Here is a 240,337-nt window from a genome sequence, read left to right as displayed (position 1 = left end):
TTCTTTTGATGACAGAATTCATTCTTTTCCTATCGTATAGCATCCAACCACGTGTTGGCTTCACTCACGACGAGCACTCACAAAGCACGCTATCAACATCGAACTAGGCCATGCGCGGCACACGCGTCAGCATTACTATCGTAACCGTCCACGGAAGCACACGCTTGGGTAAGTAATTCCTCGTCAATTATATACAACAGCAAATGGCCGATCCCACATTGGCGATCCTGCCAGAATAATACTGGAATCTTCAAAGACTTGCATTTTTTTTCACTCCTTTGCATTACATAGAAATTGTGATACAATTAGCTATTTTTGTAACAGTTAAAGAATGGTGGAAATGTGAAAAGTGGCCGAATAAGCTCCTGTTCTATACGTTATATTTTACTCCTTTAATTTTTCCAAGCATGCTGGAACACCACCATGCAGATTCTGCTGAATAGCAATACGAATATTTGAATTATTGCGCAAATATTTCGGCAACGATGCCTCAATGTGGGTATGGAAAACCACCATGCTTTGCTTGATAGCAAAAAGAATATTTGAATTATTGCGCAAATATTCCGGTTTGTGGCAATGACGCCTCAAGGTGTGTCTGGAAGACCACCATGCTTTGCTTCATATGAATAATTGCAAAACGCAAAAAAGAGCATTCCCCAAACACCTATCCGCTTTCCATATTCCTTCGCAGATTTCAAAGTATGACTACCGAAGAAAAATACGTGCTGGCCCCGTTAGGTAACGATGGCGCGTACGAAAGCGATAATCGGAGCGATGCGAGCGACGCAAGATCAGTTGACATAGACGATTTGGAAGTAGCTGCCCACGAAGCAGTGGAAGCTGACGTTACAGCACCGTGTTTTTTTTTTGTTTTAAGGGAGAATGCATTTACACACTAACCCAGTACACGTGCATTGTAGTTGCCAAACTACCACACGGAAGTGTACTGGAGTGTCGGACTCGACCATACCGGTAATACCGACTAAACTCCCTTGGGCTCCACCATCGTTTCCCCCAGGAACTACCTCGCAGTACTACTTCTGGGGGGATGGCAGTACTAAGCGTACTCGCTCATTATCGCTCACACAGGCACTCGTCCCATGCGAGACTGACTGACACCATTCACTCCATTTGAGTCTTACTTGGATGCTCTCCCGGGCGCTCCGCTGCCATGCCTCGAGGTGTCAATAGTGGTAACTGCCTGGGCCTACAGATATTACGCTACGACACTCCTGCCTCAGCACGAGCAGATCAATCACACCACTGCCGAAGCAGACCACACGCTACCCTGCCGAAGCAGGGACACTCCCCATGCACCACATGTGCACAACTGTAGGTGTGTGGGTACAACCCACTGCTACCCTGCCGCCGAAGCAGCTTCTCCAGAGACCATTCGCTCCATGTGACCCTTATTCGGGTGCTCACTCTAACACTTCACTGCCATGCCTCGAGGTGTCGATAGCTACCTCGACTCCTACCTCAGCATGTGCAGTCCATACTCAGACTTCTGCTGCGCTTCGAGGTGACAATAGCGGCGACACGCTATGACACTCCTGCCTCAGCACAACCAGATCACTCACTCCCTGCCGAAGCAGCTCACGCGCTACCCTACCGAAGTAGGGACACTCCCCAACTCACTCTAACACTCCACTGCCATGCCTCGAGGTGTCGATAGCGGTATGTATGGTCCGATCCACGATACTACGCTACGACACTCCTACCTCAGCATGTGCAGTCCATACTCAGACTTCTGCTGCGCTTCGAGGTGACAATAGCGGTGACGCGCTATGACACTCCTGCCTCAGCACAAACAGATCACTCACTCCCTGCCGAAGCAGCTCACGCGCTACCCTACCGAAGTAGGGACACTCCCCATGCCAATTGGCACTCCCTGGGCTTGTGCTTTTGAAGCGGCACACAGTCGCTTTGATAGAGTCTGATTACGGGCACTTGTGGTTTTTTTGGGAGGGATTTTAGCAGAGCCCACTGCTAAATCCCACCACGCCCTAGGCAGTTCTCCCTGACTCGCAGACAGCTGGGGAGGGGTCGTCAAGCCCTTGGACATGGTCCATGCTGTCCCTGCTGTCCCTGCCCCCCGTGTGCAACTGGCGATATGAGAGGAAGACTACTTCGTTTGGAAAAAAATGTAGGAAAAATTCATCGGGCATCATTCGTCTAAAACTCTCGTGACGTCTGACAAGGCAGATGAAAGCGATTAGAATGAGTTGGAACCATTTTTGGATCCAGGTCCATGGGTAAAGAGATCAATATTCGCTGAACCTCATTACCAAGCTCCCAGAAGACGTTCAGTCCAATAAGCTATGGGGAAACTGGCAAAGTTTTATTGAAAGCTTTGAGATTGCCACGTCGTTGTCCACTTTCACTGGGTCCGCAGCTAGGGCAAAGCTATTGTACTTGTCGGTTGGGAAAAACTTGCAGGACATTATGAGTGCAGCGAATTATCGTGACCCAAGGTTCTACTCAAAGCTTGTACCGGGAATGAATAACTTTCTTCTTCTTCTTCTTCTTCTTCTTCTTCTTATTGGTATTACATCCCCACACTGGGACAGAGCCGCCTCGCAGCTTAGTGTTCATTAAGCACTTCCACAGTTATTAAATGCGAAGTTTCTAAGCCAGGTTACCATTTTTGCATTCGTATATCATGAGGCTAGCACGATGATACTTTTATGCCCAGGGAAGTCGAGACAATTTCCAATCCGAAAATTGCCTAGACCGGCACCGGGAATCGAACCCAGCCACCCTCAGCATGGTCTTACCGCACGGCTAAGGAGGGACCCGGGAATGAGTAACTATTTTAGGTCAATGACCGACACGGCAGCTGAACACGAGGCGTTCCAAGCCATGCACCAAGCTGCGGGGGAATCTATCGTTACGTTCCATGCCAGACTGATTCAAAAGGCTCGACTGTGTGGTTACAGTCCCGCCGACCAAGTCCGTTTCGCAACAGCTCAATTACTCAAAGGCATGCGAAACAGGGAGATGGCAAATCAGACCGCATCGTGCTTTCGTGCTGTGCGGTTCTTTCTCTCTTTGCGGAAGGAAGTTTTTAATACTACCCGAAGCTATTTTAATTTCAACGGTGCTTCTTAGCGCTATTTGTACCCACTGATCCCGTTACGATCTTTGCAAGGACCCGTGCCTTCGTTTTACGTTGGACCCGTTTGCGGAAGTAAAATTCCGACAAGCGGTGGTAATCCTGCAGGGACACCGTTCTGGGAAAAAACCTCTTAGAAGGTCACGTCTCCACGCTCAGCAATGAGTATTAACAAAAACAAGAGGAAGAGTCTCTGAATTCTCCACTTCCTTCAAAGAAACAAGGTTTCAAGACCGTCCTGACAAAGCGCGGAAAAATAGAAGGAAGCTGGAGAATTCAGATATTCCTTCTAACTCCAATATCGGAAATAATTCTTCTCCAATCGAACTGAGCAATCAGTTCGATTTGATTAACGATGAAATTGAGCAAATCGAATCTACCTCTAGCCCAGGTGATTCGATTCATGCGAAAAAGCAAAGGATTCCGCCAATTGTGGTATCTGTTGCCGAGTTTTCTGGCTTCCGGAATGAGATTTTGAGTAACCTTCAGGGGATCAAGGTTTCATTTCAGATTGCTAGGAAGGGTGACTGCCGCGTTTTGCCGGGATCCTTTGACGATCGCAAACGTCTTCTTCACTATTTAACTGAGAAGCGCCATAAATTCTTCACATACGACGACAAAACTGAGCGATTGTTCAAAGTTGTCTTGAAAGGTCTCCCCAGTGATGATAAATCACTGGATGAGATTAAAATTGAAATTTCTCAATTACTTGGATTTTCACCAGTCCAAGTAATTAAGATGAAAAAGAAATCCCACTCCGGTACTTCCCAGAGGGGCATTTCTCAAGAATTTTATTTAGTTCATTTTAACAAAAGTGAACTAAATAATATGAAGAGTTTGGAAAAGGCCTGTATTATGTCTCATGTCCGTGTTACATGGGAACATTTCCGCAGGCCTGGGGGAAATTTCCAAAACCCTACCCAGTGCCGTAAGTGCCAAAAGTGGGGTCATGGAACCAAACATTGTCACATGGATGCTAAATGCATGATTTGTAGTGGAACCTCTCACGCCAAGGACGCATGTCCTGTGAGAGAAGATTCCAATAAATTTAAGTGCGCAAACTGTGGGGGCAATCATAAATCCAATTTCTGGGAATGCCCTTCACGCAAAAAAGTTTTGAATTCCCGTGCAAAATTGATGACGGGAAATTCCAATCGGATCCCAGATTCGACGGGTAGAAATTTTTCAAACGCTCAAATTTCGAAACCGGTTACCGGTCGAGCAATTCATACCCACCACAATTCACAAACAAATTTTGCCGCTCGTCAACGGGTAGCAAGCACTTCAGTAAATTCCAATTTTTCCAATGTACCTACGTATGCAAACATCGCTGCTGGTAGACAAAATTTCTCTTCTCAAAATGAGGTTTATACCCATGTCCCAACGGAAAATAACGGTCATGTTGCCGATTCAGGTAGCATGACTGCTTCCGATTTTGATTTTTAACTGAACAATTGCATCACATGATTGATGCAATGTTCAAAGCAAATACCATTCCTGAAGCTGTTCAGGTTGGTATAAAGTACACACAAAAAATTGTTATCGGACTCCGTTTCAATGGATCCAAATAATTGTGTGAAAGTTCTAAATTGGAATGCCCGCTCTCTTAAGGGTAAGGAAGATGAATTATTCAACTTCCTTTCAGTTCATAATGTGCATATTGCCATTATAACTGAAACGTATTTAAAACCAGGACTCTCCATTAAAAGAGATCCAAACTATTTTATCTACAGAAATGATCGTCTTGACAGCGCCTGTGGTGGGGTCGCCATTGTCATTAATCGACGTATCAAACATAAATTATTTTCTTCGTTTGAAACCAAAGTTTTTGAAACCTTGGGAGTTTCTGTTGAAACAAATTTTGGACAATTTTCCTTCATTGCAGCCTACTTGCCTTTTCAATGCAATGGACAGCAAAAGAATTTGTTGAAAGCTGATCTTCAAATTCTGACTCGCAACAAATCAAAATTCTTCGTAATTGGTGACTTCAATGCCAAACACCGTTCATGGAATAATGCTCAAAGCAATTCCAATGGTAAAATTTTATTTGAAGATTGTTCTGCGGGATATTATACTATTCAATATCCCAATGGACCAACTTGTTTTTCTTCCAGTCGAAATCCTTCTACAATTGATTTAGTTTTAACGGATTCAAGTCAGCTGTGTGGCCAATTGGTAACTCATGCTGACTTTGACTCTGATCACCTTCCTGTGACATTTGAAATCTCACAAGAAGCCATTTATAATCCAATCAGCTCTACTTTTAATTATCATAGAGCTGATTGGGATTTATATAAAACGTATATCGATAGGAATTTTGATGTTGATATTCCTCTCGATACCAAAAGTGATATTGATAATGCTCTCGTATCTTTGACAAATTTAATTGTCGAAGCCAGAGGCATTGCAATTCCGAAATGTGAAGTTAAATTCAACTCCATTATTATTGACGACGATCTTCAGCTACTGATCCGTCTTAAAAATGTGAGAAGAAGGCAATACCAAAGAACTCGCGATCCCGCGTTGAAAGTTATTTGGCGAGATTTGCAAAATGAAATTAAAAAACGTTTCGCTATTCTGAGAAATACCAACTTTGAGAATAATGTCTCCAAGTTGGATCCCAGTTCGAAACCCTTTTGGAAATTAACGAAAATTCTTAAAAAACCTCAAAAGCCAATTCCAGCGCTTAAAGAGGGAAATAAAATTTTATTAACAAATGGCGAAAAGGCTCAAAAACTTGCTCAGCAGTTCGAGAGTGCCCATAATTTTAGTCTAGGTCTCACTAGTCCAATTGAGGATCAGGTTACACGAAGCTTCGAAGACATTCTCAACCAAGATAATGTTTTTGACCCTACGTTGGGAACTAATTTGGATGAAGTGAGATCTATTACTAGAAAATTTAAAAATATGAAAGCCCCGGGTGATGATGGTATTTTCTACATACCTATCAAAAAACTTCCTGAGAGCTCTTTATCCTTTTTGGTTAATTTATTTAACAAATGTTTTCAATTGGCATACTACCCAGATAAATGGAAAAACGCCAAAGTTGTTCCAATTTTGAAGCCGGACAAAAATCCAGCTGAGGCTTCTAGTTATCGCTTAATCAGTTTGCTTTCTTCAATAAGCAAACTGTTTGAAAAGATTATTTTAAATAGAATGATGGTTCATATTAATGACAATTCTATTTTTGCTGATGAGCAATTTGGTTTTCGCCATGGGCATTCAACCACTCATCAGTTATTAAGAGTTACGAACTTAATTCGGCTCAACAAATCTGAAGGATATTCGACTGGAGTTGCTCTTCTTGATATAGAGAAAGCATTTGACAGTGTTTGGCATGAAGGTTTGATTGTAAAATTGATGAATTTTAATTTTCCTCTGTACATCATTAAACTGATCCAAAATTATTTATCAGAACGCTCACTGCAGGTAAACTATCAGAATACTAAATCTGATAGATTACCTGTAAGGGCTGGTGTCCCCCAAGGCAGCATACTGGGGCCCATATTGTATAACATTTTTACTTCTGATTTACCTGATTTACCACCAGGGTGTCAAAAATCTTTGTTTGCAGATGACACGGGCCTTTCAGCCAAAGGGCGAAGCCTTCGTGTCATTTGTAGTAGATTGCAAAAAAGTTTGGATATTTTCTCCACTTACTTGCGAAAATGGAAAATTTCCCCGAATGCTTCCAAAACTCAGCTTATAATTTTCCCACATAAGCCGAGAGCTTCTTATTTGAAACCTTCTAGCAGACATATTGTCACTATGAATGGGGTTCCAATTAATTGGTCTAGCGAAGCTAAATATTTAGGACTTCTGCTAGATCAAAAATTAACTTTTTAAAATCACATTGAAGGCCTTCAAGCCAAATGTAACAAATATATTAAGTGCCTATATCCACTTATAAACAGAAAATCAAAACTTTGTCTTAAGAACAAACTTTTGATTTACAAACAAATTTTTAGACCTGCCATGTTGTATGCTGTGCCAATATGGACTAGTTGCTGCAATACCAGAAAGAAGGCACTCCAGAGGACTCAAAATAAAATTTTGAAAATGATTCTGAAGTTGCCTCCGTGGTATAGTACCAATGAACTTCATAGAATTTCTAATATTGAGACATTGCAACAAATGTCCAACAAAATAATTTCCAATTTTAGACAAAAATCGTTGCAATCTTCTATTGTAACGATTAACTCCTTGTACCCTTAGTTTTAAATAGGTTAAGTTTAGTTTAAGTTGAAAACATTGTAATTCCTACATGGTTCAATTCAACCAGAGGAAAAATTCTAACTGCCAGAGGCAATTGAAATGTATTAATAATAACTAAAAGCGTAACATAGCAAATAAGGATGATAGTGTTAAGAAAACACGGAACACCTAGTCTAAGAGATGAATGCATGTATTAGATAATTAGCAAATAAAAAAAGTTAAAAAAAATAAAAAAAAAAAAAAAAAAAAAAAAAAAAAAAAAAAAGGGAGATGGCAATGGCTGCTAGAACTTACGGATACGATGCTAGTTATATAGTACAAGCAGGCACAATCATAGAAACCCAAAGAACAAAGTAGATGCTTTGTATATTTATCATTTGCCTTCAACAATTGTTCCATTCCAGGTCATCCAAAAAATTCCTGGAGTCTACACGCGTAACCAAGGACCTTAGGTCTACAAGCGTAACAAAAGAGCTGTTATCTCTTTTTAAAAAAGTTTAATGCCCTACTCGGTATAATAAACCAAATACCGTTCCAGGTCATCCGAGAATTCCCTGGAGTATCAAATCCAGGCATATGAGTTGTTCTAAGATCTCCAAATTGCCCTTGAGTTTGAATCAAATGGTCTGCCGAATCAACCAAGGCTTCCATGATGTACCCAGCCGCGGTATCAACCCAATTATGTCCTCCGAATATTTTTCTTTCACATACGTCTCAAATCCTGACATATGAGATGTAGTAAGATCTCCAAATCGTCCAGGAGTTTGAATCAAATGGTCTGCCCACCCTAGCAGCACAATTCACGTTGATTTGGTTGAAATAACTCATATATGACCAAATTTAGTCGTATATGAGTATAATAGACTGATTTACAACATGTGTGTTGCTCGGGCAATCAACGAAGTCTTACATGTTATCCTCAGCCGCGCTAACAACCCAATTATGTCCTCCGAGTATTTGTCGTTCGCTCGCGTCTCAAATGTAGGCATATTTGTTATTCTAAGATCTCCAAATTATCCTGAGGTTTGTATCAAATAGTCTGACGAATCAACCAAAGCTTTCATGATGTCCCCTGCCGCGGTATCAACCCAATTATGTCCTCCGAGTATTTTTCTTTCACTTGCGTCTCAAATCCAGGCATATGAGATGTGGTAAGATCTCCAAATTGCTCTGGAGTTTGAGTCAAATGGTTTATTACCCAATTATGTCCTACGAGTATTTGTCGTTCACTTGCGTGTCAAACTTAGGCATATGAGTTGTTCTAAGATCTCCAAATTATCCTGGAGTTTGTATCAAATGGTCTTCCGAATCAACCAAAGCTTTCATGATGTCCCCAGCCGCGGTATCAACCCAAGTATGCCCTCCAAGTATTTTTCTTTCACTTGCGTCTCAAATCCAGACATGAGATGTAGAAAGATCTCCAAATCGCCTTGGAATTTGAATCAAATGGTCTGCCGAATCAACCAAGGTTACCATGATGTCCCCAGCCACGGTAACAACCCAATTATGCCCTCTGAGTATTTTTCTTTCACTTGCGTCCCAAATCCGGACATATGAGATGTAGTAGGATCTCCAAATCGTCCTGGAGCTTGAGTCAAATTGTCTGTCAACTAATGCTTCCATTATGTCCCCAGCCGCGGCAACAACCCAATTATGTCCTCCGAGTATTTGTCGTTCGCTTGCGTCTCAAATGCAGGCATATGAGTTGTTCTAGAACATCCAAATTATCCTGCAGTTTGTATCAAATGGTCTGCCGGATCAACCAAGACCTCCATGATGTCCCCAGCCGCGGTAACAACCCAATTATGTCCTCCAAGTATTTGTCGTTCACTCTCGTCTCAAATGTAGGCATATGAGTTGTTCTAAGATCTCCAAATTATCCTGGAGTTTGCATCAAATGGTCTGACGAATTAACCAAAGCTTTCGTGATGTCCCCAGCCGCGGTATCAACCCAATTATGCCCTCCGAGTATATTTCTTTCACTTGCGTCTCAAATCCAGATATATGAGATATTGTTAGATTTCCAAATCGTCCTGCAGTTTGAATCAAATGGTCTACCGAATCAACCAAGGCTTCCATGATGTCCCCAGCCGTGATATCAACCCAATTATGTTCTCCGAGTATTTTTCGTTCGCTCGCGTCTCAAATTTAGGCATATGAGTTGTTCTAAGATCGCTAAATTGTCCTGGAGTTTGAATCAAATAGTCTGCCGAATCAACCAAGGTTTTAAGTGTAATATTAGAAATTTTAGCAAAAATTCTTTTTACGTCACATTCGGTTTACGTCCCCCCAATAAGTAACGTAAAAAGAGGGTTGAGTGTAACAGGAAACAAGAGCGGAGCCGTGAGAAGATTTTCTCGAAAACGCGCAGAACCGAGGAGGCTCGTGATACTGGTGGAAAGAAGCCCAATCGCGAGGGGCATAATACACGCTGTTGGAGATGTGGATTCACATTCCACAAGAAAAAGACATGTCCGGCATTGGACAGAAAGTGTAACACCTGCGGACGAATTGGACACTTTGCAGGAACATGCCGAAGACAGTCGAAGAACACTGGCATCAATAGCATCATGGACAGACCACGCGAAAATAAGTTGGATGATCTTCCACGCAAATGGACGAAAGATTCTTATGATGAACAGGTATGAATTTATTGTAAATACATATATCAGAGAAATAAACTCAATCGTTAGCGGAATCTTATTATTCTCAAGATCGTAACGTTAAACCGCTTATACATGAACATTCGAAAACGCTTTATAAAACTACTCTCATCACTCTCCTTTCCTTTAATTCTAGCAAATAAATGCTGTTCTATCACTGAGCGACGTAATCGTCAGTTGCCGTCTCAGCTCTTCCACCCCACTAAACTTTCTCGTTGATTCTGGTGCCGATGTGAATATAGTTGGTGGCGCCGATTGGAACCGCCTAGAAAAAGAATTTCGAAGCGGATATGCTAAATTAGAACTGATTGATCATTCCGTAGCCAAGGAAATTCGTGCATACGCGACGGATGCTCCTATAGTAATACGGTGCGCTTTAAGAGCTGAGGTTGAAGTCTGTTACCGTATTCGATAACAATCAAGCCAACTCACTTACGCGGTCGTGGTATTGTTAACTTTATTACTAATAGTATTAGAAAAAGAATTGTTAAACTTCGCATGTAGTCCCCCCCTCCCAAATAAAAATAAATGAATGGGGAAACAAAAATAAACGTGTAAAAAAAATACTAACGCTACATGACGGACATCCCTGATGGTAAGGCGAATGGTTAGCTGGCAACACCAAATCCGGGGCGAAAAACGAGATAAAAAAAGGTGAAGAAGGAGTGGAGAAAAATCGAGGAGAAAGTGTGATAACTCGGAAGATAGCAGACGTATCTACGAAGAGCAGCTGGAAAAAAAGAAAGGAGAAGTGAACAACGCATGGTGAAAGACCAGAAGAACGGGGTTAGAAAATTTGGAGGAAAAGGTGTCCAAAGTCGGAAAGCGGTAGCAAACCGCGCTCGCCGAGAGGCCTGGTAGCAATTGTGACATTTTTGGTCGATCTGCCGTTCCTCGGCACCCGTGTGTGTGTGTGTGTGTGTGTGTGTGTGTGTGTGTGTGTGTGTGTGTGTGTGTGTGTGTGTGTGTGTGTGTGTGTGTGTGTGTGTGTGTGTGTGTGTGTGTGTGTGTGTGAGCGACCCCGCATTAACTCTTGCTCCATTGGTCGCCATCGGGAATCCGATCTCCAGCGTGGTCGCATTAAACGAACTCTGTGCCCCGGGACAGCTAGCCCCGTTTTCGATCCCCTGCCCCTCGCGGAAGCGGCCAGAAGTCGGTTCAAGATTTATCCTTCCTCGGCACCCGTGTGCGTTCGAACCCGCACCCACTACTGCTCTACATGGTGCCATCGGGAATCTTAATTTCAACAGGACCGCTTTAAAGCGAAATCGGTGCTCAAGGACCGCTGCCACCCGACCTCGATACCCTGCCTCTCTGGGAAGCCGGCAGGAAGCATTTCAAGTACAGGAACTAGTCAAGTACATCGCCCCCTCATCATGTTCAACCCACGCCACTTTCGGTGTTACGAGTCACCCCGACCTGGATTCGTCGTTCGGGCATCCGGCCTACAACTCGGATGCGGTAATCTTTGCCCAAGGACATCTAAAATTGATCGCCGTCCACCTCCGGAAGCCGGCGGGGTACCCATCTACGCAGCTGTACAAGCCCAGACCTGGTTCTCGTCAAGGTCTACAGCGACTGCAAGCCCAGCTTAGGTATGTTCCGAAAAACTCTCCCTCTCGCCTATCAACTATGGGCCCCAACTGCATCGATCGGCCGCACCGGTTACTAACCTCACCCTAACACTAACATGAAAAATAATAAATAAGTAAAATGTAAAAAAAAAAAAGCCCGGCTAGCTCAGTCGGTAGAGCATGAGAAGTAAGTCCCGAGGTGAGCTAGTTTGGGACGTGTGGACGTCCGCTGCCCAGACATAGGGACGTCACTGGTAGTTTCAAGTCATGGGAGCACCCAAACCAGTGGTAACTGCAAAGTTCCTGGTTGTGGAAGAAGGTCGTCGATCATTGCTTGGGCGGCGAACAGCAAACGAATTACAATTATTGAAAGTTGGCCTTTCGGTTAACAACTGTGAAGTGCCCACCTCTGCGCTATTTCCAAAAATGCCTGGAGTTCGGGTTAAGTTTAGCATTGACAGATCCGTCCCCCCCCCCCCGAAAAAACGCCTACTGCAACGTCCCGGCGGCGTACCGTAAAGCAGCCAGAGCACGCCTTGAAGATATGGAAGCTCAAGGTATCATCGAACGCGTTTCGAAAGCACCCGAGTGGATAGGCGGAATGTCCGCTGTACCCAAGGGTAAAGACGACTTCAGATTGGTCGTGAACATACGCGCTCCTAACAAGGCAATACAAAGAGAGTACTTTCGCATGCCTTTAATCGACGAACTTAAGGTAAAACTTGATGGAGATTTTTCAAAACTAGACCTCAGTAATGCTTACTATCACCTCGAGCTGTGCAAAGAATCGCGCGATCTGACGACGTTTCTGACGAAAAATTAAATGTACCGGTTCACAGTCTAATGTTCGGGGTCAACTGCGCCCCCGAAATTTTCAGCGAGAAATGTGCCGTTTATTGGAAGGAATCGATAACATTGTCATCTACATTGATGATGTGTTGATTTTTGCAGACAAGCTGGAAAAACTCAAAGCTACCACCAGGTGAAGTGTTGAGAATTCTTCGAGCTAACAATTTAACTCTTAACGAGGCAAAGTGCGAGTTCGTGAAAGAATTTGTCATATTCCTAGGCCATGGACTTGATAAGGACGGATTCCACGTGGACGATGCGAAGGTGAAATTAATTAGGAGGTTCCGACCGCCGTCCAGTATATCGGAACCTAAAAGTTTTCTGGGACTAGCTTCATTTATCAGTCCCTACATCAAGGACTTCGTCAATATTTCGAGCACTCTTTGGCAAGCTACTACTGCCAAAAGCTGGTGCTGGGGTCCAGAACAACTTGCGGCTTTCGAAATGATCAAGAACAGGATTACAAATTGTACGACAGCATTGGGTTACTTTTCTGAAAGTGAACGTACTATTCTGTATACGGATGCATCGCCCAATGCTCAGCCCAATGGTGCTGTCCTAATACAAGAAGGCACAACCCGTTCTCCCCGCATTATCAGCTTCGCGTCCAAGTCCCTCACTGACACTGAAAAACGGTACGCTCAGAATCAGCCGGAAGCCCTGGCAACCGTGTGGGCTATGGAGCACTTTTCGTTTTTCCTTCTTGGTCGTCACTTCACGCTCAGAACTGACGCACAAGGCGTTGCTTTTATTTTGAACCGGTCGCGAGAAAGCTCAAAAAGAGCCTTAATAAGAGCCGATTGTTGGGCACTGCGTCTCAGCCCTTACAGCTACGACGTTGAATACATACGCGGTCGAGATAACATCGCTGACCCTTCATCTCGATTGTACACAGGACGCGATGAACCATTTGACGAGGAACACAGCCCATGGCAAATTGCAACTCTTGAAGCAAATTCAATACGTTTTTTAACTGAAGAGGAAATACGGAAAGAAACGGCCAAAGATCAGATACTTCAAAGCACAGAGAACAGAAGTTCATCTTCATTCGCGTAGTTGTGTAAAAATTTGTACTGGTAATTTTAAAGTATGTCGTTATACATCCGTGGCTCGGTGCTAGTGTGCTGATGAATTAGTTGAAAATTGCCGTGTTTTGCTTTTTAGCGCTAGTGTTTATTCCGGATTGCTCCTAGGCTCGCTCCTAGATGGCAGCACTACATTGTTTATGTAGTGTATACTAACGCCATCGCTTAGTGAGATTGAGTTTCTATGTCGGGCAGCCTGCGTTGGCGGCGCTGAGGTGCGATCCAAATCTTTACACACGTTTTGTACGAAATTTTGTTCGAGCATCCATGTCTGTTCTCTGTATTCAAAGTGTAATGGATGCACTGGAGACGAATGCCTGGCCAGAGAGCCTTAGACGGTTTAAAAACGTGTCTAATGACTTATCAGTACATAATGGAATTCTGATTAAAAACGGATGCGCGGTGGTCCCATCTGAATTGCGTCAAAAGACTCTAAACTTAGCCCACGATGGACACCCGATGACCGCTAAGTTGAAGAGCATTTTGAGGGAGCGCGTTTGGTGGCCCGGAATTGGTACTGATGCTGAAGAATAAGTTAAGACATGCAAAACTTGCGCTACTAACGGCCGCCCAGACCCAATGGAACGGATTTTTGCACCCCAAACTGTTTGGGAAACAATCGCTTTGGACTTTAATGGCCCATACGCCCGGTATGGAGGTATTTCTATTCTACTTATGATTGATTACCGATCCAGGTAAGACATGGGCATGATTTCTTTCTCTATACATGTCTTTCTTTTTGATAGGTTCTTAATCGACCGTCCTGTAAAGTCAACAAGCTTTGACCAAACCAAGCAAGTTTTAGAGGAAATCTTCGACCGTGAAGGCTTCCCGAAACACATTCGATCCGATAACGGACCACCATTCAATGGGGACGAATAGGCTCCCTTTATTGCGTTACGAGAAGGCCAAATACGACGATGAGCTCCTGAACCGCAAGGATAAAATAGAAAAACTCAAATCTAAAGAACGTGAAGACTCCAAAAGAGGAGCGCGAGCAAGTTGCATCAGACCTGGAGACACAGTCATCATTGAGCGCATGTCTCGGTCTAAGGGAGAAAGCAGGGGAACCTGTTCCTACAGAACGATCGTGGACAAACGGTAAAGCGACACGTAACTCAGACCAGGAAGGTCGGCAACTGGCGCGAGCCGTTCGAGAGCGTATTGGTTCATCTACTTTAATCTCAAAGGACATCTCTCAGAAGAAACTAGAGCGGCCGAGTAGAATAAAAAAACCCTCCTGACTACCTAAAAACCTACGTACAGCTGATCAAAAATTGAAAAACAGCAGTAGCACGTATCAGTATTCTAATTTATCAGCATTCCTCATTCATATTCCTTACATCCGCACATTTTCTAAAACTAATAAAAAAAAGTCATGTTAATTATTAACTCTTAGCATTCTCAGCTTCTCTAGCTCCTCCAGGTTAATCCCTCTATTGAAAAAAGCATGTCGTTGCTTTTCACTTTTCATTTGTTAAAAAAATGATAAAAAACAATCGAAACATCATAATTCTACATGGAATGTAGCTGTGAACGATTAATAATAATGATAGATGTATTTCACAGTTGCAATTGGATATAGATTGAAACCGGATCAAATTTCCTCTAGTTTGCGTTGAGGCAAGCCGCACAATATACTGTTGACCTTAGGAAGTCTGCTAGTTTGTATTTACATCTGCCATTTATAACAAGTTGAGCAAACGAATCGTAATTACAAAGTGACCCCAAATAGCTGGTGTGCTTTATTTTGACCATATTTTCCGCATATTTCGGGAACAAAAAGAAATTCCAATTGTCGAGAGCAGACCAGCTGTCGATTTGCGACCAACCAAGGGGAGGAAAATCTCCACTCATTTCTGTTGCTGAAGCCCACTTAACTCATATAGCACCGTGTGGAGGTAATGGTCCACATGCTGTTGGTTGGCTGATTTTTTTTACATCGCCGCTCTACCACAATGAGTTCGACCCATTCGTTAGAGGCACAGAGAGAGAGTGCCAGTGCGCAGCTAGAAAGCCGATTGAAAATCGAGATTAGCGCACTTGAAAAACGAGGATTTTTTTTTACATCATGCCATTGTTCTCCCTTTAAAGTGGTCTGTCATCCCCTTCCGGTCGAAATGAAGGGAAACGGCCTTAGCCGTGCCTCCGGCTCCGATGGAAATATGTTGCAATCTGCAGTCATTGCTGCCTCCTCCATGCTGATTTTCCGCTAACATCGAAGGGCCCGGCAGCTGAGTGCGCACAGGGACAGGAGCATTCAAAATGAACGAAACAACAACCGTCATCGTATCCGTTAGGAATCAGTTCGAAGAGATAGGTATTCCTCACCAGCAGGATATCATCGAAATCGGCTGATACGCATTATTTAAATTCATTTAACACCCAACTACAACGAAAACGATGTCAACAAAAGCGATTACATGCCACATTTGGATTGGAATACGAAACCAAGCTAAGACACGATGGCAACAGAGGTCGGAGATCCGACAGCGATGATTAATGGGATCGTTAAAGGATTTGTGAAGATTTGTCCGGGCTGTGTCAATGCAGTATGGGATGAGACGGAGATGGGTCGTTGACTGATAGTGGTTCACTGTGTGGGTCGTGGGTTGGTAAAACGTGAACGGTAATCTGAATGGGAGCAAGGCGATTGTTTTTGTTGATCTGAAAGTAAGATGTTGGAACGCAATAAAAAGATTTTCTTAAAGCTTAAGTAGGGTATCTGTTCCATTATTAATAACAAGCTCCTATATCAATAACATTCGCAAAACAGGCAATTTAGGTTCAATTTGTGTCGTGTTTTGTTGTTATCCGACGTTCTCACTGCTGAAAAAATCACAAAAAAATGAGAAATAAAACAATTTTCGCACCAATTCTTTGTTTTCGAATGGCATTGATTTGGGTACATGGTATGAATTCAAGGAGCAGTTCCCCTATATAGATTGTATGGAGTGATGTGAAAATAAAAACCATTTCTCTATTATTGGCAAAGACCTTATTTCTATAGGTTTATTTGTTTGTCGCAATGGACAGATTCTGTGATATAGATCTTAACTTGCGATTGAATTTAAATTAGACATTTTTGACTTTCGTTTTTTTTTTCAGATTTCTTCCAAAGGCCGTGGGGCGCATTCCTCGAATATTAATGCTGAAACTTTCGCTATATGAGGAGTTGCAAAACATGTCCTCAAGGGCCTGCCAGCATAACAGGTGCATCCATCATGCAGAAAATAGTTCGCAAACTATTTTTGAAATATTTATATGTTTTAGAGAAGGATTTTTTCAAACGTTGAGTACAGGATACCTCTGAAGCTGAATTGAACCGTTTGTTGGAGAAACTGCATATGTGATATTCGAAGAGAAATCATAGAATACTGCTTGTAGTTTTCAAACTGGAAGTGTCTCATGATGTTAACTTTTGCCAAAATTATTGATGTATCGATGCCAATTTGTTTATAAACAGTTTTCTCGGAATTGTGTAAGGGCGAATTCACAAATTACATAACGCATTAAGGGGTGGGTGGGTACACAATATTGCGTTACAAAATGTTACGGTTTGTCAAGGGGGTGGGTGGGTTCGTTGAGTTCTGTTACGGGTAACATTTACGATAATTAAATAATATAAAAAACGAAATTTCTAATTTAATTCAAATTTGACATTATTATTATGTGCTATGAAGTAAGTTAAGGAAGAGTTCACTAAAAATACAAATTTATCATTTTTGTGAAATGTTAGTAAGACGTTATGCGCTACAGATGGGGGTGGGTGGGTATAAAGGAAATGTTACAAACAAGTCACGGAGGGGTGGGTGGGGGTTCAAATCTCTGTGTTTTTTGCGTTATGTAATTGGATATATGCAGTTTCTTGAACAATTGATTAAATTCTAAATTTAACATGATGTATTGATCGACTAGCATGTTGCATACCACTTACCACAATACCTTATCTATCTAATAAATAGAAGCCGAATTTGTTGATGTCACAATATGACTTTTACATGTGCATTATGTACTTCATTTGATGCCAGATACGTTGCGTGGACACGGCGTGCACGCAGCTTAAAAAACCGCTACGTGGACATCGGCCCTTAGAGAATCTACATTGGTTCCATTTGTGATTTAATTCTTGAAAGCTTCATATGACTTTTAGGATTTTATCCACCATCAAACAGAGTAGTTCCGGAAAATTTGAAAAAATCGATGCTATACTGGAAATTGGCACCAACCCCAGCTCAAGCCACAAAAAATAGAAAAAATATTTTGAGTTCTTTTTAGTTCTTTTTTATTTATGCTTGTATGTCAAATACCACCGTTTATAGAAGGACATATAATTTTGGGCAGATTTTTCCTCATTTTTTCCTATATTGGAATGACAACAAAAATAGAAAGAAACCCCATGGGTCTTGGATTTGGGCACTATTTAAATAAGATTTGGTTTGGAATTCGACTAGGTATGGTTATATTTAAATTGGATTTTTATCTCTTGAATTGGGTTTGGATTGGGTTTGGATTGAATAAGGACTTGATATGAACTGTATTTAAATTTATTTGAATTCGATTTGGAACTACTTGGATTGGATTTGGATTAGATTTGGATTGGATTTGGATTGGATTTGGATTGGATTTGGATTGGATTTAGATTGGATTGGATTTGAATTGGATTTGATGTGGATTGTATTTGTATTGGATTTGCATGGCATTTAGATTTGTTTTCGATTTGGATTGGATTTGAATTTGGATTGGATTTGGATTTAATTTGGATTGCATTTGGATTGGATTTGGATTGGATTTTAATTGGATTTGGATTGGATTTGAATTGGATTTGGATCGGATTTGGATTGGATTTGGATTGGATTTGTATAAGATTTCGATTGGCTTTGGATTGGATTTGGATTGGATTTTGATTGGATTTGGATTGGATTTGGATTGGATTTGGATTGGATTTGAATTGGATTTGGATTGGATTTGGATTGGATTTGGGTTGGATTTGGATTGGATTTGAATTGGATTTGGATTGGATTTGGATTGGATTTGGATTGGATTTGGATTGGATTTGGAATGGATTTGGACTGGATTTGGAATGGATTGGATTTGAATTGGATTCGATTAGGATTGTATTCGGATTGGATTTGCATTGCATTTGGATTTGGATTGGATTTGGATTGAATTTGAATTTGGATTGGATTTGGATTTGATTTGAATTTGGAATGGATTTAGATTTGGATTGGATTTAGATTGGATTTGGGTTGGATTTGGATTGGATTTGAATTGGATTTGGATTGGCTTTGGATTGGAATTGGATTGGATTTGGATTGGATTTGGATTGGATTTGGATTGGATTTGGATTGGATTTGGATTGGATTTGGATTGGATTTTAATTGGATTTGGGTTGGATTTGGATTTGATTTGGATTGGATTTGGATTGGATTTGGATTGGATTTGGATTGGATTTGGATTGGCTTTGGATTGGATTTGGATTGGATTTGGATTGGCTTTGGATTGGATTTGGATTGGATTTGGCTTGGATTTGGATTGGATTTGGATTGGATTTTGAATTGAATTGGATTTGAATTTGGATTGAATTTGGATTTGGATTGGTTTGGATTGGTTTGGATTGGTTTGGATTGGTTTGGATTGGTTTGGATTGGTTTGGATTGGTTTGGATTGGTTTGGTTGGTTTGGATTGGTTTGGATTGGTTTGGATTGGTTTGGATTGGTTTGGATTGGTTGGATTGGATTGGTTTGGATTGGTTTGGATTGGTTTGGATTGGTTTGGATTGGTTTGGATTGGTTTGGATTGGTTTGGTTGGTTTGGATTGGTTTGGATTGGTTTGGATTTGGTTTGGATTGGTTTGGCTTGGCTTTGGCTTGGCTTTGGCTTGGATTTGGCTTGGGTTTGGGTTGGCTTTGGATTGGCTTTGGATTGAATTGGTTTGAATTTTGATTGGTTTGGATTGGTTTGGATTGGTTGGATTGGTTTGGATTGGTTTGGGTTGGTTGGATTGGTTTGGATTGGTTTGGATTAGATTTGGATTGGTTTGGATTGGTTTGGATTGGATATGGTTGGATCTGGATTGGTTTGGATTGGTTTGGATTGGTTTGGTTTGATTTGGATTGGTTTGGATTCGATTTGGATTGGTTTGGATTGGTTTGGATTGGTTTGGATTGGTTTGGATTGGTTTGGATTGGTTTGGTTGGTTTGGATTGGTTTGGATTGGTTTGGATTGGTTTGGATTGGATTAGATTTGGATTGGTTTGGTTTGGATTGGTTTGTGTTGGTTTGCATGGCATTTGGTTTGTTTTCGATTTGGATTGGTTTGGTTTGGATTGGATTTGGTTTGGTTTGGATTGCGTTTGGATTGGATTTGGATTGGTTTAATTGGTTTGGATTGGTTTGGATTGGTTTGGATCGGTTTGGATTGGTTTGGATTGGTTGTATAGATTTCGATTGGCTTTGGATTGGAATTGGTTTGGATTGGATTTTGATTGGATTTGGTTTGGATTTGGTTTGGTTGGATTGGTTTGGATTGGTTTGGATTGGTTGGATTGGTTTGGATTGGTTTGGGTTGGTTTGGATTGGTTTGAATTGGATTTGGATTGGTTTGATTGGATTAGGATTGGATTAGGATTGGTTTGGAATGGTTTGGACTGGTTGTATTAGATTTGGAATGGATTGGATTTGAATTGGATTCGATTAGGATTGTATTCGGATTGGATTTGCATTGCATTTGGATTGAATTTGAATTTGGATTGGATTTGGATTTGATTTGAATTTGGAATGGATTTAGATTGGGATTGGATTTGGGTTGGATTTGGATTGGATTTGAATTGGCTTTGGATTAGCTTTGGATTGGAATTGGATTGGATTTGGATTGGATTTGGATTGAATTTGGATTGGATTTGGATTGGATTTGGATTGGATTTGGATTGGTTTTAATTGGCTTTGGGTTGGTTGGTTTGATTTGGATTGGTTTGGATTGGTTTGGATTGGTTTGGATTGGTTTGGATTGGCTTTGGATTGGTTTGGATTGGTTTGGATTGGCTTTGGATTGGTTGGATTGGTTGGCTTGGATTTGGCTTGGGTTTGGATTGTTTTTGAATTGAATTGGTTTGGATTTGGATTGGTTTGGTTGGTTTGGATTGGTTTGGATTGGTTTGGTTGGATTTGGATTGGTTTGGATTGGTTTGGATTGGTTTGGATTGGTTTGGATTGGTTTGGTTGGTTTGGATTGGTTTGGATTGGTTTGGATTGGTTTGGTTGGTTTGGATTGGTTTGGATTGGTTTGGTTGGTTTGGATTGGTTTGGATTGGATTGGTTTGGATTGGTTTGGATTGGTTTGGATTGGTTTGGATTGGTTTGGATTGGTTTGGTTGGTTTGGATTGGTTTGGATTGGTTTGGATTAGATTTGGATTGGTTTGGATTGGTTTGGCTTGGATTTGGCTTGGTTGGCTTGGTTTGGCTTGGGTTTGGATTGGTTTGGATTGGTTTGGATTGGATTGGTTTGGTTTGATTGGTTTGGATTGGTTTGGATTGGTTTGGATTGGTTTGGATTGGTTTGGGTTGGATTTGGATTGGTTTGGATTGGTTTGGATTGGATTTGGATTGGTTTGGTTGGTTTGGATTGGATATGGATTGGATCTGGATTGGTTGGATTGGTTTGGATTGGTTTGTGTTTGATTTGGATTGGTTGGATTCGATTTGGATTGGTTTGGATTGGTTTGGATTGGTTTGGATTGGTTTGGATTGGTTTGGATTGGTTTGGATTGGTTTGGATTGGTTTGGTTTGGATTGGTTGGATTGGTTTGGATTGGTTGGATTGGTTGGATTGGTTTGGATTGGTTTGGTTGGTTTGGATTGGTTTGGATTGGTTGGATTGGTTTGGATTGGTTTGGATTGGTTTGGATTGGTTTGGATTGGTTTGGATTGGTTTGGTTGGTTTGGATTGGTTTGGATTGGTTTGGATTGGTTTGGATTGGTTTGGATTGGTTTGGATTGGTTTGGATTGGTTTGGTTTGGATTGGTTTGGATTGGTTTGGATTAGTTTGGATTGGTTGGATTGGTTTGGATTGGTTTGGATTGGGTTTGGATTGAATAAGGACTCGATGTGGATTAGATTTGGATTTGTTTGGTTTGATTTGGAACGACTTGGATTGGTTGGATTAGATTTGGATTAGATTTGGAATGGTTTGGATTGGTTTGTGTTGGTTTGGATTGGATTGGTTTGAATTGGTTTAATGTGGATTGTGTTGTATTGGTTGCATGGCATTTGGATTTGTTTGGTTGGTTGGATTGGTTTGATTTGGATTGGTTTGGTTTGATTTGGATTGGTTTGGATTGGTTTGGATTGGTTTGGATTGGTTTGGATTGGTTTGGATTGGTTTGAATTGGTTTGGATTGGTTTGGATTGGTTTGGATTAGATTTGGATTGGTTTGATTGGTTTGGATTGGTTTGGTTGGTTTGGATTAGATTTGGATTGGTTTGGATTGGTTTGGATTGGTTTGGTTGGTTTGGTTGGTTTGGTTGGTTTGGTTTGGTTTGGATTGGTTTGGTTTGATTTGGTTTGGATTGGTTTGGTTGGTTTGGATTGGTTTGGATTGGTTTGGATTGGTTTGGATTGGTTTGGATTGGTTTGGTTGGTTTGGATTGGTTTGGATTGGTTTGGTTGGTTTGGATTGGTTTGGATTGGTTTGGATTGGTTTGGATTGGTTTGGTTGGTTTGGATTGGTTTGGATTGGTTTGGATTGGTTTGGTTGGTTTGGATTGGTTTGGATTGGTTTGGATTGGTTTGGATTGGTTTGGATTGGTTTGGTTGGTTTGGATTGGTTTGGTTGGTTTGGATTGGTTTGGTTGGTTTGGATTGGTTTGGATTGGTTGGTTGGATTGGTTTGGATTGGTTTGGATTGGTTTGGATTGGTTTGGTTGGTTTGGATTGGTTTGGTTGGTTTGGATTGGTTTGGATTGGTTTGGACTTGGATTGGTTTGGTTGGTTTGGATTGGTTTGGATTGGTTTGGATTGGTTTGGATTGGTTTGGATTGGTTTGGATTGGTTTGGTTTGGTTTGGTTTGATTTGGATTGGTTTGGATTGGTTTTGATTGGTTTGGTTTGGATTGGTTTGGTTTGATTTGGATTGGTTTGGATTGGTTTGGTTGGTTTGGTTTGATTTGGATTGGTTTGGTTGGTTGGTTGGATTGGTTTGGATTGGTTTTAATTGGTTTGGATTGGTTTGGATTGGTTTGGATTAGATTTGGTTGGTTGGTTTGGATTGGTTTGGTTGGTTTGGTTGGTTTGGATTGGTTTGGATTGGTTTGGATTGGTTTGGATTGGTTTGGTTTGGTTTGGATTGGTTTGGTTTGGTTTGGTTTGGTTTGGATTGGTTTGGATTGGTTTGGATTGGTTTGGTTTGGTTTGGATTGGTTTGGTTTGGTTTGGTTTGGATTAGATTTGGATTGGTTGGTTTGGATTGGTTTGGATTGGTTTGGATTGGTTTGGATTGGTTTGGTTGGTTTGGATTGGTTTGGTTGGTTTGGATTTGGACTGGTTTGGATTGGTTTGGTTGGTTTGGTTGGTTTGGATTGGTTTGGTTGGTTTGGATTGGTTTGGATTGGTTTGGTTTGGTTTGGATTGGTTTGGATTGGTTTTGATTGGTTTGGATTGGTTTGGATTGGTTTGGATTGGTTTGGATTGGTTTGGATTGGTTTGGTTGGTTTGGATTGGTTTGGATTGGTTTGGATTGGTTTGGATTGGTTTGGTTGGTTTGGATTGGTTTGGTTGGTTTGGATTGGTTTGGATTGGTTTGGTTTGGTTTGGATTGGTTTGGATTGGTTTGGTTTGGATTGGTTTGGATTGGTTTGGATTGGTTTGGATTGGTTTGGATTGGTTTGGTTGGTTTGGATTGGTTTGGATTGGTTTGGTTGGTTTGGTTGGTTTGGTTGGTTTGGATTGGTTTGGATTGGTTTGGATTGGTTTGGATTGGTTTGGATTGGTTTGGTTGGTTTGGTTGGTTTGGATTGGTTTGGATTGGTTTGGATTGGTTTGGATTGGTTTGGTTGGTTTGGATTGGTTTGGATTGGTTTGGATTGGTTTGGATTTGGTTGGTTTGGATTGGTTTGGTTGGTTTGGATTGGTTTGGATTGGTTTGGATTGGTTTGGATTGGTTTGGATTGGTTTGGATTGGTTTGGATTGGTTGGATTGGTTTGGTTTGGTTTGGTTTGGTTTGGTTTGGATTGGTTTGGTTTGGTTTGGTTTGGATTGGTTTGGATTGGTTTGGTTGGTTTGGATTGGTTTGGATTGGTTTGGATTGGTTTGGATTGGTTTGGTTTGGTTTGGATTGGTTTGGTTTGGTTTGGATTGGTTTGGTTTGGTTTGGTTTGGATTGGTTTGGATTGGTTTGGATTGGTTTGGATTGGTTTGGATTGGTTTGGATTGGTTGGTTTGGTTGGTTTGGATTGGTTTGGATTGGTTTGGATTGGTTTGGTTGGTTTGGATTGGTTTGGATTGGTTTGGGTTTGGTTTGGATTGGTTTGGTTGGTTTGGATTGGTTTGGATTGGTTTGGATTGGTTTGGTTGGTTTGGTTGGTTTGGATTGGTTTGGATTGGTTTGGATTGGTTTGGATTGGTTTGGATTGGTTTGGATTGGTTTGGATTGGTTGGATTGGTTTGGATTGGTTTGGATTGGTTTGGATTGGTTTGGATTGGTTTGGATTGGTTTGGATTGGTTTGGATTGGTTTGGATTGGTTTGGATTGGTTTGGATTGGTTTGGATTGGTTTGGATTGGTTTGGATTGGTTTGGATTGGTTTGGATTGGTTTGGTTGGTTTGGATTGGTTTGGTTGGTTTGGATTGGTTTGGTTGGTTTGGATTGGTTTGGATTGGTTTGGATTGGTTTGGATTGGTTTGGTTGGTTTGGATTGGTTTGGATTGGTTTGGATTGGTTTGGATTGGTTTGGATTGGTTTGGTTGGTTGGTTTGGATTGGTTTGGTTGGTTTGGATGGGTTTGGATTGGATTCGGTTGGTTTGGTTTGGATTGGTTTGGATTGGTTTGGTTGGTTTGGATTGGTTTGGATTGGTTTGGATTGGTTTGGATTGGTTTGGATTGGTTTGGATTGGTTTGGTTTGATTTGGATTGGTTGGATTGGTTTGGTTGGTTTGGTTGGTTTTAATTGGTTTGAATTTGGATTAGATTTGGTTTGATTTGGATTGGTTTGGATTGGTTTGGATTGGTTTGGATTGGTTTGGTTGGTTTGGTTTGATTTGGATTGGTTTGGATTGGTTTGGATTGGTTTTAATTGGTTTGGATTGGTTTGGATTGGTTTGGATTGGTTTGGATTGGTTTGGATTGGTTTGGATTGGTTTGGTTGGTTTGGATTGGTTTGGATTGGTTTGGTTTGGATTGGTTTGGTTTGGTTTGGATTGGTTTGGTTGGTTTGGTTTGATTTGGATTGGTTGGTTTGATTTGGTTGGATTAGATTTGGATTGGTTTGGATTGGTTTGGATTGGTTTGGATTGGTTTGGTTGGTTTTAGTTGGTTTGGTTGGTTTGAGTTGGATTGGTTTGGTTTGGTTTGGATTGGTTTGGATTGGTTTGGATTGGTTTGGATTGGTTTGGATTGGTTTGGATTGGTTTGGATTGGATTTGGTTTGATTTGGATTGGTTTGGTTGGTTTTAATTGGTTTAATTGGTTTGGATTGGTTTGGATTGGTTTGGATTAGATTTGGATTGGTTTGGATTGGTTGGTTTGGATTGGTTTGAATTGGTTTGGATTGGTTTGGATTGGTTTGGATTGGTTTGAATTGGTTTGGTTGGTTTGGATTGGTTTGGATTGGTTTGGATTGGTTTGGATTGGTTTGGATTGGTTTGGATTGGTTTGGATTGGTTTGGATTGGTTTGGATTGGTTTGGATTGGTTTGGATTGGTTTGGATTGGTTTGGTTTGATTTGGATTGGATTGGTTTGGATTGGTTTGGTTTGGCTTGGTTTTGATTGGATTTTGGTTGGTTGGTTTGGTTTTGGTGTTTGTTTGTGTTGGTTTGTGTTGGGTTTGGATTAGTTTGGTTTGGTTTGGTTGGATTGGTTGGTTTGGTTGGTTTGGATTGGTTTGGATTGGTTGGTTTGGATTGGTTTGGATTGGTTTGGATTGGTTTGGATGGTTTGGATTGGTTTGGTTGGTTTGGATTGGTTTGGATTGGTTGGTTGGATTGGATTTGGATTGGATTTGGATTGGATTTGGATTGAATTTGGATTGTATTTGGATTGGATTTGGATTGGATTTGGATTTGGATTGGATTTGAATTGGATTTGGATTGGATTTGGATTGGATATTGATTAGATTTGGATTTGGATTGGATTTGGATTTGGATTTGGATTGGATTTGGATTGGATTTTGATTGGATTGGATAAGGAATTCAATTTTTGGATTGGATTTGGATTGGATTTGGATTAGGTTTGGATTGGATTTGAATTGGATTTGGATTTCGATTGATTTGGGTTTGGATTGGACTTGGATTGGATTTGGCTTGGATTTGGATTGGATTCGGAATGGATTTGGATTAGGTTTGGATTGGATTTGGATTAGGTTTGTGTTGGATTTGGATTGTATTTGAATTTGGATTGAATTTGGCTTGGATTTGGATTGGGTTTGAATGGGTTCGGGATGGATTTGGATAAGGTGTGGATTAGATTTGGATTGGATTTGAATTTGGATTGGATTTGGATTGGATTTTGATCGGATTTGGATTGGCTTTGATTTGGATTTTTATTGGATTTGGATTAGATTTGGATTGGATTTGGATTGTATTGGATTTAGATTGGATTTGGATTGGATTTGGATTAGATTTGGATTAGATTTGGTTTGGATTGGATTTGGATTGGATTAGTTTTTGATTTGCATTGAATTTGTACTGGATTTGAATTGGATTTAGATTGGATTTGGATTGGATGTGGATTTGGATTGTATTTAGATGACATTTGAATTGGATTTGAATTGAATTTGGATTTGAATTTGGATTGGATTAGGATTGGATTTGGATTTGGATTGGATTTTGATTAGATTTGAATTGGATTTGGATTGGATTTGGATTTAGAATGCATTCGGTTTGGATTGTTTTATTATTGTATTTGGATAGGATTTGAATTCAATTTAAGGATTCTGTCGTAGATTGGAAAACATGTTGGAAAACAAAATGATCATGTCTGAGCAAAGTAAAAATCGTGTCAACTCTTCCACGTCACGTCGTATCTGACGAGAAATAAACGAAAATACCTAAATTATATTCAATCTTCCTTCAATTCAACTTTAAAGATAAATCTAGAGTGCTTTGAAAATAGGTCGTATGTGCAAAAGAGAGTCTCTCTTTGGATCTATTCTCTTTCGATTATTACAAAACTATACAAAAGTTTACTTCGATTTTTTTGGCAGATAACCAAAGATAATAGCTTTGTCTATCATGCTGAAGTGGAAATGTAGCAAAACATGCAAAACTAGCCGATATATTAGCGAAAGAGAGCGTGATCAAAGAGAATCTCTCTTTGCACATACGACCTATTCTCAAAGCAATCTAGAAATATGCTTCGATCTCAGAAGCATGCCAATATTCAGGTTTGTTAAGTATGAAGTATCCCAATCATAGTTTATTGAATAATATAAAAAATGTATTCGCTTTTCCAATTTTAGTTCCTTAGATCTTTTTGCTGGGTGGGAGCAATACACGAAACTCGTTTATTTCTTTAGCTGTACCAGCTAAAGCGATGCTTCATTTTTGCGCATCAAAAACAGAAATTGTAATGTTTAGGCGATTTTTTTTAACAATAAATTCGAAGCTTGTAGAAAAAGGGCGAAGCAGACCTAAACCTAACATTTCTCTCCCTAGTGGCTACATCACTGATTCACAAACAAAAAATGTTTCGCCAGAAACTTCAAACACAATCTGATAGAAGAATGGTTGGATTCGAGGGATATCCAATGAAAGAGGCAGTCCAATCCGAAACTTATTACAGGTATACCTCGATTATATGGACTTTTTCGATGCAAGAAAGTCCAGTAATCGAATTTTCCATTTAATCGAAGCAAATTTTTTTTTCTCGAAATTTGTGTTACACGATGAAATAAGTCTTAAAAGTTGAAAGAAAATATCCATATATTGCCTTACAGTCTAATCGGCATGTTTGGGCTCATTTTATGACAGCCGCTTGTTTCTAAGATTATATTAGTAACTAGTCGACCCGGCAGACGTTGTCCTGCATAGTAGGCGAGAATGTGCGTACCGAACTGCCCATGCAAAGTTCGCATAGGAATCACAATTTTAGTTTTTCACGATTTGCTCAACTTTACTCGTAATTTTCGCATTAGGAAATATCATATAAACCCGTCGGAAACTATAACGAATATTTCTGCTGAAGAAATGAAAAAAATCCATCCAGCCGTTTTCGAGTTATGCGGATACGAACACAGACCATTTCATTTTTATATATAAGAAGATGAAGACTTCGTCCAGCTCAATGTGAGCACACTAATACACTTATTCACGAATTCTAACTACAGTGCCTTCCTGTTTCAGCAACAAAGCAAACACTGAGTGGTCGAGAAAGGTATATGTTAGATTCAAAAACTGGCTTTATATAGAAGGACTGACACTTGTCCTCTTTTGATTTGATCGCAGCAAATTGAAACCGATGTAAAGTTTTGTCCTATTGTCTCCTTATGAAAATTGGCCGGATTGGACTATGGGCTCAGAAGATATGGCCAAAATGCATTTGTTTATGCAAAAATCGCGTAGAAACAGTCTCACTTTTCTGACACTTATCTTTAAAAGATCTCCTTGCAACAAGTTGCGTTTGATTGATATTCATAAAAAGAATTTAAATCAATCTTAATATGGGGGTCTATCCACGTATCAGTGTCATTTTTACAAGAACCAATTTTTCCCGTTTCCCGTCATTTCCCGCCAAAAAATGTATCTCGTTTTATTGTCTCAGTCAATTCTTTGACTTATTTAAGTTCAACTTTTTCACATAATTCATATTTTAGAATAAAAAAAAATCGGAAAAGTGCCGCACGTTTGAAGAATTGGAATTGGCCTTATATTTATTCAAAATCGGGCGAATGTTAGGTCAAGCTTGGAAACCAGCACTATTCGTCAAAAAGTATGGCGTCAACAAGTAGGGTTTTTTTTCGGGAAAGTTGTCCTCAAAAAATTGAAGAATCTATTGAGCGGATAAACATTGTTGACGGGAAAGGTCAATTGCACAGCGCACCTGCACCTGCTAAGTGGAATATTAAAGGATAAATTGTTATGGCTATTCTGGACTATGTTCGTATATTAAAGCAGGGCTGTATTTTGCAACGGGTTTTAGAATGCAAAACGACGCACAGTGGCGGGCCCTCATAAAAATCCCGGACAAAACTTGAGATTGCATTCAAAATTTCAACAACGCGCGCTGTTGTATTTTGTACAACACTAACGAAAAACACATCGCTCACATTACACAGCATGAACGAGTTTGCATGAGCGTTTCAGGATAACGCTTTGCTGAACGGTTTAGCAGCAATTGATTTAAGAACTTATACTGCTCTTTATCGCGCTCCATCTTAGAGTACTGTTCTGAAGTCTGGAGCCCAAACTACAACAATGGCGTTCAGAGAATCGAATCGGTACAACGCAGGTTTTTGCGCTATGCACTACGCAAATTACCATGGAGAAACCCTGTTCATCTGCCGAGTTACCACGATCGTTGCCAACTAATACATCTGGAGCCCCTGTATGTGCGTAGGAATACGGCGAGGGCTTTGTTCATCGCCGACGCTCTTCAAGGTCGCTTAGACTGTCCAACGATTCTTGGGCATGTGAACATTAACGTTGCCTCTCGGTCTTTGAGAAATAACCTCATGCTCCGTTTACCTTTCCAACGCACCAACTACAGCATGCACGGTGCGATTACTGGATTGCAAAGGATCTTCAACAGAGTGGCTTCAGTGTTCGACTTTAGTGTTAGTCGTCCTAATCTTAGACGAAGGTTTTCCAATTTGTTTGCTCTTCATACATAGTCCTACTTTTCGTTTATTTTGTAACTTGTTGAACCATTAAGAGCCTGTACGCTTTAGTATTAGTTTGAATAGCATTATATAAAATCATTTGGGCTGTAAGATGCCTGTTGATAAACACATTAAATAAATAAATAAACTGCTAACAAGAACATTCTAAAGATATTTAATTTCTTTCCTTCCGTTAAGCGTCAGTATAATCCTTAAGCCTTGTGCTGAACAAATGTGAATACCAGGATATTCGACAACATTTATTTTAACATAAAGACTGCTCGAAGAGTTTTCATTTTTTACATCCAAATAATTATCAAGTTCGTCCAGAAGAAATAATGCCAGGTTTGAAAACCATTTGGAACTTTATGTATCACATATTGAAATAAACTCTTCCAGTTTCGTGGATATACCTAAAAATCAGTCTCAGTGTTAATGTTGTTATTGTTAATGCATCATCCGTCCTTCTATATTGTCAGATTTTCTGGATATGATACTCTGCGCGGCGTTTGTAATGTTCCCAAATGGGTACTTGCACAAAACTTCGCGCGGCGAATGACTGTCGAAAGGTACGGCCGCGCCAAACGATACACCGCAATGCTATTCACCCATAAGAATCAAGTAAACGGGCGCAGAAAGCGCGGCGGTACCTTTCATGAAGGGTTCGCCGCGTGCAATTTTGAGAAAATCAGGCAATACTTAATTCCATGCACCAAAATCAGAAAAAGGTTGGAAGCAAAGATCTAACAGCTAAATATGACAATCTCATCTTATCACTTGCTCCGCATTCTGTCAGTCTGACAATTCACTTCACGTTTTCGTATGGCAAAGATCACCAAAAATACGCATTATTTTTCACCACCTATTTGTAAGGACGTGGCCGTGGCTGTTGCAGATTAAAGAATTGTACATTTATCATTATATACAATGAAATTTTCTAACGCGAAAATGGTAAATTAATCAAGTCAATCGAACATATGACTCAGAGTGCATCTCTATATATATAACATCACAACATGCCTTACGGGCCTTTATTTGCCCATAGAATCAATGTAAAATATGACTTACAATATTCAACATCTTTTTAAAACCCCAAAACACAAAAAAAATTGAGCGAAAAAAAATGTCCATATAATCGAGGTAAAAAGTCCATATAATCGATGTCCATATAATCGAGGGTCCATATAATCGAGGTAAACCTTGAAACGGTTTTAATTTTCTCTCTTTAATCTAAACTCCTAGATTTAAAAACTGTTCCAAAATCTAAATGAATCGGAATGCATTTGCATTGAAGTGGCATACCTTTCATTGACTTTCATTTCAGATACTGTTATCCAAATGTACTAATGTATTTTTGAAGCACATTACGCCCGAAAACCGATCTCCCCGTTAATCCTCCCATAATGAAGGCATTAACAAAAATAAAGGAAAAAAAACTCCTGCTTTCATTGCAAAGCCGGCAACGAAAATCATCTCAATCCAAGCTGCCAATGTTTCAGCTTGAAGTGCCCAGGTATCCACGGGCAACGAGACGCCAAAGATGTAAAAGCGGGAGTGCTACGAAAAAAAATCAACTTCTGAAGCCGGCCGCCCGTGGCGCGCACCGTAGCGTTCTGTCTCTCTCCCTCTCGCTTAGCGTTCGCTAACTGTGACTCCCAGTGTCCACGGACGCAAAAGAGTGGCCACTCCAAAGCTCGCCAGACCGCGCTGAAGCGTACTTTATTGACACCTAGTTTTCGTCCATATCTCATTGCTCCGATCGCCAGTCATCCGTGCTTCCTTCCATCTTTGCGCGCTCAATGGCGGTCAGCGTTGCTGCGATGGCTGATGGCAGGCTCCAGCGCAATGCAGCGTGGCAACGAGTTCCTGTAAAACCACGACGACGGCGACCACAGCGACCGGTACAATGAAAAGTAAATTCCTATAACCGAGCGAGCTTCACTAAGCGCAGCACATGGCCTGGACCACACCGGGCTGTGTGGTTGAAAAGTAATGAAAGGAAACTAAGGATGAACTTGCCGGCGAGTGGAGGATTCCGGTGTGTTTGCTCGTGGGCGAGTGGTTCTAAAGTCGTTTTTTTGCTGACATTGCTGAAACTAACTTGTGTACCTTTCGTTGCTCCGATGGTGCTCATTACTGGCCTGTGGCCACGGCGTCTAGCGTTTCCGTATTCCGCCAGGCCCGCCACCCCCGCTGCCCATTTCGGTAATAATGTGAATGAGCCTCGCGTGTGAAGTGTCTACTTGAGTATCCTTTTTTATTTTCACCACGAAGCCATCCCAAGTCCAACCGGTCGACGACGCCGGATGTGATGGAAGGATACGTCATCGGTGACGAACTGAGGATGGCTCTGAAAAGGGGAAAGACAGTAAGTGGCTCCTCCACAATCGCCATCGTCTTCTTCTAATGAGGTTGTCCCAGAGCGGTGCGAAATTCCATTAGACAAGTTGTATGAAATTGTAATTAAAATATTAGCACTGAATGAAGACCCGCTGCTTCTACGGCTGCACGGATGCCTGGAAAATCAATAAATCGACCTCTTGACTCGTTTGCAGTAGTGACTGCGCTTGAAGAAGAAAAAAACGCTTTATTTTGTTCCTCTTGCTCTCAAACGGTATCGCGCGTCAAAGAAAGGAAAACAATAGAGACGAGTGAGCGCAAGCAATTGCAAAATAAGCTTCTTCTTACTCGCACCTACTCCTGAAGCTCGACTCGCGCCTGCTCACTCTTGGCTATTCATCCAGGCTGATGCGATGTTGGCGACGGCGACGACAACGGGGGAGAGCTTTATTGTATTACTCCACTTACACACTCTTGAAAAATTGTTACTGCACACATATTTCACTCTTCACAGTCGCATAAATCGAATCATCATTGAGATCACACAGAAAACCCACTCATGGCGCAAGTGAGTGAGCAGGATGGATGGAGAGCTAAAACCGTTGCAGACGCTCGCTCAAGACAATCGGTTTGCTGCTTGCTGTGATGCAGCCTCAACGGCAGCCGCGGCCAGCAAAGACAGCCGACCATCACCGGGATTAGCAGTCGGGCATCGTAGGCGGCGGGGGAGGATTCAGGAGAGCCTATTCCGAACGCGAACAGAGAAAAGAGCGAACACAAAACACAATAACAATTTTTGGTTGGATAGTTGTCATTGAAAAGACACGCCTCTCGAGTGTCCTGATAAGGGCACTCGAAAACCAATCGGATGGTTAATAAGAGTGGCGCGAGAGTGAGATGAGAGAGCTCTTGGCCGCGTCGAGAGAGAGCTTTTGGTTGTGTGGGTACGCAGCGTACGCGAAGGCTAGCGAGAGCGGATGATTAATTGCGAAGAGAGATGTGAAGATGAAAGACGAGCGGCAGAGTGAGATGACCGGAGGTGTGGAAGGCGTGGCTTATTATCGTTATGTGTGTGTGAGTTCGACTGCAATGGTTTCCACATGCTGTAGTATGAATGAAACGGGGAGTTGTTTTGAAATCAATGTCGGAAAAGGTGCATTGCACTGGATTGAATCGAGGGTTGTGTGAGTGTTGGTTTTGAGTCATAAATCATCAACGATATGCTTCTTTCTTGGCCACGCAACAGTGCACTGGTAAGAGCAGGCTCGATATAGAGGTGTAACGGGAAAGAGCAGCAGTAGGATTGTGTTTTTCTACACTTCCCTTCAAGAGCATGGCATAGAGTTTCTAGAGGGCTATCAGATGCAATGGTAAAAAGCATACTCGTCAGTATATTGTAGACCTCTTAATACATTTGACGGATCCGTGTCGAGTGGAGTATTTTCGCGCTCTCTCGGTGTGTAGCGGAGTGTGTTGTTACAAACGCTGGTTTGCTGAGCTTCTGTAGCTCAGTGGAGTGTGTTCTGAGCCGTTCTCGGCGGGTCTTGAGTTGTCGTGAAACGCCGTGAATCGAGTTCGAGTCTCGTGTTTAGTGTCGCGCGCGCCTGTCGTTGTGCAGTACCCCCTAGAGAAGAGTGGTCCATTATCATCCATCAATCGGTTATTTATTGTTATTATTACCACTAGATTGCAATTGCCCAAGAGTCAAAGAGCAATCCGGTCGTCACACGCGCGGGGGACTTTCTTGAGTGGAAGACTTAAGCTCAAGTGCTGAATTATCGTAACTCTTCGTAGTGAGTGTGCAGTGCGGGGCGTCCCGGTGTATCTGTCCATTTATTATCACGGTAGGATCCTTGATTGATACTTTTGCGGCAAGCGCAAGGGTACTCGTGGCCAGTGTTTGCTTGTTTTATGTTTCCTGAAATATGCTCTCAGCCAGCGTCTGAGCGGTTGCCCCAGTTTCAAGGATTACCAAGTCAAGGTCGATCCTTCAGTGTGAAGTGCTCGTGACTCCAGAACTTCCCAAGCTTGAACCCGATGACTTCCGAAAACGATTGAGGGCCTTTTGAGACATGACCCAAGAGTGAATTTGTGGTGTTTAGATAACTCTAAAAAGTTCCCGGTAGATTTTTTGATGGTGGGAAGCATTCCCGTAGCGCGTAGTTGAACGTATCTCTAGTGATTTGTTAGTGTGCTCCAGTGGTGTACATGTCCACCACACTGTCCAGTGTATCTGGAGTGTATCCAGACGATTCAGAACAAGAGCATGGACTGTTACCCGATCTAAATGGTGTGGATCTGGTTATGAGCTTATCGCCGAAGGGAAACCATCATCATCACCATTTGACTAGTCTACAGCACCTGCAGAACCTTCAGCACAATTCTCTGCACAGCCATTCGACGCCGTTCAGCGTCAGCGACATCCTGAGTCCCATCGAAGAGTACCGCAAGCTGGAACTCAGCGCCAACCCACCGTCTCCATATAGGTTAGCGTCGATTTTTGAACCAAACCAAACTTAACTCAGTGTGATAGTTTCAGTTATATCAAAATCCTAACTTCTTCAAACCGCATTAGAACGTCTCACTAACGCCCATATTCCACCCGACTATTTCCAGCGGCGGGAGCAGCGTAAACTCACCTAGTGGTCTCGGTTCGAACACGGTATCGTCAGTGTCGGCAGCGGCTGCCGCAAGCAGTATGGCCAATCCGTACCATGCCATGGCTCCCCTGTACCACAGTCCGAGTGTGCAGAGCTACTGTGGCCCCACGGACAACCTGTCCCTGGCCGGCCATTACACCGATATGCGGAACTCGGCCGCCGGTTGGTACGGGTCCACGGCCAGTGATCCCAGATTTGCGAGTGAGTAGCCGATTTTTCTTTGATTTCTATTGGTTAGGATAGTAATAAACGCAGAGAACAAAAAAAAAACATCAAATCTATGGATTTTGCAGATAATCTGAAGTCTATCCTAATCAAATTATTACAATGAGAACTATTCATTAATCGAGGATGGCAAAATAAATTGACACGATTTCATCAGCTGAGGTCGCGATGGTGAGAACAAAAGAACAGCGCAATATATGTTCTGTATTTCCGGCAACATTGAATAGATATTCGGAAAATTTGTTTTTGCCAACATCTCGGTAACGATTACCTTCGAAAAAAGTTATCGCAACAGTCAACGGAAACTCTAAAACAAGGCGGCTTTATCAATCATTGCAATACCAAAAAAAAAAGGTTGATACTCCTTTTGAATTTCGAGTTTAAGAGGTGATTCATGAGTGGATTATAATGTATTGTGATAGGTAACCAGATTTTTCTTGGATCAATCCGGGACACCATATGTGTTATATATTCTGAAGGCGTTTCAAATCGTTTTAAAACAGGTTTTTTTTCCTATCAGCCTCCAACACCCAGTAAGATGCTTACTACTGGATTACATTGAAACAAATTCCTTTAAATACTTACATTTCTTTGCCATATATAAAAATGAGTTTGCATTTCCTGTGAAGCAATATAAGTCACGAACAATGGACCGATTTTCTCACTAATCGATTCGTGTCTGTGCAAGCTTCGTGTCTGAATGACACAGTTTTTTCACGTCATTTTTTTAAATGATTTTCGGTAGTCCGGATGAAACTTTAGTGTTTGTACATATAGTGATTACAGATGTCGTTAAGTCCCAATTAATCGATTAGTAACTAATCGATTACTCTCGATTCTTGTCGATTATTGTATCGATTAATCATTGGGTAGAAATTGCTTCAAAATTAATCTATTATAACAACGATGAATCGATTAGTCGAAGTAATCAATTAATTTGCGACATCTCTAGTAGTGATTCAGATGTTAGTGATCCAGAAACCAAGAGCATTCGGTGAGTTTGTTTGTCGATGGAACTGTTATCGATTTCTAAAGCACAATCCTCTAAATGATCAAATTATTAAGGATTGCTTCCAAATGTTTGTGCATATAAAAATGGTCACAATAATGTGCTTAGAAATAAAAGTGAAAACGTAGCTTAAATGAACAGTTTCTAACAAAACTACGTGTATCAGAAAAGATATAAATTATTGTTAGCCAAGTTGTTAGCTCAATATTCAGAATTGGCTTTTAGAACACTTAACAAAGATAAATAGGCGTAAAACTTTAAATATTGTCTGATGATTATCAATTCATATACATAACAATGAATTTATGTCTGTCTGAACCTACTGAACCTGTCGGATACTACTGAACCGATCAGCGTGAAAATTTTGTATGCAGAGGTTTTTGGGGACGGGGAAGGTTCTTAAGATGGTTTGAGGCCCCTGCCTGCGTTGGAAAGGGGGGCTCCCATACAAACTATACACCATTTTCTTCATAACTCGAGAATTAATCAAGCATATGGAACCAAATCCGGCATGCGGATGTTTCTGTGATGGTTTGAAACCCCTCCCCCTTTTGAAAAGGGCGGCTCCCATACAAATGAAACAGAAATTTCGACATAACTCGATAGCTTATCAGAGCAAAAATCGATTTCAAGGCGAAACGAAGTTCGTCGAGCCTGCTAGTACTACATAAATATATAATTCACTAGTTTATTTTATAAGTGTTTTTTTTCATGCATTAAAAAAAATCAAAATTTTCAACGTCTGTTGTCTGTGATTTTTTTCATCAAATGCTGTGTCTGGTTGTCTATCAAGGTTGTCCCTGGTTTTGTTTTCTGCGTCTGATAGTAAAAAAGAATTGAAGTGTCAATTTTTTTGTGTGAGAATTTCTCCGCGTGCTGCGTTTGGTTGGCTAGTTACCGGAAAGGCAAACAGGGCTAGGCTAGGTGTACCAGTTGTGGCTATAGCACCAGTTGTCGCACTAGTGCTTTATATGCCAAATGACCAATCAAATCACCGCAAACCAAGTTCATATCGATAAAGCATATTCATATGACACGATAACACCTTTGATTTCCTCCAAAACAAGCAAATCATAATTGAAAAAATTGATTTTGCTTAATTTTTAACGTTCTTTGCACCAGTTGTCGCACTAGTGTTCCCAATTTGGCCAGTCCCATAAGAACACAATGGGATTTGCCAAATAAGGAACCAAAATTAAGAATAGTGCCACAACTGGTACATGCGTTCCTATTATGGATTAATCAATTTTGAGGATATTAAAATTTTTTATTGTGGTTTTCACAGCTGTTCTAAGGAGCAGGAAGTAAAACCTTACGTTTGATATATAAAGTTCACCTACATGCCTTTTACTTATTTTTAAAAAAATAGTTGTTCTTATGTATGGCGACAATATATAGTAATATAGTAATGGGCGTTACTCTCGCTTATAGTTCTTTGCGTGGCTTCAATCTGTGCCATCTGTTATCAGTATCCACACGTTGGTATTATATTTCTATTAAATCGTAAACAATACACGAAGCTTTTTAAAATAAAATTACGAAAATTTAAATAACTTGTTATTGGAGTGCTAATTATTTGCATGCAATTGAGTTCGAATAAGAAGGCACACTAACGATTGATTTTGTCCAGTGTTGCTATAGTATGATCACTTTACTTTATGAATCCTTCAGGAAATGCTTTGGGAATTCGTTCGGTAATTTTTCTGGGAGAGCTTTTGGATATATTTTTGAAGAAATTCCAGAGAGAACGGCCTAAGATTTACCTAGGGAATAAAATTTCCGGGGAAGTTTTCGATTAAATTCCTAAAGCATTTTCGGGAGGTTTTCTTAAGATATAGGAATTAATTTAAAAATGAAAACCAGTACACGTCCTATCACGTTTTGTTGTTCATTGAAATACTTTGTTCTGCTTTGTTTGGGCGATTTATAAATTTCTTAGCATTATCACTCCCAACGAAACTTAGAGGTGAGCCAGCCAAGGGCTGGAAACCTCTAATAAAGACGATAATAATAACTCCCAACCTCATATCCAACTTCATAAGGCCGATACAAATATTTAAAATCTATTTTGTCTCCCCCCTCGGATTTTTTTTGCCAAAAAATAATATTTTGGGGGGGCAACAAAATAAAATTCAGATAATTTTGAGGATTTTCAAAACATTCTTTAACAAATCCGAGGAGTTTTTTGTTTTTTTTATTTTAATATTTTTTTTATTATCACCCCTTGACTTTTCGGAGACCAGTAGGACAAGAAGTTAATTAAATATTTGTAACAGCCTAATATCATTTGCTTATGATGATTTTCCTAAACTAAATTTCCTTCCAACCTTCCAACTCCTTGGCATCTATGAGGGCGTCGGTGAGTCGCTGTCCACTCGTTAAGTAGATGTCATATCATCATTTCCTTCCTTTCGCTAGTAACGGAGAAGATGGGCGGGGCCAGCAATGGCAGCTTTCATGCTTTATCATTCTAAACCTCCAATTGGGTTGCCATTCAATCTCAAATAGTAATCCATAAGCTTTTGGAGTAAGAAAGTTAAAGAATTCACATGATGGCTATCAGTATGCAATCTACGAAATAATCCGTTACAACGCAACGCAAATATGTTGTGTTTTATGAGCACGCGTTCTAGCCACTCTGCCCTTTTCAGAAAATCCATCGAATGGTCAATTTTTTTGTAAGCTTGGAATCTGTCTTGCCGGAATATATAATAATAATCTTGAAAAAGTTGTCGTAAGGACGTAAAATTGCCACAAACACCTTTACAGAATAAACATTTAACATGTATTGTACTCGTGCAGTAAAAAAAGTAGATATCCAGAAAACTCGGAAGAACTTGCACATGGGATACGTGCATACCAGCCGTTACAGTTTTAAAGAAAAAAAAAACATTCGAAGCTGGTAAATACTAAAAGGGGGAGTTATTTCAAATATTTGATGTATTTTATCAACACAAACAGTGCTATGATGGTATCCTTTCATGACAGTTGATGCTACGCATCAGCTACCTTATGGTATTTTTTCTTGCATTATTTTATTACATTCTGGATTCTGGAATTGACTCAGATCCTTCCGATTTACATTATTTTCATAATTGAAACTTTGTAGAATAACTCAAAATGTTTTTGAATCTGTTGATCATATAAATCTTCAACGTTATCACATTCTCTGGACCCTACAAGTTACACATATGTTTTAGATTAGTAAGATTTGAAACTAAGAGAGCCTAACTTCTGAAAAGGAAATTGTCTAGTTTTCCTTAATTATTTAAACCTACTTCTTCAGGTTTCAATAGACCCTTAAGACTGCCAAGTTCCCTTTTTCTTCTGATCAATATTTCTATCTGTAAGTGATGAACTTTGTCAAACTTAAAAATCACTCTAATAAAGTCCAAAAAAAAAAATTTCTATCTGTTCTAGATTTGACATCCCATTTCCTAGAGATTCCATAGATTTCCCAGACCACATTTATTATGGTTTCTGTGGCTTCCTTCCAACTGAAAGTCAATTCTTCCAATAATCTAATATTTCATCAGTTCAATCGTAGTTAATTGCCTATTTTCCAGGTATTGACCACCTAGCATAGAACGTTGCTAATAAGGCCGTTACAAATATTTAATTAACTTCTTGTCCTGGATAATGGATAATAAAAAAAATATTAAAATAAAAAAAATCAAAAAACTCCTTGGATTTGTTAAAGAATGTTTTTAAAATCCACAAAATTATCCGAATTTTATTTTGTTGCCCCCTCAAAATATTATTTTTTGGCAAGAAAAATCCGAGGGGGAGAGACAAAATAGATTTTAAATATTTGTATCGGCCTAACTCGATGTACACATGCACAGTATGTGAAAGATTTGATACGAAAATGTGTTGGAAGTAACTACTTTCTGTCGTCGATGAGATTGGAACACATAACCCTCAGTATGCTAACCAACTAAGCAACGAAGCACCTCCGTAGTTCTTTGCTTCTTAGTGAAAACTAAGCTTAGTGATAACATTTTTTTTCCTGGCGTAACAAAACGATGTCCTCGTCTGTTCGAAACGAAATATATAATTTATCCGTGACGAAATAATACGAAATTAAGGTACCATTTGACTCGAAATTTGGCGGAACGGAACGAAGTTTTCCTTTTTTCGCGGATTTTTTATTGAATTGTTATGTTTAAAATCCATTGGTGATGAGGCACTTTCGCACAGATGTGTAAAATAATATAAAATACATCGCATTCCTAACAAAACGCTGAAGTGGTTTTTAAGAAGATACTTAAATATGTTTTAATTTATTGAGAATGGGATATAGTAGTAGTGAAGACAAATAGAAGAGTTTGTATATGATACTAACATAACGTACCCTGCGTTGTTCGGGTATACTAGTCTAGTTAATACGTTAATTGCTGAGTTGATTACGACGCCACACTCTAAAATCAATTTTTGTGCGATCGTATTGGGTTCCCTCGCAACTCGCCCTAATATTGCGTTTTGCAATTTTTTTAAAACAAAACAAAATATCGTAGCAACCTAGGTAGCAACCTACATACGCTTTCGATAACTTGATATCTCAACATACTATTTAGAGGACAAAAATACCTCAAATACCTAACTGTAACTAAGATTGAAATAAAAAAGGGGAACTGCTCCATTTTCCATCTCACTGAACATATTGCTCTATTACTGTAAAATTTGGTCTAAAATCTTCTGGATCCATCCACGAGTAAGATGGACAGCATGAACATCAGTTTTCTGAGCTAAAACAGTGTTGGAAAGTGGCTATTTTCAGCTACATTTGGAGTTATTTACTCTAAATACTGCGAATAACAAGACGAAAAAGCTAAAAAACAACAAGGCCAGTACATGTCAATTTTGACATTTAGTGGCCTTGTTGTTTTTTTTTTCGCAGTTAGAAATGGATAAAGAAGTCCTTGTAGTGCCCTATTGATGATAAAATCTTGCAAATCCGGCAACCCAATCGTGTGTTACATGACTGCAAAAGGAACCTTGAATACAACTTTTCTGGTTTTCAACTGTCTAAGACGAGTTTAATACTTTCCATTTACAGGGTGTCTACTACCTGGAAAACCTGGAAACCTGGAATTATCAGGGAATTTCTCCCCACCTGGAAAAAAAAAATTGGAATTATCAGGGAATTCCTGGCGTAATCTGGGAAATTTCAATATCCGGTGATCATGAGTAAAATTCTCTCAAAAGATGAAAAAAATCCTTATAAATATTTGAATAAATATACCAATCACATCTATTAAAAATGTAATACACATTAATGGATCGTTGCTCCGCAAAAAACGTTTTGCCATCTTCAAAAGAATTCTTTGAGAATTTCCGAAGCTATTCTTGATGAAATCTAGGAATTTATTCGGGAAATCAATTAGGGATTGCTTTGTAAATTCTTTTGAGTATTCTCTGGGAAATTCTTCTGGAATATATTAAAAAATACTAAATTAGTTAGGATTTTTCAAAGCAAATCCTGGAGGAACTTCCGAAGGAATTTTGAGTTCAGTTTTCCAAGGAATATCCGGAGGATTTTTCAAAGAAATCACCTGAAGGGATTTTTGAAAAAAAGTGTAAGTGATTTGTGAAGAATTTTTTCGAAGGAATTCTTGAAAGAATAGCCGAAGGAATCCCGAATGGATTTTTCAAAGTTTCTAAAGGTATTCTCGACGAATTTCCAAAGAATTCTTCAAAGCAAAATATCTGGAAAAACTCCTCCAGGTGTTTTATAAAGTTTTCCTTCTGCATGAGTTTCTAAAAAACCAAGAAATTTCAAAAGAATACCCGAAGCATTTTTCGAAGGTTTTTACAGTAAAGCCATAAGCAATAGAACGCTAAGGGCGCTGTACCCTTTAAAATTATTCTGCCAAAATATGCTTCAATAAGCTTAATAATCTACTCAGATTATCGTAATAAATATCGTGTTAAGGGGGAAATAAAATTGGCAACCAACAACCACGTGTTTCAAGTGAGTGTATGTGCTGCCGCTCGGTGTTGCACTACCACAGTTATAATTTTGCGGTAGACGAAAAGACACTGCCGATATTCTTGAGGTTTTGCACGGCATTATCCGTCCCAAGTTGGGCAGCCATTTGCCAGTGTTACGTCTGAAGCTTTTCTCATCATTTGCAAATTATTCGTTTCTGGAAGATTCCTATCAACCAGGGCCCAGTCTGACGAAGCCCCGGCGAATTTGGGGGTGGATGGACTCCTTCGGGACAACATTAACGCTATTAGCAACGTACCAGTTTTGAGCCCAGTTTTCCGTATTGACAAGATATTAACCCGGGCCAGAACAGAATTGAACCATCATTTTTCCGAATAAATCTCGAGAATCGTTCATTCAGGCACTCCCACGCAAACCAACACCATCAATAGGTAGCTGAAGGCTTCTTTTCATATTCGATAAAATCGACGTTTGAATCCTTTTTTTTTTTTTAAATAATTTTATTTGCTAATTATCTAATACATGCATTCATCTCTTAGACTAGGTGTTCCGTGTTTTCTTAACACTATCATCCTTATTTACTATGTTATATTTTTAGTTATTATTAATACATTTCAATTGCCTCTGGCAGTTAGAATTTTTCCTCTGGTTGAATTGAACCATGTAGGATTTACAATGTTTTCTACTTAAACTAATCTTAACCTATTTTATACTAAGGGTACAAGGAGTTTATCGATGCAATAGAAGATTGCAACGATTTTTGTCTAAAATTGGAAATTATTTTGTTGGACATTTGTTGCAATGTCTCAATATTAGAAATTCTATGAAGTTCATTGGTACTATACCACGGAGGCAACTTCAGAATCATTTTCAGAATTTTATTTTGAATCCTCTGAAGTGCCTTCTTTCTGGTATTGCAGCAACTAGCCCATATTGGCACAGCATACAACATGGTAGGTCTAAAAATTTGTTTGTAAATCAAAAGTTTGTTCTTAAGACAAAGTTTTGATTTTCTGTTTATAAGTGGATATAGGCACTTAATATATTTGTTACATTTGGCTTGAAGGCCTTCAATGTGATTTTTAAAAGTTAATTTTTGATCTAGCAGAAGTCCTAAATATTTAGCTTCGCTAGACCAATTAATTGGAACCCCATTCATAGTGACAATATGTCTGCTAGCAGGTTTCAAATAAGAAGCTCTCGGCTTATGTGGGAAAATTATAAGCTGAGTTTTGGAAGCATTCGAGGAAATTTTCCATTTTTGCAAATAAGTGGAGAAAATATCCAAACTTTTTTGCAATCTACTACAAATGACACGAAGGCTTCGCCCTTTGGCTGAGAGACCTGTGTCATCTGCAAACAAAGATTTTTGACACCCTGGTGGTAAATCAGGTAAGTCAGAAGTAAAAATGTTATACAAAATGGGCCCCAGTATGCTGCCTTGGAGGACACCAGCCATAACAGGTAATCTATCAGATTTAGAATTCTGATAGTTTACCTGCAGTGAGCGATCTGATAAATAATTTTGGATCAGTTTAATAATGTACAGCGGAAAATTAAAATTCATCAATTTTACAATCAAACCTTCATGCCAAACACTGTCAAATGCTTTCTCTATATCAAGAAGAGCAACTCCAGTCGAATATCCTTCAGATTTGTTGAGCCGAATTAAGTTCGTAACTCTTAATAACTGATGAGTGGTTGAATGCCCATGGCGAAAACCAAATTGCTCATCAGCAAAAATAGAATTGTCATTAATATGAACCATCATTCTATTTAAAATAATCTTTTCAAACAGTTTGCTTATTGAAGAAAGCAAACTGATTGGGCGATAACTAGAAGCCTCAGCTGGATTTTTGTCCGGCTTCAAAATTGGAACAACTTTGGCGTTTTTCCATTTATCTGGGAAGTATGCCAATTGAAAACATTTGTTAAATAAATTAACCAAAAAGGATAAACAGCTCTCAGGAAGTTTTTTGATAAGTATGTAGAAAATACCATCATCACCCGGGGCTTTCATATTTTTAAATTTTCTAGTAATAGATCTCACTTCAACCAAATTAGTTCCCAACGAATGGTCAAAAACATTCTCTTGATTGAGAATGTCTTCGAAGCCGATTAACCTGATCCTCAGTTGGACTAGTGAGTCCTAGACTGAAATTATGGGCACTCTCGAACTGCTGAGCAAGTTTTTGAGCCTTTTCGCCATTTGTTAATAAAATTTGATTTCCCTCTTTAAGCGCTGGAATTGGCTTTTGAGGTTTTTAAGAATTTTTGTTAATTTTCAGAAGGGTTTCGAACCTGGATCCAACTTTGAGACATTATTATCAAAGTTGGTATTTCGCAAAATAGCAAAACGTTTTTAATTTCGTTTTGCAAATCTCGCCAAATAACTTTCAACGCGGGATCGCGAGTTCTTTGGTATTGCCTTCGCCTCACATTTTAAGACGGATCAGTAGCTGGAGATCGTCGTCAATAATAATGGAGTTGAATTTAATTTCACATTTAGGAATTGTAATGCCTCTGGCTTCGACAATTAAATTTGTCAAAGATACGAGAGCATTATCAATATCACTTTTGGTATCGAGAGGAATATCAACATCAAAATTCCTATCGATATAAATTTTTATAAATCCCAATCAGCTCTATGATAATTAAAAGTAGAGCTGATTGGATTATAAATGGCTTCTTGTGAGATTTCAAATGTCACAGGAAGGTGATCAGAGTCAAAGTCAGCATGAGTTACCAATTGGCCACACAGCTGACTTGAATCCGTTAAAACCAAATCAATTGTCGAAGGATTTCGAGTGGATGAAAAACAAGTTGGGCCATTGGGATATTGAATAGTATAATATCCCGCAGAACAATCTTCAAATAAAATGTTGCCGTTGGAATTGCTTTGAGCATTATTCCATGAACGGTGTTTGGCATTGAAGTCACCAATTACGAAGAATTTTGATTTGTTGCGAGTCATAATTTGAAGATCAGCTTTCAACAAATTCTTTTGCTGCCCATTGCATTGAAAAGGCAAATAGGCTGCAATGAAGGAAAATTGACCAAAATTTGTTTCAACAGAAACTCCCAAGGTTTCAAAAACTTTGGTTTCAAACGGAGAAAATAATTTATGTTTGATACGTCTATTGATGACAATGGCGACCCCACCACAGGCGCTGTCAAGACGATCATTTCTGTAGATAAAATAATTTGGATCTCTTTTAATGGAGAGTTCGGGCTTTAAATAAGTTTCTGTTATAATGGCAATATGCACATTATGAACTGTTAGGAAGTTGAATAATTCATCTTCCTTACCCTTTAGAGAGCGGGCATTCCAATTTAGAACTTTCACACAATTATTTAGATCCATTAAAACGGAGTCCGATAACAATTTTTTGTGTGTACTTTATACCAACCTGAACAGCTTCTGGTATGGTATTTGCTTTGAACATTGCATCAATCATGTGATGCAATTGTTCAGTTAAAAAATCAAAATCGGAAGCAGTCATGCTACCTGAATCGGCAACATGACCATTATTTTCCGTTGGGACATGGGTATAAACCTCATTTTGAGAAGAGAAATTTTGTCTACCAGCAGCAATGTTTGCATACGTAGGTACATTCGAAAAATTGGAATTTACTGAAGTGCTTGCTACCCGTTGACGAGCGGCAAAATTTGTTTGTGAATTGTGGTGGGTATGAATTGCTCGACCGGTAACTGGTTTCGAAATTTGAGCGTTTGATAAATTTCCGGGATCCGATTGGAATTTCCCGTCATCAATTTTGCACGGGAATTCAAAACTTTTTTGCGTGAAGGGCATTCCCAGAAATTGGATTTATGATTGCCCCCACAATTTGCGCACTTAAATTTATTGGAATCTTCTCTCACAGGACATGCGTCCTTGGTGTGAGAGGTTCCACCACAAATCATGCATTTAGCATCCATGTGACAATGTTTGGTTCCATGACCCCACTTTTGGCACTTACGGCACTGGGTGGGGTTTGAAATTTCCCCAGGCTCTGGAAATGTTCCCATGTAACAAGGACATGGGACATAAAGCAGACCTTTTCCAAACTTTTCATTATATTTAGATCACTTCTGTTAACCCTCTAAGACCCAGGACGAACGGATTTTTTTCAAATGGCTCGCATTCAGCACCTGATCGTCGGAATTCCTCGCGGTTTCGTTTGTGCTCAATGGGAATAGCTATATTTTTGCTCTGATACATTTTCAAATAAAAATTTTTGTTCAGGTCCGAGTTATTGCTAAAAATAAGTGTGCGCGGGGGTGTTTTTTTTCTATAATTCAAACATCTTTTCAATATTCTGGACGTGTTCATGCCCAAAATTTATCAAATCACCCATCAAACCAACCCAAAAAGATATTTGTAAAGATTTTTAGTCGATTCCGATGTTTTTACCATTTGAGTAGGGCAGGATTGACTGAATTCAGGGCCGCATTCAGGGGTTACAATGGTAGAGTATGGGCTAAAGATTCAATTACAATGAAATTTGCATGAGCATGCGGCTGCACAAATTTTACAAATCAGGAGTTTTAAATATTTAATTTTCAATTGAAATTGACCTTCTGAAATTCTTATCAGGGCCGGATTTAGGGGTCGAAATGGGGGTGACCAGGGACCATATCACCAATTGCAATGAAACTGGGCATGCGACTGCTCAAACTTCATGAAAACACATCAGGAGCACAAAGAACTCTGTTTGAATTTGAAATTGACCTTCTGTAATTTTGACCAGGGCCGGCTTCAGGGGTCCAAATGGGGAGAGCAAGAGCCATATCACCAAAAGCAATGGAACTGGGCATGCGACTGCTCAAACACCATGGAAACACATCAGGAGCTCAAAGAAATCTGTTTCAAATGAAAATTGATCTTCTGAAATTTCAACGAGGGCCGGATTTAGGAGTGAAAATGGGGAGGGCAGGGGCCATATCACCAATTGCAATAAAACAGGGCATGCGACTGCTCAAACTTCATGAAAACACATCAGGAGCACAAAGAACTCTGTTTGAATTTGAAATTGACCTTCTGTAATTTTGACCAGGGCCGGCTTCAGGGGTCCAAATGGGGAGAGCAAGAGCCATATCACCAAAAGCAATGGAACTGGGCATGCGACTGCTCAAACTTCATGGAAACACATCAGGAGCTCAAAGAAATCTGTTTCAAATGAAAATTGATCTTCTGAAATTTCAACCAGGGCCGGATTTAGGAGTGAAAATGGGGAGGGCAGGGGCCATATCACCAATTGCAATGAAACAGGGCATGCGACTGCTCAAACTTCATGAAAACACATCAGGAGCTCAAAGAACTCTGTTTGAATTTGAAATTGACCTTCTGAAATTTTGACCAGGGCCGGATTCAGGGGTCTAAATGGGGAGAGCAAGGGCCATATCCCCAATTGCAATGAAACTGGGCATGCGACTGCTCAAACTTCATGAAAACACATCAGGAGCACAAAGAACTCTGTTTGAATTTGAAATTGACCTTCTGAAATTTTGACCAGGGCCGGATTCAGGGGTCCAAAAGGGAAGAGCAAGGGCCATGTCACCAAAAGCAATGAAACTGGGCATGCGACTGCTCAAACACCATGGAAACACATCAGGAGCTCAAAGAAATCTGTTTCAAATGGAAATTGGTCTTCTGAAATTTCAACCAGGGCCGGATTTAGGAGTGAAAATGGGGAAGGCAGGGGCCATATCACCAATTGCAATGAAACAGGGCATGCGACTGCTCAAACTTCATGAAAACACATAAGGAGCTCAAAGAATTCTGCTCGAACTTCAAATTGTCTTTCCGAAATTTTGACCAGGGCCGGCTTCAGGGGTCCAAATGGGGAGAGCAAAGGCCATATCACCAATAGAAATAAAACTGGGCAGTGGGCATGCGACTGCTCAAACTTCATGAAAACACATCAGCATCTCAAAGAACTCTGTTTGAATTTGAAATTGACTTTCTGAAATTTCAACCAGGGCCGGATTCAGGGGTGAAAACAAGGAGAGCGGGCTGCTCAAACATCATGAAAACACATCAGGAGCTCAAAGTATTCTGATTGAACTTGAAACTGCTCTGATACAAATTTCAGGAATTTATCCGGAAAATACTCCAGGAATTCCTCTAGAAGTTCCTCCGGGAATTCCTCCAGGAATTTCTCCGGCAGTTCCTCCAGGAATTCCTCCGGAAGTTCCTCCAGCAATTCCTCCGGAAGTTCTTTCAGGAAATGCTCCGGAAAATCCTCCAAGAATTTCTGCCGAAGTTCCTCCGGAAGTTCCTTCAGAAATTCCTTCGGAAATCCCTCCAGGAATTCATTCGGAAATTCCTCCAGGAATTCATTCGGAAGTTCCTCCAGGAAATCTTATAGAAGTTCCTCCGGGAATTCCTCCGGAAGTTCCTCCAGGAATTCCTCCGGAAGATCTTGCAGGAAATCCTCCAAGAATTTCTGCCGAAGTTCCTCCGGGAATTCCTCCGGAAGTTCCTTCAGAAATTCCTTCGGAAATTCCTCCAGAAATTCATTCGGAAATTCCTCCAGGAATTCATTCGGAAGTTCCTCCAGGAAATCCTATAGAAGTTCCTCCAGGAATTCATCCGGAAGTTCTTCCAGGAAACTCTACGGAAGTTCCCCCAGGAATTCCTCCATGAATTCCTCCGGAAGTTCCTCCATGAATTCCTTCGAAAGTTCCTTCATAAATCCCTCGGGAAGTTCCGCCATGAATTCTTCCGGAAGTTCCTCCAGGAATTCATCCAGATGTTCCTACAAGAATTTCCCTCGAAGTTCCTCCAGGAATTTCCTGGAAGTTCCTTCAGGAATTCCTTCGGAAGTTCCTCCAGGAATTCCTCCGGAAGTTCCTCCAGGAAGTTCCTCTAGGAATTCCTCCCGAAGTTCCTACAGGAATTCGTCCGGAAGTTCCTCCAGGAATTTCTCCGGAAGTTCCTCCAGAAATTCCTCTGGAAGTTGCTCCAGGAATTCCTCCGGAAGTTCCTCCAGGAATTCCTCCGGAAGCTCCTCCAGGAATTCCTCCGGAAGTTCCTCCAGGAATTCCTCCGGAAGTTCCTCCAGGAATTCCTCCGGAAGCTCCTCCAGGAATTCCTCCGGAAGTTCCTCCAGGAATTCCTCCGGAAGTTCCTCCAGGAATTCCTCCGGAAGTTCCTCCAGGAATTCCTCCGGAAGTTCCTCCAGGAATTCCTCCGGAAGTTCCACCAAAAATTTCTCCGGGAGTTCCTCCAGGAATTCCATTGGAAGTTCCTCCAGGAATTCCATCGGAAGTTCCTTCAGGAATTCCTTCGGAAATTCCTCCAGGAATTTCTTCGGAAGTTCTTTCAAGAATTTTTCCAGAAGGTGCTCCAGGAAGTTCCACCAGGAATTCCTTCCTAAGTTCCACCAGGAATTCCTTCGGAAGTTCCACCAGGAATTCCTTCGGAAGTTCTACAAGTAATTCTTCTGGAAGTTCCACCAGGAATTCCTTCGGAAGTTTCTCCTGGAATTCCTCCAGAAGTTCATGCAGGAATTTCTGCAGAAGTTACTTCGCGAATTCAGGAATTCTTTCGGAACTTTCAGAGACCCTCCAGGAATTTTTGGCTTCCGAAGGAATTCCTGGTGGAACTTCCGAAGGAATTCCTGATGGAACTTCCGAAGGAATTCCTGGTGGAACGTCCGAAGGAATTCCTGGTGGAACTTGCGAAGGAATTCCTGGAGCAACTTCCGGAGGAATTCCTGGAGGAACTTCCGGAGGAATTCCTGGAGGAACTTCCGGAGGAATTCCTGGAGGAACTTCCGGAGGAATTCCTGGAGGAACTTCCGGAGAAATTCCTGGAGGAACTTCCGGAGGAATTCCTGGAGGAACTTCAGGAGGAATTCCTGGAGGAACTTCCGGAGGAATTCCTGGAGGAACTTCCGGAGGAATTCCTGGAGGAACTTCCGGAGGAATTCCTGGAGGAACTTCCGGATAAATTCCTGGAGGAACTTCCGGAGAAATTCCTGGAGGAACTTTTGGAGGAATTCCCGGAGGAACTTCTGGAGGAATTCCTGGAGTATTTTCCGGATAAATTCTTGAAATTTGTATCAGAGCAGTTTCAAGTTCAATCAGAATACTTTGAGCTCCTGATGTGTTTTCATTATGTTTAAGCAGCCCGCTCTCCATATTTTCACCCCTGAATCCGGCCCTGGTTGAAATTTCAGAAGGTCAATTTCAAATTTAAACAGAGTTCTTTGAGATCCTGATGTGTTTTCATGAAGTTTGAGCAGTCGCATGCCCACTGCCCAGTTTTATTTCTATTGGTGATATGGCCTTTGCTCTCCCCATTTGGACCCCTGAATCCGGCCCTGGTCAAAATTTCAGAAGGTCAATTTCAAATTCAAACAGAGTTCTTTGTGCTCCTGATGTGTTTTCATGAAGTTTGAGCAGTCGCATGCCCTGTTTCATTGCAATTGGTGATATGGCCCCTGCCCTCCCCATTTTCACTCCTAAATCCGGCCCTGGTTGAAATTTCAGAAGACCAATTTCCATTTGAAACAGATTTCTTTGAGCTCCTGATGTGTTTCCATGGTGTTTGAGCAGTCGCATGCCCAGTTCCATTGTTTTTGGTGATATGGCCCTTGCTCTCCCCATTTGGACCCCTGAAGCCGGCCCTGGTCAAAATTTCAGAAGGTCAATTTCAAATTCAAACAGAGTTCTTTGAGCTCCTGATGTGTTTTCATGAAGTTTGAGCAGTCGCATGCCCAGTTTCATTGCAATTGGTGATATGGCCCCTGGTCACCCCCATTGCGACCCCTAAATCCGGCCCTGATAAGAATTTCAGAAGGTCAATTTCAATTGAAAATTAAATATTTAAAACTCCTGATTTGTAAAATTTGCGCAGCCGCATGCTCATGCAAATTTCATTGTAATTGAATTTACCATTGTAACCCCTGAATGCGGCCCTGAATTCAGTCAATCCTGCCCTACTCAAATGGTAAAAACATCGGAATCGACTAAAAATCTTTACAAATATCTTTTTGGGTTGGTTTGATGGGTGATTTGATAAATTTTGGGCATGAACACGTCCAGAATATTGAAGAGATGTTTGAATTATAGAAAAAACACCCCCGCGCACACTTATTTTTAGCAATAACTCGGACCTGAACAAAAAATTTTATTTGAAAATGTATCAGAGCAAAAATATAGCTATTCCCATTGAGCACAAACGAAACCGCGAGGAACTCCGACGATCAGGTGCTGAATGCGAGCCATTTGAAAAAAATCCGTTCGTCCCGGGTCTTAGAGGGTTAAAATGAACTAAATAAAATTCTTGAGAAATGCCCCTCTGGGAAGAGTGGGATTTCTTTTTCATCTGGACTGGTGAAAATCCAAGTAATTGAGAAATTTCAATTTTAATCTCATCCAGTGATTTATCATCACTGGGGAGACCTTTCAAGACGACTTTGAACAATCGCTCAGTTTTGTCGTCGTATGTGAAGAATTTATGGCGCTTCTCAGTTAAATACTGAAGAAGACGTTTGCGATCGTCAAAGGATCCCGGCAAAACGCGGCAGTCACCCTTCCTAGCAATCTGAAATGAAACCCTGATCCCCTGAAGGTTACTCAAAATCTCATTCCGGAAGCCAGAAAACTCGGCAACAGATACCACAATTGGCGGAATCCTTTGCTTTTTCGCATGAATCGAATCACCTGGGCTAGAGGTACATTCGATTTGCTCAATTTCATCATTAATCAAATCGAACTGATTTCTCAGTTCGATTGGAGAAGAATTATTTCCGATATTAGAGTTAGAAGGAATATCTGAATTCTCCAGCTTCCTTCTATTTTTTCCGCGCTTTGGCAGGACGGTCTTGAAACCTTGTTTCTTTGAAGGAAGTGGAGAATTCAGAGACTCCCCCTTCCTCTTGTTTTTATTAATGCTCATGGCTGAGCGTGGAGACGTGACCTTCTAAGAGGTTTTTTTCCAGAACGGTGTCCCTGCAGGATTACCACCGCTTGTCGGAATTTTACTTCCGCAAACGGGTCCAACGTAAAACGAAGGCACGGGTCCTTGCAAAGATCGTAACGGGATCAGTGGGTACAAATAGCGCTAAGAAGCACCGTTGGAATTAAAATAGCTTCGGGTAGTATTAAAAACTTCCTTCCGCAAAGAGAGAAAGAACCGCACAGCACGAAAGCACGATGCGGTCTGACGTTTGAATCCTTGTTTATAGACTTGAAAAAGGCTTTCGACACATTAAACCATGATATTTTGTTAAGGAAACTGAAACCATGCAGATTGTCAGAGCATTTAGATCCTGTTTTAGAATTATTTAGATTGTGTCTCAATTGACAAAGTAGACTTTTTCAAATATCTTGGAATCCATTTAGATTCTATTTTATCATGGGAAGTTCATATAAAATATATTGAGAAAAAGGGTGCTAGTTTATGTGGTATACTGAGTAAAGTTCAAAGCTTTGTTCCCCAACATGTCTTACTGAAATTTGATTATGCTCATATTCACTCCCAGCTGCAATACATTATAACAGTATGGGGTCGTGCATGCAAATTTTAACTCATCAGGCTACAAGTGTTACAAAATAGATGCCTTAAAATTATTTAATTGCCATACTTACACTCAACTTTATACCAACACTTCTCATGACATTTTACCACTTCTTGGCTTATGCGAGTTACAAACAATAATTATGGTTCATGGTATATCGCACAATACTACTCATTGCAATTTAACCCTCAGCAACGTCGCACAACTTCATGCTACGCGACAAGCTGGTAGTTTGGCATTTGCAATGACCTTCATCCACCCAAGGCCAACGTCGTTTTTCATATATAGCACCTCTTAAATATAATGCTTTATACCTAATGAATTGAAACATGTCTCAAATCCACACCTGTTTAAAATTAAAGCAAAGGAGTATGTTAAAGGAAAAATCAATGAATTCCTAATCTAAACGTTAAAACCATTACGAACGAGTTTTTTTCTATGTAAATGTATTTATTTTGAGGTACAAATTAGTTTTTTTAGTTTTTCGTTTGCTATTGTCCTTCATCTGGATCCCTTAAAAGGAGAACATCTCCACTGGGATTCTGTTATGAAACTTTGGTTGGCAATTTTCACGCTCGTATTTAGATTCACAGTTGTTTATCTTCTCAGCTTTTAAATTTAAATTATTCGAATATTTTTTGAATTATTGTTGCCAGTTAATAAGCTGATATAGTTGCGTCCATTACCGGGAAGTTCAAATAAGAGTCTCTTGGTGTGGGGGAGAGTGGCGGGCCATTAAAACTTCGACAGTTTTTTCTGTCTAAAATATTCCACAACAGACCTACGGATCAACCAGCGTAACGATGGACTTCGCACTTTCAGCTTCTAGCGAAATAGTCTGATTCTGGTTTATGAAAACAAGCTGGGTGGTTTATCATAACTTTCTGTGTTTGCAAGTCGTCCAAAAATTACTTGGGGAGAATATATACACTCAACCGGCGGTTGTTAGATTTTCAAACAATATAAGAATCTACGAAAACCTGTATAAGAATTGGGCATATGCGAAATTGTTAGATTCTTATACAAATATTGTATAAGAATCTAACAATTTTGTAAGGTTTTCTTACATTTTTTGTATAAGAATCTAACAATTTCGCATATGCCCAATTCTTATATAGGTTTTGGTAGATTCTTATACAGAATTGTTAGAAAATCTAACAACCGCCGGTTGGGTGTAGCCACATGCTGGTCAATAGAAACACGCTAGGATGTTTATCTTCAATTTCACGATGTAGAACGATGCAGAACTTCTTGGCGTGCGGATCTACGGTTCAAACAGCGTAAAGGTGAACATCGCTGGTTTAGCTTCATGCTGGATAGCCCCATTCTGGCCTGTGGAAGAAACACACTGCGTTTTTTTTCATCACTTCCAAAGTTAGTATGTATACAGACCTATAGGTCATTCAAGAGCTCCGTAAAATATAAACCTACGGATCAACCAACGTAACGACTTACGTTGCATATGTATCTTCAAGTAGAATTGCCTCATTCTCGTCAATGGAAACACGTTGGAATGTGTATCATTAATTGCAAGGTTTGTAGATCCAAGAATTCCTTGGAGTTCAGATCTACGGATCAACCATTGTAACGTCAAACTTGTCATGCACAGCTACAGGCATGATACCTTCATTCTGGCCTATGATAACGCATTGATTGGTTTATCATCATTTTCAAAGTCTATGTGATACAGACCAGCGGTAAGATGTGCGGTCACAAGATGACACTATGCTGAAGTTGGCTGGTTTGTATTCACAGTTAGCAACATTTTTTCGACGACCCTGCGCATGGTTACTTAGCAACTTAGTTCAAATCCTCGCAGGGCATAATTTACTATGTAAGCGCTCAATGATGGGGCCCTCCTTAGCCATGTGGGAAGACGCACGGCTGCAAAGCAAGACCATGCTGATGGCAGGGTTTTTGTCTCGATTTCCCTGGGCATAAAAGTATCATCGTGTTAGCCGCATGACATACGAATGCAAAAATTGTACCTTGGCTTAGAAACCTCGCAGTTCATAACTGTGGAAGTGCTAAAATGAACACTATGATGCTAGGCAGCAATGTCCTGGTGGGGGATGTAATGCTAATAATAAAAAGAAGAAATCGTTCACCGATCCAAATTTTATCAAAATCGCATTGTGGTGTGGAGCTTTATTTTTTTATTCTTTATTAGCGAAACTTTCAGCCCAAGGCTGGCTCGTCTCGTACCTGGTGTGGAGCTTATCAGTTTATTTATAAATTTTCCCGCATAGTAGGCTATTTTACAAGTTTATTCAAGTTTCATTTGTTGACATCGCATATTCCTGCAAACAAACTCTAATGAAATCGGATTATCTGGCAATGGCAAACACAAACTACATCGCAATGTATAACGAACAAACTCGCTTAAAAACCGTACACATCGCATCCACTATCGTGCAACGTCGAATATGAAATACATATATACCAGCTCCACGTTTGTATGTTGCGACTGTTTGCGATGAAATTTGTGCTCATACACGCAAAAAAAAGCGTTCCCAAATTCGTGAACCAGCAAAAATACACCGTGATTTAATTCATGGAATCGGGAACACCAGTCACGTTTTCCAGACGTTCCAGAAAACGTGATTGTGTTATTCACGAAAAAATACACCGTGAACTTGTTAGTTCACGAATTCATGAACGCTTTTTTTTTGCGTGTAGGCATCGTATAACAGAAAAATTCTAATATTGTTGGTTAGTGTCAGCGCCTTCACCGACACTATGGAGGTTGGATAACCGAATCGTTCAAAAAGGTCTCTTATAATTTAGTTTTCTTGCTCTCGAATACATTAATTCTATTCTATAAGCATTTCTATGTGGTTGAAACAGCGACCCATTCTCACCCCCATTTCACCCATTGTCACCCCGACGGCGGTACTTAATAAGCTTATACACACTTGAAAAAAATTGGAGGTTTTTTCTTGAAGGACAATCATTAGATTTTCCCGACGAAATTCAAACGATATTCTTGGAATTGTTCACATATTGTCATCGCCGGCTATAATAGCTTTTGGTGTGACACCAGGAACTCTGCCGCTGCCAAGCAAAATTACGACTCTACTAGCACAGTAAATAGGCGGAGATTACAAAACAAAACAATCATAATCGATATCAATCTCTTCAAAGTGGTTCCAATCCGACAATGTTGATATTTGTTTTACTTGCTGAAAAGTGTTTTTGCTTTTGAAAAATTTTCACTCCGCAGTTCTCTTTTTCTAGTGATGCATATTTCACCCAACAGTTGAAGTTCACCCAAAAAATTAAGTGAGATATTTTATCTTCCAAAAGTAAAACAATGTTCTATCGTCTTAATGCATTAACCTAAGTTATTAACTTTTTTCAATAAAATAATCCAATTCCGGTCACAATCGTGGAAAAGCAGATGCTCATGCAATCTCTGGTGGCAACGAATGTCACACTAATGTCTTTTCCCTTACTCGTTAGCCGTCAGAACAAGACCTCGAGCTTGTACTCATTGAGAATGAACAAACATTTCACTTTGTGTGTTTTTTGTGCAACTTAGGATTATCCTGCTAAAGGTTTTAGTAAGAGGTCGTTTAAGCGGATGATCAATTCTTTTCTTACAAGAAGTAGATCTTTGTTTTTCTGATCCCATGATAGTAAACTATGTGGCTTCTTTGGGAATGTTATGTGTAAAACATGATAGGAAGCAATGCATTGATTTAACTGAAGGATCACTGGTCAATAGCCAAAGATGGACATGGGAAGCGAATGTAAGCTAATGTTTTTATGATCTTCAATTAATTACTCCGGAGAAGACTGGTCAAGTTGAAGTGTGGACTTTGTGTAATATGGGGGGGAGGGAAACTGAGTTGAAATTAAAATACCAATAAAATTATGCTTTCAGCATTTATTGGATTTTCTCTAATACCTATGTGCTGTTCGCTGCAACTGGGAAACTTGTTCCACTAGCAGGACTGAATGGGATTTAATTTTTCTTATGCGGTACCATCGGTATCGTGATGTGCTACGTGTTCCAATCATTCAGCAGCCTAAGGTTGTCTATATAGTCTATGATAAGGACACATCAGAAAGTGAGTTACTGCTCAACTAGCAGAGATGCAATAGCTGTGGTTAAAATATTATGATACCATACAAAGGTTGATCACAAAAAAACTAGGTATGATACGCAAATCTTGGAAGTATAAAATTATACATTTTAAAAATTTATGTTTTCAATAGGCAAAATAACAGTTGTGGCTAATTTTTCAACAAATTCGGTGAAATTCACCGAAATCACAACAGCAGAGCTATTCGGTAATTATTTTACAGATTTTCTGTATCTTTTCAGTTGAACAACTCTTGAAATCTCCAAAATTTGTGAAATTATATTGCGAACAGTACTGCCGTTGAGATTTCGGTAAAATTGCACCGAATTCTGCGATTTGTTTTAAGTGTGTTGTTCTACTAGCAATTTTTCTATTACGGCAAAGAAGCCTTGGGGCGAAGATCGTAATTTTCGTTAATATTGGAAACTTGTCAAAATAAATAAAATGACGTCACGATGCGATGGTAGGAGTAAAATCAGCAGTGATTCAAATTGATTGATTTCCAATTTGAATCTGAAAAATGTAATTCTCCAACAGTCCGTTCTAAATTCATTTTTGTAACAGTAGTGTACCACACAATTGCATATTCAAATTCTTTGACGTTTTGAATCAATCACGATGTCAAAACATCATAATAAGTAGTCAAAAGAAGCTTCTTCGCCACCTTCCAAGTGGCTCAATTAAGTTTGCGTGTTTACACAGCTATTCACACGTTCTCGGATTTCACGTCCCGTACTGCTGCTCCCACAGAGACGGGAAGCTCATTGTGGCTAATTCAAATCACTTCAGCGGGGCGGCGGGTTCACCGCACCACACTAAACCCGTATTCCGTTTCAACCAGAAGAAAAGAAAACTTTTTCACTACAAACGCTGTTGGGCTCAATTCTAACCCATTTCACCGCACAGCAGCCCAAATATGTGCATATCGGATATCACATTTTCTTGCACACGTCTGTCAGCACATTCCTTCAGGAGTTTTATGTGTTTGCCCGAAAATTAACTTAAATTTGACTTCCTAAGAGCATTCCTTTCGGGGGAGCGTGTGTACATTGGGTAATAGGATACTTTTTTCCAGGATTCTGTACCGTCCGAACTCGATGGTAACTTCATGCTTCTTTTATTTTCGGAATTCTGCAGCCAAGTAGCAATCTTCACTGCTCGAATCAAATTCTCGTTCGATTCTTTTGTTTTCGGTACCATCGGAGGAACCGATCCTGGAGAATTTCGATTCCTAGGAAAAAGTTTCGCTCCTGGTGTGGTGGGATGGAAGAAGTATGTTTGTACTCTGACGGAACGTTCACGTATGTCGACAATTATCTGGTATTTGTAATAAAAGTCTCCGATTTCAACACCGGTCCACTCAGATTCATACACCCCACAACTTAACAAATAAATTGTTTGACTCTCTTTGGGTTAGAGTCCACAAAAATGCCATTTACCCTTTATCGCCCTATCAGATTGATTTGTTTGATTTGTTGAATTTTTCAACAAATCTGTTCATTTTATAACGTATTAGACTAACAGATTTGAGGAGACATACACGCAGCTGATACCAATCGAAGTGTTAAAATTTATTGTTTCCAGTCGTCGCTCACGGCTCCAATATGAAAATGTTCCAAAAGTGTATGCATAAAAAGGACCTAATACTTTGCCATTTTAACATTTTTTTTACTTTGCCGAATTTTATTTTTAGTTTTTGTTCTACCTAGATACCCCTACCTTTTGCTAGACCAACCATGAAAAAAAAATCGCAAATGAAGCGATCGATTCGGATGTGGAACATCTGCCTGGTCCTCCAATCGCACTCCGCTCGGTGGAAAACTTTGGAATTTTGTGTTTTGGAGAGTGAGCCTTCCTCCGCCCTTCATTATCTGTTTTCAACATTCCGTGAATCGGTTCGGTCGGATACTAACCCGCCAGCCAGCTAGCAGTAGTGCGCAGTGGGTCGCAGTGGCATGCTCCCCAAATGAATGCTGGGAGAATCCCTTTGCTGTTGTGCAACCGCCCGTAAATTGGTGAAGTGCCGGTTTGGTGGTCGGCGATGGATAGATGGATGACTGGCCAACTGTGCCGAACAACAAAGTGAATGGAAATGAAGGCAGTCAAGCAAAATCAGTCCCATTCGATGGATTTTTTTTTTGATTTTCGGCTTTTTTGTGATACACGTGTCCCAATTAAGTTGGACTTGATTCGAAACGAATTCATTGGGTTTGGCTTTTTATCAAGAGTTTGTTCATAGATTGTATCTATCGGTAATGTGTGAAAGGAATCAATTTATTGCCCATCAAATAGAGGTTCTTTACGATAGAGAAGAAAAACATTCCAATTCAAATCCAGTTTATACATCAAGCTTCCTACAAAACTTTGTGGAATCAGAACCTCTAACAATAAGGCTTCCGAGCCTCTCGAAGGAAGGCTTCCGAGCCTCTCGAAGGAAGGCTTCCGAGCCTCTTGAAATGAGGCTTCCGAGCCGCTTGAAAGGTGGCTTCCGAGCCTCTTGAAAGAAGATTTCCGAACGTCTTGAAAAGAGGTTTTCGAACGTCTTGAGAGGAGGTTTCCGAACCTCTTGAAAGGAGGTTTCCGAACCTCCTGAAAGGAGGTTTTCGAACCTCTTGAAAGGAGGTTTCCGAACCTTTTGAAAAGAGATTTCCGAACCTCTTGAAAGTAAGTTTCCGAACCTCTTGAAAGGAGGTTTCCGAACCTCTTGAAAGGAGGTTTCCGAACCTCTTGAAAGGAGGTTTCCGAACCTCTTGAAAGGAGGTTTCCGAACCTCTTGAAAGGAGGTTTCCGAACCTCTTGAAAGGAGGCTTCCGAACCTCTTGAAAGGAGGTTTCCGAACCTCTTGAAAGGAGGTTTCCGAACCTCTTGAAAGGAGGTTTCCGAACCTCTTGAAAGGAGGTTTCCGAACCTCTTGAAAAGAGGTTTCCGAACCTCTTGAAAGGAGGTTTCCGAACCTCTTGAAAGGAGGTTTCCGAACCTCTTGAAAGGAGGTTTCCGAACCTCTTGAAAGGAGGTTTCCGAACCTCTTGAAAGGAGGTCATTTATTCTACACCCAACAGGCAGTTGGTCAATTTTTTAACAATTCTGTATAGGAATCTGTGTAGAATCGTGCGGCACCGTAGTATGGAAATTGGCCACGACGATAGTTATTGAAGGACTATGAAAGGAATAGGTTAACGGGTTTCGGAAAACATCCAAAAGAGCATTAGAGTTCAGTTTTATCTGGTGCCTGTCGGAAATATTCGTTATCTCATGAGCTCATGTGACATTTACCTCTTGTATATTTTACGAATGCAGAATTCATTCTCATTTCCAGTAAAGTCTATGAATCGAAATCATTGGATGGTGACCAACCCATAACTACATCTAGCAGTGAGCTGATTTCTAACTGAAAATGCGAAAGACGCTATACAACTATTCTCAACCAACTTTTTTTTTTCTAAGAGATTCACCTGACCTGATATTCAATCTTTCGGAACAATGTGAGCGTTCTTCAAGTGTTGAAGGAATGCCTTCAAAAAATACCACTAGCAGTCCTTTGATATTTCTGAAATTATTTTAGAATTTAAATTGAAATTTGTTTGAAAATTTGAACAGATTTTTCTTTTTTTAGTTTTTATATATTCCTTCCTTTGAGAATTTTTCCTGGAAGCTCATCAAAAAATTCATCCGCAGTTCTTTCAAGAGATATTTCAAAAATTTCGACAAAGATTTTCACGAATTTCTTCAAAAAATCTTCCGGAATTCCTCCACGAAATATCTTGAGGAATTTCTGAGGTAATTTCTAAAGATTTTTCTTAGAAATTTTCTATTCGTGTTTTTTTTTTAATTAATAACAGACTAATGGTGGGGCGACCTGCTTATTACATAGCGGCGGTTTTTGCCAAATGATTGTTATATTGAAGTTGCATTCTCGTGCTCGCGCGTCATTTCGTTCGGGATTCTTCAGAGAACAGATGCACAACACCCTTGACAACGATAAACCAATGGAGTATTGTTCCTTGTTAGGGAAAGAGGCCCCAAAATGACCCCCATGATAAACGCCTTTTGGGTATTCCCTCATGTTTCCTGTGTTTGAGATGTTCGTAACAAAAAAACTCAAAGGTGCAGCTTAATTGGGTTGTACGCAAAGGTGACGTAGAACTACGTGCCAGTTTTCGTGATAATCTGCTGAGATTGAGTGAGCATTACGAACCCTGGTGATGTATATAATTTTTAGACCAAAATTTGAAAAGGATGATAAAAATAAAATTTTCAAATAATCGATGATGAACAATACTCTTAAGCGATCACATATCCAAATTATCAATTGATAAAAACTCGCTAGAGAGTAAAAGTCGTTCGATAATTGTATCTCGATTCGAAGCATTGCATTGGTAAATGCTACTTTTGAACTTATTTTCCTAATGCTAAAAGATCACTAAGTTGAAAAGCAGGCCAAGTTGCAGTTGGAATGTAGTGCCATGTAAGAAGAAGCTTGCGATGCACTTACGAGATTGACTGATTCACCAAAACCGATTGCTAAACTGTTAGCAAGTGTTCAGTAGTAGATAATCATACATAAATATTGTAACACACGCGGAGGATATGGGCCGCGTAAACTAAAACAATGTAATAAACCGCATAAATTCCAAAATATGTCTAAATGAACCGCGTTTATCCCGAAATTCTAGTGAAAAAAATGCGTAAAAAGCGATTCGTGTAAAAATAAACCGCGTAAAAAACGACTTCAGTGTACATCGGGAATAAAGTGTTGACTCTTCCTTGATCGAATGGTCCAAGAAAACTGAAAATCTATCAAGAAACGGCTGAGATATTAACGATCAAAGTCTATCATATTTTCGTGACGTTTTTCGATTTTTTGCAATCGTAAAGTGTACCCCAATATAGAAAAGACAGACGTAGTTCTACGTCAAAAATATGTAGGGTGGGCGAAAAAAAAATGCCAAATAATCGAAAGGAAGGTAGGAAAACCGAAATTCTCCACATTTTGATGCAACATCTAACATTTTGGAGAGGCAAAACGTCCTAGTGGGACTAACATACAATGTACTACGCGTCTTCATGCGCGATTCCTGATTCGCCGACGCGTGGTGCGGGGCTTCCTAAGATCTGCTAACGTTTTGCCTCATAAGTTTTCTGGACAACAAAATATCGCCACTTTTTGGGAATGTTAAAATCATACAATATGGTTGAGATTTTCTACAATTATTTGAAGATACAGTTAAACCTCCTTGAGTCGATGTTCTATGACTCGATATCGACTCATGGAAGCAAATTATGCCATATTAAAAAATATTTTCTGGGCTACTGTGATGGTCCCTTCAAACAGCTTCCCGAGGATTTTCTATTCCACATCTCGATATTTCCATGAGTCGATGGTCCCTTCATTATCGACTCATGGAGGTTTGACTGTAGCATCAGCTAGCTATATTGTTTAACTGTTGCATGAGGCAAAAATACCTGTGAAAAACGCAACAGCTGAGACATTAAAGCAGTCTTGGTTAGCTAGGGTATATTACCGCAAGCGGGAACAAAGAAGAAGTATATGCCATGAAACCGGTCGAAACGGAAAAGCCCGTCGTTAAAGCTGGTGATGTCAACTGCGTTAGGTAGTCATCCCAGAAATGTAGCACTATGCGACATAACGCAACAAAGAAATTTGACAGTTCATTGATAATAATTGTTATTTTTACGTGAGTCACGTCGAATGTTGCGTTTACTCTGGCCCTCAGAAGCAGGAGAAACGAAACGAAGAAAGTGTCCCAGAATGCATTCACTGTAGCAGCGAAGAAGATGTCGAGCGCCTTCATTCGCACCAATAGACGTGTGTGAAAAGCTGCCATCAAGCAGAATCCCCCCTAAGCCTTCGAATGAAAACGCATTTATAAGATAACAGGAAAAGATGCTCCAGCTAAAAGCACGATCCTACCAAAGTTTCTGATTATAATGTTGCGCAAAGAGGATCTTCTTACACTGATTCTGAATGATGCACTTGTTATTATGTTGGTAACTTTAATTTTTATTCAACCCTTCAAGTGATTTCACGGGAGTGTTCACTTCAAAAGCTTTCTAATTCGACAACCAAGTCACCCACAGAGTGCAAACACGTGAGTTTCTCGTTGCTACTTTAGTGGGGGATGTATTCGAGTGTTTTGAAGCTGCTTCTAGAACAAATCCAATACATTTGCGTTTTAATTCGCCATTAATTATTAGGCGATAACTATACTTTCGCCTTACCATCAAGCATTTGTTTAGTTTACTCGATACCCAAGTAGCACACATGTCCCACATAGATTACTGCAACGGATATGCGACTAGATTTGGTCACTATCAAGTTGCTGCAACCATTTTAGTCTGACTTGTGCTGCTCGGGTAGGTAGACAGTTTGACAGTTCAATAGGTAGATTTGGCTCCACTCCACAGTGGTGCGTTTGGCTAAAATCGTGAACTTTTTATTTTACCACTTTAGGGTGTTATTTTTTGGCATCGGTGTCTTCGGGAATAAATTTTAGAAAAATATGGCGCATCGAATGACGAAAAGTTGTAGTACCAATATTTGCCACAGGTGGCGCTGCAAAATGTAACTTCTTTAATAAACGATTTTTAAATATGGTGTCTTTGGCAAAGTTGTAGTGTAATTTATTATGAATTTTATTGCTGAAGACACCACCTATCATCGTGTTTGAAATACGGGCGCTTTTTATGGACAGACCCTAAAAAAACAGTATTTAAAGATATTTTCGAAATTAACAGTTTCAGGTCAATACAATGTTCTACAAAAATGTATATATAATCAAAATAGACCACTTTCTAGAAGATACGGGGGATGTTTTTTGCAAAGATGACTTGTTATCGGAGATTTAAGGTCGAAAATAATGATATTTGAAGACTTCATATGCAAAAGAGGGGCAAATTGGGGCAAGAAAATCCCCACAGGATTTAAAATATCTGGTCTGTAGTTTCATATGCATATAATTATGTCTGTCTCCACGTGTATCCAAACAAATATTTTTAAATTTCATAAATCGACATTTTCAACTGGTATTTATATAATAATTGAGATTTCACCACACTGCATACCACGCTGTTCAATGTTAATGTCAAAAGAAGTGCAGCGTGAAGCTATTTTTCTGTTCTCTTCATCCAATCATTTCACACAATGCAAATCTGACGTTACTGCAGTTCTAATATATTTTTTATATTTTTTACCCTTGTTCAAATACGAGTGATTTCGCATGAGGGCAATGTCACAATTTTTATATGGAGCTTGACTCGTGCAATCGTTCATATTTTACGCTCTTACAAAATCAACGTAAGCCGAGTAAATTTATAACATTTATTCTAATTCTGCGTAAAATTGCTTCCAGATAACACATAAGGGTAGATGCCATGGATGGTTCAGGAAACCATTTTGACAGTCAGAAATTATCGGTGCGGTAGCTCTGTACAACCTAGACATGCACCGATTTATGCCCTTCGTTCGTGTCGTACATCATTGCTCTACTCTGAAAATAACTTTTCATGGTATGACACAAATAGTCGGGAACCTGCGTTATGTGCAGCAGTGCTGCTGCGTTCTTCAGGTCTATCATGGCTTCGTCAGTCTATTCAGAATGATACTCACTATAAGCTTCTCGTGCGTGTCTAACAGGCATATAGGCCTGTACGAAACCGGACTCCCGTGTAACTTTCCTGGCTTTGGCAGCAACACCAGCTTCTGGATCTTCCACTTTTCTGGGAAGTTGCCTTGTCCGGATATGCCAGGATCGCAGCGTTTGGCGCCACGTTCCATCCGGATCGGGGGCTTTCATCGCTTTCAGGCATTTCGCCGCTTCTGCAAGCTCACTATTGGACACTTGATCTGCAGCGTTTGCTTCTCCTTCTTCGCCGTACATTCCTAATGGCCACGTGGTCAGATCATGCTTCGGAAAGAAACCATCAACAATTGCCCCCTCCCCCCGGATTGGCGTATGCTTCTCGGCACAGTTCCTTGTAGCAGTCTGACTTACCTAGTTGGAAAGCCCGTTTTAATGTGGTCCTAGTCCTAGCTTCCCCGAACGCTGCCTTGCGTTTCGCTCTATCTGCCCGTTGCCAGCTTTGAGACAAGCAGCACGTAGCGTACTTAGCCCATCATTCCATCAGTAAGCTGGACGCTGATGACTCCTCGGCTCAATGGGCATTTAGACCATCCAAACGTTAGTTTGTCAGTTACTGGCAGACGAATTAGGACGGTATGTGTGTCTTCGTATGCCTTTCTATGTCGGATCTTTTTTTGCACCTCGCCTAGATTACAATGCGCCTGTATGTAGTACACCCCTAATATGTAAGAAGAAATCCTGAGTAAAACAAATTTTCAGGTGTGCTGCGATGGTTTTGTGGTATAGCAAGCGCTTTCCATTCCAAAGCTCAACAGTTCGAATCTAGGTGGATTCAGTATACGATTTTTGGAGCGTAAGCACGTTCCAGTTACTGATCCCGACTTTTTGGCATACGCGGTTCAACTTCAATTCGAACGATGGATATCGAGATGTACCACAGTAATATCGTCTAGATCCCTGCTCAAAACCACCGTCTTTGGAGTAAGGCTTTGACTTCCGTTTATGTGCCCAACGATTTCGCAATGTGCACCTGCATAGATCCGCTATGCTCTGCAGGGTATTTCTTTACCCTTTATAAGGCAGTGGCTACTATATTGCCACCAACAAATTATATGTTTTTCAATTTATTAACAAGAACTCTACTTATTATTTCCCATATAGTAGCTTTATTTGCTTCCTAGTAACAACCCAAATGAATTTGAGCCATATAAAAATAAAATGCCAATTTGAGAACAGTTTTTTACGAACAGATCGTAAGTTTCGAGTGTAAGAAGGATTTTCAGTTACAATTCGTTAAAAAAACGACAAAGATATATTTTTTACCGTTGATATTAATTATTTTGAATCTTCTGTGATAGATTATTACGTGATTAGCGTGATAAAAGCTCTGCCTTTCTGTATATTTGGTTTTTGGATTTTTGACGATATTGTGTGAATTTTTTTTTCACTTGTAATGCGTTTTCCGACTAGGACTCTTCACCAAAAAATGTAACGAGCCTTGATTTGACTGGTTTTACGTAAAACCTAATTTAAAAAAATCTTTAATTTATTTTTGTTGTTGCCTGTTTACCCGCTTGCCGGGCAGTGGCTACTATATTGCCACCAATGTTGTCCCGCTTGCCGGGCAAGGGACTGTTTCTGAACTGTTTAATGTATAACAAACATACTTCTTCTTCTTTTTCTTCTTCTTATTGGCATTACATCCCCACACTGGGACAGAGCCGCCTCGCAGCTTAGTGTTCATTAAGCACTTCCACAGTTATTAACTGCGAGGTTTCTAAGCCAAGTAACCATTTTTGCATTCGTATATCATGAGGCTAACACGATGATACTTTTATGCCCAGGGAAGTCGAGACAATTTCCAATCCGAAAATTGTCTAGACTGGCACCGAGAATCGAACCCAGCCACCCTCAGCATGGTCTTGCTTTGTAGCCGCGCGTCTTACCGCACAGCTAAGGAGGGCCCCCAAACATACATTTGAGCTTAATAACATGTCAACATTGTGTCCTAATGTTGTTTTTGTTAATTTATTGTTCAGGTTCGTCTGCCTTATAAAGGGTTAACCCGAAAAGCATCTCCCCGATTTATGTGCGCCTGTTCCTTACTACGTTCTCGCCCAAGTCACTTAGCTCCCGAACTTCTCTATCCTTTTTTGTGTAGCGCTGTGTACGTCGTAGCGTCGTTGGCCTTGACAAATACAGCTTTCCTCTTCAGCGTCTTTTTACGAGGTGCAGGCATTCCTTTCCTGTTCTGCTCCAATATTCTCGCCTCTTTTTGCAACTACGTTTTCTACTTCTGTCTTTAATCTCTTTATGGACGTCGATCCTCCCGTCCACGAAACTTTTGAGCCTCTCTGCCAATCTCTTCACAGACATTATGTTCTGCTTTTGAAGGGGCTTGTTTAGTTCGCTCTTCCTTGGCCGCTGCTCCTGCTTCTGCAGTTGTTGTTGCTGTAGCACTGCTGCTACTACTGCTACTGCTTTTCAGGGTCTCGCCTCCCAACCGTCATCTTCACCCGTCGTGTCGTAAGTAGTTGTTTATGAACCATGGATTGCCTTTGCAAGCAGTGAGATCCTTTCGATGATTGATACGGACGCACTTATATGGCCGTGTTCAGAACCGATCGAGTAATCGGAAAAATCTCAAACGAGTCAAGTACTCGCCAAGAAAATTGATGCTATTGTTTTATTGCAAAGGAGGTTGCCATACTGTTAGCCCACTCGCTATTTCAAGCCTGTGTCACCCAACGACAACAGGTCGAAATGCGGTCTAATTGTTTCCTATTGAAAATTGGTCAGATCGATCATTGTGCTCCAGAGTTATTAAAAAAAATGTTGTTTTTAACAAATGTCGTTGGAAAAAAAATCAAAATCCTTCGAACCAGTGCCTTCGAACTGGATAACCGCCGAACTCCGGAGATCCGCCCAGAGATTTGGATAGCAATAGAGGAAACACGTGTTCAGTCACTGTGAGCTCTAGTTGTTATCGCCTATACCAGAACAACGTAGAATATCTTAAAAGGCAAGAATTGCCTGAAATCCGGTAATTAGCATTCCAACGTTACTACCCTTTCTCTTGTGAGCTACGCGGTCTGTGCTTCCCAGAACCAACTCGTCCCTATCTACGATGTCCAACGAGCAGCGAATCAAGTCGCTAAAGACGAGACAGAAGAGTTTTCTCACATCGTTCTGTCTAATCAAAAAGTTTGTCGAAGAGTACAATGAGGAAACTAGTGTCCCTGAGGTACCTGTCCGCCTAGAACACGCCATCGTTATTTGGAAGGATCTTAACACCGTTCAAAATGAATTTAAAACGTTGGACGAGGCTGCACTTGATGCACATTTAAAGGAACGTGTAGATTTCGAGCCGTCGTACTTTAAAGTAAAAGGATTCTTGCTTTCACTCAATAAGGAAGCATTGCCATCACCACGCCCACCTTCAACTCTTCATTCAACAGCGCAAGGCTTATTGTCATCACATGTAAAGTTGGCCGATATCAAACTCCCTGTTTTCTCCGGACAATTAGACCAATGGATAAAATTCCACGATCTCTTCGTTCGTCACACGGACTAGTCATCGGTATTCAACGAGTGAACTTAAAACGACAACCTAAGATCAATCTAATATAGTCTTGTTGCGCATGGAGTACCTGAAAGTTAAATAAGTAGAATTGAAATAAACGTTAGAATTAGAAGTTTGAAGTTACGTTAATAAAAGTAAGATTAAATAGTGAAGCGAAATGCAGTGATTCAGTTGAAAAAACAATCCAAATTGTACCATCTTTTACGGGTAGTATCAGTGGTTCTATTGCCTTTGCCGCTGTGCTTCTGTGCTGTCGACATTTTGTTCAAAAGCTGCAATGCATTCAAAAAAATGGAATCTATCCCTCTGTGCCATTTGACCTCTCACGTTTTATCTCTCATTACGTTTTACAATACATGAGAAAGGAACTTTATGCTAGGTGGATTATTCTAGGTTCAAATACTTATAATGACACTTAATCGATTTAGTATAACCTGGGACGGAGCTTGCAAAGAGGAAAAATGTAACGTTATCTGCTGCCAGTCAACCGCTGTCACGAACTGTCAGGTGCAGCCAGCAGCTTTTTGTGTGAAAGTATTGGTATCCCAAATAAAATATTCCGCATGAATTTTGTTTTACGAAGACTTTTTCACTTAATCGAGTATTCCAAATCATCCGATTAGCTTATTAATACTCAGTTATAAACTTGTATTTTGTTACCGGTATAAAAATCCTTATGAAAATTAATTTACTAATTCGTGAATTGAATACACTTTCATTGTGCTCAGAAGAGTCCACCCGGGGCTTAGGTGAAACAGTCAAGGAAACAGTTTTTTGTTTTTTTTATTCATTTCTTTATTTGATAGGCACTCTGTGTTACTTAACCGCTACTGTGCCGAGATCTACTGTGGTATTCTGCTGTACAGAATCCACACAGAATCTATTTTTAGATTTCCATTACTCATTAAGGGTCAGTCTCATTTGGAGAATTAAACTTAAAAGTAACAGTTCGAAAATTAGCAAATAACCCGGTCACAAGAATGGCTGGTGCTACCCAGCAATTCCAATAAGACATCGATGCAAAATGATTATGTATCTGTCAAAAGTAATCTTGCTCTGCCAGCAGGGTTATTCGATAATTATTGAAGTGTCACTTTTAAGTTTAATTTCAGTTTAATTCTCCAAATGAGACAGACCCTAATTGTTGTCGTTGCCTGTCCATCTCATCGTGAGTCCATTGTGTCCGTTTGTTCATGCCGTGCATCCAATAATCGTTGCATTGTTCGGTTGCCATTTATCCGGGTAACGTTGGAGGTATACCTGCGAGAAGAACAAGTTGTCAGTCGTCATCAGGCAGCCGTGACGGTAAGGCGCGTACCCCAAACGTCACCGTGGAGGGGTTGGGAATCGAACCCATGACCATCCGCTTGTAAGGCGAACGTGTAGCCAACTACGCTACGGGACCCCCCTAAAGGAAACAGTTGAAGCTCGGTGGTCAACTGTGATGAAAAGAAGAACAAGTGTCAAAACAAGGAAAAAGAAGCTGTCTTTGCCGGTCTCGTCTCAGAGTATAACTAAATTGTCGGTCAAATGACTGTCCATCTGATATTAAGAAACACGCACTGATTGCCGAGTGACTAGATTAAAATGGCAAACAATCGTAGCTCAATCATTTTCACCTTTTTTTCATCAATTTTCTTGTTATGTGCCTTGCATCAAAATGATAACTTTTGTAATCGTTTTCCAAGGCTCTCATAGACATTTAAAACAAGGATGTTAACGATCATTCAGCAATTGGCGTTCGATCATTTAGTAGTTTGTCAATAACACATTCCAGAAACTGAGTTTCAAAATATGTTGTATGGTGGACTTCTAGTGCGAAGGTTTTTCTACAACTTTGCCTAATGGTTCGTTGTTGGAATTCAACTAGTAACCGAGTTAGAGCGCTAGTTGCAGTAATTTAAACTAAATGATTGGAATTTTGTTATCATTTAGTCTAAGTTACTGAAACTATAGCTATAACTCCGTTACTAATGGAATTCAAACAACAAACCATTGGGCAGAGTTGTAGAAAAGCCTTCGCACTGGAGGTCCACCATACAACATAATTTGAAATTCAGCTTCTGGAGTGTGTTATTGACAAACTACAAAATAATCGAACACAAATTACTGAATGATCGTTAACATCCTTTTAAAATTTCTCTGCAAACAAAAAGCACGTGCTGTCAAAGCATTCATCGCCACAATCCACCGCATGGCGGCCAAATTTTCAAAAATATCAGTGTAACTTTTTTTCTGCATGTCTGTTTTTCTTAGGCGACCATCTGGCCCTTATTTTTCATTGCGATAAAAAAATAAGCAGAGGAGAAGATTAATTGAAGAAATCTGGAATCCTGTATAGGGCACTGCATACGGACTGCTTTGTCTCTTTGGAGCCCCGGAACTATTTTTAACTAGTCGACCCGGCAGACGTTGTCCTGCATAGTAGGCGAGAAAGTGCGTTCTGAACTACGTATGTAAAATGCCCATACGATTCCTTATTTTAGTTTTTCATGGTTTAGTCAACTTTACCCGTGATTTTAGCATGAGAAAATATCATACACTCAAATAAAAAAACCCCTGTGATTCATGTGCCAGCCCACATGGATTTTTGCAATGGGGTTTGCCCAATGAATGGTATGTGTGAAATCAATAAATTTCCCCCAAAATTTGTTTGCATAAAGTACATGCTTGGTTCATATCTAATCCATAAAGATCACTCATACTTTTGATTAGATCATTCAATGGAACATATGCGTACGGGCAATAATTTATATTTCTGGATTATATGCTTATTCTTGATTTATTTTTTTCCGTCCAAAATAAAACATCATGAAATAAACGAGGTTAGAAATACATTTATTGATGTTAATAGATATGAAACCATGGAGATCGTTAAATATACTACTGTAACTACTTAGTCAATAATCGATTGAACTGTAAGTATTCCCATGATGCATGATGCGCATGCCATGATTCGATTTGTCGCGTTTCTCCAAAACCACGGCGCGATATCTCAAGGCTACATATATGATAAATGACGCAGGTCCCCGAGAATATCATCGGGATCATGAGCTCTGACTCGGGAAGATCAGCGGCATTTCCTGGAAGCAGAAGTAGTGTCTAGCTGTTACGTTTTTGGCATCGAGATTTCGGGAATCGGAGAATGAATACAATGGCCTGTGGATTCTGTTGTGGTGGTCCGATTTATCCGCAGAACTTTTCTTGTTACCGCTTGCTGTACCTGTGTTGATTATTTTATTATATTAGCACTAGCACTTCAGTAAATAAGCAAAACATACATACGAATGAGGACAATAACCCAATTTTGGCTAACGATGATATTATTTTTCCACTACCTCAAAATACGGATAATCATGAAAATCTCACTGCTAGAAGCTGGAGGAACCTGTATTTGCGCAATCGAATAATCAAATGCTCGAACGAATAACATTAAATGAAAGAACACGCGTTTAAAGAACGAACGAAGTTTCTTTTAACTCTCTTAAAACTCTCGGCGTTGAAACTTGTGGTCGACTCGGTGGTCGACGCCATTTTTTCACTCTGCAAACAATGCATAAAGATGGCACATACATTCGATACGTCGTGAAATATGATGTTCATGGATTTCGGAAATACAAAATATGAATGCTATCTTAGTAGGTATATGAATTCAATGGATTTCATGAGTTTGGTAATTTGCCCAACGTATGCGTATCTGCACATACATTTAATGATAAAAATTTCTTGCGTGTATAAACCCGTCGTAAAGAAATACGAACATATTTGCTGAAGGAATGAAGAAAATCCATCTAGCCGTTTTTGAGTTATGCGGATAAGAAAACAGACCATTTCATTTTTATTATATAGACTAGTCGACCCGGCAGACGTTGTCCTGCATAGTAGGCGAGAATGTGCGTTCCGAACTGCCCATGCAAAGTTCGCATAGGAATCACAATTTAAGTTTTTCACGATTTGCGACATTGCACTTTGTAGGATGCGTTTTGCCTCGTCAAAATGTTTCACCCAAATGTGAACAATTATGTGTTTTCTTACCTTCCTATATATTATTTTAACACTTTTTTCGTCTTACCTACATAAATGTTAGGTCTAGTTTCGTTATGTCCATCTCAACCGCGATAATATGAATGAAACATTTTTGGCGTCGGTTTTGTGATTTTTTTAGTAAATTTAAAAAGGTTACATAATAAAAAAAAATTGTCCGTTCACACTGAGGGATTTTTAGAAAGTACACAAAATTGGCTGTTCCACTCAGACCATTCTCTTGAAAAATACGGAAATTGATTAATTACCCCAAGAATGACGGTCAAAGCTCGTCCGAAATAGGCAACATAGTAAATCAGTCGTGATCGTCGCTACGATATGTGAACTAAAGATCTTTCGAAGATCAAAATCACTAGAAACTACCTCCGGAAGAGGCTGTAAGCTGTAGCTTTCTGACCGGTACAACCGCAGTATTCTTCGCGTAATTAAGCAAAATTATAAGGTTCAGTGCCCCTAATATTGTTGACAGTTTGAGTTTACGAACACCAAGGTCAGTCCACAAACAGTTCGGAACGTGATTAATACTAAAGGATAGGAGAAGGAGCAAGTTTAACAATCTGGCGTTGAACGGACTTGTTAGGGTATTGTGCATTAGATCCAGTATGATGGTGATCATATTATGGTATGGAGTGCTGCTTCTTAAGCAAACGGCACCGGAAACCTGACGTTTATTGAAACTACGATGGATCGAATCATTCACTTTACTTAGACATTTTTAAGAAAAACTTGAAAGCATGCGTCGTTAAATTGGGTCATGGATCTAATTTTCAATTTTCCAAGACAACGATCCAAAACATTCTTCAAAACTCTTTAACGAGTTGCTGTACAATGTCTAATCAACGCTCCCGCATCCTCCTCAAATCTCCAGAACTAATAGAAAATTTATTGGGTCTTCTTGAACAAAAAGTTTGAGAACATACGATGCACAAAAACCACTCAAAGAAGGTTCTCATGGAAGAGTGGCAGTATTTCCTCGGGGATAATCTTAAAACTGGTAAACACGATAAAAAAGGCGTCTCCAGAGCGTAATTGCAGCATAGGATGGGTATATAAAGTATTGATGAGAGTAATGTTTTTAATCCATTATTAAATATTGTTCTGAACATTATACGGAGTGAGCAGCATAAAATAGTTTTTGCATTAATACCGCTGAGGTAAACATTACGAAACATTCTATTGAATTTATTCGACCAGAACGCATTTCAAATTCAAAGTAACTGAAAGACGTCCCTGACCACAAATAATGCCAATCGATCTGGGTTCTCCATCCTTCGCCGATTGTTCTCGCCTCATCTGACGATAATGATGCGATCATCTACTTCACACATAATTTAATCTTGGGCAATGATATTTACCATCGGCAGCTACCAAGGACCAGCCAGTAGTCAGTGTACCTCCTTCCCCGATGGTAATAAAAAAATGCACGAGGGTGGGAATCAAAACTGATACAAATCTCTTGGTTCCGGTCGCCGTTCTTGCTCGATGCCTCTGTGCCTGCAACAGACAAGGGTAATCGGAGACCATTTGTTACAGAGCGTCGTAGTCGGGCGGAAAATGAGGGTTCCGGTGTGTGTGGCGCGCCGTTGTTCATCGGAAGGGCGACACACTGCTTGGCTTCGGGCCTTGTGTGGCACCGAGTGATAGAAATAATATTATTCCAATATAATAATTCGGTAGGATGTTTTTAAACACCCGTGTTTTCACGGATGAGTGCGCGAAGCTTCCCCCGAGGCGCTTTTTCTCACCACGCCGCCACCACCGTCATCCTATGAGGGGTTTTCGGCACCAGCGTTTGAGATGCGCGTGATGGGCGCCGAAAGAGGGCTCTGATTGGTGTTGTTTGTATACAACAGCTTGCGGAGTGTTTGTGCAATAACGATGACGACGACGGAGACGAGCCCTCCAGGCCCCGAGAGAGCTCTAACATAACCAATTTGTAAAGATAATAATCCGATAATTTTGCGGTTTGCGGAAAGCTGGCGTCTTTGGGGTTTCGAACAACCCTCCAACGGAGGTTGTTCAAATTGTTTGAGATAGAGAGATAACACGACTAATCCATGACATTTTCTTATAAGACCTGTTTCGAATATTTCAAAAATGTACTTTGAAACAATGCCATTCGATCACATGTACAGTCACTCTCAAAATTGAGCGTACAGTATGGATTAGTTGACTACATTCAAAAATTTCAAAGGAAATTAAATGGTTAGCTCGGTTGTTTTTAATGCATTTCAATATTCATCCCTTCCTTCAATGTATGCGTACATAAAATTGTTGAAATTTTTTCTCTAAAGTTCATTTATTTGAAAATAATCTCAAAATACGCCTATTAGATGTGACAAAATTGAGCGTACAGCTAATGTTTTTCTATAAAATTTCTCATTATAAACACGATTAATGTATTTTAATATTGTTTTTTCATGATTATATCAATAAAAATAAACATCCGCCACTTAAACATTCAATGTTTTGAAATTAAACCATGTTTTGGTCAAAATGGCGAACAAGTGAGAGGTAAGAACATTGCTATTTAACAATTCAATGCCTGTGGGCAAAATAAATGCTTTAATTTGTATGTTTCACCGGCATCGTATCTTATATATGATAGATAATCGAAATCGAGCGAGACATACGATTAATTTGTCAAAATTCAGTCGGTAAATGATGAAAACAGATGTAAACATACAGAGAAAACGACAAATGTTAGGAATGACATAATTCAAATTTAGTATGTTTTTAACTTAAATTTGTTTTAAAGCTCGATTATTGTCTCAGGTCTATCATTAAGAGTAATATTATTGAATCCAATCATTCACAGTCAAATTCTAAAAGTAGAAGGTGCATGTTAAGGTACCGAACATAAAAACAGCTTTTCAATCCTGTAGAGCACTTCTGATTGAATATTGAAAAGATAGCCTAAAATCGTAATTTCATAATTAAATTTGGATTGAACTCCACGGTCTGTAACCATAAGGGATACAATTGGATGATATCCACGTGGCGAGTAAAAATAAACTTTTTTAAGAGTTTGGCAGCTTATTTAATGATATTTTGGTGAATTTAAATGATTCAACCAAATTTGTTCCTACGGTGACTGAGTCTTCAAATATAAAATGACATCTTATAATGGATCCAAGTGCTGCTCTTTTATTAATATTATTATTAATGAGTGTCCTGAGCTTATAAGCTACCAATAAATCGACTTTTAAATAAAGTTATACTTAATTTGAAATATGCCATTCCCAACATTTGTCGTTTTCTTTGTATGTTTACATCTGTTTTCATCATTTACCGACTGAATTTTCCCAAATTTATCGTATGTCTCGCTCGATTTCGATTATCTATCATATATAAGACACGATGCTGGTGAAATCCATATCTTAACGCATCTATTTTGCCCAGCAGCATTGAATTGTTAAATAACATTGTTTATACATCTTACTTGTTCGCCATTTTGATTAAAACATGGTTTAATTTCAAAACATTGAATGTTTAAGTAGCGGATGTTTATTATTATAAATATAATCATGAAAAAAACAATATTAAAATACATTAATCGTGTTTATAGTAAGAAATTTTATAGAAAAACATTAGCTGTACGCTCAATTTTGTCACATCTAATAGGCATATTTTGTGATTATTTTCAAATAAATGAACTTTAGAGAAAAAATTTCAACAATTTTATGTACGCATACATTGAAGGAAGGGATGAATATTGAAATGCATTAAAAACAACCGAGCCAACAATTAAATTTCCTTTGGAATTTTCGAATATATTCATCTAATCCATGCTGTACGCTCAATTTTGAGAGTGACTGTAGGTATATTCCTTGTATAGATTTATTTGAATGTTGGTTGACTGTCAAAATACGTACAAAGCGTTTTCCTTTGCTTCGTAGAAATTTGTAAACGTCTTTATGTTTCCATCATGACAGAATATTCTGTGCTGGTTAGTTTGATACTGGCTTTGGGAGTTATTATGCGTCCATTGGTTGTTTATTCGGAAAACACGCCGGAGAACTGAGAAACGAAAAGTAGGAAAAAAAAATCTCGTAATCAAAACAATACCCGTAGAGGAGTGATATTTTATTCATATTCACACACATAATCATCCTCACGTTCGAGGCATCATCGCTGGCTGTCGGTTGTCGTCGCTTGATGGACAATTGTTTATCTTTCAAAATCAGAAAACAGAAATAACACTGAAACTGAAGGTTGAGGCAAAAGCCCGGTCCGGTCGTTGTTGCTCGTCCGCCGCACATCCACCACCGCTGGCTGGCCGTGGCACAGCTGGGGGATTGACCATTCAGCCAGCATCACAGCCAGGTCGGCCAGGACGCGGGGTCGGTACCGAGAGTGAGGAGTCCGGTCCGGCTGCTGCTGCAGCCAAAGCCCACCAGGTAAAGCTTGAAATAATAAGACAAATGCAGTAACAACAAAAGAATTCCTCGGATCGATGGAATGAGGAAAGCGTTTATTCGTATCCAAACGAGTCAGGTTGAAAACGTGAGCCAACGGACGGGAGATCGCAAGATGAGTTCATTCGCAATTCAGTAGGATCTTGGTGAATGATTTTTAATAATTCACACATGTTATATACAGAACAGCGCATTAACTTCACATGGAAACAAGCATTTATTCGAGATTGTACTGTGGAATCCGATTACAAGCATTATTTACCAACTTTTCAATATTTTACTCTTAAACCTTATTCTAGGTAAAAACTATACTTCAAGACAAAATTTTCAAAACGACTTATCTGCTTTTGTAAACAAAGATTCAAACGACGATTTGACGAATCTGATAGCTCTCCACGCAGACCATCACCATCATTAGGTAGGTGAAGGATTCCGCTACCTGTTGATGATGTTGGTTTGCGTGGGAGAGCTATCAGATTCGTCAAATCGTCGTTTGAATCTTTGTTTACAAAAGCAGATAAGTCGTTTTGAAAATTTTGTCTTGACTTGTACTAGCTTATCATAATTAATAGAAGAAAGCACCAAAATACGTTCGCATTAAAAAAATGGACAAAAATTGTTAACCTTCACCCGCACTGACAAAACTAACCATGCAGCATCAATCATAGTAACCCATGAATTAGCAGACAAAATTTGACAGCTCTATCAGTCGAACTCTAACCATGCGTAGCGTGATGTCAAAAACAGTGAGGCAACTCCGTTTAGAACGGCACCCATGCATGGCACCCGCCGCGTCAAAAACGGCACTTTGTGGACGCCAGATACGCCAGTTCTGGCATACACAACATCTTGGCACTATTAGACAACAATCAGAGCATCGAAAGAGAGCCCGGTTCCGGACGAACGACGACCCTTGTCGACAAGAAGCTCCAAAGCTGAAGAGGTGGACCTATGGAAAAGTGGCTACATCGGTGCGTGCGCTTGGCCTTTTTAATCATCATCAGAAAAAAGACTTTTTTAATGAACGTTTTCATCATTGATACATAATGGGGGCTGTCCATTTAATACTTTGCCATACTTTAACTCCCTCCTAAACTATCCACGTGGTATACTATTTGATAAGAGGCTCTATACTCAACAAAACTCAACTCAGGGTGATGTCCTGTACCCACTACGACTACGAATCCATGGATCAAGTGATAAAAACTAAATCCGTGATTTACCTCTGAAGTAGAACATGGTTGGAAGAATTGTTCGTATACGATATCCAGTGCAACTATTATTGCCAACAAATCGCATCGCCCTGACTGACACTATGCTGTAACACCATAGATATAATTATCAAGATGTTGGAGTCAGAACAAATTAGTACTCATTTTATGGTTCCATGTTCTAAGATTCCGGTACCCAGTGAAACAAAGCAACGCTTCAACATAAATTTTCATTGTTCTAATTTTGTACTGTTGTCAAGGTTATCAACCTGTCTGTTTGTTGTTTTCATATATACTGCGGATGTTCAAGGAATGGAATTATTTTGATTTTCCATACATATAATATCTTTATTTGTATTTCAGATCGACGCTTAAAACTCTGGGTTTATTAATAATGTATACCTAATGTTAAGTGGATTGAGGAATTGCATGGATAGGCATAGTCTGAGCACTCAATCGGTTTTTTCTTCCGTTGATATAAAAAAAAGTTGAATTTTTGATTTTTTTCTCCAGGGAATTTCTTCTGAAAGCTCAGAAGTCCGACGTCATATGTCTTTCCAGGAATGTTTCGGTATCAGTATCAGCCGTCGGATAAACCAAGCAATCGATTAGGAAAATTCTCTTCAGCGTGATGTTACGCTATACTTCTGTTTTTCCGGCACCACTTTGCAGACTTTTTTACTTCTCATGGCGTTTATACCGGTCACCTCAGAAGAGAATCTCAGAAGAGCCACCTACCGCTGCGTTACCCTAATTGAAACTAAACGAAGATAACGCAAATATGCTTGGGTGGCTTCTCCTTCTTGGATTTAATTCGACTGTTGGAAAGAGAGCGTCAAACACCGGTACAGCAACATGTTCGTCGAATCAATGGCGTTATATTTGAAATTAATTTCTTTCCGTTCCATATCTCGATCTTTATCATCGCCATACCGATCCGCCAATGCATACTCATTATGCATTCTAAGAGAAATTCTTGAAATCACGCAACTTGAGTGTTAGTCAGTTCCTCTGCGTCTTCACTCCGAACATTGTAGTCTAGTCAACAAATCCACCCTCTGATACCGAACCGCAGCATTCAGCAGCATGATCGGAAATTTGTTGGCTTCATCACCACCTTGTAAGAACCCCTGATTGATTGGCTCACGGCTACAATTTCTGCAGTGAGCTCTGCTAAATTACTGTCGAACTGATGAATTACTTGGATGACGGCTCATTCGAGCCACCGTTTGCCCATCCGATCGTGCGTAGTCTTGAAACTCAGATACATTCGCAGCCCCTGAATGGTGGATTTGGCCTTCAAGCCTTTGGGCGAACGTTGCGGTTTATGTAATTCATTAAGTGTTAATGGGCACCGTCAGGGAAAAACTAGCTCGGTGGTTTAGTGGCTACCGCTTCTGCCTTATAAGCAGGAGGCCGTGGGTTCAGGCTCGTCCCTTTCCTACTTTGTATTTATATCTTAATACTTTCTGTGTTTCACGTAATACCAAAAAAACGATTCTTACTGTTATAACCTTCCACGCAATCCAAAAACCTCCCGTGGCACCTATGAGAGGTCGTAGAGTGCGAACTGCTGTATGCTAATGCTAATGTTGATGGACACCGTCAGGGAAGGCCTAGAACGCGAACGTATTTTACTGATTGTTGTCGAGCACTTGTATGGAAGGAAAAATACGAATAAAAACAGCACCACAGTAAGTCGATAAATAACTTTAATTAGTTATTCGTTTGCTGATGTCAAAGATGATGAAAGTTGTGATTTTGGATCGTATAGATTGAGGATTGAAAAATGTATGAAGATTTTTGGAAATATTAAAGATTTAAACAGATTTGATCTAATACTGCCCTTGAAAGGCAGGTGTGGAAATATACAGTATAAGCGGAGCAGTGACATATCGGCATAGATATAATAAATATAATGTACATAGTATCAACAAGTATTTGCAACAACAACAAATAAAGTATTTCGCGAAACTTTATAACCTTTATGATTCCCTTATGAAGTTTATTTATGGCATTTATTACTTTTAGAAACGAGATGTCTAATGGCATTTATGGTTGATATTTATATATCTCCCATCGCTATTGATAGTTCTGATCATTCAATTCAAAAAAGAAACAATCTAATTTTAAATTCATCCTAATCAATTCCTTCTGTATTTAAAAGAAAAATAAATAATTATTTCGGGACATGAGCTAATTATGAACATTCAACTGTAAATCTGCATTCTCGTATCTGGCGAATTAAGACTTCTAAGTCCGAGGGGAATGTCAAAAGTTTTTCCATTTCCAAATATCCTGAAAAAACGGCATATATTGTGCGAGCTTTGTCGTCATTTTCACGGTATGCTCCAAAAAAACGGGATTTTAGACTTGTATAATTTTGGTTTTCTTCATCGATGAACATCTCGTGATGCGAAAAGTGCCGGTGTTGAGGTGTAGAGGCTCTGATACGTCTAATGCATCTGGTAGTGAGGGGTACATAGAACGACATCGCTATCGGGACCGAGATCGGGACTATAAGATAGAATACCCTAAAATAGATCGGATCGCTGAATATGGGAGAATAGAGTAAAAATTATCGTTATGTTTTTCTATGTATAACGTTCATTGTAATAATTATACTACCGTATTTTTATATAAATAATGCTTTCATAATATTATAAAATGTAAAATTAAACTTTAGAATTGCCTTTTAAGGGATAATTTCTGCGTGATTGGATCTCCGCCAGTTTTCATTTTCGAAGTTTGTTTTTGTTTGAAGAAAAAAAACCAGATTAATCCACCTAGCGGTGATGGCGCCTTTCTCGCGTAAAAAGGTAATAAATGTAGCTTTTACGCTTACACCTTGATGATGTACAAGAAAGGCAAAACAGTTACACCGTCTAATGTTATGATAGAAAATTTACACTAGTAGACGACAGATGGCGCTGCCAAAAGTTTCTCGAATTTCCTATGTTCGAATTTTGACTTTCGGACAATTTAGTACTATGTACATAGTACTATGAAACTGAACGAAGAGCATTCTTACGCCTAAATGCGTGCAACACGAGCATCTTTATAGTACGATGAAACTCTTAATGGGAAGCGACGGATAAAATATTCATAGATGCAAGGCATTTTCATAACACATTATTGTTCTATGTGACTATGTCTCATCACTATTTTAATATTATCTATTTTTGCAATTTGCAATTATTATGAAATTCAATAGTGATCAACAGCGTTTTAGTCTCTGTCGGATGCAACTTGTTGCAAGAAAATCGGTTAAGAGTATCTATGTGAAAATTTGGCTAATGTTTTTCATGGCATTTTGTGCACACACACACGCACACACATACACACACACACACACACACGGACAGACAGACATTTGTTCAGCTCATCGAGCTGAGTCGAATGGTATATAACACTATGGGTCTCCGGGACTTCTATCAAAAGTTCGATTTTGAGTGAAATGATAGCCTTTCGGTACAACTTAGTTGTACGAGAAAGGCAAAACTTTCGGAAATGTTGCTATGACAGCCGTGCTAAAATCTGTTCTAAGAGGGCATCAATAGATTACGTACTGAAGCGACGATTTCATTGCTGGGTACCGAAGACCGTTCATAGCATGCGTAACAGGAACCACAAAAAAATCGTCAGTTTCATATTGATTGTTGGTAACGCGGTGTGGATTTTTTGGAATAATTTTATTGGATTTGCTTAAAGCTTCAGACGTTTTTATCTTTTTAAGCAAAATCATTTGTAAATATATTATAAAATTAAATTATTATTTTTAATTATTAAATAGCTTTGACGTTTTTATCCTTTTAAGTAAAATATCATTGAAATGAGTTGAAGCTTAATTATTAGTAATAAATTATTTTTTGCTTTATTTTTTTGTTGTTGTAATTATTAGATTATTTGAATTTAATTAGCTTTGGACGTTTTTCTCTTTTTAAGCAAAATAATGCTTGAATTCGTCAAGTCGGCTTGACGATTCACCGTCCAAAGCGAGACCATAATATTATTAGTATTTGCCCGACTATTTGACTGTCTTGGGTGAGGAAATATTTCGAGCGGTTTGCGTCTCGGCTAAGCAAAGTGGTATACTGTTTCAGTGAGTGCAGTAATGGCTCCTGAAACTAGATAGCTCTTTTTCAACCATTTGCTCGATCCTGGGAAGGCGCCAAATTGATATCGCCATTTGAATCTGTGTACATAACCAGTAATTGTCCTTCAAGGTTTCTTTAAGGATAGAACCATTAAGCTCGTTCATTTTCGCTCGCACTAGAGGTGTAGAAGTATCGCGGTTTCCAAGTTCCGAACAATTTAATTTTTCTACAAAGTGAAACGTGTTCCTTCAAAGTTTGCAGAAGGTAATAATTGAGAACAGTGGTGTAAAGTGAAGTGCTTGAAGCAAAATCTTTTGGTGTCTTCCAGATAGCTGCTTATTTCGGTCAGTGCGCCTGACACTTTCGCGATTCTCTCCATTTGTCGGAGTAGATATTGAGACAGAAAAAGGTAATTCTAATTTATGACTAATTTTGCACACGACTAACGTTCGCCATTCGCGTTGGACTTCCACCGCGTAGGCGCTTTTTTTGTACGGGCTGGAATTTTGTGACGACCAGCGGAGTCGGATTGGGGTTCCATCCATTTTGCTGTGGATCGCGGTGCGACCAAAATTGAGCTTGGGTGTCCGCTAAGGCCCGCCTTTCGGGGTAGTTAAACGGAGGGGAGTGCAGTTCGTGAGATAGTCGAGCGAAATTCACCCGACAGTCGCCAAATCTGTTGAAAAGACCACCATTACGTTACACCCCCCCTGGTGGTCAGGTGTCGAGAGCGCGGTTCCCGTACGTCACCAATTATCGTACGCTGAACCGAACCCGAACCGAGAATTAGTAGCTTTCTTTTAGTCCTCGCCCGGTGAATCGGAAAGGTACGTGAAGCCGGGTCGTAAGGGAAAGTGGGCTACTAGTTCGAGGGAACGGTTATTCCGGACGCTCTCGGGAAGTTAAAATCGGAAGCTTTCCGTCCAGCCGCCACTCCCTCCGCACCTTTAGTTCGGCCATTTTCACCCAAGCTCACGCCGCCATCGTGTGGAGCATCGAATGCCCACTGGCAAGTCGCCGGTACTACGACGCCATCGCGACAACTGCGTCACCAGCAACGAACCTTCGTCTTCGGAAGAACCTTCGTCTTCGGCACACCGCCGGAAGAACCTCCGTCTTCGGCACACCGCCGGAAGAACCTTCGTCTTCGGCGTCCCGCCGGAAAACATCGTCTTCGGCACTCTGCCGGAAAGCCCTCCGTCTTCGGCACCCGCCGGAGCCCGTCATCGCTACCAAAAATCCTGCGCAGGTACGTGGAAACTTAGATAATCATGGCCATGAATTAGTTTCCCCCCTAGCTAGTACAAAATCCCGTCCAACCCGAATAAAGTCGTATTAATAAATTCGTTGAATTTGAAGCTCTGAGAGTCAATTGATTTTGTTTCGGCAGTTCCGTGAGAACCTGCTGTTCTCTTTTACGTTTCCGTTATTTCGTTGGTAGATTGCATCTCAGACTTCGATTCCTCTTTTGATTTTGCGTTTATTGTTGAGCGAGCTTAAGTGATTACAAGGGTAATCAGGGCAAGGGATTTTAGGGTGGTTCTCCAGGTAACAGCGGGTGATTTTGAAAATTCAGCCAGCAACCGTTCGAGGATTTTCCCTGAGGAATTGTCTCAAAAATAGTCGGGCAAGTCAACAGACTGGTGGTCTCTCGTACGCGAGAGTGGCGCTAAAGCCACCAAAGTTTAAATAATTCCCTCAGACGATTTGCGAACGGTTACATTGGCGCCCAACGTCAAAATTTTCCAGAAAATTTGTTTCTACAGTTGAATCAATTATTTTGAAGTTTTTTTTTTACAGTGTCTTGAATTTGAATTTAGTTGTAAGTTGATTGGAATTTGATAGGTTTATTTTAGATTTATAGTGAATTGAATTTCTACGATTAACAGTTGAATTACGAGGATTGAAAGTAAGTTTTTGAAATTAGATCAGTTGATTTTTTTTTCCAGTTTAAATTGAATTTGGATAAAACTCACTATGAGTGGTCCGTATATTTTACCCGAGGCAGAGCATTTGCTTGGGGAGGAAGTGGATTTTGATCTAAAGCTGAGAGGTCAGATAGTCGATCGCAGAGAGACTTTAGAAGATCGACAAAGATTCCTTCGAAGGCTATTGATGGAGGAGAAAAAGGCTAAAACGGAGCGGAAAGGGAAACATCTTTTTAAAGATGAAATCGATCTTATTAGGGAAAAAGTAGAAGCGATCTCAGCCGGCTTAAGTAAACGGTTAGATCGAGTGTTAGTCTCGAGATTACGTCATTATCTTATTCGGGCACATAGTGCCGTTGTTCAAGATGAAGCTGAGAAACAGGACAAACGAGAAATTTGCCAGCAGATAGAGGAGATATTGAAGAGTTTCGAACTTAAAGTGTATATGGGTTCAGAGGAACCATTGAAGGAGGATAGGAAAGATCAGAAGAAAAAACTAAAGTAGGTGAAGAGAGAGGCACAAAAAGTGCGGAAGAAGAGAAGAGTGGAAATAGGAAAGAGGGAAATAACGAAGAGAAATCAGAAAGCGAAATAGATGAAAAAGCGGCTGAGAAACAGAGAGAATTAGAGGAAGAATGGAAGGAATTCATACTATGGAAACAAGATAAGATTTTTAATGATGCGAAGAAAAAGTGAGAACGATAAAGCCAAAATGTTAGAAGGAGACAATGAGAGGCAATGGAAACAGAACGTTGATAAAAGGCCACCGGAGAGTACTAAGAGCCGGAAATCTCGTTCTGACTTTAGACAGGAAGATAAAGTTAGTAAAAGTGAGACTGAAGAAAGCAGTGACGGAAGGTCGCCGGAGCGCAATAAGAGCCGGAAGTCACGAAACGAGAAAGAAAGGAAGAAAGACAGTCATAGGGTTGACCGACGGCCGCCGAAGAGCGAGAAGAGCCGGAAGTCACATAGAGAACTTGAACGGACAGAGAAGTACGATAGACGGCCGCCGGAGAGCAGTAAGAGCCGGAAGTCGCGAAGAAGCGTTAGCAGGGAAATGAAAAGAAGAAACAAAAGATACAGTTCGGATAGCAGTTTAGAAAGAAGTGAGAATGAGAAATCTAAAAGGAGGTCAAGTAAATTTAATCAGAGTGAGTCAACAGATGAATGGGAAACAGAGAAAAATCACAGATCAGGAAGGTCGAAAGATCGAATGCGAAACACCGGGCGAAGACATCGTGGAAGATCACTGTCATCTTCAAGTTCGGAGTACAGTAGAAAACATTATAGGAAATCACGAGTAGAAAATTGGGATTTGAATTTTTCAGGAGACGGCAGGTCGATTCAGGTAGAAGATTTTCTGAATAGAATTCAAAAGTTAGCAAGACATGAGGGAGTTTCCAAAGATGAACTTCTGATGAATATTCATCGTAGATTAAAGGGTGAAGCGTATGATTGGTGGTTCACTAGGGAAGCGCACCTCACAAGCTGGAAAAGGTTTGAAAACGAAATCCGTTTCAGATATGGTAATCCAAACAGAGATCGAGGAATCAGGGCTCAAATTAGAGAATTAAAGCAAAGGAAGGGCGAAACTTTCATTGCTTATGTAACAGAGGTGGAAAAGTTAAACCAGTGTATGCACCGTCCGTTTTCGTCAAGAACTTTATTCGAGCTGATTTGGGAAAATATGCGCCCTCATTACCGCTCAAAATTATCTGTTCTAGAGATAGATGATTTAGAGGATCTAATTGAAATCAATCACAAGATTGATGCCAATGATCCAGGATTTTACAGACCGAATCAGGGAAACAGAAATGATCTGCATCACCTCGAGGTCGAGAGTGATTATTCGAGTCATGAAGAGGCTGTGAACGCGTTGAAGCCCAACCAACGGGGTGATAAACAAGTCACTTCAAAGCCTCAAGGTCCACAGCAGCAAAAACCAGCAATATCCGAGAATCGTTTCCAAAGGCAACAAGAGCGAATGCCGAATGCAAGCTCTACAGTAGTTTGCTGGAATTGCAGAAGAACGGGTCACATCTTCAGAGATTGCAAAGGCCCAAAACAAATATTCTGCTATGCATGTGGAAACATGGGAAAAACTACCAGGAATTGTAATAATAATCACACGTTTCCTATTCGACGGGCGAATAATCAGTCAACAAACTGATTGGTGGGTGTTTGAATGGGAATCCAAGCACTTCGCAAGTTAAAGGAATTCCCGTAGGCAATAATTTGGGACAATTTAAAAACTCTATTCTTCAGATTAAAGTTGATCCAAGTGCGTGTCCGCACATTCAGGTCGATATACTAGGGACAGAGGTCGTAGCACTGCTAGATTCTGGCGCAGGACTCAGTGTCATGAGCACTCTTAATATTATAGAGTCTCATGGGCTTAAGATTTTGAAATCTAATGTTAGGATCTGTACCGCCGACTATACAGAACATGTATGGTTAGGTTACGGGAAGTTACCTTACAGGCTTGGTTGTGAAACCAGAGTGGTTCCAACGCTAATAGTTCTAGGAATTAAAAAGCCTCTAATTTTAGGCATGAATTTTTGGAAAGCCTTCCAAATTCGGCCTATGATAACTTCTCGGAATCGCATTGGAGAACTAGAGTTGACATGGACGTCGGATTTGAGAGAGAAATCCGTGATCAATTACCTGAGGTTCGAGGATGGGTTGATCGAAGAAAATGAAGTCATTTATCTCTCGGTAATTTAATGGAGACTTTAGAAACACCTCACGTTTTGTATGGTCAGCCAGAAGTAGATGAATCATTGGACATTCCTACTTTGGATTTGCCCAGTAATCCAGGGGAAGCTATTGATAATATTGAGACGGAGCATGAACTGTCTCCAGCCCAGAGAGACCAACTACAGGAGGTTCTCCGTGGGTTTGATTGTACCAGCCAAGGACGTCTTGGCAGAACTACTTTGATAGAACATGAAATTGAAGTAATTGAAGGTACGAAGATGAGGGAACTACCTATGTACCGTTATTCTCCCCATATCTGGGAGAAAATCGAGAAGGAACTGGAGAGATGGAAAGAATTGGACGTAATAGAGGAATGTGTGACAGAATTTTCTAGTCCTTTGGTTCCTGTGAAAAAGGCCAATGGGAAGATACGGGTGTGCCTCGACTCTAGAAGGGTAAACACCATTACCAAGAAAGACGCATACCCGATGCGCAACATGAGTGAAATCTTTCACCGGCTTAAAAAGGCCAAATATTTTAGCGTCGTTGATTTGAAAGACGCATATTTTCAAATACCACTAAAGGAAAATTCGCGCAATTATACTGCATTTCGTACCCCCAAAGGACTATTCAGGTTCAAGGTGGTACCATTTGGCCTCAAAAATGCACCTTTTACTATGACGAGGTTGATGAACCTCGCCATCGGTTTTGATTTAGAACCTAAAGTTTTTATATATCTAGACGATATAATAATTATCAGTGAGACGTTTGAAGAGCATTTGCTTCTCCTAAAAGAAGTGGCCGCTAGGCTAAGAAATGCGGGTCTCACAATCTCGGTTGAAAAAAGCCGGTTCTGTCGGAAACAGGTGCGCTATTTGGGCTATTTGCTTACCGAAAATGGTCTAAGCATTGAAAGTTGTAAGCTAGAACCAATATTGAATTATCCTAGGCCAAAGACCATAAGGGAGGTCAGGAGATTGATGGGACTAATGGGATTTTACCAGAAGTTCATACCACGTTATAGCCACCTGACAGCACCAATCACCGATTTATTAAAGAAATCAAAAAAATTTAAATGGTCTGAAGAAGCAGAGGAGGCTCTGTCACAATTGAAGGCAGTCCTCACTTCAGCACCAGTGTTAGGTAATCCAGATTATACTAGACCATTCATTATTGAAACGGATGCTTCACAATTAGGGTAAAAGTTCCGATAGTCGTGGGTGTTCCTATAGTTGCGGTAGTGTTGCTTTTACATAATCTACGTATTTAACGCATATAGTCTATCAATTTGTTGACCTATCATTACACGAAATACAGGAAAAGAGGTTGAGAATTGCATCAAAATTGGTAAAGTATCACTAAAATACCATTTCATTTTCTCTGCTTTGCACCAATAGTTGCGGTAGTGTTCCTATAGTTGCGAGTCCCATATGAAAACAATGGGATTCGCAACTATAGGAACACGAATTAAAAAATACCGCAACTATTGGAACACTGCACCAATAATTGGAGGTACCATTTTAGGTAACAATGATGGATGCTGCTGCAATCAGGACCCCTTTCGGATCAAATATAATTAATAATCTTCCATGTGCACCCTTGAGGTAAGTGAAATGAAGTATAGGCTTGGTGTGAACCAACAAATAGTGGTGGAACGTGCTTAGTTCCTCCACTATTGGGTACTTTACCCTGGCAGTGGGTGCAGCTTTGCTACAAGAAATTGACGAAGGTAAACGGATTATAGGATATTTTAGTAAAAAACGTTCGAGCACCCAACGCAAGTATTCAGCAACTGAGAGAGAATGCTTAGGAGTTCTACTCGCTGTAGAGAATTTTCGTCACTACATTGAAGGTTCTACCTTCACAGTAATAACGGACGCTAAGAGTATTACGTGGTTATTTTCTTTATCAGCTGCCAACGCAAATTCGAGACTATTACGTTGGGCACTAAAATTGCAATCGTACGATTTTACACTTCAATACCGTAAAGGGAAAGATAATGTTTTAGCAGATTTCTTATCCAGAATCGAAATACTTACCGTTACTGACAAATCATATGAAGATCTCAAAGAACAGATTTTAAACGACCCAAATAATTATAAACAATTTATGGTAAAAGGTAGTAAGATTTTTAAGTTCGTTCGCATCAGACCATCATGCGGGATATTGATGCCCGCTCACGGCAGCTTCACATTAAACCGCGCAAATATTTTTCCGCACATTTGCGTGCGCATATTTACCTGCAATGCAATGCAATGGTAAACCACCAGACTCGACCCACCTTATGTCCCTCTCTCGCTCTATACACACATGCAACAAAACCCGTCTGGAAGCGCGCTCACACCACCCATCGTAACTGCATAAATTGCATCTGAAACGCAATAATGGTCACGGTAGCGAAATGATGGCGTTTATTCTGTCTGCCTGACTGCAACTTTGTCCTTCTGCGTTTCGGTTTGTGCTGTGTGTCGATTCAGGGGTCGATGAGCCAAGAAGTTGCTTCTGATATTTTATTTCAATTCAGATTCAAATTGTTAAAAAAAAATATTGATTCTAATTTAAATATAGGTATATCGGATCATCGTTAGGTTGCAAAAAATAAATTTCGAATAATTATCAGATTCAACTGCTACTCAACATCTCCCATAATGCAGAATTTCAGACTTCCTGTTTTGAACCAATTTACTGCGCTTTAAATATCGATTTGTAGTCTTAAGATGCCTTACAGACCACCAGCCCCCGATGGGATTGTGGTTCGGTTTGAGGTCTTGCGCTGTCTTGCGTAAAGGTTGCCGCACACAAGTTTGCCTAATACGTATCCCATGTTTAAAGGTGAAGCCAATGCGCGCGGTGCGACTCAATACAGTGCACCTAGTTGCCGATGTACAGTTTTATAAATTTGCCTTTCAGAAAGGTGTTTTCGGAGCAAACTTAACGGTCTCCGGGGCACGGAAAGTCGGCCAAGTTTGTACTGCGTGGTGGTGATTGCTCGTGGCGTTGACGTAAATATTATTTTTTTAAAATAAAGACCGAAAGCGAATTTTCATTCTCAAAATCGCTGAGATCTTATCGCAGTCCACTATAAATATGTATATATGTTTTGAACCTGTTAATCTTTTCTTCATATTTTGGTATTTTAAAAAGATGATACTAAAATGCTAAAGTCATGATTAGTCATCTCATAAACATTATGAGTTTTTCTTGGAACGTTGGTTCTTATTCATTTATTTGTAGAGAAAGTGTTTTCGCTTAGCTCGACTGTTGCAAAATAAACGCATTGAGTCCGTATCTCTGTAGCTTCTTAATTACAGAAACTTGTTGTATTGAATATCGAAGATAATAGGGTCACTGTCATGTACAGAAAAGGTTTATCGTTCCATTCGAAGTTTTCAGGTCTCAATCTGAAAATTTGACGACTTCAACTATGATAGATTGTAACAATAAAATCATTATGCTTGTTGATAATGTTACGGTTTCATGCACCAGAGCAATAAGCTGTCTATACCGAAGACAGCTTACAAAGCAGTCTATTTAGCGTGTAAACACAATGTGTTCGCCAGCTTTCTTTGCAGGCATATCAGGTATATCAAACAATGCCATTGAGCAGTTTCTTTGGAATCATGACACATCATATTCCGTTGCTTCGATGAGTGGAATCAAGTTTTTTTCGGATCACAATGACGGACCCATCAGAAAGGCCGTCGTTCAAATTATGCTAATCGATCTGGTATCAAATATTCGTCAGCTCTGAGGTGACGTTCGAAAATTGATTCATGTTTCTAGATGGGAATTGAAAGCTGTGTTATGCCGTTCAAATTGGGTGCACTTATTAGGGCAGCAATAGTATCTACACCAATAAATTTTCAAGTCGATGTAGAGCAAAGATTTTCAAAATTAACAATACCAATTGAAAATTGAAAACTATAAACCTTAAACATTGGGAGATCTGTAGGTTTATTTTGTGAAAATTATTTTGAAAATTTGTAAAAAGATCCTTTGAGAATGTTTTTAAAAATTTCTCATGAACTGCTCTCGGTGCTTCCGTTATCGGAGACGAGCCAACCTAGGGCTGAAAGTCTCCTTAATAAAGATACCGAAAAAGCTTTCGCTTTTATTCCTCTTTTTGAATTATGTACCTGAATAAGTTTAGTAGGATTGTTGGACCAGGGGATTGTTTTTAGACTTTAAAACATCATGAAAAATGTAAGCTTTCAGTGATCAGTGATCTAGAAAATTAGAGATAAAAATTGAAGGCATGTCATATTTAATCGCAAATTTTGTTCTTCTTAAGCTGTGGCCTTGGACCTTGGATTCAGTAATATAGAATGATAAAAAACTTTGATATGAATTTGTAAAAACGGCTATTAATTACATAGCATAAACACTTTTATTATATGTTCTGGGTGTCCGAATTTCGAGACAAATGTCTGCAATTGTTTCGATTGCCGCACATGCTCTAATAAGGCTACTAAGTCATCTGAGTTTCAGTGAAGCCAATAGAATGGGAATTGATAAAACTAATTAGCCGCCGATAAAACCAATCAAAAACAAAATGTTTTAGGACATGAAAATGTTTGACATTCTTCTAAATTTGATTATTATTTCCTTGATTACCTGACTTGAGCACTGAGTCATTGCATATTAGGGACCAATCCTATACATTTCGGATTAGTTGACACCGAAAGGATGCTGATGATTAGTCTATACATGTTATGTACACGTGTAAACACGCCATTCAACTTTTTGGGCTTCATGACAGTTGATTTGATATCATGCTCATGCTCATGATTTGTTCTATGCAAGGAAGGGTAATTTGACCGAAACCCATTCGGCCGAAAGCCCGAAAGGGTCGTTTGGCCGAATGGGTCATTTGGTCGAAAGGATCATTTAGCCGAAAGGGTCTTTTGGTCGAAAGGGTCATTTGGCCGAAAGGATCCTTTAGCCGAAAGGGTCATTTGGCCGAAAGGGTCATTTAGCCGAAAGGGTCATTTGGCCGAATAGGACATTTGGCCGAATAGGTCATTTAGCCGAAAAGTTCATTTGAAATTGAGAAATTAGGAATGAGAAGAGACGTCTCACTTCGAACTCTTCATCTCACTACTCACTTCGCGCTTCTCACTTTTGACAGCGAGAAATGAGAAATGAGGAGTGAGAAGTGGGACGTCTCTTTTCTCACTCCCCATTTCTCACTGTGAAAAGTGAGTAGTGCGAAGGGGATAGTGAGACGTCTCACTACTCATTTCGCGCTTCTCACTTTTTACAGTGAGAAGAGAAAAGTGAAAAGTGAAGTGAGACGTTTCTCTTTTCAAATGAACTATTCGGCTAAATGACCTATTCGGCCAAACGACCTTCTCGGCCAAATGACCCTTTCGGGTAAATCAAGCCTGCCCAACCTTTTCAAGCCACGGACCAATTTTCAGAATGACTACCTGCTGGCGGCCCAGAAAATATTCGATACATATTTTTATACATTTTCAATTATATCAAAGTAAAATACATTTTTTCTTCAGAATGGCATTTAGTTTTACAGAATGGCTGAAATTTTAAAAAGAAAAACTAAACATGATATTATGGCACTTGAACAACATAACGCATATTTTTATTTTATTTTTACGTAACAGGATATGGAATTGTCGGCTTTTTTCAATACTCGACGCATATTGATTCCACCATCGGTGGTCGAATGTTGCAAACAGATAATGAAAATCAACCATTACAACTTCATTCTTGATAGGAATTGTTCACACAGATATGTACTTCTGAAGAGAAAAAATATCTTACAAAAGATGTGTCTTTCTGAAGTTTGGATTTGAGCTCGTTGTTGCACTGGAGGTCAATTATCTCCATTTGAAACATAATATCTGTCGAAAGGCTTCGATTTTACAAGCATATTGACCAGATTAGCATGAAATGTTTTCTACCGGATTAGAGAAATGTATCAGTTTTCGACAATTAATTGTGCCAAATTGTTTCAATCTTGTTTCAATAGTTTGCCTGTAGGATAATAAAGGTTCGACGTGTTGATCCCTGGCTTGCAGCTTTATGTTCAACTCGTTGAGATGTTTGGTGACATGTACTATAAAAGCCAGACCATTCACCCATTCATGATCATTGGCATTGGCTTGGGCATTGGTTTTGCTTTATCTTGTAAAAATACTCCTTTCGCTCTCAAGCAAGGTACCATGGGTTCGCCAACGAACTAACACAGCAAATCTCCGTATTCTGCTTTTATTTCCGTCAACATAATTTGAAATTAGTGGTGTTTGAGTTTCCTCGCGTTGGTAAAGTTGATCTTCTCAATAAAGAGCCACGCTACATCACGAGTATTGATCGTTTTTGAACATAAATTTTTGGTGAAAAATGCAATGTGCTGAGAAATGTCACAAATTAACGTTTGTTGCTGATTAACAATTAACAATTAATTACTTTAATTTTCAATTGTTACAACGCCCGTGTTCTTTCCCGTCATTGCTGGAGCTCCATCAATTGTTAGCAATTATGTTTAAAGAAAGGTTCAAGCTCCTTCTTAACAGATTTCTCCAGGTCTATACCGGAAGTCGTTTCGTTCGTTGAGATCAAAGCTGCTAATTCCTCTGTTATTTGAAGATGATCATAAATGCCTCTTATGAAGACAGCTATATGTATCTTGTTTTTTTACATTAAGTATTATCCTCGATTGTGAGCAGATAGAATCAGAAGCACGTGGCCTTTTCACGTAACGTAGTTTTCAAATCTTCTGTGAGCTTATCGTGGCTTACGAGAAACTAAAATTTCATTAAAAACAGAACTGGCCCGCGCTTGCCCAGATTTAATTTTTTGATTAGTAATAACCTTCAGTAGGTACTTTTTGAGCCAGATAAAAAAACTATCGGGCCGGTTATGAAGGGGTTTTTCTTACACATTGCGGGCCACAAAAAATGGAGTCAAGGGCCGCACGTTGGGCAGCCCTGGGCTAAATGATCCTTTTTTTCCAAATAACCCATTCGGCCAAATGACCCTTTCGGCCAAACGACCCTTTCGGCCAAATTACCCTTTCGGCCAAACGACTCATTCAGCTAAACGACCCTTTCGGCCAGATGGGTTTCGGTCAAATAACCCTTTCGGCCAAACGACCCTTTCGGCCAAATGGATGGGTTATGGCCTAATGGTCTGTTCGGCCTAGTGGCATTCGGCCGAATAGCGTTCTACCGAATGGGTTTCGGCCAAATTACCATTCCGCCGTCGGGGATTGCCCTCTGCCCTCCCCCTCTAAGCGTTACGTAATTTGTGGACGTTCCCTTAGGTGGCCGGACTTTGAATAAAAACCCAAATTTATCCCTAAGTGGTGATTATGCCTTTCTTGATTCAATACGTTGAATTCGATTGTTGTAAATGCAGTGCTAATTGCCTACATCTTGGCGGTTAAAAGATTCGATGCAACTACGCTGCTTAAAAATTACTCAATAATTGAGCAATTTTAAGCAATTATTATGAGAGTAATGGGTTGCCCCACGGCTAAAATGATTAATGATTTAATGTGTGAATGTGAACAGTGTTTTTGTTGAATGATATAAAAATATAACCCAAACTGCTTGATTTATTGAAAAACAAAAACAATAGTGTCCAACTAGGAAATTTGCTCAGTCGAATGAAACCAGTTGCACTCAAATCGATCAAGTCCTTCTATATAAAACGCGTTCAACAAAAAAATATTCATGGGCTACACACATACACACACAGACAGACAGAAATGTACGCAGTTTTTCAAGCTGAGTCGATTGGGATATAACACTATGGTTCTCCGAGCCTCCTATCAATATTTGACTTTTGGAGTGAAATTATAGCCTTCTGGTACAACTTTGTTGTATGAGAAAGGCAAAAAGGTACCCGATCTCTCTCGGGTTCGGTTTTTTAAACAAATATTCGTCAATCCTTTATTTGATTGCAGCGTCGCACTCTAGATCGATTTCAGTTCGAGTTTGATGGATTTCTTCAGAACTCATAAAAACGTTACATGTTGACATTTTTCAACTTTCCCGGTGGAACTTTTCATCCTTTCATTCATATAAATAAAGCTGATCTCAATACAAGTCGATAAGTGAGAAAGTCTTGCAAATCGCTACAATATCTTGGTAGCCAAATGGCATCAGACGACGGTATAAAGATCGACATAGGCGCACGGGTCAAGAAAGCACGGGCTGCTTTTGCGAGTTTAAGAAACATCTGGAAAAACAGGCAGATAAGTGAACGCACCAAAATACGAGTTTTCAACTCTAACGTGAAATCTGTGCTATTATACGCTAGTGTAACATGGTGTGTATCAGTGGAGAACACTCAACGGCTGCAGTTGTTCATCAATAGAAGCCTGCGGTATATAATTCGGTCCTGGTGGCCTCACAACTGTAACTCAAGCAACAAGCTCCATCGTCGTTGTCACCAGAGGCCGATAGCAACAGAAATTCGGAATCGGAAGTGGGGCTTGGTTGGCCATACTCTACGTAGGGACGGAAACGAAATCTGTAAACAAGCATTAGACTGGAACCCAGCGGGACATTGCAGCAGAAGCAGATCCAGAGGTTCATGGCGGCGAATCCTTAGTAAAGAAATAAAAGATGTCGACCGAAATCTAACCTGGCAACAGGTTAAAGCGATAGCTGGACAACGCTCTGAATGTAGATCTTTCAAGTCGGCCCTTTGCACCACCAGGATCCGTAAGTAAGTAAAGTAATCTTGAAGATAATGCCTAGTTGTTGATTAGCTCTGGCGATCATAACGTTGTAGTGGATCCTAAATGTGAGACCGCTATCTAAGAGCACCCCAAAATCCTTAATGTGCTGAACACGAGCGAGGCTATGATGCGAGAGAACATAGTCGAATAGAATTGGTTGATGCTTGCGGTGATACGAAATTATATTGCATTTTTCGATGCTTAGACTCATCAAGTTCTTAGTACACCAGTCAGCAAAAATGTTCAGCAAATTCTGCAAATCCCAACAGTCCGACAGAGTTTTCACAATTTTGAAGATTTTTGTATCATCGGCGTAGAAGATACAGCAACAGGATGGCAACCATAGGGAAACATCATTAAAAAAATTGATAACAGTAGCGGGCCTAGATTGCTACCTTGTAGAGTGGAACACCAGAGTTATTCGAAAATACATCCGATTCAGTCGTTCCTATTTTAACCAGAACAGAACGGTTCGTCAGATACGATCTGAACCAACCGACACTATCACATGGTTTCCAGGTATTTGCATCCGCACTTGTGCAGTAGTGGCGGACAAATTATTGCAGGCGTGTTTGAAGTGCTGGGCAAATAGGTCACATTACTTCCTTTTCGTTAATCGCTGTATCATTTCCCAGAAATATAGAGGTCAGCAGCCCAGATTCCTTCCGTTTGGTATTGACAAACGACCAAAAGCTTTTCGGGTTTGTACGTACGTACGTACGCGGTTGTGCGTACGGCTAATGCGGTTGAACAGTTGTTTGTAGTACGGAGATCGGGAGCTGCTGTATTTTCGGAGCGCTGCCGCTTTACGCACGTAAGTGTGCATTAGACCATGGTGGCTTTTGAGGGGGATGACGTGCTGGAACAGTCTGAAGTATGGTATCCTCAACTGCATTGCAGAAAAAGTCCACTGCATCGTTGATATTAGGGTCCGATTCGAGGAGGCGCCAATCAATGTCTGCTAGCAAGTTATTTATGTAATCGGCCGAAAGTTCAAAAAGTAGCATTCGGATAGCGGCGTAAAGATGATCAGAGTGGGTAGGCTGAATATCACGGAGAGAGCAGGATGGTCTGCATCTAGGTCGATCAACGGCTAGACCGGCAAAGAAACGGAAGTACACGGTAAAGCAAAATCGTTTGCCAGAACTAAGTCTAGTAAACGTCCGTTTCGGTTAAGAAATTTGTTTACTTGAGTGAACCCATGAATGTTAAAACCGTCCAAGAGAGTACAGCAGGCCTCCGGCATATATGATAGCAGCGAGTCAATGAAAATCGAACCGCTGTTAGTAAAGCACCATCGCAAGTCAGCCTGGTTAAAGTCACCAAATAAGAGATTGGGGGAGCGGTAACTTAAACGGGCCGAGATCGACCTTAATGAGTTTACGATTTCATTGATTATCGCAAGGTCATGTTTCCGATCTGGAGGCAGGTAGATTACGCAGACACTGAGAGTGTGATGTGGAATTTCACCGGAAATCCAGAATTGCTCAAGTAGATTGGGGAGAGGAGAAGAAGAAACGTCACACTTAATTTTTTTACCGGGATCTCAGCAAAATGTTGAACTTTTACCGAGTTTCGCACAGCCGTGCCCCAGCAAACATGTTTTTTGCCGAGATTTCTGTCAAAATTGCTGAAAATCAGCAAATGATTTGCCGAAAATCAGCTAACAAACGTCATTTTTGCCGGGATATCAGTTTTTATTTTGCTGGGCAGACGGCTGTGCGGATTTTTGCCGAGCTGCAGAATTAAAAACTGAGTGTGTAGCTGGTTAGCACTGGTTAGTCTAGTCGATACGGCGATCAGCACTCCGCCGCCGCGCGATTTGTTGCTATTCAGAGGTGACCGGACTGTTCTAAAGACGGTATAAGGACTGTATCGAAAATAAGTTATCCACATTATTTTATTCGACTAAAATTGCATGAATTTTATCAATTAATTAAAAATTTCCTAGCAGTATATGTTAATTCTGGTTGTTTAGTTTTATGAAAAAATACAATACTTAATAAATATTGCATTATTACAACATTTATCCAAGCCTTTTTCTTCTAGTCACAAATCGGCATGAAATTGCTTCGTTTTATAAAGTTGATTACTTTCTGGTCCAAATTCCGGTCATATTAATTTGATTTTATTGGTTGTACCGACAGGTTAGCGAACGTGTAGTATTCCCTGACCTTGATGACCATGAATGTTTACCTTGGCGGGGTGTATTGTGACACGCTTGGTCAAAATACCCATATCGATGCCCTTCTTACGAAGACAACTGTCCAAAACTCGAATTTCAGTATCACTTTCCATTCGTAAAACATCGGAAACAACAAATTTTCGACAAATAAAAAAAAACTGTTTTAAAGCTTGACATATGAATACATCGAATGCAGGATATAACAAACCAATACTTTCATGAGCTTTTGAGTAGTAACACTTTGATAATGAATAATTTATTTTCGATACAGTCCTTACTGCGGTCCGAATTGTTGTACAGAGTTTTTATACGATCATCCAGCCAGGTTTCGGTTAGTACGATCAGATCGTATTCTGTCTCCGAGACAACTAGGAAAAACCAGTCGATTTTCGTCTTTAGTCCTCAAACGTTTTGATAATATACCCGGAGGTCATCTAAACAAGAAACCGGTGGGCTGGAAATCAACGATAGTTCAGGTATATGGAGTTAAAAGTCACTGTCATACTCGTCTGACGTAGCATGCTGGAAGCTTCGGATACCATCATCGAAGATGGCAGACGTTGATGGAAGATCACTGCCGACCTAACTATCATGTGGCAATTATTCAACGCGTTGAATCCGATTATGGAGCTTTTTATCATCTGATATGTAACTGCCCAGTTTATGCGCAATTGTGTTTCCAAATATTTGGTAAACACTTACTTAGTGAAATTGACTTCAGAAACCTGAACCTTCAGAGTTGTTGTTGTTCATAACCCGTTCATAACCTGTTGTTCATAACCCGTTGTGGTAAGGAGTTATAAGCTCTTGTACGCTTATGCGTTGTATGTCCTCTATAAGGGTCTTTTCCCAAATTTTCCCCCATTTCTCCCATCCAAATTTCTTTCCTTGTTGCTCACTTTCTTTTCCGTGAGGTTTATCATTAAAAAGGCTGTGAAGGCGATGGCTATTAGGAGATCATCCCTGTGGAGAAAAGCTTTCAAAATAACTAAAAGAATGCGTACAGAATACTCAGTTTCAAAGCATGTTCAAGTAGGAAAATAGAGCCATTAAAGTAGAAGACGATGTAAGATTGAGACTTCGAAGATACCGGAATAAGAATGGTTCTTTTCACACTTAAAATAAATCACAGATTTCGTTGTAATTTAACTGATTTCTCAACAGCCGAACGGTTGTAAATGATTCTACAGATTTCCGGTGGAATGGACAGTTGAACGATGGAAAAATATGTAAAATAATTATCGAAAAGTTTTGATGATTGCGAGTGTAACATTTCGTGACTTCGCCCCACACCAGCTCAACCAACTTCCCAGGGTCAACTGCTTAGGTGACTCACCGGCAAATCGAAGCAGGTAAAATACAGTTTAAGAAACCCAATGGTGCACTCATAGAAAGTACCTAAAAGACGGTGTCAGGCCATTAGGCCGAAGGTCATTTGGCCGAAGGTCATTAGGCCGAATGGTCATTAGGCCGAATGGCCATTAGGCCGAATTAGCAAAAAGAAGCAAGAAGTGAAAAATGAGAAGTGCTTTCTTCACCTTATCCCTTCTTCCTTCTCCCTTCTTGTATCTTCCTTCTTCTTTCTTCCTTCTTCTTTCTTCCTTCTTCCTTCTTCCTTCGTCCTTCGTCCTTTTTCCTTCTTCTTTCTTCCTTCTTTCTACTTTCTTCTTCTTTCTTCTTTCTTCCTTATTCCTTCTTTCTTCTTCCTATTTCCTTCTTCCTTCTTTCTTCTTCCTTCTTTCTTCTTTCATCTTCCTTCTTCCTTCTTCTTTCTTCCTCCTTTCTACTTTCTTCTTCTTTCTTCTTTCTTCCTTATTCCTTCTTTCTTCTTCCTACTTCCTTCTCCCTTCTTCTTTCTTTTTTCTTCCTTCTTTCTTCTTCCTTCTTTTTTCTTCCTTCTTCTTTCTTCCTTCTTTCTACTTTCTTCTTCTTTCTTGTTTCTTCTTTATTCCTTCTTTATTCTTCCTACTTCCTTCTTCTTTCTTTTTTCTTCCTTCTTTCTTCTTCCTTCTTTCTTCTTCCTTCTTCTTTCTTTTTCTTCCTTCTTTCTTCTTCCTTCTTTCTTCTTCATTCTTTCTTCTTCCTTCTTTCTTCTTCCTTCTTCTTCTTCATTCTTCCTACTTCCTTCTTTCTTCTTCCTTCTTCCTTCTTCCTTCTTCCTTCTTCCTTCATCCTTCTTTCTTCTTCCTTCTTCCTTCTTCATTCTTCCTTCTTCCTTCTTCCTTCTTCCTTCTTCCTTCTTCCTTCTTCCTTCTTCCTTCTTCATTCTTCCTTCTTTCTTCTTCCTTCTTCCTTCTTCCTTCTTTCTTCTTCCTTCTTCCTTCTTCTGTCTTCCTTCTTCCTTCTTCCTTCTTGTTTCTTCCCACTCCCCAGTTCTCATTCGGCCTAATGGCCATTCGGCCTAATGACCATTCGGCCTAATGGCCTTCGACCTAATGACCTTCGGCCTAACGTCCTTCGGCCTAATGACCCAGCATCCTAAAAGACGAATCGGTACAATTTACGTACAACAGAAAGGTTTAGGGTTAGTTTTTGAATAAGAATCGTTGTTGCCGATCGATGGGTTTAGACCCATCTCTCACATACGAGATGGTCATTGTGCAAGACATACCTTCGGTGCTGGAGCAAACGTCATATCTGGTAGAAACGCCAGAGGAGGAGATCGGGCAATAATTCTTCAGTTGGCAACTACGGTCCAACGGTCGGCCAGAATACACGGCAGATGTTTGATTGGACGACCAGGGTGACCGGAAGATACTGTTCAGGCTTGGTTGGGACGCCGTGTGGGCCGGAATCCTCTGCTGCAACCGGGATGACCCTGTACTGCTGGGACTTAGATGGGTAACCAGGTAGAACAGGCCACAATAGACCAGAACGAACGGATGCGGTTTGATCGGATGGCCGGAGTGACCGGAAGATATTGGTTCGGTTTGGTTAAGACGCCGCCTTGGGCCGGAATGTACCGCTGCGACTGCCCTGCTGAGGCTTGAACGGGCGGCTAGATGCGTCATGGATGCGATAGCATATTCTAGTGGCCTATCCCGGCTCCAATGGACTACCGTGTGGCCAGGGTATCCTTTGTAGCTTGATTTTTTTTCAACGTCTTTCTTCGTCTAATAACTTTCAACGATTGTCATCCATTCTCCGCTCCGAACTTTCTCCTCCCCAGTTTATCTCTTTCGTATCCTGTTTCTGCTCGCTCGGATGTGACTTTGCCCTCGGTGTTTTTTTGTCTGTAGTACAAAGTGGATAGCAATGCAAAGATTTTATGATTATCAAATTTTCACTGTAAACACGTAAAAATCTGTTCCCCGAAATGAGAACATAGGGTAACCAACTTGATTTGGACCCCTGCACATTTTGGACCCTCCTGGCGACATTTTTGATTTCTGAACTAAAAACAATGCCGCTGCTGATTCCCCCATTGGCTTCGGGAAACTAACATTGTTCAGCATCTATTTCACTGGTTTCCCGTGCGAAAAAGCAATATTTGGATGGAATTTCGAGGAAATTAGTTTGTTTAAGAAGGCGAGCGTTTCAATGCGTTACGCTTAAAAGTATACTTCACTAAAAATCTCAGAACGTACACAGTATTTAAAACGCAGGAATCTTCTCATTGATGCATGCCAACCGAAAGATAAGACTTCAACTCAATTGACCAGGGTAAATTAGAAATTCGACTTTGAAGAGTTTAAATTGGGGGTGTCCAAAATGTGTACATTTGAGGGTCCAAAATATGTTGCATTGTCCAAAACGAAGAATATTTTCATATCAGAAAATGGCAAATTTCACTGATTTATCAATAACTGAAGCTCATTTCGAATTTCTATTTCATAAATAAGACTTTCATCTTTGAAATGGTGTCATTTCCGTCCATATCGAACCTGTATTTCAATAGATATAAGCATATATTGGGATGCACTTCCTCTAGGGGTCCAAAATAGGTCAGTTACCCTAGTTCATGATTTCAGGAATCCAGTATGCTCTCATGGTATGAAAACACACCATGAACTTACATTGTGATTTCATGAATTTAGTTACGTTTTGGTTGTTAAGATTGAAAAATTATACTCGAGTCCACTTGAGTGAGAGTCCAAAGCGCTGCTTACCGGCCGTCCTTGGTTTTTGGGAATGGAAACAATCGAAGTGTAACTGGTTATGCATTTTATCAACTGATGAATTTATGGCGTGGTGCACTTGGAAGACGGTAAATGGAGGACGCGAATGAACCACAATTTGCAGAGAACCATCCATCGTTCACACCGCGAAAACTGGAAGACTACGGTGGGCCAGGCACGTAGCCAGAATGTCAGACAACGTTCCGACGGGCACAAGAAGGCGAGGGACGAAGTGGGCAAGGTCAATTGAATTGAAAGATCTTCTCCGATCAGCTTAATCTTCATATTATCTAAACATTTATGAGTTCTGATCATTATTCTATTATTTTATGATAATTGGATTTTATCTTTCATAGGTTTTATCACCATATCGGGAATAACAAAATTTAAATCATATTCGACTTCTGGAGGTATAGGATTTGTTTAAGGCGATGAGGCTTTTGTGAACTCACGATTTTACGAAACCATTTTTAACGGGATATCTGAGTAGGGTGGTGGTCAGCTTTGCTATATCATGGTTAATTTATAGGGCAGATCTGATGGTAATCGCTCTACCCTACCGTTCTATATATCCACCACTGCTTTGCGTACGCTACTTGGGACCCCAATGTAACCAGCTGTATGTTGTGTCATGTGAAGGGAATGTCAGAATGATCCGCCCCGGCACCACCACAACAAACTGGGGGAACAGAACAAGCCGAACAAGCGAGTACGATAAAAATCAAAGTTTACCAAACACTCGAAAATATAATAATGCAAATTTTCCGAATCCTCACCACGCGCGCAAACGGGCGAATTGAAGGTAGGTACCGTGTTCCTATATCCGTGTGCAGCAGGGCCATAAACCTACAGAGGAGTAGAAATACCGTTCGGCACATGCTTACAGGTCTGGTCGTCGCACAAATTGCTACGACAACAGTTATGTAACATTTGCGTTTGCAGTATTTCTAACGTGCGTCGTCAGCTGCCGAACAAAACAAACATGGCGAATCTGCCTACCGTGCGGGGCATGCAAGGGTACGGTGGACCTAACCTATTGAGCTATGCAAATTCCGGTACCCTTCGAGTTTGGCCGCTCACCGGATGGTTAAAGCTGCACATGCCAGCTCGAAAGTTGACATCTTAAAGTAGGTACCCGAGCTAGCTGGTGGCGGGTACTTGATCCCATCAGGGAAAAAACCGTGAGAAGTGTGTTACTGGACTGATCTCACAAGACCCTCAACTATTGTGTTAGTAATAATTAGATAAGTTTGTCACGTATGGTTAATGATCAGTGTTTAATTCATTATTTTTCTATTCGTTTCAGTATCCCGGTTGATGGGTGGCTCGGCGAGTGGCTCCATGGGGCACGCAATGTCCAACATGGGTAGCCTGGCGGCGTGTAGTATGACGGACACCAAACCAATGCAATTCCCGCTGGCCCAACGACGGAAACGGCGGGTGCTCTTCACTCAGCATCAGGTTAGTATCCTACCTATGTTAGACCTGTGCGCCGCCGCCGCCGGTGGTTTTACTCACGCCGCCGCCGCCGGCGATTTTGGGTCGGCGCGCCGCCGATCATAATTTTGCCACGCCGATGACTAATCGCAATAAAAAAAAATCAATTAACTTGAGTCGAGTCGAGTAAAATAAAAGACACTGGAGATGGCCTTACAGAGACGAAATACGTATTTGTAAGATAATACAACGTGGTGGAATTGATTGGAATAGTACTAAACTCGTGTTATGATTGTTGTTGTTAGTTAGTTGTTAGAATGTTGTTGAGGTGAAACTCGTCAGAATTCAATTTCAAATTTACCTCAAGTGATGGTGCCTCCAAGACAGTGTGGTGACAAACATTGGATAATTAATTGGTTGGCTGATTAGTTGTGAATTTGGATTAGGCTGTATCTAGTAGATTTAATCTACTAAGTGGAATAATACAAAAAATGGTTAAAATGGTCTTTGGAATTCGTCTAAGCCAAAGCCTAATTCAGTCGGGCACCTAAATCTGTAGGCAGTGTTGTCCTACACTCTGTGCAAAAAATTCTGCTCTTTGATTTTACTCCATCCAAACGATTTTACAATCTTAACTAAGTAAGTGCAACTAATGGAAGGCTATTTGAATTTTCTAAATGTCCATCGTTTAGATGGAGTAAAATCAAAGAGCAGAATTTCTTGCACAGAGTGTAAGACCACACTGCCTGTAGGTGACTCGCAAATTATGTATGTTGTGGCACATAAGCTTTTATGAAGGCTTGAATACAACCCCAAAGAGCCAAAACCACTTGGTATATTTCCTAGTAGATTCCTCCAGATATTCCTCCGAAAAGTTTCAATAAAAAACCTTGGAAAATTACTTTATGTATTCTTCTGGAAAAGTCTTACAAAATTTCTCCGAAAATTCTTTCAGAAATTCCATTACGCATTTCTTCAGAAAATCCTTCACGAATTTCTTCAGGAAATTCCTTATAGAATGCATACAAAAAAATTGTTTCAGTAATTTCTACGAAAATGTTGTTAAGAATTCCTTAGGAGAATCGTTAAGGAATTCCTTCGGAAGTTTCTTTAGCGATTCTTCCGGATATTTCTTAATAAATTTCTCAAGAAATTCCATTTTTAGTTTCTTCTAAAACTGTTTAGCAACTCTTCATTTTTTTAAAGGAATACCTCCTCATGAATTTCTTCGGCAATTATTCTAATTATTCTATGAATTCTTCAAATAAATTCTTCCAGAGATTGCATAAGGGATTTCTTCCAAGTTTTCCTAAAGAATTCCTTCAGAACTTCTTCCAGCAATTCCTTTAAAACATTCTCCGAGAATTCTTCCAGAACTTCCTGCAGGAATTCCATCGAAAATGCATTCATGGGTTCTTTACGAAATTCTTTCAGTAATACCTTCGGATTTTTTCAGAGTTAGTTGTTTAATTAATTTGTTTTATTTTTTCAAAAATTCAATTAGCAACTCCAGTGAAAACTATTTAATTATCTAATTAATTTTCAATGGATTTCCTGGAATACATCTAAGAAGGAATCCCGGAGGCTTTTCAAAGAAACTTTTAAAGAAATCCCTGGTGAAATATCAAATGAATTCTTGGCGGAGTTTTTTTTTTAGATTATTCAAGGAAATTTTTTTGAAGAGCTCTTCAATGAATTTTTGGAGAAGTTATTGAAGAAATTCCTGGAGGATTTTGTGCAGAAATTTGTGAATGTATTTCCGAAGGCATTTTTAAAAGAGAGCCTGAATGGATTTTCGAAAATAATTCCCGTTTGAACTACTTTAAGAGATTTTGAAAGTATTTCTAAACAATTTCCCACAAACCACGTAAGCCGAATTTTCTCATTTTCAAACCCCCCCCCCAAACCTTCCATCTAGTAGACTTTTCCAAAACCCCTCCCCCACCCCCTTCCATCTAGTAGACTTTTCCAAAACCCCTCCCCCACCCCCTTGAAATCTACGTAAACTTTTTCAAATTTAACAAAATGTCATATGTGATTGGAAAAAAAATGGAAATCAACCACGTTTTCAGCAATTCAGATATACAAATCCATTTTCAAATCCATTGAGAGCACTACAGTAAAATTCGAATTTCAAACCTAACAAAATCAAACTGAACAAAATCCAACTCAATATCAATTAAAAATTCAAAACGAAATCAAATTCAATCCTCTGTCCATAGCTTCTGAAACCAAATCTCGAAGCCAATTAATTTAATTTCTATTGGATTTGATTCCTCCTAGAGGTGTGCGCCACCGCCACCGGCACTTGTATAGGCGCGCCACTGCGTAAAATCTGTCACGCATCTGAATTATAATTCTTCATGCCGGTTCAAATTTGTAGAAAACCCAAGAATTTCCAGAATTTCGAAAAATTTCGAGTTGAAACTCCGAGAACGTCAAGCTACATTCCAAAAAGTTTGTCGTAGAAATTCCGTAGAATTTCCCGATTGATAACCTTCAAAGTTTCCAGGTAATACCCCAAAGAACTCTCCGTGATAATTCCGATGTTTTTCTTAAAAATTCCATTCCGTTGAAATCTCAAGAATTTTTCTAAATTCCAAAAGTTTTCCCGTTAAAATGTCGAGCAATTTTCCGTGAAAATTTTGAATTATTTCCCGTTGAAACCCTGCTAAAGGTTTCCTACGATATTTTGACATTTCTCTTGCAAAGTAGGAGCGATTTCCTGAAGAAATTTTAATAAAAATCCTACGGACATTCCAAAGAGTTTTCAAGATAATTATCGGTGGAAATTATGGAGGATTTCAGTTGAATTTGTGGTGAATTTATCGTAAAAAATAGAATAAATTTTCATGAAAATTACAAATGCTTTCTTACAAGAATTGAAATATTTTTTTTGTGAAAATTCAAAGAGTTTTTGGTGGGAAATTCAAATAATTTCTCGTGAAAGTTTTCAACAATTTCTTTCCATCGATAATTCCAAAGAATTTTCATTAGAACTGCCGAAGAAATTGCCGTTAAATTTCGAAGAATTTCGCTTATATGTATGCCCAAAGAATTCCTCGCGAAAATTCCAAGAATTTCAGAAATTAAGAAAAATCTCCCTGGGACTTCCCAGAAAATCTTCAAATTTTTGAGAATTCCCCTTACAAGTTCCAAGGAATGTCTTTTGGAGATTCCGTAGACTTCTTCTTGGATATTTCAAAATGCTTCCTTTGTAAATTCTAAATAATTTTTCATCGAAGTGCGACATAATTCCCCGTGGAAATTCTAAAGAATCACTTGTAGTTTCTAAAGAAGTTCCTGCCGAAAATCAAAAGATATTTTAGTAGAATCTACAATGTAATCAATTTAAGCCAAGTGGAAATTTTGAATTTTTTTCGATTTTTTTTATAGAATACTTTGGAGAATTTTCCTGCTCAACACAGAAGAATTTGCTGTTGAAATCATGATATTTTTGAATCCGTAGTTCAGACTATTACTTCAGTGAAATCCATAAGAGATTCGAGAGATTATTTCGGTAAAGACTTGCAAAAAACGGAAAAATCAAAAAAAAAAATCAAACAAGTGAACTTCGCACAAAGCTGCTGTATGAAATGTCTTCCGAAAAAAAAATTAAAAAAGTCTACGTATACTTTTCGTATAGGGGAGAAGGCCCCAAAACGACCCCCGAGTCAAAACGCCATTTGTGGTTTCCCTCATATTTACTGTCATTAAGATGTCCGTAACAAAACTAGATCTAAAATTATGTAGGGTAGGCGAAAAAAGTTTCAAAATAGTGTATGGGAAGGTCGGAAAAACCGAAAATTTCCACATTTTGAAAAAACATCTAACATTTTGGCGAGGCAAAACGCCCTAGTGGCACCAACCTACAATGTACTTGCGTCTCCACGCGCTATCCATACCAGAATGCTGATTCGCCGACGAGTGGTGCTTTGTTCCCTAGGAGCTGCCAGCTAAAAGGCGTTTTGCCTCATGAGTTTTCCGGCAACAGAATATCACCACTTTTTTGAAATGTGAATATTATCAATATGGTTGAGATTTTTGACAATTTTTTAATGCCATCAACTAGCTATCTTGTTTAACTGATGCATAATGTAAAAATACCCATGAATAGCGTTACAAATAAGACAATAAAGTAGTGTTTGCTTAGCTAGGGCATTTTGCCTTGTTTGTGTTTTTAACGGATTACTTCGGAAATTTCTGTCAGCTTCGCAATTTTGCTTTGGAATTTCTTTGAAAATCAATTTGATATTCCTTCGGAATTTTTTTTAGTAATTCCTTTAGGAGTTCCTTAGCAAGTTCCTTGACAATAATTGTTCCTGAAATTCTCATAGTAATTCTTCCAAAACTACTTTAAACAATTTAATAGAGAATTTCTCAGGGTAATCCTTTGAAAATTCCTCCAGAAAATTCTTTTGTAACTTCATGAAGCTACCTACAGACACTGACAAAACTAGCTCTGTACACATCGTTGATTCGTCCTGTCGTCCTGTACGGCCATGAATCATGGACGTTAAAAGATGCAGATTATCAAATTCTAAAAGTGTTTGAGTTGAAAATACTGTGCTCAATACTTGGCAGCTTGGTGGAAAATGGTAAATGGAGCAGACGAATGAATGAACCACGACTTAAATCATGTATACAAAAATGCAGACATAGGCAGGTTGATAAAATAAGGCAGATTACAGTGGGTTGGACATGTAGTGCGTATGCAGGAAGAGAGACCAGCAAAAGAACTTGCAGAGAACCTGGAACAGGACGTTGGCTGATGCGGAAGCAGCCGCTGATGCATTTTGGAAATACTGTTAGGAATTCCTTCGAAATGTCTGTGGGGATTTGCTCAAGATTTTCATAAAAGGTTCCTACTACACTTCCAACACTACATCAGGAATTTTATCGGAAAATCCTTTAGAAAATTCTCTTAGGAATTCCATCAGAAAATAGTTCATTCTTTAATAAATTTGCGAATGAATTCCTGCAGGTATATTTTATGTTTTACAAAAGGAATTTCCCAAAGAGAACCTGAATGGATTATTCTTTCTAAAATAGAAAAATTCTGCAGACATTGTCATAGGATTTTACGAAGGAATTCCTAATGAAATTTACTGAGAAATGCACGTATGAATTAAAAAAATCATAGTTTCCTCCAGAAATTCTTTTAGAAACTCCACCAAGAGCTTTGTTGCAAATTTAGGCAAATTTCAGGAAAATATTAAAAAAAAATTCTCAAACTTAGTTATTAAACGACTGAAGTGTATCTAAATCCTAAATTGTAAATAACTTTTGAAAAAAGTTAATAATTTGTTCTATGACACCGAAATCTAATTCTTAACACTTAGGGGTCACGAAAAAGTGAAGCAGGATTTATTGTTAAAATTTGATTAATCAAAATCAAAGAGGAACAAAATAGTGGTAATTCAAATAACATTTTGTAAAGAAAATTATTGTGAGCTTTTTAGTGGAATGTCTTCACGTGTCATAAGACGAGTTAATACAATCCCATTGAATTCCACCACTTAATTGTATCTTGACAGATACGTATTTCGACTTCAACAGTAAGGCCGTCTTCAGTGTCTCGTACTTGACTCGACTCGAGTCGACACTTGACTCGGCTCGAGTCGAGTCAAGTACGAGACACTGAAGACGGCCTTACTGTTGAGGTCGAAATACGTATCTGTCAAGATACAATTAAGTGGTGGAATTCAATGGGATTGTATTAACTCGTCTTATGACAAGTAAGGGAACATTTTGAAATCAGGTATTGATTAGTATCGCCGGCAATTGACTATTTTGAATGTGTTGTTTGATGATCGGCAAACGCAGAATATGTATTGCAATTTTAATCCACTGAAGTCGGTTTTTATACGGGCGATTCCTACCGAGTGAATCAAGCCGCGTTAATCCTAAAATCCACGGTAAAATTGATTTTTTCAGCCATTGATTTTTGCATCCACGCCGGTTCACGCCGCCGCCGCCGCCGCCGATGAAAGTCAACGGCGCGCCGCCGTGACGCCGCCGCCGCCGGGGCAAAAGTGACCACTACGCCGCCGCCGCCGATTATATGACCGGCGCACAGGTCTAACCTATGTATGTGTTATGCGGACTGAATTTGGATTAAGAGCGAGATGCGCTCCAGATGATTGGAATGGGAGGAGGAAAGGAACTTTATTGCTGATTTACAAAAACCTGGAGTATCAACGACGGTGAACTGCTGTGGTGGAAAGGGGACCATCTAACGTCGTCGATTTTTTCTTTCTTGTGATGCGACGGCAGCACAAACGGCGATGATGATGGTAACGGAACGGAAGAAAACGTCAATTTGGCTGATTTCAAGAGGTTTTCACAGTAGCCACTTGAGCTTGCCAACGTCGTCATCATGCGGGTTCATTGGATTTGATCGGCTGTATTTTTTTATTATTGTGTGTACGCGTACACCATCGGAAGTAATCAGACTAAATAAAAATGATTAGCAGTTGTGTGATACGAATATGGGATTATTGCAGTCGTGATTCAGAGGCTGGTTCACCGACGCATCTTAGGTCGCCAATTAATGAAACCAACTGGCATACACCACGTTTTAGGTGTTTCATTTCACCGTTTTGACATTAGATCAGGCATCCTTTCGTGATTATGATGAGATCGCTCTCCAAAAAATGAAACTTAATAAAAAAATGATCATTAATTGCACATTTTTATACAGATCACATAAATATTTTTTTGTTCTGATGTTCTACGATTAACTTATATTGAACTTTATTCCATCAGAATAGAACACCGAGTATCAAAATCCAATAGGAACAAGAAAATCGAAAAACGAATCTCCTTGTACAAATATTTGGCTAACTTTTTCCCCGTCATCGTTGTGTTTCTTACCGTCCCTGTTCCGTCCTCTGCCAGAACCTGAAGACGACAACCTACCTACTACTGTATCTGCCTTCGAATTCAAAGTAGTACCCCCACTGTCTCGTTCATTGTGTTTCTATCATCCACCAACCCAAACCAAACTCTCCCATCTTGGGATCAAGCAGCTCACTGTCTGCCGTTGCTCGTCGCTGGGGTTGCTGAGCCTCCTCTCGCTCTGTATATTTGTAAATACTTTTATGCATGTTTCATGTTCGTTCCCCAAACACTGGCAGTCGTTAAATATTTGAACTGAATTTCTGTCCCCAAGACAACGACGACGACGACGACGGGTACGGTTTCACTACCGTTTCGCATCCTGTTCCCGTCATATTACGGCTCTTGCGCCGATTACACCGAACAGAGACGATGGAGATTTGTTTTTCAATAAATTGGTATTAGGATCGAAAACAATACGCCGGAATGCGATAGTCAAATCAGCGAAATATTGATTGTCGTTCGTGGGTAAACACCGATTTGGAGGATTTGGCCGTGCTGGGGAAGCGTGCTCACACTTGGCGCTCGTTTGCCTCGATGCTGGGATGTGTACATGCCGTGCCTGTGGAGCATTTGTGGTTCGATCATTCAATATCAACATCATTAGCTAATAGCTCATGCCGCGAGATGGTTGTCGTCGGATGGTGCGTTTGTTTGAATTTTAACGAGCTATTGTATTGCGTAAGGATGTTGTCTTTATTTTATGGAATGTTGTGGTGGAAGTTCATTCTAATACCTTGTCTTTTTGTCTTCTTGTCTTCATGTCTTCTTGTCTTCTTATCTTCTTGTCTTCTTGTCTTCTTGTATTTTTGTATTCCTATCTTCTTATCTTCTTATCTTCTTATCTTCTTATCTTCTTATCTTCTTATCTTCTTATCTTCTTATCTTCTTATCTTCTTATCTTCTTATCTTCTTATCTTCTTATCTTCTTATCTTCTTATCTTCTTATCTTCTTATCTTCTTATCTTCTTATCTTCTTATCTTCTTATCTTCTTATCTTCTTATCTTCTTATCTTCTTATCTTCTTATCTTCTTATCTTCTTATCTTCTTATCTTCTTATCTTCTTATCTTCTTATCTTCTTATCTTCTTATCTTCTTATCTTCTTATCTTCTTATCTTCTTATCTTCTTATCTTCTTATCTTCTTATCTTCTTATCTTCTTATCTTCTTATCTTCTTATCTTCTTATCTTCTTATCTTCTTATCTTCTTATCTTCTTATCTTCTTATCTTCTTATCTTCTTATCTTCTTATCTTCTTATCTTCTTATCTTCTCATCTTCTTATCTTCTTATCTTCTTAACTTCATATATTCTGTTCTTTTGTTCTTCTTATCTTCTTATCTTCTTATCTTCTTATCTTCTTATCTTCTTATCTTCTTATCTTCTTATCTTCTTATCTTCTTATCTTCTGTTCTTCTTAGAAGAGGAGTGGAGAGTGAGAAGTGAAAAGTAGTTAGTAGTAATATGCGAAAAGTAACAAGTACACCGGTCTTGGTGCGTCTGGCGCTTCCGAGCCTCTTGAAAGGAGTCTTCCGAGCCTCTTGAAAGGAGGCTTCCGAGCCTCTTGAAAGGAGGCTTCCGAGCCTCTTGAAAGGAGGCTTCTGAGCCTCTTGAAAGGAGGCTCTGAGCCTCTTGAAAGGAGGCTTCCAGGCCTCTTGAAAGGAGGCTTCTGAGCCTCTTGAAAGGAGGCTTCCGAGCCTCTTGAAAGGAGGCTCTGAGCCTCTTGGAAAGGAGGCTTCCGAGCCTCTTGAAAGGAGGCTTCCTGAGCCTCTTGAAAGGAGGCTTCTGAGCCTCTTGAAAGGAGGCTTCCAGGCCTCTTGAAAGGAGGCTTCCGGGCCTCTTGAAGGAGGCTTCCAGGCCTCTTGAAAGGAGGCTTCCGAGCCTCTTGAAAGGAGGCTTCCAGGCCTCTTGAAAGGAGGCTTCTGAGCCTCTTGAAAGGAGGCTTCCTGAGCTCTTGAAAGGAGGCTTGAGCCTCTTGAAAGGAGGCTTCCAGCCTCTTGAAAGGAGGCTGAGCCTCTTGAAAGGAGGCTTCCGGGCCTCTTGAAGGAGGCTTCCAGGCCTCTTGAAAGGAGGCTTCTGAGCCTCTTGAAAGGAGGCTTCTGAGCCTCTTGAAGGAGGCTTCCGAGCCTCTTGAAAGGAGGCTTCTGAGCTCTTGAAAGGAGGCGTCCGGGCCTCTTGAAAGGAGGCTTCCGAGCCTCTTGAAAGGAGGCTTCCGAGCCTCTTGAAAGGAGGCGTCCGAGCCTCTTGAAAGGAGGCGTCCCTTCCTCTTGAAAGGAGGCGTCCGAGCCTCTTGAAAGGAGGCGTCCGAGACTCTTGATAGGAGGCGTCTGAGGCCTCTTGAAAGGAGGCGTCTGAGCCTCTTGAAAGGAGGCGTCCAGGCCTCTTGAAAGGAGGCGTCCGAGCCTCTTGAAAGGAGGCGTCTGAGCCTCTTGAAAGGAGGCGTCTGAGGCCTCTTGAAAGGAGGCGTCTGAGCCTCTTGAAAGGAGGCGTCTGAGCCTCTTGAAAGGGAGGCGTCTGGAGCCTCTTGAAAGGAGGCGTCTGAGCCTCTTGAAAGGAGGCGTCTGAGCCTCTTGAAAGGAGGCGTCCGAGCCTCTTGAAAGGAGGCGTCAGGCCTCTTGAAAGGAGGCGTCTGAGCCTCTTGAAAGGAGGCGTCCAGGCCTCTTGAAAGGAGGCGTCTGAGCCTCTTGAAAGGAGGCGTCTGAGCCTCTTGAAAGGAGGCGTCTGAGCCTCTTGAAAGGAGGCGTCCAGGCCTCTTGAAAGGAGGCGTCTGAGCCTCTTGAAAGGAGGCGTCTGAGCCTCTTGAAGGAGGCGTCCGAGCCTCTTGAAAGGAGGCGTCTGAGCCTCTTGAAAGGAGGCGTCCAGGCCTCTTGAAAGGAGGCGTCTGAGGCCTCTTGAAAGGAGGCGTCTGAGCCTCTTGAAAGGAGGCGTCCAGGCCTCTTGAAAGGAGGCGTCTGAGGCCTCTTGAAAGGAGGCGTCCAGGCCTCTTGAAGGAGGTGTCTGAGCCTCTTGAAAGGAGGCGTCTGAGGCCTCTTGAAAGGAGGCGTCTGAGGCCTCTTGAAAGGAGGCGTCCAGGCCTCTTGAAGGAGGTGTCCAGGCCTCTTGAAAGGAGGCGTCTGAGCCTCTTGAAAGGAGGCGTCTGAGCCTCTTGAAAGGAGGCGTCTGAGCCTCTTGAAAGGAGGCGTCTGAGCCTCTTGAAAGGAGGCGTCTGAGCCTCTTGAAAGGAGGCGTCTGAGCCTCTTGAAAGGAGGCGTCCGAGCCTCTTGAAAGGAGGCGTCTGAGGCCTCTTGAAAGGAGGCGTCCAGGCCTCTTGAAAGGAGGCGTCCGAGCCTCTTGAAAGGAGGCGTCCAGGCCTCTTGAAAGGAGGCGTCCGAGGCCTCTTGAAAGGAGGCGTCCGAGGCCTCTTGAAAGGAGGCGTCCGAGGCCTCTTGAAAGGAGGCGTCTGAGGCCTCTTGAAAGGAGGCGTCCGAGGCCTCTTGAAAGGAGGCGTCCGAGGCCTCTTGAAAGGAGGCGTCCGAGCCTCTTGAAAGGAGGCGTCCGAGCCTCTTGCAAGAGGCGTCTGAGCCTCTTGAAAGGAGGCGTCTGAGCCTCTTGAAAGGAGGCGTCTGAGGCCTCTTGAAAGGAGGCGTCTGAGGCCTCTTGAAAGGAGGCGTCAGGCCTCTTGAAAGAGGCGTCTGAGCTCTCTTGAAAGGAGGCATCCGAGCCTCTTGAAAGGAGGTGTCTGAGCCTCTTGAAAGGAGGCGTTCGAGGCCTCTTGAAAGGAGGCGTTCAGGCCTCTTGAAAGGAGGCGTCCTAGTCTCTTAAAGGAGGCGTCCGAGGCCTCTTGAAAGGAGGCGTCTGAGCCTCTTGAAAGGAGGCGTCTGAGCCTCTTGAAAGGAGGCGTCTGAGCCTCTTGAAGGAGGCGTCCGAGGCCTCTTGAAAGGAGGCGTCTGAGCCTCTTGAAAGGAGGCGTCTGAGGCCTCTTGAAAGGAGGCGTCTGAGGCCTCTTGAAAGGAGGCGTCTGAGCCTCTTGAAAGGAGGCGTCTGAGCCTCTTGAAAGGAGGCGTCCAGGCCTCTTGAAAGGAGGCGTCCGAGGCCTCTTGAAAGGAGGCGTCTGAGCCTCTTGAAAGGAGGCGCCCTGAGCCTCTTGAAAGGAGGCTTCCGAGCCTCTTGAAAGGAGGCGTCCAGGCCTCTTGAAAGGAGGCGTCTGAGCCTCTTGAAACAGGGCGTCTGAGGCCTCTTGAAAGGAGGCGTCGGAGCCTCTTGAAAAGAGGCGTCCGTGCATCTTGATAGAGGCGTCTGAGGCCCTCTTGAAAGGAGGCGTCTGAGGCCTCTTGAAAGGAGGCGTCTGAGGCCTCTTGAAGGAGGCGCCCGGGCCTCTTGAAAGGAGGCGCCTGAGCCTCTTGAAAGGAGGCGTCCGAGCCTCTTGAAAGGAGGCGTCCGAGCCTCTTGAAAGGAGGCGTCCGAGCCTCTTGAAAGGAGGCGTCCGAGCCTCTTTAAAGGAGGCGTCCGAGCCTCTTGGAAGGAGGACTTTTCTTACGTTCCATATAAACAAAAAATGATTTGTATGGGAAAAACCTTACATGGGGGAAAAGAGGGAGGAGGATGGTTGTTGAAAAACCAAGAAAAAATGCTTACGTAATTAGTGAACGGTCCCTAACTTCTAACTTCTAATTTCTCGCTTCTTCCTCACTTCTAGTTCGACCTATTGATCGTTCGGCCTATTAAGCGTTCGGCATATTGGCTATTCGGCCTAGTGACCTTCGGCCTAAAGTCCATTTAGCCCAATGACCATTCGGCCTAATGACCATTCATTGACCGTTCGGCCTAATGAATCATTCGAGCTAGTGGCCTGCTACCGTTCCGTCTTTTAGTTTTTTCCTGAGCATCCTGTGGAGCTCCGGAAGGGATCGATGGGTACAATCGTCCTTTACAGAAGACCCATCAGAAGTCTTCTCGTGAACAAATATGAGGAAAGTGCTGCCTTTCTCTATATTGGGCTTAAAACGAAAATGTCCTCTTTTACATTTTCCTTCCCATTACCCTTTACAGTGTGATATGAAGGGTATCGATATCCGATCATAAGCGTTTCCAAAATCCAATCCTTTCTTATAAAGTCGTTTTCATCCGTGCCTTTTAAATTTTTGAAAACCACAATCTAAGCCAAATGCACATATGGCATTTTTAGTTACAAGCCGGCAACGCGGTTCAGTTGGGCGTCCCACATTTCGTGGGACACTTGCCGGTCACATTATGTGTGTCCCACACTCGACTCGACTTCTTGAAACTTCAAGTTCCGTCTTGTGACCTGTTACAGACATTCCACTCGACAAGTTCTATACCTTACGTTTGATCAAACTATTTCCCCACACACTCACATCCGCAGCTATTTTCGGCGGCATCGGTCAACAATCGCGTTTGCTCACGCGTACCCGTCAGCCGAAGAGGGTGACATCCACTTAAAATTAAAACGAAGCAAATATTTAAACAAAAGGCACATCTCCATCGTCGTTTTATAGTCGCTCTTTCCATTGCCGTCGAATATCGTCATCGGCGTATTTTCGTTTGCTTACCCAGTCGCAGTCGAAGTTCGTCAACTTCCAGAAGCTAAAATGTTGACAGTTGTTAAAAGGTGGTTGATTAATCGATGCCACAAAAACAACAGATGCAGGATGGCTCACCTTCGCTGGCTAATCGGTTTTGATTATAGGGTCATGCGTTGTTCTTCGCCTGAATTTTATTTCCGAAGTATTACATTTTTGAGAGCGTTCCATTTCACATTTTTCCATTTCACAGTTTTGTAAAATATCAGAAGCGATTGATTATTTACGTTCGTTTGTTTGTAAAACCTACATTAAGTGAGTTGACCAAACCAATTAAATTAATTTATTTTTGTCGATTATGAACTATATGTTTCATTTCGGTTATGCAATCTCAATAATCGAACGATAATTTTGATTTTATCCCAACGTTTCGACAACCGAAAAACTTTAACACCGACTTTTTCCTGAAAAAGACCCAAAAACTGGTCGAAACGTTGAAAAAACGAATTCATCGTTTGATCATTGAGACTGCATAGCCGAAATGTAGCATAATTGCACATGTTCTTTTCATTTGACAGAAGTTACCTTTTTTTCTAATTCTAATTATTATTAGATTGCGAGTAGTAAAAAGTGAGAAATAAGAAGTGAGTAGTGAGAATTGCGAAGCGTGAAATGATAAGTGGGGTATAAATCCAATTTCGATTCAAACTTAAAAGCGAGAAGTTGGAAGTGACAGTAGAGTGAAATGTGAAAAGTGAGAAGAAATAATCGAGAAGTGAGATGTGGGAAATAAGAAGTGAGAAGTAAAACGTGGAAATCATGAAAAAGGGAAAAATAAGAAATGAGAAGAGCGAATTAAGAAATAAGAAGTTAGAAGTAAGAAGTGAGGAATTATGAGTGAGGTGCGATGAATTACGAGTGAGACATAATGATGTATGTCTACATCAGCCGATTTATCGTTTTCGTATGTTGATCTATAATGAAAAGATTGGCTGCAGTGTTGGAAGTGTTATACTTTCTTACATTTAGATCCCAGTCATGACTGAAAGTTGATTCCAACTCATTATTGGCATCGTCGAACGAGACGAAATGAATAAATGTTCTAAATAAGACAAATCACAAAGAGATCGAAAGTATTTCACTGTAATTCGATCCTCTCATATCAAATCCCACCGAGTACGAGGCGTTGAAAGCGTTAATCGCGAAGTGTTCCCAACTTGACTTCACCCATCGACCTTGAGAGTTCCATTTCAAACTCAACGAGTTGAGACGAAGAGAGTCGTGTTTACACATACTTTCATTATTGTTAGTCCCTGTCAGCTCTCGGTAAACATCACTTTCCTTCGTTACCCCGTCGGCCACGTTGTTGTCGTCGCCAACGCCACTATACTATCCGCCCGTCCATCGTCCCGAGAGTCAATTCATCAAAATTCAATTAATTCCCTTCCCCGGGATGATTACTTGACATTTTAGATTGTTTCATTATGGAATTAAATTTCATAGGTCACCTCCCTTCGCCGGTTGGAGCGGTAGGTACTGGCAAAAGCAGTTCATCATTTCGTCGTCGTCGCCCAGGAGATGTGTTTGGTCATATTTAATCCTCGTAAATCTCTCGCATCCGCCTTGCTTCGAGGGGAGGAACGGCACGAGCTGTTCGGCAACTGAACGTCAGTCAGACGATTCCGCTGCCTTGGCAGTTTCCCACCCCTCACTGATCTGTGGATCCAGTCAAGTTTTCATTATTTATGATGATGATGACGACGACGACGATGGTAGATTTAGGCACGATGATGTCGACCGAAATGACAATCGCCGTCGTCGACGACGACGATGCTGATGATTTATTTGCACAGCATCCAGGCGGGACGAATGGACCTCGATGTTGATCTTTTCCAGAGGCGGTCACAGAAAACTAGTTCGTAAGGGGACTCACCATATTTACAGTTCATGAAGCTGAAGTTAGTCACGTTATACACGCTGAGTAGAAGTACTCGATGAATAAGTACTTACATATCATTAGAACATAAATAAAATGCATATTACGGAAAATTAATGATAGTGATATTTTTCAATAATTATTTTGCAATTACTCCTCATTCCAATCTTATCCATTTTTAGTGGCAGGATCCAAAGTTGCCCTGTTGAAATAGTTATCGATTACCTCCTTCGAACCGCAGGTTGATATACTCAGTGATCGAAGCGAAGTTTTATCTGGTCGGACTTAAAGACGGTGATTTTCTGTGTACAATTGGAGCAGTGGAAAATACGAACTCTACGTGGTAGCAACAAGATTCCGAAAGTTTCATCACTCATGAAGAGACCGCTCACCACTCCGTTTCTTGTTCTAACCAGAGTGTATGTAATTAAGAGTGGTTCTAACCATCGCTTGCCGTATTCTTCATTCTGCACTAGGATTCTACGCTTCAATGATCAGACCACCAGACGTAGGCTGCCCGTTTCGGAACGATGACGTGTTGGGGTTGTTTTAACAAAATTTACTCTGCCCCTTTGTCATGGAGGTTGTTTCAGGTCACTATTTGAACTATGAATTAAATTCATCTGTCGACGACACGAATGACGCTAGTAAATGTTGTAAAAAGTTCTCCTCGCTTCTCGATTTGAGTGCAAATCGATCAACGGGTACAAAAAAAAACTTGTGCCAAATATTGAGCTGGCCTTCATTTCTTCCGGCGTTCTAACTTAGGTCATTTTACCTCGGGTTCGTACAGAAAGTCTGGACCGTTAAACGATCGTTCGATTGTTGCTGACGGTGGTCCTGATCCCCATTTCAGCTATGTTTTTATCAGGGAAGAGCCGTTTGGCCGAATACCGTTCTGCCGAATGCCATTTGGCCCGAGGCCTCTATGCCGAAAATTGTTTGGCCGAATATACCATTTGGCCGAAAGGGTTATTTGACTGAAAGGGTTATTTGGCCGAAAGGGTAATTTGGTCGAAGGGGTTATTTGGCCGAAAGTGTCATTTGGCTGAAAGGGTAATTTGGCTGAAAATGTAATTTAGCCGAGGGGTCAATAGGACATTTAGCCGAATAGGACATTTGGCCGAATACGATATTTTCTGCCAAATGTCAGATCATTTGAAAAGTGAGAAATAAGGAGTGAGAAGTGACATCTCACTACTCATTCCTCATTTATCACTTTCCACCGAAAAAGTAATGACCCTTTCGGCCGAATGGGTTTCGGCCAAACGACCCTTCCTCGTTTTTATCAGACGGAAAGTTTCGCCAATCATTTTTTTTTTGTGTGTAATATGATTGATTACACTTTTGCTGCTCAGATCAGATTTTTCAATCTATAACCGTTTGAGAATCGCTCCACAAAATGTGCGAGCCCTAGTAGGCTACAACATTCAGGAGCTCAGCATAGTGGACATCAGTTCGAGGCGGGGAGTTTGAGTGAAGTTACTTTCAACCGAGACATTACTGCAGGGCATCTCATATTTCCAAAAAAAAACGAGCGCTCGATATAGCCAGGAATACAGATCTGTTTCACCATTAGCAGCAGTGCTACACTCTGTGAGAACTATCTAAACAGCGTACAACTCGAACAGATATGGCTTCAAACCCTGTAGATGCTTCATCGAAAATGAAAATGTATCTTAGTTTGAGTCCCGCATTATTCCAAATACTTACACGGTTCCATTTTCATATTTAGATTAAAACGCACTTCTTGCGATACATCACCTAAAGCTTTGAACAAGGTATCAGGATTGGACACATAGTTCTTTTATATCAAATCCTCCTTTATATTTTTGGCTCAATTATATCGACGCTATCAAAATAATGATTTGGTCACAGCTGTCCAGTAAACTATTCGGAATATTTTTTTTACAAATTTTACATGACCTGACTAGGGAGGCACTTATAATGTAGCCACTTCCATTATGTCTGCATTAGGAGCTGCATTTGGGGAATCCCCAAACAGGAACAACTATACCTTCTCGTCGGGATGTCATATAATCATACTTCCAAAAAGTGAATTCCAATACATTCCAATACAGATTAACCATTTTCAACCGTCCAGCCTTCAGAGATTCCAAGCCATCCACCTTTTCTAGGAGGAATTTGAGGAGCTGTCCTGGTCGCCCGCAGAGTTGTTGCAGTTCCTGTATCACTTTTGGAACGGATTTCAGCACCAGGAACTGCCCTCGAGCACTTTTTGACGTAGGATTACGTCCTTCGAGGGATCATTCTGCAAATTCAAATTTGAAACCGTCGCGAAAAGTGGTCGGCCATCTTTGAACCGATCTTGTAGATTGTGGTATCAATCGTTCGACAAACTCTTAAAAATGTTGCCCAACTATTAGAAACAATGTCTAAAAGCGCTAATCTATTGAAAAATTTAATTTCGCCTGGCACTGTTAAAAAACGGTAAACCAACCAATCCCGTATGTGCATCGCAAGCACAGACATCAAAATCGTGTAACTTACGGCTGGACTCTAATACTCAGTTCAAATTATATTTCACGGAGAGTGCACAGAGCGCACACGCGAGGGCCGCACAGTACTGTCACAACGATGACGCCGGTGGCAGCTGTCCCAGCAGAAAGCGGCTCATCGAGAGGCCGTCACTACGAAATTTCTAAGCAAAGCACAATGGGAAAAAAATTGTCCATAGCGCGAAAAAAATTCAATATCTCAGTTAGGTACGGGCGGATTGCGCTGAAATTTTGACGCAAATTGTAGAACTTTCTGAGGAATCGTGCAAAGGTGGTTAAGCTCACTCCACGAAGTTGCAGACTTTGTTTTACCCTAATGCCACTTATTTGTTATGCTTTCCGGAAGACCTTGTCCTTTTGGGTAATAGTTAGAAAATAATAGAACTCAGATAAAATGAGCAATATTTTAGCTTCTTTAGTCGTGGGGTGGACAAAAATAACTCCACTTGATTCCCTGGAAAATTCTAGATCAGACTAGTAATGTGACGTTATAATTAAGCAATTGGAAGAATGTGAGAATTGAGAATTGGGGAATTAAGAAGTACAATCAGCAAGATCTCAATTCCCAATATCGTACAGTAGACAGAGCTTCCATAACACGATTTTTGGCAAAATTGGAGGTCAAATGTGTTATGTTTTGTCGATTATTTGTAACTCCGAACTTGACGAATTACATAACAAATAAGGGGCATTGGGGTAAAACGAGGTCTTGCAGCTTCGTGCAGTGAACTTAACCACCTTTGCACGATTCTCCAGAAAGTTCTACGATTTGTGTCAAAATTTCAGCGCAATCCGCCCACACCGAACCGAGATATTTATTTTTTTTCGCAATTTTTTCCTATGTATTGTACAATGTTCGGACCACCGTTTGGTTGTTTTTAGTGGCGCATTGTGAAAAGATAATCGGTTCTTTCCAGGACCAACATTTTATAAGAAGAAAGGGTAGCAGAAAATTATCGAGTGACTGTCGGGCAGCAGTCAAGTTAAATTTTTGTTCAAGGCTCGGACTAACGTTTGGTTGTCATGAGAGAGTTGAAAGACTCATTGTAGATTGAAAAACGATTCTAGCAGATCCACCATTTTAAAGGTAAAGGTTAAAATTTTAAAGGACAGAAGGTAGAGCTGTAGGTAAAATGTCCATCGAACTGCAAATCTACCGCTTAGCGACGGCAGAAAGTTGGAGTTGGTAGCAGTGAAAGCGCTCGTCAGAGGAGGCCGCTGCAAAAATGTATTCGCATAGATGACGTCTCAAATCGTCGAGCGGCTGACGTTGGCGTCAGTAGTAGTAAAATGGAATTTTCTTTCAAAATTTTGTTTTTCTGCGTGCGCGGTACGAAAACCTCTCTCTTCTGAGAGCGCGGCTGGGGCTCTGAAATGGGCCCTTTTGGGTGGAGCTAGCCCCTCTTTTTCGTTAATGGCTTTGGTTCCCTATGAGACTGCTTGGCCATTATTAGCCTTGAGACGCACGAAGATGTCGTTTACGAAGCTGTTCATGTTGCCCATCGCCTTCAACGAGACGCCAGTGCCCAGGTGGGCCTAATTCAACACGTTGTAAATGTAGAAGGCATAGCTTTCTTAACTCCTTTCTTTCCTTTCCATCCATGCGCATTTTTGCAGTATTTCCCTCCGATGCGCGCTTCTGGCTGTGGCTTCCACTTCGGTTGCTTGTCACCATTAACAATGTTTTTCTGAGCCTTGCCGCCCGTGGCAGCTATCATCGCTGTAGCCTTTTTCACTGCCCTTCCACCGCCGTATGTTGGTGCCATGATGTTTGGTTGTTCGGTGCTTCGTTTCGCTTGTTTTGCCGTTAGGTTTCCCAGTACCCGATTTCAATGGAAACCAAGGCCCCGCCCCTTCGACGGCCGCTGCAATTGGCATCAGCTAGCTGGCTTAGCCTTTCGCTCATTCGATGGCATTTTCTCCAAATCTGAAAATCATAATTGCTTATGCAGCAACGCAAACGCTCGTCGGAAGGAGATGCTGCAAAAATTTATTCGCAGAGATGGCGTCTGTCGTGTTTCAGCGACAAATAATCGATTGGCTGACAATGGCGTCAGTAGCAATGAAGTAAAATTTTCTCTAAATCCTGATTAATGTTCGATTGTTGTTTGTGATCGGAGAAACGCATTATTGAAAAAATGAGTTCTTCCAGGACCATCATTTAAATATTTTTCAAATTACTAATCACAATCGTTTGATGACGGCAGAAATTCTTCGTTGGTGGTAGCACGTTGAAGGGACGCGGTGCAAAAATTTATTCGCATGGATGTCATCTCAAGTTATCGATTGGCTCACGTTGGCGTCAGTAACAGCTAAACGAAATTTTGGTTAGTGATTGGAAAGGCGCATAATTGAAAAAAAAATCGCTTTTTTCAGGGTCACTATTCCATATTATCATTGGCGTAGATAAGGGGGGCAAGGGGGGTGGCCTTAGGCCTCACTAAAAAAAATTAACCCCCTAGGATTTGAAAAGTTAGTTAGCAGTGGACATAATTTTGAACTTATAGCATGATGAATTGCTGACAAGTTTGAAAACAAAAGAGTTATCTCCCATATTCACCCTATCATAATGAAATGATTGGGTGGAGTTCCGAATTCCGGAACATCCGAGAAGAATTCTTATTGGAATACCTAAAGAATTCTTTTCAGAATCATCGAAAAATTTCAACCGGAATCCAAAAGACTTCACACTGGATTCCTTTCGGTATCCTTGAGGGATACCTTTGGGAATCTGTGGGGGATACCCTTTATAATCTATGAAGGATTTGCTTCAGAATCTCTCATTGATTTGCTTCGGAATTCATCCGGAATCGTTAGATGATTTGTTTCGGAATTCTTTGATGATTTGTTTCGTAATCCTTCGACGATTCGCTTTAGAATTCGTTGAAGATTCATTCAGAGTCTCTCAACGTTTTGCCAGGGAATCCCTTAATGATTTGCTTCGGAATCCTTCTAATGATTTGCTTCGGAATAATTCGGCGATTCGCTTCGGAATAAATTGATGGTTTGCTTCGGAATTCCTCGAAGATTTAATTCGGAGTCCCTCGACGATTTACTTCGGAATCCCTCGACGAATTGCTTCGGAATCATTCGACGATTTGCTACGAAATCCTTCGATAATTTGCTTCAACATCCCTTCGGAATCCCTGGAATCCCTGAATAATTAATTCAGAGTCCTTCGATGATTTGCTTCTACATCCCTTGAACATTGCCTACGAGGATTTCCGACGAGGAGGATTTCCGACGGAATCTCTGGAACATTCCCGTCGGAATTTCTGGAATATTTCCGTCAGAATTCCTGGAGGATTTTATTCGAAAGATTCTTATTTATCTGAATCCCTGTAACAAACCTTGGAATATTCCCGTCGGATTCCCTGAAGGGTTCCCGTCGACATCCCGGAGGTTTTGGAATCCCTGGAACATTACCCTTTGGACTCCCTGAAATATTCCCATCAGAATCTCTGGTGGATTATCTTCAGAATGCTTGGAGGTTCCTTTCGGTATGCTTGGAGGATTCCTGTCGAAATGTCTGCGGATTCCCGTCAAAATTCATGGAACATTCCCGTCGGAGTCCCTGGAGGAATGTTGCATTATTATTATGTTTTGACGTAGGACTACGTCTGTCTTTTCTATATTGGGGTACACTTTACGATTGCGGGGACCGTCACGAAAATATGATAGACTTTAAACTTTAATATCTAAGCCGTTTCACAATGGATTTTCAATTTTTTTGGACCATTCGATCAAGGATGAGTCAACGCTTCTTTGTATTTATATGAAAATACTGATTTTTAACTATTTATTATCGATAATTGATAAAATGTTTAGAAATATGTAAACTAACCAATCACGTACATGCATCACTAGCACAGACATAAAAAATCAATCACTTGCGGGTTTGGATCTAATCCTCAGTTTGCACAAGATTTTACGCAGAGCAGACGCATCAAAGCGATCGCAGCGGAGTGGACACAGCATCACGGAGCCGCTAATAACATTTTCAAAGAAAATCCATCGCATTGGTGGTGATGCTCGATGTGTTGCTCAACGAACCAGAATTTCATATGAAGAAAAGGTTGACCATAAAAATAGCACTGTGTCGTTCCCGCACCGCCAGTGCCGATGCTGAAAATTTATTACAAATTGTGGTGTCAGTTAGATTGAATGGAACATTGGGAAAAGAAAATTAGTTCTTCTCAGGACCAACACTTTATGAAAAGAAAGAGTTAATTGCGAAAATGGACTGTTTCGGTGGCATTGGGTTTGGCGTGGTAGTTTGGTTGCTGTTAGTGATTCCATCCATTAAAATTCACTACATCATCTCCCTCCGACGCGCTATCAAATTCGCTATTTACGATTGAGTTTTGCACTTTGAAGAAAGTTTATTTCAGATAGTCGGATCAACCTTCTTTTGTATAAAAACAATGAAGACGCCACCTCAGTGGAAACTATCTACAGCAACCACCCATCGGTGAACATCGCTCGGACAGATAGATGCCGAAAGATAATGTTTTGTAATATGAAGAAACTTCGTCTTGAGTCAAATTTCTGTTGTCATTCCTCGCAACAATACACATCTTAGATAAACAACATCTCATAACAAAATTCAGAATCTTGCGAAAATGTTTCATTGGATTCTTAGATTTTGTCATTCTCCGAACGGTTGTCTGTGGAATCCCGATCGAAATGGCTCGCGCGCGTCGAAAAGCAGCTTTCTTATATCTAATGAAGTAATTCCATTAGCCCCGCCCCTTCATTAATCGTTATGAATGCATATTATATTTACACCTATATCAGCTCACAAAAGGGCGGGGCTAACGGGCTTAATTTATTAAATACAAGGAAGCTGCTGTTCGGCGCGCGCGAGCCATTTTGATCGGGATTCCACAGAGAGCGGTTCGACATTCGGCAGCACGAAGTGGGTGGCAGTGTGGCAATGCTATTTATTTCAACCTTTGGAGGCTTAGCGAAAAATCATCAAGTGGCGGTCGGACAGTTGCAACGCAAGGTACTGACAAGCGTTTGGATGCAGTTAGTTATTGGAAGACGCATTGGGAAAAGAAAATTGGTTCTTCTCAGGACCAGCATTTTATGGAAAGAAAGAGTTAATTGCGAAAATGGATTGTTTCGGCGGCATCGGGTTTAGCGTGGTAGCTTGGTTGCTGTTAGTGATTCCATCCGTTCAAATTAATTGCATCATCTCCCTTCGCCGCGCTATCAAATTTGCTAGTTACGATTGAGTTTTGCACTTTGAAGAAAGTTCATATCGGATTGTCGGATCAACCTTCTTTTGTATAAAGACCTTTTTGGAGGACACCATCCTCAAAAATGGCCGAAATAAAGGAGAAATAAGCAGAATCAGAAGTGGCGTGAAACCAAACACAAATATATTTATTTGCAACGTTTGGTTTTCGCCCGCGATGTAAGCGTACGTGGCAAAGTAAGGATTCCCAAGCAACACCTCTTGTTTCTCAGTGAGTAACAACAACTGTGGTGTGACTTACTAAAGGTCTGACTTATGCACAACGCGTCGTATTTGGAACTCCTTTGTGACACAAAAAGCGCAAGAGGTGGAGCCCATTTGCAACATCTTGCGGCTACAATGAAAATAAAAACACAAAAACCAACCGGGAATCGAACCATGGACCTTGAGATTTGCAACCTTCTACTATAACCATCACACCAACAATTCTATTTGGAGATTCTGCTACAATTGCACTACATAAACAACAAAGTCATTTGTATTTTCATTGTACTTTATACGGAACATGCAAGGAACTGTCAAAAATAAAATACTGCTCAGCTGAGCTCAAAGTGTTTTGCAACATCAGAAACATTGTCGTAACAGCAATGAACCGAAGTGTTATTAATTCTGCAACTAATCTGTTCTGTTTCTGATATGAAACTCATTGAATTTTAAACCACCCAAGAAGTCAGATGGGTAGAATATTGTGACGCCACTTAAACGGAAAGTACGAAGAACGCCTCCACGTACGGAGCTAAAGTTTCATTGAATACTATCATTCGTTGGGATAATGTTTTCAGCCCTTTCAATCTTAGCTGTACCTCAATTCAAAGATTATTATCCGCAGAAAAATAATTAGTCGGTTTAAAGCTACTTTTTAAAGATCAACCGCCGGAACCACATGTACCGGTTTAACAAAGCCTCCATCCTCCCAATATTTCAATGCGGGGCTCTTTGGTCAATTGCTGGTGCTTATGGTATTCATCACAAATGCTACTGGAACGGTCTGTTGGATCTCTTCGAAACGTCCCGAGATTTCAACCATTAACATATTTATTTTAACGTGTTGAGAAAGAACTTCTGGCTAACAATCATCTATTCGTCGCTTGTCACCGTTCTAGCAAGTGCCGTTTCCGTAGGTTTTGACTGGTCGCGTCCAGAAGAGATTTTCTATCTCTTGAAACTAGAAATACTACAATAAGAGATCGGCGAAGACGCCATCTTGTTTCCAATCGAACCGTCAAAAGCGATTCCAAGTCGACTTGTTTACATTTTGCTTCCATAAAAAGCAAAAAGTTCAAGTGATGCCAGTATTATTTTGACGTTTCATGCATTTTAATACGTTGCCATTTCGACAGTTTTTCACTCTGCCGGTCTCTGGTTATTGGGTTGCTACTCGAAACCAAATTGAAACCAACTGACGATGTTTTAGTTATGATTGACAAAGGTGACAGGTAATACAGGTAACTGAATCTGAGACTACTGCGTTGACGGGTCACAATTTGTTTTATTTAATTGCTTCATTTGAGTGATTTTACTAATCTTTAAGAGTTGTTCATCATTGGACGGTGTGTTGCCCCAAATGGCCGGAACACGGAATCACACACTGAAAGTAACTTACTCAAACCCAACAGACGGGTCAAAATCGGAGAAGCATAGTAGGGTCAAAGGTAAAGTAATTTTCGGCAACAGTTTTTTTTGCGTTGTTATAAACTGCATATTTTCAACACTGGACTAGTGAAAAATGCTAGCTTTATATGTAGGACAACAACATTCCGAGGTCTTCATAATTTGACCTCTCAAATCTAACCAAACAATATCACCAAAAATATTATATCGACTTCATTTATTCCTTTTTTTGATGATCTATGGAAGCTCTCAGCAATTTCCATGAAAACACAGAAGTTAAAAACATTATGAATGAATCTAAATTATCTAAAAAATAAAAAAAACAATGATTTCATGATTTTTTTTTTGCATTTCATATTTTTTTAACTTTAAATTATTGTTATCAATAACTTAAATGTTTTCAAAACTATCGTAAGAAATCACAATTCTTGCTACTAACAGCTACTAACTTACTTTATTCTTCTCCGCGTCATCCTCGATGTTGGACATCGTCGGAGCCGACTACAATGGCGGATTAAACTTACCATCATCGCATCCAGATAGCTACTGCTACTCTGCCGCATCGCACAAACCAGCGAATATGCTGGAAAATGGATTATTGTTATTTTTATTCCACAGAATATAAATAAAATAACATTACGCTTACTCATACCGTCATACCGGGTCGGGGGATTCACAGCTTCCACAGTAGCAGCCAGCAGCTGAGCATTTTGTTCCTGCACACAATCCCCCACGATAAGATCCTTTCGCCACACAACAGAGCAGACCCTTCTCCTGTTTGTTGAATGCCAGCGGATCCGACGACGACGACGACGTCACCACACGAACGGGAGGGGGAAACAGGCAGAAACATTTATATAAACAAAAAGTTGGTCCGAAAAAATACACTCGCTTGGGAATATCTATTTACAAAGCACTTGAGTTGAAATGCCAAGTTTCATCAACAAACTAATATAGCAAGAAAGGAACCAGAAATAATGTTACCGATGCTTCGGCGATTCGAAGCAGCAGACACGGATACTCGGTCGCAGCGGGGTCGAGCCTGAGTCCGTCCCATCAGGTATGGGACACACACGGGCAGCCATATTGATTGGTATTGGTTGGCTAGTTGGTCCAGATATGGTCGTCGCTGCCAGAAACACCTTCAACGTCATTAAGTGCTACTACTGAAAACGAAACAGTGGCAACTTACTTAGTTTTGCTTGGATTCACGTGATTTCGCGCCACATGGTGGCCAGTGTGCTGCGTCGGAATGTGCAAAATCTTAAGTGTAATTGACTTCCGCGCGCGGTTCTTGTGTTTAGATGCGTGCTGAACCTTGTCCTTGACCTAGACTGTTTGTTTGAAGTGTTCTACACAGAGAAAAGGATTGTTGAATGGTTTTTACGTTTTTCATATATACTAAATCTGCAGTAAAAACGAAACCAAATCTATTTTTTCAATTTTTTTCGGGGGTGGAATTGTGAACATTCTTAAGCTATACATATGAGATAAGCGACACATTATTTGTCAGAGCCGCCTGATAATTCAGTTATTTATATTCGCCATTTTAACCATTTAACTTAATGCAGATTGAAGCAAAAACATGACAAATTTAATAAACATAATGGTTAATTTGTCGCTTGACCTATCTTTTTTGTGTCTTTACAGGTTTACGAGCTGGAGCGGAGATTTAAACAACAAAAGTACCTGTCTGCGCCCGAACGGGAACACTTAGCCAGTTTAATAAGCCTCACCCCAACGCAAGTAAGTTTAAAAGATGATTATTACTTCTGTTCTTCAACTATCGATGGGAGATAAATTTATACAAAGCGCTAGACGTGGACCAGGGATTGAATCTAGAGAAAAATGTGAAAATCTCTGACTTTTCATCTCTGTATCACAGCTGTGTGAAAAAAAATATCGCCACCAATGACAAAAAGTGAGAATGAAGTGTTTTACCATAGTTTGTCAGTGGGGCTGCTTCTCAGATTCTGTTTTGTTTTCGCACTTGTATGGTTCAGGTTCAATAAAAACGGAAACATAAACTTGCTTTCAAGGCAAGCTGTGATTGAGAGAAGTCTATGCCCCTCAGTTTTCTTCGTTTATTACTAATTAGGAGCTAATTTTGTAGTCCTCGACCGCAGGTAATCCTCATGAGAGACGCTATCAATTACCCATTTGATTACGCAAACTTAAGTTCTTTTGCATTACTATTAAGGGAACATCCACAAATTACGTAACGCTTAGAGGGGGGAGGGGGGGTTGTCCGAAGTGTGACAATCCATACAAAAATTTTCAATGATTCATACAAAAAGTGTGACATAGGGGGGAGGGGGGTTGAAAATGGTCAATTTTTGCGTTACGTAATTAATGGATCTTCCCTAAATCTTATTCAATTTATCGTACACAGCATTGAATGATTAGTAAGCAGTACTGGTTTAAATATTTAAAGAATTATTTTCCATTAGTATCCTACCGTTGTTCATAGAATCGACTTGACCATTAATGTGCAGCCAAGACATGCCAAAGAGCCACTTTTAATTCAAACTCGCGCGTTCAGGGCACCCTTCATCCAAACCCATCACGCGTTCAAGCTTATTGTGCAAATTAGCGATGCTATAATTTATTTGACAGCTCATTTGAGCGGTGACATACGCCCCGGTTCCACGTTCAGTGACGGACGCTATCCCTGATTCTATTCATCAGAAAAGGCGGAACCCCGCCACCACCGCTACGATGCTGATGTATAATAGCCGACAACTAACCGACAAATAAAGCCAAACAAAACAAACAATAGCCGAACCATCGCCCACCCAACGACAACAAAGATAATCACTCCCCCATTCCTCCCGCGCTGTTTAGATACCGCAAGCACGATACGGAACCAGACTATTAGAATCGATTAAAACGCATTCATGAGAGCGCGCGCGGGTATCGCTTGTCAACGCCAGCCCTGTGCGCCAGGGCGGGTTAGGAAAATAATTACGCTCGCGGCTATCGTCTGTCGTCACTCTCGGCCCGATTTAGTGCGACATCGTCGTCGTGGTTTTATTTACGGGTGCGAACGTTCAAATATTGCACGCGTTATTATTTCCAACAATGGAAGGATAACTGTCAAACCCACCTCCTCCGCCCGCCGTCGTTGGTTCGTTGCCAGTCGCTTAGGGTTTTCCGTGGACTTTTTCCCTGAACTTCCGTGGCGTGTGGGAAAGTAAGGGAAGTTGGGGAAATTTACTGTTGGCCATAGCATTCTCCTTTTTTTTGTTTAATTGAACCTGGGTATAGATTCAACTTTAATTTCTAATACGACATTGACTTAACTTTAAATTATTTAATTTAAAATTTCACGATTGTTATCATTTCATCATTTCAAAGGAAGCCTACTTCCCTTACATTCCATTTCCACAGTTTTCCTTCTTGAAATTCAACAGTTTTGACAAACTGAATAGAGCGAAAATCAACACAAACCTACACGTGCCCACGTGTGATTGTTATGTCGTTTATCCAAGATAGCATCTGTTGTTGTTGTTGTTGCTGCTGCCGTTGGTATGTTAGGATTGCTAAAGTTTGTGGGGAGGTTTATAGGAAAATAACATACGGTCCTGTTTGACATCGAGCATGTCCGCGTCAAATTTTCGTGCGAACGGTATCGCCATTATACCACGGATGCGACATTCCACAAATTTTCTCGAATTGAAAGTCGAACGGACGAGAATATGAAGGTCGATTCCACCCGAATGGGGTTAAAAGTGATGAGAAACGACGATACAGACGCTTCGGAAAATTTAAATTGGAAAACGGTTTCGGTGAATCGGATTTGAATGGGACAATAAAAGGGACGGAAACGGAAATCATAATATAGGTAGCAAGTGAGTGTGAGTGGAAATATTGTTTGGGAAGGGATGAAGTAAAGACGTAAGAAAGAGAACTGTAAATATGGAATGGAAGGATTATGAATCAATTTCCTAGGACTTATAAATACGTGTATCCAAATATGATTCACCAAAATTGATATCAATTGAGTTTTCTTATTCAAAAAAATCCAACGATTTCGCAGGGGGTTTTATTGGCGAAGAGTTAGGCGTTTGGTAACTGCACCACATTCTGTGGCACCCCCCACAAAAACAAGACGTTGTGACATAAGCTAAATAAAAAAGTGTGGTGCATTATGAATCGTAGCGTCTTGCTAGAATATTATCAATTAAGTGATGGCACCATTTGGAAGTTTCTGACCGAATACAGTTTTTGAATAGTGACAATTTTGCCGTCGGCAAATTGGAACGCTAGCCCAACTTAGTGGTGTCATGTCGGAAACTAATTTTTTTCAAACAGCTTCAACCAGCTTTGGTGGAAGTTTTGCCGTATGTGCTGGGAAAGAATTAAGTTTATTTCCATTATTATTTGTATTTTTTTTCAAGTTGAATAGTGATACTCCGCACGAGTTTAACGACCTTTGATTATGTCGTGCGAAGTTAATTTGGGATCGATATGAGTGTTGACGCCCTGATAATTACATTACAAAAAAGTTTAACCGTCGATTATAAAAGACACGATCCCCATCTTCGACCAGAGGTTGCAAAGACTGAATACTTAATACCTAGCATTATCCAACGGACAGCACATTTACACAATACCCAGTGGACTAGTGGATAATTTTCCGCATTACGAAAATGTTTCTCCTTACTTGGGCGAGAATAGAACCCACGCTTCAAAGCACACAAATACGTCCAAACGATTTTCGCCGCAATACGTATGGCCACAAAGCCCACATAAAAATGACAAATGGATGAAAAAGTGTTTCGTGCATCGTTAATATTACTATAGCGTGGTGGTTGATGTACAGTAGCCGTTCGATAACTGCAAAATGTTTACTTTTCAGTTAACGAATGCCGCTCGATAACTATTAACTGCAACGCATTCTAGACGTCAAACGGTTGTCAATCGAGGTCAGATGCAATAAAAGTGCATCCAAATGTGCAACGCAATGCAGCTGTCATTGAGTTTGACATCAGTTTGAAGTTTAGCGGTCCGATAACTGCAAAACTGTTGCAACTATCGAATTGCAGTTAAAAAGCATTGCAGTTAAATGACTTGCAGTTATCGAACGTCTACTGTATTCAACACAAACCAATCAGAAATTTTGCCGAATGCCACTAGGCCGAATAATACGTGACGCTGGCAGTCATCTAGCCGAATTCCATTTGGAAGAAAATGTCGTTCGGCTACACTGGTCATTTGTACGAGTATGACGTTTTACTGAAATTGACATTTGACAGAAAGGACCAGTCGGCCGAAACAGTCGTCCATTCGATTAGGTCATTTGGCCGAAAATGAGAAGTAAGAAGTAAGAAGTAAGAAATGAGAAGTAAGACGTCTCACTTCTTACTACCCCTGACAGAAAAGGAGTGCAAAGTGGTGTGTTTGAGTATTTGAAAGATGGCTTAGGCCCATCTTTGACGATGTGCAGAAGTACGAAGTAACTAGTGAAAAGTAAGAAGTGAGATGTGAGACGTCGCACTTATCACTCGTCATAGTGAGAAGTGAATAAAGTAAATGAAATGAATTTAGCGCGTTTGGCTGTATTTGAGGTTTGCACGACGGTTCGATAGAAAGGAAAGTGAGTAGAATATTTTAAATGCGTTTAATTATATCCCATCCTGTAGATCACATCGCTTAAGGAAGTGAATCCCGATAAATTATCCTTTGCAAGTAACACAATGTCCTATCCCAAGACAATCGTATAGATGCAGAGGTATACTCGGTATCTAGTAGCAACGGGAGTCGAACTAACTGTAAGGACGTGGCCGGCACTGTTGGCTGAAAATGTTCAGCAAACAACACTTCCAACCTGTTCGGCCAAACGATCGGTTCCATCAAACAATATTTTCGTTCACGCTATGTGACCAATTCGGCCCTTTCTGCCAAACGACCTTTTCGTCCAAATAGCTTAAGTATTCTCCAAAACGACTATTTCCACCAAATGACCTGTTCGGTAAAACGACATTTTCGACCAAATAACCAGTTCGGTCGAACGGAGACGCGTTCTTCAACAGTTTGCAGTAGCCATCGAGCAAGTAAGTACAGTGCGTGTTTTAGACGTCGCGAAGTAGACACGCGTTGCTTTCCCGCCTTTGTATCATTATGCATATGGCGTCGTTCAAAAGAAAAAATAAGTCGTTTATCAAGTCGATTACCAATAGATTTCCCTCCCAATTAAAATTCTATTCCTATCCAGATTCCTCGGTCTCTTGTAGCAATGAGCGTCGAACTAATTTCCCTCCCCTTATCCTAATCGACTGTGAGGACGTGGCTGGCATCGATATTGGTGTTGAATTAAAGAAACTCCGAAGCATGTACAGTGCGAATAGCTTTCTATTCCCGAGAAAACTACGATGTGTACTAGGGTGGCTCAAAAAACACTTTTTCAAATTTTTTGATGGGCCGCCCTCTTATTCGGTTCTATTTGATACCCTGATGCTCTGGACAAAATTTCAGCCCAATCGGTCAACGTTTGGGCGGTGCTAAACTCGTTGGAAGTTTATATGGAAAAATGTATGCAGAAACATCCAAAAACAGTGATTTGCAGTTGGAACGCACAATTTACGATCAAGAACCATGATACTCATTCAGTTCTAGTAGAATTAAATACAGAATGTTATGCTGAAAACCGCGAGAAGATTAGAGTTTATTACGCAAAGATATTAGCATTTTACTGGAGTGATGTAGGGGTGAATTTATTTCTTTTCAAAGGTAAAAGAAACGAAATTTGCTTAAACCCCACTTCAGAGAAATGCTAATAACTAAGCCGGGCAAACTCTAATCTTCTCGCGGTTTTCTGCATAACATTCTGTATTAAATTCTCCAAGATCTGAATGAGTATCATAGTTCTTCATCGTAATTTGTGTAGTCCAGCTGCAATTTAGTGTATTTGGTTGTTTCTGCATACATTTTTGCATATAAACTTCCAACGAGTTTAGCACCGCCCAAACGTTGACCGATTTGGCTGAAATTTTGTCAAGAGCATCAGGGCATCAAATAGAGCCGAATAAGAGGGCGGCCCATCGAAAAAAATTTAAAAGGGTTTTTCCCATACTAATTTGAGCCACCCTACTGTACAGTCAATCAAGCTAAGCAAACGAACGACATTTTCGGCCGTTTGTCCATTTCGGCCATATGTCATTTTCCAAAAACCTAAAATAAAGCTCGTGAGGGAATGAGCGGGCACTTGCGTCATTAGTAACAATTAGTTATTGTCCTCTTTGAATTTACGCATCAGCCCGGTATAACTTGGCATGAACCTCTGAATTCCATTATGAAAAAAAATGTGCTATTTGCTACTCTTGACCTTTGACCATGACCTTTGACTTGACCATGGAACTTGTATATATTCCACAGAAAATTTTATGTCTCCAAATAAATCCTGACACCAAATTTGCCAATCTACTTCAAATTTATGAAATACTTCGGTCCCCTATCACCATAGGCGTAACTAGGGGGGGCCTAGGTCTCGGTCTAGGGGGGGGCATGGCACCAGCTGGTGGGATGTAATTTTCAAAGGCGATTTAAAGCACTGTGCGCATGGATTGCAATAGAAATTGTTTGACTAAGTTTATCGCTCATTCGTCCTAGAACTAACATAAAAAAAATCGCGAATAATACAATTGATTTCCAATGATGCTGTGATTGCTTCAAAACGCTGTGTCTGTGTCAACTTGTCTTCTCCATGTTACTAAATGTGGATAAGTGTGTTATCTAAGATTCAAGAATCTTCTTCGAATTATCTATAAATGAAATTTGATATGAGTATATTTCTGAAAGTTTTCAAGCATTTCCATGATTACTTAATGCATAAAGATCTCGATTTTGTTTTAAACTTGAAATTTTTGAAACTCTTAAGATGTTGAATAAATTCCACGAAATTTTGTCATAATCAATATAAGTATTCATGCAATTCCAAAATGTATGCTATGTGCTGAAATAGTTAAGTACCGATGAACACAAATTTGGAATCCTAAAGTGTTTTTTATGAGTCATAAATTCCATGAGTCATAAAATTATGAGTCATAAATCCAATTCCAGAATAACATAGGGTTTAATACTTTCAATGGAATGCGTTTTTGATTTTTCTGTCATTGTAACAAAGATTCTTAAGTTTTATAATTTTATATCTTTCTGTGCCAGAATTATATAGCGAGAGCAAAACGCAGCTGGAATTTGATCAGCTGTTTTGCGGCATACCTTGCGATTAACTCGAAGATTTTCGAAAGAATGGTCGTTCGAAATTTCATTGACCGGATTTGTGTACATGTGCTCATTTTGATGTAGTTGCTTCAGTTTTTTTGAAGCGGATGGTAGTTTAATAGAACAGAAATATTTATATCTTAATACAATTATGTTTTTATGTTTCTGCGACCAGGATACTACTCAAACAAATGCAGAACAAATTTATTATTTTAAGCTAGCAACTGAATTAGAAGCGGCATTGATTTTAGCTTGAAAATCGAGAAAATGTTCCCGGGGGTCCAACTTAAATATTTCGATGCTTTGCTGAACAAATGGTCATAGATGTGATAACGCAACAAAAAATATGTTTATAGAATTCATAATCAAAATTAAGAAATATGTAAGAAATATGTAAATGAAATTAAAACTGACTAAGTTGGAATTACTTTTCAAAATTTTCTGGGGGGGGGGCACAAGTAGGTCTCGAGGGGGCCAGCCCCCCCCCCCGGCCCCCCCTTATCTACGCCAATGCCTATCACATCAACACCTCCTCCCCGCTGGCCACCGCTCAAACCAAAACCCAAATACCCATGAAGAGTCAATATGTTTGCCAAATTTTTCGTGTGAGATGAAGAATTCAGCTAGGAAATTTGACTTTATACTTATCTGACGAATGCAATCCATATCCAGCATGGCTCTTCACTTCCGCTGATCACTATCCAACAAAAGTGAAAATTTTTTTCGCTCCCTTCAGCCATTTTCAATGTACTCAATAGATTTTTTTACGCTGAATTCGGTTTGGCTTTTTACTTTGAAAATAAAATTTGAATTTCATAGAAATGACCATGTAGAATGCATATGGTCACATGGATTTTTTTGGCACATACATGTATTGTGGAAAAAGGAATTTAATTCACAAAAGTACGTATTTTCATAAAAATTTGGTTTTTCTGTTCTGCAAAACTGAATTTCGGCTTCTCACTTTTAGAATAAAATTTGCATTTCATAGAATGGGCCATCTAGAAGGCATATGGCTTGTTGGATTTTATTTGGCACGTATATTTGTTGTGAAAAACGGAATCAAATTCACAAAAGTACGTACTTTCATAGAAATTTGGTTTCTCTGCACTGCAAAGCTGATTGTCAGCATCTCACTTTGTGAACCAAGTTTGAATTCCATAGAATGCAGAATGCATATGAGTTGTACAAAGTACAATTTATCAACCCATACGCATTAAAAGCCGAAATTTTGCTTTGCAGAGCAGAGAAACCAAATTTATATAAAAAGACGTAATTTTGTGAATTAAATTCCGTTTTCCAACACATCATATGCATTCTGTGAAGCCAATTCTATGAAATTCAAACTTCATTCTCAAAGTAAAAAAAAATCATCTTAGCAGAACAGAAGAACCAAATTTCTATGAAAATACGTACTTTTGTGAATTAAATTCCGTTTTTAACAACAAATGTACATTCTAAAAAAAATTCAACAACCCATATGCATTATGCAATCCCCATGCAATGGAATGCAATCTTTATTTTCAAAGTGAAAACCAAAATTCTGCTTTGCAGAGAAGAGAAATAAAATTTCTATAAAAAATACGTACTATGTATTGTGAAATAAATTCCGTTTTTCATAACAAATGAACGTGTCAAATAAAACTCAACAACTTATTTCGATCATGTACGATATCTTCTATGTAACTCAAACCTCATTCTCAAAGTTAGAAGCCGAAAACCAGCTTTTCAGAACCGGAAACGAAGTTTCCATGAAAATGCGTAGTTTTGTGAATTAAAACCCGTTTTTCTCAAAAACTGGATGTGTTACCAAAAATCTGAATACATGACCGACTTCAGCAAAGAAAAATCTTTTAGGTACACTGAAATGGTAGAAGGAAGTAAAACACTGTTGACTAGGGTGATCGGAGCGGAGTGAGCGCTCCAGTGTTGTATAAAAACAATGAACGTTGGAGTGATTCATGTAGAAGGATCGGATCATAAATATTTTTCTTTGCGGGAAATGCCTTGACTAACCGGGTCCTTGTACTGTATTCGCTTCTAATTGCACGTGAGAGATTTAAGTAAGTCAACACCTCAGCGTGTCAATCGACGTGTACCAAGCCATGACTCGGCCTCTTCTTGTCAGATCTTTCATACCATTTCGCTACGGCCATTTGAGGTCACACATTTTGGCGATCCTGCCAGACTATTTTTTGGATCCTGACGCCGATTTCAAAAGGCGAGTTAAATTCAAATGGTTAATGTGCGAAGAATAAGATATTTAATGGTTTAAAAAAAATTACAAGGCAAGATGGTTTGTATTGCTACAAAGCGCATCTGAAAGACCGCAGGAAAATGGATTGTGGTTTGAAAAATTGCAAAGCGCGTCTGGACGACCGCTGGAGAATGGATCGTGGTTTAGAAAATCAAAAAGCGCGTCGGGACGACCGCTGGAAAATGGATTGTGATTTGGAATACCACAGGGCGCGTCTGGGACTACCCAAGGTGAATCTTAGCAGCATTGATCTTGGTTAAAATAAATTTAGTTTGAAATTTACACACTTGGTGACTTCAGGGTGCCTGAGAGTACCGGTTAAGTTAGTTCTAACGAAATCTGAGAGATATTGAGAGCATACACAAAGTTGATTGGAAGGCAAGATATATTATCTTATCCTTTAAGGCCCACGGGGTCATATATGTAGAACAAAAACGGATGTAGTTTTCTGCATCATCGCCTGCTTCATGATGACAGCATACACAAGAAACCAATTTCGAACGTACCATCAGAGTTCTCAAACGTAAATACTCATCACGGTTTGGGAGGAGTACTTCTCAAGTACGTTCGTATCACAGTGCATGGAAAAGGGAAACCAATATCGACGTTCGCCTTCCTTGACACAGGATCAACTTCAACGCTGATGGAGCACAGTTTGTGGGAGGAACTAAAATTCGATGGCGAGGAAGCCCCACTATGTATATCATGGATTGGTGAACGCTAGTGCCGAAATGCCGGAGCACATCTATCTCCAAAGTACACACAGTGCAGTGCCTGGATCTTCCTGCACAAACTGTGTCTGCAATGGATCTAGCAAACGTTATCAACACTTGTCGAATCTACCAATAGAGTCCTACATCACAGTGAAACCTCGATTACTCTTGTGTGTTGACAGCTTTCGATTGGAGCACCCACTTGATTCTATGGAGGGCAACGATAATTAGCCGATTGCGGCGCTAACACGATTGGGTTGGGTGATCTACGGAAATTGCTCTTCGACAGAGGAAAATATGTTTGAGAGAGAGGTTTCGTATGGCCACGAAATAAGCGAATGTAAGTGATTACCCTCTCTTGCGAAGTGTTATTACTCCACGGATAATTTCGAAGACCTATTTCCTGGCCAGCCACTTATGTCAACAAATTGTGAACGAGCCTTGGAAATGATGCAAACAAATACTATGCATAAGAGTAGAAGACGAGAGACCGGTCTACTGTACCGCTGCGAAGATGTATGGTTGTCGAAGGGTAAATCCATAACCCTAAAGCGACACGACTGTTGGGACAAACGCATGAGTCGGTGAAGGAATTGCAGGAGGAAGCTCTGGGATTTCAAGCAAAAGGATACATCCGAAGACTGTCAACGCAGAGAGATGCAACGCATTCCGGAGATTCATGTTCTCCAATTATCCTTCCAGGTGTGTGAATTCTAGTAAACGCGGAAAGATGCATATTTTTTGGGATGAGCAAGTTCCCAGTGAATCTCATTCTACATACGTGATAAGAGCGATGGTCCCTATGCTCCCTGCTACTTCCTAAGTAGAAAAAATACAGTTTACGCTGAACGATTCAGAAATCAATTCCAGGATTCATGCTGCAAAACCGAACCTCAACTAGTGGCGTGACGATTGTGCCTCACTGTGCTCTATAAGCTGGAGATTGTCTCTATCACTCTTTGCTATCAAACAATAATTACGTCGCCTGCCAATATCAACGTGCATGTTTCGAGGACACCCACCGACGAAGCTTTTCGGAAAAATCTGATGGAGAAGGAAGTTATTATTTATTTACTCCCCCTCACCTATGTTCCAATTGATCATACACGAAGCCCTAAAGTTCAATCATTTGCTGTTGGAATCTTGCGTTACACATTCAACTCATTTTACAGTATTCGGTAAATTTTACCGAAATCTCAACAGCAGTTCTGTTCGGTAATTATTTTACAGATTTTTTGTAATTTTTTCCATTGTTCAACTGTCAAAATAACCGAAAATCAGTAAAATTATTTACCGAACAGTTCTGTTGTTGAGATTTCGGTAAAATTTTACCGAATTCGGTGATTTAATCTAAGTGTGTAGTATAAAGCTCTTAGAACCCTATGATGTTAGCCCCGCTACGGCTTGTTTACGCCATTTCAAATTTTATTACAAACTTTCGCCAACACCTTCAGGAAACGACAACTGCATGAGCGTCTGTCATTGATCAACTACCGCACAACGTGGCACTATTGTTTGTATTTCATCAGACTCCTGTACGAAGGGCCAAAAATGGGTGGGGTAGTTCCATAAACAAAGACACTTCTCCTTCCAGAAGAAAGTTTGTACATACAATAATATAATCTAGCCCTCGTTTCCCAAATTGACCCAATAGATGGGGAGAAGAGTTCGCCCTTTATCCTCGCGATGGTAACAATAGGAAGTTGGCGATTCCACTCTTCCTATCCAAATCGCTTCAATTTGGTGCCCTGATGGTTTTTTTGTGGTTTAAATCATATAGTTTCAATATAATTTGGTAAACATATATAATAAAATTTTCTCACCAAATTCAAATTCCATGTCCTGGATGAAAAAGGACCTTTGTTCAATGCCAGCTGGTTTTAGATTCATGCCTTCACAGATAGAAAACCAATAGCTCTTCAAGAAATGATCTGAATCAAAATATTAATGTAGAGTAGTCCCTAAAGTGTAACATAAAATATGCAACAGACAGATATCACTAAATTACCGCATAGGATCGCTTTCCGGATTGAACGGGACTGTCAAGATACTAACCGTGAGTATTTAGATGAGACAAATTCTGATCGAATCATAATTTAAACATAGAGCACGATGTATTGAAATGACTATTAATAAAACCCACAGGGAAAATTTAACGCATCCTAGTGTGAATTAAAGATTGTTCAAATTTGCGGAAGTACTAGTACTAAATAAGTTCTGATTGTTGCCAGTTTGGGAACAGTTGCTATTTTTTAATCTTCTAATTTGAAATTCTGTTCAACACATCATTCAAAATTCAAGCGCTATAGGGCACTGCACGGAAACATCTCTTTCTCTTTCGTTCCTCATTAATTTTGACGTTTACTGGCCTTGTTGTTTTCTAATTTCTTTGCAGCGAGAAAGAGACAAAGCAGTCCGTGCAGTGCCCTATAATAGGTGTTAAAATAGAAGTTACACAATGTCAATATAAATAAAATGACGTTCAAATTGTGTTACCAAATTGTGGTGTCGCCGATATTATTTAAATTATTCACTTTTCGTACACACTTCACTCATTTCACAGTATTCGATAAATTTTACTGAAATCTCAACAGCAGATCTGTTCAGTAATTATTTAACTGTCAAAATCGCCGAAAATCAGTGAAATTATTTAACGAACAGTTCTGCTGTTGAGATTTCGGTAAAATTTTACCGAATTCGGCGATTTATTTTAAGTGTGTATATCTGTAAAAGGATGAGTAGCTATGAGACGGCATTGGATGTAATTAAGGGTATGCGATAACACACTTTTTCCTAACGAAACGAAACGAAACGATATTTAAAATGTCTATGTTGATTCGGATCGAAACGAAACGAAATAAAGATTTCTTTCGAGACTTCGAAACGATACGAAATCAAGGTTCAATTAATTCGAAATTTTTCGAAACGAAACGAAATTTCATTTTTTTTCCGCGGAATTTTTATTAAATTAGTTTTACATTATGTACGCAATTCTACGAATAACTGTTTTGCGACCAAAAAAGTTACAATAACAGAAAAGACAATCTGTGATAAATCGCCATATTCTCGCCGTATATACCATTGGCGATAAGACAATACCCCAGCGTTTGTGCTGCTTCAAAGGAATTCATCGTGGAGCGTGTGCTCCCGAATCTGCTCAATTTTATATCAGTAAGTGAGGGGAGATCCCCCAGTGGCGGACACATGAGCCATTTAACGAAAATCTTACCAACTATACAGATTATGTTAACTGGTATACCGTATACACAAAATATGATCATTGATGAATCATACAAACTATACATGAGCATTTGAACACGTTTTTCGACAATGTATTTGATTGATGAGCTTTGGTGGAAAATTTCACCTTTCAGAAAAGCGTACCCTAGTACCGGACACTTTTGCATCATGTTCAAATATAACGAAGTTGCTATTATATGAGTAGAAACATCATTTAGAATAGCAATATTTTTCACTTGCTTTGAGTTGTGGATATTAAAATGTGTTAATAGAGCTTATTCGACTCTCCAGCTAAATTTATTACTTCCTACTCCAAATTCTCACTTTTTTTTAATGCCATCTTCAAATTTTTGTTCTACTTATTTCTGTGGCTTCCTGATACTTTAGTAAGTTTAACAAAACTGGTGTGAAAATGACTATTTGCTTACATAAGAATCTCACTGTCTGGACAGCTGCCGGATAGACGAAACTGACTTTGCACCACAATTACATAACATATCTAACAAATCATGATCGTTATTCAAAATATGGCTGATATTGACCATCTCTACATGATTAGAATTCTTCCGATCGAATTTGATCTTGTTGATTCAAACCTTCTAAAGAAAGGTAGGTAATACGAGGAAATTTTGACAATTTTTTTCAAATCCTAAATTTTGAACAAAGCTTTCAACCTAAAGATCAAATTTTTCCTACAGGTAAAGGACTTTGAAAAAGCTATCCTTTGCACTACATTAGATGGTGGAAGGACCTCTGCAAGTATCGTTTTGAGAAGTGTCCGGTGTTGGGAGGTGTCCGGCGCTGGGGGATCTCCCCCTATATAAAAAAAGAAGTTGTGGGATTTTTCATATACAGATTCAAATTTCGTTTAAAACCGTTATTAACCTACCTCAAGCTCCATGGGGGATCGGTCACCCGGCAGCGGTAGAGTTACTACATTGAGTGATAACACGAATGTCGAAGTTGAAGAGGACTAGAGGATGATAACTGTCAGGTAGATATGAGTCAGCAGAATATGATAGATAAAAAGGTATTCGCCAAAACACAAAGTTATTGTTGGTACTCGCAATTGGATAATTCCAGATAATTACATTGAAATATATAAGCTGTTGCATTAGAATATTAGATACGGAAACGTAAGTTCCTTTCAACTATGTATCGCCAATTTGTATTACAAATGAATTTTGTGAAATGAAATTGTAGGTAGATCGATAAAATTGTAATGCTGTAAAAGTTGGTGACTGAGTCGGTAGATACACCAGAATTTGATTACCGTTAACAGTAAGTACATGATTATAAATTTATCACTATGAGTTTAGTGAAGCTAATTAAGGTATATAAATTATTAGGACCATACCCGATTACATTAGTTATCGACCAGAAGTAGAGGAGATAATTAGGGTCACCGGAATTGTAAGTCAGACTCATCTACAACAATATGCACATATGTAACATGATTTATGTATGTTCCAGCTTTAAAACGTACAAAATACACAACACTGAACTGCTGAAAGATCCGTGATTTCTTAATCCTACTTCGACGTGATAACACCTTAGTTCACTTAAGAATTATGTAATTATGCTGAAGCATACTTCATATTGTCTTGTCAGCGTGGACTAAGTACTGACCTAGTACTGACTTAGTCAAAATTAGAAAATGAATGCTTAGATTTATTTTTTACTATCCCGGCAGACGTTGTCCTGCATAGTAGGCGAAAATGCGCGTTGTGTACTTCCCCAATGCGTTTTTTTCTATACAAATCATAATTTTAGTTTTTCACCATTTTCTCAACTTTTCCCGGGATTTTCGCATGAGAAAATATGATATAAACCCGTCGGAAACGATAACCAACATACTTGCTGAAGGAATGATGAAAATCCATCCAGCTGTTTTCGAGTTATGCGGATACGAACACAGACCATTTCATTTTTATATATAAGAAAGAAGATTTAGTGGGATACTCAATTATGTATCCACCTCTGCCAGGCGTATACGCAGATAGAGAATTGATATTACTAGACCAACATTTGAAAAGATCGTATCAGCCAAAATATATTCCTTCTTATTCTTCGTCTACATATACTGTATATATAGAATACATTTGCTCACTAAAAGAATCCTGTGCACCTTTCTAAAATGCACGAATATATGTATTACCGATTGAAATTCACAGACCCATAGTCTTATAATACAAGAAATTTTAATGATCTTTCAACCCGTTCTGGTTTTTTTTTTGAAGATTCCATGCGAAGATCTAGAAATGCCCACAAATCTGCAATGTTCCTTACATATTGTGCAAATAGTCAAAACGAGCTTATTAGCTTGATTAACTTACACATCGTAGTTGCTAATCATGATTGGCCGAGAAACCGCAAATATGCACAGCTCATCAATTAAATAATATTCTTGGGATACAAAAAAGTTATTCTTATTGTTATTGTTATTCTTATAAGTTATTGCTTCGAAGTTTGGAATAATGATGCTGGTCACGTGCTTATAGTCAATTATAATAATTATAACACTCATTGTTATAAGAGACCGAGGAATGCTTTGCATCTCCGTGAACGCTACGGGAAAGGAATAGTTATGGTTAGTTTAGAAGGTAATTCGTGTGAAACCCCTTGGTAAGCGACAAAATATTTATTGTAAACGAAGTTATTTTGAAAACAAGAAGACGAAAACTGTGTTTCAAATCAATCCATCACAAGATCAATGTAAACGAAGCACATAATCTACAATACGATCGATTCCGCACTAAATAATTATGTGCTCTACGATGCAGACCTAAGTTTTATCACTTTACGTTCTCCCACACTAGCTGGCGTGATCAGCATCAACACGATTGATTGCACACTGCACTGGTTAAACAAATTTCTACTACGCGAAGTAGATTTTTTTCACTTCGCGTTCTCCCGGACTAGCTGGTCCCATGACCAGCATACCGTATAAACTCATACTTCGGACGCCTTCAAACTTCGGACACTTGATTTTGTATGAAGAATATTTGAAATATTTCACTCGAAATCTTTCAACTTGCGTACTGAAAATTAACCTGATTAAAACGCATATTAACAATGTTTCGTCATAGTTAGCCATGTTATTTCTACACCATTGTTTACATTGAAAGCAAATATAACAGTTAAATGAAAATTAGTTATAAATATTTAATTCTAATGCTGTTTTAAAGCTGTCCGAAGTTTGATTCAAGTGTCCGAAATATGAATATAATGCAAGTAAGTGTCCGAAATAAGATTCTAAAAGAAGTCACACATGTGATTTAATTTGTGATTTTTTAAGTATTAAAAGCAATATACCAAGTCGGCAGTCAATGACTGAGGCCCTTGTGTTATGTATGAAGCAGAGCTCCGGCTGGAATAAGTTAACCAGGATGTTTTTGGACTGATTTCTTCTCATCAGGCTCTTAAGCGTCCGAAATATGAGTTCACACGGTACACACGATCGTTTCCGCATTCATATAGAAGAAAACTACATATGAATTTGTCGACTAAGAATGGGGTTATGTAGTAGGCGTTAATATGAATATTGTATAACCTAAAGTTTTGTAAACAACTTTACAATTTTGTTCAGCGGCGCAGCCAAAATTTTTGATACCGTCGTCGGGGGTGACAATGGGTCAAATGGGGGTGAGAATGGGTCACTATTTCAAGTACTTAGAATGCTTGTAGCATGGATTGAATGTATCTGAGGGGAAGAAGACTAAAATATAAGAAACCTTTTTGAACGAATTTGCTGTCCGATCTTCAGGCTGCTGGTGAGAGCGATGACCCATTCTTACCCCCCAGACCCATTGTCACCCCCGATGGCTATAAAGTATGGTTTAAGTTTAAATTTGTTTCGAAATTCCGCGGAATTCCGTTAAATTTCGTATAAAACTAGTTTTTTCTAGCGAAATTTTTGTAATTTTACGAAACGAAACGAAATCAAGAAATTAGATTTCGCCATGCTCAAATTCCGCGAAATTCCGCGGAATTTCGTTTCGAACCACCTGAAACGAAATTTTTCGAAATACCGCATATGCTTAGATGTAATGCCAGTAAAGATAGACATAATTTTATTATAACGATACACATTTCCTTCGTTTCAAATTGAATTTGTTCTCGGAACTAAAACGAATGGACGCAACCGACAACGAATCCACTGCCATGTCCAGATTGGGCAGACATGGTTGAAAATGATGGAAAACATCAAAGCAACGATAAATCAGCAAATTATCATTAATTATTTGGTCTCCATGGATCCGCTCTCCCCAGCCATATTCGTTTATGTGTGTTGTCATTCTCCGCATTTTCCCCTTATACGCTTCCATTGCGGCGTTTTCTCCGCATCAGCCAGAAGTCGAAGAAAGAACGCCGCACAGCGCAGAGACATCAAAGCGGAGTAAAGACCTGCGAGGCGATCGCGCGGCCGAGGTAACACAACATCAGACAGTGCTGCCGCGTTGCGGTTGCTACGACAGCCACATTGTGCGCGAGACGCCATGATTGCCTAATAGCCAAACTGAGATGGAGATCGCCGTCGCCGTCGCCGCCGGCCACTACACATTTGACAGTGACACATCGATAGACGAACAAAGTGGGCGGTGTCACAATCGGACAAATCTTTAAATTGTTTATGAATAACGCTTTACTACTATGAAGCGAAAACATGTATATTTTTATTATTGGTAGAACAAAGGCTTGCTTAATTTGTCTGTTTTCTAAAAAAAAATCGTAATGTTTATAGTTTTGATATTTAATAAACAGAAAAATAATCACTAAAAAAAAGTTCTTATTCTAACATGTTATCAAGATTATTGATGATAGTAGTCAAAACTTTACAAGCAAAAAAGAATCGGAGAGGTTATGTACAAGACTCGACCGCCCGACGTAAATTACGTAAAACAGTTTGTTCATTGAGGAATGTAGATGAATGTAGTGCCATCATGCATGAATATTATAAAATAATTTAAAAATTACTGGCCATGTACCAAGAACCAAGTAATTCGGTTGTGATGCACCCGAGTAGTAGCCATTGAGGACGGATGCTATCCGTATTGCCAAATTATCGAATTTAAATAGGATTCACACAGGAACCTTCCATCATGAAATAGACCTGTCCTGTGTGGGTTATCTGCGTGGGAATTTTCGATATAGAAACGAAGCACATACTTTTTCCTGCAGATTCGGAAATGAACCTAAACGAAACCACAATCATAGCTTGTTTACTTTCCATTCCTTTTCGTTTATGATTTTTTTATGAATATAATATTTTTGAGGATTAAAAAGGTAACATTTTTACAGTCTCTCTCCTTTCTATCACGTGTGCAGATTTCGCAAGACGATACAACCCGACGGTAATGGGGATTAGTGGTTCACCAGCAGCGCAGCGGTAGCAGGTAAAACATCCTGTTTATGCCGTGGCGGTTGGCTGTTATGGGAGAAATAATAATTGCGGGTTGCTTTGTTCGACAAGTGCACCAACTGTTTTCACTTTTTTACACGATTTTATTATTATTCGTTCCCATTCTTGAACGTCAAACACATTTGTTGAACCTAACCTCATTTCCGAACCGAACCATGCTCGGCTGGTAATAACTTCATCGTTCACTGAAAGCCTGTAATTAAGCTATTATTCGACCACCATCATCAGCGTCGTCATCATTATTGAGTCGATGTCGATGGTGGTTCTTTCGGGGCATTAATTGAAATTAATCCCAACTTCCTTCCTTTTACGCCACCAGAGGGCGAACGAGTGGAATAGTGCCAACCAAATGTTGTTCTTGCGATGATAACCGGTTTCCTTCCTCTGAACCCTTTCGTTAGCATCAAACATCAGCGTCTTAAAACGATGCCCTCTAATCCGATAGGAAAATAATTGGTTGTCTATTTTGCTAACGGCTTAAGCCGAGAATTCTTCAATGAACCCAGCCATCATCATCGACCAAACCGGGTAGAAACGGATTGGGCTGAGTAGGAGGCAAAACAACCAAAAATTCTGCATTTTTTGCCAACAGCCGGAGCTGACAGTAAACTGTTATTGTTTATGTTTTAACTTTTTGCTCATTATTTTAAAGGATTATAAAACTGACTCGGAGTTATAGGCATTAGCGTGTTTCCATGGGAAAAACACGTCTGCTTCGATCGAGCAATTTTGGGAATTCCAATGAGCAGCTTCAAACTATAGATAGTAGAATCTATAGATGAGCGAAAGCATGGCTGAGTCGATTTTTTTGCCCGTGCACACCCGCATATGACGTCACAGCCCTTAACGTTTCCATTGAAATCGTGACGTCATGCTCGTTTGGAGACACGTTTGACAGTTCGTTTGGAGACGGAGGATTTATCTTCGCTCATCTATATATTCCACTATCTATACTTCAAACTAACTTCTTGGCTTTGTTTTTGCTCAAGCTGGGAAAGTCTAAAGTCACTTCCGTCTTAGGGACTAGAATATCAATGATGTTGTTTCGGCATAGTTTGTTATTGCTGAACCAACCCAATGAAAAACATCTGAAATTTCCAGTTGGGCATCCCCTCTAATCGCATTTTACATCGGTCAAAGTTTAGTGTTCAACAATTTAGTGAGCCAAATTACCATGTCCTGCAAACGACGAAGTGCTACTTCTGCCGATGCCCTCTCTCCTGCTGTTGTGGAGCGTGTGGATAAAACTTTTCAATGGGTGGAAACTATCAAGTGCACGCCTAGCCACTCTAATTTTATGTAGCAGAAAGCGGCCCGGATGGAGCACTCGTTCCCTAACAGGTCTATTAGTCGGATCCACAGGAACGTAACAAAACATGTGCAAAACAGCAGCTAAACTCTCACTTCAAATCGCTGATGTTAAATTGTTTTTAAATAATAATTTGATCCGCATTTTTTGATTTAGAAAATATGCCCTACAGGAATAACATCATCAAACGGGACAGGTCCGATAATGACACCCACAGTGAAGTGGCATCGCGTCAGATTATAAACTAACAACAAAGGCTTAGAAAATGTTCGAATGGGTTGTGAAATTATTTATTAATTTGGTTGGCTGACGCACTTATCAATTTTCATTTGGTGCTTTTGAAACATTGACGCGACAATTGAATTAAATATGTCGTGATTCGTTGACGTTGTGACAAGATCTTGACGCTCCTGGACAGCATCAGCTTATGCGCGTTGGTATACACTCTAAATAATCATCACGTCATATTCACGTGAAAAATCACGTAACTGATCTGTCTTGAACAAACGACGATTGTTACCTGATGTTAGTAATATTCACCTGAAATTCACGTAACTTTTACTAAAAAATCCTGGTGAATATGTTTGGATGTACATTGTACTCGTAAACAATTAAAGTGACATTGTGTTAGTGTGATTGCAGCTTCGGTATTTGCGGAAAACTAGCATTGTAAACAATCTTCACGTCAGATTTACCTGAAAACAAATATGGTTCTCATCCACCATACTTTTCACGTGAGAGTGACTTGATACTCACGTAAGAATAAAAGACACATAACCTAAACATAATTATAGGATTTGCAGAGGTAAGTGATATTTCATCTGCAACTAGGCGGGGATTTTCCGAACCTGCATGTTCCCTCCTTGGAAAAAAAAATCAGCGGAAGTCGGATAAAATTTATAAGATTCGTAGAAAGTAATATGGAAGAAGATGAAACTACATGAAGCCTATAACTACCGTTTTCGGTAGCGTTAGTAGAAAATTTATATTCCAGATTTCAACTGCCAAGGGTGAGTGAACTACTTTTTGCTTGATTTAACAGCGGAAATAGCAGCAATTTTTGAAAAAGGAACTAGTTTCATCATTTTCTACAAATCTAATCAATTTTATTCGACATTTTTCAGTAACTGATTTGTTCTCCAACAGTGTTTTCCCGAAGCGCAATGGCCGAATGACAGCATTTTCTGTCTAATGATAAAACATCATTCTGCATCAAATGCAGTTCAACGCATCAAGTGCATCAACAATGCGAAGGAGTCTCCTGTTTACGGCTGCAGGCAGTCACTAGCTTATTTTGCATTCATTAAAAAACAATTTTGCAATATATTTCAAACCATGTAGTGGTTACCTGATGTCATATAGCTTTTACTGAAATTTCAAGTAACCAGTACGTACAAATCACGTAAAGTTCACCTGATCAAACACGTAACTACTTTCAAACTTCACGTCATTAGTACTGGAAAATCCAGTCAGATTCACCTGATAGATCACGTAACTCAACGAGGTAAAATTTTGTTAAGGTTACATGCCATTCAGGTCACTCTTACGTGAAAAGTATGGTGGATGAGAACCACATTTGTTTTCAGGTAAATATGACGTGAAGATTTTTCAGAGTGTAGTATAATCGTTGTTGCTAAACAGTGAATTCTCGCTTAACTTTTCAAAAGGACCTAAGTAACATTTTTTTCATGAATTAATTTGAATAGCGCAAGCTATTGATTGCTATATTCAAATTAATTCATGAAAAATGTTACTTAGGACCTTATGAAAAGTTAAGCGAGAATTACTCCTACACCAAATATTCAAAAAAAAAATCTTTGCCTACACCAAACCACCCAATTCTGTAAAAAAAATCAACCAAAACCTGTATAAGAACTGGGCATATGCGAAATTGTTAGATTTTTATACAAAAATGTTAACTCGCAAACAAATATGGTAAGAAAAGCTTGCAAAATTGTAAGGACTCATACAATATTTGTATAAGAATTTATCATTTATGTGCGAAAATGATAGATATTCTTATACAAATACTCAGTTATTATACAGGTTTTAGAAGGTTCTTATATAGAATTGTTAGAAAATCATCGGTTGGGTTATAGTAGGGGCATCGGTTTGCAAAAGAGCAACCCCATTTTCTGTTCTTCTTCTTCTGGCATTACATCCTCCACTGGGACAGAGACGCCTCGCAGCTAAGTTTTCATTAAGCACTTCCACAGTTATTAAAGCGAGGTTGTCGGTTGAGCTTTTCAAATAAATCAAAATAAAAAAAACGTGGTTTCTAAGCCAAGTTATCATTTTTGTATAGGCTAACAAAATTAATAATTTCTCAATTTTAATTCATATACATATGTCACGTCCTCCTTAGCCGTGCGGTAAGATGTGCGGCTATAAAGCAAGACCATGCTGAGCGGTGGCTGGATTCGACTTCCCTGGGCATAAAAGTATCATCGTGTTAGCCTCATGATATACGAATGCAGAAATGGTAATTTGGCTTAGAAACCCCGCGGTTAATAATTGTGGAAGTGCTGAGAAGCTGCGAAGCGGCAATGTCCCAGTGGGGGATGTAATGCCAACGAAGAAGAAGAAGACATATGTCACTTCTAACTTCTTATCAGTGCAGTGTTTTCTAACCCAGGAATTCATGATCGAAAATGTTTTGGCCTTGAAAAGTTGATTTTATTATTATCCAATTATGAAGATACATTATTGTTGTCTCCGAGAAAGTTGTAGAAAAAGTTTCTACGCAAAATGTTGCCAAATGAACTTTATTTCTATCTGCTATAGAAGTCGAGATATGGGTCGTTATTTATGAACGACCACAAAAAATCACGTTTTTCACGATACTTTTGTCAATATATTTTTTAAGATTTTTCAAATGTTCTACAAAGATCGCCGTTGCGATAAAAAAACATAAACCTTTCGAAGACAGTTTATTTTTCAATATTGACGAAGTTATTGACATACATTTTGGGGGCAAAGTGGGGCATATTTAATAAATGGAAATATTTAATAAATAACGACCCATATCTCGACTTCTATGGCAGATAGAAATAAAGTTTATACAGCAAAATTTTTCTCAAAGACACAAATGATGTATCTTCATAATTGGAGGAAAGAGAATTTCCATCTCACTTTTAGGGGGATTAATCAAAACAAAATTCCGAAATATGGAGCTTAACATACTGAAACTTTTCTCCGAGCCTCTAAAACTTTTCAAGGCCAAAACATTTTCGATTACGAACTACTGGATTAGAAAACTCTGTACAATGTTGGCAACCGAACCATTATACGGATGATATTTGCATATCTGTCATCAATGCACGTTGGAAGTGGATTGCCTAATTTCTAATATATCTCAGCATCACATTTTCCTTCTTCTCTCACTAAGAAAGAGAAAAATAAACATTGATTTGAGATTTTCATAAACAACTATTTATATCGCATTTTTTTTTAAGTTACAGCCAAGTCTAATTTTACAATCCAGTATCCAATATCCGTTCTCAAGTTTTAATTCAAATTTTTCAATGCTACGTTTAATACGATTTTCCAATCCGATACAATCAGATGTATACAAATCCAATGTTCCTATTCTATGCACAAAGCAAACCAACATTTGGAACGTTTTCATAATGGAATACCGAAATCAAACATTCATATAAAATATTCAAGTTTTTTCTTTAATCTCTTTATCTTCAATGGCTCTGCATTGCAACTGGTTCTTGTCTACTATTTACGGTGTTCTATAGCATTTCCACAGTAATTAATTAAATGTTTTATTTATGCCTGACATTGCATGGTTATGTATCTTGTCTTAGTATTTATCGTTCTATATTTATATCCAATTTTCACAACTAATGTTTTAATCCAAGCCTATCTTTCAAATACAATCTCTACCTTATAATCAAAAGTTGATTTTTTTTAAATTCTATATTATTTTAAGGCTCAAGCTCCAATAGGCATAACGGAGCCGAGTACTTTTGAAATGTGATTTACAAATTTCTTATTTAAAAGTTATTTAAGAAATACTATATTTTCTATTTCCAGCAGAACTGCTGGTTTGGGCACACTGCTCTGTGCATACTTTTTTGCTCAAGTTCGCAATGCGTTTTGAAAGCCGCCTTTTGTTCATTTCATTTCATTTCATTTCATTTATTGAGTATTCGCGTAACTTAAGGTTAAACCTTCTATTCATGTTACACTGTGGAGGGCAATAGGATAATATTGTAATAAAGTTTCTGAAAATTACTGATTAACTACCTTATTCATTTCAATTGATTCCTTTGACTAATTCATCGCAAGCGTTCGAGTTCATTGAGAAGACCCCTTTTAAAGCCGGAAATACAAGTGGATGATTTGAGCATCGGGGATAAACGATTCCAATTGTTAATGCCTCTCACAAAGAATGACTGGTTGTAGTATGAAGATGAATGCTGTGGTATTATTATACTCATAGTACGCGTATTTCTCAAGAACTGAAGTTTACCGTAAAGATAGTGAGGTGTTTTAGTTTTAATAAGCCTATATAAAATAATGCAGTTTCTGGAAATAAGAAATTTTGAAAAATGGCATCCTAATAAAGATTCATGTAAATGTGAGACATGAGAGAATCTATCAAGATTGAAAATGTATCTGATGCAGGCGTTCAAGGCGATTCTAAGTCTATCAAGTGAATAAGCTGATGCATTAGTATATATGAAATCACCATATAGAAAATGAGGCAGTAATAATGATTGGAAAAGCTTAATTTTCATTGTGGTTTCCAGATGCCTGGTAACAATATTCAATTTTTTCAATGTACCATATATTTTACCACATTGGGAATTGATAAAGTCATCCCACGATAGATTTGAGGTAAATGTAACTCCTAGGTTTTCAATTTTATTGAAGAATTGAACTCTTTGTCTATCAAGGAACAAAGTGGGTGGGTGTGGTGGATTTTTTAGTTTACATATCAACATGGCTTTCGTTTTTGATGAGTTAATAACCAACATATTGTGATTCGACCAACATAAAATATTGTTCAGATCATGGTTTATTCTTCTGGCGAGTTCGTTCATGTCAATAGCTCCATGAGCACACAAATAAATTTGGACATCGTCAGCGAACATATGGTTCGTCGCTTCTATGAAATCTGATTATGTTGTTGAACTTGTTGTGGATTTCTTGTCGTCATAGTCGTCCTCCTTGTGGTTGTATCGCTTGCTGATGATGGAACAGAATTTGTCAATGCTGTTGATGCTCTGACACATTTTTGCTGGGGATGTACTGACTTAGCACACCTATAAGTCTGAGGCTGTTTCTGATGAGTCACTTAGCAGACATACTTCTCCGATCGTTATGAATGAAGGTACAGGTTGTTTCAGTCTCATCTGCAACACTCGCACTCCGTTGGAAACGCCAGGAAAGTAGTATTTCCATTTTTCACTTTGAACAGAAATCACTTCACCAAATTTCTGCATGAATTCGCCGACTGATGCATGTGAAGTGGAAAGAGGGAGATCGTGAATCCGAACAGTTACGGCCTCGCTATCCACATATACAGGAATCTTGAAGTTCTTCTCTTTGCAAACAAAAACACGTTTGATATTATGCGCTTTTTCGTAACGTTGCGCTATGGAATTGTCCACCATTTCAATAAAAACACAGTTGCGGGTATTATGCAACTGAATGCTTTTTACATCCGCGAGGTTCAAGCGGATTTCGTTTCCCAAAAACTTGTGCACTTGTCGACATCAGGCCGCACTGGAAAAACGCTAAAATCTACTAGGTACCAGAGTATTTTTCTAACACTCATTATGAAGCATTCTGAAGTAAGGGAGCAAAGTAACACGTCCGATGGGTTTGAGTAACGGCTATCAAATGGAAAGTTGATTCTAATCTAATAATAATTTCAATATTTGCAACCAAGCCAATTGCAATTTTCAAATCTAATAATCATGTTACCTCACACATTATCAAAATCAAATGTTTAATTTAAAACCATTATCGAAAGCCAATTCAAAATCCACATAAAAATACGCAAATGCAAATTAATGCAACAACTAAACAAATTAATCCAGCCTTTTTTTTAGCCTTCCGAACTGTCAACTATTTCATGTTCATGATCCTCCAGCTGTATTTCTTATTTTTTTTGTTGCAAATGTACAACATTGCAATCTAAAACCAATAGAATTCGTTCCGGCAGACCATTTCCAATACAATTTGATGGCCTTCCAATGAGAAAACCAAAACAATATCGGAGGCTCTCCAAACACACTCTGTATTGACTCTTCAAGCGTAAGGTCACTCCTCACGGAATCCAAGTGCTCGCGTTTTCGGGGGCACACGACTCGATACGGAGGCGGCGCACAACTGTCATGCTGCGTCGCAGCATGCGTGAAATAATAAAAATGACAGTTGTGCGTTGCTTCCGTATCGAGTATGTTTGGAGAGCCTCCGATATTGTTTTGGTTTTCTCTCTCATTGGAAGACCACCCCCCCCCCCCCAAGATCTGACTGTTTCTCCGTTTCTTAAATAGGTTGTATTGTTATATCAATCAGGTATTTTGGTGAAGAAATATTTATCTTCAAACCTCCCCCCCTCCCCCACACAAACTTATCTGCACCGCCCCTCATCCCCTACTGATTCAAACTAGTTGAAAGGATTATTTTAATATGTTTCTATTATTTGTACTAAACACATGTCAACATCTTTAACTAAGTCCATTTTCCATACTGCAGGGATGAATATAGGGAAACTGTTCTGATCTGCATCTCACTGAACTTATATTTTGGTCACTTCTTTTGGCAACATGCATGCTCACTGTTGAAAAAAATCACAAAAATAAGAAATAAATCAAATACCTTTTCCTTGCTTTGTTTTTGATGAGATGAACATCGGAGCCAAGAGATGAAATCAAAAAGCAGTTCCCCTACTACAAAATTAAACATACTTTTGATTGATAAATTGTCATAATAAATTTATGTCAATAACTATCTCTTAAAACTAAACCAAAGTTACATGCAATTAATGGAAAATGGCACCTAAACAGAGATAAATTTATAGTCCAGTTGGGTAAATACAGTTTCTACATATGGGATGATAATTTTCGGACCGTTTTTTCCCTATTTTAACAAAAATAATAATTAAGTGTGTAACATTTTCAAGACTAAATTTGACATTTAATAGTTTCACCTTCCAAGCAGTTTTTAATTTGTACGTTTTGCCTTTCTCGTACAAAGTTGTAACAAAACGCTTTTGGATTTCTCCAAAAAATATTTTATGATAGAAGGCCCGGAGACCCAAAGTGTTGTATACCGATCGACTCAGCTCGACAAACCGAGGTGATGTCTGTATGTTTGTATGTGTACAAATTTTGAAGACACACTTTTTGGAACTTAGCATTACCCGATTTACTTGCAACAAGCTGCATTTGACGGGGAATGCGGTTCCATTATTTGCTGTTGGAAGTTGGCCTGTTCCGACATTGCATTTCGAAATTATTAATAAATCATTGTTTTTACCTTTAAAAAAAATCAATATCGAAAAAATCAATGGTTTTCAATTATGGTGGAAATGCATAGTAATCAATCCAAAAACATGCAAAATGATTGAAAAAAAATGCCCTAAAGTGGTTTTTGACCTTTCTTATGTATTTTTCAATACATTTTACGATGCATGAGAAAGACATCATCGCCGCTAGGTGGATTAATCTGTTTTTTTTGTTATGCTCGATAATCGTAATTAAAAAAGAAAAAAAGAAAAAAAAAAGTTTTTTGGTCTATGTGCTAAAATGACACTCACCCGCAGCTATCCGAAGCTGGATTCTCGTTCCGCAGATAGTATAGACCCCAAACTAAACTGAGACTGCTCGGCCCTGCTCGTTAAATATAGTCCAAGTTAGACAAAAATATACATTTTTTCAATAACTACTCAATTTTTGGCAATTTTTATTTTTCGTGTACCCTCAACAACGTACTCATTTTATAGTTTAGACAATTTTCTTTCCAACGGTCTATCAAATTCGAAAATTGGACCGTTATTCGCTGAAAAAATTGCATTTGTTTAAAATGCATTTTTCTACAATTTTCACAATTTTCCTAAGTTTGATGTCTGTGGCGCAATGAGTTTTCATCACAGAGGGTTGAAATTTTGGGAATCAAGATTTGGACTATCTGTTTATCAAATGGTATACAAGACACATCATTCAAAACAAGTCAATTTTTCGATTTTTTGCCACCACTTTCCCCATAGTGCACAGCAGCTTCAACATCATATATCGATACCGATGAGAAAACAAATAATTTATACTGGTGCTCTTCCACAGCGCGAAGTCGAAACCGTTAAGAAACAACACATCTTTTAATCCAGCGCTCTTCCATAGTGTCTTCGACATCACAAGTTAAAACCGATGAGCAATCATTCATTCCGACGCTTTCCCGACGCTTTCTTCAACGTCACAAGTCGAAACCAATGAGCAAATCATTCAATCCGAATCTCTTCCAGAGCATCTTCAACATCCCAAGTCCAAACCGATGAGCAAATCATTCACTATGACGCCCTTCAGAGTGTCTTTGACATCAAGTCACAACCAATGGACAAATCATACAATCCGACGCTCTTCCATAGCGTCTTCAACACTACAAGTCGAAAATCTTTTTCAATCCGACGCTCTTTCAGAGCGTCTTCGACATCACAAGTAGAAACATCTCAGGTCGAAATCGATGAGCAAATCATTCAATCCGACGCTATTCCAGAGCGTCTTCGACTTTAAAAGTCAAATCCAATGAGAAAAAGTAGAAGGGTTGTATCAGAGACACGACCGCAAAATCAACGTAGAATTATGTATTAGAGTGCAGCGACTCAGAACAGTAATTATAGGTTTCTTTATAAATTCACGCGCCAGATGACTAATTGTCGAAATGTAAGCAATTAACTGTAGTGTTGAACTTAATTTTAAAATTAAAAAAACACTTTAATAAAGATTTAAAAAAAAAAAAGCTATTAACTGTGTATAACAGTGCCTGACGAAATTCAAATTTTCAATAGTTTAGCACCTTTATTCAATTGTTTTTAATAGTTGTGCAATATCTTAAAGTGTTTGTCGATCGATTGATACAAAAATCATCAAAATCGGTTGGAAGATGGCTGAGTTATTAGCCCATAATTCCTGACCACTTTTCGTGACGGTCTCAAATTTGATTCTGCAGAAGGACCCCCCTATGTTTTCCCGAAGGACGTATTCTACGTCAAAAAATCATTTATTCCGGCGCTCTTCTCTTCGACATCACAAGTCGAAACTGATGAAAAAAAATGTACCAATCACGCCCACAGGATACTTGCAGAACAATAATTTCCGACCAGGAACAACCTGGCAGGATCGCCAAATGTGCGGCCTAATTCCGCCGAACGAGCTATCCGTTGGTTGATCGCTTGTGTGCTGTCTTGTAGAGCGTGCAACTCCGTTGGTTGCCCGACGAGGAAAAAGGCAAAGTCATGGCCTGCTATTCAATATCTGTCATCAATGCACGTTGGAAGTGGATTGCCCTATTTCTAATATATCTCACCGTCACAGAGTATGTTCACAAAAGCTAATAAAGATTAGACAACTTTTTATATAGTAATCCTTTGCCACATTTCTTGTAGGGGAAGGAGGGGCAATATGCCCTAGCTAAGCAAAGACTGCTTTAATTTCTTAGCTGTAACGATTTTTATTGGTATTTTTTCCTCATGCAACAGTTAAACAATATAGTAAGCTGATGCCATTTAAAAATTTAGAAAATCTCAATCATATTGATAATATTAACATTTCAAAAAAGTGGTGATATTTCGCTGCCGGAAAGCTCATGAGGCAAAACGCCTTCAACCTGGCATCTCTTTAGGAAAAACACACCACGCGTCGGCGAATCAGCACTCTAGTATGGATAGTGCGTGGAGACGCGTAGATCATTGTAGGTTAGTCCGCCTAGTCCGTCTGACTCTAGCGAAGCGATTGAAGTAAATTTTCGTTCTTAAGGGGTCCATAACTAGCACTCACTCCCTACATAATTTTAGGTATTTAGTTTCGTTACGGGCATACCAAATACGATAATATAATACTTAAGGGAATACCGAAAAGGCGTTTTGCCCCGGGGAGGCGTTTTGAGGCCTCTTCCCCTAACAAGTTTCACACGACAGGAGGAGAAGCTTCGTTGATCTCTATTGAATTTGATAACTATCGACGATTGCGTTTAAAAGATAAGAAGCAAATGGTAAATCGAACTATATAGGCGTCATAAAGGTTGGTGAATTAAGTATAAAACCTTATTTTTGAAAAATAATCATCGTGTAGCTTTGAATATAAATCAATATGACCCATTCAAAACCCTATCAAGAAATATATATGCACATAAATATCTACATACTTTCCAACATACCTCAATTGAGTTCATTCAACATATGATAGATAAAGCAATCAAGTTGCGACTGTCATATACAACGAATACCTGCAACTGCAAATTCGCAAAACAAAAAGCACCCGAACGTGCGCGCGCGCTGCTCCCTCTCGTTCACTTCAAGTGGGCACTCTCGAAAAAACGAATTGGCAGCCATATTTTATTTTCTAAATTTATTCGATATACCCCACTGACCACCACCGCCGCCAAACCGGACGTCATGGTTATGATGGTGCCTTAAACGGCCGCATCGGTATGCAGTTGGAAGCCATCACGAAACGCTACCGACTAGTAACAGTCCGGGACCACAGTCGCGTTTATGCTCACTCACTAGACTGGTCCAGAAGGTAGATAAATCTGTGCTTTGATCATCCCCTTCATTTGTTTTTTTATTAAAATGTTTTTTTCTAATCATAATATAGTTCATCACTAATACCCTTCATTTGTTAATTTTATGATCTTTGAAACCTACAATACCCGGTAAGTCTATATTTAGTCATCTCTGGTTAGTCTAACAGCAACGTCCGCAAGCATTCATAGGTTCCATCGCTCTTGTCTGATAACGCGCGGCTGACCGGCTTTGTGGCAATATACACCAGCAGAGAACTGCCCGTCTAGTACCTACATTGAGTCAAACACCGCACCGTCCTACAGCGAGCGAAATCGACCGGCCAGCAGCAACGCGACGACGACGACGACGGATTGCAATTGGAGAAGTTGAGAGGAGAAACTTTTTTATTATAAATTAAATTTCTAAAACGAAGTGTCACTTGAACGCGCTCTGCCATAGTGTGTGTCCTCCTCGTATCTCTCGCGCTCTCTATATGTAGTTTATTTCAAGTGACGCAAATTCAATGATTTGCAGACATTTCCGCAACGCTTTCCGCTAGGTGCCTACTTGATGTTTGGTGATTTGTCACTGGCTGCCCATACGGCAGCGGCTTGCAGCTATTTTGAATTGCATTTGTTTGTTGAGAGGTGTTAGCAACAGCAACTATAAAAATCAGAACTTTGTTTGCTACAACTAACCGTGATATTGAGAGTGATTTAAACATTTCGACGTCAACTGTATGGACAATTTAGTGTCTTGTACTTTATTTGATTCTAATACGATTCAAGTATATGATAGTACGCCTCTGACCAAATGTGAACTTGTGCAAATTCCGGTTGCAAAAACACAATTTGGAAAATGTTCTTACTTTCTTCAAACGACTGCTTTGAGTTAGATTAAAATTTTCACAGTTGTAAAATCACGCCATTCTTTGCTTTTAGGCCAACAATAGCTACCCGCTGGCCATGCTTGCTCAAACGCCGTTGTTCACAGCAAGAGGTGATATAATCCTTTGGCAGGATGACGATTGTTTCTTCCAGTAAATGATTCACTAATAGACGATAGACTGCGATACGAAAAAAAAAACACACAAACGAACCAGCATTTCTTTTCACTCGATCGCCACAAGGCACTTGAGAATCGCTTCATTCATTCCTTCGGAATCGAAATCCTGCCAAACTCCTCCGGCGAACAATGCTCCCGATCCCGGGTCCTCCGGTCCCATAATATGAGTAATCTGATTAATATATATTTTGTTATTATACTCCTTTTTCACGCGCTCGCGTATCCTACGTTCGAAGTGCTTTGTGGTCCCAAAAAAAGTACTCAGCAGGCCGTGAAGCGCAGGAGGCATTCTCTTCTCCAGTGGTCGACGCGACGAACGGAGTAGGGCATGCGGTATGGGATGAAACATTCGACAGCAGCAACCTCAGTCGAGGGTGAAAAGAAAAACAAGCACCCTCGAGACTCAGCAGCGGTTCACCCTATTGTGTGTTCCGCTTGCGTTGTATAATTGCAAGAAAAGCTGGTCTTTGCGGAGTTTAATGGAAGGATAAAAAAATGAATAAAAACTAGGTCTCCTTCTGGATGGGTTCACACTAAATCGCAAACGCTTGCAGAATTAGGACGGGTGCAGCGCGACGACGATCCATACCGAAGGTTTCGCAAAACGTTCTCCCAGTTGCGTGGCTCTGCGGGAAGTCCCGATTGTTGTGTTTATTTGTGACTTAAAGCGAATGGATTCCCAAAGGATGAACCACGAAGAGTCTTGAATTTGATGGGAACTTAATGCAGCTAGCTATACAACGCCTAGTGGGTGTTTTCCTAAAGTGATAGGATTAAAATTTAACAGCTGTTCAGGTGTTATACTTTAATTTATCAATACGCTGCAGAATTGCTTGAAAGTAAAACAAATCCACAAAAAAATATATTTTCAGCTACAGTATAAAACTATTGAAAGACGAACTGATCCTTTTATTCCTTACTTAATTATGGTCATATTTGTCGTACGCAAAGACAAATCAGATATATTCTCAAAAGTGAAGCAACAAACATAATTATATATGCAAAAACCAAGTTCTTTGCTAAAATGTAAAACTGAATTAAGGAGGAGTTATCACGTGTTCCGGAGTGCAAAATATTCAATGCCCATAGCAGCTCGAACTCGTTGAATGGAACTGCAATTAAGTTATTTCACAAACGAGTAAATTGTAAAATTAAATAATGAAGATGCTTTCTCCCGGAGTATCTTTACGTTATTAAATCCAACGAACCATTCTCTCCGAATAAATCCTAATGAAGCATATCAGTTTCCATAGAGAGCGCTCCTTTCACTGCGCACTGACTGCACTGTGTTTTGAATAGCCCACATCGTCGTCCGTAATCGTCGTCGTCGTCGACCTGTTTCAATGACGGTCGCCGGTAGCTAGATATCGTTTCAGGTCCCTGAAAACTGACAAGACTTGCGGACGGGACGTCCGCTGAAATGCAGCCTGACAACCGTATGATTACCATTGATAATTATGATGATGATTCGCTGCGCTGATGGGATAATGAGGTGCACACACATGTTATTATGTGTATTATGTTGCTATCTACCGGCCCGGAATGAATGAAATGTGAAATGTGATTCCTGGTGAATGTTTACAGATCCTGTCGGTGGCAGTCAGCCAGCGGATGTGTAGATTGGAACTGTAAGATGTAAATTCTGGTATGAATAGATGGTAATGCAGGCAAGTTGCTGGATCGTAAATCGTGATTTTCTAAAGGCGAGTAATACTTTGACTCATTTTAGTTAATTTTTTTCTTGTTTTATGTAAATTTTGAATGTAACTCAGGCTTTCAATTAGTTCAAAATAAGAAAACCCGAAATTGTGAGAACAAATTACTACACCCTCAATATCTAATTGAATTCATCAAAACAAAATTTCTAAAGTAAGCAACTGAAATCACTGATTCAAAACTTTCAAGGCACCTAAGTGATGAACTTCTTATTCCATCGAAAAAATCACTATAATAAAGAAATTAAAAAAAAAATTAAGGCACCTGGCTATATAATATTGTCAATGGTCATATCTGATAAACGATTTGATCTTTTAGATATTATTTTTTGAATTCGTCAAATTCCAGTACTTACATACTGAAGGGTTTTGTGCAACCCGAGTGGGGTAAAGGGCTAGCTTGAAGAATCTCGATCCTGGACGATGTCCAGCTATCGCCTTGAGTTAATTTTTGGTCGACTTTTGTATTTCTTTATGGAGGCTACACCGCCATAAACCTCTGGGTTTGCCTCTACTGCGATGTCCTGCAGGGTTGTAGTTTAATGTTTGTTGATAGATTTCGTTTCCACCTCTACGTAAGGTGTGGCCGACCAAGCTCTATTTCCATTCCCGAATTTCAGTTACTATCGGTCTCTGGGGACAACAACGATGGCTCTTGGGTTTTCCACACCCTGTAGTGAAGCCACCAAACATGAATTATGCCCTGCAGGCATCTGGTAATGAACACCTATAGCTGCTAATGCTCGCTACCGATACACACCATGTTTCACTAGCGCATGTCAGCCAATTCGAAGTCGTCTAGGTGCTGCATGGTTATAGGCTTCCAAAGCATCCCACAGTTTTGTTCACGGTCAATCGCACCTACCATAATCTCGTCGATTATAATAAGGGACAATAGCGGTGATAAAAAAAACATCCTTGCCTCACACAATCTACGACCCGGATGGAGTCGGGACAAGACCCTGTTGTGCAACACTCTGCACGAGAAGGCCTCGTTTTATGCCTTAATAAGGCTGGTAATTTTCACCGGAACCCCTTTGCGTCTCAGTACACCCCACAAATTCTCGTGAAAACTTTTTCGTAGTCAATGATAACCAAATTATGGGATGCTTGGAATTCGTTGACCTGCTCCAGAAGCGTTACAAAATGGTCCACATACGATCTTCTGGAATCCGGCGTATCATCACTAGAGAGTTATATCAATTTTCTCCTGAAAATCCGGCCTTACATCACATTGCATAGAACTTTAAGAAAGGAACACAGTAACATAATGCCTCGCCAGTTATCGTATTTATGTTCACACTGATATGTGCTTCTGAAGTGAGGGAAAACATCTTATGTTTCTTTCTAAACTTAGATTTGAACCGATGAGTTCAAGATCAATAATCTCCATTTGAAGCATTTCAGGCACATTATTCACATCATGGTGTTGAGAAAATGGGAGCATTTTACCAGCATAATTAACAGGTTTGCATGAACTGTTTGCACAGCGGGCAAGGTGGATCGATCAGGTGGAGGACGATTTGCGGACCCTCCGCAGACTGCGTGGTTGGCGAAGTGCAGCCATGGATCGAGCTGAATGGAGAAGACTTTTATGTGCAGCACAGGCCACTCCGGCCTTAGTCTGATAATAAATAAATGAACTGTTTTCATCAAGACGTGGGAAAAGCACCCGTTTTCAACAACCAACTGCGCCTTGATTTCAAAACTTCAATATTCGATATCAACTCTGGTTCGACGTTCAACGTAATGATCCTTACCTTGCAGTTTGATGTTCAAGTCATTGAGACGTTGGGTGATATCTACTATCTACTAAAAGCTATGCCATCCACACATCCAGGATCACTCAGCACGGGCATTTGTTTTGCTTTAAGGCTAGTACGCTGCTGAAAAGCACGGTGCAAAAAAAAAGAATACGGAATGATTCCGAACTAAAATTCCGTGAGCAGTATGGAGCTAAAAAGTAGATAAAATTTTGTAACGCTAATAACGCCTGCTGGGTAAAGTAAATGGGGCTGTCACTTTTCCTTACGGAAAAATATTCCGTACGGAAAAGTGACATCTCTTCCATACTGTATCAGCTGTCAAATTTACTTTGATAACTTGATCAAAATTTCCGTAAACCCATTCCGTATCAGCAGCGTACTAGGCTTCCCGGGCAGCACAAGTCAGACAAAAATGGTTGCAGCAACTTGATTGTAACTGAATCCGTTCACATATTGGGAATTACGGTATCCAAGCAGATTTTATCAACACTATCACAAAGTCGTTTTTCGCGCTACACACTGAATCAAATTAAAAAATTTGCTCCGTTTTGAAACATTTACTTGTGAAAAAACGTGTTTTTCATAGAAAAACTCAAATAAGTTTTTAAATATAAGAGAAAGATCCATGGTTCTCAAAAATGTGCGTCTTCAAAAGTTCTAAAAGTGCTCGGAACTAAGTTTTTGCGAGAAATGAATGTATAAAATGTTATGGGAAGAAAACCGATTTTTGTGGACCACCCTAACGTATTTATTGAAAAAGCTCATAACTTGTGAACCATAAGTCATAGAAAAATGGTTTCTTCGGCAAAGTTGCTCAAAATTACAACTAAAGCATTTGCAATATGTGTTTAACTCTCATTAGATTACATTTTTCATCTATTGAATGTGTTAATACATATTTTGAGCTGTCTTGCAAATATTTTCACTTGCAAAATGCACGTCGTGATATTGCGGTGTGTGGTTGCGTTTAGCAAAAGTAGTTCGTGTGGATTCATATATTTTAATTTTAATTTTAGAAATATTCTTAACCTAGCTATTGATATGCGCATTCAATGAATAAAACTAGAATGGTCTGACCGGCTTACCGCTGCTGCGAAGATTCGGCGATCGGATGACGGCTTGCGCGCCACTCGAGTGGCCTGCTTACTAACGTTCTATCCGGCAGCGGGAGCGCAGTCGACCGCTGGGTGCCGGAACGAGGTTTGATTACTCTGGTGATGAACTTTCTATCCGGCAGCCGCTGGGTGCCGGAACGAGACTTGACTTCTGTTAATGACGAACTTACAGACCGGCAGCGGGAGCACAGTCGACCGCTGGGTGCCGGAACGGGACTTGATATTTTCGTTGTCGACGGAACGTGACCGGGTCGGCGAGATGTTCGAAGCTGCAAAGATGTTACTGCTGGTGTGGCCCCTATACGTCCACGGCTTCAGCGCTTCATTCATGTCGACTCCGATTACACGTGAAATTTTCCATAATTATCAATCAAAAAAAAATTTCTTTTGTCGATCTACTAATACCTCCACTATTGGTACCGTTACCCTAATTATCATTAATCTCACTACAGTTCGTCTGGTAGTGATTAATTTTCGTTATTTTTTCTCACCCGTATTTCGATTCTACACGTTGTTATCTCGAGTGCAAAAGTGGAAGAGGCCTGAATTATTACTCTTGGCTAAGTCTTATCATTCAGTTGAGAGTTTAAGAGAGAACTCGTCTAATATAAAAATTTTAAAATTAGGCTAACGTTTCGAGCAGCCGAGCTGCGTCCGAATCAGACAGGCGTTACGTTTTCATCTTGGTGCAATATTTTTACCACTATTATGAAGCATTCCAAAGATGCTCATTTTATCAGTTCAACTTTTGTTCTTTTATTTTGATCCAGATAAAACTAACGGTTATAAACTATATCGTTAACAAATAAAACCGTTGCACATTCTCGACGCTCTTTCAATGTTTGTATATTTATAAGCATGCAACGTGCTTCATAATGCAACGTACACACCAGTCAAGCAGTTGGACGAACATTGACTCCGCCCCCAAGAAAACGCTTCGCTTCGGTTGCTGCTTTGTTTGAACGTGTGTGAAGTTGTTCGAACAACCATTTGACAGTTGGCGGCTCGGTTGGAAAAAATTAAAACGGTTTGATTTTGGTTCGAGCGGGGGTCTGATGTTTTGGTTGTGTTTTCGTAGTGTAGATGCAGTCTCCTTTCTTCTGCTTGTCTTTTATGGAGCTGTCAGTGTGGAACGCACCTATCTCTTTCTTTCCCATGATTCTTCTTATGGCTGTCAGTGCGGAATTTTCTATGTTGGCTACGAAATGAACTGTGGTAGAGGTATACAAGTGTCAGTCCCGTGGGTTCGAGTTGTCGGGGGTGGAGTCAAGGTTCGCCGAACATGTTTGAGCATTTGTAGTGAAGTTGCACAAACCCCCATATATTTTTTGATGGTTGGTGCTTCGGTCGTTCGTGTGTGATATTGTTGGTCGAATAAATTGATTGTTCGTGTCGCTGTTGGTAAAACTTGATGGATGTTTGAATAAACGAGAGGTGGAGTCAATGTTGGTCAAACTGCTTGACCATGTGTACGTTCCATAAGATGGAAGAGGAAATGACGTCCAACCTAATTTACGAAGGCTGTATAATAGAAATTGTTTTTGCACTGACTCTATTCTTTCTTCATGTGTGGTTGAATAAGGCGACCATACAATGTTACAAAATTCCAGTATAGATCGAACATATGATGTTTTGATTGTGTAGGGATCCTGAAAGTTGATATTATTAGCTTTGTGAATGATTGTGTTATAGTGATCAACAAGAGTTAGTTTCGAATCTAAAATCACTCCCAAATCCCTAACTCTTTCGTGTCTTTCTACAGTATTGTTCCCTAGTACAATTTGTGTATTTGGTGTTATTCTTTTTCTGCTGAATGATATTATGTTGCATTTCTTTACATTCAGTTGCAATAGGCTAGGATTATGTCGTCTTCATTTTTATTTCCATAAATAGCTTTATGTCATCGGCATAAATTAAAATCTTTATATTTTTGAGAATGAAGGTAATGTCCTTTACATATAATATAAATAAAAGAGGGTCAAGATGACAGCCTTATGGAACTCCTGAAGTGATTTGAATGGGATTGGATTTCTTTACGTTAAATTTTATTATTCGTTGCCGGTCTGTGAAATAAGATTCAAGCCATCTAAGAAGTCCTGGCTAAATTCATTTTTTTTGCAAATTGAAGAGTAACATTGGAATGTCATAGCGATCAAACGCCTTGCTAAAGTCAGTGTATAGAACTTCCACGTAGTTACCATTATCTATTGCATTAAGAGAATAATCAATGAATTCTATTAAATTTGTTGCGGTAGAGCGACCTTCGAAAAATCCATGCTGCTTATTCGTAATTCTGTTTTTAGGTTGTGAAAATAATTTTTCATTGATAATGGATTCAAAAAGTTTGGGAATGCAAGAGATAATGGCTATTCCACGGTATTCGCCACGTTACCGACTTTCCTCTGGTCAACTTGAAAAAACAATTATACCAACATGATCTTCAAATTAAGGTTAAATTGGAAAACAATGAAAATATAGGATCCGAACATCAGATTTAAACTATTTTTTAAGCAGTATTTAACCCACAATTTTTAATATTTTTTTTTTATTGAGTCAGTCATGATTTTTTTTCTGACACGCCACGGGCCACAGAACAATAGAGCCAAGGGCCGCATCCGAGCCGCGGGCCATGGTGGCCGAGCTGGCACTTTGATAAGTGGTTCAAAATGCTGAAACTAACGTTTCAGCCCTCAGTTGTGTCAGTGGCTGACCAATATCGTCTTTCACAGGCATGGCTGAATATATCTTCGTCCTTTCTGCGGCTGTCTTACCGAGCATGTGACTTCGTTCGTTGCCCGACGAGGAAAGAGGGAAAGCCATGGCCTGCTATTCACTAATCCATTTTTGGCAACCAAACCGTTATACGGTTGGTATTTGCATATCTGTCATCAATGCACGCTGGAAGTGGATTGCCTAATTTCTAATATATCTCACCCTCACATTCTCCTTCTTCTCTCACTAAAAAAGAGAAAAAACATTGACTTAGGATTTTCATAAACAACCGTTTACATCGCATTTTTTTTTTAATTACAGCCTAGTCTAATTTTACAATCCAGTACCCAATATCTCAATTCCCATATTCAAAATCATCCTACTTCAAATTTGAATTCAAATATTTCAATACGATTTTTCAATGCGATACTCAAATATTCCTATTTTATGAACAATGTTTTAATCCCAAACCAACATTGGAACGTTTTTATAATGAAATACCACAATTATACATTCATATAAAATATTCAAGTTTTTCGCAAATCTCTTCATCTTCAATGGCTCTTCATTGCAACTGGTTCTTGGTCTATTATTTACGTGTTCTATAATATTTCCACAGTAATTAATTGGAAGTTTTATTTTTGCGTGCCATTGCGAGTCATTCCAATATTTGCAACCAAGCCAATTCCAATTTTACCTCACCCATTATTAAAATCAAATGTTTCACTTAAACCCAATACCAAAAACAATCCATATTAAATTTTTAAATTCATAATCCACATACAAATACGCAAATGCATATTTACTAAACAAATTAATCCAGCCTTCTGAAAGGTCAACTATTTCATGTTCATGATCCTCCAGCTGTATTCCTTCTTATTTTTTTCTGCAAATATATCCAGCCTCCAAATATCCAGCAACCAAAAACCAATAGAATTCGATCCGGCAGACCATATCCAAAACAATTTGATGGCCTCACAATGGGAGAACAATATCGATGGCTCCGTTTCTCTCCAAACCAATCAGCCAATCAGTCCGGCACTCTCACACAACACCTTCGAAATTCAAATTTGAATAGTTGTGTTCTGCTGGTCCACTGCACTAACGTCTCTTTGACGCGAACAATTCGCCCCTCTTCAATACAACCTTACCATCAAAAGCTGCAACAATCCGATACTCTTCCAGAGCACCTTCGACAACACAAGCAGAAAACCGATGAGAAAACAAATCATGTTAAGTCGAAACCGATAAGAACAACAAACTATTCAATCTGGCACCTTCGACATTACCAGTGGAAACTGACGAGAAAACGAATCATTTGCTTCGGCGCTACTCCAGAGTTCTTTCGACATTTTAACTCGTTAAGGTAAGACCAATGAGAAAACAAATAACTTATTTCAACTCTCTTCCAGAGATCACAAGACATCACAAGCCAAAATTGATGGGCAAATCATTCAATCTGGCGCTCTACCACAGCACCATCGACATCACATGTCGAAACAGATGAGAAAACAAATCATTCATGCTGGCGCTCTTCCAGAGCACCTTCGACTTTTTAAGTCGACACCGTTGAGAAACAGCACATTTTTCAATCCAGCGCCCTTCCAGAGCGCCTTCGACATCACAAACCAAAACCGATGAGCAAATCATTCAATTCGATGCTCTCCCAGAGCGTCTTAGACCTCACCAGTGTTGTAAATTAGCAAATTAGTCAAATGACATGCAGATGACATTTTACAAGCCTGGACCTCACAAGTCGAACAGAAGGAAAAATCATTCAATCGACTTCACAAGTCGAAACCGATGAGCAAATAATTTAATCCGACTCTCTTCCAGAGCGTCTTTGACATCATAAGTCGAAACCGATGAGCAAATATTCATTCCGACTAGAGTTTCCATTTCCCGGCCATTTTCGTTGTCCCGAGATTCGGGATGAACTTGTTCGTATATCCTGGGAAATCCCGGGATCCCGGGATTTTTCGATGTTAGAAACTTATTTTTTGATTAAAAACGATTTTATTCAACGTTCAGGGGTAAAGTTCATATTTTAGAAAGGCCTAATTTCTAATTTGAATTGATTCTTTCGAAAAAAAGATTTCAAGGAGCAAATAATATTTACGTTTTTTTCGGAAGGTAGAGTACCCTTTTGGAATATATGATCGCCGAGTCCGAGAAGAAGGGTTCGCTGGCGGTTGATGTCGGCTTGACTGTTTGCATTGTTTGGAATATCCATTGGGTTTAGACAGTTGCTGGGATTGCATTCAATACCATAGTGACGAAAAATGGAAGATGCGCAGTAGAATCGTACTGGGCCCATAACCTATTGAAGATATGGGACCCCCTCACAAAGTTCAAGTTGTCGGATCTGCTCAATGTTTCCACTTCATAAGCGCAGAGCGTGCCTAGGCACTTAATAGAAAGCCAACTTCATGATGCGTAGAGAACTAGCGGCCGGACTTGAACTGCTTCGCTGTAGTATTTAAGGGCCTTCTGTATGGCAAACAGAACATGGAATGACCGGGCTTTCCCGGATGTGTGGAGACAGAATCATGCTATACCGATTCCCGAAAGAAACGCCCTTACTCGGGACGCTTTCCAAATTCTGACCAATCTCGCTGACTTCCTGTATCTCGAAGGTCGATGAGAGGTCCTGGAGAAGTCCTGGGTATGGGACAGGTTCATATTTCGCCAGGTTATGGGGCGTTCTCTAGGAGCATGCTGATCTAGTCTCCCTGGATATCTCGAAGACGTTCAACCGCACTTGGGCACCCCTAGTGCTCCAGTACCTCAGCGAGTAGGGATTTACCGTGAACCTACTCGCCTTCATTCGAAATTTCTTCATAGGATGCTCGTTCAAGAATCTTATTGGACTGCATCCAGATAGTTTCCAGATACTGGGTTCCCCAAAGATCAGTGTTTTTAGTCACCATGCAAGGGGTCTTCCGTCCGGGGTCCAAACATCTTCGCCGACGACATTCAGTTGGTTATTGCTAGTGACATAGTAGGCCGTACGCGAATCTGATCCCAAGCTGCGGATAGTGTAGTTCTTTGCTGGGCTACATCTAGGGTTATTGTAAGTTCATGTGTAAATTGAGGAATGAAATATAGCCTTAGTACCACTAGGTACAGTGAGTGATTTGCTTGCGCACATTGCTTGCCAAGAATACAGAAAAGTTAATCCTTGACAGAGTACGTCGACGTTTTACCCTGGGTGGCATCTCGAATTGAATCACTCGATTTGTTCGTTTTTGCATTCGTTTCGAAAAAAATTGCGGCATTATGTATTTCATTCAACTTCATCTATTCACAATAACAAGATTTCGAATGGTGCCGTACTAGCTCATCGAATGTGAATCGAGTGTGTTCTGTCAAACGAAATGTAAACAGAGAGAATAAGAGACAGCTGTCTCCGTGTTTAATATGGCGCCCGCTCGAAAGACAACCTTCAGCGCAGAGGAGGAGTGGGAGTTGTGAATCGTTACTTGTTACGTAATCAAATTGAAAAAAAATCAAGATCCGATATGAATTTTGCATTTACAATGTCCTGCTGAAAATGAGGATAAAAAAAAAACAACAATGACGGTATTTTTGTGTTTTGTGATTTTTGGAACTTGGGGGATAGTCTGGTCACGCGTTACTTGTTGTTACATGTGAGATGTGGGAGGGGGGGGGGGTCGGCGGTTGGTCGTTAACATCCAGATTTTTTGCATTACGTAATTTGTGCATTGATTTGATAACAAAAAGTCTGTGATAAAATTATTTGTTCGTTTTTGTTCCATAAAATATAAGAAAATGACTGAGGAAATTGAACTGTGCAACTACGTTCCAGTTATTGATGACCAAAACTGTTTCATTTACGAAGGGGAGTATATATTCGAAACAAATATTGTAAGTGGTTTAAATAATATTGAAAGAAATGATGTAGTTCAAGATGAACATGGTTCTTTGTTTTAGCGAAAAAAAGGTCAATGCGAAGTACGATGAAGTTGCTGCATTCTATGGCTTCCCAGTTGAAGTACCCGTTGAACTCTCAAATTAAATACCTGAGGAAGAATCCATACCAGTACTTTCTGTATGAACTAGATCGTGTATGGACAGATGGACAGACAAAACTCCTGCTATCGTTGTATAAGGATAACTTGGATAACATTGGTCCTCTGAGAGATTTTAAAAATAAGAAAAAGATGTGGGAATTTATCAGGGATCAGCTTCATCAACAATTCGGAGTGCTATTCACTCAAAAACAAGTTGAAAACAGATATAAAACTGTTTCACGAAGACGTCGTGATGCAAAACGAAACAATCGAACTTCCGGAAGTACGTTCAAAAGTACTCCGTATGATACGGAATTCGACGAAATCGTTGCAATTGACGATTCATTAGAGCCAGAGCTACAAATGGACACTACATCGATGGTATCTAAGGACGCCCCAAAAGCCATCAAAACAAAGCGTATTCGATCCTCTGTACCTGTTAGTCCATCACGATCACCATCACCAAAACCATCGTCATCCAGATCTAACAAATGAAGAACGCAGCACGCCAATATAAATTTACACATTTTTTTCACCATAAAAAATCCAAGCGCATTAGTTTTTTTAACCATTTCATTCATTTGGTAGGCAGGCTCAGTCGTATTTGACACTTTGCGGAGCCGCTTTTCTTAAGTATGATATTTTTACAATGAGTATCATTATTAACAGTTAGTCCTTCCCATAATACTCGTATTGACTCAAGGTTATAAATTACTTAATTCAGGAGGGACGGGATAGGAATTTGGGTTCAGGTTATTTCAGCTGCTCATCAGGGCATTTGACGTTGGAAACGGTTTTGCGTGGCGTCGTGCTCGATTTTTGTTCGACATGGAGCATCTTCCGGATGGCCAGGGCTTTGTGGTACACGGAACAGGAAAACAGAATCGAACGGAGAAAAAACTGAGAAAGAGAAAAACACGGCCATTTGACTTTGATATCAGCCGAGTGAAGAAAGGCATAGATGGCCAGCATATAATCCACATCGCGATCTCCCAAGCGCATTAGTTGCCTGAAACATTTTTCTGCTTTCTAGTCAAATTGCCATAATCCCTGAAAGGCGTCAACAAATGTTCACGTATTGGGTATGCGGCATCTCCTAGGATGTGATACTGTTGTTGGCATATAATCGGCAGCTTTTGGCTAATCGGCGATAATTCAAAAATCCTCGAATCGTGAATTTTGCTTGGTGGTCCCAAAAAGACATCGAGAATTCTTTTGTTGGCGTCACAAATGGCTTGAAGTGTCAGGGATATCAATTCATGTCGGTTGATGTATGTGGAGCGTATAGCTTCCGTCGATGCAACCAATAACGTTTTTGTAACCGGCGATCTAATAATAAAAATCAGATAAATTATGTTAGAAAAAAAGAAAACCATCAAGTGATGAAACGTTATAAGTTATGCAGATACGAACACAATCAAATTCATTTTGTATATAAGAATTTAACCAATTACCATTTCGAACTCATTTGAAACACTCATTTTTTCTTGCTCAGTTTCAGGCATTTTTATAAACTCACTAGAAATACTGTAGAAATAATCTTGAATCGATTCCATATGTTTGAAAAAAGTTGATTCCGACATGCCAAACAGATTGCAGATTTCCCTATAAGAGTTCTTGTTGGCGCAGAACCTGAAATAGGCAAAGCACACATAATGTGTCCATATTTCGTATACATATTTTGTATTTGCACTTACCACAAAAATGATCTGTTTTTCAGCACACACAGTATTCCAACCACGTCCTTCTGTTTCTCGGTGATATTCAGAATTTCGGTATTTATCCACTAGTACTTCTGATGTACTTCTGGTCAATCGGAAGTTTTCTTTTAACTGTAAATATTCGATTCACTAACTTTATTTTATGTTCAGTAGATATTGCAGAATAGTATAACTTACTTCTTCATCCCCGTAACGTTCAATAGTAGTCATAAAATTATCCACTCGCGATTTTTTTTTGTGTTTGGCCCTTGGTTTGACCGTTGTCTGTTGAAAACAACATAAACAAATCTTCCTCACCATCCGATTCAGACGAGTCAATCAAATCCCGAAGCAATTCCATATTTTTTAATCAGTTTTTTCAAGCACGAAAACGAAATCAAACATGAAAATGCAAAAAGAATCATAACAATCAAAACAAAACACCGCTGACAGTTTGAAGATTTGAATGGATTGGTACACCCTGTCGAGTTGGGTGTAGAATTTTTGTACGCGGTGTCAAAAGAGTGCAATAATGGAACTGCACCGTTTTTTTATAAACGAACGGTTTGAGTATTGCAGTTTGCGTTGAGTTCGCCAAATGCACGAAGTTGCAACAGACATGCAAAAGATCTTGCATACAGTGTTGCTGGCTATTTTACCTTTTAAGAAGATTATGTTATAATCGAAGTCGTAATGATTTGTCATTCTATTTAAGCAAAATATGATGAGCTCTTACTCCACATTTAAGATATTGTAATTGAAAGTTATTTTTTTTTTACAGGAAAGTATGATAAAACTAATAAATAAAGTGCCAATGTTTTACATACTTCCCCTGAAAAGTAAGTAAAATATGTTAGCACCACTGCTCCGACGTACACATCAAATTAAAACTAACGTGAATCCAATGAATAACACGCCTAAAACAGACGAATCAGCATGAATTTTGACAGCTCCTTCCTGTGCAAGTTGCTTGCAGGTTGTTTGCAATGCTAAATAAATAATTTTATTTGCAAATCGCAATATAAAGGCTAGTACGCTGCAGAAAAGTACTGTGCAAATAGATAGGATACGGAATGCTCACGAAATTATTCCACTCTGAAATTCCGTGAGCAGTACGGAGCTGACAAGTAGAGGAAATTTCTAAACGCTAATAACGCCTGCTGGGTAAAGTAAATGGAGCTGTCACTTTTCCTAAACCCATTCCGTAAGAGCAGCGTACTAGCACGTACTAGGCTTAAACAGAGAGAATAAGAGTAATTGTATTTGCGTGTAGCATGTATAGACTGTTGGAATGGCATCCTTCAGGGCATGGATTGGGAGTTAATTTATAAACAAGTAAATTGTGTTCAGTGACTATAAAACGCAATATTGTTTATTGAGCAGTTGCAACCGATTTAAACATTATGGCGATACGATATGTTTTGCAAATTGAGATATTGTTACGACAATAACCATAAATTTAATGTTTATCCGAGTCTACAGTGCTACAGATCCAATGTTGAGCTAAGTAATTTAAAGGTAAAGAAGGATTCAATAATAAATTACTTTGATGTTTCCATGTGTCTAACTTAAATGCACTTGGGTCATCTTTTGCTAGTTGCAATGCCACCCCTGGTTCTACTCAATCGACCTTGATTAACGAAGGGCGACATGGTATGCGTACGCATCCAGCTGACATGCTTCAATAGTGGAACATAACTTCGGGATACCCAAGGAAACCTCAACAAGTGTGTCTAATCTATCCGTTTCTGGAGGTGTAGTTGATCTGATCTTGGCTATTAAGTTTGGCACAATCACATCAGGAATTCCATACATCATTTTCAAGGTAGACATTTGACGGATGCACTAGCCTGCACTTTACTGCTTCGAAAGCCTTCCCCGTAAGGCAGTTTTAAAGATGTCGCAAATCAGTCGATTACTTCGATTAAGCGATTCATCGTTATGATAATCGATTAATTTTAAATTGATTACTACCCAACGATCAAACGATTCAATAATCGATAAGAATCGAGAGTAATCGATTAATCGGAATTTTACGGCATCTCTAGGCATTTTTGAAGACGACGAATCAGATTTTCCTCTGAAGTGTGGCCGCACATGTTGGTCGTGTGATGAATGTCGAATAGAATGTCGTTCGCTTATTGGGCCTTTTTAACAATTGTCGATGTTGTTGACTTTCTGTATTGAACAAAGTAAAATTCTGCGTACCAAAATTGGTCGATCGGGGCAAAAACGAAAATGAAGTGTGATAATTTGTTATTGAAGTAATTAGGAAAACAGAGACATCGTTTTTTCATGCTTTCTACACTCTATAGAGTCTACAGTGCCATTTTATCCGTACAAATTTAGAACGATTAAAACGCCACGTGTGACATCGCAAACAAAATGGAGGCTGAAATGTTTGCGCAATGCAATAGAAGAAAATAATTAGAAATAACATTCCTAAGTGGTTTGACACAGATGAATGGCAAGTGCGCCCGCTGGCTGCACTTTCTCGTCACTCAATTGCATTGCCAGTGACGATGGTCGGTCATACAAATCTATGTAAGTGTACCGACACTTATGTACGTATATGGCGCTCCGCCGCACCAACGGTTCGGTTAAAGAACGAAAGTTTGCCGATGATGCAGATAATGGCGCCATTGGCTTCGTGATGGCCGGTCCGTGGATACAGTCTCGGTTAATGGCGCCACACGCTAGGAAATGTTCAAACATTTGTTTTCATTATCTTCATTGTTGTCTATTTGCAATGAAACAGTTCTAGGATCGATTTCTACGATGTTTGTAAACTTCTATGCAAAATATTTCAATAAAACATAAGTATTTATGACACCTGTTACGAGATTTCGCAGTTACTTGTTCTAACGCGATCGAAATTTGTTTGACCCCTCTCAACCGTGCGCATACTAAATAGACCATGTCTAGTAAAGATGGATGATGATAATGACGATGAGAGGGGCGCACTCCGACAAGGACCATGCAAGAAAAAGACACTGGCGCAGTTATGGGATGGAATACGGCGGTGGATCGGAGGGTGGGTGCCGGCTTTTCATCCCGCACGAATGAGTGAGTACAGGAGAGACCACTCGTCTGCGGGCTCGAGTGGCTCATAATAACTCAGTAGTGGTTACTTTAACTATAATATATTTTCATTTCTTTTCAAATACACATATTTAGAGACCTGCTCTTTTTACTCATTTTTCAATTCCGGAGTGTGAATGAGGTACTCACCGCTGCGGGCTGATGCATCACCACCACCACCACCAATCACCATCCGGGGAAGGGAAGCTGGTGGGAATTTGTGAATGCACTGTTTTGGTGAGACCCGTTCGCATCCCATGAGATGAGAAAAAAGGGAATACGAAATGATTTCCTACATCATATTTTGCATGTGCTCCTCGCAAGGATGGAAAGCACAGAACCTTTTTGTGATAGTTTGAATTGGACACTTGAACAAAGTTTGCGCTATCTATAGAAAACGGATTTTGTAATTCGTTTTGATAATTTAGGTTTCCTATTGCGAACATGATGCTCTACGTGGTAATATAGAGTAAAAGTAAGTCAACAGTGAGATAGTTCATTCAGAACACTGGCGTTTGTCGCATAAAATGTTTGGTATGTCGACAATGTTGTAGATGCAAAAACTGTACCAAATATACTGACATCTACAGAATACAGCAGATTGGACGTGGTAGTTCGGAAGTGATGTTTAGTAGAGAACCTAGAAGAGGTCCTCTCACTGATTGTGTACAATCGTGAAAGAAACACGTGTATAGTAACTACAAACTTGTGTTGTGGCCTAGTAACGATCAAATTAAAAAATAAAGACACTTGGACCCGGATGAAGAGAATAATGGGTGGAATGGCCGAGTGATTGTTGGCAACAATCGATAATGTTTTCTTCTGATTCATAATTTAATCTCTTTCCTATGTATCTTTTCATACAGCTAGCGTCTTATGAATGTTAATGAAGTGCGTTCATTTGAAAAAACCAAAACCACAAAAAATGTATAAGGCTTTCCCGTGTTAAAGCTTTCTCAGCGACCGAAAAACTGGATTCAACACAACTGGAAAGCATCACCAGCCTTCCCTCCAACTTAACCTGACTGAAGATTTCTAATTCAGCCGGTAGCGGCGACGATGGCGCCGAGGTAAAAGCTCAAGCATTCTCAGACACTCGAATGGAATTTTCAGTCTACTTGAACCCAAAAGTATGGCTGTCAGAGAGCAGCCTAATCACTTCACACCACACCCGTGTGGCTGGCGCTTGTTCATGTGAACAAACGTACACATCGCTCCGTACCTGCATGCTGTTGACTTCTGCAGAATAATGTTGACTGTCCGACACCATCACCGCAGAAGCAGCAGCAGCACATGCGTTGGGTTCACACGGGACGAGGAGCTTACTGTTGGGGCCACTAATGAAATTAGAACACTTTGAAGGTCTGTGTGTGAAAGTTTTCCACCTTGAAGCTCAGCATGGGAACACGACACGGTTAGCGGTTCAGCTTTCAAGAAGATTCGCTGGGCGAGCTGTGACATATTACTATGTACCTACCATACAAGCTGCAAGCACAAACGGAATAACTACGCTCGTCGCCAAAGCAGGGAGCAAAAGTTTTCAGCGGTTGCCAAATTTTAACAGCTTCAGTGTGAAAGCAATATATTGAAATCCTTTATCAAACAGTGAATGTTTAATTTTTTTTTGATTGTTTGACAAACAACATACAAGTTCATGAGGTGATATGTAATGAATGAATCCATTTAACCTTTGTCACACAAAAACCAGCAAATTGAGAACACCTACACCGTCTCTGCCGGTGAACGATCGCAAGAGGTCTGAAGATGGCTCTTTACAGCTCTTGCGCACACAATGGGGCGCGTCAACAAGAGGGAGTTATAAAAGGCGCTCTCCTTTTCCCTCGACTTGCGAAAACGATAAAGACTACATAGGTATTCTCGTTTCTGATGTTTCACGTTCGTAAACCGAACTATTTAATAAAGGTAGGACGTGGGTCGACGATGACGGTGACGGTTTCAGATCTCCGGTTTTCTATGTTGAGCAAACGTACACAGGAAAGTGAAATAATAAGAATCGCACTTCTTAAAGCTATCGCAAATGAATTTTTTCGTCAAAATACGTGTACATTTTATATACAGCTATTCATATTAAAGGAGCTCTTCATGTTTGTATCTAAGACCTTGTTTGACAACGTCATATAAATAGAGATGTCGCAAATTAATCGGTTACTTCGATTAATCGATTCATCGTTGTGATAATCGATTAATTTTGAATCGATTATTACCCAACGATTAATCGATTCAATAATCGAGATGAATCGTGAGTAATCGATTAGTTACTAATCGATTAATCAGAATTTAACGACATCATAAGGATGTCGAAAATTAATTGATTATTTCGATTAATCGATTCATCGTTGTGATAATCAATTAATTTTGAATCGATTACTATACAATGATTAATCGATTCAATAATCGACAAGAATCAAGAGTAATCGATTAGTAACTAATCGATTAATCGGGATTTTACGACATCTCTACATATAAACAATTGCGGTACAACAGCACCTATCCAGCTTACAAACGGCATTGGCAAGTGCAAGTACATTTCGAACCACTCTCCCCAGAGCTTTTCTATGTATCTCCTACTTCCCACAGGCCCTACGCCATCTTGTTTCCGCACATATCTCGATTACGTCTTGGCTGTGGCTCAGTGCTCGCGTTTCTCCACGCTCCAGTTGAAATCAACCGGAGTTTCCCTTTGTCCTACCCAAAACGACGACAACGACGACGCGACAGCAATGACAGCGAGACGCGATGAGGCGAAAATACAGAACAGACAGACCGAAAGACGCGAAGACGACACACCCAATCCATGCGGTCGGTTGTCGAGGTTTAACGGCGCAATCTTGAATCCTATACCAAAAATGCGAGACTAGCTGGGAGAGAATGCATAAAAGACCAACAAGGCTGAAGTTTTAAGCAGTTCCGTTTTCTCTGTCTCTTTCCGTTGCAGGTTAAAATATGGTTTCAGAATCATCGATACAAATGCAAACGGCAAGCCAAGGAGAAGGCGATGGCGGAGCAGAACCAGCATAATCAGGTTAGTATCGGTGCTTAACTTATTTATTTTTGATTTTAAGAAAGTTGGTTATGCAGTAGGGTATTTTTCTTAGCACAAAAAAAGGTCTACAGGGTTTTCTTGATTGATTCGACTAAGATGGCATCGTTTGAGATTTTGGCTTTCAGTCTGTTTGGATCAAAAACGGGGTTTTATGTTTTCATCCGACGTTTCGGATGTATTGTGCTTTTTCAAGAAATCTGTAGACAATGAATGTGTTTATGTTTTTATATTGAGTGTACTAACTAACCGTTTTATTGTCACACTAGCAGGCCCGACGAACTTCGTTTCGCCTGAAATTGATTTATTCTCTGATTAGTTATCGAGTTATGCAGAAATTTCTGTTTCATTTGCATGGGAGCCCCCTTTTACAAAAGGGGGAGGGGTTTTGAACCACCACAGAAACATATCTTCCCTTTCAAAACCTCCACATGCCAGATTTGGTTCCATTTGCTTGATTCATTCTCGTGTTATTAAGAAATAAGTGTTTCATTAGTATGATAGCCCCCCTTTCCAAAGCGGGGAGGGGTCTCGAACCATCTTGAGAACCTTCCCCGGCCCCAAAAACCTCTGCATACAAATTTCAACGACGATCGGTTCAGTAGTTTCCGAGTCTATAAAGTTCAGACAAACAGAAATTCATTTTTCTGTATTTTTTTGTTAACTATCATTTATTTGGAAGGCTCATTTGCCGTAAAGTGCTACGGAGCCGGAATCATCTTTTTAAATACAGTTTTTAATGATTCTCATACACTAATGTTAGTTTTGGGGAACCGAAAGACTCGCGGTTTGGTCGAGGTTAAGGAATACAATTATACAATAGGAAAGGAAGGGAATTTAGGGTGCTTAATTAATTACAATGCTAATGTTCACACAGTTGAAATCCATGGCAATTTTTTACATCTGTAACGAGACAAACATTTTCGGGAGACAGCAGCGAGAGGAAGACATACGAATGGGGTTTAACGGTAGACAACAAGAGGAAGACATTCTTAAGGGATTGCGACAGCAAAAGAGATGAATGGACGGAGATTACAATCTAACATCAGCAACTTTCAAGAATTGGTGGACAAGGGACATGTATTCGAGATCAAGACCCGCCAACACTTCCCTAATAGGCTTTGGGCCATTTTTTTTGTTTATGTATATAGAAGAAGATTAGCCCTCAGCATATGACCTACTTTGTTACCACAATTCGCTTCAACGAGAAAAATTACGTTATCCGCCGAGCACTCACTATGTAGGTGGTCATTATTGGATCAATTAAACTTACGTTGCCCTGTCTTGTGAGAGGTTGGGCGGAAAATTCCCTATGCTGAGGGCTAACGTGACAATAAAACGAAACTTAGTTAGTAAGTACACCAACATAAAACATAAACACATTCATTGTCGACAGATTCATTGAAAAAGGATGACAACATAAAACCCCGTGTGCAATCCCTAAAGACTGAAAGTCAAATTCTCAAACTTTCTACAGGGTTAATGAAAAACTCGGGTTGCACGCAAATGTGACGTAGAACTACGTAGCTTTATGTAATGTACAGGTTTTCGACGTTTCTGTTAGATGAGACCGAAGCAATCGTTTTTCAAGCCTGGATGAATCTGTTTTGTTGTTTATCCTGTCCTCAACTGATTACTAAGATTATGAACCCTGGTGATGTATAAAATTGTTATACCAACATTTGAAAAGACTGATTAAAATAAAGTTTTCAAACAATCTTGTCTTGTCTTGTCTTAGCACATGCACAGCCAGTATTTAAAAGCGTCCTGGCAATGTCGGTTGTATTTCCGATCATTTTCTTGTCTGTATTAATATTTGCAGCATATCATAAATATGACACAAGTATTAAAACGGCCAGGCCCACCATGCAGGCTTGAATTTGGGAGACAATCCATAAGTCCCCGGCAATCAGATTATTTGGTAATAAATAACATGATCAACGAAGAGTTTTGAATCTATGAAAGGAAGAAACGGGGACAGCCGTACCAACCGTTTCACATTCAGGGGACAGATAATTGACAAATCGTTAGGAGTGACTTTGCTAGAGTGACAAAAGTAGTCATATGAATTCATACATATTGCTATGAATAAAAATAAAGTTTTCAAACAATCGAGGATGAGCAACACTCTCAAGCGATCACATATCCAAATTATCAATTGATAAAAACTCGCCAGAGAGTGAGAATCGTTCGATAATTATCACCCCTATTCTTGTTTACGGACGAACGACACTTTCGAACGAATGCAGTTCCCGTACAGCCCCGAAATCCGTCCACTTCGTGAGATATCATTAAATTGCAGGGGGTTTAAGGAAATTTATTTAAGAACCATTTATCTTATCTTGATCTTATGCTTGACAGAAAACTTTTTGGTCATTGAAATGGAAAGTAGGCTCTGAAATTAAAATAACATTATTGAAAAACAAATCGGCACCCCGCACACGGGAAGTTTCAGGTGCCATTTTGTTCGCGTGTTGGACGCAATGGTACCGAAAGTGAGTGTGTTTAAATTGCAAATTGCAATCAATATAGTAAGATCAGCAGCATAAATAACAAAGGGATCGCTTCTTAAGGTGCGTGTTGTGCTATTCACAGTGTTAGTTTGTTTCAATTGGTCTGCTTTAATTTAAATATTTTGTTAGAAAATAGCTGTACGGATTATAATCCTATGATTCGAAGTCCGTCCACGGTGTACGGATTTCGAATCAGAAGGTGTTGATTTTGTTCGTAATTTTATCATATTGTTCATTACTTTCAATGTAATACAGTGGAGCACACAAAAAATAGAGGCCATCGTGCAGTTAGATCAATGACGAACGTTCTATTTGCATTCGATTTGCATTTTCTAGAGATTTTTATATATACTGAAGTGCTTAAATGTACGGGTTTCGATGCACCACGGTAAACAAGAATATGGGTGTATATCTCGATTCAAAGCATTGGTAAATGCTACTTTTGAACTTATTTTCCTACATAACACCACAATGCCAAACATCCCATTGAACTTGATTGTTGACAATAAATTGGTATTACAGTCGACTCCCTACATCTCGATGTTCTATATCTCGATATCTCTTCCTATGTCGATGTTTTTTCGGCCCCTTTAATCTACATATATTTGGGCATTCTACATCTCGACAACCTCCCTATCTCGTCATATTTCGTTCAGATGCAGTAGGGTATTTTTCTTAGCACAAAAAAAGGTCTACATGGTTTTCTTGATTGATTCGACTAAGATGGCATCGTTTGAGGTTTTAGCTTTCGGTCTTTTTGGATCAAAAACGGGGTTTTATGTTTTCATCCGACGTTTCGGATGTATTGTGCTTTTTCAAGAAATCTGTAGACAATGAATGTGTTTGTTTTTATATTGAAACTATATAATTATCGTATAAGAATAATTCAGCACAACCCTGACTGGCTGATTCCGAGCCCCTCTACTGGCATCAATAGACGTAAGCGAAAAGCTGCCGTCAAACGCCCCCAAGCTTTCGAGAGAAACGCGCGTGTAAGTTAGCAGAAATGAACTGCCTCAGTTAAGAGCCCTGTAAGCAGAGCTTAAAATATTCATCTTCATGAATTAACTTCGAACCGAATTTTGACAAACATCGCTTGAATATTCAAAACATAGAATGACATAGTCAGACGACTACTCCACAAACTCATTCATTCGACTGTCACTGAGTGTGCTTACTATGTGCAGAAAAAAACATAATTAGCGTTGTTTATGTTGATGTTTACCGTTCAAAGTGCCTCGCGGATGAAAATCGGATTCAGTTCTATGTGATAAATTACTTTACTCATTTGAAACGTGTTCAGATTTCAGATAATTTATCAATTTGTAAAATGTGCATAAATATTCAATGACTAATATTCAACCGAATATTGACAGTCCAGAGCCGACTATGAATGTGTCTGGAAGTGAGCTGACAAGTGAAGAAAGGTGGACTTCACCAAAAAATTTCGATTATTTTACACTCTGCCTGTAAGTTGCATTAATTTGACGTCTATGCTGGCTGAATCCCTTATGGAAAAACGAAACATTCCACACGCCAATCGAATAGGGACACGGCAGGTATTTCCGTCCATCGTCTTAGGGGCTGAAACCAACGAAAGCAACGTACATTTGCCATAACTCCTTTATAGCAGAACGTTTCTCCTGAGCTTACGATTTGGTACGTATGAGTTTTACAAAAAAAGCTTTTTTTTATTGGTTTTCGAGACTATGACGAACAGACGAAAATACCTGCCGTGTCCCTACTCTGTGATCGTTCATAAATATAAAAAACCCAGCGACTGTGACTTTGAAGAAGTCCTTGAATACAACAAAGCAAACTATGACAACATTAGACATAAGCTAAGTAGATTTAACTGGAAGCAAATTTTAGAGAATGAAGGTAATATTGAATCTTGCGTTGATGTCTTTTATAACATTATTTTTGATATTATTATTGACGAGGTTCCAAAAAGAAGAAAACAACAGAACGGAAATTCAAAATATCCAATTTGGTACAATAGGCAAATAAAAAAATTAAAGAATCGCAAACAAAAATTACATAAAACTTACAAGCTAGACAAGACGAATGAAAATTTGGAAAAATATTTAGACATCTGCGATCAATTAAAATTAGCAATTGATGTAGCATTCGGAGAACACAACACGAAAACAGAAAACGAAATAAAGTCAAAGCCAAAGAACTTCTTCAATTACGTAAAATCAAAATTAAAATCAGACAATTTATCGTCGACCATGTATTTAGACGAAAGCGTCGGTAATTGCTCGGAAGATATCTGTAATCTTTTTGGAGATTTCTTCCAAGAAATATACACCAGCTTTTCGGAACAAGATCGCGACCTAGATTTTTTTGCGCCTATTCCATAATTCGCTAGGGATATCGGTGTTAATCAGATCATGGTGAACGATATTCTAAACGCTTTAAAAAACTTAGATGCATCTAAAGGCCCTGGTCCTGGCGGTATTCCACCGATATTTATGCAGAGTCTAGCTAAAGAACTGACTTTGTTTTGGCTCTTCAGATTGTCATTGAAATCCGGAAATTTTCCTAGGGTATGGAAAGGCTCCTATCTTCAAATCAGGCAAAAAATCTGACATTCGTAATTACCGTGGAATAGCCATTATCTCTTGCATTCCCAAACTTTTTGAATCCATTATTAATGAAAAATTATTTTCACAACTTAAAAACAGAATTACGAATAAGCAGCATGGATTTTTCAAAGGTCGCTCTACCGCTACAAATTTAATAGAATTCATTGATTATTCTCTTAATGCAATGGATAATGGTAACTACGTGGAAGCTCTATACACTGACTTTAGCAAGGCGTTTGATCGCATTGACATTCCAATGTTGTTCCAATATGGAAATAAAAAATGAAAACGACATAATCATCTTCCTGAATGAAATACACATGTTATATACATGGTGCAGAAAAAGCCAATTGCAACTGAATATTAAGAAATAACCGCGGAGATCCGGAAATTCGAGTAAAAAAATCGCATAAAATACGATTTGAGTAAAAAAAGCCGCGTAAAAAACAACATCAGTGTACATCGAGTATGAAGCGTTGACTCCTTATTGATCGAATGATCCATGAAAATTGAAAATACATCTAGAAGCTGCTGAGATATCAACAATCAAAGTCTATCATATTTCCGTGACGTTTTTCAATTTTTTGCAATCGTAAAGTGTACCCCAATATAGAACAGACAGACGTGGTTCTACATCAAAAAAAAACCTCCACAAGAAACATCCTACGAATATTTTTTCCTATTATTCGTTTCAGATCAGCTGGTTTTGCAGTCAGATGACACTTTTTTCGAATCGCTTTATGCGATTTATCATATTTGAATTTTTATTGAATCAAAAATTTACTTAAAATAAGATATAACTGAGAGTAAAGCGACTGGTACTGGTTTTGGCAAGGGTATCTATTTTGACATTTTTTTTCTAGGTGTTTGTTAACTCAAACCAGAGATAAATTTAATGGCTTCTTACACTATTGAAACCAATGTTATAAAATATCATTCGCCTGTTATTTGATTATTTGGATCCATACTTTTATTTGATGCCTAAGGGTCCATACACTTATTATGTGGGGGATTTTTCTCCTCCCCTCATGTAAGATTTTGTTCATACAAGTTATTTTTCATTTATACGGATTGTGAGGAAATTACCCCATCCTCCAATAATCCCTTACGTAAGTAGTGCACGGCCTATAATTCATTCTATCATTTTCAATACACTGCTCAAAATATAAAATTTGAGACAAGAAAGAAAAAATCCCCCTCAAAATTCCGTGACTGCCGCTAGTTTCGAAAAATAAAATTCCGCTAGGAAAATTTCCCGTTGATTCAGACACAAAATAGCTGAAGGTTCGTTGCTTGTGAATTTTCCTCGGCGTTCACGTTGAAGTCATTCAAATGTTTTATGTTCATATAAGTAAGAACGGTATTTCAACAATCTGATATTTTCATGTCCCCTTGTTTGTTTTTTCAGGGGGCATAGGCTTTCCGGGGGCTAGGATAGGATCTGCCAATTAGTCACTAAAAATCGTACCGATTTTCTGTCATAATCGTACCACCTGGTAGAATACGGCAATCGATTACTTCGATCAATGGCGGAACATTTTTCGAAGGCCAGCTTGTTGATAATTTGGTCGTGTGTTAATGTATAGATGTTTTGCAAAAAACGCAAATTATATCTTCTCAAACTTTTTTGTTTAAAATCAATTCATGCTGGATTGCTAATGGTATCTAAATAGTTCTCAGAACTTGTGCTGATTTGAAACTGATTTTTACCTTTTACACTCTAAAACTCATTTGCTTGTAGGTACTTATCATCTTTTATAACAAACTAGTCGAACCTGCCTGATCTTGCTCGGGTTGTTTTTATTTCGACCTTACCTTACTGTCAATCGTTTAGTTGATGGCAGCGCCGCCCTCTAGATCTATTTCAGTTCGAGCTTAATGGTTTTCTTTAAAACTCATGTTTTTACATTTATACAACTTTCCTAACAAAATGTTCTATCTTTTCACATATACAAACACAGCATACACACTTAATTGTTTTCGCCGAGATCTCAGCATATTTTGTTTATTTTCCCGAGATGGGCACCGCCGAGTTTCAGCAAACATAATTTTCACAGAGATCTCAGTAAAAGTGACGTTTCGGTTACTGAGATAAAGTAAAAATTTTGCTGAGAATCAGAAATAAACGAAATTTTCTGCCGAAGTTCAGTTTTGAAATTTGCTGAGCTACAGCGGTGCCCGATTTTGCCGAGCTCGAAAAAGAAAAAGTTAGTGTGTAGCCCAAAACGAATTGAACCGTAAATAAATCTTGCTAATTGGTCCAACCGTTTATGAGTTATATTGCCTCAAAGGAAATGTAAACTCATTTTTATCTATAGATGAAGAAGAAGAAGAAGAAGAAGATAGAAGATGATGGAACAAATAGACGCAATATCACCGTGTTTTGATGCAAAATTTATGAAAGATTTTTCACTGAATTAATTTGAAAGCAGTGTCGGCCTCTCCGTCAAAGCAATCGGTTAAAAATACAACAAGGCAGTCATAATTGAGCTGTCACATCCCATCTTAGCCCACGAGGTAGTATAGGCAAAGATAACTAAAATGTCCATCAACATATGAACATGTGAGCATATGGAAACGCATGGTACATTGTTTCATCAATTTTCGACTAAACTTTTTTGTACAAATTTCATCTCACATCTTCTGGTATGGTAATTTATGCATTAGATATTTTAGATAGAAAGAAAGAGTGAAAAATTGTTTCGAAATATATTTTTCTCCGTGGAAACTTTTGGGTAAACGAAACATTCTTCACTGGGTATTGTGTTCAAAGTTCATTCGGAATAACCATTGCATTGGTTGCAGTAGGATATTGTGTCGGATTTTCCAGATTTTACACATTTTTTATTTTTGTTCCTTTATAATTGGTTCCTAAAGCCCTACCTCGTTTATGGTTACAAACGATAGTGCATCGGTCAAGAATACTTGAACCGATGTTAGAAAAATTCTGGTAAAAGTCTAAATCAGTAAAAATAATATTTTTGTGTTTGAGACATTTTAAGGCAAATTTTGGGGTGTGCAACATTTCAGAACGAATGAACCATCAGCCCAAAACGTCAGGCCCATATATTAACTGTCAAAGGTTGAGTCAAGTGCTAGTACAGCAACCGTTCGCTAACTGGGCTAAAACACCAGCCCAGTTACCGAACGCCGCTTTTTAACTGGGCTGACGAGGGAATTCGCGATGCATTGTTGTGATCGTGTTTTACATGAAGCTTAAAGAACATACCATTCAGAATCCCCTCGTCACAGAGTCTTTGTTGTTGTTTTTTGACGGATAACTGCTTTTTAAGTGGGCTTTGGCCCAGTTAGCGAACGCCCAGTTAAAAAACAGTCCAGTTAAAAGGCCGGATCTTCCAGAGGGCTTTCCGATGACCGCTCGAGAGATAATTTTGCCCAGAAATGGCATATACAATATAGTAAATACAGTTGGGATCATCAGAGCACATATTTGCAAGCAATTTTATGTTTCATAACACGAAACTCGATAATTTGGTGCCAAATTGAGAAGCTCAAACAGTACCTCTTTAGCACAGGTTCCCCGGGGACCAGAGTGGTCAATTTGAATGAATCACCCCGTGGGCTTGTTATTGGAACCTACAGCTTTCGTTTGGTGCCTAAAGATCGAGAATCGGTTGAAATTTGAATTTTTGTGATCGAGATGAAATCTTGGGTCCAAATGGACCGCAATGCACAATGTGTCACTTTTTTTGTGGCGCCTCTCTTAGATGTCGCTGGAAGCTGATTTTCTCAGGGAATCCTTATTTCCGAAAGTTAGGAAAAGTCAGAATTTTTCAGATTTTTATCTCGTTGCGTTACAAAGTTACAGCGGTGTTTTGGGTGTGCTTGGGTCGAAATGGACCCCAATGCACTAGGAAGGTTAATACAAAAATTGTATTAGAATCTTCCGAAATTGTATATGCCCAATTATTATACAGTTTCTGTAAGGTTCTTATGCAGAACTGTATAAAAATCTGCCATCCGCTGGTTGGGTGATAGGGCCTACGTAAAAGATCTCCATCATGGCCGGTCAATGGGTGGCTATTCGCTTTAGCCTTGACCTGAGCCCAAGTCAGATTCCTGTCCACTTCCATTATTTCTTTGTTGAGGCTTCGTCGCCACGAACCCCTGGGTCTGCCTCCACTGGGATGCCCTGCAGGATTCCAGTCCAGCGCTTGCAGAGTTCATATTCGCTCTTTCGTAATGTGTGGCCGACCCATAATTTGTGGCTCTCAAATTTATGTTGATATCGGTTCGTCGCATCGTCGATGGAACTCAGTGTTCGAGATCCAGTTGTAAGGCCACCAGGCCGGAATAATAAAACTTAGACACCGGCTGATAAATACTTGTAGTTTCGGCGTTATCTCTGCAGATACATGCCAAGTCTCATTGGCGTTCAACAACACAGATATCACGTTGGAGCTGAATATTCGAAAATTAATGCATTGACTAATCTGATTGGATCTCCATATATTTCGTAAACTCGCAAAAGCAGCCCTAGCCTTCTTGATCCGTGCTCCTATGTCGACCATACGACGTAAACTGACAGCCAGGATATTGAAGGCCCTCAACCATCTCCACTGCTTGCCCGGCTACCGTGAAGTTGGAGGGGTTGTCCGTGTTGACATCCAACGATTTGGTCTTGTTGACGTCTATGGTGAGACCCACCGTTGAAAAGCAATCGGCCAGGTCGTTCAGCTTGCTCTGCATATCAGAGCGCCGTTGCGCTAGTAGAGCCATATCATTAACCAAATCGTAGTCGTTTAGATGTTTCATAGTAATAGGATGCCAGAGAAGCCCGCGGTTTGGTACACGATCAATCGCACCTACCATGATCTCGTTGATTACGAAGATAAACAGTAGCGAAGATAGAGTACACTTGCCTCACTCCAGCGACTATACGGATGGGGTCAGATAAAGCTCCGTTATGCAGGACTCTGCGCTTCGATGAGGCCGACGATTTTGTCCAGAATTCCCTTTGGTCTATGGGCGTCCTACAGATTTTCGTGGTTCAGACTATCGGTAGCTTTTTCGTAGTCAATGAATACCAAATATCTTGCCTACTGCCGTCGGAGAGTCGTGTCTATTTTCTCCTGTATCCTATTTAGGATGACTCTTCAGAATTCCTCTAGGAATTCTACGATGTTTGTAGTAGTATATAAATTGAGTTTCTATTAATAACGAGAAATGAGTGATAATCCCGGTGTATATAGACAAGGATAAGGAAGCCTTGGCAGTCGATACGGGATACAAATGCTGCAAGTGAGGCTCAAACAGCCTATATCATCCTTCATCCCATTCGGACAAGACTCATCCTTGGAAACTCATGCAAACTTGCCGAAAACATACAGACGATGTTCAAGACCTGAAAATCTCTAGCAAAAATATTTGGACTTTATTCTACTGAATATTAGCGAAACTGCAGCAACACAAAGAACCACCAAATGAGAAAGTATTCTGCGTTGCCGATTCTCCTCGGTGAACAGCAATCAATCTACTTCATTCCAACTTGCTAAAACAGATCATCATAACGCTGACGACGAAGTACAACGATCGTTCGCTAATTAGAGCATGGCCTCGAACTAGCGAATATCGAGATTTGACCCAATTAAAAAGCGCCCCTAATTAACCCCAATGAGCGAATGTCTACTGTGAAAGATAAAGTAACAGAGATCAACTACAGAAGCGGCTTGCTATTTTCCCATGAACGTATGACAAATTATCCATAAATCTTTGGAAACCTTCTTACTTACTTACACCTCCTGTACACCTCCTCTTTGGAAAATTATCCATAACAAACTATATTTTGATATATAAAACTACGAATTTGCGCAATGTTTATCGTGATGATGATCCATAGTTTCAGTAACATGATCCATAATTTTGGTCATTTGATCCACAACTACGTCCATATGATTCATAATTTTGGTGATATGATCCTTAAATCTGATCATATGATCCACAGATTACAAAAACATTTCGGATAAATTAATATAGTTTTATTGGCCTTCTTTCCAAGCGTTGTGGATCATATTATCAAAATTATAAATCTTATGAACAAAATTATGCGTAAATTTGAATTTTTATGGATCAAAATATAGTTTCCAAAGATCATTTTATGAAGATTTATGGATAATTTGTCATATATTCATGGGAAAATAACAGGGATGTTATTGTTTTTTCTGACCATGTCTAAAAGAACATATTTTCCTGTAAATAGCTAAATTTATGCGTAGATATGGATCTTAAAATTATTCTTTATGGATACTCCTGAACTATTTTATGGATTTATGGTGGCGTTTTATGAAACATTATTTATGGATCATTTTTCGCTTTTTTTATGGATCGTTTTCCAAAACGACATTCTTAATGTGTGTTTTCTTTAAGTTTAAACATGTTTGCGGTTTTTTAAATCAGCTCGGGACCCAGTATTCGCAGATGATCTCGAAATTCCATCAATCCGCCTGCTAGGACGTGGAATCGTGCTTCGTCTGTTGCAATGATCTTGTTTTAAGCAGATTGCACGAACAAATTTTCGGAAATCTGCCGATCAACCAGCACAGCACAATCAGCGGAAGAATTTCCTTTTAAAATTTAAAATAATTTCCTTCGAAAAATAAAAAAAAAATCTATTAGAAATTCAGTAGAAGTTTTAAAAAAATCCTTCGGAAATAAAGCATACAATCCCTCAGGAATTCAAGAGATGTTTATTGATATTCCAAAATAAAATCCTGTAAAAAAAACACAAAAAAATATGGGAATTTAATAGATTTGGCTGAGAAATTTCCAATATTTTTTTCGGGGAAATTTTGAAAATTCAGAGGAATTTGAATCAATACTTCTTATTTGTGGTATGATGATGACCGCGAACAGCTAGCTGTCGTTAGAGAAACTGAATCTATTTCCATCAATATTTATTAAAAGTATTTGATCGTGAACATGATCGAATAAATCACCCAAATAAAGACTTTGTACTACTGCTCCAACTATTTTAAAATCGTTTCGAAGTAGCGCCAAGACCACCCACTAATGCAGTTCTCGTTTTTCATCCAGTCAGCCAGCTCACCACGACGTGTGGCCGTACCAGTACTAGTTAAAGATGGCAAGCCGTGTTCCGGCGGCTCTAATTCCAGCGCTTCTGCTCAACAGCAGCAGCAGCAGCAACAACAGCAGCAGCAGAGTCAACAGCAGCAGCAACTAGGCGGCAGCAATACTTCCCTAACGTCCAGCGGTGGTGGCGGTGGCGGCGGCGGTGGTGGAGGCGGAGGTGGTTCCTCAGTTGTCCTAACCAGCGATTCCAACCAAACCCACTCGCCAGACACGCCCACAACAACGCTCCTGTCGTCGTACCAGGGCAGTCACAACGTGACCGGCCAGATGCTGCAGCAGCCGTGCAATAACAGTCTCATGTCCAACAGCCTGGCCATGGCGTACCGGAACCAGAACAACTTCATGGCCAACAGCCACCAGCAGCAGTGCGGAAGCTACTTGCCGTTGCAAACCCGAGCCTGGTAATATTAGGTGATTTGTTAGGTCTTTATTCTTCCTCTTTTGAGCGTCCGACGCCGGAAGAGTAGTTCTGGGGTTATTGTGGGTGACGATAAGTTTACGATAAATCCGGAACTGTTTCCCGGGCGTCTCGTATTAAGGGTGTTCGATCTTACTTTTTGTTCTCTTTGAAACCCACGTGAAACAAAAGACAAACCGTCTACTGTTAGCATTCGAGGAATCTCGTTTTACTTAATTTTATATTAAATTAATATATACATATTTTATCTAAGCTGTAGATTTGATTTTTCCATGGGAGGCAGAGACGAAATACTTACTAAAAACAAAAAAAAAGTAATCAAACTGTAAATAGAAACAAACAAATAACTAGCCAATAAGACGACTCAAGTGCATCTGAGTTGGGCGCCATACTGTGACCATGGGTCGTCAGTAAAAGTGTAGCAAATGAGACAACGACGACCAAGACGACGTTTTAGTGTTGGGGATAACAATGGATTTGAAATTGAAGTACAATTGTTGCGGAGTAGTGATCGTATGGAAACACAAAGAAGAGGAAAATACTAACACATTTGGAACACCAATCGGCCGCGTAACATCGACGACATTGCAATAACAGTAATCATAACAAAGATACTTTATTCATCGTCATTAGAATACAGCTTATGTTCATGGAATCAATAGTTTTGTTTGTTTGTTTCATCATTGTTTTCAATAATTCCACCAATTCCAATTTGTAAAAATATTCGAGACATCAAACGTTCCGATTTTAATTTCATTGTAACATAATCAGAATCAGAATTTTAAATTCAATTTCAATTAAATTAAGCGTTTCCCGCCATCAATAAAAACGGACATTAATGATATCGATAGAAGCATGGAGCATAAAATTAATTCAGCGCCCTGACAGAAAAAAAATCTCATTTTAATTAAAGTGTAAATATATTCGAAGCAGTACGCATGTGACATTAAAAAATGCGTCAATCAACAAAAATCAAAAAGAGAAGGCCACAAAATTAAAAAATTCGACTCCTATCGAATTGGTTAGGTAACACAATTGGAAACCTTTGCCGACAATGACGCTCACGACGACGACCGTGACACCTAGAAGCGCTCAGTTTTCTATGAGGTAAATCTGTACATATAGGCACCAATTTCAGTAGCGATTTTTCCTTTTGCGTGCATGAGAATGAGCAAATGAAAAACAATGGAAACAAAATGGAATATTTATCTCATCCTGTGCTCATCATGCTCTCCCACCCGTATCCCATATTTCCCATCCCATACACTGTTCCCCGCAATTGTGAAGTTGAATTCTGACACCCCCGCACCCGTTCATTGCGGATTTGTACGAATGAATAATGTGACTCAACAACAAAACTGCTGCATATGCAAATAAGCGCAACGCAAGTGTAATAGAACTTTCCAATGATATTAAAACAAAATTGACACTGAAAACAGGAGTTTTTAGTCCAAACGAGAGCATCAGGAAAGGTGAGGCATGCTCTAAATCAATCAAAGTAAGAACGTTATTTAATTTAAATCATATCTATAAAAAGAAGGAAAAAAATGTAGTGAAAATTAAAGTCAAATGCGGCAAAACATTTCAGTTACGGGAGAAGCTCGATACTAATTGAAACCTCTGTACGTTGGCACACGTTGTGGTGGCCAAGTTTGTATTAAATTTGAAAGAATATAGAATGTGGTAACTAAAAAAATGGCGAAAAGAAATAAACATCAGTATAAAAAAAATAAACATGTTTGATTTTGAATTAAAGTAGAGAATCTCATTTGAATAGAAAACTGTTGTGGAATACTGAGATTAAATTACATATTATTGATAGGTAAGTACGCCAATAACTACTGCGGGCCTAAAATGGCCATCAGGAAACCAGGCCCTGCTTAATATGGGGTGAAAAAAATGTTGTCGAATTCCTCGGGGCACCCCCCAGGATTGTGTCCTTGGGTGAGAAATGATCTATTAGGGGCTAGATTGTGTATCTTTGGATTTATTGATCGAATCGAATCAGCCGAAAGCTAAGTAAAAGTTCATTTAATCATAGGACAATCTTCTGTAAAATTGTTCTGTAACATACTAACCAGTACTGCTAATTTACGTGGCTGTCATGTGAAAACGAAAACAATTACATTTTCATTTTCAAGAGACCAAATGAAAATGTAGCCGCCTCCCGGTCACCTGTCACATTACAAGCAGTCATGATGGGAATGTGCTTTGTTTGGAAATCTAAATTTCTAAATAGTTTTAATAGATCTTTGCAAATAACGATGACTAATCGATACAATGATTGTATTGTTTTTGATTTTCGAGTTAGAAGTAACATTATTGAAGAAGAAGAAGAAACAGCTTGTTTACACTAGTTTGATGCGCTTTCATGAAATAAAAATATGTGAAAATTGAGCAGAATTTCTTTCAATGTTTATGTTTTCTATGAAAGCGGGAGAGAATAAAGTGTAAATATCGCGTGACCTCTCTCAATGAAAATGAAAATCTCAGTACTGATACTAACTGCCCTTTATGTAATTTTGAGCTCAGTCGAGCAATCAGAACCAATTTCCAGATCGAATGAGTGACGGATTTGTATTTTCCTATATATTTAGGCTGAAATCCCCATACAAACTTCAAATCAAATGCGCCAGCTTACGCAACAAGCAATTGAGCTGAAATTTTAAGAGATTGATTTTCTCACCAAAATATACAATCCTGGGGGGTGCCCCTTGGAATCCGACAACCTTTTTGTTTCCTGGGCCAGTTAAATGAGGATACTTACATCTCTTACAATCAGCCCATGTGTGGTTTGTTTTTGAAGAAATATTTCCTAAAATTTGTTATAACCACTTTTAGCAATACGTAATTATTGAATATTCCCTTTCATATGTTCGACCAACAACCTGTACTACCCGTTAATCAAACTAATTGAATGGATCTGTTGATAATCGTACCCCGACTATAACATCAGGCTTTCTGCATAACACCTGCGCAATATCGAACAACGGGCACGAAAGTTCATCTCTTGCTGCGTGGGTGCGTTCAAACTAAACCCCACTGTCTGACGGTGATATTATGGAAGAAAGCTATCTGTTATACATAATTTTACAGTCAGATTTTGTCCGGGAGTTAGAAAGTGCCCATTTCAGACTGCCTGGTATTTCATGACCAGTCCGAGGTCACTTTTGCTTACAACACCGTTATCAATTGGAGAATGGATTCATAAGCAAACTTCCAAATTATTCCATCCAGCACGCATTTATTTTGATTATAGGATGCATACTTACTTACTTATGGGTCATATACACCTCCGGTGGTGTAAACGGCCGACTTGAAAGATCTCCATCCTTAGCAATGTCCAGCTATTGCTTTAACCTATTGCCAGGTTAGACTTCGGTCGACTTCTTTTATTTCTTTATTGAGGCTTCGCCGCCATGAACCTCTGGGTCTGCCTCTGCTGCGATGTCCCGCTGGGATCCAGTCTAATGCTTGTTAATAGATTTCATTTCCGCCCCTACGTTGTTTGAGATCCAGTTGTGAGGCCAGCAGGCCCGAATTATACACCGCAGGCATCTGTTGATGGCCACCAGAAGCTGTTGAGGGTTTTCCACTGACACACACCATGTTTCACCAGCGTATATCAGCAGAGATTTCACGTTAGAGTTGAAAATTCGTATTTTGGTGCGTTCACTTATCTGCCTGTTTTTCCAGATATTTCTTAAACTCGCAAAGACTGCTCTTGATTTCTTGATCCGTGCACCTATGTCGATATTGGTACCGCCGTCTGACGCCATTTGGCTACCAAGATTGTTACCACACATTAACTGGTACACAATGTGATCTTAGGGATCATGATATCTGAAATCATAATTATTTAGATTAACTTAATAACTTCCACTTTAAATGATATACTCTAAAATAAAAAAAACGATCGATTCAACTGTCCTTTTAAATTACAACGATTCGCATCCCATCCACTCCTATCACTTCCACGATTATTCGTAAATGTTGCCTGTCTGGATGCAAGAGGGATGAGAAGAGAAAAAATGATGACAGGACGGGAAAGTGAAGAAGGGAAGGAAGGAGGAGAAGAGGATGGTGATGGAGAAAGATCGGGACAGAAGATGGCGAAGGAATTAAAGCTGCGAGGAGAAGAGTGAATTTTCGTGCCGGGAATAGAGTTCGAAAATCACCAGAACCACAAGTGAGGACAATTTTATGGGAGGTTCCGGCGAGTCCCGAGATGGTGGTCCTAAAGCCGTACGTCATTGCCAGGTTACACGGCACGGATTGTAGTGGTGGACGTTTTGGAGGTGAGGGGCTTGTGAGGTCCGCGGGCTTCCCCGCTCAATAGTACCCAATATCCGATGAGCCACTACCCCGCCCGTGGAACGTCGGGACAAAGCTCCCGAATACCTCCCGAACGCCACATCGCCAGCTGCAGCCTACCTCCAATGACCAAGGTAACCCTATTCCCACTCTCTCTATCGACTGCATGCCCCACCAAGATGGACGCCACTACCCAGTGCGACAGCCCCTTCATTCACAAGCCTGCCACTTTCAAGCCCTTCCCTAACCCCTAAATCCATGTACTATTTAAGTTAATATAACTTTGTTCAAAAGCAAGCCGTGTTTAATTTATTTATTTTGTTTGATAGACGGTCTTGGTCCACTTTGTTCTTTTGTTCATTTGTGGTTGGTATTTGTTTTGTGTGTCTTCCCGAGTACGCCGACCCTGATGAAAAGAACCCCTGAGCTAGCCGCTTCGTAACAAGACGCTTTCAACATTCTCCACTGATTGCCGGGCTACTGTGAAACTGAAAGCGGTCACCGTGTTTACATCTAACGATATGATTTTGTTGACGTTGATGACTAAACTTGCCGAAGAGGAGCACTCGTCAAGATCGTTGAGCTTACTCTGCATGGCAGAGCACCATTGAGCGGGGAGTGCAACGTCATCAGCCAATTCGAAGTCGTTTAGGTGCTCCATGGTTATAGGCTGCCATAGTAGCCCGCGGTTTGGTTCACGTTCAATCGCCCTACCGGAATCTCGTCGATTACGATGAGGAACAGTAACAGTGGTTAACTTGTTAACATCGAGTGCATATAGTCAATTAGCCGCTGCGTTGATATCATAGTATGTAATGTGTTTTGCGCCGAATTCGGAACGGTGTTCGCTTAAAATCGTATTTTGATTTGTTTGCTACAAGTTATCTACAAAACGTTCATTGTTATTGTTATGAAGCCGCTCTTGCTTTTTTCGAGCTATCAAACTTGCCCGACAATGAACTACTCGGGATGTGCGAAATGCAGACTACCTCTCTTCGCATCGGACGAACAAATAAAATGCGATTGTTGCCATTCGAGAAAGTACCATTTGGAATGCACTTCAATGAATGCTTACGATCTACAAAGATGTTAGGAGAGCGACAACTTATTTTGGATATGCGACGAATGCCTACCTACATTCAGCCACCAAAAGGTTCAAAACGGATTGAACGACGAGAAGCAAGCTACAAGTACAGAAAACAACTTGGAACCTGGGTGGTGCGGATAGAATCGATTTGGTTGTCAAACTGAAGCCAAAAATTTCTATTGTGCCGGAGCCAAACATTGAAGATTGTGGTTATGTTCGTTTCTGATCTGATATTGAGAAGTATTGTTATTATTTGGGGAAAAAATAAAAATAAACTTTGTTTGAGTTTTGTATTCTTTGTAATAAATATTCTCACATTATATTTCGAGTGAAAAATTAGTAGGAATGCAACTAAAAAGCACTCGTTACGAAATTTCACGAGATTCAGCAGCTGATTGGAGCATGAAAGTATGTAAACAATTGTAAAGTCATGTAGAGTCTAGCGCATTTGTGCGCCCTCATGCAGCGTGGAAAGAGAAATTCGAAGAGCGGGAAATATTTGATAGCCAAGTAACTGCAAAATAATTTTGTTTATGGGAGTTATTTCAAAATATCCCTCTACTCGCTTGAGCGCAGAAAAGTGGCTCTATCCGCAGCACCCAGCTTGGAACTAACAGTACAACAACTACAATTGGAGCTATCTGAAGTAAAAGAATGTATGTCTGACATAAAGCAATTAGTTACAATTCAACCCCCTAAGACCACTGAGGAAAATAGAATAATGCCTTCTACATCTACGCCTAGCAGTAAATCGAACGTTAGGAATATATCATCTTTTAATCGCAATCATCTACATACGGGGAGAAATGCACAAAAAGCTTCGCCTTTCCGCAGCCAAACGTTCTGGATTTTCTTCACGCGAATAGCAAAACATGTGTCCTGTGACGATATACGGAAAATAATTATCGAAACGCTGAATCTTAGCGATCCACCTGATGTGACGAGACTTGTTCCTCAATGGAGTAATTTTGAAAATCTTCGTTATGTTTCATTCAAAGTACGATTCGTCGTGCAGTACAAAGCAAAAGCTCTTTTGGAAACGTCGTGGCCCGCTGGATTGATGTTTAGGGAATTCGTATGTCATGAGTCGAGTCATGAGCCACTATACTGGGAACCGTAAGGAATGTGCAAATCTAGTAAATGTCGATGATAATTCTGTTATATTTTGTTAGTATTATTAGATTGTTTTAAAAGTAACTCTGATGTAATTCCGTATTTATGTAATTATGTATACTGTGAGTGTAATTAGTAATTAGGTGATAAGATCATTGGGGCTAAATGGAGTCTGTTGATCTATAACAAACAAATAAACAAATAACGGTGACAGAATACATCATTGCCTCACATCAGCTACGACCCGGATAGGGTCGGACAAGACCCCATTGTGCAACACTCTACACGAGAAGGCCACGTAATATTGTTTTCGTAGTCAATGAATACCAAGTAAAGAGACTCTTGGAATTCGTTGACCTGCTCCAGAATGATACGGAGCGTGACAATATGGTCCACACAGAATCTTCCGGCACGGAATCCGGCCTACTGCCGCCGGAGAGTCGCATCGATCTTCTCCTGAATTCGGGCTAGGATAACTTTGCATAGAACTTTGAGAACGGTACACAGCAATATAATGCCTCGCCAGTTATCGCATACAGTCAGGTCACCCTTTTTGGGCACCTTCACTAGTTACCTTGCATCCAGTCGACCGGGAAAGTTGCGGTGTCCCAGATATTACAAAATAAACAATGCAGTAGTTAAACGGATGTCATGGGATCAGCTTTGATGATCTCGGCTGATATGCGATCGGCCCCTGGGGTTTTATTCGATGTCATGCTTTGGATGGCTGTTTGAATCTCTAGCAGTGGTGGAGCTTCGGAATTGACGCGTGTTATACGTCGGATCCTAGGCAGGTCATGCCGATGTGGTGGTGGTCTGGCTGGCACTTGAAAAAGCTGTTCAAAGTGCTCGAACCAGTGTTTCAGCTGGTCAGTTAGGTCGGTCAATACCTGATCATTCGCGTCTTTCACTGGCATCGTTGAATTCATCTTCGCCCCGCTTAAGCTTCGTGAGATATCGTAGAGGATGTCCCCGGTTGCTGCGGCTCTTTCTTCTTCCTCGGCCAGAGAGTCCGCTCACCCGTCGCCCCCCCAGAGCCGCCTGTCCCGTCGACATGAGCGTGTAACTTCCTCCTCCAAAGCCGAGTTTCGATGACGGGCTAAGACTTTGGCTCCTCCTTCGTCAATGAGGAGGTGATGATCAGAGGCGATATCGGCACTACGTTTATTCCGTACATCAAGAAGACTCCGTTTCCATTTTCGGCTGATGCAGATGTGGTCAATTGGATTTTCTGTAAAGCATCACGGGAGACCCACGTGGCTTTATGAACCGGTCGATGAGGGAAGAGCGATCTCCCGATCACCATATCGTTATTACCACAGAATTCTGTGAACATTTCTCCGTTTTCGCTCATTTCTCCGAGACTATGGCGTCCCATAATACGCTCATGGTTCTAGTTGCCGGATCCGTTCTTCGCATTGAAGTCGCCCATACAAACCTTGATATCATCCTCCGGAATTCTATCTACGACGGCATTGAGTTGGCTGTAGAAGTTCTCTTTGTCTTGCAGATCGGCAGAATTGGTTGGCGCTTAACATTGGATTAAGTAATATAGTAAGACGCTCGATCGTTCGGGTCAAATATGTTTAACCGCATGTCAGTTACAAACCCACCCACCCTCAGCATGGTCTTGCTTTATAGCCGCACGTCTTACCGCTAGGCTAAAGAGAGACCTACTAGGATGAGGGTATGTATGTATGTATGTATGTACAAGCTAACCCCCACTGTCTGGCAGTGATGTTATGGAGGAAAGCTATCTGTTAAAACAGTCAGATTTAATCCAGGAGTTAGAAAGTGTTAGCTCTACTGCAGCTCCAGTGACCCGTGCCTGGTATTTCATGACCACTACGAGGTCACTATCACTAACTAACAGTAAACCCCGCCTGATTATGCTACCGTTTATCAAATGGATAAAAGTATCATAATCAAACTTCCGAATGCAAAATATATATACTATATTTTGAATCCAGCGCGCATTTAGTTGAATTCATTTTACAAATATTTTTGAATAGTTGTATCTTACCATTTATATCTTCCTCACTTTTATTCACTGGTGATCTCATCTCTTATCTTTCAGTATTCCAAAAATATATTTTGAATATTGCCTTTTTCCTACTACCGCAGAAAGGAAAGAAGGAATCAACCAATTTCAATTGTGGAACAAGATATTGAATAATTCCTTTTAAATGTAAAAATTAAGTAAATGGAATCAACAATCACCAGAAAACTGCAAGAAAAATAAAATATGTTTTGTGAAAAAAAAAAAAACATTGCGATGCTGGTATGATAGATACTAAAACGGATTCGCATCTTGTTATGTCGTTTTCGGTTATTGCTGGGTCGAACCTAGTTCTGCACTGGATCAGGGGTCTGATGTTTTGGTTGTGTTTTCGTAGTGTAGATGCAGTCTCGTTTCTTCTGCTTGTCGTTTATGGAACTGTCAGTGTGGAACGCACCTATCCCTTTCTTTCCCATGATTCTTCTTATGGCTGTCAGTGCGGAATTTTCTATGTTGGCTACGAAATGAACTGTGGTGGAGGTATACAAGTGTCAGTCCCGTGCACTGGATCCGCTCTAACAGCTGTCAAAACGTTCGGTTATTCGTTCAGGTTGGATCGCGATCCGCACCAGATCCGACCCAAAATGAATGAGGTTCGCTCTGCCGATTTATCGAGATCCAACCTAGGTTCACCAATACATACGAACACAAACTGTCAAACTGGTGTTTATGTTTACGCTAAAGGAAAATGAAAACGTAAAAGATACGGATGGGTATTTGATTTTGTTTGTTTTATTTGTTAAATTTATCAATTTTGTTGCTGCCTTCCACGCAAAAATGGATTATTTTAATGTTGTACTGTCTTCAAGTTTCTCTGATGGTGAATCGGATTCAGATATCGACATATTTTTCGCTGATTACCTCAGATGGTAGCTCCATTATAAACAAAATGAGGGTTGAACATTTTGTTGAAAATGTGATTTATAAAATGCAGTGAAGAAGGTAGCTGCTATTTATTCACTATTACCTTGTGTATTCGTACATATACTCACGGTGTATCTATGGGGAAACATTATTTTTCAAAAATCAGTATCTCTGAAACACCCACCACGTGAAAGTAGATGCTCTCCTGTTTCATATAGTGGGTAAACTAAAATGTTCTATCGGGGGATCTAGAACAATTTTTATTTTTTTCACTATTTTTGGTGCAAATTCCATAGAAATCTCAAATGATATCCGATTTAACCCCCCCAAAAATGTATGGAAAAATGACCCCCGATAGAACATTTTAAAAATGCACCTACGTGAAAGAGGAAAACTTATACTTTCGTGCAGTGAGTGTTTTAGAGATACTGATTTTTTGAAAATAAGCCTCTTCAGACAAACACACCGTGACTTTATGTATAATTGCTCTATCGATGGAAAAATAGCGTACCAGAGTATCTGCCGCTATGAAATTATTTATACCAAAATGTTCATACCATTATTTTATTAATTATTGTAGTTCTGTGCATAATTTGTTCAACGTTACGGATTTTAAGAATATACACATAATGTATTAACCCTGGCATTAACCATTTATAAGGCTTCAGCAACTATATTGCCATCAACAAATTTATTGTATTTATTTATAAACGATTATTTATAAATAAATTCAAATGCTTATTTAGGAACAGTTTTCTTACGAATTGTGCATAATTTTTGAGTGGAAGAAAGGTTTTTATTTGTAATTCGTCATAAAACCGACAAAAATAAATTTTATCCCATTGATATTTATTGTGTTGAATCTCCTGTTTAGATTTCGTAGTGGAAAATAATTTGCCTCTTTTGTATATTTGGTTTTTGCAGTTCTGACGAAATCGCAATTAATCCCAAAAGGTCCCCCAAAGGGTTCAATGACATAATTGATAATTCAAATCTACTGTAACACAATCACTGTTACCCAAAAAGCCATATAGAATCAGCATAATAGTTTATCGGAAAACACGGATTGGCATAAATTCTTTCATGGCAATCCACATTGCCGTCGTCATTCATCGCAAGCTCCTAATCACATTAATTTATTGATGGATTAATAGTCATTTTAGTCATAAAACAATTAACAGAAGAAACGTCTGATTTCCCCCATAATTCATAAAACAAGAAAAAATAACACTAATAACAAAGTTCAATAGATAAAATATGTCTGTTTCTGCCAGCTGATAAATGTGCGAATTGAAAACAAAACAGATGATAGGGATTGAGTTCTCACTAATACCATCATACTGACTCGATCCCGATTCGTTTTTCGTTCGGTTATTCAGAGTCGGGGTCGGACCTGACCCAGGTTTAAAACCGAAAACGACATTAGACTGATATGTAGAACAAGACTCCAAAAAGTAGTGCAAGAATCAGCTGATGACAAAAAGGTAAACAGGTCAAACAAAAACTAGTTTTACCATCGGCATCGTTTCTCCCGATGGTCTCACCAGAATCTTATCAAAAATTATATGTTTAACTAGCTTAAAATAATTAGTTGATTTAAAGATAAATTGGAATAAACCCACCAAATTTCCGTTCAGCTATATCCATGCCTTCTGATGTCTGCCCGGTGCACGGAAGAAATAAACTACCCAATAGTGAGTTTAATTCACCCAACCTCGAACATCCGTACGGGAAGCCAAAATTGAGTAAGTAGGGTCGAAGTAGTTTGCCTTTACTTCCATGTTAAAAAAGTACCCAACGGAAAATTTATTTACCCAAATGTAAGTTTAATTCACTCAATTTCGACCTCAGGTAATAAAACTCAAAACTGGCTTCCCGTATTGAACTGGCGTCGTTGGATTGTTTGGCTCTTTTGTTTTTGACAACAAAAGAAAGAGTGGATGAAAGAGAAGAGAAAAAGTAACTCAAAAGTAAGTTTAAAAATACTCAATTTTGGGTACTTTTTTTCTTCCGTGTGCTGAGATGAACAACAGTAAAACAGGACGCCTTCTTAGCCGACAATCTCCGGAACAGAACATCGAATTTCTTGATGACGTGCAAAGATAACGGATGTTCAGAGACACGTCGGGAACTCTGATCCAATATAAATTCCAGTCCATCTTGAACACGCTTGAAGGAATGTTGCGTATTTCTTTATTTGTCCGCTTCATTTTTACACACTGTCGCCTTCTCATAATAATTTTAAAAAGACTAGCGCAAAGAAACTTGAAAATTGAAATACAAAAATTGAGATAAAACTAATAAATGACGGATGTCACCAACCATGGCACACTCGATTCTCCAGAGACCTACTAGGATGAGGGTGTCCCAAAAAACGGTATTTTTATCTACTTTTTTACTATGTCTGAAACCCGATTTATGCATATGCACAACATGGGATAGATTTAGTTAGGAAAAGGTATTGGAGGGTAACCGCTCCCTTCAGTGGGGTTCGATCCCACGAAACCAGTACGCTAGATAGGTGTTTTTCCCTACTAAGCTACGAAGGACTTCCGTCGTCCTCCGCAATTTAGCAAGTACAGATGAAACCAAATTCCCAGCACCAGGCACGTAGTCGAACTCATGCAATACATTTTCAGAACTAACTATTTCATATGTATTTTTGCAACCTACTTCATAGAGCGCAGTTGCTGATGAAGCAAGTGTGTAGGAGCCAGACCGTTTTTGGGACACCCTCATCCTAGTAGGTCCCTCTTTGGCCCAGCGGTAAGACGCGCGGCTATAAAGCAAGACCATGCTGAGGGTGGCTGGGTTTGATTCCCGGTGCCGGTCTAAGCAATTTTCGGGTTGGAAATTTTCTCGACTTCCCTGGGGGTAAACGTATCGTCGTGTTAGCCTCAGAATATACGAATGCTTAATTGGTAACTTGTCTTAACAACCTAGCGGCTGGCTAACTGTGGAAGTGCTGAACGAACCCTAAGCAGTGAGCCGGCAATGTCCCAGTGGGAGATGTAATTCCAATAAGAAGAAACAGAAGTATCCTAGTAGGTAAAATTGTTCTAAATCAACCAACTTAAAAGCTACAGAAAAAGTTTTTTTTAGACAAATTTATTGGAATAAGCTGCGCTACTACTTTGTAGAGCGGCCGGTGAATATCCTGTAAAACTGTTTAGTTGGAATTACATCATCCGCTGGGTGGTATAAATGGTGATAAATGGGATCACCAGTTTGTTAGATATCTCAGTGCCGTCATTTACAGTTATTTGGGTTCGAAAACCACCCGAGCAGCACAAGTAAGACAAAAATGGTTGCAGCAACTTGATTGTGACTAAATCTGATCACATATGAGTTGCAGCAACCTATGTGAAGCATGTGCGCTGCTAGGGCAATGTGTTCAGAAAAGTGCGCTTGGTAGTCATATGGCTACCGTTTCTGCCCCAAACGCAGGAGAAGGTGAGTGCGATCTCAGGCCCATTTCATTTTCGTACTTTGTATATTTTTTCTATATTTCTCATGTTTCAACAATCGCTGGAATAGGAACTGGATTTCCGTGCCCTTTTCATTTGAATAATGTACCTTCAACTTGACTAGTCTTCAACTTGACTTGTAGCTGTTAGAATTGAAAATGCAGGAAAAACTTGTTTCTTACATCCGATTAGAATTCCATCTTTTGCGTTTCTATCACATCCCAACAAACAATCTATGCTAAATAAGCTAGTTTTTTAACTGAAGTAGCTTGCTTTTGGCTAAATAAACAGCATTCAAAGTTTGTTGAGATTGGCCACTCGTTATTATTATCGAAATTATTATCAAGAAACTGATCATACTAGCCAGGATTCACATCGAGTTACAGTACATGGAGTAAGGGAAAGTTCACTATCCCAAGTAACATTTTTAGATTTATAACGGCCTTGAAGAGCATAATTTACTCTATAAGAGTGTTATAAAACTAGTATAAAACCAAAATGTTACTAGGGTATATGTACCTCAAGTAGCTATGGCACCTCATTGAGGTATTATCAGGAATTTATATGTCCATTACAAATACATCATGCTTGTCGAATAGCTTAACTTAGACGAGGTATTGATCTGGTATTCAATATCTCTCGAATACTCCTAATACACGAATACTCTAACTCCCTGGTTATTATGAGAATGGGTTTAGAAGAAAAATGTTGGTCTAGGACAAACTGTACAAAACGACAGAAATGATTTTTTTAAAAATGCGCTGCTGTAGGACGAACTCCACAAAATTATTATTTTTACGGATGTTCCGGGTTCTCCAGAAGGCCGACTGGTGGCTACCTGCGGTTATAACTGAGTAAGAACTGTGAAATATATCCAAAATCACCATAAGAAACGGTATAGAAAATAGCTACTCTAAAGCGAACTTCACAAAATGACCATTTTTACGGATGTTCCGGATTCCGTATTCCAGAAGACCGTTTGGTGGTCTACTGTGGTCATAGCAGAGTAAGAACTGTGTAATAACTCTAAGGGGCTCTCCTTCGCTGTGCGGTAAGACGCGCGGCTACAAAGCAAGACCATGCTGACGGTGGCTGGGTTCGATTCCCGGTGCCGGTCTAGGCAATTTTCGGATTGGAAATTGTCTCGACTTCCCTGGGCATAAAACTATCATCGTGTTAGCCTCATGATATACGAATGCAAAAATGGCAACTTGTCTTAGAAACCTCGCAGTTAATAACTGTTGAAGTGCATAATGAACACTAAGCTGTGAGGCGGCTCTGTCCCAGTGTGGGGATGTAATGCCAATAAGAAGAAGAAGAATAACTCTAAGATCACCGTCAGAAATTGCTTAGAAAAAATGTGCTGTTGTAGGAAGAACTTTCCAAAATCACCATTTTTACGGACGTTCCGTCTGGGGAGAATAGCGAATGAACTCCAAAGTCATTGTCAGAAATGATATAGAAAAAATCGCGCTGTGTTAGGATGAATTGTTAATGAAATAAATGAATAAATCGTTATTGGTCACTGTTTACCGATCACCTGAGCTTTTTATTTAGTTATATCTACCCAATTGATAAAGAACTATTTTTTTGAGGAATACATAGTGGTTTTGGTTGGCACGGCCGAGTAAAACGTACCATTGGTACTTCGCGTACCTGAAGGAATAAAATAGACCCCATCTCGCGCTCCTTAGCCTTTTACCCTGCAACTCCTATCCGTACCTCCCCGTGGTGCTGGCCGGGATACGAGCAACCTTAGGGAAGATCGGGTAACCAACTCCGGTGGGAACTATGGTCGTATGCTCACAGGGAAGGGGGGGTTTGCTCCTCTCCGGAGGTGCAAATCTTATTGAGCGTCTTTTCTCCATGTCAGGATCGGCTCACAACAGCGTCTGTTCTCCATGTTAGGGGCGGCTGATAATCGTCCGATTGCCAGCAAGGGACTCTGAACAAAACTGTGCACCATGATCCACCGGAAATAAGGAGGAATGGTCCTCCGGAAATTTAGGGGGTTTGGTGTCAGGCCCTGCAAGCCAGCCAAAAAAAAAATCACGCAACGAACAATCAACAAGAGAGTACGGACCGGAACCATCGGCGAAGACCACTGCGACGAAAAGGGACTAGCGATTGGGAACTCGGTTCGTGGAACTGCAAATCTCTCAACTTCATCGGGAGCACACGCATACTCGCCGATGTGCTCAAGTACCGTGAATTCGGCATCGTAGCGCTGCAGGAGGTTTGTTGGAAGTGATCAATGTTGCGAACATTTATAGGTAATCATACCATCTACCAGGGCTGCGGCAACACACTTGAGCTGGGAACAGCTTCCATAGTGATGGGCGATATGCAAAGGCGCGTGATCGGGTGGTGGCCGATCAACGAGAGAATGTGCAGGTTGAGGATCAAAGGCCGGTTCTTCAACTTCAGCATAATCAACGTCCATAGCCCACACTCCGGAAGCACTGATGATGATAAGGACGCATTCTACGCGCAGCTGGAACGTGAGTACGACAGCTGCCCAAGCCACGACGTCAAAATCATCATAGGAGATTTGAACGCTCAGGTTGGCCAAGAGGAGGAGTTTAGACCGACTATTGGAAAGTTCAGCGCACACCGGCTGACGAACGAAAACGGCCTACGACTAATTGATTTCGCTGCCTCCAAGAATATGGCCATTCGCAGCACCTACTTCCAACACAGCCTTCCGTATCGGTACACCTGGAGATCACCACTGCAGACAGAATCACAAATCGACCACGTTCTGATTGATGGACGGCACTTCTCCGACATTATCGACGTCAGGACATATCGTGGCGCTAACATCGACTCTGACCACTATCTGGTGATGGTTAAACTGCGCTCAAAACTATCCGTCATCAACAATGTTTGGTACCGACGACCGCCGCGGTACGACCTAGAGCGACTGAAGCAACCTGATGTCGCCACTGCATACGCGCAGCATCTCGAGGAAGCGTTGCCGGAAGAGGGTGAGCTCGGTGGGGCCTCTCTTGAAGACTGCTGGAATACAGTTAAAGCAGCCATTAACGACGCAGCGGAGAACAACGTCGGGTATATGGGTCGAAGTCGACGGAACGATTGGTTCGACGAAGAGTGCAGACAGATTCTGGAGGAGAAGGACGCAGCGCGGGCGGTCGCGCTGCAGCAAGGTACCCGGCAGAACGTGGAACGTTATAGACGGAAGCGGAGAAAGCAGACTCGCCTTTTTCAGGAGAAGAAACGCCGCCTGGAAGAAGCGGAGTGCGAGGAGATGGAACAGCTGTGCCGTTCTCAAGAAACACACAAGTTCTACCAGAAGCTCAACGCATCCCGCAAAGGCTTCGTGCCGCGAGCCGAAATGTGCCGGTATAAGGGGGGAGCATCTTGACGGACGAACGTGTGGTGATCGAAAGGTGGAGGCAGCACTACGAGGAACATTTGAATGGCGCTGAGAGTACAGGCAGTGAAAGTCAAGGCAGCGGAGGAGATGACTACGTCAGTTCAGTGGACGATGGAAGCCAACCAGCCCCCACCTAGAGGGAAGTTAAGGATGCCATCCAACAGCTAAAGACCAATAAATCAGCTGGTAAGGATGGTATCGGAGTTGAGCTCATCAAGATGGGCCCGGAAAAGCTAGCCACTTGCCTGCACAAATTGATAGTCAGAATCTGGGAAACTGAACAGCTACCGGAGAAGTGGAAGGAAGGGGTTATATGCCCCATCTACAAGAAAGGTGACAAGCTGGAGTGTGAGAACTTTCGAGCGATCACCATCCTTAATGCCGCCTACAAAGTGATATCCCAGATCATCTTCCGTCGTCTGTCACCATTAGTGAATGAGTTCGTGGGAAGTTATCAAGCCGGCTTCGTTGACGGCCGCTCGACAACTGACCAGATCTTTACTGTACGGCAAATCCTTCAAAAATGTCGTGATTACCAGGTCCCAACGCACCATCTGTTCGTTGATTTCAAGGCGGCATACGACAGTATAGACCGCGTAGAGCTATGGAAAATTATGGACGAGAACAGCTTCCCTGGGAAGCTTACCAGACTGATCAAAGCAACGGTGGATGATGTGCAAAACGGTGTGAAGATTTCGGGCGAACACTCCAGTTCGTTCGAATCGCGCCGGGGACTAAGACAAGGTGATGGACTGTCGTGCCTGTTGTTCAACATTGCGCTAGAAGGTGTCATGCGGAGAGCCGGGTGTAACAGCCGGGGTACGATTTTCAACAGACCCAGTCAATTTATTTTCACTTGCAAGCACTCGGAGTATTCGAGAGACGGGGGCGTAGGACCCTTTTTGACGGTGTGCAAGAAGACGGTGTGTGGCGGCGAATAATGAACCATGAGCTCGCCCAGCTCTACGGCGAACCAAGTATCCAGAAGGTTGCTAAAGCCGGAAGGGTACGATGTGCGGGGCATGTTGCAAGAATGCCGGACAGCAACCCTGCAAAAATGGTGTTCGCTTCCGATCCGGTAGGTACGAGACGATGTGGAGCGCAGCGAGCGAGATGGGCAGACCAGGTGCAAAACGACTTGGCGAGCGTGGGGCGTATTCGAGGATGGAGAGATGCGGCCTCGAACCGTGTATTGTGGCGTCAAATTGTTGATTCAGTGTTATATATTTAGATGTAGACTAAATAAATGAATGAAATGAATAGTGGTTTTGGTGAAAATTGTTCAACTGACTGCAAAAATATCTCATTTTTACTCAATGTGTTGTACTTTTCCAATAATGCGAGCCCCGAAAAGTTAGATTTTTATGCCAGTTTGAGGGAGCAGTTTTATGACCACCTCAAACTGGCCTTTTTACCATCGAATTTCGTCGTAAGAAAGATTGAGGTAACAATAAAATAAATAAATCGATAAATAAACTCAGTGTAACTCCTGAATCCCTTGGGCGAATTCAATTAACTGGAAGATGACATTAGACTGGGTCACAGAGGAATGAGAGGGAAAAGTGTTGTATAACTTTTTAACGCATGAGTCAATTTCAACCAAATTTGGAACATATATTTTCTACCCAAAGGAAACAATTATAGAGAAGTTGCGAGGGTCATTTGGAACACGGAAGGTTGTTGGGGTTGGGTATTGCTCCTCCACTGCCTTGTTCATTGGAAAAAGAAAAAAAGGTGTGAGTGGAGAAGAGTGCCAAGTTATGCATTAGTATGTATAATAATGTATGTCGGGAATAATGGACGTAAGGCATAATTTGAATTCCCCATTATCTAGTTCATTCGAGATTCTTTGAGATTGTACAATTCTCCAAAAACTAATTGCCCGAATTCCTCAAAAATAGCAAATCTTCGACAATAATATTTTCCTGAAAACAATATTTCCCCAAAAATGACATCTACCCGAAAATGACATTTCGCCGAACACGACATTTCCTTGAAAATGACCCCTGAAGCGAGCGTGCCATTGGCATATAGCCATTGCCATAGCCATTTTCAGGAATAAGGCGATGGTGGGATAAATCACTTCTTTAACCGTTGTGTGACCGGCAAAATAGACGTTCTCTGGTGAGTTTGATCGCTTATTTAAAAAATCAGTCAATGTTTTCAAAAGTGATGTCTGTCTGTCAAGTCAAATGATGAAGTATCAATAACAAAATACAATTACCTTGTTAACCAATTGGTTTTATCATTTTCCGATTGTAAATAACCTGCGAATCAAACTGGCAACTCCGAACAAGGCCGGGTACATAAAGCTAGTCCTAAATAAACATTAAATGTAAACGGTTGTATATTAAATTCTGAAATTCGCACATTTTCACCATTTTCCTACCAATAATTTCAATTGCACAATTCTATCTCGGTTCCTCTCAGTTCACCCTCAACAAATGCCAAATAATACGTAACTAATCCAAACATATGAAACAAATTATCAATTCACAATAAAGATAAGGAAGCAATCATCGCCGCCCGTTGGCAGCTCAACCCTCGTTCTTCAAACAACAAACGATACAGCGTAACCGTCTCGAACAAACCATCCGAACGACCCTTCTGCGGTAGCACGAAACGGTGGCAGCTCCGACAAGCGTTGTTATTCTTACGACAGCCCCGCGGGAAACCCTGGTGACGAAAGGCTCATCTCTAACGAGGGGAGTGAAACTCTTCTAAATCCTATGACCCGCAACCGTAACGGCAATTTAATACACCCCGCCGCACCATTCGATAGCCCACGAGTTCGGGGTTTCGCGTCCACGGTCGGTGTACCGTCGGCGCTCCGTTCGTCCACGGGCACGGGAAGTTTTCCAATAACAAGCGATTAAAGGCAGTAGGTATGTCGAATCGCTAATTTAATTTCTTCTTCCGATGCGTCCGATTTCTTACCTGACGGTCGAGCATAGTTTTCGGAGGAACGTACAGTGACGGGGTTCAGAATATAGGCTGGTCAAATAATGAATGTTTAGAAAATCAATGAAAGGATTCTACGAATTTGAACTGTACACCTAAGTCAATAGCAATAGAAGTAGGTATGCTTTCAATGGTACTTCTGAAACAGGAGAAGCTTCGAGCGATCATTCCGATTATTGATCGAAAGTTTAACAGGACAGTTTTAGGATTTGTCCAAATTTTGCTGCAAAGCCCGCCACCTTGAATCGTGGCTAAAGCAGCTTAAATTCTCATAACCATTCTGAAGCCGACGAGCGTTTGATTTTTCGGAAAATTGCAGAAATGGATCGCATTTGAGTGGCGAGAGAGGCTATGTGTTGTGAAGTGATTAGGATTAACCTGACTTTCAAACAAGCTGCACGTGGCGCACTCCTCGTCATTCAGTCACTACGGCCTTCGTCGTCGTCATCGCTCGCCCGTCGGTAAGTTGAGATTGGAGAACCCGACGGGATGACACGTGCAGGTGCCGATTAATTTGCGTCGCTTCCCAGCGTCTCCTTCCAGCAGCGGTGGACTATTGTTTGATTGAGCTCAAATTAGAAGGGAAGCGCGCTCGTGTGTGGGATGTCGGGAATTTTGGTAACCTGCTATACGACGAAACGTGCCCTGACGACGCCCATTTCATTGTCACTGACTGGGATTTATGCTGTTTGGGAAAACAAATTATGATTTTTAACGATTGTTGAGAAATTAAGGCGGTGGCCGACGGCATTTTTTCCCGCTCACGGAAAGTGATTATTTCCCTTCGGTAGTTTTGTATTTCCCGTCAAAAGGGTGTGCGAACATATTGGAAACGATAGAATTAATTGCTATCAAATTGTAAGGTTGAAATATCCTATACTTAGTACATGATGTTGATTGATTTGGGTTTCAACGATCAGGAGCAATAAAAGCAGTTGTCTCTGAAAAATTAGAAAAAAAGCAAGAATCAAAGCATTTTAGCGGCCGATACTTTTAGAGATAGGAACAATGTTGCGTTCAATACTAAGCTTTGAGAAAAAATTAGCTGTACAGCAGAGACTGCAGTTGACACGGTGGCCCAGAATCAGAAAAAAATGGAAGGGAAGAATGCCTTATGGGCGGGACTGGTGCAATATCGCATGCGGTTGAATAAATCACACTACAAACGGGCATGCAACGGACCAAACTCGATTTTCCGGAGAAAAAGCACCAGCCGGAAGATCAAGACCGATAAATCGATGGAGCAGTGGTACCACACTAATAACGCACAAAACTTTTATAAGCAGATAAACCGCTCCCTCAAGGGCTAAACATGCTACAACATGACATGTGTAAGGTAAGGACACAAGCAGGAATTTTCTCACGTAGGAGTGTGAAGTGATCCAGAGGTGGTGGCAGCACTACGAAGAGCACCTGAAAGATGAATTGGCAGACGATGAGAGCAGTTTGATGACGATCCTGGGAGGCGGAGGTGAACTAGCCTTGGGCTAAAAACCTCTTTAATAAAGATTATAATAATAATAACGATCCTGGGAGTACGCGCGTTGAACATAAGTTTTTCAGCGTTAGAATACCCAGTTCTCTGCCCTTGGGGTCGATCAACTATCAGAAGGGCAACTAAAAGATGGTGGTGAGACACGAGAGAGAACTATACTGAGTATTCTTCTTCTTCATTGGCATTACATCCCCCACTGGGACATTGCCGCCTCGCAGCTTAGTGTTCATTGAGCACTTCCACAGTTATTAACTGCGTGGTTTCAAAGCCAAGTTACCATTTCTGCATTCGTATATCATGAGGCTAACACGATGATACTTTTATGCCCAGGGAAGTCGAGACAATTTCCAAACCAAAATTGCCAAAATTGCCTAGACCGCCACTGGGAATCGAACCCAGCCACCCTCAGCATGGTCTTGCTTAATAGCCGCGCAACTTACCGCACGGCTAAGGAGGGCCCAATACTGAGTATTCTTATTATTAATAATTCAAATTAAGGCCGGAGTGGAATTTTCAGAACAAAAATGTCGGTCTCCATTCAGCTCGGTCCATAGCTGCACGTCGCCAACTAGACCTGTGCGCCGATTTAAATTTTACCGGCGGTGGCGTGAGAGAACATTTTCAACCAACGGCGGCGGTGTGGCGGCGTTCAGAAAATCCTCTGGGATTTCGTCCGGAAGTTTCTCCAGGATGTCGTCTGGAAAGGATTTCATTCAGAAGTTCCTACAGGATTTCGTTCGAAGGTTCTTTCAGGATTTCGTCCGAAAGTCATCAAGGAATTCTTCCAGAAGGTCCTCAAGGATTTCGTTCGGAAGTTCCTCCAGGATGTCGTCCGGAAGTTACTCAGTATTTCGTCTGAAAGTCGTCCGAAAGTTCCTCCAGCATTTCGTGTAGTGAGGCCTCCAGGATTTCGTTCGGAAGTTCCTCCAGGATGTCATCCGGAAGTTGCTTCAGGACTTCGTCCGGAAGTTCCTTCAGGATTTCGTCCGGAAGTTCCTCAGTATTTCGTCTGAAAGTCGTCCGAAAGTTCCTCCAGCATTTCGTGTGGTGATTCCTCCAGGATTTCGCCCGGAAGTTCCTCCAGGATTTCGTTCGGAAGTTCCTCCGGGATTTCGTTGGGAAGTCCTCCAGGGTATCGTCCAGAAGTTCCTCCAGGATTTCATCAGAGAGTTCCTCAGAGATTTCGTCTAGAAGCACTTTTTTGATTTTTGTTTTCGATTTTATAAATAGTATGAGGCTTAAAAAAATATGGGCTCTTTGGGAAACTGGACCTTAAATAAACCAAATAATCGACTGAGACAATAAAACGAGATACAATTTTTAACGGGAAAGGTCAATTCTCCCGAAAGTTAAGCCAAGAATACCTCCGGAAGTTCAGCCAGTAATTCCTCCGGAAGTTCCTCCAAGATTTCATGCGGAAGTTCCTCCAGGATATATGCGGAAGTTTCTCCAGGAATTCGTCCGGAAGTTCCTCCAGGATTTCGTCCGGAACCTCCATCAGGATTTCATCCGGAAGCTGCTGCAGGATTTTGTCCAGAAATTCCTCCAGAATTTTGTCCAGTAGTCTCTCAAGGATTTCGTCCGGAAGTTTCACCAGCATTTCGTCCGGAAGTTCTGCCAGAATTTCGTCCGAAAGTTCTTTCAGGATTTCGTCCGAAAGTTCCTCCAGAGTTTCCTCTAGGATTTGGTACGAAAGCTCCTCCAAAATTTCGTCCAGAAGTTCTTCCAGAATTTCATCCGAAAGTTCCTCAAGAAATTCCTCAGGAAGTTCTTCCAGGGTTTCATGCGGAAATTCCTTCGAAAGTTAAGCCAGGAATTCTTCCGGAAGTTCAGCCAGGATTCCTTCGGAATATTCTCCAGGATTTTATGCGGAATCTCTTCCAGGATTTCATGCAGAAGTTCCTCCAGGAAATCTTCCGGAAGTTCCTCCTGGATTTCGTCCGGAAGCTGCTCCAGGATTTTGTCCAGAAATTCCTCCAGAATTTCGTCCAGGAGTCTCTCAAGGATTTCGTCCGGAAGTTCCTCCAGGATTTCAGAGAGTTCCTCAGAGATTTCGTCTAAAAGCACTTTTTCGATTTTGTTTTCGATTTTATAAATAGTTAGAGGCTTCAAAAAATATGGGCTCTTTGGGAAAGTGGACCTTAAATTATCCGAAGAATCGACTGAGACATTAAAACGAGATACAATTTTTGACGGGAAAGGTCAATTCTCCCGAAATTTAAGCCAAAAATTCCTCCGGAAGTTCAGCCAGTAATTCCTCCGGAAGTTCCTCCAAGATTTCATGCGGAAGTTCCTCCAGGAATTCGTCCGGAAGCTGCTCTAGGATTTGGATTTTGTCCAGAAACTCCTCCAGAATTTCGTCCAGAAGTCTCTCAAGGGTTTCGTCCGGAAGTTCCACCAGCATATCGTCCGGAAGTTCTTCCAGAATTTCGTCCAGAAGTTCTTTCAGGATTTCATCCGAAAATTCCTCCAGGAATTCCTCCGGAAGTTCCTCCAGGATTTGGTACGAAAGCTCCTCCAAAATTTCGTCCAGAAGTTCCTCCCGGATTTCGTTCGGAGTTCTTCCAGAAATTCTCCCGAAAGTTAAGCCAGGAATTCTTCCAGAAGTTCAGCCAGGATTTCATGCGGAAGCTCCTCCAGGATTCCATGCGGAAGTTCTTCCAGGAATTCTCCCGAAAGTTAAGCCAGGAATTCTTACAGAAGTTCAGCCAGGAATTCGTCCGGAAGTTCCTCCTGGATTTCGTCCGGAGGTTCCTCCAGAATTTCGGCCAGAAGCTGCTCCAAGATTTTGTTCAGAAATTCCTCCAGAATTTGGTCCAGGATTCTCTCAAGGATTTCGTCCGGAAGATCTTTCAGGATGTCGTCAGAAAGTTCTACCAGGAATTCCTCAGGAAGTTCCTTCAGGATTTGGTACGAAAGCACCTCCAGGATTTCATGCGTAACCTCCTCTAAAATTTCGTCCGAAAGTTCCTCAAGGAATTCCTCAGGAAGTTCCTCCAGGATTTCATCCGGAAGTTCCTCTAAGAATTCCTACAAAATTTCCATCAACATCTCTCCAGGAAGCTTGTTAAGAATTTAAATGGAAGTTTACAGGATTTCCTTCACAAGTTCTTCAGGGAGTTCGTCCGGAAGCCCCTCAGATAATTCCTTCGTAGATTCCTGCAGGAATTCTACCAGAAGTTTCTGGAGTGATTCTTCCAAAATCCCGTTTGCAAGTTTCTCAGATATGTGAACGATGGATGATTCTCCTAACAACAAATGCAAGTCGTAGTTCATTCGCCTCATCCAAGATTTCGAGTGGAAGTTCCTCCAGGATTTCATCCGGAAGCTGCTCCAGGATTTCGTCCAGAATTTGCTCTAGAATTTCGTACAGGAGATTCTCAAGGATTTCGTCCGGAAGTTCTTTCAGGATTTTGTCCGATAGTTCCTCCAGGAATTCTTCCGGAAGTTCCTCCAGGATTTAGTCCTGAAGTTCCTCCAGGATTTCGTGCGAAAATTTCTCCAAGATTTCGTCCGGAGGTTCGTCTTGAATTTCGTTCGAAAGTTCCTCCAGGATGTCATTCGAAAATTTCTCTAAGAATTCTTCCCGGAAAAAAAATTCTCCAGGAAGCTTCTTAAAGAATTTGTTCGGAAGTTTCCAGGAATTCCTTCATAAGTTCTTCAGAGAGTTCATCCGGAAGCCCCTCGGATAATTTCTTCGTAGATTTCTGCAGGAATTCTACCAGAAGTTTCTGGAGTGATTCCTCCAAAATCCCTTTTAAAAGTTTCTCTGGAGCTCAGATATGTGAACGATGGATGGTTCTCCCAACAACAGATGGAAGCCGTGCTTCATTCGCCTCCTCCACCTGCACCTCCCTATAGATGATACGCAGTACTTTTCTTTCAGAAAACTTCAAAGGTGCGCTATTATTCCACGAGCATCGTCCAGATCTCGTATCCGTAAAGTCAGTTGGGTACGTCGGCGAACGGTTAGTCTCCACCATTTCTCTGCTGGTATCATTTTTGGCAGTCACTAATGAGCCAAAATATACACTTCAACCACCTCCATTTTGTCACCATCGATACGAACTTTTCGTGTACTTTTCGGCTCTGCACTCTGCAGTGAGGGTCGTGAAAATGATGCAGACCAGTAGAGACCGTTAATCCGTCGTGGAGTTTCTCGCAAAATAAATTTCCGGGGAATCATTATCTTTGAATGCAATTTATTTTCGGGAAAATAAGAATGTTATTTTCGGGGAAATGTCATTTTTGGGAAACAGTTATTTCGAGGAAATGTTATCTTCGGAAAAACGTCATTTTCGAGAAGCCGTAATTTTCAGCGAAATATTATTTTCATGCAAATGACATTTCGGATAATTGTTATTGTAAGCGAATTGCACAATCTCAAATAATCGCATATTACATGCGATGATGCTAATTTCCTTTGTAATGTTCATGATGGTCAATAACAGTATTTATTTATTTATTTCGTCAACCAACGTAGACTAGTACATATACAATATACATGTTTTTCATTTGAAAGCTATTAAGTTGAAAAAAAAATTTTAAGCGTATCGTGATTCGTGACATGTCAGCATCACTCCACTCAACTCCATCACGCAGCAATCCCAACAGAAACGTATGCAGTCCTCAAACGGAAAGTCGCCTTCAGTGTCTAGTACTTGTTTCGATTTTGAGTCAAGAACGAGACATCGAAGCCGGGGCCAAAACACGCATCTGTAAAGACCGCTGCGCCACAGAAGTAAAAGGAAAAGTACTAACTCGTCTTGACTGAACCATGATTAAAAATACACTGACACGAACATTTTGTCTTCGACGACGACGATCTCTTAAGACATGTTTCGTATCTAATTATTTTTCTTTAGCCATTATTGGACGACTTTTTTTACGGAGATTTAACGCAAGAATTTGGGTTTTTTCACTAGAGCCTGCCAAAAGTAGTACAGATATAACTTAATAAGGGTATGAAATATTTTTTACGGATGTCCTAGGCCGTCCAAACAGTTCTGGAGTACATAAGTTATTTTATCTATCTAGCCAAAAGGCTTTTTAAAAAATTAAAACTATTACAAGGAGTTCGAAAAACAGAACTTCACGGATCAACGATTACGAACAGAATGAATTTATTGCACATTGGAATTTACGAATACCCTATTTCTGCTGATTAATGATTTATTGCCCTAGCTGTCGTCAACGTCGTGATTCCTGCTGATTGGGCATCCTACTTCTAGACTACTGAGTTGGGAAACGATGGTGTCGGGTTATTGTCGGTTAAGGTGCACATGTGTTGTTGTTGGTGTTGCTGTTGGTATCGGCGTCTGATGACAATGCATTGACGGTGCTCAGTGTAAGGCCTAGTTGTTGTTGTTGTTGTTCTATGGTGTACAGCATATTCCGTAGTAACTCGGTAGAAGGATTATCATGTTTCGATAGGTGTTCGATAACTCATATCCTTGAATGTATTAAGAAATTTGTCAAGAAATAAAATGTCCTAAGCTGAGGTATACGTCCAAAAATGTCATTGATATTAAAAATAAATCGAGTTCGTCTTGAAGTTCGTAACATGTGATTTACCGATCAATCAATCCCTGAATGATGTATCCGTGCATCGTTAAACATCCCTGCAGTTCCATTGAGCCGATGCGATGGTATCTCGCTCATTACTTTTAAAAGCTACTACACTGCCCAAGATCGCATATTTTTAACAATTGCATTTTGATTTATTGTAAATCGTTTGTCGATCCTCCCCACAAACTCAATCATTTCCAGTTTATCACAGATAAGCAAGATAGTAAAGCCTATTTTACTGTCTTAGGATTAGATGCTTTCTGAACGATTCACAGGCTTTTTACAAAACGAAGAAAAATGCGATTGTTACAAATATTCGATCATGGGCAGTACAGGCTTTTGCAATTCTTCAAAACGTCCTGGAGTTCAGAACATGTGATCTACCAGATCAACCAAGTTATGAACGATGTATCCGTTCAGCACTAAACATCACAGCAGGTTCATTGAACCGATAGGATTTCACTAATTACTTCTGCAAGCTTTCATTTATTCATCTATTTAGTTTACATCTAAACAGATAACACTGGTTCAACAATTTGACGCCACAATACACGGTTCGAGGCCGCATCTACCCATCCTCGAATGCGCCCCACGCTCGCCAAGTCGTTTTGCACTTGGTCTGCCCACCTCGCTCGCTGCATTCCACGCCGTTTTGTACCTGCCGGATCGGAAGCGAACACCATCTTTGCATGGTTGCTTTCCGGCATTTTTGCAACATACCCTGCCCATCGTATCCTTCCGGCTTTAACTACCTTTTGGATACTGGGTTCGCCATAGAGCTGGGCGAGCTCGTGGTTTATTCTTCGCCGCCACACACCGTCTTCTTGCACACCGCAAATATGGTCCTAAGCACCCGTTTCTCGAATACTCCGAGTGCTCGCAAGTCCTCCTCGAGCATTGTCCATGTATCATGTCCGTATAGCACTATCAGTCTTATCAGCGTCCTGTACATGACACATTTGGTGCGGTGGTGAATCTTGACCGCAGTTTCTTCTGCAGCCCGTAGTAGTCCCGACTTCCACAGATGATGCGCCTTCGAATTTCAGGACTAACATTGTTATCAGCCGTTAGCAAGGATGTACGAGATAGACGAATTCCTCGACCACCTCGAAGGTATCCCCGTCTATATATTTTAAAACAAAATTTTTTTTCAGTGTAGGAATCGGTTTTTTATTTTTTAGATATTTTTCCAAAAAACTTCAGGGAATTTCACAACCTGCCATACAATACTTTTTTGTAGGTCTTGTCATTTTAGAGTTACCTACATAGATTTAAAAAAAAATAAATGAAAAACATTAGGCCCTCATCAAATGCTACTCTTGACAATTTTTGAAAAACTAAGTATGCAGAGTGGCTTAGAAATACCATATCTTTATGCCCACCAAGTTTCATTCTATTCTGAGATGGTGCTGCCAACCGCTGGTCGAGTTGGCGCGAAATTCGTCGATGCATTCACCACCACTCCAACTTTTGTTGCTTCACGTTTCAGGCGGGTGTACATTTGTTCTACCTTTGCAAATGTTCGGCCGAGAATATCCATGTCATCCGCGAAGCAAATAAATTGACTGGATCTGTTGAAAATCCCCGACCCGGTACCCCGGCTGTTAGAACCGGCTCTCCCCATGATACCTTCTAGCGCAATGTTGAATAACATGCACGAAAGTCCATCACCTTGTCTTAGTCCCCGGCGCGATTCGCCCGAAATCTTCACACAGTTTTGCACACCATCTACCGTTGCTTTGATCAGTCTGGTAAACTTCCAGGAAAACTGTTCTAGTCCATAATTTTCCATAGCTCTACGCGGTCTGTATTGTCGCACGCCACCTTGAAATCCATGAACAGATGGTGTGTTGGGACCTGGTATTCACGGCAATTTTGAAAGATTTGCCGCACACTAAAGATCTGGTCCGTTGTCGAGCGGCCGTCAACAAAGCCGGCTTGATATCTTCCCACGAACTCATTCACTAATGGTGACAGACGACGGAAGATGATCTGAGATACCACTTTGTAGGCGGCAATAAGGATAGTGATTGCTCGAAAGTTGTCTCACACCAACTTGTCGCCTTTCTTGTAGATGGGGCATATAACTCCTTCCTTCTTGCTGTTCAGTTTCCCAGATTTTGGCTATTAGTTTATGCAGACAAGGGGCAAGCTTTTCCGGGCCCATCTTGATGAGTTCAGCTGCGATACCATCCTTACCAGCTGCTTTATTGGTGTTTAGGTGTTGGATGGCTCAATGTGAACTGACGTAGTTATCTCCTCCGCTGCCTTGACTTTCAGTGGCTGTACTCTCAGCACCATTTAAATGTTCCTCGTTCCTCCCTTAAACTTCTACAAGCTACTACAGGACTTTTTGGTTCTCCAAAACGTGAGGGGTTTCATAACATGTGAGCCCTGAACGTGTATTCGTGCATCGTTGAGCATCCCAGCAGGTTCATTGAGCCGATATGATTTCTCTTATTACTCCTACAAGCTACTACAGACATTTTCAATTCTCCAAAACGTCCTTGAATTCAAAACACGCGATCTACCTTATCAACTAAGTCATCCCAGAAGATCTGTCGAGTCGATATAATGTCACTCATTACTTTTACAAGCTACTACATGCCTTTTTAATTCTCCGAAACGTCCTGGAGTTCAGAACATGTGATTTACTCGATCGACCAAGTCATGAACGATGTATCCGTTCAGTGCTTAACATCACAGCAGGTTTATTGAGCCGATAGGATTTCATTCGTTACATGACACAGTGCACCGGCATACCACCCGGAATTGCAACTTAATCCCGCACTGCAACAGTTGTGGCGAGCCCCATCCCACTTCTTCTTCTTCTTATTAGCATTACATCCCCACACTGAGACAGAGCCGCCTCGCAGCATAGTGTTCATTAAGCACTTCCACAGTTATTAACTGCGAGGTTTCTAAGCCAAGTTACCATTTTTGCATTTGTATATCATGAGGCTAACACGATGATACTTTTATGCCCAGGGAGGTCGAGACAATTTCCAATCCGAAAATTGTCTAGACCGGCACCGGGAATCGAACCCAGCCACCCTCAGCATGGTCTTGCTTTATAGCCACGCATCTTACCGCACGGCTAAGGAGGGCCCCATCCCACACTGACCCCAAAATGCGCCATCTGTGTGGACACCCATCGGGGCATCACCCACGGTTGTCCTAAGCGGATAGAGTTGCTGGAAATCTGAAAAAGGCTTCCACCAGGACCCTACCGAAGAAAAACCGTGTTCCTGCACTCAGCGAGGTGAACTATTCGGCCGTCCCGGCTAACCCGTCGAGTGATTCCAATCCTCCCACCATTACAACAGTACAAGCCAATGGCAGCTGCAGCTGCGTCGATTCAAGGTCCAGCACCACTTGCTCCATCCACCACCTCCACTCCCTCCTCCGACAACCGGAGAACAAAACTGTCCCACCGGATGAATCTAGTCCGCTTCTTCGGGCTGTAGATTTGATTTTCTCGCAGCGCGCCACTCGTTTTAACCTTGTTCATCATTAAAAATGGCTACTAGAGCGGTCCTTGTCAACACTTAAGAACAGTACCACTAAGCTGAAGTATTTCCTCAAAGAGAAGAAGTCGCCCTCATCGTAGCTTACTGCTCAATTCAAGTCAAAGCCGACGATGGCTGCCCTTCTGAGGAACAGGCTACCTAAATGCTAAGCATCAAGCCTGGGGCAACAGTCGCAGTAATCCAAACGGCACCATCTATAGCAATGATATGGAGGAAAGCCACTACACTTCAGCTCCATCTCTCCCGTACCTGATAGCTTGGACAGAGACCTCTACAAACCTCTCGATGCGATGGGGATCGCTTCCGTTGCTTTGTTGGTTGATTCAGCTTCCTTAGAGCTGCCTTCGAACCCAGCTGAAATAGTCGCCTTCTTGATTCCGTAGCTATTTTTGTGGATACAGTGAGGTAATCTTCTCCTGGATTTCCTGGAAATCCGGAGCAGTCGAGAAAAACAAATACAAATATTATACATATGTAAATAAGATGTGTAAACTTTAGCTTGTAATCTAAATAGGGAAACTGTTCGCACTTTGACTCATAAGTCCAGCGCCGTAGCGTGTGGTTGGCCAGGTTGGCCCCCGCCAAGGGCACCAGCCTTTAGAGGGCGCCAAAATCAAGAATCACCTGATGTGAAAAAAAAATTGTATCAGTTAAAGCACCGAAAAACTAAGAAATATGTTTAGTCCAGAGATCTATTGAAGAGATATTTTGAGTCATGTATAGTAAACAAAAATATTTCATTATTTCCACATCTACATGTCATATGTATTGAACTTTGAAGTTTTAAAATCAATTCTGATCTCTCGGGGACTTCCAAAAGCGGTTACAAGCTAGATTTCATTGAACCAACCTGGGACGGGTAACTGGGTTATTGTGGTTCCTTTCATCGATTCAAGCCAGAATTGGATTATTTTGACGCAACGAAGTCTAGTAATATTCCTTCAAACCATCGACTTTGGATTGGATGGCGATTCTGGCCACAGGGTTTTTGATCCGACTAGGTCCGATAACGACTCTTATCATCGACCATCTCATTTCAAAGTTGGATGTTATTGACCCAACTAGGTCCAGGAGTGGTTCAAAACTTCCGATAGATCCAAAGGCCCAGAGTTGGATTTCTTCTTAGTTCTTAGGAATGATTCGAATTAATCCACTAGCGATTCTAAATATCGACCAATGCATTTCAGAATTGGATTATAATCACCCAAGCCGTAACGCAGACTCTCAGCGCCCAATAATGGTTTCGCATAGGTCCCATGTTCATTAGACCTCTTCATGTTTTCATAAAGTATCAAAAATTCAACCAGTCAGCGCAGCATCACAATTCTTATGCTAAAATAAGCCTTCTGTCAAATTTTCAGTCAATTCGGATGAAATTTCGAGGTGGCTCAAGTCAATTTAGTGTTTTTCAGCTAATTTCAAATTTGAAAAAAATCTAGCAAGAGATATAAACGCCGGAAATCATCGCAACAACCTCTAAACGGAAGCTTTTGATATACTCTACAAGTCTTGTGAAACATTGCGATTCGATCCGTTCATGTTTTGACCATTTTAAAGTGATTTTCAAGCTTTTAAGTGCATAAAAATACGAACATAGAGATTGTTGCGATGATTTCCGACGTTTATATCTCTTGTTAGATTTTTTTCAAAATTGAAAACAGCTCAAAAACACTAAATCGACTTGAGCCACCTCGAAATTTCATCCGAATTAGCTGAAAATTTGACAGAAGGCTTATTTTAGCATAAGAATTGTGGTGCTGGGCTGACCGGTTGAATTTTTTATACTTATTGAAAACATGAAGAAGTCTAATGTTCATCCTATCAAAAGCAATGCAACGAAAAGAAAAAAAAATGATTCGTTTCTCAGTTTTGTGATTTTTTGCATTTATGTTAGCAAAAAGAAGGGAACAACATTGGTGCTGTATTTCTTTGTTTTGCAATGAGATAAATATATGTTTATTTTTTCCCAATGGGGATAAAAACAATGTTTTTTTAGTAACTCCGGAACGCAATAGCGGATTGGGTCAATTTTCAATAGCGAAAAATCAGGAAGGATTCCGAGTCGAATGCATCCTGTTGCAAGCAAATCGGATAAGGCTAACTACAAAAAAGTGTGCCTCACATTTTTTTGTACACACACATACATGCATATACACATACAGACATCACCTCAATTCGTCGAGCTGAGTCGATTGGTATATAACACTGTGGGTCTCCGAGCCTTCTATCAAAAGTTCGGTTTCGAGTGATCCTATATCCTTCACGTATACTTAGTATACGCGAAAGGCAAAAAATGATTTGTATGAAAAAAATCTTACATGGAAGGAGGAGATGGCGATCCTAACATGGTCAAGTGTTTAACTAAGAGATCGGGTATTGAAAAGCTTTTCAAGTCCCAGTTTGTTTTCTGGAACATCTTGCCATGTCATGCGTAGCTGTTTTGCAATTTTTTTGGGCAGGTTGACGAAATGCTATGGCCTTCCAGCATCCGCGAAATTTCAAATCACCATCACAAATTTGAAACAAACAAAAGTTTTTTCGAGAGTTAATCTTGGATTTGTTGCAGAAGGCAGATTGTGATAGCTTTCACAAAATTTGAACAATTTTCAATTTTCGAGAAAACTTTAAAATTTACTCCTTGTCCAGGAAGATTGATATATTCGGGATTAGAAAGATTCCGAAAATCCCAAACTAGTGTAGTAGATTTTTAATGTGACACTTTTGCTATATTTTGTTAGGTGGTTGGCACACACACACATCAATTCTTCGGACTGAGTTGATCAGTATATAACACTATGGGTCTCCTGGCCTACTATTAAAACGTTTGGTTTCGGAGCTACCATATAGCCTTTAAGTATACTTAGTATACGAGAAAGGCAAAAAAGGAAATGAGGTACAAATGATAACTAAAGAATAGGTAAAGTGTGAAAAAAATCTAAATTTAAAATTTCCGCTAAATAATTCTATGATCATCATCAGAAAGCTGTCAATTTGATGTGGCATAGGAAAAAAATTAACACTTGTTTAATTAATTTTTGAAATGTTCCTTACAAAATCAAAAAAGTTTTTTTTTTCATCCAGCGACATAGTATTTCTTCTACAGGTTGGAAATTTCTGCTGCATCTTTGACCATGTTGTGAGTATACAAAAACATGTATATTGACATTCGATGCTCTCAATTAATTATGTAAGTGTGTATAGAAGACTAAGTTGATAATCGGCATAAAACTTGTATTGTCTAGTAGAGGAAGAAACGATGTCTAACACTTTTACAGCTGTCAATTACCGCATCATAAATTTCATGAGTCCGGATTTACTTGCATAGTGAACATGAGCTCACGCCGTCTCTCTTCGCTATTCCACGTAAAACCCAACTGCAAGCGCGCATTATCATATAAACAATAATGACTTGTCAGTGAAGTGGAAGAGACAGGTAACTTTCAGTTTTTCTTCGAATAAATTCCTTCCTTGATAGAGCCGAGACGATCCGCAACACAAAGGGTAAAGACGAGACTTCTGGGTGGTCAGCTCAGATTGTGCTGGCTTTCATATTCTTTCACATCATCACCTTTCTCGTCCGTCGTCGTCATCATACTCCTCCTAAATGGATGCGTTTCTTCTCCCGAGAATCCATCGACAATCATATCGAGTGAATCAGCAGAATCGCCATTCCACGCATCTCGGCATAATGCCTACGGTGGAAAAGATGTCTTCAGCTATCGACCCCGGGCACAACCCTCTCGAAACCCGCGATTCGATCCCGGCGACCAGGGGAACCAGTTGTGGCTGAATAACGCACAGAAATCAGTCGATGGCGAATGGGCGCTAGGGTGTACCAATCAAACTCTAGACTGTATCTCACCTTGAGTGCACCCCCAGAAATAATTATAACGCATTCGCTGATTTTTATACAAAACGATCATATTAAACGATCAAAATATCTATTTCCAGCGATTATATTGAGGACATTTTTGGCATGCCAACCAAAATGATCAAAATTTTAAAATAGTGATTGTTTTGTTAGGGCAATAATTATAAAGCCACTCCACTTGTATGGAGCTTCATATAAAAGTGGTGACTTAATAATATTTCCAACTACAACGTGCCTTTTCAATAATCAAGCATACAAAAACAATAATTAATTGAAAATTTAGGTAATTTTATGCTGGGATGCCAAATATGTCTTATCGCTAGAAAACATGACCATTTTTTATGAAAATCAGCGAATGCATTCCCAAGTAACATTTTAAGTTTTATAACGCTCTTGAAGAGCATAATATACTCTACAAGAGTGTTATAAAACCATCATAAAACCAAAATGTTACTAGGGTTATAATCATTTCCGGCGGTGTATTTTAGATCTGTAATGACGTTAATTGCTTTTTTAGTTCAATCAAAGTTAATTCCTTATATTCTTGGGATTGAACCACCCGACATTAATTTACAATGTTCTGAAAATTCATATGTGAATGTACTGAGGGTTTTGGGTTCGAGTCCCATCGAAGGTTAAGTTGTTATCTCCAATACATTATTCTTTTTTTTTTCATTAAGTTTTACTGGCGGGACTCCGAATAGAGTAGAGACCTCTGCACCAGGCCTTTGATGATACCGTAGCATAATTCCATTCGAAGCAGTTTGCCAGTCATACACGGAACATGTCGTCCAAGAAGCCGCTGTTGCAGCTGAATCAGAGGGATTTACGTTCATAAATAGTCGGAGAGGTCTCATGCTAACTAACATCGTAATAGTTTAGTAATTTTTGTCATTTTCTTGTCAGATTCAAGTTATTTAGCCAGTTTTTATGATATTAATACGTCTATTGTCATTGTACGCGCTAAAAATCGACCGAAGCAGTTTATCCGACTCACATGGAACATGTTGCCCAATGCTTCATCGTAGAAACTGAGCCGGAAGTTTTTTTTTATCAAGTATTAGAAAGTGTACAATTCCCGTTTTAGAAAAAAAGGACAAGATAATAACTTTTGAAGCAGTTTTCCAGCCGTACAAGGATCATGTCGTCCATTAAGACACTGTTGAACTGGCTCAAAAGACATTACATTTACAACTCAAATAGATACTCTCTCCCATTATCTCATTCCTAATCATATAGATTTTTTTTTAATCTTTCGGTTATTTTGGAGGCTCAATTGCCGAATCATATAGATTGATCTGTACGATGTCATTATGTTCAGAAGCTATGAAGTATGCGTTCCCCTAATTACTTTGTTTGCCTAAGTTATTGGTTCATCCTGTGTCAATACTATCAAACACAATGTAAGTTATGTCTTGTAAAAAGTGGAAACTGTTCGTGCATTTAGTCTATTTTATTGTTATTCCTTTGTCAAGGTATTACTATTATTATGTTCTAATAAGTAGCTTGATCGTTTCCAAACTATCCGTCATTGTACTAATGATCAGTTATGAGTCAGCTATAGGATTCACTTTTTGGTGGCAAAGTAAAGCTTCATTATGCCTATTCCCTACTATTAGCAAAAAATATCGAAATGAAGCCATCATAAGATTGTTTATATACCATCATTATAATGTGTAGTATTTTTTTTATTGCATATATCTCTTAGAAGTGAGGCATAACAAAATAAGACTGGTGTCACGTTCCTAGTTTTGAAAAAAAAAACTTGTACTCAGTGAATACAGCAGTCGATTCCATACGAATGTCTTGAATACATTGTTTATCAATAAATGCCTAGCTAGCTAAATGTAAGCGTAGCTACGACTCATCGTCACAGGGAACGCATCAGAAAAGTATTGCCGAAAAGAAGAGAACTCACATCATTATCACTGATGAAAAAGGCCTCTGCCTGTCTGCACTACCATTCAAGGCTCCAAGGATATGGAACTTATTGCCATTAATAATTTGGAAATATCCTTTAAATAATCAAATTCAGAAAATAATCCGGTGAAAATTCATAAGAATTTTCTTTGAACTTCAAGTTTCTCTCAAAATAGAAAAAAAAATCGAGAAAATTCAGACTCAAGTAAATTCATGAGAATTCCGATAACTTTATTGAAGAAGTTTAACCCTTTCAGGCCCACGAGGTCATATATTTATTTATTATCAGACTAAGGCCGGAGTGGCCTGTGCTGCACATAAAAGTCTTCTCCATTCAGCTCGGTCCAAGGCTGCACTTCGCAAACCACGCAGTCTGCGGAGGGTCCGCAAATCGTCCTCCACCTGATCGATCCATCCATAAGGTCATATATGACGCACTATGAATAAAAGTGAACACTATCTTCAGCAAAATTGCTTTAAATTAACTCCCCTATCAGGGGAAAATATCAGGCATGGGCGATCAAAGCCATACGACAACCTAGAACGTCATGTACACGGTGAAGTTACGAAAGAGAAAATTTTAGGTATATTGGCAGGGGATTGTACTGTTCTAAAATAAGATTTTTATTCAAACGTATTCGTAGAGTTACTGTGATGTACAATAAACTATTTTTCATCTTCCTTGGACGCCCTATGCTATCCAAACATTCCTTGAGTTCAGGACTTGAAATCTACAGCTGCAAGCAAATCGTTTTTCAGTACTGAATCTTCAATATGCATTCAATTATATCCATTATTCCTTCCAGGAGGTCAAATAAAATTGTAGGATTGTTTTGGGATATTATGGGTAATCCAAAATGTCCTTGAGTTCAGGACTTGGGATCTACAGCTGCTTAGAAGCTTTTTTCGGTACTCAAAATTGCAATAGCCGTTCAATTATATCCATTATACTACCCGGGAAGTCGACAGATATCGTAAGATAGTTTTGAGAAATTCTGGGCAAACCAAACTGGCCTTGAGTTCTTGAAATAAGATCTACAACTGTTTTGACATTCAATAATACCCACTACACCTTCTGGGAAGCTTACGGCTATCGTAAGATATTTTTGAGATTATATGAGTCTTCCAAACTCTCCTTGTTTTCGAGACTTAAAACCAACAGCTGCGAAGCTAGCTCTTATCTCACTGAAAGTGTCTAAATAAATCATTTGTTTGAGAAACTGCATATATCCATTATACACACATATTTCGAGATAATAACGTTTTTAAACAAATTCGACCGAATCTTTCGATTTCTTCGATACAGATCAATAGTTTTTGGTAAAACTCAACTCCCAGTGCGAAAACTGTGCGCAGCACTCCATAATTGCTCTTCAAAATGATCATAGATACCTGAACAAAATTTTTTGTTTTCTTATTTTTCACCAGATCATTTATTTTTTGACGAGGATTCAAAATATATAAAAATCTCATTTTTGCCAAAAATGTAACATATGCAGTTTCTTAAACAAATGGTTCAAATGTATTTAACCATGTACAGTATAGCTCCTGGATTGTCAATATTGTAACCGTTTGGTTACAAATTGTTGATTTTTGTTTTGTTTTATATTATTGTTTGTTTCGGAACCTTCACGTTTCTCGTGTAAAAACAACAGAGCTACCACAGAAGCGTTAGGGTTTGGTACCGCTGTAATAACATGAGGGCGCTATAAAATATTCAACATGGCATCATGCTTGGAAGAATGCCATGTTGGATGAAAGCGAATTGCAATATTAGCGGGAAAATATGGGAAGAAATTGATTTAAAAGAGTAGCCATTGCCCAATTTCGGCCTCTTAGTATATCAGGCGTCCGTGTGCTGTGAAGTGGAAGTGAAGTGCAGATTTTCAAGTGACCCCCCTTTTCTAGCAGGAGCTAGTGTGAGCTCCGGGGTGTTCAGGTAATTCCCAATCCTGTACTATGGAACTTGGAATTAATTCCTTTGTGTCCTTTAGGACCTCTTTTGCTCTCTTTTCCTACGTCTCTTTTCAAACTGCTTTCCGTCCAGCACACGGCTCGGCCCGCGAAGCCTTCAGGCTTCCGCGCCTAACCGTAAAAGACCGTGGATCCTCAAAGGAGGACCTATATCTCGGGCCGTAGGCTCTAACCGCAAAGGAGATTTCCCCTCTCGGCCGTCCAAGGTGGCTAAGCCACGGCCGGCCGATCGCGCCTACGAGGGAAGACGCCTGCCCACCATCGTCCAGCAACGCCCGCTGGTCCCGTCGGACGACGATCATCCGCATCGCCACTCGCCTCGCTATTCTGGCGAGAATCCTGGCCGCACAGCTGGACTGGAGTCGCTGTGTCGGCTATTCCGGCCTCAACATCGAGAGTACCAGCGGTATGTACCGGTACCAATATTAAAATAAGGTCACACTTAACAAATTAACACAAGTTTGTTACACAGAACAACACGCACACGCCACAAATAGGAAAAATAAAATTATATTAGAAAAGTGAAAGTTCCCGGTGTTAGTTTTTGTTTACCGCGAAAAACCCTTGATTACCCAGTAGTTAGCCGACCCTGGGATTGCCGGAGAGTCTCTTGTGTCCTGGTCTGGCCTGGCTATTGATAGTTGTCGATTAGAAAAAGGGGGAGTTTCAATTGGCTCCCAGCCAAAAGTCCGCGAACGGTAATCAAGGGTCCGTAGTAGTATACAAAATTCTAACGATTTTGCCGACGGGAGGTGGCAGGGATCCGTGCTTGCACGAATGTCTACCCTTTGAGATCACTATTCAACTTTGATGTGGAAAAAAGTGTTAACACGAGGCTTTTGCCTTCAAAAGAGGTCCTGAGCACATCACGGACACATTTGCGATCGATTGTCGTTTTTTCCGATCAAAAATTCGTTGATGTTGGCAAATTTTGTGTTTCGTGAATCGTTTATTGACTTTTATTATACATATCATAATTATGCTTTACTGGTTATGTCCATTTATTATGACAACGAACGCGCACTAATTATTTTAATCCGTTTGTTTTGGTTCGTCACTGTGTTTTTATCACTTACTTTCACCCAATTAACCACCACTGATTCTCATAAACAATGACACGCAAGCAACGAGCAAAGGCTGAAACCAATTATATTGCAATAAATTGGCAGCCGCAGACATATGATGCGGACGAATCGGACTTGGAGGAATCTACTGAGATTCCCTGTCCATTAGTATCGACGCATCCTAACTACCCGCTAGAGGAGTTAGAGCTGGACCTCGAAGAAACTCTGCACACCATTCGGGAGCAGAGGACTTCGGGGATAATGATGCCAGCAGATGTCGTAAAAATTAAAAGAATAATTAATTTATTTATGCGTGACATGGACATCGTCACAAGCGATGCCAATTCTCGCTATTTACCCCCTAGCGCGACATGCGAATTCAGGGAACCGGAGTCGGAACCAGAAGAAAACTATGAGTTGATAATTCCTAGTTCCGATTCCGATGAAAATGAAATGTCCTTCAGCGAGTCCGAATCCAATTCGGAAGACCAACTTCAGGTCTATAAGGGAACGAAAAGAAGCCCAGTGTCACGCTTTTCTTCTGGTTATTTTTCTCCCGATTTCACCAGTAAGTCGATGCTTCCTTCATCCGATTCTCCTCGAGACTTACCTGGTAGTGCTTTCTATTCTTCAAAATCGCAATCTTCGAACCCCGAATCCCTACGAAAGCAAACCCGGACTTTTAAGATCCGACGGAAAAAGGCCAACAACAATCTTCGAGCGGAACCCACGGCCAAAGAACTGTGCATGAAACCAACTTCGATTTTGGAACCTAATTCTTCAACGAAAATTCCCTGTTCCGGACGCACACCTGGAACCCACCAAAAAGTATTTTCTTTCAATAAAAAGAAAAACAAATCCAACTAAGAATTAAATAATTTTATTTCTCATTTATTTTCAATTTCCACTCTTACCTATGGCAGATTGCCCAGTTCCGGTGCTGTGCGGGATTACTTTTTGCCCCAGTCACTTGGTGCAATCACCGCCGAAAGGATGAACACCTGGAAAGAATTTGAGAAACCAATTTTAATCATTTTATAACACCCAAGGACAATGGAATTGTTAGTCGGTTGTGTTAGTTGTTATGAGAATCAATCAATTAGCTGTTAGTCTAGTCCTAATGTAGTTTGACCGACGGATGAAAGACTCCGGTCAGTCGTTGAAAAAGGCTAGCATGCAATAAAATGATCCACTTACCTGATTTATTACGGGGATCCATACCAACACTGGTAGGATCGGAGGAAGAGGCGAGGGGTAACAGAAATATCTTTCCCTCATCTTTCTCCCCCTATGGAGATGTTGGGAGGGGATCGCCCAATTGATTTTATTGGCCAAACTAGAAAATTAAATTCCAATCATGACTATGATGAATTGTTAATTGTGTACACTTTACTTACCTGATTTCATCTTGCAGAGTCAAGATGACTGTCACGGTGTCCCGGGACCGTTATGGGTTGACTATGGACCAATATTTCACGAAAAGATTCCGGTCGCATAGTCCAACAACCCACAGTGAATCATATCATTCACCTAAAAATAGACACACAAACACATACGAAGATCAGTCTTCGATATGTTTACCTAAACGTACGTACTACTTACCGATTTAGTCACAGAAAAAGTGCCACTTTTCACTTCGTTATTTTTATCACTACTGCACAGCATAAACATAAACATAACGAACAATAAAAATGCTGTGTCAGTTGACTTTGACAGAATTATGACGTTTCGGAGAACTGTCACTAACTGACAATTTGCCCGTCGGCGAATCAATCCCGCCAGGGGGTTCGGCCGCGCACATCGAATGTGATCGAATGTGGTGTACATATTGTAAATAGGGTTGTAAATTTGTTTTTTGATGCGCAACTTGTAAATATTATAAATAATGTTGTCTACCCATAATACGGGATATTTTAATGATTTTAATTTGTTTATTGTATATTTTGCATGTTTTAATTTATTTCATTTTTGTATTTTAATTTGAATATATTGGTGCACGTACGTTATTGTTATTTTATTATATTTATTATTTATATTTTTAATTAGTAGTAAAGCTCAATTATGATATCGCGCGATATAAGTAGAGTAGTTTAGAATTTTAAATTGTTGTTTTGTAAATATTGTAATAGTTTTTAATTGTTTTACATCCACGAACCGATGACGGCCGAAGATGACTTGAGAGAGTGAATTGAAAAAAAAAATGCAAAATCTCTTCGTGCTTTCGCATTTTTTTCATCGGGGTGGTGGATAGTGTAACCGTTTGGTTACAAATTGTTGATTTTTGTTTTGGTATATTATTGTTTGTTTCGGAACCTTCACGTTTCTCGTGTAAAAACAACAGAGCTACCACAGAAGCGTTAGGGTTTGGTACCGCTGTAATAACATGATAACATGCTATAAAATATCCAACATGGCATCATGCTTGGAAGAATGCCATGTTGGATGAAAGCGAATTGCAAAATTAGCGGGAAAATATGGGAAGAATTTTATATAAAAGAGTAGCCATTGCCCAATTTCGGCCTCTTAGTATATCAGGCGTCCGTGTGCTGTGAAGTGGAAGTGAAGTGCAGAATTTCAAGTGAACCCCCCCCCCTTTTCTAGCAGGAGCTAGTGTGAGCTCCGGGGAAAAAGTGTTCAGGTAATTCCCCATCCTGTACTATGGAACTTGGAATTAATTCCTTTGTGTCCTTTAGGACCTCTCTTTTCCTACGTCTTTTTTCAAACTGCTTTCCGTCCAGCACACGGCTCGGCCCGAGAAGCCTTCAGGCTTCCGCGCCTAACCGTAAAAGACCGTGGATCCTCAAAGGAGGACCTATATCTCGGGCCGTAGGCTCTAACCGCAAAGGAGATTTCCTCTCTCGGCCGTCCAAGGTGGCTAAGCCACGGCCGGCCGATCGCGCCTACGAGGGAAGACGCCTGCCCACCATCGTCCAGCAACGCCCACTGGTCCCGTCGGACGACGATCATCCGCATCGCCACTCGCCTCGCTATTCTGGCGAGAATCCTGGCCGCACATCTGGACTGGAGTCGCTGTGTCGGCTATTCCGGCCTCAACATCGAGAGTACCAGCGGTATGTACTGGTACCAACATTAAAATAGGTCACACATAACAAATTAACACAAATTTATTACACAGAACAACACGCACACGCCACAAATAGGAAAAATAAAATTATATCAGAAAAGTGAAAGTTCCCGGTGTTAGTTTTTGTTTACCGCGAAAACCATTGATTACCCAGTAGTTAGCCGACCCTGGGATTGCCGGAGAGTCTCTTGTGTCCTGGTCTGGCCTGGCTATGGATTGTTGACGATTCAGGAAATTCTAGTTTCAACATACATCGTAAGATAGTTTTTATATTGTCTGCATCATTTAAACTTCTGAAGCCTATAGCTGCTTTGAAGGCTTTTTCTGTTGCTCAAAGTTTCGATATGTACCCAACAAACATTCACTAGTTGAACTAACATCAGTGTGATGATTTAATTCAGCGCTGTGTTGAATTATGTCTGTACTATTTCTTATCACAACTTCTGTTCAAGCTTTGGTCACACAATTTTGGCGAAGTTATACAACTATAACATCTCATTTTGAAAAACAACTTTATTAACTCTCGCTTAACTTTTCAAAAGGTCCTAAGTAACATTTTTTTCATGAATTAATTTGAGTACTGCAATCAAAAGCTTTCATGTTTTTGTGTTGATTGCGCTATTCAAATTAAATCACGAAAAAAATGTTACTTAGGTTTTTTTGAAAAGATAAGCGAGAACTGATTCGTTAAACCTTTAATAAGCATTTTACTAAGCCTCAATTCAGCTACATGTGAATTCTTCGAAAATAATAACGCATAGAAGGTAACATCAGTAAGATCTCCAATCAACGTATTTTGAAGCAATTGCTATTTTTATATAATCATTTTAAAATTTACCTAAATCGGGTCTCGAACTGCTGTCATTTGATCATCCACCGGTAACGTTGTCATCCGCGCCATCCATGATTTGTTAGATATGGCTCACTCAATGCATAACATAAATAATCTTATTGCTGAATATGAATCATAATTGGACTCTTATTCAATAAGTCGATCTGTCAAACTACAGTTTGTTAATAACTATACAAGATTTTTATTTCAACCATTGATCAGCCAGTCATAACCATCGCACACTAGGAAAAATACGTAAAAATAATGTCGATAAAAGATAAAATAAAATCCGTCCCCAATGCTATTTATGAATTTATGAAAATAAAATCAATGTATATTCGCCCTTCCTCAGAATCTCTTAATAATCGGTTGCGATATGATTGTCAAATGCTGAGATTATTTCAATTTCGCCGCAATAAAGATCAACATCCATGCGATAATATTGGGATTCCACACATCAAAGATTCAATAATTTCCCGATGTTATTCAACGGCGTTATGTCCGGCTTTTAGTAAATTTCGTTAGTTAGTAAAAAATTAGTTTAGCATGAATGCATGTTTTTTTTTTAATGCTCCAGCAGTTTTGTTCGTTATAATCTCCGACACATTAATAAATCACAAAATAAAAAGCATGTCTTGAAAATAAATCTTTATTTTTCTATAAATCATATTTCCCAAATCTAGTATCCAGATTTTCTCTCAAACTGATAAAGCATGTTTTTTTCCCACTGTGCGATAGATCAGATAAATGTGAAATCCAATGGTTAAGAAGGACAAAGGTTAAGAAGGATGTCTAATGCCTGCTTATTAACTTACTATTCAAACTCAATTCGACCACCCTTTCAGAGCATCACATCATAGTCGAACAGAGAACTTTAAAAATTATTAGTTCAGTACAATGTTAAACTTCCCCAATGTGCTGAAATGTGATAAAACGAAAACGTAAGTTCGACTTCAAATAAAGGTAGTAAACAAATAAATAAGCCATGTCGAATAATAGTTAGATTAAATGCTGAAATGAAATCTGTCTAGCAAATTATTCAGTATCCATTTTATTCAGCTATAAGATCACTAATAAACAATAATTCAACCTAGATGCTTATTTGTAGCTTGTCGTTGTTTGTTGGGTATCCAACAATGTACATAACATCTCCTGTAAGACCAAAAGACATTGTAGGATAGTTTTTAAATATTTTATATTATCCAAACTTTTCTTGAGTTCGAAACTTGCAATCAACATTTGTGATTGTAGCATTTTCCGCCACTCATATTTTCGATATACCATGAGCACCCAATATTTTTTTTACACGGTTAGTATTCCTTAATTTCCCGGGTAACCTGATTTTTCACAGCTTTCTAAATACCACCTGAATCTTATTTGATTTTTTGTGAATTTTTTCATGGGGTTAACTCATAGTTTCATAAACGCTAAAGGTAGTAATCAACTAAAACCCACCCGTGTAAAAAGAACCGGGTGTATAACATTTCCTGGAAGTTTAACAGACACAGTTTGGGAATATTCTAGGTCATTCAAACTGTCTTCTACGATCTTAAGCTTTCAAAGTAGCGTTTCTTGTCTCTCAATGTCTCGAAATATGGTCAAACTTGTTCATCACATCTGCTGCGAAACTGCTTTTGTAAACAAGAGCTTCTCACGTCACTGCTGGGCTAATTTGTGCCCACCCACGCAATCCAGCGCAATTTAATGAAAGAAGAGGGCTCGCTGCTTCCATCAGTGGTGTTGGATTGCGTGGGTGGGCTCAAATTAGCCCACCAGCGACGTGATCAGTTCTTGTTTACAAAAGCAGTTTCGCCCTTTTGAAATGTTGGTGCCGATATATTGGAGCTTTGAGTGACGGAAACCCAAAGTAACCATTAGCTCTATATTCCGCATTTCCGGCAACCCTAGCAGCACACATGTTTCACATAGGTTAATGCAACTTATACGTGACCGGATTCAGTCACAATCAAGTTGCTGCAACCGTTTTTGACTTACTTGTGCTGCTCGGGAATGTAAAGCTATATAAGCCAGGCTCCATAAACCAGTATGAAGCATGTTTGCACTGTAACAGCCTTATAGTCGTACGCACGGATTTTTTAAATGCTTACGGTTACCTGGAAATTCTACTGCTGTGCCTGTAGATCGCAAGTTCTGAACTCAAAGACGATTTTGATGACCCAGGTTATCCCAAAACCATCTAAACATGTTCCTTGATCTTCAGGAATGTATTATGGATATGGATAATAAGCCTGAAGCGACGGAAGAAGCTAGAGTGGTGGCTGTATATCACAAGATCTTAACTCAAGAACAGTTTGGATAACCTGGTCCTGAGAAACATTGTATGGACATGCTTGAATACATATTCAAGTTTGAAGTGACGAGAAAAGCTAGTGTCGTGGCAGTAGAAAGCAAGTTCTGAACTCAAGGACAGTTTGGATGACCCAGGATACATCCAGGATCCAGTTGAATACATATCCAAGCTTGAAGCGACGAAAAAAGCTAGAGTGGTGGCTGTATATCGTAAGTTCTGAACTCAAGAACGGTTTGAATAACCCAGCAGCACACATGGTGTAGATAAAAGTTACAGTAACTCATATGTAACCAAATTTAGTCACATTTCAGGCCAAAAAGTTAGCTTCGTGATCAGATCACTAGATCGCAGATCACAAGTTCTGAACTCAAGGTCGGTTTCGATGACCCAGGATATCCCAAAACCATGTGACCATGTCTCCTGATCTTCATGACTATGTTATGGATATCCAAGCTTGGAGCGACACAAAAAGTTAGAGTGGTGGCTGTAGATCGCAAGTACTGAACTCAAGGATAGTTTGGATGACCCAGGATATCCCAAAACTATCTGACCATGTCTCTTGATCTTTAGGAATATGTTATGAATATGGTTGAATACATACAGGCTTATTCTGCGTCTCGCACGAGACGAAACGACAATTCTCGTCTCGTTGTCGTGTGATACTTCTCGCTCTATTCCGAATGTCGACTCACGCGAGGCGAGACATTCATTTCGTATCGAGAGGTAGGATGAACTGACACCGAATTGAAGTTCACTCGGAGAAATGTCAAAACAAGAAAAGTTCATCGCGTAGTTTAGGAGAAGGGCGAAGGCAGTAATGCTAGATAAATATTATATGTAAATATGCTTCTAATTACAAATATTTGCAGAAATAGTTCTATATTTACACTGAGGAAAATGGACGTATGATTTTCAATCAAACGCCTTATGAAAATTTGCCACAAGGAATCGGTATGAATTTCAATATGTTGCCTTATGAATGATGATTTTCATTAAAAAAAAAAAGCAAAGTGCGGCAGACTGGGTTCGAACCATGGACGTCGGGGTCGGGAGGCCGGTATGTAGACCACACGCCCATCGACGCTTGAATACTCGGGAAGGTAACTGCGTATAAGAAGCACTGTTGGTGGAATAATCAGTCGAAGATTCATAAGGCGCCAGTTATGAATTTCGATAGTCCAGTTCGCTGAGTGTTTAATAATGAATGCTTTTGTTCACCATTTGAGAATTATCACATGAACTACTGAACGAATTTCTAACTAAGTTCGCGACAAAAGTGCTTTTGGTAATTCGCCCTTTTTCGGACATAGTAAAGATTTGTTTGAATGTTAGTTCGCTAGATTTTCTTCGATAAACAAATCAATAGTTTGTAAAAGTTTTTTATTTATTAGTGTAAAAACTCTGACGAGGACGTGCGAGAAAGACTATTTTGATTACGTGATGGCAATAACTTCAAGTCTCTTCAAGCCACTGCGGGAGAAAGCGGATTCCGACCGGAATTTTATCGACGGATATGATGCATCATTAGGGAGTTTTTCCATGCAGAAGATGCTGTCAAGGAGTCGGATCAAAATCATATATTTAAAATTTACTTGGTTCTGGAGGCAGGATCCGTGTTGAATGTATATGGTCCTCAGCGATGGGAATTCAAGTAATTGCCCGTGTTATCCCGGGCGGATGGTTCCAGAATGTTTATGCTGTGTCACCCTGGACATTATGGTATTCTGTACCCGACCGATGCACAGAAGAAGAGAAGAATGCTGATGAAGAAAAGGAGTATTTTTTTCTGTTTGGTAATACTATGATTTGGATATCTCAATATCGTTAATGTATCTACATACTTTGGTTTTAATAAACTATTTTGGAAGCCGTTGCTGGATTTTGTGAAATCTTTCATAGCATCATTTTTTTAAGTATTCGAAAGCCTTTCATTTCATTATTCGGGAAACCTTCAGGATTATGCAGGAAATCTTGGCAAGATTCTGTGGTATTTTTTCCTTCAGCAGAATAATTCAGAATTGTTGTAAATTCTATGGAAACTCTTTCAAAATATTTTGCAGAAATTATTCACAAGATTGTTCATATAAGTCTTCGCCATACTTTTCGAGTCTTACCAGAGATTTAGATAACAATGTATTTGATTGAAATCTGTGTAGAGAGTGCACATCGGCGCCTGTTGTTTCAAACCATCTAATTTATAACTAAAGAAACAATCAGCAAATTAATTAAAATCAGCAACACAGGCCTTCTTTATGGCTCTACATTCCTACTCCAACTCAACCTGCTTTTCAACTTACAGCCTATTCAGATTCCAAAAGTTTACGTGATTAAATGAAAATAAGAAATTAAACTAAAATAAGATGAGTGAACTTTGGCATCAAGATACTATTTATCATGCCATAAAGTATTCTGAATAGGCTATTAGTGTTCTATTAGCATTTCCACTGTAAATTGAAAACTTTTCTACACCCACCATGGCATGAATTGTGTGGTGAGCACTATTAAGCCCTGAAAGTCGAGAATGTTTCTCACTCTAAAACACAATAGATCGCATCGAGAATGGAGCTCAAAATGTCCTGATAGGCAATCCTACGCCTTTGCTCGCAAGAATGACTGGAAACCTCCAGTAATACAGCACACAAGCATATATCCAAACCAACGTGTATTCCTCCAATAATGAAATACATCCAGGGATTCCTTAAAAAACCCTCTAGAATTGTCTTTGGAAATCTTCCGGGAGTTCCTATGAAAAATACCTCCAAGTATTTCTTTGAAAATACCTCCAAGACTTGTTTCAGGAATTGTTTTAAAAATTCCACCAGAAGTTCCTCCAGAAATTCTTTCGAAAACTTTCCCGCAAAATCCTTTGGAAATTCCTTCAGGGATTCTTTTGAAAATTTTGGAAATTTGGTCGAAACTTTTCTTAGGAATTCCTTCGAAACTTCCTTTACGAATTGCTTCGGAAAATTCCATAGAAGTCGTTCAAAAATTCATTATGAAATCATTAAATACCGTCGTCGTGGGTGACAATGGGTCAAATGGGAGTGAGAATGGGTCACTGTTTCAACTATGTACTTAGAATGCTCGTAGATTGGATTGAATGTATCTGAGGGCAAGAAGGCTAAAATATAAGAGACCTTTTTGAACGATTCTGCTATCCGACCTCCAGGGTGCCGGTGAGAGCGATGACTCATTCTCACCCCCCAGACCCATTGTCACCCCCGATTTCGGTATTTCTTTACGAATTCTTTCAAAAAAATCATTTTAAAATTCCTTCAAATGTGCCTTTAGGAATCCCTTCGAAACTTTTTAAAGGATTTCTTTTGAAAATTTCTTTAGGAATTCCTTTTAAAATTCTTTCAGGAATTGCTTCAAAACCCTTCAGAAATCTTTTAGGCCTCATGAAATTCCTTTTTGAAATCCTGTGGGAATTCCTTTAGTAAATAATTTCTTCGAAAATTGAATTAGAAATGTTTTTGAAATTCCTTCGACAATTCCTTCATCAATTCCTTTGAAAATTCGTCAAGGAATTCCTTCAGAACTTGTAGAAGAATTTCCGAGGGTATTGTAGAGAATACTCTATGAATTAGAATAAAAAATATAAGGATAAGATAATAAAGTCAAGGAAAATTTGATAAAATTACATAAGTCAATTTGGCAGCTGATCATCGTGCGGAAAAATGAGAATTCCCATATTTTCTTAATAATATTTTTCCACAAAAAAAAAGTGGCAGCTCCAAGAAATTCCTCCGGATCTTCCTCCAGAAATGTCCCCGGATATTGCTCCAGAAATTCCTCTAAGGACTCCATCGAGTATTCCCAGAAATATATCTCCCTATATTCCTCAAGAAATCTCTTCAGCTATTGCCAAAGGGAATTCCTCCGGAACCTCCTTCAGCAATTTATCCATAAGTTTGTTTAGGAATTCCTCCCGAAGTTCCTTCATGAATTTCTCCATAAGTTCCTCCAAAAGTTCCTTCAGAAATTCTTCCTTAAGTTCTTCCAGTTACTCAAGCAATGCTTGACGAATTGTTACTTCAAGAATACCTTTTGAAGTTCCTCAGGAATCCCTTCGGAAGTTCCTTCAGGAATTCCTTCGGAATATCCTCCAGAAATTCTTTTCGAAGTTCCTCTCGGAATTGTTCCGGAAGATCCGGACTTCCTCCATAAGTTCCTGCAAACATTCCTCCGGAAGTTCCTTCAGGAATTGCTTCGATAGTTTCTTCAGGAGTTCTTTCGGAAGTTCCTCTAGGAATTGTTTCTTCGAAAAATCCTTCAGAAGGTCCTCACGAATCCCTTCGGAAGTTGCTTCAGGAATTCCTCCAGAAGTTCCTCCAGAAATTCTTTCGGAAGTTCCTCTCGAAATTATTTCGGGAGTTCCTCCAGGAAATCCCACAGGAGTTCCCCTGGAAGTTCCTACAGGAATTCCTCCGGAAGCTCCTCCATGAATTCCTCCGGAAGTTCTTCCAGGAATTCCCCCTCAGAAGTTCCTCCAGGAATTCCGCCAAATTTTTTTTC

General features: G+C 40.0%; 2 protein-coding genes across 2 annotated transcripts; both read left to right on the top strand.

Annotated features, from left to right (window-relative positions):
* Positions 1-33,059: 33,059 nt before the first annotated feature.
* Positions 33,060-192,641, top strand: LOC134204654 (homeobox protein Nkx-2.1). The gene is made up of 6 exons (XM_062679438.1): positions 33,060-34,362; positions 34,493-34,737; positions 102,240-102,394; positions 127,769-127,864; positions 178,171-178,257; positions 190,433-192,641. Exons 1-6 carry the CDS (start codon positions 34,085-34,087, stop codon positions 190,892-190,894), a joined length of 1,323 nt encoding a protein of 440 aa, XP_062535422.1. The 5' UTR covers positions 33,060-34,084; the 3' UTR covers positions 190,895-192,641.
* Positions 192,642-229,639: 36,998 nt separating this feature from the next.
* LOC134206412 (uncharacterized) lies at positions 229,640-230,446 on the top strand (the record flags this gene model as incomplete). Its single annotated transcript, XM_062682128.1, has 1 exon — positions 229,640-230,446. A coding segment is annotated over exon 1 (807 nt), but the record flags the coding sequence as incomplete, so codon positions are not given.
* Between the last annotated feature and the right edge of the window lie 9,891 nt (positions 230,447-240,337).

The sequence above is a fragment of the Armigeres subalbatus genome, chromosome 1 (assembly GCF_024139115.2).
Source record: "Armigeres subalbatus isolate Guangzhou_Male chromosome 1, GZ_Asu_2, whole genome shotgun sequence".
In the NCBI taxonomy this organism is placed as follows: domain Eukaryota; kingdom Metazoa; phylum Arthropoda; class Insecta; order Diptera; family Culicidae; genus Armigeres; species Armigeres subalbatus.
This window is presented reverse-complemented; position numbering and strand designations above follow the sequence as displayed.

What these genes read in the sequence shown, in the direction of transcription:
- LOC134204654 (XM_062679438.1), top strand. Translation starts at nt 34,085, where the DNA reads ATGTCCACCACACTGTCCAGTGTATCTGGAGTGTATCCAGACGATTCA. An exon ending in AACCCACCGTCTCCATATAG is followed by an intron (nt 34,363 to 34,492) that starts GTTAGCGTCGAT and finishes GACTATTTCCAG; the next exon opens with CGGCGGGAGCAGCGTAAACT. An exon ending in AGCAGAACCAGCATAATCAG is followed by an intron (nt 178,258 to 190,432) that starts GTTAGTATCGGT and finishes TTTTTCATCCAG; the next exon opens with TCAGCCAGCTCACCACGACG.